This window comes from Equus quagga, chromosome 7 (assembly GCF_021613505.1).
Source record: "Equus quagga isolate Etosha38 chromosome 7, UCLA_HA_Equagga_1.0, whole genome shotgun sequence".
Lineage (NCBI taxonomy): Eukaryota > Metazoa > Chordata > Mammalia > Perissodactyla > Equidae > Equus > Equus quagga.
The window spans coordinates 111,526,376-111,814,733 of record NC_060273.1 but is presented as its reverse complement, the minus strand read 5'-3'; the positions used below and the strand labels follow the sequence as shown (position 1 = coordinate 111,814,733).

The window sequence follows — 288,358 nt, the reverse complement described above, 5'->3', positions numbered from 1 at the left end:
TGAATCCTTTAATTTTACACTGATGTGTTGGACAACAGCGAGGCCTATAGAGAAGTAGATGTTTTAGAGTTATAAGACCTGAAAGAAATTCCTATTTCCTATCTTAGATGAAGAAATAGAGATCCGAAGAGATTAGGTAATTTCTGCAGTGTCACATAGTTAATTAGCATAGGAAAAATTCTCAAAAATCTAACTTTAAATGAAATGCATCTTTCCTCTTATATATCAAAGTTTACTTGGGGGAAAACAGGTAAATGTTCAACTTTATTACAAAATATGCCTAAGTGGAAGTAAAATTAGTACTTAAGTATTTATTTGAAATAAGTAACTGTATCTACAAAAAACAGTTTAAATTAATTATATAGTATTCTTATCATGGAGTTCCTTTTGGAGAAATGTTTAAGAAAGTGCAATATGGTTGAGAAAATGTTTATGTGATAATAGAAAATGTATCCATGCTCAAATGAGAGTTTGTAAGTCAATTTCTCGCTTCTTTTTGAAGGTTTATTCTAAATTGTGTACCCTGTCTGAAGGTGATTTGTAAGTTTCCTTATAGTACAATTCCATTTGGTGTACACAATCTAAATTTGAAGAGAAAAAAAAATCTAAATCATAGATTGTTTTAAAAGAAATTTAGCTGATTTTTTTCAAAGACACTCAGTCCACATTTCTATTAGCAGAAAGCAGACTGAGCATGTTAGAATGGCTTGCCATTTTCATGAGGACTAATCACCAATGGATGTTTCTCTAATTTTTTTTAAAAACATGTTACTGTCTTAAACATTTACATAGACATTTCTTTATTATCCTTTTATTTAGAGACAATTCCATGATGACCCTTACATTTTGTGGAATAAACATTAAGTAAAAGATATTTAACAAACATTGTGCCAAACAGTGCAGAAGATACCATGGTAACAGAGTCCCTGACCTAGAGGGCTGGTCAGAATAAAAGTGCAACTATAGCATGAGAGGTGTGGTAGAAACGTGGCCTTACATTCTCCATATCAGAGTAGTCTGTTTCTTCAATCTTTGAATGGAAACTGGCCCTGTGACTTTCTTTGCCCAATAGAAGGAGGTGGAAGTGACATTGTACAGCTTCTGCCTTTGTGCTCTTGCAATGCTGCCCTGAGACTATCATATAAGGAAACTGGTATCTGTTGGAGGATAAGATGCCACATGGCAAAGAACCAAGGTACCCCAGCTGGTGGGATGCACAAACAGCCAGACATGACCTGAACGTAGATGCTGCCTGTAACAAAGCCCTAAATGGGTTTAATGTTTGGGATCAAGTGTTAGACAGAAGCCAGGAGACTGTAGGCAGAGGCAAGGAAAGTGGAGAAGGAACTGTTGGAAGCTGGAGAGAGAGCAACCTATGTCTCATGTGATTGACCAGTTGTCAAACCTATCACTTGCTGTAATTCCAAAGATAGATATTGTACCAAATACATTTATGGGTCTAAGGAGATCTCTAGATAGATGCTGAAAGTGCCTGTTCACTTTTCCTGGCTGTGTGGGATTCAGTACGGGAAACTAGAGTTGAACTAAAGAAGGAACTATTTTATTTGAAGGCAAATTTTAACAGAAAACTAGAAGGTCCTAGAACTGCCAGGTTAAAAAATAAAACTGTCTCTCATTCTCAGCTTCCTCAGCTGATAAAAAATTTACCAAGGTAAATAATGTGTAGAGCCAAAGAGCAAACCAAATATGTGGCTATAAGACATTTTGTGACTTTTAAAATGTTTTAGACTTTGCTTTGTTGATCATTTCAGATAGGTAAATGAGTTTCTAAGCATCTTAAGGACATCGTCTACCAGCAGCCTCATACACACCCCAAAGTACAGAAAGGTCCATCCCCAAAAGAATTATGGATGTGGCTTTGGTTTTGAAGAGAATTGTATTGGTAAAAAGACTACCAACTTGGACTAAAGGGGCAGAGACACCTGAAAAAGAAAACAGGCCTCTGGACAGAAAGCAGGTCAGGGGAACCACTTAATTATAAACATGGGCTATCGACAAGAAAAGCACCTTTGAGAGCAGAATCAAGAGTCTAGGGAAGAAACCAAGAATTAAGGAGAATATTGGATTAGGAAACCATTCCAAGGGAACACGTATGGGCCATGATCAAGGAACGTCCCCTACCTTCAGAGTTAGGGCAACTGGCAATAAGTGATGGGCTGGATTTCAGAATTACTCAGAATCAGTAAATTCTGTGTGTTCTCATTCTTTCTATTCAGGTTATTCTGTGGAAGTCTATTGAGGTTATTCTATATTCTTTGTATTGATGTTATTCTCTCCTTATCTGACAGATGTATGTCAGATGTATACGTATGTGTGCATATATCACTTTTCTTTATAGCTTACAGATCTTTGGGCAAGATACAGATAATTAGATATTGGACTTTGACCCCAATGCTACTTATGGGTAAGACTTTCAGGGGACTTGAAGAAAGGTAAATGTATTTTGCATGTGGGAGGATTGAAAATAATTATTACCAGAGGATGGATTGTGGTAGGTTTAATATAGCCATAAATTATTTGTAGTTTCTCCCATCAAGAAGTGGAGTCTCAGGGTTGACCCCATGGGCAAATGGTTGGTTTCAGCACACTCCACTTTGGTAGCCTAGATTTGGTTCCTGGACATAAGCTTATGCCACTCATTGGCAGCCATGCTGTGGCAGCAATCCACATACAAAATAGATTTTAGTTTAGGGTACAGATTTTAGCTCAGGGCAAATCTTCCTCAAGCAAAAAGAGGGAGATTGGCAACAGATGTTAGCTCAGGGTGAATCTTCCTCAGCAAAAAAAAAAAAAAAAGAAGAAGAAGAAGTTTACCACATCTTGAATCAAAGCTGGCTTTGTGACTTGCTTTGCCTAATAAAATGGAGCTGAAGTGATGTGATTTCCAAAGTCTAGGCCTCAAGAGGTCTTGCAGCTTCCTTCTTTGCCCTCTGGGAGTGCTGCTCTGACACCGCGATATCACTGTCAGTCTAGCCTACAGGAGAATGGAAGAATATGTCAAAGAAAACAAAGGCACACCAGCTGGTGGCCCCCACAAGCTGCCAGACATGAGTGGGGGCATTTGGGACCTCCCTGCTGAGCTGGCCTTCCAGCCGAGCGCGGGCACATCAGTGAGAACAAACAAAGGCAGCAGAGGAAACTCCCAGGCAATCCTCAGAAACAGGAAAGTAACAAACTGTTGTTGTCGTTATCCACTAAGGTCTGAGAGCGGTACGTCACAAAGTGGTATTTTACTGGAAACAAGACAGGATGTTCTATGAAAGAGAAGAAAAGATACTTTATGTAAGGAAAGACTACATTCAGTTTAGGAGAAATAAGAAAATGTTCATGAAGAATGTGGTATTTGAGATTTGTACTAAAAGGTATGTCTGAAAGATGAAATGAGAACACATTGTAGAAGAACTTTAAAGCCAGGATGTGGCATTTACATTCAAGTCTGAAGGCAATGGGAAGCTGGCATCGTTTGTTTAAAGGAGGAGCATAAACCCAATGCATCGCTGGTAACCGGGAGAGGAACTAGAACACTGAAGGCATCTCATGAATGATTTTTGAATGAATGACTGGAATTTTTTTCTAACTCACCAGATGTGACAATCCAGTGAAATCCAACTTAGTGTTAGTTTATTCTACTGGGAGAAGGTGTCAGAATGTGTCAGGAAAAAACACTTTAATGTTCATTAAAGGGCCTGAGAACTGAAGTGAATAAAATGTCTTAATGGGCAATACAGCGTTGAATATGTTGGCGTGCTGCGACCTACAAGAATACATTTGGAACAGATAAGGTTTAGGAAAAAGGCTGCAGTAAGAGTGAACAAAATGACCTTTCTGGCAAAGTATGCCACTATTTTATGCATGGTCACATAGTACTTTATGACACATAGAATACCTGTGGAAAACATTTGCCCTTCTTGGTCATTTGGATTAATTTGTACCATAAATGCATCTTTTACCATCCTATTCCCAGATTCATGAGTTTGATATATGGAGCTGTTTAGGTCTTTATTTTTCTTCTTAACTTTTCCTGAGGGAATCTTCCAGTGTGACCATGCTGATTGATGACCACCCTCCCCGTGACTAACCTCATAGAGTGTATGTGTGGACAGCTTTACGGCTCATGGAACTCTGGGAACATTTCCAACCACTTTCATTTTGTTTCCCCTTGTTTGCACTCTCTTTCAAAGAAGTTTGAACTCAATTTCTTACTTTATTTGACTTTGTCTCATAGAGAACCACGCTTGAGTCTCCATTTCAGACACTATATCCTTGTCTTGAGGGTTTCACTCTACCAATCAGTAGGCACTCTGCATGAGCTAATTTGTGCTGTAGTCTGTCATTGGCTGTGTCTCCTGCCTCTAGCTACGGGTCATTGTCTTAACCTCTTCAGCACAGGGCTTTGCAAATTAGAGAGGCTCCATAGATTTTTGTTTTTGTTGATGATATGCTGTTATATTCATGTGTCAATCCATTATATTTTCTCTGCATAACAATTTGTTGCACTTTAGGCGTGTGCTATGCGAATTTGCTGAATTGTCTGTGATGACTTTTACCATTTAGATTATTCATTTCCTTGTGCTTGATTCTGTTTTCTAAGTGACTGCTAACTAAAACTGCCCTCTCACTGCCATGTCCTCTACTAATTAAAGATAATAGACATTTTTTACAGTCACTAAGCTGAGAAATAGAGCACATCAGTTATAAGTATCCTAGAACAAGGAATAAAAGCTTCTGGCTTGAACTGAGTCTCAGCACCATAACTGGTAAAATCTAAGTTTCTTTCACTCTCTCCTTCCTTCCTTGCTCTTTTATCCTCCTCTCTTTTTTCCCCTAAAATAATGTTGTTTGATTCCTGATTGTCTAAGTTCTATAGGTCCACAGGAAAACATTTTGGGAAATAGTAAAAAGTATGGGAAAAGCCTCCTAGGTCATTTTCTTCCCTGAGGGTCCCTCTGGGGAGAGTCCGTATGCGCCTGGAACCAAATACTGATACATAGTCACTCTTGTACAGTCATTGTTGCCCAACATTTGTTTCTGCCCTACAGAAATGATGATGACAATGATAAATAATAATAATAGTGCCAATAACTCACTGTGCTCTTATCATGGATATCCTCATTTAATCCTTATTTCTGTCTGTGCTGGGCAGTGGCATCATCATTACCTGTTTCTTTTTTTTTCCTCATCAAAGTACTGATTCACATTTTATTTATTTATTTTTTTAATTTTAATGTTTTTATTGAATTAATGATACGTTACAACCTTGTGAAATTTCAGTTGTACATTAATTTTTGTGATTCGTGTTGTAGGTGCACCACTTCACCCTTTGTGCCCACCCCCCCACCCCACCTTTCCCCTGCTGTCCACTAAACTGTTCTTAGTCCACATTTTTAAATTCCTCATATGAGTGGAGTCATACACAGATTACCCTTCTCTAGCTGGCTTATTTCACTTAACATAATTCCCTCAAGGTCCATCCATGTTATTGCAAATGGAATGATTTTCTTCTGTTTTACAGCTGAGTAGTATTCCATTGTATATATATACCACATCTTCTTTATCCATTCGTCTCTTGATGGGCACTTAGGTTGCTTCCATGTCTTGGCTATTGTAAATAATACTTCAATGAACATTGTGGTACATAGGACTTTTGGGATTGCTGACTTCAAGCTCTTTGGATAAATACCCAGTATTGGGATGGCTGGATTGTATGGTAGTTCTATTTTTAATTTTTTGAGGAATCTCCATACTGTTTTCCATAGTGGCTGCACCAGTTTGCATTCCCACCAGCAGTGTATGAGGGTTCCTTTTTCTCCACAACCTCTCCAACATTTGTTACTATTAGTTTTAGATATTTTTGTCATTCTAATGGGTGTAAGGTGATATCTTAGTGTAGTTTTGATTTGCATTTCCCTCGTGATCAGCGATGATGAGCATCTTTTCATGTGCCTATTGGCCATCAGTATATCTTCTTTGGAGAAATGTCTGTTCATGTCTCCAGCCCATTTTTTGATTGGATTGTTTGATTTTTGGTGTTGAGTTTTGAGAGTTCTTTATATATTATGGATATTAAGTCTTTGTCAGATATATGACTTGCAAATATTTTTTCCCAGTTAGTGGGTTGTTTTTTTGTTTCAATCCTGTTTTCATTTGCCTTGAAGAAGCTCTTTAGTCTGATGAAGTCCCATTTGTTTATTCTTTCCATTGTTTCCCTTCTCTGAGAAGGCATGGTGTCCAAAAAGATCCTTTCAATACTGATGTCAAAGAGTGTACTGCCTACGTTTTCTTCTAGAAGCCTTATGGTTTCAGGTCTCACCTTTAGGTCTTTGATCCATTTTGAGTTTATTTTGGTGAATGGTGAAAAAGAATGGTCAATTTTCATTCTTTTACATGTGGCTTTCCAGTTTTCCCAGCACCATTTGTTGAAAAGACTTTCTTTTCTCCATTGTATGCCCTCAGCTCCTTTGTCGAAGATTAGCTGTCCATAGATGTGTGGTTTTATTTCTGGGCTTTCAATTCTGTTCCATTGATCTGTGCACCTGTTTTTGTACCAGTACCATGCTGTTTTGATTATTGTAGCTTTGTAGTATGTTTTGAAGTCAGGGATTGTGATGCCTCCTTTTTTTTTTTTTTTTTTTTTCCTCAGGATTACTTTAGAAATTTGGGGTCTTTTGTTTGCCCCATATGAATTTTAGGATTCTTTGTTCTAATTCTGTAAAGAATTCATTGGGATTCTGATTGGGATGGCGTTGAATCTGTAGATTGCTTTAGGTAGAATGGACATTTTAACTATGTTTATTCTTCCAATCCATGTACATGGAATGTCTTTCCATGTCCTTATGTCGTCATCCAGTTCTCTCAGAAAGGCCTTGTAATTTTCATTTTATAGGTCCTTCACTTCCTTAGTTAAATTTACCCCAAGGTATTTTATTCTTTTTGTTGCGATTGTGAATGGTATTGTGTTCTTGAGTTCTTTATCTATTAGTTCGTTATTAGAGTATAGAAATGCTACTGATTTATGCAAATTGATTTTGTACCCTGCAACTTTGCTGTAGTTGTTGATTACTTCTAAGAGTTTTCCAATGGATTCTTTGGGGTTTTCTCTGTATAAGATCATGTCATCTGCAAACAGCGAGAGTTTCACTTCTTCCCTCCCTATTTGGATTCCTTTTATTCCTTTTTCTTGCCTGATTGCTCTGGCCAGGACCTCCAGTACTATGTTAAATAAGAGTGGTGATAGAGGGCATCCTTGTCTCGTTCCTGTTTTCAGGGGAATGGGGTTCAGTTTTTGCCCATTGAGTATGATGTTGGCTATGGGTTTGTCGTATATGGCCTTTATTATGTTGAGGTAGTTTCCTTCTATGCCCATTTTGTTCAGAGTTTTTATCATAAATGGCTGTTGGATCTTGTCAAATGCCTTCTCTGCATCGATTGAGATGATCATGTGGTTTTTATTCCTCAGTTTGTTGATGTGGTGTATCACGTCGATTGATTTGCGGATGTTGAACCATCCCTGTGTCCTTGGTATGAATCCCACCTGATCATGATGTATGATCCTTTTGATGAATTGCTGAATTCTGGTTGCCAAAATTTTGTTTAGAATTTTTGCATCTATGTTCATCAGTGATATTGGCCTGTAGTTCTCTTTTTTCATGGTGTCCTTGTCAGGTTTTGGTATCAGCATGATGTTGGCCTCATAGAATGTGTTAGGAAGTGTTCCATCTTCCCTAATTTTTTGGAATAGCTTGAAAAGGATGGGTATTAAATCCTCTCTGAAAGTTTGGTAGAGTTCCCCAGGAAAGCCATCTGGTCCTGGGGTTTTATTCTTTGGGATGTTTTTGATTGCTGTTTCAATCTCTTTCCTTGTGATTAGTCTGTTCAAATTGTCTGCCTCTTCTTGAGTGAGCTTTGGGAGATTGTAGGAGTCCAAGAATTTATCCATTTCCTCTAGGTTATCCATTCTGTTGGCATATAGTTTTTCGTAGTATTCTCTTATAATTCGCTGTATTTCTGCAGAGTCTGTTGTTATTTCTCCTCGCTCATTTCTGATTTTGTTTATTTGAGCTTTCTCCCTTTTTTTCTTTGTAAGTCTGGCTAGGGGTTTGTCAATTTTGTTTATCTTCTCAAAAAACCAGCTCTTTGTTTCATTGATCCTTTCTACTGCCTTTTTAGTTTCAATAGTATTTATTTCTGCTCTGATTTTTATTATTTCTCTCCTTCTGCTGACTTTGGGTTTTATTTGTTCTTTTTCCTCTAGTTCAGTTAGGTGTAGTTTAAGATTGCTTATTTGGGATTTTTCTTGTTTGTTAAGATGTGCCTGTATTGCGATGAATTTTCCTCTTAATACAGCTTTTGCTGTATCCCATATGAGTTGGTATGGCATGCTATCATTTTTATTTGTTTCCAGGTATTTTTTTATTTCTTCTTTAATTTCTTCAATGATCCATTGCTTGTTCAGTAGTGTGTTGTTTAGTCTCCACATCTTTGTGCCTTTCTCAGCTTTTTTCTTGTAATTAATTTCTAGTCTTATAGAGTTATGATCGGAGAAGATGCTTGTTATTATTTCAATTTTTTTAAATTTGTAGAGGCTTGCCTTGTTTCCTTGAGAATGTTCCATGTGCACTTGAGAAGAATGTGCATTCAGCTGTTTTAGGGTGAAGTGATCTATATATGTCTATTAAGTCCAATTGTTTTAGTTTTTCATTTAGCTCCACTATTTCCTTGTTGATTTTCTGTCTGGATGATCTGTCCATTGATGTGAGTGGGGTGTTGAGGTCCCCTACTATTATTGTGTTGTTTTTAACATCTTCCTTTAGGTCTGTTAATAGTTGCTTTATGAATCTTAGTGCTCCTCTGTTGGGTGCATAGATATTTATAAGCGTTATTTCTTCTTGATGAAGTGTCCCTTTGATCATTATATATTGTCCCTCTGTGTCTCTCTTTACTTGTCTTATTTTGAAATCCACTTGGTCCGATATAAGAATTGCAACACCTGCCTTTTTCTGCTTGCTATTAGCTTGAAGTATTGTCCCCCACCCCTTCACCCTGAGCCTGTGTTTGTCCTTGGGGCTGGGGTGTGTTTCTTGGAGGCAACAAATTGTTGGATCTTGTTCTTTAATCCATTTTGCCAATCTGTGTCTTTTTATTGGAGAGTTCAATCCTTTTACATTGAGAGTGATTATTGATGCATGTGGACTTAACACTGTCAATCTGTCGCTCATTAACTTGTTTTCCTACGTTTCTTTCCCTGTGTGTTTTAGCCTACCCATTTAACACTGCAATTTCTTATGCTGGGTTTCTTAGATTTTTCCTTATTTATGATTTGTGACTCTGTTCTATATTTTATTTTAGTGTCTACCCTGAAGTTTGTATTTAGAATCTTGTGTATAATATAGTCTATTCTCTGGTGGTCTCTTACTTACTTGGCCAATAGTGATTTAGATCCTTTGCTCTTCCCCTCCTAAATAATTATTTTCATTTCTTATTCCAACTCGTGTTATGAATTTGTAGTTAGAGTGATAAGATCGTCCTTGCTTTGGTAGTTTCCTTACCTTTACCCCAATGCTGTAGTTGAATATTTGCTATCCTGTTCTGGTTCTATCCATCGGTCTCCCTAGTCTGTGGATTGTGACCCCTTTCTCCCTTTTTTCTTTTTTCAGGTATGAGAGCTTTCTTGAGAATTTCTTGTAGTGGAGGGCTTTCAGTTACAAATTTCCTTAACTTTTGTTTGTCTGGAAAAGATTTAATTTCTCCCTCATATCTGAAGGAAATTCTTGCTGGATAGAGTATTCTTGGCTGAAGATTTTTATCTTTTAAAGCTTTGAATATGTCACTCCATTCTCTCCTAGCTTGTAAGGATTCTGTAGAGAAATCTGCTGAAAGTCTGATAGGAGCTCCTTTGTAGGTTATTCTCTTCTTTTTTCTTACTTCCCTGAGTATTCTTTCTTTGTCTTTCCTTCCTGCCAATTGTACTACTATGTGCCTTGCAGTAGGTCTTTTTACATTGACAAATCTAGGAGATCTGAAAGCTTCCTCTACACACATTTCTCCGTCAATCCCTAGATTTGGGAAGTTCTCTTCAGTAATTTCGTTAAGCACACTTTCTGCTCCATTTTCCTTTTCCACGTTCTCGGGAATTCCTATGATCCTTATGTTCTTACTCCTCATTGAATCCATTATCTCTCGGAGATTTTCCTCATTTTTTTTAATTCTTAGTTCTCTTTCTTCCTCTGTCTGCAGCCATTCAGCCTGTCTATCTTCAAATATGTTAATTTGCTCTTCTATGGTGTCTACATGGGCATTCAGGGAATCTGTATTCTGTTTTATCGGGTCCATTGTATTTTTCACCTCTAGTAATTCTGTTTGATTCTTCTTTATAATTTCAATCTCTTTTGTGAAGTAACTCCAGAACTCATTGGCTTGTTTCTCTATCTTTCTCTCTACCTCATTGAGTTTTTTGATTATAGCTGCTCTGCACTCATTATGACTTAGTTTACCTAATTCCAAGTCCTCAGGACTTAATTCTATGTCTTTATTGTTTTCCTTCTCGTCTGGGGCTTTTATAAATTGCTGGATGGTAGAGGAGCGGTTTTTTCACATGGTCGTAGAATTCGGTTGCAGTTACAGCCTGTTGCCACTAGATGGGGGTCAAGAGCCTCGTGTTCTGAGCTCTCACCCTTCAGGCAAGATGGCGGCGCTCAGTGCCCTTTGCTGGGAGGGAAGGGCTGCTATTCTCCCATGCAGATCTGGATTCAGATCAGTTCTGTTCTCTGGTCTCCTGAGGCCCTGGGTTTATGGGGTCCCCGCACATGGAAGCTTTCCCCCATCAGGGGGTTTCAAGTGAACCAGTGGCAGGAGTCCTGGATGATCCCTCGGTTGCGCGGCCCCTCCCCCACTCCTTCCCTACCCACGCAGGAGGGATCGCAGACTCTAGGGGAGGGAGCGACGTTCTCTCCTACCCATTCCAGCACCTCCAAGGCCATGAGCAAGGTTTTTGTTCTCCGCCTTCTTGGTATTGTAGGTCTCTAATGTGTTGGCATTAGATTTATTCTCTGAAATTCAGTTTTTCCAATCCTTTGTTGTATTTTGGAGGGGAGAGAATCCCGAGTCAGCTCACCCCACCATTTTGCTCCACCCCTTCTCCATCATTACCTGTTTCTAAGATCTTATCTGCAATGTAGAAAAGCCAAAGCATTCATTTTTCTAAATCCCTCCCCTATGTGGTCTCAGGTTGGCCTATGCCAACAGGAAGCAGAAAGAAAGAGAGATCATTATTCTCTGAAAGCAGTTTCAGCCCAATGCTGTGCAGATGAGGTGTTCACCCTGGCTTTCTGGACAGCTCCAGAGAACTACCCCTTTCACTGCAGCAGACAGAAAGTCAATGGGAGCTTTCATATATTTGCAGGAGTTAGAGTGGGTTCCCAGTGAGCTCATAACAACCCTCTATCAGTGCTTCAGGCTCAGATCATCGGTGTTGGCTTCCTTGACCTTCACTCCGCAACTCTTCCAATGGTTGAGTAATTCTCTACTTCTTGTATTAAACCTTTTGCACTTAGAACACATAAAGTGGCTTCTATTTTCCTAGCAAACTCTGAATGATAAAAAATTCTTTAAGTTTTGGTGTTGATATTCTTCAGTCCCGGAAACAGATTTAGTGAGTCATGTCACTTGAACAAACAGACAGATCTAGTAAATGAAGGAAGGAAATTAGTACAGAAGTCTGTCTGTGGGTTTAAACAAATGACTTATACTGCTGCTACCTCTGCCACCTTATTAGGAGCTTCCTGTGCTCACTTCCAGCAATGCTGCTTCCTCTATCCCCTAATGTTCTGTGGTGGAGCCTCTCCCAGTACTTGTCAGCCATCTCTGCTCTGTAATATGAGCCTCATTTTACTCTCAGGGCCCTGTCCTGGGTCCTGAATTTGGGAGTGGGAGGTATCTCTTTTCACTGCATTCCAAGGATAAAGAAGTTTCTCTCCCCTTTCAGCCCCCTAAAGATTCTACAGTGTTATGAAGACTCCACCTGCATGTTCTTGTTCTGAGGAAGCTCATGATAGATAATGGGCTCAAACCTCATGATTGATTGTGGGGAGCAGGGTGATTGCTTTCATTTCTACCATCAACCAGATTTTCCCTGTCTCAGAGATTCCTTGCTTTTGTAATAGAGATTTTATCCTCCTGTTTTTGTGGTTCTTCCCCTTTAAATAAAAGATCAACATCTGAGATCAATTTGTGTTTCTTATTTTACAGTGTCTTTTATGACTCCTTTCATTCTCTTCTATATCTCTTTACTAATGCTCATTAATCTTCTGAACTGGTGAGATACTGACAGAGATTTTTCACTTCTACATTTGGGGTAAAAACCTCAAAATCTAAAGATGCTACTTTGGAATTTTATCTTGTGACTGTCTGTGTTACTAATTATTCAGGGCAAAGTGTCTGTATATTTACAATGAACATTTTAACTATGGCATAAATCTGGCATCATTTGTTAATGTTAGAAGTGAAACATCAAAATTATCCAATTTTTCTTGTCAAAGATTTAAATTATATGACAATTAGCTGAAAATTAATTGCTAAATATATCAGTAACTTCGTTTTTCTTTAAAATAAGTGATTCATGAAAAATTGTGGAATAGAGTTTCAGTATATTCTGCCTTATTTTGTGGCCATTTCCAATTAAATGAATGCTTTTGCTATCAATTATCATGGGAAGATAAGTTAAGTCCACTCAAACAGTAACCTTTGAAGTTTCTGGGTCTAACTTTGACCCATCCTAATATTAATTTAGCCTCCTTTCAAAGGAAGGTCAATGATTTACCTAAGGATTTCTGTTCATCAGTGTGAATTAGGAACCCATTTGACTATGTCAAGAAGAGAGAAGACTATTTTGAAATGCAAAAGCAACACTTTTTGATGTACTATGATGATCACTAACTTAACTCTATTTGCTTTCTACCACCAGGTAAAGATACAAATGCTTTTGCCTATTGGCTTCTTTTGAATTCTGTTTTTACACCTGCCACTGCAGCAGGTTATATATGAACTATAAAGAAATACTACACTCAGTTTCATCACATGGACTTACTGATTTAGAGTCATCAGGTTTCAAATACTTTCTGTCATCTCACTTCATTTATTCACTCATTGCAGACCCTTACTGGGTGTCTGTTTTAGGTGCTAGATATACCCTACCCACCCACCCAATATGTGTACATGTTTATATATTTAGATATATTTTTGTGTATATGTTATATCTATTTTGAACGTTATATTATATATTGCATATATTTCTCTCTATATAATATATGTATATATATTTCATATATTTATTTATTTATTAAACATTATCCTTGACATCAGGGACTCTGAGAATAAAGGCTAAAACAAACAAGTAAAATAATAAATTATAATACAAACCAGGGAATGTTGAAAAAGAAATATTATTAAAATGGGTCATCATAGAAGAGGAATTGAAAAAATGTGTTTAAATTGTCTAGGAAAGCCACACCTAAAGGCTGATATTTTTAGCTGGGACCTAAGCAGTATGAGCAGGAGTTCTTCAGGCAAAAAAGTGGGATGAAGGATGTGTTGAGAATGGAGCAAAGAATCCCAAAGCAAGGAACAGAATAGACATTTTCTCTTGGTTATGAATAATAAGAATAAAATAGTCATCATTTTCGTATTTAATATTTGTAGGCAGATTTAATTGAAAACTCTTTCCATTTTACATCTCCTATTTCAGACTAATAGTAATAGTTTGTCATTTATGTGACTACATATAAGTACAGCTTCAGTATATTCTGAATTGTTCTATAATTACAAATTTTATAATTTAAGCTAAAGCAAATAAGGAATATATTAAGAACTTAGTATTTTTATAGTTATTATGGGTTAAATTTGGGGATAATGGCCTCTGAAAAGGAAGCTTATCAATATTGCTTTCAAAGAGTTAGCAAGAGCATAAAAAGCACTAGCTCAGGGTGATTCTAGCAGCTGTTATTCTAAAAAATAACAATATCCTCAAAGATTGGGCAAGAAATCTAGTTGATTTGGGGGGAAATGTATTGCTTTAGAAGGGAGCGTGTATTAGCAAACTCTTCAGGTGACTTGCTCCCCTCTGACCCCAGTCTTTCCAATATATGAAAGCTCAGTGGGGTAATGGGCTAAGATAGCTTCCTCATCTAACAATAAACCCATGAGGACTTAGAACACATAGGTTCTGGTCCTGGTTCTGGCGCTTCCTAGCAATGTGGTCTTGGATAATTTACTTAACTTCTTGGAGTTGCAGCAGTTTCCCTATGTGTTAAATGGGGATTATGCCATCTTGCAGAGATGTGAAAATAAAAATGCATATAGGAAAGAGCTATATAAACTACAAAGTGCTGTGTCAACTCCCTAAAGATTGCCAGATATGTTTGAATCAAGAATGTGCACATGTGCAAGGCTCTATTCCAGCACAGATGAAGGAAACGCATGATGCGTGGAGTTGTTCAGACAGTGCCAGGGCAGGGCCAAGAATCTTATCCAATGTCTGTTCAAGATTCTTTCTGCTAGAGCATGTTGAGTTTCTCTGTGAGTTTTTGTTGGAGAAATGGACTTAGAATATTGCTGTGTTAGCAGTTTTGCCACTAAAAATGACCACTTAAGAAAAGCATATTTGTAGCCCATCTGCTTTCATTGTGGGAGCTGTAAACGTAGAAGGAGATACATTACTTCCCATTAATCTATGCCTGAGTGCATTTCTCTAAAAATTCTTAGACGTATCTGCCATTTCATAATTCATACTATACTAATTCACATTAATGACTTGAGAATTCCCAGGAGATAACTAAATTGTGCAAATGAGTAGCAATGAACATTAAAAGGCAACATTATAAAATCAGGAATGTGGAATTCCGAGATGTACTTGCTTTATTTATTTTGACAAGGACAGTTTACTTTTGGTAACTCATAATAAAGTATTACTGTAGAATAGCAAATGTACTAAAGTTGTTTTATTAAAGTAATAAAGCCTGAATGGGAGCCCTCATTTAAAGCCCACCACCGTTAAATTGTTACTAAATATTGAGTTAAAGATGCCAGGTTATTGTAATTTTTGTTGTTGTAATAAAATTCTATTTAGAATTGTGGAGCTTCCAGAAAACATAAGGGATTTATAATGGCTACTCTTCTTTCTCCAAACTGTCTTTGGAATGACAACATTTTTATGATGACCTGAACAAATTCCAAGCACTCATTTTCCCGTTGCTTAGAATATTTGACTAATAAGACTAAGATCATGACCTAATTTACAGAAAAGCTCTATGCTAAGAATATGTGCTTGACCCTCACTGATGGCACTTTTGCAAACACAAAGCAGAGGCACGAGAAACAGTGGGGTTGCTGGGTGGACTCAAGGAGGCACACCTATTCTCTGTGTACACACTCTAGTCACCGAGCTCTTCCTTGGTTGGTTTTGCCTATTTGTGAAGTTCATGTCCATTCACTTGGCTTTAGCAAGGTCATTAGTTTCTCAAAGTCAGACACCATACTTTTGCCTCTTCTGGGTTCTCTCAGGGCCCGTGATACTTATATAGATACTTAAAACACATTGTTGATCATAAGAAGATTGACCAGGTTTGTTTATCTCTGCTCAAGAGAAGGGGAACCAAACTTTTTACTTTGTTGGTCAATTTCCTTGTCCCTGTAAATTTGTGGTACAAGATAAAGCTAGTGAGTCATAGTGAGAGACAGAGGAAGAATCAATAGCAGTAGTACTTGGGGAAAATACATGGAATCAAAATTCTTGCTTATATTTTTAATAAAGCTCCACATGAACAAGTTTGAAAGGCTCAGTAAAACCCACCACCACTTCAGCAAAAGTAACTTAAAGTGCTACTGACTGGCTATTGTATCCTTTATTCTGGATAATCAGTAACTCTTTTCATTATTAGTGTGGAACTTGGAGCTATACATAAATGATCTGTACTCTATTCACAGACGTTAGTCTTGCTTAAATTCATGTTAAGCTGAATTCTATTCTACCATTTTCCACTGAGTGAAAACCCGGCTTGTATAAATAGGGTTATTATTAGTTATTCAGAACTTCTAATAGGCTATAACCCATACAAATCAAATAAACAGAAATAGCAAGTCCACGATATATTTTCTCTTCTTTATTCAATTTTCTTTGTTGGCGGGGTATATAATGAGATAGTGAGAAAGGTAATATGTGGTTTATATGTGGTATCTGTTTTAATAGTTAATTTTATTTAATCTCTTTTTGTTAAATGGAATGTGTTTATCAACTGCTAGTTGTAACTCACCAGGTTACAAGTAAAGAAATTTCTAACATAGAAGTATACCAGAAAAGCATGAAATGTAGCAAAATTATATTGTTGTTGTATTTTTCCTCCATCTCCTGCTTCCCCTTGGCCCCTCTGCTCTCTTATCTGGACTCCCTTCCCTCATTGTATATTATTAATTCAAAAAGTGGAGGTAAATTGGTCTTTTGTGAATTTTGAAAAGCCCAGAGGGAAAACTTAAACCTCATTTATGGAGTATGAAGTAACAGTGTGTCCAAGGTTAGAAATGCCAAAATCCACGTGAAAACCAAATTCCAAGTTCAGTTCAGGATTAAAATACATAGTATAAGAATGATGGGGTCTGGAGCATTCTTGTGGTTAACATCTTCTTGGTATCTCACAGGCTCAGATTTGTCTGAAACGTGCCAATCTGAGTCAGGCTTTTCCCTCTGCAAATGTCCTATTTCAGGTTTTCTACCACTTAGTGTCATAGGCTGTGCAATCCAAGAGGCCTGAATTCAAATGTTAGCTTCATCATTTACTAGTTACATGACCTTGGATATATTAATCAATCTTTTAAACCTCAATTTCCACATTACTTTGCTGGAATTAATGATTGTTCCTTCCTCTTGGAAATGTGGTGGGAATTATATGGTAAAATGCAGGTGATGTTTTAAACTCAGATGCTGGCATATTTTAAGTGTTCAAAAAGCCTAGGTAAGGGGCTGACCCCGTGGCCAAGTGGTTAACTTTGCGCGCTCCGCTGCAGGCAGCCCAGTGTTTTGTTGGTTCAAATCCTGGGCGTGGACATGGCACTGCTCATCAAGCCCCACTGAGGCAGCGTCCCACATGCCGCAACTGGAGGGACCTTCAACGAAGAATATACAACTATGTACTGGGGGGCTTTGGGAGAAAAAGGAAAAAAAATAAAATCTTTGGGAAAAAAAAGCCTAGGTAACACTATTCCTCCTTTCCATATATCGAAGAAGAAAAGTGCTGTTTATTTTTCCATTCCCTCACCCAATCAGTCAACTGTCATGGTAGAGTCTATACTGTAGTCTGGAAGTTATACTAGATATGAGAAGTAGAAATCTGATTTGGGCCCCAGTCACAGCGCTAGTGAAGCTTGGTGGTTCAAAGGGACACAAGTGTGTAAACAATCTATTATAATACAATGATATAGATGCTATGAAATACATAACGTAATGCCAGCGTGGCCATAGGAGGAAGAAAATGTCAGCTGAAGTATAGACAAACAAACAATACAGAAAACCTTCTTGGGAAGGTGGTACTTAACTCCAGGCTAGAATGTTGATGAGGAATAAATCAGATGAACAAGGGATTGGGGTATCTTGGACATTCCTGGCAAGCAACAAGATGTCAGATGCCTAAAACTGCATGGAGCTTAGAGGATGCTGAGCACTTTCCACACGGCCAAAAGAAATCTCTGTTGGACAGGTACAGTTTTTAAAATGACAATTTATGATGTCTCCATTATTTAAAAACATTTACCTAAAGAGCAAAGAAAACAACTTCTCTCAAATTTATTACCTGGGCCATCTCTTGGTATGAAACTATTTATTCCTTCTGCCCATGAAGGATTGCACCAAGATAGACACAAACTGCCACAATTATTTTGTTTTGTTTTATGTAAATAAAAAAATGTGTAATACTTGTCACTCTGAGTGGGAACTATTCCCATTAAGCAAATATTTAGAGAATACACTCTCTCTTGGACCATGGCAATGAAAGATATGTTGGCAGAAGGCATGGTTTCTATCTCGGTTCATAAACTTTACAAAATAAACAGTTATGTTGGTTTTCTTTTATTAACTTATTATAGAGTTTTTACAAAGGAATTCATATAAACCTTTTTTCCCTTCATTTTTAAAATAATGTTATCCTGTATTCCACACTGAAGTGATAGATCCAGCAGACCTGCTAAAGGCTGTATAAAGTGTTAAGTGCTTTCTTATGTTTGTCTCTTTCAAATGCCAAGGGGGTGCCTCTAGTTATAATTTTACTACGGCTGTGATTAAATAAACAAGAATATATTAATTGTGTTGCTATTGCTGCGAACTTTTGGGCTCTGTGGATTTTATTCTCTCATCTGGCATTCCCTTTTTCCTTGATGGGCTTTCTTCAGCTCCTTTATGTGATATGTAAGATAAGAAACTTTCTTCAGCTCCTTTATGTGATATGTAAGATAAGGAACCGCCAATGGACTTTCCGAAAAGAGATTGCTATGGTTTGGGACTTTGAAAAGGATCATATTTTCTATTTCGTTCCAACACCTTCCTAAAAATACGCAGTGTTTTGATGGTAAAGATTTGTCTGAGCAACAATTAATTTAAAAATATTTTCCTTGTGGGGTGGAGGCGGGGGATTTCTTCCAAGCACACTTGGAAGTGGGTCCTTGTGGGAGTAATTCTGTATTTTCAGGGAAACTATAAGAGGGAGAAATTAACGGGGATAAAATGGTCTCCTCCATGGAACTGATTAAATAAAGCTTAGGATAAAAAACTGATTAAAACACTTTTCTTTAAAACCATGTATGGACTTCCTGGGCCTCCCCACCTTTAGCCAAACCAACGAGAGGACACCGCCGGCATCTAGAGCAGCCGGACCAGGAGCCTAACCGAGTGGCGCGCGAACGTGAGAGGAGAACCGTCCGCGGCTGCGCTCTCCCGCCCCCAAGCCGTTGGAGACGCGGGAAAAATGCTTTCTGAGAGCAGTTGAGTTTTGAAGAGTGTGATGCTTGGAAGTATTTTCTGTGCCTTCATCACTATACTAGGACACGTTAGAATTGGTTATAGAAGTAGAATGTACCACCATGAGCATTATCACGTACAAGCTCCTAATAAAGAAGATATCTTGAAAATTTCAGAGGATGAACGCATGGAGCTCAGTAAGAGCTTTCGGGTATACTGTATCATCCTTGTAAAACACAAAGATGTGAGTCTTTGGACTGCAGTGAAGGAAACTTGGACCAAACACTGCGACAAAGCAGAGTTCTTCAGTTCTGAAAACTTTAAAGTGTTTAAGTCAATTAACATGAAAACAAAAGATATGTGGTTAATGATGAGAAAAGCTTACAAATATGCCTTTGATAAATATAGAAACCGATACAACTGGTTCTTTATTGCACGCCCCACGACGTTTGCTATTATTGAAAACTTAAAGTACTTTTTGTTAAAGAAGGATCCATTACAACCTTTCTATCTAGGCCACACTGTAACATCTGGAGACCTTGAATATGTGAGTGTGGAAGGAGGAATTGTCTTAAGTATGGAATCAGTGAAAAGACTTAACCACCTTCTCAGTAGCCCTGAAAAGTGTCCTGACCAGGGAGGGATGATTTGGAAGATATCTGAAGATAAGCAGCTAGCAGTACGCCTGAAATATGCTGGAGTGTTTGCAGAAAATGCAGAAGATTCTAAAGGAAAAGATGTACTTAATACCAAATCTGGTGGGCTTTCTATTAAAGAGGCAATGACTAATCACCCCAACCTGGTAGTAGAAGGATGTTGTTCAGATATGGCTGTTACTTTTAATGGACTGACTCCTAATCAGATGCATGTGATGATGTATGGGGTATAATGTCTTAGGGCATTCGGGCATATTTTCAATGATGCATTGGTTTTCTTACCTCCAAATGTTTCTGATAATGGCTAAGAAATGAAACAAGAGCACGTACATGATGATGGAATAGGACATGTATTGTCGTTATTTGTTGTAACGACTGCATATCCAACACAGCAGTATGTTTTTTTCTTTTTTAATTTGGTGACACTGGTTTAACCACACATTAAAGTTTAGTAGTACATGTTTAAACAGGATGGGTTTTTTTCCTTAAAACGCATGAAAATTTCAAATGTATTGGAAAGAAATGTTTTAAGGATAATAATTTTGCAAATAAAGGAAATATTTATAAATATAATTATGTGATAAATTCTAAATTATGAACATTAAAAATCTGTGTGACATATTTTTGCTGGTTGGTTATAAATTTTAACACGTCCTTTTAGCTTTCTAAGATGTGCAAATGAAATCTCTAGTTGTGAATTTGTGATTAAAGTTAAACTTTTAGCTATGTGTTTTCATTGCTTCTAATGTTGGTTTATGTTTTAAGCCTCTTTGAATGCCAATGGATTTGCCTTCTCAAAATATACAACCAAGCAACAAAGGAAATGTTCCCAACCAATGTTAAAGTGAAAGTTGAACTTTATCTTTGAGAGAAAAAATGAAAATTACTTATAAAAGTTAATCATTTTCCTGGGAGCTAAGTTAGTGGCGTTCCTTAGCACACACAATTTCAGTGTAACTCTCTGTACTTCTCTATGCAGATACTGAAGTTTGAATGGTGATCATGAAGAATGTAATGTCATGTAACTGTGTTGTTTCCCAGTTAATCAGGCTCTCACCTGTGGCTTGGATAAAAATATATCCGTTGAGATTTATTTACTCCTGCTGGGCAAATGAGTTCCATGGAAGTCTCCTTTGAAGAACTTCTTTTGGCAGTCTGGCAGTTTCACTTACCTGAATTAAGTTTGTCCTGTTTTTTGTTTACTTGTTCAAATTCTGAGATTTTTCCTATGTTCATGGTTGCACCGTATCCAGTTGTTTTTGGTGTGGAGGCCTTAACCTCACCATTCACCTTGGATTACCATACTATTTGCCTGATTTCAGTAGCTACCCAGAAGCTTTATCCACTGGTGGACAAAATAGCTCCTGTGCTTATGAATGTGTGAAATACTTGGAGCTGACTTGTCCTATAATTGGGTCTGCATGTGCTGTAAGTCAGATCCGTGAGCCTCCATAAGGTGTAAGACCATGACACTTTAGAGATCAATATTTCCTGTAACTGACCTCATGATGTTAATGGTCTCCCACAGCTTTTGCAAACTAGAAAGAGAATTTCCTCAAGAGCGCCTCAGGCTTCATCTTATTCGTCATGTCATTAGAGTAGTATGGAAACCCTTTGTTTTAATTTATCTGATTTTCCTTATTGAGGCTTTTGGTTAAAATGAAGGGTTATTTTTGAAAAATAACAAAACACCTTTATATGTTCTAATATATAGAACGTATATGTTCTTAGATATATGTTCTTAGATGCAATTACTTCAAATCAAATGTCCAGTGTGAGTACAATGATAAACAGTATCTCACTGAGTATGACACCCAATTTATCAGTGTCACCTTGTCCCCAACACCAATATATTAAAAAATGTCTACAGCATTTATCGCCTTCAATTATATTAGTGCAGCAGGGAATAGTTGCAATAAATAGATCAGGGAATGCATTCCATTGCTTGACTTTGTGGTAGATACTAAAGTAACAATTGCCTCTGAAACCAAATTGATGCTCTTGATTGTGTTTTTATACATGAGTATTCCTTTATAAAATATTAGTTGTAAATAATATACTGTCCCTTTGAACTTATTTGTACCTATCTTGTAGATAAAATCTGAATCAGTAGCATAGAAAATAGTACCACTGAAGTTGTAGTTACAGATTTGATCACCATACATTTAAGAACTGAAAACTAATCCTAACCCCACTCTGCTATTGGGGAGAGAGTTGGGAAGATTGGAGGTCTATTGAAAATTTATCATGATTGTGATGAATATATTTTACACATGGCTAGAGGCTACCATATTGGACAACACAGGTCTAATCAATTCCAGAAATGTGAGACCCACTGACTGGGATGTGAATGAGAAAAGTTGTATTTATCTTTTTGGTTGTCTTGAATGCTATGGAAATTCCAACCTCACTTTTAGCAGGCCTCAGCCCATCTCCTTGCATGAGTTCAATCACTAGATCTTCTTCTCAAAATTAAAACATTGAATTCAAAGCAAAAAAAATAAAAATAAATAAATAAATAAAACTCGGCCCCGTGGTGTATTGGTTAAGTTTGTGTGCCCCACTTCGGTGGCCTGGGGTTCACTGGGTCGGATCCTGGTCAAGGACCTAGCGCAGCTTATCAACCGATGCTGTGGCAGGCATCCCACATAAAAAATAGAGGAAGATGGGCAAAGATGTTAGTTCAGGGCCAATCTTCCTCAGAAAAAAGAGAAGAATTGGCAGCAGATGTTAGCTCAGGGCTAATTTTCCTCAAAAAAAAAAAAAGTATACAACTGAATGTTTTTCTTAAGAATATACAACCAAAATTCTAGTTCTACATCTTATTAAGAATTTAGAATTGAGGGGCTGGCCTGGTGGCTTAGTAGTTAAATTCTTGTGCTCCACTTTGGCAGCCTGGGGATCATAGGTCTGGATCCTGGGTGTGGACCTAGCAACACTCGGCAAGCCATACTGGGGCAGCATCCCACACAAAATAGAGGAAGATTAGCACAGATGTTAGCTCAGCGCCAATCTTCCTCACACACAGAAAAAGAATTTAGAATTGAATAGTGTGTAAGATTGAGGACCACTATCTAAAATGTAAATGTGTGAAACTGTTAGATTCTCTGAGTAAGCCAAGTGCAATTATTCAACTTTGTAATTTTCTAACTATTCTTAGAAATAAATTTTAATTTGCATACATCAAGACATCTTATATAGAACAGTTATATGGACTCTTTTAAGAAAGACATACTCTAAACCAAATCTGAATTATGGTCCCCGGACCAGCAGCAGCAGCATCTCCTGAGAGCGCGCTACAAATGCAGAAACACAGGCATCACGCTCGAACTACTTAATTAAATTCTGCTTTTTAACTATTGCACATTTAAGTTTGAGAAGCACTGCTCTAACTGTGCTATTATTAATAAAAAAATATCATGTAGCAGACAGATGAAATTCCTGATGAAATGCAAAGGTCTTTTACCAGTCTTTTGCTGATACACAAAAACTTCAGAGAACTTTAAGGGAAATTCTTCGGTATTTAAAATAATTTCTAAAATCTATGACGACTGAATAATATTTTGAGATGAAACTGTTCCTATTTTTCCCCCTATTTTCTTCCTATATTTTCTCCTTTTTCATCACTCCCCTCCAGTCAGCAGATACCATGCTCATTGCGTAAAGGGAGCAACGTGATATGGGACAAAGCGGAAATTGTATCACTGATCATAGTTTTCCAAAGGTTAAGCCCTTAGCTCAGAGACCTCAGAATTATGGTCTGCAGACTAAAAGTACACCTCAGATGTGTTTTATTTGTTAGTAAAGCATTGTTTATTTCAGTTGTTAATTTGGAAGTATGTGGGCAAAGGGACTTCCCCTATGCCGGCCTCTAGTGCCACGGGAACAGGATTTGAGACTCCTTAAAAGACCAAAGTTAAACTTCCCCACTAAACTATCTGGATAGAAGCCGAAATAAAAATCAAGTTATAAAAAAACAAATCAATAGTTAACACATATAGCATGTAATATATGCTAGGCATTATTCTAAGCAGGCCTCATTGAGGGAGTTAGCCATGCACATGTCTGGGGAAGTGTTTCAGGCAGAAGGACCAGCCACTTCAAAGCCAATATACAGTCTCCAATATGGCAACATGCCTACCCTGTGCTGGCCAAGTAGATCTGTGTAGCGAGAACAGCAAACCAAGAGGAGAGCAAAAGAAGATAAGATCAGAGAGGGTACAAGGATCTTCCTTGTTTTGGGACCTTGAAAGCCATTGTAAGGACGTTGAAGGGCTATGGCTTTCACTGTCAGTGAAACGAGAGCCACTTCAGGGCTCTTTTCTTAGATCTTCACAGGGTTCGCTCCTTACATCATTCAATTGGTAGCACTGATTTCATCTCTTCAGAAAGACCTCCCCTGAACACTCAGTCTAATTGTCTTCCCATCCTAATTTCTATCCATTTACATTGATTTGAAATTTTTATGTTTATTGCTAACTGAAATTGTTTTATGTATGTATTTACCTTTCATTTGCTTCTTTTGTTTATAGATTTCATTCAGTAGAGTCAAAAAGCTGGCAGGACATGGCTTTAGTCTTGTTCATTTCTGTATCTCCCAGGCATAGAACAGGGTATGGCATACAGTAGGCACTCGATAAATATCTGCTAAATGGATGGTTGTATTTAAATGGCAAATTACCAGTGTATATGCATGTTTTATCCAGGAATGTTCAACTGCTCAGAACAAAATTTGGAAGAGTAATAAAACTGATCTCATGCAAGTTTGGAGTTTGCATATGGAGGAAGAGGGATGCAGAAGAGTGGAGGATTTTAAAGACAATGATTTTAGTGGTTAACCTTGTTTATTAGTCAGGATTCTCTAGAGAAACAGAGCAATAGTATATATATATATATATATATATATATATGTATATATACACACACACACATGCACACACACGTATAAAAGTCAATGGATTTGCAGTTTTGAGCAGGTCAAAGCATTGACTGTAGCAGTGCTACTAGAAGAGGAAATCAGGGAGTTCAGTAGTGGTGTTCGTAGAGTGAGAAGTTAAGATATCAGAGGCAGCCCAGTTATAGGTAAATACGGTGCTCAGGCTTGCTTAGGTGGGGATGCAAAATTTTGGAGATGAAGAGTTGAAAGGTCCCAAAGCTCAAGGGGTTGTATGAGTCATTCTCCTGATGCTGAGGTTCCCAAGGAACAGTGATGGGGAGGAGGACAGAAAGTCGGCGCCTAAACTCTGTATGAATGGGGGTGGTGATCATACCCGAGACTATCGGTGCACTGCCTCAAATTATACCTTCAGTCTTATTCTCTTACTAACTATAATGATTCTCTAAGGGGTCTCCCTGCCTTTAGTCTTTTCTCCTTCCAATCTGTCCAACCTGCCCCCGAAGCGTTTTACCATTCTAAATGCAGCTGTGCTACACCATCAATCCCCTATTGAATTCCTTTAAGAAGTCCTCACATCTCTAAAACAGTTTTTATTCTTCTGTCTTGTAAAGCTCTTCTTGATGTAGCCTTTACTTACTTCTTCAGCACTATCTCCTACAGTTTCACCCAGGTCATCTTAGGTGCAGATAATAATGACCTGCTGTTACATGCTATGGAACGTGACTTTGCACACGGTATTTTCTATGCTGTGAATGCATTTTTTTCTTACTTTTCTGCCTAATAAACTCTAATTAGCCATAAGAAGTTAGTGGTTTCGTCTTCTGTGAACACTTCTTTTTTTTTGTCTGCAGAGTTCATTTCTGTATTCTCTGCTCCATTTTTGCACCTCATTTATTTTTCATTTATTTTGTTTACCATGCATATTGCCATACTTTGTCTTCCTTCCCTATGAGATAGTAATCTCAAGGGAATTTTAGTCTGGCATTGATGCATTATGTGCTGTCAACAAATATTTCTTTGCTCATTGAATGAGTGAATAAATGGATGACTAACAAACTTGTTAGGTCAGTTAACGATGATCCTTAAAGATAAAGTTTTTATTTCTATATAGCCCAGAGAGAGTAGCTATCCAATTGTAAGTTTGCTATTGATAGGAGCTTTGTTGTTTCTTGCTGTCTAGAACAATAGAATTTTTGACATTTCGTTGGAATATACTGTATGTATGTAAATATAGGCCATTGCCATACATATCTTTTATCTTCCTGTCTTTGCTCATTTCTTTCAACCAGAGTTATCTCCAAAACTCTGACATTAAAATAATATTTTGTTGGAAAATATCAGTTTCATGGAATGAAAGTAAAAAGTTGGCTCAAGGACAAGGTATAATATTAATCACAAACTATTTGGAACTGTTGTAGTTCACAAAAATGTTGCTTAAAATACTAGGCATACTAGAAAAAGGCATTATCATGAAGGTACACCTTTAAAAATATTTAAAATAATTAGCATGTGCAAGTTATAAGGTAGAAGTTAATTATTATGATTATTAACGAAAAGATTGTTGTATGAGGGAGCTGCTCTGAAAGCGTTCAGTTTATATTTCATTAGTTTTTTTTTTTTGATGTTGGATAGAATTGACAGATGGAAAATCTACTTCCAGAATGTCTGCTGAATTATGACTATGGGTTTCTTAAATATGTTGGAAAATACTGACTGCTCCCAGATGTACATAAAAGCAAAGAAAACTTTCATATAACAAGAAAAATCCATATGTTTTAAACTACTATGTCAAAATACTCAGGCAGGAAAGGCATGTTTTGAGTATGATACCTGGTGCTATTGTCAATAAAATCACCTGGCTCAGCATACTTAGGCCATATGTCTGGTGGAGAAAATCCCATAGTTCTGTAAATATGGGCAAAAGTAATGGCATCTAGAACAACTAAAGTGGAATTTCTCAGGAGATCTGTCTTTTGCTCAAATGAGAACCACGTTCTCTCTCTCTCATACGTCTCCTTGATTTACTCAGCTGGTTTTAAAGCTTTCTGCCAACCATCAGGGCCTGAGCCATCTAAGAAAAAACGCATAATTTTTTTAGGTGTATCTAACTGAAAATAAAACAGATTTACTCCCTTTTTCTAGCTACAACTATTAGATTTTAGTTTTCTTCTTAAGAGAAAAAAGGTTGCTCAGCTTTCTTGGGAACAATTGTTTTTGAATTGGGATGCTGAAATCTGAGACTTGATGCAAAAAGTAATATACTGCTTTCTTCAAGCTTAACTCTCTGATTCAATCACCAGAGAAGCACAAGTATTTATAATTTGCTAAAAATAGTTTTATTTAGATAATTTCTAGACTATGAGAATAATTAGCAACAATGAAAAAAAGATTCACTCACAAATATAACCCATTTATTATTCATCAAGATGGAGCATTTGGGTGCTCAATTCACTTTATGAGTGAATACAAATTAAAAGGAAAGTAAAAGTACAATATAAGAAGAATAGATGAATAGAACTTTAAGACAGTAGTTTTCCCCCAAATTTATGTCCCTGATAGATGAGAAAACTGTTAACCTTTTGTTTTTTACAGTCCAAGTATACAATTTTACATTAAAAGTTATCTTTTCATAACATACCTTATTTTACTGTTATAAAAATGATTAATAATTAATAAAAATAATTAAAATCATAATAATAACTAATACTTGAAAACAATGGTGATTAGGATGACCAGTGAAATTCCCAGGGCCTGGTCTGGAAGGGGACTGGGCCCACTATGTTGTGTTCCAATACAAACATACCTTTGCTGAGGGGCCTTGCCCAAATCCTCTAGAGTGCCAGAGTAAGATACTTTATGCCTTTTTATATGCCCTTCAGGCTCTTGGTGTGTGATAGGTGCTAGTTTGACTGTCACTCTTAGATAGTAGATTGTTTACAATAAAATGGATGCACTTCATCTTATTAAATGAATACATATTGTGGAATTCATTACGCTATTTGCAAGCGATACTGTAAGTGTCACTAAAATGCTAGAATTAACATTTTTAAATGGCAGACTGCTAGAGGTGGTAGGGTAATATTTGCATTTACTTTGAGTTACTTGGACACCAACTTTAGAGAAGGGAATTTGCTTTTACAGAATGGAATTATAGCTATCAAACTGAGCACAGGTGCGGTAAATCTTGGCCCATTTTTGTCTCTTTAAAATACTTGCATTAGGGGCCAGTCCAGTGGTGCAGTGGTTAAGTTCTCACGTTCTGCTTCTTGGTGGCCCAGGGTTTGCTGGTGCGGATCCCGGGTGGGGACATGTCACTGCTTGGCAAAAGCCATGCTGTGGTGGGCATCCCACATATAAAGTGGAGGAAGATGGGCATGGATGTTAGCTCAGGGTCGGTCTTCCTCAGCAAAAATGGGAGGATTGGTAATAGTTAGCTCAGGGCTAATCTCCCTCAAAAAAAAAATAAATAAATAAATAAAATGAAAAAAATACTTGCATTAAAAAACTCGCTCTTAAAAGACTAGCATTATAGAGCAGTATATAGACATCGTTAGTGCCTGCCACACCAGCATCTCCTCCAGCTGGAGAGCCTCTTCCTTTCCTAGTCCAGTGTGATTTTCAGTCTGTTAACTGCAGTTCTCTCATGCTCCAAGGATGAGAGGATGGCTTGTAGCCCCAGCTGAGCCACCTGAAGGGACGGTCTGAATTTCTGCCACTGTATTTACTCTGGTTCCTATTTCCTGCACTGCGACGTTTCAGCTCTTCTGTGATTCCATGAGTTAGTCTGTTCTTAAACAGATAATTCCTTCAGTCCCTCTAGTTTTGAAATGTTTTTACTCCTGGAAAATTCATGGGGGCCTGGATACCCGATGGAGGCTGCTGTCCCTGGAGAGGGAGCCCAGGGCTCGGGAAAGGGTGAGTGGTTGCCTGTACACAGAGGCTCACATATAACTTTGCTGAAGGCTCTTCCAAGCCCCTTTGGGACTTGCAGTCTGGGTTACTGGTTCCCAATTTGCAGAGCCATTGTGGCGTCTTGTCTCACATGCTTCCATGATGGTACACAAGGATATATTTTTTCTTTACAAAGAATTAGACCTCTATGTTAAAGCAGATGGGCTGTCATGGGAGGGGACATTTTTTTTTATTTTATTTTTATTTATTTTTATTTTTTTCCTTTTTCTCCCGAAAGCCCCCCGTAGATAGTTGTATATTCTTCGTTGTGGGTCCTTCCAGTTGTGGCATGTGGGACGCTGCCTCAGCGTGGTCTGATGAGCAATGCCATGTCCGCACCCAGGATTCGAACCAACGAAACACTGGGCCGCCTGCAGCGGAGCGCGCGAACTTAACCACTCGGCCACGGGGCCAGCCCCAGGAGGGGACATTTTTACCCAAATATCTACAATTAGCTATCATGAGTTTTACATAAATATTGAATAAAGAAACCTACTCCAAGATATAAACTTTACAGTTTGCCAGATAGCATCCAAAATCTTTGCTGGATTTGCTTCTACTATTTGGCAAGTGAGGATTTAGAAATCAAACATCTTGCAGAAGAAAAGCGGGGTTAATGTCTCCCAACTCTATCACAGTTCAGCTCTATCATGGACACTGTTTATTCAGGTATAAAAATCAGTTAAGTGTAAACTTTCTGTAGCTTTTATCATCATCTATTGACTGCAAAGGCAAGAATTATTTATGCTTCAGGCTGTATGAACCCAATATTGATTCCTATCTGTTAAGGCTTCCTCAGAGCTTTTGTCAAAACACTTGCATAAGAAGCAGAGTGGTCAGAAATTACTTTCTGAGAGCAAATCTTTATTTTGAGTACAAATTAAAAAAGAAAAAACCAACAACACCGTGACCTAACCACCCTCCTTTTTCACGTTTACTAATGCAATTTACTGTAGTTTTTAGCTGTTTTCCTGTCTTGGTACATAACAAGGTAAACATTTTTCTATATGCTGACCCCTGGGCATCAAGAGTAAGTTGGAGGGAGAAGGGAAGTTATGTATAACCTGCTTTTGGGGACTGTAATATGAGGATTGACTGGTCGAGATGTGATTCCTATCACTTGGAGTGCTGACACAGGAAACTGCAATAAAACAGCCACAGAGCATGCCAAAGCAAGTGAACTCCTATGGGACCTACAGCTTTCTCTCTCCAACAACATTTGTTGGGCCAGGAGTATTACAAACCTGTCTATTATCTTTTGTCAAACCCCCTTCCAAAGAAGTAGGGCTCAAGACCCTGGACCCAGCAAGGCAGACATCCAAGAGCCACCCACACACGTCATGAGAGCTGTGAGACTGACAGGTGACATATGAGAAGACAGAGAGCCTAAGGTAATTCAGAAGCAACATCAGAGGCTGAACTCAGATCAAAAGCCTAATGGAAAGTGCAATTGAAGTATCTTTCTGAATGTCACAAACCCTGAAATATATCTCATAATAAGGAAATGGAATCTGAAGACACAACAACTGAGAAAACTGGTCCTGAATGGGATACAGGAGGCAGAGAATGGCCAGATCCCCTGAAGCATTAGAGCCTAGGTATAGTGATTCTCACAGGGAGCTGTGCATTTGTCTTTGGTTGAGGATGGAGCTGATAAGGACTGGTTTCCACAATCTTCTCCTTGTAAGTCTAGGGCTTCATCAGATTAACTATTAGATAATAATAAATTCAGGAATATTCTAGAGCTAGGAGTTAGATTCCCATTACCATGGATTCTTCTCGGCAAACCCTTCCTAGTGGACTAGATACTAATTTGATTCTGACAGTTTTATGAGTTCTGAACCTTCCTCATAACATAATCCAGTTCCAATGCAGAACATTAGAGTAGGTCTCTCAGGTTCAGGGCAGAAGATACGTTCTCAGTGGCCTGAGCATAGTAGAGAGGAATAAAATATGAGTGTCTGGGTGGATTCACATGAATAACGACAATTAGAAACAGAAATTCACCAGACTGATGACTTCCAACACTTTTAAGGGATTTACGTACTTAAGCTCTAGCGTCAGTGAGTCATGCATATGTATTGGAAGGGGAATTATATAATGTCTCTTATTCATGTATTCTCTGCCTGGACTTCATGATATGTTCATGAATCTTGATTCTTCCAGCAATAGTCCTTGAAGCCATTCTGTGTTTGAATTTTAGAATATTGGTCATAGCATTGGGCAAGATGGGTAGGGCAAGGAGGGGTAGTGAGAAAGGGACCATAGTTTCTCTAAAAAGCACTGTGAATAGCAACAATCATTCTGTCATAGTATTGCATGTAAAATAGCCATACTGTCAATCAAACAGTATCCTGCCCATCTATAAAGAACTGCTTCTTAAGAAAGCAATACTCTGCAAGGGGTATTATTTACCCCATTTTTCTCTTTTCAGGAAAGAGAAATTTGACAATAGTATTTTGTTAAGGATACAAGATCTACCGATTCCAAATATTTTTATGGGAATATTTGGATGGATTAGATACAACAAATTTTTTTAGACTACTATAACCTGTAGCTGAGAAAGACAGTTTAAATATAAATATATAGACACATATATTTATTAATCTAGTTATAAATATACTCAATTATCAACTCTAAATGTTGTATCATGGATTTATGATATGTACTTTATTTCTTCCTCAATACGGAAATGGTGGGAAACTTCAGCCCTTGTGACTAAGGGTTTGATTTCATCTTTCCTTGGGTTTTAATGACTTTTGATGAAAGTGGTGGCCTCACCTCACCTGATTTGATGGGGAAGGGTCACTTTCACCAGATGACAAATATTTATTGTATGTCTAATAGGTATTAGCATTGCTGAAGGTATTGGGAGCGTAAGTCAAGGGAAAAAACAGCCCAAATCCCTACCCACATGTAGCTTGAAATTTAATTTGGAAAATAAGCATCATTCAAATCATCTTTTAAACTAAGGTAAAATTGCTGCTGTGAATAATATCATGGAAAAGAGTCATGAGAGCCTGAAGAAAGGTGTTTTGCCCAGGTAAGGAAGTTGAGGGGAGGCCTCCCTGAGGAACTGATCTGGTCCACTCAGGTGTGAAAGAGGATAATTAAGGGAGAATAATATTCCCGGCGGTGGGAACAAATTATCTGAGAGAAAACGACAAAAGCTGAGGTGGTTGAAGTGGAGTCAGCAAGGGGGAGTATGGTGTGAAGAAAGGATGGGGATGATGATGATGAGATGGCAAGATTATTCTGGGCTTTGGTCCATGTTAAAGAATATCGTCTTTATTAAGAATATCAGGTATCCATCTAGAAAATCCAAAAGCAGGAAGATGAAATGATCAGGTGCTTGTTTGGGAAACATGACTCCAGCCTCAGGGTGGACAACTGATTGGAAGTGGAGGCCAAACTTGTCTGTTTCTATTTGAATAAATATCTTAGGTTTTTGATTTGCAACTATTCCAAGTTACAATTTCCTTTTACCTTAATACAATTTTTAGTGGATTGTTTTGAAGATGTCTCTCCTTCAGTACTCTCTGCAGAATGTGGTCATCCTAACTACTCATTAGAGAAAAATGTTCTCTGTTTCTGTGACACTGTGTCTTCTAACCTGAGCATTCTTACCTACATCTGTGTTGTCTATTGTAGTAAGCATTGTGCTCCCTACCATGGTCAACACAAAATGCAAAAGACCTTTTACCTGCTTCTTCTTGAGTGATTATAAAATGAACCATAAAATAAGGGTTGTGAGGGAAAATGTCCTGGAACACCTCCTCTGACATTTGGACAAATCTCCTACCTAGTTGTTTTTTGAGGAAGATTAGCCCTGATCTAACTACTGCCAATCCTCCTCTTTTTCCTGAGGAACACTGGCCCTGAGCTAACATGCATGCCCGTCTTCCTGTACTTTATAGTGGGACACCTAGCACAGCATGGCTTTTGCCAAGTGGTGCCATCTCTGCACCCGGGATCCGAACCGGCGAACCCCAGGCTGCTGAGAAACAGAACATGGGAACTTAACCGCTGCGCCACCGGGCCAGCCCCTGAAGATTAATTTGCAAATCTGTTCCTTAAAACCTGAAGTGATTTTTCTGTAGAAGTAAGCTTTTCAAAGTGAAAGAAGTTTGCATACTAGGTTGGCCTGCAGAATTTAAGAAAAAGAGAGAAAAGGAGGGAAGAAAATGTTCTCAAATGTTATGTGGCAGAGCTACTATGTGTTTGGCAGACAATATTTTCATTTAACCCTCACAATCAGATGAGAGGTGTTAGAAACACTATACTATAGCTGAGAAAATGAAAGTATTACTTTATAAATTTATCCTATATATCTCTCATTGTTTTTAATAGACTAATACCTTCCATGTTCCATATAAAAATCTAGGTTGCATCTTTCCTTCTTTAGCTGTAACAGTGAAGTTAGATGGTAAACTTTTGTTTTTAAAGAGAGAGGTTGGTGAGCCCTTACTCCTAGTCATTAGCGATGGCATAACTAGGGAATGGGGTTCAGGCAAGATAGGTGTAGATTGAGAGATAGGGAACAAATTTTCAGGAGATTACCACCACACCATGACCTCTGCTATCACCACCACCAAGAACTCTCAAGTTGTCACTATAGCTATCCTCATCATTACAATTACGGCCACTTAATCTTGCTGGTAGTATCAACATAGCTATAATCACAGCTATCACCAAAAACACCACCACTGTTGCGACTGCCTCACTATTATCTCAGCCATCCTCCCAATAGTACTGCCACTTCCTCTGCTATTTACCATCGCCATCATCGTCATGATCTTGATGATGCTTCCTGGAGCTAAGTCAGCTCCCCACCTCTTTATAAATGTGGCTGGGCTTAATCACAAGGGATTCTGATCACAGCTTCAAAGTTCTCTGCAGTACACCCCCAGCCCCTTAAATTAGAGAATAAAGCCAAGTCTATGAAAAACTATAGACATGTTCCTTAGAGAAAAGCACTTGACCATGGGAAAGGATAAAGAGGTACACACTATGGAGAAGAAGTTACCTCAGCAGAGGTGAAAGACCGAGTAAGCTAATACCATCAAAAGAGATAGGTTGCAACTAGAGGGACTGAAGGAGAAATTAATGAGAAAGCTTAGAGTTAATTGAAACAAGAGAAAAGATGTAGAATATCACTCTAGATTAACAGCTGTTTATCATCACTATAGGTAAATCGTTACTCATGGAATATTTGGGGGAAAAACTAGCAGAATTTGCTATTTTGTTTTTACTTGACTAGTAGGAACTCTTGAGATAATCTAGATAGTGATCATTCAGCACAAAATGTACAGACAAAAATGAAAATGTTTCAAAATAAAAACTATGGGAGTAACAGATAGTCTCATATGATCCTTGCCTTCTTTATTGTAGATTTATAGCAATATTGGTCAAAACTCATAAGTTTTGCCTATTTATTGTCCTTCCTCTGGCTAGTTGGGAAGAGAAAAACTTTTGGGAAAGTCTCTAATAACTTCCTTGGATTGATCATTTCTATTTGAAATGGAGCCTCAACAGCTCATCCTTTACTGGGAAAGAAAGCAAAACCTGAGGGCATCCTTGCGAGAACAAGGTGAACCCCTCTTAGGCAGAGTGCTCCCTGGCCAGTTCCTTTCACAAATTATAGGAAAAACGTGAAGAAACTTCAGACGAAATCCACAATTGTGACCCAAGCCCCTGGGCTCAACAGAAAAAATACTATCTAGACCTACAAAATTAAGCCTTGCAACTGTAGCTCTTACAAAACTTTCAAAGAGGGTCCAGATAAGTTAGAAAGGGAACCAAGGAGATTCTACCCACAACATACTCGGTCAAATTAAGGTCAGCATAGAATTTCCTCTGCCAAAAATATGTAAGATAAAAAGAAAATGCATGGCGACCTTGAAAAATTATCTCAATAGAAAAGCAAACAATCAAACAGCAGTAATCATAGCAACAATAAACAAAATTAAGTTTCAGTAAAAGAAACTATAAATGCAAATGTGATAAATTCTCACTGAAAATACAAGGTTCAAAAATATAGAAAAGGCATCTAGCTGTTCACTATTTGCAAATGATACAGCAAAAACAATATAACAAAGAAAATTGTAAACAAAAGGGTAGACAAAACTAAGGAATATTTAAAAAAGAGTAGAAATTTTTAGAATAGTAGAATTTAAACTAAAAAACACCAATGGAAAATAAAAAGCATGATTAAAGTTGAAATTTTCTGCAAAGATTTAACTTATGAGCATTTAGCTCTTATAACACAGCAAAGAGACACGTAAATCCAAATACAAAGAGAAGTCTAGGGAAAATGAAATATTTGATTCAGTTTGATTCTCGTTTAGTTGAAGGCAATGATAGGATAAGATCTAAGGTCTTGTTAGCACGAATCTTGGAGGTGTCAGGGAAGTGGAGCACAGTTCCTATTATGCAGCACTAAGTTCAAGGAAGTACTTGGATCAGGCCATGTTGGCCTGGGGAGGCTGACTGTGAAAGATGAGATATTTTAATTTTGGGGGTGTTTGGGGATTTTTTTTTTTTAATGCTTAGTGTAGAGGTTACTGTTTCCCAGCATCATGGAATGCATTATATATCTATCTCTGAGATCAATGAGATGTACCTGCACAGGGAAAGGTCTGCAGCATAGATCCATCAGCTAAGGCTACACATAGAACTACGCTGATATTGCTGGAGGGAGATGGTTATGCTTTTGATGGTCTCACATGGCAGATGCTCACATAATATCTTGCTGGTGAGGAACAGTAGCCCACTATTTCTTGGATCCGTGACTTGATTTCTTTGGTCAGTTTTGGAAAATTCTTTGCTCTTATCTGTTTAAATTTTACATTGACCCATTTTCTCTTTTCTCTCATTCTGGGATGCCAATTACACATATGTTGAATCTTTTTCTTATGTCATATGTCTCTTACATTCTTTTATATATTTTTCATCCGTGTCCTGTGTTTCTTGATACTTCAATCTGAATATTTTATTTTGAACTACTTTCAAGATCAATAATTCATTCTTCAGCTGTGTCTTCTCTGCTTTTAAACACTCTACTGAGTTCTTAAGTACATCTCCATTTCCACTTGATTTTTTTAAACATAGTTTTCAGTTGTCTGTCTGAATTCTACATCTTAATTTGCATTCCTGAATACATTAATTATATTTTAAAACCTATGTCTGATAACTCTAATATTCAGCTCTCCTGTGAAACTGTTTTTATATCATTTTTCTCTTGCTTTTTGGGTAATTCTTGTCCTTTTTCATAACTATTTATTTCTTTTAATTAATAATGAATATTATAGATGAAAAATTGTAGAGTAAATTTTGAGGCTAAGGATGATGTTATTCATTGGAGATAAGGATAATGGTGAACCAGAAACAACAATTCCGCTGTTACAAGGGCTGAAGCTCAGCTTCCATGAGCTCAATCCTTGATTGAACTAAAGGTGATCTCTCCCTGGCCTGACTACCTAACAAAAGCAAAAGTAAGTTAAGGTTTAGCTCTTCAGGATCCCTAATATCTCAAAAAAGAAAACAAACAGACAAACGCTTGCCCTGGTCTCCTCCTCCTGGTGGACTCCAGACTGTCATTTTGGTCTCCCAGCTCTACAAGATCTTCAAAAGTTCTGCTCAGCTTCTCACGCTCTCACTCATCCTTAGATTAGTAATTGCTGCTAAATTTCTTCAAGTGGTGTCAGTCCCTGGTATTTACAAGTATTTTTGCCTGTAATACAGCAAACTTTTTCATTTATATTTAAGATTTAAAATTCTCATTTTCTTGGAGTTTTGAAATTCCATCAGGAAGATTTAGGTATGTATCTCTAATGAAAAAAAAAGTCCTGATTGGTTCTTAAAGAGCTCATTCCAGGAGATATCTTGAGATTTTCTTTAGCAATGACCAATTTTATTTTATTGATTATTTCATTCCCTCTATTCTTTCTGGAACTTCTATGGGATTTTGGATTTTTCCAAATCCATCCTTTGTTTCTTTCAGAAAAGGCGGAATAGTGAAGCAGCTAGAAGGATGATCTTTGAAGTAACGTTACCAAGTTTCAAAACCCCATTTTGACATTTAGTTAACTGGGTAACTTTAGGCAAGTTAAAAAAGTGATCTTTGCCTAAGTTTTTTATTTAGGAAAGAGTATTATTAAATTATCCATTTCATAAATTATTGTGAGAAAAAAATCAGATAAAATATGTGATTGTTAGCTTCACTTCTCCAGCACTTTGTGGTTTTGCTCTTACTTCCAGATCATTAGTTTACTTTTCACTTGTGCCCATTTTATTGTATTCTTTAGAAGTCAGATTTAAAATATCCAATTTCCCTCATTTAATTACATAGTTATTCCTTTTGAAGCTTGCCTTGCTGAGAGTACAGATTAGAATTTTAAAATTCTTTTATCATTTGCATTCTCTCTGTTTCTTTTAAATTCATTTTAGTCCCTTTCCTTTTATGTTGTTGGATATTTACTCCAAATATTTGACAATTCTTGATTATTTGTATATATATATATTTTTTTTTGATGAGGAAGATTGTTGCTTGAGCTCACATCTGTGCCAGTCTTCCTCTATTTTGTAGGTGGGATGCTGATACAGCATGGCTTAAGGAGTGGTGTATAGGTCCGTGCTCAGGATCCAAGCCTGTGAACCCCAGGCCGCCAAAGGGGAGCACACAAACTTAACCACTATGCTACCAGGCTGGCCGATTTGTTTATATTTCTAAATAAGGATTAGAGTGCTGAGCATGGGTTGCTGGTGTGTCCTTTGCAATTTGCTCATTTCCACAACTAGCCTCTCTTTTGAACAGAAGAGCTGACTATGGGCTCTGGGTCAATGGAAAGGATGTGTCAAGGTGATTTTGGCTTTTAGATACAGTGGTAGAAGGCTGGCCCTCAATCTGGGTATCACCTACTACCAAATGGGATTTTGGGAGGCAGGCGAATTAAGTGTATGTTCAAAGTCTGCCATTTTGAACTAAAAATCTCTTAACTTTTAAAATATAATTAATAAAGACACCAGCAGTGGATTTTAAAAGGACTCCTTTTCTTCCCATCCATATCACATTATTAGGTTTTTATTTTGTAGATATACCTATTCCTCTATGAATTAAGATTTATCTACATATTCGAGGAGTAACTTCGTTATCTTTATGGCAACTATGGTAAGGTTATATTACACAAACCATTTTCATTTCCAGTCAAACATAAAACATTTTGTTATAGTTCTCATTCAGATCTGGCGTCAAGCTGTTGGTTGGCAATCTTGGGAACTTCCCACGTGAGATTTGAAACCAGCTCCAGTACACGGAGGGTAAGGAGAGATCAAAAAAAGAAGCAGAGAACTCTAGACGGTAGGTGACAGGTTTAATAACTGAGGGAACTTACATACAAGGCTTAAGTTGGGTGGCCGCAAGACAAGTAGATCTCAGCATCTTTTCACCAGAATCTTACAAGTTTCAGTAGAGGCCTTAACTGGGTTCAGTCACATATATTGTCCAGATGGTCTCAACCACACATTACTATCTCAAGGCTGTGTCCTTGGGGCAGCCTCTAGTGCAGGGAGGGCAAGCTGAACACACATTCCAAGGACAGGGGAGGGGGCGAGCAGCCTTTGATTGCCCAGGAACAGCTTGCTGGTCAAGCAACGGTCATGTCCTCTCCATGACCTTCTCCAACACAAGCTCACTGCATTTCTCAAGGGCGTGTTTTTTTCCTTTCACTGTTAGAATTAAGTTATTCTCCAGCCAAATCTCTCCAACACTTTCTATCAATTTATATATCTATAAAGGAACATATGTCAGAATTGATTTAGCAAATTTCAGCTTCATTTTGAGAAGTTTTGAGAAAAGGAAGAATATGTATGGCTTGGAATATCAATATAAAATCTACTGCTTTCTGAAATTTGGATGGTTTTAATGAAATTTTACTGGAGGATATAAAAAGACAATAAAAGATGGAATCACATTTCCCATATTTCTTGAAATTTTCCTAGGCATATAGAACCTTCATACATTTCCTCAAAATGCTTTTAAAAAAATCAACATAACTTCTAAATAGTGATGTCTGGAACATTCAGCATGCAAAACAAAGTTGATTATATCACAAACATCAGTTCATTTCTGTTTGTGAAAACAGAATTGTCATCTTCCTAAGAAAAAGATTTGTGAAAATTTTCACAGCTTAATCATTTCATGTTGTAGTAAAAAGGTCATGTGCTCAATAGAATAATAAGAATGATGATGAGAGTAAGGTTTTCTTGTGAATCATATGCTGGTTATTAGTGTATTGATTCTTGCATAATTTTACATGTTTTGACATATTAATATATTTATAATAAATGTGTGTGCATGACTATTTATAGAAACCTCATTCCAGTGCTCATAAAATTCTCCCTGATTAAAGGCTACTTGCATACATAATATCCAATTTAATTCCCTGGTTTTCTTATCCTTTTACCATTCTCTGCTTTTGAAAACGAGTGAGCCAAATTAGAAGCAGTGTAAGTGTGTCAAAAACCTGCTTTTTGTTGAAGTAAAGTCTACTTGAATTTTGATTGAAAGGAATATACCTTATTTTTTTCCAGTGGAGATGTTCGCTCAAATATGTATGTTAGAGCAGCAGAAAAACATTTAAAATAAACCTTCACAGAGAAAGGAAGGCAGGAAGGAAAAAAAAAGAAAAACCTTGTCTTCAGCAAAAGCATCTTATCATTTCAAAAAAATTCCTGTTTTACTTTGCCGATGAGTATATTAATATGGCAAATCATTTTAAATTTTTTCTAGTTTTATTGGAACGTCATAAATGTGTAAAAACTAATTGATAAAGTTTAATATTTTTTCTAAATAATTAGAAAATATCCAATTTCTCAATTCAAATGAACAAAAAGTCAGCATATCAAAAGTGGGGTAGAATTAAAGAAATAGAAAAAGCCACTAAACTGCAATCCTTTATACACATACAAACAAGTGCTATATTATATAACAACTATTATGAAATATCTGTGACAACTCAATACTTTTTTCCACATTAACATGCTCTTCAGTGATTAGCATTAAATCTCATAAGCAAAAAACACATTTACCCTCTATCCAACGTCAATATTAATAAATACAGGATGCAAGATTTTAAGTACCTGGGTGAAAACTGAAAATAATTAACCATCTATGTGACACAACAAACTCAGAATTGTGGGAGTTAATTCACATGAACAAGTGCCTTTTTAGTAGTATTCTTCTTAATGTTTTAATTTATATGAACCATTGAATTATGCACTTTATTTTTTAATATTGATACGTATACACATATATACACATGTATGTAAATAAATATGTGTTTATATGCAAATTTTCCAGTTGCAGTAACTACTGGATAACATATTTATGGATGATTTTAATTGTCTTTTTATGCTTTCCTCCCTAAATTTCAAGTATTCTATAATTACTTTAAATTCAGATAAGAATCAAGTAAATATTACAAAATAGTGAATTTTAAACTTGAGGGTTTAAATAGTGATCAAGAAATCATTTTTAAAGATTCAGAACAAAAAGGACACATTTGTAAATTGATAGCAAAGATGATAGAAAAGGTTTCAAGTGATCTATCACTCAGCAACTATTTATGAAACACAACCGAGTCACATGGTGTGTGATACTAACGTACAAGGTGAAGAGTTCATAGAATCAATAAAGGAAAGACGCAGAGCCCTCGAGATGCCAGGGCTCTGGTCTGCTTCTCTTACCGCTCTGCCTGATGCTTGACGAAGAGTAGCGGTTTACCAGGGAAACCCAAGTGATAATGGCAGATGAATGTTCAATATCACTTGTCATAAAAAATGCCAGCTAAAGCAACATGATTCTTTACCTAGCAGGTGTTTGAGGATTAAGATATAGCATTGTGAAAAGAATCTGCTCATCCACTTTTGGGGAAATAGAAGTTTATACCATCTTAAAGGAAAGCAATTTTGCTTTCCAAAAAAAATCTTTTAAAGCTTTCATATACTTTGACCTACAGCTTTTATTCTAATAGTGTCTCTTTAGGAATAATGGAAAAGAAAATTAATTCTTTATGCAAAAACATTTTTATTCTAGTGCTTTTCGTAATAATAAAAGCATAAAAACAATCTAATTGTCCAGTAATATAACATCAATATAGTATAATATTGAATGGCCACTTAAACATTTACAAAAAGTTTTAAAATTGTGTTAAAAGGAATATGTTTTAATATTTAATTAGTAGCTAGCACATATTGAACACAATGTGTAAAAAACACTTTCAAACTTTTTTATGTATATAAGTTTCTATTTCTCATATCAACATAATATGAATACTTGTTATCTCTGTTTTACAGTGGATAACACTGAAACAGAAAGACGTTAGTAAACTCCTTGAGCTTACATAATCAGGAATGTGACAGAGTCAGAATTTGAACCCAGGTAATTTCACTGCAGATCAGATCCTATACTCTTGTTATTCTGCTTTCAATTGAAAAAAGGAGTATAAAAATGTGTGTATAAGATCACAAGTATTTTACAATACACAAGCAAACATAGATACATGGATGAAAAAATAAACTAATATGTATAAATTGGTCATCTGTGGATAGTAGAATTATAGGTAACTCTTTCTTGTTTCCATTTCTCTGTATTGAATGTGTTTTTCTACAATAAATTTGTACCAGCTTTATAATGAGAGAAAAGTATATATTTTAGACAAATTGTCAAACCTCTCCATGAGCTTCATCATTGACTGAGTTTGATGCTCCAATTTGAGTGTAAGCCTCACATCGTCAGGGATTTGGTTTGTTCACTGCTGTCTCTGGAATAGAATGGGGCTCGAATATGGTGAACTCTCAAAACATAGTTGCTGAATGATTGACTAAATGAATGAGTGGAATGGCTAAGTCATATGAATTGCATTAAATGAAAGTTGCTTCCTAATCGTTCGTGTCAACTTTGAAGTTGATAGATTTATTTAAGTTCACATACATGTACATAAATAGGGAAGAACTGGCTATTCCAGAAGTATTTTTTAAATTATAGCTCTCCAATAGCATTTTCAATGTGTCCTATAAAATATGAGCAATGCAAGATGATAATTTAAAAACAGGCCCTATTGTCAAACAAATTTTGGAAATGTTGCATATTACATCCCCCTCTTACAGATTTAAAATGCTCACTACTATATTCATATTTTAAGGAAGAAGTCTTAGAGTAAAGAAAAATTTAAAATTTCATTATTTGACCAAAAACTTTTGAGAAATAATTGTTAGCATCCTATGTTACTGGTATAATATGGAACCTATAGAACAGTTAATTAATTAATTAATTTATTTTTGCTGAGAAAGATTCACCCTGAGCTAACATCTGTGCCAGTCTTCCTCTGTTTTGTATGTGGGTCACTGACACAACATGACTGCTGAAAAACGGTGCAGATCTGCACCCGGCAACGGAACCCGGGCCGCTGAAGTGCAGAGCATCAAACTTAAACACTGGGCCATGGGACCAGCCCCACAGAACATTTTTTTGGTTAATGCTGCCATAAGTGATTTTTGCTCCATTCAAGATGCTCACTATGACATAATTTCTCGTACGATTTTGGAGCATAGATTGATTACACAGGAATGGCTTTCCAGATATCAGTGTGCAGTAATTCAGAATCTAATCTGACCATAGTTTCATATTTGAATTTTGGGTAGATATATTATTTATCAACAGTATATAATTATATTATTTATGTTCCTGGATAATAAACCTGTTTAAACAGCATTTGGGGGAAGAAATAAAGGAACTTATGACGTTAGTATTGTTTGGAAGCCTATGGCTTTCTAAATATTCTTTCAAAATAAATTCACTGACTTTCTCTTGTATTTATAGTACTACTTACATTAGGTCATCTTTTTTTTGACTGAAAATTTTTGGGGAATATCTATTCAGACCAATGATCCTATTTCTTCTTCAATAGTATTGTTACAAAAAGTGTGTATATTCATTAGTAAAAAAATCAAATAGTTTAGAAGATACTACAAACTATATGAAACTATACATTCTAGAGATAGACACTGCTACAATTTTGGTGAACAAGCTTCAAAATATATCTCTATGTATATAAACCAATATAGATACTGGTATACTATTTTACTTAAATGGTATTTTCTTCTGCGAATGATTTTATAACCTATCTACCTTAGCAACTTCCACTCATACTTGTCTCTTCCTTGGCCCTCTGCTTTAGCCGCTCTGTCTTTCTAATGGTACCCTGTGTGTCCATATTGTCTTCTGAGAATATTTCTACCCGTGATATTTTCTCTTCTATTCTTCCCCTAGTTACCACATATGACACTTTCAGATGTCAGCTAAATTGTCATTTTCTCAGGGAAACTTTCCTATCCTTCCCTTCTAGATGAATTTTCAATACTATGTGGTCTTACAGCACATGTACTTCTCTTTCATAGTAGTGGTAACAGATATATTACATTTTTCTCAGATAAAGTGATTGTTATCTTTCCCCCTTAGAAGAGGAAGTCTTCCCTAAGGGCATGGCTCAAAACCTTTTCTTGCCATTTGTAAAATATTTGTTAGTGCTCTCTCCTATTCCCATGCTTTTGTGTTGTCTGTATCACAAGGGCCCGGAAGCCTGAAAATTACATTTTCTAAACTCTTTTGCAGTTGAGTGTTGCAGAGGCTCTGCCAGTGTGTGTCCCTGGACAGAGGTAAGATGCCAGGTAAGAGCGAGAAGCCTTTCTGCCTCTGGCTCTAGCATTAGCATAAGCAGTATCTACCGGCAGCCAGATTAGCAGTTTCAATAACGGAAGCAGAGAAGCTACTGCTTATTGGAAGCAGACACTTCCAGAAGCACCAACAGTGAATTTGAGCTCATGGGATCCAGTCTGGGTAGTGGCAATTCCTGATGTCTGGGTAACACCATCTTCTCCCTTGTGCTCCTGCAGCCATTCCATCACCTTTGTAACACTTCTTGCATTAGAACCCTCACTTCCTTGCATAGATTGGTTTCTGATTTCCTAACTGGATCCTGACCAATAAACCTAATTCATACTGTGTATTTTCAATGCATAAATGCACCTACTTTTCCTCTCAACAAGATGCCATAGATATATTTTTTATGTCAATAAGTACAGATCTACATCAACATTGATTTTCCAGATCTATTTAAATTATTCTCTTTTAGCTAAGCTATAAAATAGAAATAAGGTTTGTTAAAATCTTCTCTTAATTGAAGCTACCTTTAATTTTGAATGTTCTGTTATTCTATCAAGCTTCAGTCTCATGTGATGAGGAGCTGTAATTAGGATGTTGGAATTATGAATTTTTAGAGCATGCAAGTGGTTGTATTTAAGTCCAATTTTTACTAATAATTTAGAAGTAGGGAAAATAATTTATTAATCTTTCAAAAAGCATTTTAATATATTCTATTAGATGAAAAGGTTATTGGAAAATAAACTGGTCATAAATAATAGCTATAGTTAGTATTCTATTTGATTGAAATTTTCTTGAATTATGATAATATTAGGAAAAAAATCTTTCAGAGTACTATAGTCCTAATAACATTTCTAAAGCCTCAAGAGAGTAGGAGAAAAGTTTCAGACTTGAAGAACAATCACCATATAATTGAGTAGATCCTAATTCATTCTAACTTTAAATAATATTGGAAGCAGAATAATATATCATTTGAAAGAAGAAAATAGTAAATTAAAAATGTCACTCTCCCTTTACATTTGAAAGTTGTTCTCATTAATGGGAAACCATGAAACAATCTCTTTGTACTATAATCTTTTGTTGTATTATTTAAATATCTCAGCACGTACAGAAGAGAAAACAAATGACAAGCATTTGACCTAAACAAGAACTGATTGATTTTCAGTTGATTAATCAAAATGAAATGAAGTTTTCCAGAAAGATTCAATTTAGCTATCTTCTGTTTTCTGTGAAAAATGACAGATTTTTCTGTGATATGTTCTTACCGTACAGTGTAAAGAATTAAGGACTCATCAAATATTTTTTATGACAGTCTATTTTTACATATCTAAATTTTAAATCTTCATATGTGAATGGAAGGCTATGTAGCATGTTTTAAATAATTGTGACAAATTGAAACATGGCTTTGGAAGATGATGGACTTATATAGACTTTCTGATTTTTTAGAAATTCTTTCCCCACCACTCTGGCTCTTTAATTTCTAAGAATTATAAAAGACTAGATTAGCTCATAGTTGGTGGGGTATAAATTAAAATTTTATATCTCTAATCTGAAGAAGTTTGCAACAAGTCTTCATTAAAAAAATTCTTCCAGGGCTGGCCTGGTTGCATAGTGGTTAAGTGTGTGCACTCTGCTTTGGCTGCCTGGGGTTCGCAGATTCAGATCCCAGGCGCAGACCTATACACGACTCATTAAGCCATGCTGTGGCAGCATCTCACATGGAAAAAATAGAGGAAGATTGATGCCAATGTTAGCTCAGGGATAATCTTCCTCACCAAAAAAAAAAAATCTTTAGTCAATGTTTAAACCTAAACATACTGAGGATCTTAGCTTATGCATTATTTCAGTATCTGGTTGGTGACTTAAGAGAAGCAGGTGTTTCCTTTGTAGTTGTGAAATCTTATTATGAATTCTTTTTAAATGTTGAAATTTTTGAAAAGGTAAGAATAAGAGTACCCCTACCTCCTTTTCCTCTCCAAGATTATGTGCCACATAGAGGAAACATTAAAAAGGATTAAAATGTCTGTGAAGGTATCCGTCTAATGGGCCATCCAGAAAGAGAGAGAGAAAGCAATGAATAGGGAGGAAAAAAATACAACAAGAATTACATTGAAATTTTCCTAAAGTTTCCATAAAATTTCCTTAATCACTGAGCAGGAACAACAGACACATGCACACACATACACAACACACTTACATTTTGACATTTAAGAAAATTTTTTGGAAATATTTATAGATTCATAGAAAGTTACCAAGGTGGTACAGACAGATCCCTTGTACCAATCGCTCATTTTTCCCCAGTCAATACACCTTATATAACTATACTAGAATATGAAAACCAGGAAGCTGTCATTGTTACAATGCTATTTTACCAACATATGATTATTCTATGTCATTTTATCACATATGTAGATTTGTGTAACCATTCTTGCAGTCAAGATACAGGCCTATTCTATCAACCCAAGGCTCTCCCCCCAGTTAACCCTTTATAGTCACATTCACCATCCCCACCCTATCTCCAATCCCTGAAGCTTGACAACCACTAATTTGAACTCCAAAATGTAAATGCAAAATTCACATTCTTCCAAAAAAGAATAAAAAAAAAACAACAAAAAGCAGGCTGCTTGCAGTGAAATGAGAATCAGACAGATAAAAGACTTCTCATTAGCAACCTGGAACTCATCTCTGAGAGTCAGAGGACCGTTTTCCTGAAAAAAGTAAAGTAGGAATGTTTTTTTTGAAGTAAAATAAGTGAGAATATTGTTTTTATTCTTTTTCTGTAAATGTGCTGAATTTTATCTCTTCTGAAGAATTTAGTTTTCAACTAAACAATAAATGAAAGAAATAAAGTTTTAAAAAATCTATAAGGAATGGTTACAAAAGAGGCTCATTTAACAAGTGGTTTGTTCTTTTTCCATTATACCATTATGAGATTTTCACTAATGAAAATTTTCTTCACAGAAGAAGTTCATTTTAATAACTACATAAATATCTATGCAATTTATTGATGAAGAATAAGAATCTCTGGTATTTAGATAGATAGATGGATAGATTAGATAGATAGATAGATACAGCATGTGTTCTCTTGAAAAAAACATCTTAGGATATTTCTCTCTCTCTCTCTTTTATTGAGATGAAACCCATATAATATAAAATTAACCATTTTAAAGCGTGCAATTGCTGGCATTTAGTACATTCACAATGTGTGCTTTTTTTTCACAACTGTCACCTTTATCTAGTTTCAGAACATTTATACCGTTTCTTTGAGGCCATTTGACCATGCTGCTGACATGACAGCTAGCTCCTTGGCAGAACCTTCTGCTGGCACCATAACAGTGCCCGCACCCTAATGTAGTCTCCTTGCACATGGTCTCTGGGCTTATCCTGTGACTTGCTTTGGCTGAACAGACATCAAAATATGATTCAACCAGAGGCTAAGTGCTTGCACACTGGGGCTTGGGCTCTTGAAACTTAGCCTCTGCGTTAAGAAGTCTAGGCTATTCTGCTGGAAATGTTATGTGGAAGAGAGCAGAAGCACCCTGGCCAAGGGTCTTGGTTGAGTTCATACACAAAAGAAGTCATCTGGGACCGGCCAGCACAGAACCAAGCCACCGATTGACTACCACTGCATGAGCAGAGCCCATTCCTTAGCACACGGAACTGAGATGAGCCTGCCCAAATGGCCAACACATAGAATTGTGGGCAAAGAAACAGTGATTGTTTGAAGCCAATAAATTCTGGGGCAATTAGTTTTGCAGCAATAGATAATCGAAACAAGGCCTTTTAAAATTTTTCTGCAGCACCACTGTCCATACATCTAAGTACTACCTCTAATCACCACAGACTTCTAATTTTGGAAAAAGTCTACGCTGGCTTTATTGAAATATTGCAGAGGGCAATACCGAAAGAAAAGGTAGGAAACAAAAGGGTGCCCAAAGCCTATAACTCTCCAACACTAATTCAAAGAGCCCTTTATGTCTGTTTAACAACTTGTGAATTCTTGTGGGTGCAATTTCCTGTTCACATTCTTTAAGCAGGGAACACGACAGTCTGCATCGTCTCTGGGCATGATAATCCTGATTCACTTTTGCCCTTCTAAGTCTTCTACCTATATCATCATTTGGAGGCAAGCGGAAGGGATTCTTTCTGGTTATCAAATTATGCATACATGTCCACCTGTGTTTCTTGTTTTCCCACATGCTGTTAGTGGGGAAAATGGCAAGTCGTTAGGCATGTGTATGGAGGTACATACTGGCCCTCCCATCTGCTCTAACTCTGCGAATACTAATGGTGTTCTTCCTACATTCACAAGTAGAGTTAAGAACAACGAAAACTTAACCTGCAGGTCCTTTCACAATATGATTTGTCATTTTCATAGCCAAAGTAACTGTGATTTTCCAGGAAGTCCATTTTTCCTTTGTTGTCAGTTTATTTTCTATGCCCGTTGTTTTAATTTCACTCTAATATTGGGAAGTTCGGTTCGTATGGTGGAGAAATATTGGACTCATGTTTAAAATAACATTTTTGGAGGCATGATTATATTAAAATAATAGGCTAGGCACTGTGGGAGATATGAAAATGTATTATAGATGATCCCTCACTGATAGAAAATTAGAGTCCAGTTAACAGAATGCTTTGAATGTCCCATTTTGGCTGAGACATGTGGGAGGAGTTGGTATTTTAAGCCTCTTAGAATAAAGGAATCATATTTTAAACAGTACTTGTATTTTTTTTTAGTTACTTACTTATTATTTGCTTATACTTTTCATACGTATAGATAAACTGATTGATGAATGCACAAAAGAGAGAGACAGAGACCTGAGAGAGTCATCAGAATGAGAGAGCAAAAGCATCCTAATGTAAATCTTGCTTATATCTTCCTGTACTTCAACTTATATTGTAAGCATTAGCTTATAAATTTAATAGGGTTCAAAAATTTGATTTCTAGTGCCTGTGTGGCATTTTATTTTGTGAATACAACATAAAATATTTTAACTATTACGTACTATTCTTTTCCCTCCTACATCTTATCACATATCTAATGTTCTATTATATTGAAACTCTTTCAGTTTCTTTAACGGAAAAAGTTTTTAAAATAATTCTAGGCCATTCTACTTGGTGTTTTTAATTTCTTAAGTGCTTCCCCTCCTCCATGTACCACCCTTCTTTACTGAGTTAACTCTTGCCAATTGAATTCCCGCTCAATATCTAATATCTGTGTGACCAAGTGTGTTGGCACTATTGGAGGCCACATATACTACGTCTAAATACTTAAAAGGTATAAATAAATAAAGCTAACAGATGTGATATAACACATGTTCTGTTGACTTACCCATACAAATACAACTTCAGAAATACAAACTTTTTTGAAGTACGATTTTTATATTACTAAATGATGGCAAAATATCAAGATCAAAGATGACTCAATCTAACTAATCTTACCCATGTCTGGCTTTCTCCGTGATGAAGATATTTGGATGAAACATTTACAAATCATGGATTTATGAAATTTATTTCCTTCATTTCAACAAAGTCATTAGTCATGTTGTTAAAATGAATACTTTCACACAGTTTGGATTCCAAACTGAGCAACTTCCTTGAATCTTTGTAGTTCGTATGCAGTATTTGATGAATTTAAATTTCAAGATGTTTATCGTTGCCAAAGTAGTAGCAAATGGAATTATCAATAAATTTTTTGAGCAATATCTAGAATGGAAAAAAAACCCATACATTTTTATATATCATGTTCAAACATCATAATGGGGTTGCATATGATCAATTATCATTATTGGAAAGTAGTTCAACATATTTTAACATCATATAAATCATTGTATTTTATAATCACAAGAGCCATAATCTATTTTAATAATATGTAGGTCCATACAGGGTTTCTTCATTCAAATATTTTACTGCTAGAATGTTTATAAAAACAGCAACTTAAAAAAATAGTGTTCCTCAATTTGTTTATCTATCTATTTAATCAAGCCTATATCTTGGTCTACAGTGACTAGAAAGTAGACTCTATGTAAGTAGTTTACAATCTTTGTGTGTGAATCTTTTCCTTCAGGAAAATGTGTATTATAAATGTGTATTGTTTTATTGAACTGCCACCTTTTTTCAAATTTCACTTGCAGTTTCTTTTAATAGAAAAATATAGAAAATATTTTTAATCCTTTAAAAGAGTGAAACAACCAAACAATTTTGGGCTTTTGTTGATTTATTTATGTTATTAATAGTAGACAAAAGTTCTGATCAATTAGCTATAGACGTACTCAAATTAAAAATTAATTTCTACTTTTGTTAGATCAGACTTCACTCTTCATCTGAGAATATTTTGTCATTCCCCTTAAGCAATTCCCTTTCTTCTGGTATGTTGTATCATGGCTGAATGGAATCTAATTGCTTTAACAGCATGTTATATTTCCCTCATGTGTTTGAGAGAGATTGTTGGGTCAAATATTTGATATTTTTTCACCAAAATATGTTATCTTGGACCAATCCAGAAAATATCATACATAATATCTAATTGTTCCAAATAGTGTCATCAATCTTAATGCATTTAAGGCCATTTCTTCCACTAACATATGCCACTACTGGCAAAGAAGGTCTTATGGAATTTTCAGCCAAAATTCTGGCTCATACACTTTTTGTTCACCACCTATGTGAGCAGCATTATCATAGACTTGCCCCCATTATTTTAAATCGAGATCTACAATTGATTATTTGCTTTTTAGTTTTAACATAAGTCAAAATTGTACTTTTAACAACAAATCTAAAACTGATAACATTTTCAATTTTGTGAGTTTTTTCCCTAATATTCTAACAATATTAAAATAAATATTTGTTTGTCAACATGACTTTTATCTTTTATTACTTTTTTTTTACTTCTTAAACACATTATGGGTGTTCTCTTTGTTTTTTATTCTACTAAAAATTTCATTTTGAAGTTACTATCTTAGTTGTCAATTGTTTCATTATTTTAAATATTTATTTCCATGTTCACTCACTCTATCATCAGATTTAAAAATCATTTTTTCTAAATCTAGAAAATGGTAATTATCCTTTGTAATATCTAGATGATGTCACACAAAACATTATGCTCATCTAAATGTTGGGCACACGATAACCCTTTAAGAATACTACAAAATATTTAATATAAGTGATCACTTATCTTTGTTGAAATCTATTGATGAGCCTTCTATTAGCCTCTTTTATCAATTATAATAAAAATGTGTATTTTGATTGCAAGTGATTCTTAACATTATTTTATTGAGGTGACATTGTTTTATAACATAGTGTAAATTTCAGATGTGCATTATTATATTTCATATTCTGTATAGATTATATCGTGTTCACCACCAAAAGTCTAGTTTCCATCCATTACCATACACATGTGCCCCTTGACCTCCTTCACCCTCCCTCCACTCCCTGCCCCTCTGGTAACCGTCAATCTGTTCTCCTTATCTATGTGTTTGTTTGTTCATCTTCCACATATGAATGAAATCATATGGTATTTGTCTTTCTCTGACTTAGTTCGCTTAGTGTAATACCCTCAAGGTCCATCCATGTTGTTGCAAATGACATGATTTCATCTCATTTTTTTGGCCAACTAGTATTCCATTGTATATAAATACCTCATCTTCTTTCATCCATCCATCTGTTGATGGGCACTTGAGTTGCTTCCAAGTCTTGGTTATTGTGAGTAATGCTTCAGTGAACATAGGCGTGCATATATCTTTTCAAATTAATGTTTTCATGTTTTTTGGATAAATACTCAGAAGTGGAATAGCTGGATCATACAGCATTTCTATTTTTAATTTTTGAGAAATCTCCATACTATTTTCCATAGTGGTTGCACCAGTTTGCGTTCCTACTAGCAGTGTATGAGGATTCCCTCTTCTCCACATTCTCTCCAACACTTATTATTTCTTGTCTTTTTAATATTTTCCATTCTAATAGTTGTGAGGTAATTTCTCATTGTAGTTTTGTTTTTTTTAAAGATTGGCACCTGAGCTAACAACTATTGCCAATCTTTTTTTTTTTTTTTCTGCTTTATCTCCCCAAATCCCCTTGATACATAGTTGTATATCTTAGTTTCATTTCCTTCTAGTTATGCTATGTGGGATGCCACTTCAACATGGCCTAACAAACATTGCCATGTCTGCGCCCAGGATCCGAACTGGCAAAACCCTGGACCGCCATAGCGGATAGCACGAACTTAACCACTCGGCCGCAGGGCCGGCCTCTCTCATTGTAGTTTTGATTTGCATTTCTCTAATAGTGACGTTGAACATCTTTTCACGTGCCTGTTGACCATCTGTAAATCCTCTTTGGAAAAATGTCCGTTCATATCCTCTGCCCTTTTTTTTTTTTTTTTTAAAGATTTGTTTTCTTTTTCTCCCCAAAGCCCCCCAGTACATAGTTGTATATTCTTCATTGTGTGTCCTTCTAGTTGTGGCATGTGGGACGCCGCCTCAGCATGGCTTGATGAGCAGTGCTATGTCTGCGCCCAGGATTCGAACCAACGAAACACTGGGACGCCTGCAGTAGAGCATGTGAACTTAACCACTTGGCCACGGGGCCAGCCCCTCCTTGGCCCATCTTTTGACCTGCTTGTTCTTTTTTGTTGTTGTTTAGTTGTATGAGTTCTTTATGTATTTTGTAAACTAACCCCTTATCAGATGTATGATTGGTAAATATTTTCTTCCAGTTTGTGGGTTTTTTCATTTTTTGATGACTTCCTTTGCTGTGCAGAAGGTTTTTAGGTTGATGTAGCCCCATTTGTTTATTTTTTTATTTTGTTTCCCTTGTCTGACGAGACAATAGTATTCAAAAAGACACTGCTAAGACTGATGTCAAAGAGCATACTGCATATGTTTTCTTCAGGAGTTTTATGGCCTCAGATCCTTCATTCAAGTCTTTAATCCATTTTGGGTTAATTTTTGTGTGTGGTGTAAAATAAATAGTCTACTTTCATTCTTTTGCACATGGCTGTACAGTTTTCCCAACAAAAAATAACAAATTGGAGAGACTTTCCATTCTCCATTGTATGTTCTTGGCTTCTTTGTCAAAGATTAGCTGTCCATAGATGTGTGGGTTTATTTCTGGGGTCTCAGATCTGTTCCAGTGATCTTTGTGTCTGTTTTTCTGCCAGTAACATGCTGTTTTGATTACTATAGTTTTGTAGTATATTTTGAATTCAGGGAGCATTGACATCTCCAGCTTTGCTCTTTTTTCTCAGCATTGCTTTGGTGCAAGAGATTTTTTTCCCAATAATTTTATTGAGATCATAATGGTTTATAACATTGTGTAATTTCAAGTGTACATTATTATTTATTATTTATCAATTTCTGAATAGACTTTGTGCTCACCACTGGTAGTCTAACTTTTGCCCATCACCATACACACATGCCCCTTTACCCCTTTCACCCACCCCTAGCCCCCTTCCCCTCTAGTAACCACTAATCTGTTCTCTTTATACAACTATTTGTTTATCTTCCACATATGAGTGAAATCATGTGATATTTATCTTTCTCTGTCTAGCTTATTTCACTTAACATCGTACCCTCTAGAACCATCCATGTTGTTGCAAATGGGACAATTCTGTCTTTTTTATGGCTTGTTAGTATTCCATTGTATATATATACCACATCTTTGTCCATTCATCTGTAGAAGGGCACTTGGATTTCTTCCATGTCTTGGCTATTGTGAATGATGCTACAGTGAACACAGAGGTGCATAAATCTCTTTAGGTCATTGGTTTCAAGTTCTTTGGATAAATACATAATAGTGGGATAGCCAGATCATATGTTATTTCTATTTTTAATATTTTGAGAAATCTCCATACTGTTTTCCATAATGGCTGCACCAGTTGGCATTCTCAGCAGCAGTGCATTAAGCTTCCCTTTTTTCCACATCCTCTCCAACACTTGTTGTTTTTTGTCCTGGTAATGATAGCCATTCTGACCAGTGTAAGATAATATGTCATTGTAGTTTTGATTTGCACTTCCCTAATAATTAGTAATGTTGAATATCTTTTCACGTGTCTGTTGGCCATCTGTATATCTTCTTTAGGAAAATGTCTGTTCATATCCTCTGCCCACTTTTTGATTGGCCTGTTTGTTTTTTTTGTTGTTGAGTTGTATGAATTCTTTTATATATTTTGGAAATTAACCCCATGTCAGATTTATGACTTGCAAATATTTTCTCCCAGTTGGTGGATCATCTTTTTGTTTTGTTCTTGATTTCCTTTGCCTTGTAGAAGCTTTTTAGTTTGATATAGTCCCATTTCTTAATTTTTTCTTTTATTTCCCTTACTGCAGTATATGTGGTATTTGAAAAGATACTCCTAAGACCCATGACAAATAGTGTGCTGCCTATATTTTCTTTTGGGGGTTTTATGGTTTCAGGTCTTACATTCAAGTCTTAATTCACTTTGAGTTAATTTGTGTGTACAGTGCAAGATAATGGTCTCCTCTCATTTTTTTGCATGTGGCTGTCCAGTTTTCCCAACACCATTTATTGAAGAGACTTTCCTTTCTCCAAAGTATGTTTTTGTCTCCTTTGTCAAAAATTAGTTGTCCATAGATATGTGGGTTTATTTCTGGGCTTTTGATTCTATTCCACTGATCTGCATGTCTGTTTTTGTGCCAGTACCATGCTGTTTTGATTACTATAGCTTTGTAATATATTTTTAAGTCAGGGATTGTGAGGCCTCCAGCTTTGTTCTTTTTTCTCAGGATTGCTTTGGCTATTTGAGGTCTTTTGTTGTTCCATATAAATTTTAGGATTATTTGTCTTATTTCAGTGAATAAGGTCATTGGGATTCTAATTGGGGTTGCATTGACTCTGTAGATTGCTTTAGATAATATGGACATTTTAACTATATTTATTTTTCTGACTCATGAGCATGGAATATCTTTCCATTTATTTATGTCTTCTTCAATGTCTTTCAATAATGTCTCACAGTTTTCAATATATATGTCTTTCACTTCTTTAATTAAGTTTATTCCTAGATATTTTATTTTTTTTTGCAATTGTAAATGGGATTATATTCTCGACTTCTCTTTCTGTTATTTTGTCATTAATGTATAGAGATACAACTGATTTTTGTAAGTTAATTTTGTACCTGCAACTTTGCTGTAGTTGTTGATTATTTCTAATAGTTTTCTGATGGATTCTTTCGGATTTTCTATATACAGAATCATGTCATCCACAAACAGTAAGAGTTTCTTTTCTTCCTTTCCAATTTGGATTCCTTTTATTTCTTTTTCTTGCCTAACTGCTCTGGCCAAAACCTCCAGCACACTGTTGAATAGGAGTGGTGAGAGTGGGCACCCTCATCTTGTTCCTGTTCTCAGAGGGATGCCTTTCAGTTTTTCCCCTTGGAGTATGATGTTGGCTGTGTGTTTGTCATATATGGCTTTTATTATATTGAGGTACTTTCCTTCTATATCCATTTTATTGAGCGTTTTTATAAAAAATGGATGTTCGATCTTGTTAAATGCTTTCTCTGCATCTATTGAGATGATCATGTAATTCTTATTCCTGGTTTGGCTAATGTGGTGTATCACATTGATTGATTTGCAGATGTTAAACCTTCCCGCATCCCTGGAATAAATCCCACTTGATCATGGTGTTTGATCCTTTTAATGTATTGCTGTATTAGATTTGCAAAGATTTTCTTGAGGATTTTTGCATCTATGTTCATCAGTGATATTGGCCTGTAAATTTCCTTCTTTGTGTTGTATCTGTCTGGTTTTGGTATCAGGGTAATGTTGGCCTCAAAGAATGAGTCAGGAAGTGTTGTGTCTTCTACAATTTTTGGAATAGTTTGAGAAGGATAGGTATTAAGTCTTCTTTGAATGTCCACAGAATTCCCCAGAGAAGCCATCTGGTCCTGGACTTTGGTTTTTTGGGAGGTTTTTAATTACTGTTTCAATCTATTTACTTGTGATTGGTCTATTCAGATTCTCCATTTCTTCTTGATTCAGTTTTGGGAGGTTGTAAGAATCTAAGAATTTATCCATTTCTTCTAGGTTATCCAATTTCTTGGAGTATAGTTTTTCATAGTATTTTCTTATAATCCTTTATATTTCTGTGGTATCTATTGTAATTTCTCCTCTTTCATTTATAATTTTAGTTTTTCAGCCTTCTCTCTTTTTCTCTAGTGAGTCTAGCTAAGGGTTTGTCAATTTTGTTTGTCTTCTCAAAAAGCCAGCTCTTAGTGTCATTAATCCTTTCTACTGTTGTTTTTAGTCTCAATTTTATTTGTTTCTGCTCCAATTTTTATGATTTTCCTGCTTCTGCTAACTTTGGGCTTTGTTTTTTCTTCCTTTTCTAATTCTGTTAGGTGTAGTTTAAGATTATTTATTTGAGTTTTGTCTTGTTTGTTGAGCTAGGCCTTTATTGCTATGGATTTTCCTCTTATAACCACTTTTGCTGCATCCCTTAAGATTGGGATGTTGTAGTTTGCTTTTCACTTGTCTCCAAGTGTTTTTAAATTTCTCCTTTGATTTCTTCATTGATCCAATAGTTATTCAGTAGCATATTATTTAGTCTCCATATATTTCTGATTTTCCCAGTTTTTTTCTTGTAGTTGATTTCTAGTTTCATAGCATTGTGGTCAGAAAAGATGCTTGAGATGATTTCCATCTTCTTAAATTTGTTGAGGCTTGCCTTGTGTCCCAACATATAGTGTATTTTTGAGAATGATCTATGTGCACTTGAGAAGGATGTGTATTCTGTTTTGGGATGAAATGCTTTCTATATAGCTATTAAGTCCATTTAGTCAAGTTTTTTGTTTAAATCCACTATTTCCTTGTTGACTTTCTGTCTGGATTATCTGTCCATTGATGTAAGAGGGATGTTCTGATCCCCTACTATTATTGTGTTGCTGTCAATTTCTCACTTTAGGTCTTTTAATAGTTGCTTTATGTACTTTGGTGCTCTTGTGTTAGGTGCATATATACTCATGAGTGTTATGTACCCTTGGCGGAATGTCCTTTTATCATTATACACTGCCCCTCTTGGTCTCTCATTGTCTTTTCTAACTTGAAGTCTGCTTTGTCTGATATTAGTATGGCAAAACCTGCTTTCTTTTGTTTGCCATTATCTTAGATTACTGTCTTCCATCCTTCCACTCTGAGCCTATGTTTGTCTTTAGAGTTGAGATGTGTTTCCTGGAGACAGCGTATTGTTGAGTCTTGGTTTTTAATCCATCCAGCTATTCTATGTCTTTTGATTGGAGAATTCAATCAGTTTACATTTAGAGTGATTATTGATATATTAGGGGTTAATATTGCCATTTTAGCTCTTGTTTTTTGGTTGTTCTATATTTGCGTTGTTTATCTTCCTTTGTGTTTCTGACTGCCATTTCATTTTGGTGGTTTTCTGTGGAGATTTTTCTCTCCTTTTTTTTAATCCATTGTTGCTCTACTTTGATTTTTTGTTTAGTGGCTACCGTGAGGGTTGTAAAAAACCTCTCATAGATGAAATAGTCCATTTTCTCATAATCTCTTATCTCCATTAGCCTAAGCAGTTCTATCTCTTTCCACTTCCCCTTCTGAGTTATTGTTATCAAAAATTATTCTATTTGTGTTGTGTTATGAGTAAGTTGAAGTGTTTATAGTTACTTTTGATGCTTTCTTTCCCTTTATCTTTTAAGTTATAATTGAGTATTTGCTTCCTTTGCAGTTCTGATAGAGAGCAGCAGTTTTCTGACTTTCTCTGTGTACTTATTTCCTTGCTCAAAGCTTTGTAGACCTTTGCATTTTTGTTTTTGGAGTGAGTGGATCTTTAATCATTTCTAATGGGGGAGTCTAGCAGTGATGAACTCCCTCAGCCTTAGTTTATCTGAGAAAGCTTTTATTTCTTCATTGTATCTGAAGGAAAGTTTTTCTGGATAGAGTATTCTTGGCTGAAAGTTTTTGTCTCTCAGTATTTTGAATATATCATTCATTCCCTCCTACTCTGTAAGTTTTCTGCCAAGAAATCAGCTACAAGTCTGATAGAAGTTCCTTTGTGGGTCATTTTCTTCTGTCTTGCTGCCCTTAATACTTTTTCTTTGTCACTGACTCTTTCTAGTTTTACTATTATATGCCTTGGAGAAGGTCTTTTAGCATTGATGTAATTAGGTGTTCTTTAGCTTCATGTATTTGTAAATCTGGTTTCTTCCCCAGGTTTGAGAAATTCTCAGCTATTATTTCTTTGACTAAGTTCTCTGTTCCTTTCTCCCTGTCTTCTCCCTCTGGAATACCTATAATCATTATGTTGCATTTCCTAATTGAGTCAAATATTTCTCAAAGAATTCCTTTATTTTGTTAAGTCTTAGTTCTTCTCCTCCATCTATAGCATTTCTATATCTCTATCTTCTAACTCACTTATTATTTCCTCCATAATGTCAGTTCTATTTTATAAAGATTCTAGATTATTTTTTATTTCATTAATTGTGTTCTTCATATCCAGAATTTCTGCTTGGGTTTTTTTTTTTTATAGTTTCAATCTCTTTGGTGAAGTATTCCTTCTTCTCATTAATTTTATTCCTGAGCTCATTGAGCTGTCTTTCTTAGTTTTCTTGTAACTCCCTGAATTTATTTATGATAGTCATTTCGAATTCTCTGTCATTTAGATTGTAAATTTCTGTGCCTTAAAGGTTGGTTTCTAGAGACTTGTCATTTTCCTTCCGGTCTGAATTGTTGCTGTAGTTTCTCATAGTGTTTGATGAATTAAGCTTTTGTTGGTGCATTTGTGGTAGTATGAGGTCACAGGTTCCACCTACTATTGCTAGGGGCAAGCAGGAGCTGAGTTTCTGATCCCACCCCATCTGCTGGAAGTTGTAGGGCTGCTGTAGGAACTGGTGCCAGCCTGGAGAGCTTTTGGGCATGTGTATAGATTGTGCTTGGTGGGCAGGTCTTCCTCATGGGGACTGAGCCAGGGCCACTCTTTGCAGCTGCAGGGGCACAGTGGACTCCCCCACTTCCAGGAAAGTGATCACAAGCAGGCTAAGGGGTGTCACTGCCTCTTCCTATGGTCACCCTGGGGTGCTTTCTAACTTTTGGGGCACAGCAGCACTATGGGCACTCATGCCAGGCTGGAAAGCATTCATGTGTGTGCAAGGCTGCTGAGGAAGGGCAGTGAGTGCTCACCTATCTCCACCACTTCCCAAACGGCCAGTCAATCCACTTTCACATGTATAGCTGCTTGGGTCTCTCAGGTGTCTTGTTGTTCTGTGTGGGATTCCTACTTTGGTCAATGAATGTCCATTTAGTTGTAGTTCAAAGTGATAAAGGAAATAGCTCACTCTGCCATGTTGCTGATGTCATTCTAAGGGTTGTTGATGTATGTAGAGGAGCCTGCGTCCAGATGGGACCATAAGACTAGTTCTTACCAGTGGAACATGAGAAGATACAGGTGTCATCATCCAGACTGAGATGGTCCAACCAAGTGTCCCTTTCTTTCTCTTATCACTTGTCAGCTGTCTGGATGGAAAGGATCCTCTTAGGTGGCTATGTTGATTCTTCCAAACTTTGATGAGCACAAGCCATCAGATACTGATGAATTATATATCAGCTCAAGGAGGACATTGTACACTCAACTTCTTGTTTCAAGGAATTTTTGTAATCTCGGTAGATTGTTGAGCTGGGAGCCTGAGCAACATCACACTGGGTCAAAGGTCTTCAGGAGGACACCCTGCAACAAGCCATCCTGAGTGAAGAGGATTTACATCTGATAGTAGTTTCAGTTTCCATTCATAAGGAAGGCACAAATGAGTTTTTGAAGTGAATAATCAGATCTTCACTTAGTAAATAATATGAAATTGCAGGGATATCATATGATCTGTTAAAGTTGCAGAATTGTGACGTTCTGTTCATGAATGTTGTGTAGGTCCTGCATGACAGAAAACTGCTTACTTGTTTTCAAGTTTGAAAATTTAAGTAGATTGTCTCTGGAATTTTTTAAAAGAACTTTTTTCATATTTTTTTTCTGAGTTCCCCTTGTTGTTTGTTTTTATTTCAATCACTACTCTTACTCACTTTTCAAAAAGACTTAAAACACTTTTAAAAAAAGTTATGTTCAAAGTCTACAAGTTCAAATATATTTTCACATAAAAATGGAAATTAATGTAAATTTAAACTGTGAACTGTTAGTTATTTTTCATGTTTTGAAAGAACTATTTTTCTTATATTCAAAACCATCTACTAAAATCGCAAGATAAAATTTATTTAATAGATATATGAATCATATATAAATCAATATATGACTACATCAAGAATATGAAAAACTAATTTTTAGACATTTACTAAAATCTTATTAAATTTTTTTTTAGCAAGTAAGATTGGCCCTGAGCTGACATCTGTTGCAAATCTTCTTCTTTTTGCTTGGGGAAGATTGCCCCTGAGCGAATGTTTGTACCAGTCTTCCTCTATTTTATATGTAGGATGCCACCACAGCATGGTTTGATGAGTGGTATAGATCCACACCTAGGATCTGAACCCACAAACCCCAGGCCACTGAAGTGGAGTGCATGAATTTAACCACTACACCACCAGGCTGGCCACTCAATTTTTTGATAAAGTAAAACTATTTTGCAATTCTAGCTTTCAATTTGCATCTAGTTTTGAATGTAATGAATTGGTATCATGTTTCATGTATGAAATACAGGACCATGTATATACAAATTTAAGAGTAATATGAATTGTTTTTATTTCACAATATTCCTTAGTTGCCATGTACTTACCAAACTCTTGCCAATACTGCACTTTTTCCTGAGTAACCCTGGGACTATGAATTAGAACTTGAAAAGAAACAGAAAAACAAATGTGTGGCACAACTAGGTAATACTACTTTGTTATGCAAGAATTTGATGCCTTCAAGTTATCTGATAGGAATTTTCAACAAAGGGATTTTTCAAGTAAATTACTTTGTCTTTTCTCATACTTAAGCACTTCTGTCAATCAGTTCTCTTCACATTATGAAGGTGCCCATCTCTGACATTGACAAGGGTATAACCCCTAAACATTCAAAGCATTTGGAGACAAAGACTCTTTGCTTCAAAGTCATAGGACAATAAATGCGTCCCTGGAGCTTGAATGATATTGGTCACAAGAGTGGATGCTTGGGGTCGCAGATCTATCTGTGCCAGATCCTAAGTGACAGAATCTGTGCGTTCTTTAATAGAACACGTGTAGAGTCATCTAAGAACAGAGCCCAGGCAGGGACCCTGCATGCCTGAGTCAGCCTTCATTTTAAACACCATTTTCTCAGAGGCTTCTACAATGCCCCAAATAGCTTAAATCTCTTCATATTTTCATAGCACACAAATCTTTCCTATATATAGTAACAGTTGTATTAATAATTACTTGTTTAAAGTTTTATTGGCTGTTATTACACAAACTTCATATCCTGTTCACTGCCATACTTTTAATACTATATTGCCAAAAATGTGGCAGGTCCTCAATAAGAGTTTGTTGAGTTGCACTGAGAGAGAATGATGTGCATTTCTTGTATTGTTTGAATTAACTCTTGCAATTGGAATTGCTGAGTCATCATTTAGAAGTTCTTGCTCTATTGCAAGATTCAACTTGACAGTTTGAGCCAATTTACATGTAATGAGCATGTATAATAGTGTCTTTTTCATTGTACTTCATACTCCTCTACCTACTATATTTTTACTTTTTATAGAAAACGTATTTTTTAATTGTAGTTTTTATTTGCATCCACTTGACTTATAAAATTGAATGTTTTTCATCTTGCTACATTCTGTTTTACTTTTTTTTTACATTGTCTACATCCTCTCTCTATGCACTGTGCTGCTTTTCTTTGGAATAAATAAATAAATAAGCTTATAAACACTCTTCATGTACTACAGATAATAAGTAACCATTTCCTGTCAAAAACTGTAAAAAATATCTTTCCTAGCTTATTGTTTGCTTTTGAAATTCAGGTTTTGAGTTCTTGATGAGAAGAAATTTTAAAATACGAAAGAAAATACTTCAATATTTTCCTTCACAGTTTTAAACAGAGTTTTACACATAGCCTTAGTCAATTAAGTGACAGAAAAATAATCTTCTATTATTTAAGTATCTTTTTGATGTCTTTACTATGTTTACCTGTTAATCCTGTTTTAAGTGTACTGTGAGAAAATGATCTAATATTTCTTTTTTTCTCCAAAAGGTGGTGTAATTTTCTCAGCACTAATTTTTGACTAATTCTTCCTTATAACCCTGTATTTTAGAAGGAAATCATATTTATAAACATGACATAAAGGAAAGTTAGACTCAAACTCAACGTTTCGTATTATATGTTTTCTAGAATTGTTATAATCTTTGATAAAGTGTAACTGATTTTTATCTCATCTTAGAACATTTCTTTTCTTAAATTAAAGGATAGGTTACAAATGCACACATCTTAATTGTACAGAGAATGTTTATGAATGCATGCGAGAGTAACCCAACACGCAAATCAATGTAGAATATTTCCAGCACTCGAGAAGAAGCCCTTTCCTCCTCCAGTCAGTACTGCCCCCTTAAAGGAAACCACTTTTCTCACCATAATCACTAGACTTCATTTTTCCCTGTTTTTGAAATTTATGGAACAATAAAGTATATTATTTGTATCAGGGTTCTGTAGCTCAATTTTATGTCTGTGAGATACGTGGTTGTTCTTTTTCCATTGTTACGTAGTATACTCCATCTACTTAATCCATTTTATTCTTTACACACTTTTAGGCTGCTTTGAGTTTTAGGCTAAATAAAGCTGGGATAAGCATTCATACACATATGAATCATAGACATATGCACTAGTTCTTTTGAGTACATACTCATACTCAGCAGTAGAACTGCTGGTAACAGGTACCACTATGTTTAGCTTTAGTAAAAACTGCCAAATAGCTTCCCATAGTACATATTCATTAAATATTTTTTTTTAGGTTCCAATGAAACACCAGGTACCATACTAGATTCACACAGTACTCAAAAGATGATGCTAATAATAACAAAATTCTTCTTAATATTATTGTCTTTACTTTTTAACTCTACAATTGGAATATTCAAGTATAGTATGGTTCCAAAAATGTTGGAATTTAAAATAAATTTTGATTGGCTCTAAATTATTCAAATTCTTCACATGAGCATTGAAATACTATTTAGTTTGTGTTGACTTATGAAGAATTCACTACATTTAAAATGGCAACCCAACAGATCTTGAAAACACTGTTTGGAAACATTATGGATTTTAAGTATTTTATCTAAAAAGAGCTGTGACCAACTCTTTAAATTTTGTCTAAATATTATGTTAAATTCTCTAATAGGAAGTGTCCAGAGAACGTCTGCACATACAGGGGCTGGGAGTGGAGACAGATTTCAGCGGGAGGAGCAGAATACAAAACCAGGATAGACGAAGCGCACCCAAATATTGGCTAGAAATCTGGTAAGGAAATTATGCAAATCCAAGAAGAACACAGATAGTCGAGATCTCTCCAAATCAAGGAGCAGTAGTCAGGAACCAGTGAGTATGTAGAAGTCAGTGGCTATGCCATCAATTCAAAAGCCAGCAAGGAGCGAACAGTCAAGGAATATATCAAAGCTGCTCACGGGTGATGAAAAGGATGAGACAGAAACTTCCTGTTTGCTTACTGCAGGAAAAGAGCCAGAGACTCTTTCCCAGGACCAGAGATTAAAAAATAAATAAGAGTGTTTACAGTGGATGTCTGTCTGGCAATAGCAGTAGAGATACTTCACAAGAAAAACAGTAAATGAGTCTTATTTTCTTTTTTCTTCCCTCACTCATTTTTGAAGTACATACAGCTAAACCAAACAAGCTTTTCTTAAAAATGGCTTCTATGATATTAACAACTTTGATAGATATTAAAGAATTTTATCAAACTAGTCAAAGTCAACTCCCCTTTATTCTGGCAAACATTTCTGGATGAAGTAAGGGGAGTCATAGCTGAAGAAGTGTCCTTAGGTACTCAGTGCCAAATGCAAAGACAATTTTATCAATCAGTGATTCTGGAGTACTTTCTCCTTCATTTCATCAGTATTTAATCTACCTCTTCACTGGTCTATTTGACTTATGGGGAAAAAAATGAGTCTGTCCTCATAAATTGCTAGAAAGTCATTTTAGAACTTTTGGAATTTACTTCTCCTGTTACCACCCCATCCCCACCCCCATACCTTATATTGTTTTGTTTCTGTTAATGTATGGATTTAATAAATGAATAATGAAACCAGGGACCTCTATGAACAGTTAGGTTATACCAATATGTTAATTTGCTTTGTTGCTAGTCTACCAGCCCATCCCTCTCTTTCTGGTAAACACTTCACAAATTTACTGTCACTGCTGGGCATAAAATGTAACAAAATTGATTCCCTTACTTTTAACACCGAGGTTATCCATTGGAAGGGGTACATAAAGATTAAATGACAGCAGGGGTAAGGCCCTTTTCTTTTGCCTCTTGGTCTATTGGTCTGCTGGCTGTTTTTTGGACAATCTCATTATTTTGCAACATTGATTCTTTTGAAATTGGTGCCTTATAAACAAGGCTCCTGGATGAATTTTATTTCTAACATTATTGCAGTTTGAACAGCAATATGCAGCCTCTTCTTTATTACATGGAAAAAGAATAACATGGCAAAGTGAACTTGTTGGCAGGGTGTACTGGGAAGAGCTGGAAACCAGAAAACGAGAAGTCAACCAACTTCCATAACTAGTTAGAGAAACTTGGGTGAATCATTTAACATCCCTGGATCTAAATTTTCTCATTTCTAAGAGGAGAAACTTTGTGTTAGATGACCTCTGGACCCTTCCAAGTGGAAATTGGTTATTTTATTTATCATTATTTATTTCCAAGACTTTAACCAGTGCTTTCCTTGAGAACAGAAACAACAAAATGACATTTAGTTTTAGATGTTTGTTTTGTTTTCCCCAGTTATTCTTTTATAGTGGCATAAATAAACAATTTAATTCCCAACAGGTGAATAGCAGGGGGAACAGAGAAGTATGAAATAGAATAATGCTTAAATTGGGAAATATGAGTTTATTGTAAGAAAATTGTTCTGTTTCTAGCCTCAGTTGGTTATTTCATTCTAAAATAAACAATGTAAAATTTACTTATAATACCTATATTAAAGAAAAATATTTTATTTTTATAGCTGGGAGATTGTCTCTCAGATTTTGAAAAAATAATCACACAGAGAAATCCATTATTTTGTCTCCATGCTATGCAATGCATTGTCTCCCTCTTCCACATTGACTCACAGGCTTGATATTTGAATGATATTCATTCAAACTGCATTTGATGGGATATGCTGGTTTTTATTTTTAACCTTTTGATATTGTTTTAGGAGAAGAATAGATTGTTCTTACATTTATTTGCAAATCATTATCGTACTGGGAAAGGATAAGAATATAGCAGAAAAGTTTATTTACATTTATTTACTATGTTCAGATTTAATGTATCTCACTTTCAAAGTAGTTCAAAGCTTTTTACGTAGGATTTTAAAAAGACACATACAATAACCATCTGTAGTGTAGATGGATAATAAACATGACAGAAATAAAAGAGGAATAAAGAAATCACACTTGTATGATTAGCAGACATTTTGTCCTGCCGAAAAAGTCCATAAGACATTTGGTCCACAAGACATTTGAACCGTGCCAAAAAGTCCTTGACAACTGATCCTGTCCAAAATGTCCATAAGAATATTTCATCCATACCAAATGGTTTTGAACAGGACCAAATATCAAGGACCTTTTGGCATGAACCAAATGTCTCCATGGATGTTTTGGACAGGACCAAATGTCCTGCAAGGCAACTGTATGTATTTTATCCAAATGTAATCATAGCAGTAATTTTGGAAGAGTAACTGTATTGGATGAACTTTGGATGGAAGGATATGCCCATACAGCCCTGCCTGCTCTGGTCCTTGTCTATTTCCAGGGTCGTCACAAAGGTCTTTCTACCTGCCCCCCTATTTATGCATCCCAGAAGTGTGATCCATTTTAAGTCTCTTGAATACACATGATCCTTCCGACTTCAGGGTCTTTCCCCATGGAAGAAATCATCTTTAGTCTCTTCTTAAAATCATCTTCTGTTCACTTTTTCCTGACCAATTTCTTCTTGTGCTTTAGAACTCAACTCAGTCATCATTTCCACAAGGCACTCTTCCTGGCCCTCTCTTCTCCTATTCTCTCCTTGGTCTAAAGAGGTTTCCCCTCTATACAATCTAGATATTATCCTCGTTACTTTTTTTCAATTATGAAGTGAGTAGTTAAGTAATTATTTAATATCTGTTCTCTCTGCTAGGTTTTAAGCTCTAAAAGGGCAGAGACTCTGACTTGTTTCTCTCTGAATTCACAGCACCTAATACAGCATCAGCATCTTATAACCAATAGGCATTCAGTAAATATTTACTGAATGAACGAGTGCAATGAATTTCAACTTTGCCACCTTATTGAAAAAACAATCCCGAGCCCATGTATTTGAACCTATAAGTATTAGTAGATGATTCTCATTTCAGGAGAAAAAACCCTGTATTTTAAAATTTCAAGGTATATGTTTTATTTAAATTCAAGTCCCTTATAGGGCCCTAATAATTCAATTCTCATTTGTAGGCATATTTAGGCATTCTATTTTTAAAAAATCTTACATTAGAACTTGTACAATTCTTTCAACTCAATTTTTCATTTTCTGAATATCACACTAATGTTGGTCATACAAAATGTATTCCAATTGTCTACTTATAATTTTCCTTGAATTCAATTATTTATATGTCATTTTAATTATTAAAGTTAGTGGCACTTTAGCCAAGTAAAGATGGTCATTTCCCCCATTTTTTGTATTTTTGTTTTATCATATCTTTGTTAAAATTTATCAACATTGACACATGCCTAGAGCTCTAAATTAAACCATCACTAAGAAGGAAGTTTTCTAGAGCAGCTATTTAACTTCAAATAAGATGAATTAACACCTACTTGGGCCCATTTTATTTTCTAACTATATACAAAGAATTTTTCAAATTCATTAGTTACAATATTATAGCCAGAAGAATTAAAATAAAAAGCACAAACAGAGCATAATTGACATGAGAATTAAACATAGTTCTATGATGTCTACCCCTATGAGACAGGATATAGAAGAGATGCAGTATCTCAAAACTGGAGGTCTGTTAAGATGGCATCTAATCTCAGCCTGATGAAGGACACTTTCTCCGCAACTATCTCTCATAGGTACTTGAACATTTCTAAGGATAATTATTTCACTGTCTTGTCAGGTACCACCTCACGTTTTTAGGCATCTAATGTTATTAGAGAGTTTTGCTTTATGTTGATGTAAAATATTCCAGCTATAACTGCCTCACATCCCTACCTTTTGTGTTGGATGCACACAAAACACAGCACGTTTAGTCTTTACTAAACATTTGGAAAGCACATCTTTACTGCTGCACCAAGATTGCTGTTGGTAGTTCTGGGATCCCCTCTGAGGTTGAACTCAGTACACTAGAATGTCATTAATTTAGACCAAGAGGCTTGATCTCGTTGGTAAAGCTCAGATTTATTCTGTACGTTCTCCTCACTATCTTGGTCTTCAGTTTGCCTTGTCTAGGTTTGCCATGTTCTCTCACGTCTAAAGATTCTTCTCTTTGATAGATAAAGTAAGAGCAAAATGGAAAGAGAGGAGAGGTATCTCCTTGTCATCCATTACTACTGTAGTAGCCATGTATGGTCTGTGCTCTGGAAGGAAGGAATAGCATCATGTCAGGAAACAGGAGGTTTGGACTAACCTCCTTCTTCTGCATCCTAATTAAACTAAAGTTTTCTTTTGTATTGCCCCTATTATTTACGACAAATCTAAGTTTATTGCAAAATCATCCTTGGTACTAATGATGGACTTAAAAATCCAGGTCAACTCTTAAACTTCTCCTTGATTATGTAGCTTACTGAAAACTGACACTGACAGTTTGAACATGCACAGCTATTAAATTCTCTTTGGGGTAAATATGACTAACTGCCAATAATTAGAAGTAGAAGAGGCTATTATTATCCCTAAAATTCAGATGAAACACTGACACACATTCTGCTGTTAACTAGCAAGTAGACACGGACAATTATGTGGCCTTTGTGAGCTGAATGACTTCTGATACTCCAAGTTTTTAGTGCTACAATGACATCTGCCTTGTAGACCTAAGGCGACTGTAATATTGTTTTAGCAGCAGGATTTGGCTGTATAGTCTCAGATAACAAACAATCCTCTGAATCAATGTAAGGATACAGGTGCACTTAAAAATCAAGGATAAAGTATATGCATAGTGGATGGTGGGAACTATGTTTCTCACTTTTGGAGTGGGAAGTTTCAAATAAGTCAGGCAGAAGGGTAGAATGACCCATGTGGCACTGGATTAGCATTGAAGACATCAATATGAATTGCTGTTTAACTTAATATCGATACTGATAGGCAAATAAATAATTACAGACATGTCTGTTTACACAGGTTAGTGTATATATTTGTTTCCTAGCTATGTCTGTGCAGGGAACCAAGAAGCAATGACTCTCTAGTAGCAATGAGCACACTTAGTGACCATATCTTAGTTTCCAGTCTTGTTCTTTAATGAAAGGAGCCACTGCTCCTTAGAGAAATGACTGGTTCTAGGACTGGGGCAGGAAATATACAAGATAAGCCCAGAGTATCTTTTAGAGCTAGAAAGTAAGAAAGTGTATAAAAAATCAAAACAATGAGGTATGTCAAAGAGATTCAGGAGCCAATTGATCTAACCTCAAAGGCCAACGTTGGAACAATTTGAACAAAATAAATAATGTAGTAGTGGATTATTACTCAAATTATATAGTAAATATGTATGAGTCCATAATGATATAAATAACTGATTGCATTACATAAATAAATGAGAAAGAAGACATAAATTTCCCATACAGACTAATTCCAAATAATTTACATAGGTATACTCCTCTTCCAAAGATGGCAGAGCATAACTCTCAATTCCTTAAGTGTGGGTATACTTAGTGGCTTGCTTTCAAAGAGTACAGTATGGAAAGGCAGGGAAAGTAAATTTAGAGTGGAGAAATCTAGAAAACACTACTTTCCCAGGTAATCAAGGTTAACATCATTAGCGATAAATCATCTTGATATAAATGTCCTCGATCTGATGTATTTGAGAATGGCGCTTTATTTCTGTGGTCTTCCACCCTGAAACTCATAACCTCAAAAAAACATGTGAAACTGTCATAGCACAGAAGAGCTTAAGGAGACATGAAAATGAATGTAATATGGTATCTTGGATGTGATACTGGATCAGAAAAAGGACATTAGGCAAAAAACTAATGAAATCTGAATAAAGTGTGCGTGTGTGTATGTTTGTGAATGGATGTTAAACTTTTTAATGTCAATATAAATATGTATGTATATATGTTTACCAGATATTTTATACATTATCTATTCAAGACAAAGAAAGTCCCAACCATTTCCTTTTTTTTTTGAGTCATTCCACAAATTTTGAAAATCTAATTTTACCAATAAAACCGCATTTTTAATATACCTAATGCTAAGTAATAAAAATTCTCATAAAGTTAGTCAAAGCACTTGTTAAAGTAATCTCTGGAGTAATACATACCTTTGAAGTATGTATTTCCAATTATGTTTATTTTACTAACTAGCTCATGGATACGGATTGAGGCTCTGAAAACAGACAGATACACATATACTCACATCCAGTGTCTATCCTGAACAGTTTTAGAATAAACTATAGATATTGTGATACTCCTTTTTTCTCTTACTTTTTGAAGTTCTCTCTTTTCCATATGACTTTTCCATAGAGCTTACTGTGTAGCCACATCTATTTCTTTAGACACATTTCTCTCATTTTATTAAGTGCAGTTACTCACGATTCCCAGTCAAGATTTTGTTTCAGAGACTTTCCTAACTCTGTTTTTCCACTTCCAAATTCTGCCTTTCCCACATTAGCCACTTTGCTGTCATTTAATATAAGAAAACAAGTTGTCTTTCACTCAAGTGTCTGTAATTATTTCCTCCCTAACTGGAGCTTGCTTTTATATTCATGTTGTGCCCAGAAAGGCAACTTTATTTTCTTTATTTTTTAAAAATTGAGATATAATTGACACATAATATTTTGTACGTTTAAAGTGTACAACTTGTGTTGATTTGGTACACGTATATATTTCAATATGATTGCCATCACAGCATTAGCTAACACCTCTATCATGTCACGTAATTTCTTTTATGTAGTGAGAACATTGAAGATCTTTGTTTTCTTTTTTTTTTTATATTCTGTTAGATACAATTTTCAGCCTGTCAACTTTTTCACTTGTTTGGTATTTATCCAAATGAGATATTCTTCCATGTATTCTTCCATCAAAGTGTTGAAAGACTTGTGTATGGGTAAGCTTAATGTGTAGGAGGAGACAGACAATAAACAGATAGTGATTATACTGCTTGACAAACTTGAGGATAAATGTGAATACCAGTGTTTATGAAAACACATTGAAGGAGTTTCTAAACCAGCCTTGTTGGGAGTGATTGGTTAGAGAAGCTTTCTAGGGGAAGTGTCACCTGAAGTGAGTCCTAAAAAACAAAGGGTGATAGATAAAGGAATAAGAATGAGAGAAGGCAGAGTGAGCTGAAGTTCAGTGTTGAGAAAGATACATTCACATTCGTGGGATGCAATTAGTTCGGAAGATGAAAGTTGGATGTAATTGAGGAATAACAAGAGATGAGACTGCAAAGGTAAGCAGAGAACATGATGGGTTTTCTATGTCATGCTAAAAAGTTTGAGTTATGTCGGGTATTTGACATAATCAGGTTTGTGTATTATAAAGATCATTCTAGGAGTAATAAAGAGACAAGATTGAAAAAAGCATAATCAGAACCAGGCAGAGCACAGCTGCTACTGCTGAAATTTAGTTGAAAAATTACAAGGTAATGAATTACAATAGTGGAAATATGAATGGTGAGGAGATAAATCTCCTGTGTCAATCAAAGTACCCATCAAAGTCAGAACTTCACAAAGTTTTTTGAATAACTGAATAAAGCAATAGAATTAAGAATTTAGGCTAGAGATCTGGATGGGTATCCAGCTTAGACAGTAGAATGTCTGACTATAATAGCGAGAGTTGCACTGAAGAAAACTTTGACTGAAGCACGTGTAGAGATAGTGAGGCCAGATGGCAGGAGACTTAGAGAAGCAGGTCTCAAGTGATTAAAAACTATCATTGTTATAGCTCTAATGTTTCCAGAAATAATTTTTAAAGATATAAATCTCACATGTCTGATATAGACTGCCCGAAAAATATAAATTTTATGTTTTCTTTGTTCTCTTCACCAAAATGCTTACATCTTCTGGTTTATGAAATTCCATACAAATATTTGTTACAGCTTAGCACGCACTACTCCTTTTTCCTTCTCCTTTAAACCTGTGTACATTTACCATGTGTTCTCCTGGTCTATCCTGAAAATAATTTGCAAGACTTTAATCTGTGCCTAAAATTTCTAACCTGTTTGGACTACTGGGGAAGAAGAACAGATTCTGTGTTCAATTGTGTTCTGATTTGCCAAACTGCCAGGCCAGTTATAGCATTTTACAATATCTGAAGAGCAACAGAGCCTGGAAACACCCATGCCCACTAGGGATTACCCCACTCCCATGTTCCTGAGCATGTCTCAGAGAAAGAAAAGTTCACACAGGGAAAACCTGAAAGAACCCTAGTCTAACCCTGGATGGCAGAGGACCTAATGTGGGTTTGTCAGCAACTCATCACTTAAAGTGTGAATTCAACAGATACATTCAAAAGGGACACTATGAAGATAAGTTCTTAGATTTACCCTAGTCTTCATGAACTTCTCATTTCTAGAAAATGTCTTCAGGCTTTCTGGCTTTATATCTGCTCTACTGTTATGTCTGTGTCTTATTGATTTGGCTTCTTCTGTGGTTTTGTTTTCTGGATTAGAGCTGGTCTTCTCCATCCTCATTAGTTAGAATCTGAAGAGTCAATCCTTCTTCTCATATCTCTGACGTGATTTTTTTTCTCTGTGGATTAGCTCTGACTCTCTTAGGACAGCCTGCATTTCTGCAGTTACCCTCTGGAGGACAACGTAGCACATGAGCATCATGGGAGTGATGAGGAAGAGAAGTCTTTTACTTATAAGGACTGTCTGGTCAAAGTATTCCATCCATATGTCAATCACTGTCTGAAGGAAATCAAAAGCTGATGAAATAGAAATACTTGTTTTTATAGTCATCAGGTCAATCGTATTTGATGTGGATGAGCCAAAACTGAATGATCTATTTGGTATTAATATTAGCTGATTCATAGATTAATTTGAAAAAAAAATTCAATCATATGTGTATTGTTTCATTCACATAATCTTAGCTATATAGTTTATATTTGTAAAATTTCCATTTATAGATAAGGAAATGAGTCACATGGTAATAAACAACTTGATTAGGTTTACTCAATATTTATATGATTCAGCATTCTCCCCCAAATTAGGAATCTATTGACATGAGTGTAAATTTCCAATTCATGTATCATATTTCATCGTGATACTTCAGACTGCATATATGATCAGACATGTAATGTTTCCGTCAAATGTATTTTAAGATTTAATAAATAATTTTCTTAGTTTAAAACTGATGGTACATTTTGTCCAAGTGAGTTATCTTTAGAAATAATATTAAATTTAGTTCAAAACTCTAAAATCATGAATGGATTACGAATTCATTCTGAGCATTGCAAGACAACAAAGAATAATGGTTAAGATCTTAGTCTGGAACTTGATTACTTGGGTGAATTGCTGGGATTGTCACCTGCTGGCTGTGTGACTGTGGGCAAATTTTCCAAACTCTGTGTCTGGTTTTCTTCATCTATAAATTAGGAATATTTAAAGTATCTTTCTTATAGGGTTGTTGTAAATATCAAATGAATCATAAAATATCAAATATCAAAGCACTGGCACATAAAAAATGACATCTAGATATGTTTGTTAAATAAATTAAAAAATGATCTGCCAGTAAAATGTTGTACACAGCCAATGATTAGAGATGCTCTGTTAAAGACCAGTGGTCATTTCCCTTAACTTGGAATAATATTTAGGTTTCTCAGACTGGGAGGCAAAAAACAAGGCATTCTTCTTCTGAAATTAGAATTCCAATGTCATGTACTTTCTAAATATATCAATTTTTTTGTCTTAGATTACTATGAGTTTTTCTAATATTTTTGTTTTCTGTTTAAAAATGTAATATATTGTGAATTGTTCAAATGACAAATAAAAATCTTAATGATTTGGTCAGCAGAACCATAGATATGGTCAATAGAACCAATATGTATTACATATTCATAATGTTTGATTTATAGTAATTATTACCAGCGTTGTTCTGTTTCCTGTGTAGTGTCTTACCAACAAAGAGTATGACTCCTGAAGGTCAAAAATGAAATAAAAAATATTTTGTGCATCTGCTAATTTATTCTGTTTTAAATGGCAAAGTGGCTGGCAGTTGCTTCATTGAAATTTAATTTCCCTTTCATATCTTTCATCCTCTGTGGTTAAAGAAATGACTATATTTGCAATCATGCTTTTACACAGATAAAAGTCCTTTGAGTTCAGTCATTGGTTGAACTTTTAAAATAGATATTGATAAAAGAATTCTCTATGCCATATTTTCCCCATTTACTTATTCTTGTTACAGCCAAATTCTTTATAATATTTTAAACTTAACTTTCTCTATCAAATCCTTTTACATTACTGCTATTTGAAATTTGTTTTCCCAGTTTCATTGCTATACTGATTTTCTTTTTTTAGCATGGCTGAAGAACTATTAGGAAAATAAATATAAAAAAGGGGGTTTTACTTTTTAATTGTGAAGCAATTTTCATAATCTCTAAATATCTGCTAATTGAACTTTCTTGACCATAATGTATTCTGTATGCTACACAGCACTTTAAACAGAGATACTCCTGCATTTCAAGAATCATTCCCACAGGAATACTAAACCACGCTCAAACACACATATATCAAGACATTTCTGTTTTGTGTTAAAATGACAGAGGAAAAATTACATTTTCATATTTAACTATTTTTGGTTGTATTAGCAGTAATATTTACATATTCTGTTTAAAAATATCTTCCCCATTGTTAAAACATGCAAATGTTTGTCCGAAGCCTTTTGTGTTCTCACTATGATTACTCAAAATTCACTGGGATGATTTTTTTGCTCATTAAATGCTCTGTAACATGTGGTTTATCCAAACAGAAAAAGGTTTGTCTAGACATCCTTCCATAGGGTGTCCTTATCTGATTTGTCTATTCTCAGACACAGAATTTCACGGTCGTTTGAATTTTAGTTGATATACCCAGTTGTGGTCAAATCACTTAGGCAAAAGCAGGGGGTCTAACTCAATTAAAAAAAAAAAAATGTCTGAACACAAACTATAGAATCATCCACTTTCTGTTTACTGAACAGAAAAAGTAATTATATAGACACACTGAGATCAAGCTATACTTTATAAATGAGTCTTTCCATGGTGTGTGTCTGGTTTTTTAATTTCTCTTTCCTAGAGAACTTCATAAAAGAAGTGTCTGTCCTCATTCTGTATGGACAGCTTGGAGACTCTCCTTTAATCATCTGGTTCTGCAGCATTTCTTTTTCATGTCTTCATCTAACCCTAATATGGCTCATTTTGAAAGATGAAATTTCTTTTATCAAGGTTCACATGTTAATTGCATAGAGTTCTGAAGCTCTGCAATTTCCCAAACTTTCAACTTCAAAGTATAGAGCAACATTTCACAAACTTTACTTAATAGAACATCATGATCCCCACGATCAGTTGTTTGGGAACTATAAGATATTTTATCTTACTACATGATATCTATAATTCATATTACCATATTACAGGATATAAAGTGTTGTATGTCCTCTAAAGAAACCAGTTTAATTTTGTTTACTCCAGGGTTTTCCCATTTTTAGGCCATGATATCTTTATTTTATTATTTTTTTTCTTTAACCATTAGGTGTTGCTGTAAATCAGTGCTCTTCTAATGCCATCCTTATTAATACTCCCAAGATCCTTGTGATGCTACAACCTAATGGGTTGAGGGTCTTCCCTTCTGCCCACTTTGTGCAATATGTCTGCTGCATCTGCCTGACGATGAACGTCATTCTCTTCTTTTCAGCAAAGGTGAGGAGTTTATATAACTTGACTGTAGAATGGAATTAATTTTGGGCTAAGTTTACTTCAGTGAGTCTTCTTTGCATAATCAAAAGAATTATTTTGGTTATGTTAGTCCATACTTAATTGTTATGTTATGAATATTACAACTAGGGTTTTGTTATTTAATTATGTCATGCTTAGCTTTTCTGTTTGAAATGACTAAATTGACTGAGTGGGTGACAAAAATTATATATCTATATTTACATCTGTGTACATATTTATATCTGTATATACACACACGTCAATAATATTCAATATGAAATATCTACCAAGTACCAGGCAAGACAGGCAAAGAAGACTGATATCTTCACAGTGTTTAGCGTCTAGTATGTACACAGCATGTCTCTACTTGCCTCTGTGTTGTATTATAATCCCAAATCTCCAGACTGATGTTTTAACTAGGAAAGAAGTGGATACTCAGATCTTAAAGGATGGTTCTAAGACCAACTTTCTTTTTTTTTTTGTAAGAAAGACTGTCCCTGAGCTAACACCTCTTGCCAACCTTCCCCTTTTTGCTTGAGGAAGAGTGGCCCTGAGCTAACATCTGTGCCCATCTTCCTCAGTTTTGTATGTGAGATGCTGCCACAGCCTGGCTTGATGCGTGGTGTATGTCTTTGCCCTGGATCTGAACCCACGAACCCAAGCTGCCACTGAAGTGGAACATGCTAAACCTAACCACTAAGCCACCAGGCCAGCCCCTAGGACTGACATTTTAACATAGAGATTATCCCAGGAGAAACTCAGTCATGGAAGCGGATGAAAAAAATTGGGTTGAATCTCTTTTTTGATGCCAGCAGCTAGGGTGAGACAGGTGTGCTTCATGTGGCTTTGCCCACGCTCTTGTTAAGGACTGGGGATCGTGGTACAGTGACGGGAGCACTGGAAGAGTTTGACAGAGGTAGAGAGTTCCCATGATGGTGGTGCCAGGGCCAGCATTCCAGTCTGATTCTTCCTTTGGTAAGAATTAGAGTGTGTCTTCTGCCTAGTCACCACCCCGTCTTTGTTCCCATCTATTTCCTGAGTCAGTTCACTGGCTATTCATTCAATTCTATGACTTGCCTGCTATCCTTAACATGATACATTTCCCTCCTAAATTAGAATTGTTTGTGTAGCTTGATTGATATACCTATTGTGAAAATCCCAGAGTAGGGGGAAAGAAGAGGAAAATTAATGTATACATAAGAGAATGTCTCATTAGGTGTGAGTACTAAAACCTCAGTAACATATCCCCTGCAAGGGACAAAAAAATCTGGAGTACAGCATTTGAATTGAAGTAAAATATTTAATTTCTATAGGTTCTTTTCTATGAGAGATTGAAAACCATATATACACAAATAATATGCATGCTCATTACACTGATTCTCTTGGACTTCTCTGACATTGATAAGAACAAGGATAATGATAAAATTTTGTGTTTATTATACTTGGTTAAGGTTAGTTTCTTTTTCACAGCTATGTATAATCAAATTAAATTAAACTATTCTAAATGTAGTACATTTACTGTACCTTTCACTTTTTAAAAGGGAGATTTTTATTTTTTATATTTTATTTTCTCTATACTTAGCAAAATTTTGTGCAATCACTGTGTGTGGACAACTCCATCAGATTACATCAACTTTTCTTTCCTTAAATATTTGCTTGAGTTAATAGGCCTAGGATGTACGGTAGGAAGGGAATTGTGGTTTTGGAACACATTAGGCATCCTCTATCCTTCCCTTACCAGCCCTGGCATCCCCTCTCTTTAGCTTTCCTGCTTAGGGTGTCTTCATTCTCAGCCATGAAACTTGACTTCCTCTTTGAATTTTCCATCTCCTTTGTCCTTATTTTTAGTCAGTTGCAAAGCGATGTAGGTGCAAGCCTGCACTGTAGCTTGACTGGTTTTCTCTTGTTCTAACTGGGCCTTCATGGCTTTTAAACTACACTCCTATAACAACCACATGGCTTTCCTACTTCTTTCCATACGACAGCTTGCATTCTTGATTTGCCACTTCCAATCCTTGAAAACAAACTCCTCATCCTGGCTTGCATGGTCTTTCACAATAGAACTCATACTATGTTTCCAGCCCGATGATCCTCAGTAATTCCCTTATGAGTTTCCTACCTTATATTCAAACTAGCCCACATGTTTAAGCACGATTTGAATTTCCCACTTCTGTGATTTTTGTTCACACTGCTAATTCTGCCAAGAGTTCAGAACAACATGTATGAATTATTCACTATGTTTCAGGCTCTGTCTAAGCTTTTTACATGTTTCATCTCACATAATCTTCATCACAACTCCATGAAGTAGAAACTGAAATCATGCTCATTTTACAGTTAAAGGAACTGAGACATAAAACATTTAAGTAACGTGCCCAGAACTACACAGCTAAGTGAAAGAGCCAGAAGCTGACCCCAGAGAGTCTTAACAAGTAACATCACCTAATTAATAAACATATGTTAAGTAGATAAATACAGTTGAGAGGACATGTTCTTTACTTTGTCGTGGTTACTATTCAAGATGGATAGTAAAATGTCATCTTATTACTATTAATGGTAATAAAGAAGCAGGGGAACAAAAAACCCCCTCTTCGGTATATTGAAATTCTACGCAGCCTTCAAGTTCCATGTCAAATGGTACTCCTTCCAGGAAGATTCCCTGTCCTTATGCCCCTCAGATGAAATCCATCTCCTTTTCAAATTCCCATAACTCCCTCCTCGTATTTCCGTTATCACTCTGCTTTACTCTGGCGTGAATTAGGACTTAGCTTCTAGCGGCTCAGATTCTTCTGTTAGGTTTCCACCAGGCTGTCAGCTTCTCAAGCTCAAGTCTTCGTCCTCCTTTTGTCCCCTGAAAAAAGTGGATGCTCAAAAATATTTATTGTTAGTTTCAAGCTTTTATGGACACAGAATTACAAACAAAAATAACTAAATGAAGTTGCCTTTGATGTCTAAAATTGAGGCATTGTTATTTTTTATTTAAGAAATTCTCACAGTGCAGAAGTATATTTTGATGTTTACTCGCATTTTGAAAATAAATATTCTACATGTTTTTCTTTGCTTTTCATGATTAAAATATAGGATTGCTATATCAATTTTCAAGAAAGGTTTCTGTTTTTAGGTATCCAGCTAGAATTTTAATCTCTGGCTTCAGTTATGAGATGCAGGAGGATGGAAAAGCCAGTTTCCATATGATCACATAATCAGGAAGTGTACAAAATTATGCATGTGCAGGCTGAGAAAATCCATGTAAATTTGGGAGGGAGTGCAGGATGTACATGGGAAAATCTTCTGAATGTGATCTGATTTGATGGTTTCAGATGGTGCTTGTTTCTCAAGCTGTACTACAGAATGAAAAGCGGCAATGCCGCCAAATAGGCATTAATCCATGAGGGGCTACAGCTAGGAAAGCAGCCATAGCAGCTATAACTCTATTTAGACAATTAGTATGCTAAAATGAGGATCAGGTAGCTGAGTGAATGCCTTTTATTTTTTCTCTGTATATGATCACTTGGTACAGAATGAGGTCATCATCGAATATAGCTTTGAAGTTAATTTCCCCTGTCGTTCTGATTATATGTAGTTTATCAAATTGACCTTAAAAGTGAACGTGCATAAAAGATGCAAAAGAAAGTGTACTTTTCTTTTTACAGTGTTATAGTAAGAAAGACACTGGCAACAGAGTGAAGGATAGATACATATTATCTCTATTGTTTAGTCTTATTGTGGTCCTACCATCTGCCAGAAGGTAAGAACAACTGGACCATTTCATTTTTTGACATTCTACTATATTGACAAAAAGAAAGAAAGAAAAAGAAATTGCTATCTCCACAAGCTACAACAATAGTTTTAAGTTGTATGATGTTTGCTTTTGAGAAGCCCATATTTTATCCTCCCTAACTTTCTCCCTAGTACCCCTAGGATTATAAATTTCATTATGGCAAGAAAATCCAGTGTTTTAAGCAAAATATTTCATTTCCTTCTTAAATACCATAGACTTTTGTTAAGTTATTTAAATGTTAAAGTTTTATAGAAAGAAAGAAAAAGAATTAAAAGGAAAGGAAGCGTTCAAAGAGAGGTCCATGATAGAAGAAAAAGCATCTTGGCATTTCCAAAAAGTGTTAAGAATGGTGCTCAACAAATTGGATGCATTCTGAAAAATACACTGTCCAACCACCTCTTAGAGCAATGGCACTCCTTTAATGATTAAGCAATCTATGATGACCTTCAAGAGTTACAACTGTTCGGAAATTTCTCTCTGTGTCAAACCTTGAGGAGCAGAGGTTCAGCCGCAAAACACAACAGCACTCGTGTGGAAAATTGTGCCAAGATTAGTGTGAGCTTCTTAGAACTAGACAAACCAGAGTGGCTGGGGGATTGAAGTATCAACAGTTAAACTACGTGGTATGGTTTGGACAGAAAGGTCACTGCGATTTTCCTTGTTCACCTGGGGGTCTCCAAAGTTATGATGGCAGTGGCAAATGAGGTTCAAGCTCATTTTTATGCATTGAAATTTTTGTTTGAACTTTTCCCCCAAACATGTCATCATTCTGATTAAGTAATTCAAAGTTTGAGTTAGAATACTAGAAAGTGAGATTGTCAGTGCTATAAGAAAAATGAAAATTATTTAAAAGAAAATGCCTACCAATAGGGTAACCAACTATCCCAGTTTCCCTGGAACCATCCCTGTTTTTGTACTGCCAATCCTGCATCCCAAGAAACATCTCTGTCCCGGGGAAACCAAGATGGTTGGTCACCCTAGAGAGATATTTGAAGAATAAAACCTGTATAGTTTCAGAGGCAATTTTTTTCTCAAGAAACCTTTTCTCCTAAGTGTCTTCTAACACAGGTAGTGTTTTCTCAATTTCAAGACGCCATTCCAGGTCCATCTGTTTAAGACAGGCTTTCCTCTGTTAATGGGGGAGATAAACTACTGTTATTCCTCCTTTGCATTTATGAGGCTCTTTTCTCCGTATGCATAAAATGCTTTCTAAATATCTCATTAATCCTCACAACATCCCTGTTGGTAGGGGAGCAAGCATTATAACTTCAGGTAGTGAAGATTCCTGTCACTCTAATAATGGCATTTTATTACTTAGCTTAATGTGATTTTATTGTGGGTTCCTGGAAGTTTGAAACAGAGTGGCTTTTGCAAATGGAAATAGTAAATAAAGAAAAACATCATCTTGAATATAAATGCTTGAGAGTAAATGTTAAAGATTGACAGTGAGGTTTGAGATAGAAGAGCACAGAGTGCCTTCTCTTCCGTTTTTGGTTTGCATTCAGCTTTTCTTGTTTTTTGTTAGTTTGTCTGGCTTAATGTTGTTTTCTATGTAAATGCTTAAGACTTTTCAGGGCTTTACTATGTTTTAATGTGGAAATAAACAATTTTAGAGATGGAAGGGATGCTAGAGATCATCTAGTAGTCCATAATAATTCAAAGTGTTAATTTTTTCAGATGAGCAGGAGGTAGCATGGTGTAGTGGCAAGTATTCTCAACTGAATTTCCACCTGTTTATGACCCTGTCAGCTTGTGGGACTGTTGACAAGTCCCTTACTCTCTCTGAGACTCAGTTTCCACATCTCAAAAATGAGGATGTTGAACTAAGTAATTGTTGGGGTTCTCTCCATTTCTGAGATCATGGAGACAGATGCTTAGGGAGTTTGTGACTAAGCTGGAGTCACAGAACCAGGACCTACACCCAAGAATCTTCATCCCTTTTCCCATGATCCCCCCACAAGGCTAAGCTATCTTTCCTTGTGAATTTTTAAGTTTCTTATTGAAGAACCCTACTTTGTCTCCCTTGAAAGACAGCTACATTGACTCTTCTCCCTCTGTTTTTCTGCCTCTCTCATCTGAGACTGGAAATACAATGACACTTGCTTAGGAGACCACCTGCCTAAACAAATTTGCCAAGCACCGATTCTATTTCCTAGAGGTGTGTTGCATCTGGTGGCCACCTGCTTTATGGGTCTGTGAGCAGCTGACTAAGTATATTAGGTGGTGAAGTCAGGATTTTTTAGTAGGAACATAATGAAAACCACAATCCCTCCAAATTTGTAGGAAATTAAGCCTTTAAAATTATAAATATTTCTTGCTTAACAAAAATTCACTTAGCATAATTTGTAGTTTGAGAAATTCACAAATCAAGTTTCTATTCACCCTGATAAGTAATCACTCTGACCTATTTATCATAGTTTTTTCCCTTTTATTTGTATTGAAATAATCTTTTCCTTCCAAGGAGCAAAAATTGCTACACATTTTGATTGTTTTATTTGCATATTATCTCACAGAGAATGAAAACATAATTATTTCTATTTTATAACCAAGGGAGTATTGGCCCTGTGAGGAAATGATAGAGATAGATTAAACAGAAATAGTTTCTGGATTTCCAAGCTGGTATTTTGTCCATTAAGGTGGTCCTCACGTCAGTATTTCATCTCCCCCCCCGGCAGGTTTTACAGCAAGCATTTTGTCTTGGGCAGTGGTACCATTTTGAATCTGCTATATAATTAAGATAGAATGGTCGAACAAGTGATTTGCAGTAGCTCTGGAAATGGTAATTAAGGTTGCTATCTTCACACTGTCAGGCATTTATTTTTCCCCCAAACATTAAGTGAAACAAACTGTTTAATTGCCTGAGCAGCTATACTTGTACGTTGGGAATTAATATTCACATCTCAGTGAAGGTGAAAGTAGGCATTTTAAACAAGGTATTAGTCAAGCAAAAAGCTCACCATGTAAAGATGGTGCCACAGATCATATGGCTAATACATCCTAAACATTAGCTTCACAGGTGTTGGAAGAATGTCTTCATCTTTTTTCTTACCCTATTTTAAATTCTTCTTTGGGTCACAAATTCTAAGATATGTTGGAAATTCATTGCTGATATTACAATTAGTCTTACTATCTTTCATCAAGTCTAAGGCAAATTGTATTCTGTGAATGACTAAGAAAGTAAAAATCCTTCCAATAAAGATTTCAGGGATTTCAAAGCATGAAAAAGTGCATCCTACATATGATACAAAGTGGCTGTTTAAAAAAATTTTATTATTGGGGCTGGCCCCGTGGCGAGTGGTTGAGTTCACGCACTCCGCTGCAGGCGGCCCAGTGTTTCGTTGGTTTGGATCCTGGGCGCGGACATGGCACTGCTCATCAAACCACGCTGAGGCAGCGTCCCACATGCTACAACTAGAACGACCCACAATGAAGAATATACAACTATGTACTTGGGGGCTTTGGGGAGAAAAAGGAAAAAAATAAAATCTTTAAAAAAAAAATGTATTATCTATTGCTCCAGACCTTTGCCAGGATTGTGTAGACTAGCAAATTGTAAATAAAGCTATCTTTTAATTTTGACAGGGTCCAATATGAAGTACCATTATAAGGGGCTGTTATTTCAGCTAGAAAAATGGAAGAAACAATGTCAGAGAGAGTGATTTTTTTCCTAATAACATGGACTAGAAATAGCTGTTTTCTACATAGATAATTCAAATCGCTTCCAAGGGATTTACTTTCTCTTGAATAACTCATTTTAGATCTGAAGATTCTTTATAATATTTCAAAGGCATTTTTGATCTAAAAATACTTTATAATATTTCAAGGGAGAAGGCATCATTATTGCTAACAGGCCTTAAACAATGTCTGAAACTCACTGCAACAAATCTTTCATTCCTCTTTTTCTCTTGGTTCATAAAGCTGTGGGTAAGGAATACACAAATCCAGGAGGAAAGCATTGCTGTGTTATTTGGTACTGACATTTGTATGTGAATAACCACATCATTTAATATTTTCTTCAACCATCAGCCAAATGCTTTCTGACATTATCCTCTAATTTTGCAAGATACAGAATCAGGTGTCATAAATGACAGAGGAGGTAAGCTGCAAGACTCAGTTTAATGTGTCATTTTTCTCATTTTCCAGGGGTTGCGATAGACAGATACATTCTGAAAAATTCACTTCTGTGAATATGAATCTTCATAAATGCAAATTCTATTGACTTTAATATTCAATTTGCTAGCAAGCTTGAAAGGTTTGAAATTGCACTTGAAAATGCCTTCTTTTTGGCAGTCAACAATAAATGTTTTCCAAGCAGTCAATGACATTAGGATTAAGTCACAGTAAAACCGCAATTCAATGCATGAAGATTAAACGTAGATTTCTATTTGCAGTTGGCAATGTCATCATCTCAGTAATGTGGCAAATAGGGAAGCTTTGACAGTTTTTGCTCTCTATCCATAGCAACAAACTACCTGATATAGAGTGTGCACTAAATACATGTTTGTTAACCTAAACATATTGTCACTCAGTAAATCACTAATTATTTCATTCAAGAAATATCTTTTGATCACTTACCTTTTGCAGGTTTCTCGAGGAAACATTACAACTGCTTTCTACTTTCTAGTTCTATTTCTGTTCTTTCCCCTTTATATTTTTTTCTCACTATAAAATAGACTTGATTATCTTCAGCTTGGCTGCTAGTACCTCATTTTCACTTGATTTTCCATTTCCAGGATCGAGTACTTTTCATCTGTCTAGCTATTATTGTCAAAGCTGGCTTCTTCATCTGTCACACTGACCCGTCTTCCCCTACCTGAAGCCCTTCATCAATTTTCCATTGCATTGAACAGCAAGTCTGCAATATTCTTATTATTCCTGAAGCCTTTCACCAGGAAGATCAAAATACCTTCCCTTTTTCCATCTTCAACTCTCCCAGTCCCTTTTGTCTGCCTTCGAATTTGCCTTCTTCGGTGTGTCTCATTTAAATTGTCAACATTTTTCATCCTTTTGCAAAGCACAATTTATCCTGACATAGCCTGCTATTCTAGCACACAAAACATTATTTAGGTAATTTAAGCAGCATCTAAAATTCCGTTGTTTTCACTAAACCTTTGTAGGGGAGGAAGAACTATTCCTCTGCCATCCAGGTTCTTCTGGCTGGTCCAAGAATTAAATTGACATGGGACAAAATAACAGGAGAAAATCAAGCAAAGATCAATAACAGGTATAAATGGGAGAAACCCAGGAAAACCGAGTAAGTCACCAAAATGGCAGGAGCCACAACCTTAAATATCGTTTTCAGCTAAGGACAAAGGAGGATGTTGAAGGTAGTAGTTTGGGACTTTGAAGGGGAAGTAGGCAATTCACATGGAGAAGGAAAAGCAAATGTTTGGCAAAGAAATGTTTGCTGGGCCATGTCACTTTGATAAAAATGGGCCTTGCTAGGTGCCTTTCTGTCTACCACACTTAGACTTATCTACGGTGATAGCTCCTTCCTGGGACAGGCTTTCTATCTTAAATTCTTTTAGACAATTAAGGGAAAGGTCAAAGTTTCTTTCTGAGTCTTTTGTTTTTAATAATTATCAAACCCAAGAGAAGTGTATTTTAGGGTGGCAAAATCTGATCTCCCATACCTTCAGAGACTATGCAAATTAGTAATAGCTTGCAATCATCCTGAGCAATCAAGATAGTGAGATTTCTTTTTGTTATGACATGATCTCTCCTGTAGTAATGGAGAGCACTCACTCCAAATTATGTTGCATAGAATATCCTACTCATTTAATTGAGTTTTTGGTGTAAGAATGGATTCCATTCTGTATATCTTATAAATGTTTCCTGTGTTTGTGTTCTCTCTTTGAAGTCAGAGACTATTTAAATAAATGTCTCTGAATATTAAAAAAATACCATATATCCAATTAAGTGCTTAACATGGACCTCTTTTGTTAGCTATGTATTAGTTATTCTTAGAATAAAAAGTATGATAACTGGATACTCAAACTGTATATTGAAAAGAACTGGGAAATTGTTGTGGTGAAACTTTGTTAAAAAATAAATAAAAGTTAATTTTGGGGGGGAGGAGCCAATAGTTTATACATAAACAATAAAGTTGTTTTCATTGCAATTGGTAGTTTTTATTTTTCTTCTCTGAAACTGGGGTTCTCATGTTTCAATGTACATCAGAAAAATACAAGAGAATCTATTAAAATGACATAGTTCCAGATCCTAGCAGTAAAATTTTAACTTTCTTCTCTGGAATCGATCCCAAGAATCCACAATTTTAGATTAAAAGTTTAGCTTCTGCTGTGGGCTGGATGTTTGTGCCCCACCCCAAATTCACATATTGAAGCCTTCCCACCTATGTGATGCTATTTAAAGGTGAAGATGAGGCCTTTGGGAGGTAATTATGTTTAGAAGAGGCCATGAAGATGGAGCCTCCATGATTGGAACAGTGTCCTTATAAGAAGAGAGACCAGAGACCGGAGCTCTCTCCATTCGCACTCACACAAGAAAGGCCAAGTGAAGACTCAGCAAGAAGTGGGTACAAGCCAAGAAGAGAGCTCTTACCAGAAACCAAACCCTGCAGGACCCTCATCTTTGAACTTCCCAGTCTCCAGAACTATGAGAAAAGAAAGGTGTTTTGTTCAAGCTACCCAGTCTGTGATATTTTGTTATGGCAGCTCTAGCAACCTAAGACAGCTTCTTACCATGCTTCTGATAATTTTAGTTTTTTATTACATTAGCCCATGTCATTAAGTTGATTTATCCTATTATTTGTTTGAAAAAAAGACTCACTGAAACTAGAATGTTATACCTATTTCTTATTACTTTACATTACTATTGTCGTTTGCATAGTTAATTCATATTGTATCATTGTGCCTTTTTATTGGATTTTGTTTAAAAAATATGAGGCTCTCAAATTTTCTGCTTCCTGCATTCTGTGAAAGACATTAGTCTTTTGTGATACAGTGCTTTATTTTGAACTTTTTACAATTTTGAAGTGAAATTGGCTCTTAGTCCTATTGTAACATTTTACAGATTCAAAACAGTCTTTGCAAAAGAGTTATTAGGGCCATTTGTGACAGGAATGTGATTTGCAACAAATAGAAACTTCAGGAATAACTAGTTCTTGACGTTGAACGGGGTGTCAAGCTATGTAGAAATTAAACATTGTTTCAGCAGGAAGATAACACTAGAAGTGGGGCATTCTTTTTAAATTTTGAACATAGTTTATAGAAACTGTTCTTTTCCTATCTTCATATGCCTCCTTCTTCTCTTTTGTATCTAACAATGGACTAATGGTCTCATCTACTTCCCTATAAGGCACTACCCTTTCTTTAGCAACAAAACTGTACCATTCACTCCCACCCCTTTCTCTTTCAACTTCCGTAACTTTCTCTATCTCCTGTGGCCAGAGAATTATAGCTTAAACAGGTGGTTACCAGAATTTAAAAGATTTTAAGCCATGTTCTCTACCTAGAATTTTTCTTTATACTGGATGTGTGAATGTCCATGATTTTATTTTGGGGAGGAAAATTTAATTTCTATTTAGTTCTAAATAATTATGTTTCTTTATAAAAATCTTTAGTGAAGACAGAGATAACTATATGATTGTTATTTATAGTGTTACCTTTGCTTCAATACCATCTCATCTGCTATGGTATTATGCAACCCACTCAAAAAAGCATATGCCTTGGTAAATCATGGATCTGGAATGGAGAGTTGGTTTGTGTAGAACTCGGCTTTGGGAATTTTGTCGTCAACAACCATGTGAAGACATTGACCATATATCTCTTGTAAGAACTTAAAACTACTGAAAGTATTCTATCATGGCTTAAGAAAGAAAACACATGAATAAAGAAAAATAATGAACAGATTTGCAGAGAGAATTTCATAAAGTTATCGTGTGCTAATTATATACAGCACATTATAAATATTGCAGTAGAATTCTGATATAAATTCTTCATTCTTTCTTAATACACACTGGTGAAAATTCATAGCCAGGGGCCGGCCCCATGGCCGAGTGGTTAAGTTCACGCATTCCACTGCAGCAGCCCAGGGTTTCGCTGGTTCGAATCTTTGGTGCAGACATGGCATCACTTGTCAGGCCACACTGAGGCAGTGTCCCACGTGCCACAACTAGAAGGACCCACAACTAAAATATACAACTATGTACTGGGGGGATTTGGGGAGAAAAAGCAGAAAAAAAAAAAGATTGGCAACAATTGTTAGCTAAGGTGCCAATCTTTAAAAAAAAAGTAAAACTCATAGCCAACTATTCCTGGGGAATTTACATTAGTCTGGTTTGGTCCTGATATCATTTTCTCCACATTTGTCTAAATTCTGCTCATTTTCTTTTATAGGTAGGCATTATATTGGACAAAAAGATCATCAAGTTTGGAGCCAAGGCTACCTGACCTTGATCACATGTGGACTCTGATCCTTACTAACTATTCTACCTGAGCGTATTCGCTCCTTCTGAGCCATAGTTTCTTTATATGTTTAAAGGAACTAAGACTATTTTGTAGAAGGATATGATCTATACAAAATGATGTAATATGTATAAAGAACTTATCGGCGTGTGCAGCACAGAGCTGGCTCTTAATGGTAGCTGCTATTGTGATGGAGTTGATCATGATGATCCATAACTTTTTACTTTTTATATGTTTGTTTCTCTAAATTGAGTCCTGACCTCAGAAAATAATTTTCTCTATAAATTTGAGGGTTTAAAAAAATCTTCCTCGACTCTTTTAAAGGATTTTTCTTTCTTCTAATGTTCTCTGCTAAACGCCTACTACATCTTACCCAAGGTGTATTTCTTTTCCCCTGTTACCTCTGTGATCAACCTTGGCTCAACAGTTGGGGAAGGTAAATTACACTGCTCTGATTTTAATGGAGTGTCTTGGCCTGGTTGAAACTGAGATGAGAGGTATCCCATATATATGGCTCCCATGACATTTCCCATGTAGCTTGGTTTAACACCTTCATGGGGACAGCTTCTAGGTGCCAGTGCTACTGCCTTTATTGATGGCAGACAGAAATGGGGACAGCAGAGGGAAGCTCAATTTGCTCTGTAGGAGAAATTACTGAACCTCAACTCTTTAGTAACGATTAAAAAGAAAAAAATTCGTATGTTTGAAGGAAGTGGGTTGATTTTAATAGGGAAGTTTCATTGTCAGGACTCTGGCCTGTGACTAACTTACATTTAAAAGGGTAATATACAGTTTTCCTTTACAAAGAGTGTAAAGGCAACAAAATGCTAGTCAAGTGAAATGAGCTAATCTTTAGTTGCGATATTGGTTTTTGAAAAATATTCTCCAATTCAAAGTTTCATTCCTCACTAGAAATATCTAATGCTTGTTCCCAAAAGTCCAAATGCCTGTTAAAACTTCCACTGCAATTTATAAACCAGGGTTCTAAGTGATGCAAGTCATTTTATGTATTTATCTCTCTTTGGCAGTTCTAACAGCTGAAGACTTAGTATCAGCTATGAATTTCATTACTGTAATTTTACTCCCATTCCAAATCATTAATATTGATGCTAAATAAATGATAGTGTTATCCAAGCTAAATAATATTATTCTAAACTGCTTAGAAAAGGAAGTACTCTCACAATTTATCTCCTTGCTCTTGCAAAATGAAGAGGAACTGAAATATGACAGCAGAGCTTTAGCAATTGTAATGCTACCAATCTGATTTTTCCCCTAATATTTGTCACATTTATGAAAAAAGCTAAAAGACTGTGGTCTTATTACTGAAAGTTTTTTTTTTAATTCATAAAGCATTAAGGCAGAATAACATTGATTGCTATTTTCTCTTAGAGTATTTTAAAAAGAAAATTCGGTATATACGTTGGTGACAAACTGATTTTCTTTTTTAATGTATCTACTTTCAACTTAAAGAGTCCAGTTATAACACCTAACCTGCCTCTTTCCCAAACACCACTTACCCTTCAATCTATAGGCCTATTTCTGTTCCCCTGCATTTTAAAACACCCCCTTAAGTGCTCTGCTATTTACTTGGAACCAAAGGGAAAACATATGAAGAGATCCGGTTTGGCAGGAGAATGACTTAACCATGACACACATACACATAATTTTTTTTCTTCTTTGTTTTCTATGGTGTTGTCTGTATTTGTGGTCTTTGCTTCTTGGCTTTAAGTTTCTCTAGTAACAGGATTCTTGTTTTTTTTTTTTTTAAACCACTTTATTGAAGTATGATAGATATATAAAAAGTTGTAAATATTTAAGTTATACGACTTGATGTGTTTGGAGATAAGTATACAATCATGAAACCATCATCACTATCAAAGCCAAAAACTTACCCATAATCTCCAAAAATTTCCTCTGACCCCCTTTGCTTCTTTTCCTTTGTGATAACAGCACTTAACGTAAGATCTGCCCTCTTAGCAAATTTTTAAGTATACCATACAGTATTGTTAACTCTGGGCATGATGTTGTCCAGTGACTTTCCAGCATTTATCTACCCTGCATAACTGCACTTTGTCCCCTTTGATCTCATTTCCCCTCCCCCTGCCCCGGTGGTAGAATGGCAACCACCATTCTAACCTGCTTCGATGAGTTTGACAATTTTAGATTCTGCATATGAGATCGTGCAGTATTTGTTTTTCTATGTTAGGCTTATTTTACTCAGCATAACGTCCTCCAGATGCATCAATGTTGTTGCAAATAGCTGTATTTCCTTCTTTTTAAACGATGAATAATATTCCATTGTATGTACACACCACATTTATCCATTCATCTGTTGATGGGCATTTAGGTTGTTTCCATATCTTGGTTATTGTGAATAATGCCTCAATGAAATTGGGAGTGCAGATAGCTCTTTGACATCCAGATTTCAATTCCTTTGGATAGAAACTCAGAAGTGAGATTGCTGGAATATATGGCAGGACTATTTTTAAATTTTAAAGGAACCTCTAAACTGTTTTACAAAATGACTGGACCAATTTGTATCCCCACCAACAGTGTACAAGGGTTGCCTTTTTTTCGTATCCTTGCCAACACTTTTGTTTTTTGATAATAGCCATCCTAACAGATGTGAGATGGTAACTCATTGTGGTTTTGATTTGTATTTCCCTGATGATCAGTTATGTTGAGCACATTTTCATACACCTGTTGGCCATTGGTATGTCTTCTTTGGAGAAACGTCTATTCAGGTCCTTTGCCTATTTTTTTAATTGGGTTATTTGGTTTTTGTTCATGTTGTTGTTGGGTTGTAGGGGTTCCTTACATATTTTGAATATTAACGCTTTATCAAACTTGGTCTGTAAATATTTTTTTCCCATTCCATAGGTTGCCTTTTCATTTTGTCAGTGGATGTAGCTCTTGCTGGGTCCCCAGGTGGATGAGACTGCTTCCAGGACTGGTTGGGTGGGGCTGCTTTTGTATCTCCAGTCAGGTTGGTCATCAGCTAGCCTGCTACTAGGGAGCGGGCCTGCCTTCTTCAAGCTGCTATTCTCCATCTTGGGCTCCACCAGGATGTTGCAACCTCTTACCTGGATCTTGAAGCCCCCGCAAAGGCACTTTTATTAGTGGATAATTGCCAAATCATTGTTTTTGTTGGGGATGAGGGCTGGAGACCTCCAAATCCATCATCTTGCTGACTTTATTCTCTGACTGGCTTCTCATTTTAACATTCTGATTAATTCCTTTTGAATAAGGGAATGTAGAAACAAAACTTTATAACAGTTACATTTAAATTCTCATCCTGATTCTGCCATGTACTACGTACTGTGCTGCAATCTGACTATGAGAGATTGGACAATTTGAAGTTTATTTGATTTCTTTGGACTTCACTGGTTTCATATGATAGGAGGAGATAATTCTTACACCATACAGAATTTTTGGCAAATAATAGATTTGCTAGAATTATGAGTTTACCCCATTGATTTACTTACTTTCTTCTTACTGGAATGTGAGTTCTGTATCCTATTTGTTTGTGTATATTCACGGTCTAGCCCAAAGTCTAGGACATTGCAGATCCTTACTAAATATTTGTTGAATAAATAAGTGGCATGCTAGTCAATGTTTTCATACTCCTAGATCCCAGAGGTTTACTCTGACAAGTTCCTATTCACTGCTACTGAGTCTCCATTAAATAATCGTAGGCCTATAGAGACACTTGCTTTCATAGGCTTGCGGAGATGTATGTGGAAGTGATGAGGTTTCTACAGGAAAAAAGCCTAGAAAGAAAATGACTGAAAATTCTGTATGTACCTTTAGAGGCAGAAAGAGAAAGTGTTAGGGTGGAAATTATGATTGTTCAGTTTCTAAATGCAAAGAAATGAACAAGTATCATGAAGGAAAGAGAGAGTAGTCAATAGTGTCCAACATTGCTGGGATGCCATGGAGACTGAAAAAATGCCCCTTAAATATATTAATGTGGGGGTGATTAATGTTAATGAGTAGAGTACTGAATATCATATCTGTAGAAGTAACTATAGCGTAAATAAAAACGTGCTGTTTTATGCAGATGGTAGGAAATTTTGGAAATTTTTACAGAATAAGAATATAGATTTAAATACTTAAATAAAGCACTGCATGATATAGCCATAGAGAATATTTTAACATGTGAGGAAACTGTTGTTAAAATATTTTAAAAATAATTCAGTCAACTGATGGTTATTTTTTAATATTAAGAGAAAGAGGAAATGCTCTTCTAAAACTCAACTTTAAAATGAATTGTTTGGGCTGTCTGAATACAAACGTCAATCTTCAAAATTATTATTGAAAATTGCTTTATTTGAGGGGCTGGCCCCGTGGCATAGTGGTTAAGTTTGTGCACTCTGCTTCCACAGCCTGGGGTTCATGGGTTCAGATCCCAGGTGCAGACCTACACAAAACTCATCAAACCATGCTGTGGTGGTGTCCCACATGCAAAGTAGAGGAAGATTGGCACAGACATTAACTTAGGGACAATCTGCCTCAAGCAAAAAGATGAAGATTGGCAACAGATGTTTGCTCATGGCAAATTTTCCTCACCAAAAAAACCCCCAAAAAACCTTTATTTCATAGAACCCTTTAAGCAAGAGAGACTGTGTTTAGGGTTTCCCAATAAATAGATTTCTACAACTAAGCACCTTTATTTCTTGATTTTCTCCAAATTGAACTTTATACTCTAGTTAAAGTAAATTTGGTTGCTGTTTCCTGACACGTTTTTTTTCTCCCTCCAATTCCTTGTTTCTTACTCTTTACTAATGTTCTCTGAATGTGAGTTTGTTCTAGACTCTTTTTCAAGATTCAATCCATAGTAATGCAGGGTGACTGGATAACATATAACTCTGCAAACTGTGCAGATACAGAAAGACTCATGGGATAGAAATCTAAGGCTGCCAACCATGCCTTTCATTCAAGTAGAGACCCAGATACAATTTGCAGCTTGTGACTCAGATCCCTGACTGGTCATCTTCATACACATTATCACAACTGATAACTTTCCAATCTTTCAAAAATATGGAATTCTCCCTATGGTCCATTTTCTATTGAACCCATGCATTGACAAAGAAAAATTTCACTGGACAAGTTTAAAAGGCAAGGAAGAATTTATTCAAGACTATTACAGTAGGGGACATTGAACTCAACTCCACTGAAACAAAAGGTGGGAGAATTTCGTCTAGCTGGGATGAGCTAGTGGACTAGAAAAGGACTAGAGGACTTTGTGGGGTGCGGTTGGTCGATGTGATTAAGTCATCTCTGTCTGCTAATTGGTGTTTGTTTAAGTTAGGCGCCTATCTTATCACAGAGACTGGGAGATAGGGGTGCTCTCATTAGATGATTAACGTTCTAAGGGATGGCTCCCTGGTCTTTGAAAGAGACATTCTGGGTTATAAAACTGGCAAGGGTAAAGGAGAAGATTTATCTACATTTCAAAGGGGCAGAGAAAGAATTTTCAATTACAAGCTTCCTAAAGTAAATGCTCTAAGGAAAGGGAGATCAGAGGCCTATATTCAGGAAGAAACTTGTCTAAAGTTTACTGAAGCTGAGGGGCCTGTTAAGGCCATAAGGCCATCTTGGTCAAGTCCATGTCAGTCTTCCATTGTAAAACTGCATGGTAGAGTGACAATAATGTATTCCTCATAGTGCCTTGCACATGATCTTACAAAAGAAAAAGCTGAATAAATAGCCATCAAATAGAATTGTTCAGTATTGCTTTTTCTGTTTTGTGAACAGTTTGATTACAAGAAGCTCTTCCTCATTTCCCCAAGAATCATAAATTCTGGGGCAAGTTTTTGAAAGTTGTTGTTCACTGGATAATATAATTTGGGTTATTATTATTTTTCTAAAAGATTTAAAGAGGATACCAATTAGGCTTATTTCCCCCACAAATGCAATTTGAAGCAGTGTGAGTAGGTCAAAGATTTAGACTCTAGTGGACTTAGTGTTCAGTTATGATCTGCTTGCACCTCGATTCTTCCTTTGGTTTACTGTCATCTGGGACAATATGCTTAACCGCTCAGTATCTTACTTCCGTGGCTCTTGGCAGAATAAGAGTTTCTTCTCTTTTCCCAAAAGTAGCATTTTGAGCATTAGATGATTATTATAGAATGCCTTAGGCCTCTAGGAGAACAATGTCACATTAATGCCATTTTGTCACTGACTAGTTACCCAAGGAACTGAAGGGTGGGTATGGATATTTTAATTGTTTATCCAAATTGCTCTTTTTCCCTTTGTTATGTTAAGGAGATGCAATCACCAACCGCTCTGAACCAGACCAAGCCTCACCACAAGAGCTATGCCTCTGACCTTTGCCTTATTTTTAATGCTAAGATCTCCTCTCCACGAGGACCTTAAGCCTTATTATCATAACCTGCAGTGTATGTGGAAGCATGTTTCCATCTGAGCCTGCGCAAATGAATACCCACCTCTCCCTGTTGAATATTCATGCCCAATCTGAAATAAATGTCCCTGCTTCGCTTTGTTCAGGAACACCATGACTTTGGAAATGATTCCTCATGGTCTCCTATTTACTTTACTTTGTGAGACAGCTACTTCTGGTGGACAGTGATTTAACTCACCAGGAGGGAATGCGCTTATATTTCAGTAACAAAATTACCAAAGGAAATCTGTAGAATTCTTTTTTTTTCCAGATATATTGACCTATTTATACATTATTGGGGAAGGGAAAATAATTTTCCCCTTACCCTTCCAGGTTCTTTGCTGAGACCTCCCTGTAACGAAAGACAGACTAACAGGAGAAGAACAAATGGAAGTTTAATAACATGTATACCTCCTATACATGGGAGATGTATAGGAAAACTGAGTAGCTCCCTGAAAGGATCCAAGCTACCACTTTAAATAAAGATGTTGGGTGTAGGGGGAAAACCAATGATGGGAGGTTATCAGGAAAAGTGTTTAAAAAAGGGTAAGGTTGTTATGCAGATTTTAGTCCTTGCCTTCTACATTGATAAGAGTTTTTAGAGATTTAGAGTCATCCTTCTCTTCTGGTACTGAGAGGAAAACATCTTACAAATGGAGATTTCCCTTATGAATATAAATGTCTCTTACAAGGATAACTTCCACGCAGTTTTCAGAGCTTCTCATGTGTTTGCTGTTTCTTAAAAGCAATCAGCCTAAAATAATCCTTTTGCCAAAGAGGCATATTTTGGGGTGATATTCTGCGCCACTTCAACACGAATCTTTTGTATACGCTACTGAAATTCAGTACAATTTGTTTATAATCTCTTTATATTCTTGATTTTTAAAGTGATTTGGAAAGGTCAACATTTCCATGACTCCTGCTCAGAAACACCATTTGATATCTTCCCTAGTAATGTGGAGGGTGGGAGAGAAAGGGATGGGAGAAAAACAAAAATAGAAAAATTAAACTCTGTAACAGTGTTGTGGGGTAAAATCTCAATATTTTAGAAAAACACATTTCAAAGACTTTTCATCTTTAAATATTATTTAGTAGTTGAAGGCTAGCCATAGAGTCACTTTACATTTTTAGTGGCAACTGAAAAATATATTTCAGACCTTGAGTTTTTTTCCATGCAGAAAACCAGCTGCAGGCACAACAAAGCAATCCCAAAGATGCAATTAAACTCAATTGCTTTCTAATGCGTTCTTCACCCTTTACAACTGTTATATTTCCATGGTAATACATTACTTAAAGCAACAATTATCCTATGATTTGGATTGTTTTACACAAAATGTTATAATGGCAAGAATATTATTTACATGGAAACTATAAGATATGACTATTCAGATGAAAAGTTCAGAAAAAATGAATTCAACTTTCGTTTTACTTTAGCTACAATTTTAGAAAGTAAACTTAGCTTTCAGTTTTTTGATTGAGAGAAAATGCCAGTTCTTTTCAAGGTCATCATACTAAGTGAAATAGGAAATACCAGATGCATTTCAGCTACTTGGAAAGGTTATGAAAGGTTCTGTGGTTTGTGTGGAGAGGGTTCTGGAATATTCTTTCATCTCTGTTCCTTTCTAGCAGAAAACTCTAAATGTTTTTCTTTGTTTATAAATGAGTGAAGGGCCAGGGAACGGGACTTGGAACAAGAGTAGTTTTAAGTTTCTTCCACTTTAAGATCAGTAATACCTGTCCTGTAGGTCTTGCTGCAAACTGAGAGTTTTACAATGATTAGTGTTCGGCACAACCTTGTTAGTTAGGGATATCAATATCCATGTCCTGTTTACAGTTGTGGAAACCTAGGCTCTAAGAGATAAGCAAGTGGCCCAACATCGTGAATTAATTTCAAGTCAGAAGTAACGTGCAGACCTTTCTGGCTCCAAAACCCATGTTGTTAATTTCTGCCTTCTACTGTCTTTCTTAAAATCCAGAGTACTGTTTCATGCAGAAGCTTGGTGAGATTTTTGTTGTTAGCATCATAAGTCAGCACATTTTTTGGTTTGTGTAAAAGAAATTCACTCCTCTCAGAGTGAAATATATAATTTAAAAGTTACTGTAATGGTAACAAAATTAAATATGCATTAATAGTATATAATTTGAAAAGTTTATAACAGACTCCCATGGCTTTAAAGTACCTGGATTAATTTTTAAAGGGTCTCTTTTTTTTTTAAATAAGCAAACTAACAACCAATAGATTTTACATATTAGCATATCACAGTGAAAACCCAGGGAACTATTCTAGTGCCAAACTTTTCTCAAGGACAATTTCATTCAAATGAACCCTAACTTGCAGTAGAGTTTGTTGAGAGGTGGCAAAGCTGCTTTATAGTGAGAAGTAACACAAGTAGGTGAATCTCCTCAGTGGAATCCTGCCATTGTGATGCTAAGAAATACATGTTAAAATCAAGGTGGTATTGACACAAATAATCCATAACCGATCTACAAGTCAAAATTGGGGTGAGTTTATTATGAGCCAGATCTGTGTAATAGCCCGGGGCCTTCCTTCCCCAAGGAAGGAAAGGCACCAAAGAAATGGGGTGTACAGAGTGGTTATATACTGTCAAAGAGCATGTATCACATATGATTGGAATATCCCTTTTACAACAATCACGAGATTGCCTAGTTAGCACAGTGATTCACACAGCAGGTAGCTTGTCTGTTGCCTTGAGCTGGGTGGTCACAGGGTGGGTAGAGCAATCAATTCCAAGCCCAGGGAGAGATGCCTATCCTTAAGGAAATGCCATGTGGAGGAAGTTACATCTTTATCTTAAGGACACTTGCTTTTGTCTTTGGGATGTAGTAAATGCTTAAAGCAGATGTACAATGCATGCTCAATGGCCATGTCAGGCCCTTTTGGAAAAATAAAGTCAGGATGAATTAGTTTTACACCAACTGGCTTCCTCATATACTCCAATATATCCTATTTCTTGCCATTTGTTTATCAGTGGCTAAAAAGAGTTGAGTCCAGCTCCAGAAATGCAGACTCTCAGGTCCCATTCCAGACCTGCTGAAGTATAATCTGCATTTGAGCAAGATCCCCAGAAATTTGTATGCATGTTAAAGGTTGAGAAGCATTGTCCTAAAACAAGAGATAGAAGGGAATGTTTAATTTGTTCTTGTGAAGCAACGCTTTCGTCCTCAATCTGTGTGTTTATTGGAATCATGTGTGAGACTTTAAAAAATACAGCTGTAGGGCCCATTGCTGTTGAATTATTTGGGATATTGGCATGTGGCACAGGTACTTTGAGGAAAATCAATTACACCACCCCCAACACACAGACACACACAGTGGTAAACAAATGGCAAGCAATAGGATATATTGGAGTATATGAGGAAGCTATTTGGTGTAAACCTAATTTGGCCTGACCTTGTTTTTCCAAAAGGGCCTGACATGGCTGTTGACCATGCATTGTATATCTGCTTTAAGCAGTTGTTTTGTCCCAAAGACAAGAACAAATGGCCTTAAGATAAAGATGCAACTTCCCTCACATTGGCATTTCCTTAAGGATAGGCATCTCTCCCTGGGCTAGGAATTGATTTCTGCACCCACCCTGTGACCACCCAGCTGGAGGCAACAGACGGGCTACCTGCTGTGTCCACTGAGACAACAGACCTACTACCTGCTATGTCCATCAATTGCTGTGCTGACACAGCAATCTTGTGACTATTGTAAAAGGGGCATTTCAATGATACATGATACGTGCTCTTTGACGGTATGTAACCACTCCATACAACCCACTTCTTTGGTGCCCTTCCTTCCTTGTGGAAGGAAGGCCCCAGGCTAAGCTAGTCCTCAGATCTGGCTTATAATAAGCTCACCCTAATTTTCATTTATGGATTGGTTATGGATTATTTTCATTGACAATAGACAAACACACAAACACAAACACATGTGTATATGCTCCTCCCAAAATAAATACATTTTAAAATGTATATGGATGATTCTGATATGACCAAAGTTTGAGAAAACTGAGTTAAATCTACTGGATACAAAGAAAGCCATTTTACATAAAATTACCTGTCTGAGAAAGAAATATTTTATCCTAACATTTACCCTAATGCCATAGATTCTAAATTTATTGGTCCTTTAAAGTTTGATAGAACGCTACATTATCCTTCAAGTCTTTTCCCAATGCCTATTCCTTTCAAAGTAAAAGTATTCTTTTTCTCCTTTAAATTCCAATTCATTTTATCTGTACCTCGCCTATGAAATACTTCACATCCTATTTTGTACTATTTACTGATGTGCATTGTTGTTGATAGTATACATATGTCAACCTGCAAAACCAGAAACCAGTCTAAGAGGCAAAGTGTTTATTTGCATCAAATCACAGGTTCAAGTAGAAACCCCAATAGTGTTCCTCTAGAAGTAAAAATCAGGAGATTTTAAAGACAAAGAAGGGAGGTTGCTTTATAAAGAATTTTAATTGGAGTTGGAGGTGGAGAGCTAGTCTTGGCTAAATATTTATTGACTATTGATTCTATGTTCAGAAGGTCCACAGTTCTCAGTATTTGTGATCAGGATGTCAGTTCTCCTGTTGACTTCTCAAATAATTGCTTGTAAAATAATTGCCATTTGGCCCAGTCTGAAGGTTTAGCCCAGTTCAAGGTTCAAGACCACGGTAAGACAGTTTCTCTGGAAAGGCAGCTCTGACTCCATTTAAAATGGCTCCATTCTAGTCAGTTTTGACAGATGTTTATCATTATATTTCCTACAATACTAGAGAATTATTTATAATGTCACATAATCAGCATTGTTTGCTGAGAAAACAAATGAATGAGTAAATAGATGACTACACAAAAGATAATTAATGATGAAAACCCAGTGTAATGTAGCCAAATACTTGCTGAACCAGGAGTCAGGAGACTTAGGTGAGCCCCCGGCTCTGCTGTTAAGTCAAGTACAGCCTTGGGTTCACCAAACCTCTCCTATTTACCAAGTCATTTGATAGAAATATCGAGTGAGACTCTTTCAATACATGAAAAATTTGAAACAAAACAGTTAACTATTTTCTTTGACCAAACTCTCTTATCATAGATTTGAAAAATACCTTTCTTTCTACATTTCAAAATCAATTTCCATCTAATAAATCAAGTCATAACACTGTGGATAGTTCTCATTAATAGTTATTGTGATTATAGCACAAAGACATCTTAGGACATTCAATATCCACACTCCCAAAATGTGGCTGAATTTTATTACATGACTGTACCAGCTGCCTATGCTGTATGACAAACTGCACAACTTTAATGGCTTTAAACAGCATACACTGATTTATCTCACAGTTTCTATAGGACAGATGTCTGGGCACAGTTCCTCTAGTTTCTATGGTTTAGGGTACAAACTGCAATCCAAGTTTTGGCTGGGGCTGCAGTCTCATCAGAGGCTCAACTGAGGAAAGATCTGCTTCCAAGTTCTCTCAGACACTTTCCATATAACTGAAGGAGACAATTTGTCTAAGTTTTGGCTACTTCGTAACTAGGATCCCCCTTCCTCAGTTTTCTATTAATATGTTCCTGACTTCCTTCTGATCCCTAACTGGCAGCATCCTCAACATCCATATTTCTACTAATGTTCTGTCCAGGTTGACTTTGGCTCCATTGTGTATATCAGAATCCTTCCAGCTTCTTCCCTTTTCCTGGTTCCAAAGGCATTCCCACATTTTAATCATTTATTATATTATCACCCACTTGTGGTACCAGAACATATATTAATTTTCTATTGCTGTGTAACAGTTTAGCATACAAACATAGTGGTTTAAAATAACACACACTTATTATCTCACAGTTTCAAGATTCCATACCTCAACCATCCATCCAACACTTGCTCCTAGACCCTCTGGTGTCTGCCCACTGGTTTCTCTTCCTGTCCATAAGGCATGGGGCCAGAGTCTAGCCGTCTGCTGACCACCCCATGGCCCTATTTGTAGCAGTCTCCACTCTCGGGCCAAGAGGGATGGATGGTGGGAGTGGCTTACCTAGTCCTCTATTCAAGGTCTCACCAGTCTGCAGTCAGGTTTTCAGTTGAATTCCATGCTTATCTGGAGACTCCAGTAGGGAGTGATCCATTTCTAATCTCATTCAAGCTGTTGGCAGAATTCGTTTTCTTGCATCTGTATGACTGAAAGCCTTGGCTTTTTGCCGGCTCTGGAGAGGATTAGATAGCAGAAGACTGTAGTCAGCCTCAAGGGGCTGACAGCCCTTACGACTGTCAGCAAGAAAACGGAGACCTCAGTCCTATAGTCACAAGGAGATGAGTTCTGCAAATAATCTGAGGGGGCTTGGAAGGGGACCATCTAATTTTCTACATGAACCCAAACAAGTCACTTAGTTTTTCGTACTTATTTTCCTCATACATAGAACAAAGTAACATGATATTCAAGCACATGGACCCTGTAATCAGAATCCCTGAGTTCACATTCTAGCTTTGCTCTGCATTAGTTATTAACTTCTGTAAGCTTTTGTTTCTTTCCCTGTATAATGCTGCTGTGGGGGATCAGAATTAACCACCCAAAAATGTGTCTCTTTGGCTTGATTATTTTTAAGAACAAAAGAGTCTGAAAGAAACTTTGACCTTCCCCCTAACTGCATAAAGGAATTTAAAATAGAAGGGCTTCTTCCAGGAAGGAGCTAATATCGTAAGATAATTGTAATGTAATGTAAAATGTGTCTCAGGTCACATTTTCTATAGTTGGCCTATTTACATTTCCATCTCCATGTAAGTTACCTTCCTCCCCCTTGAAGCCCCAAACCACTACCCCCAACATCATCCTTTGTCTTTAGCTGAAAATGATATTTGAAGTGGGAGCTTTGGCCATTCTGGTGAGTTGTTCAGTTTTCCTGGGTTTCTCCCACGTATACATGTTATAAAGCTTTGATTTTTTCCTGTTATCCTGTCTCATGTTGATTTAATTCATAGATCAGCCAGAAGGACCTAGAAGGTAGAAGAATTTTCTCCCTCCCCCACACTGCCATATCATATGTTTGTTGTAAGCATTCAATAAGGTGCTTATGCAAATTCTTTACCTTGGCATCTGGTACATGTAAAGTATTTAATATATCTATATATTATTAAAATGTGGGGAAATCTTGTCATCTTGCTTAGGTAAGATTAAGTAACTATGTGTAAAGTACTTACTAGGAACCAACATTGTGAATAACAATATTTGACATATTACTTAATTTCCCAAACACCTTTCCAATCTGAACATGCAATTGATTCTTAATGCCAAGCAAACAGGTGACTTTTCAATGTTTTTTATCAAAAAGGTTACATTCATTTCATAAACTACATTAAATTAACAAACTTTATTAATTCCCAGATCTCAAGTGTATTACTGAAGCCAGGTACCTGAGGGTTACTGGAAATATTCAATAAGAACATGATTGCCTTTTGCCCTTGTTATGAATCTTGTTAGTTTACTGTTTTCTAGTTTAAATTGAGGGGTGATTCAGGGTCTCAGGGATTTGTGAGTTTGCTTTACAGAAGAAAAAGAATGCCTTCGGGGAAGTTATGATCACCAAGTGGCAGGCCCCAAGCAGACCTTGCAGCCTGCCCAGGGGCTTATCCGGAGTGACCCCTTTGTTTCTCTGAAGCTCCTCCTGCTGACTCCCTTAGCTCTATAAAAGCCCCTTGCTTTTTGCTCTGAGGAAGGCAGATTTGAGTGAACCCATGCTCCTTCCTTCTCATCTTGGCCAACTTGAATGGGGCCTTTCTCCATCTCCAAGCACCAATGTCTCAGTGTTTGGCTTTGTAGGGACGTGAAATTGGCCACCCCAAGATATGTCTCTTTGGCATCAGGATTATTTGAGGCTGATTGCTTTTGATAAACTGGGACAGGGAAGAAGGCTCTGAGGAATGGAACTTGCCCTTTGTTAGGACACTTACATTTGTAAGGTAAATCTCTATCTGTAAAAGGTGCCTCCCTCTCTGTACTGGGAAGAAGAAAGGAGATGACCTTCTCTCTAGAAACTCTTAATCAATACCAAAGGCAAGGACTTAAATCTGCATTTTATTGTGCTTCTCTGGTAACCTCCTGTAACTGACTTCCCTCCCTCTCCCAACGTTGGCATCTCCTTAAAGATTAAGTAAGCATCTTTCTTTAGGCTGGGAACCGACTGCAGTGCTCATCTGTGACCCCCAGCCTGAGGCAACACACCTGACACCCCGCGGCGTTCACTGAGACAGCAGACCTATCTGCCCTTTCCATCAAGAGCTGTGCTGACAGAGCAGCCTCATGACTATTGTAAAAGGGACATTTCAATCATATGTGAAACACCCTGTTTGGGGGTATATAACCACTCTGTGCACCCCACTTTTTCGGTGCCCTTTCTTCCTTCAGGAAGAAAGGCCCCGGGCCATGGTTCCTCATAAAGCTTTGTTTAATTTTTCTCTTGCTATTCTGTCTCATGTGAATTCAATTCATTCTCCGGCCAGACGAACCCACATTTGGGAAGAGGAAATGTCTTCCTCCCCTACAGCTTGCTGTGCATCAGGCACACAAACTTGAGATTAAAAGGTTCGGTATCATTACCCTGTCAGAATGGCAGCGTCTTAAGTGAGTTTTAATTTACAGCCTGTTTATTCTTTTCACAGTTATAAATCCTAAAATTTGAAGTCCTCAGGAAATGAGGAAAAGGAGGACACCCAGCAGGGTTCTGCCATATCTAAGCATCAATTAAAAGCATAATTCTTTAGCATTGTATTGGCTCTATCTCATTACCTGTTTCTTTGTTAATGTGATTTTTGATCTAACCTCCATATCTACAATTTCAGTTATGCCTTCCCTCTCATATTTCTTTCTCAATACTTTTCTGTGCCACTTTTTTTTTTATAAGCATCTATCTTAGTCTGTTCTTAGCCTATAGTCAGACTGCTAAAATAAAATACCACAGACTAAGTGGCTTATAAACAACAGAAATTTATCTCTCACAGTTTTGTAGGCTGGAAGTCCAAGATCAGGATGCCAGCAGGGCTAGGTTCTGGCAAATGTCCTCTTCCAGGTTGAAGATGGCTGACTTCTTTATATGTCCTCACATGGTGGAAAGGGCTGGGGTGCTGTGGGGAGACTCTTTTATGAGGGCACTAATCTCAATCACAAGGGCTCTTCCTCATGATCTGATCAGCTCCCACAGGCCCCACCTCCTAATACCATCACCTTGGGGATTAGGACTTCAATATATCAATTTTGGGGGGATACAAATCTTCAGACCACAGCAACATCCCAGTTTTTATCTCAGGACCACCCATTTGGACTTCCAAAGAAACTAGGTGCAAATAAGTAATATCCCTGATATGGGCAGATTTCTAAGAGCCAGATCCCTCAGTGATAGAATAGACATTAAACTAGGAATCAGATGATATGCATTCCTGTACTATCTCATGTACTAACTTCCAAGATAAGAGATATTTAAGACCCTTAATTCCTGCATCGTGTGTTTGAATTGAACTAGATACGAAGTCCTTTTTAACTACCAAATCTATGTTTCTGTATCTTTTGGAGTTTATTTAATGGTTGAATATAACTGACCCTAAAATAAGGATGGGATGAGAAAGCCGTTTTGAGTGGTACTAAATAGCTTTATTATCTGGAGGCACTTAAGACTTCATGGGGCAGCTTGGAAAGGACGTCCTCAAAGTGGTACAGACTATCCTCTTTCCCTCTCACCCTCCAGCTCTGCTCTGGAGTTGACATCACATTGTTCAACTGGGAACGTGAAGTAATGGAAAGAAAGGCTTTTCTCCATTAGCATAGTTGAAGAGAGGTTTCCCAAATAAAACCCTGGATACCTGAATTTTTGACAAACCTTTTAAGAACAAGTAATCTTTAAATTCTCGTTATTTTAAATATATAAACCCCATATTTCATGCCTAGATTCTCACCAGCATTAAAGAAAAAAGTATTAAAGCTATTTTCATTTGCTTAATCTTTCCTCAAGGCATGTATCATGTAATGGCTGCATTGTGTGATGATTATTCAAAGTTAATTACTACCTACTATCAATAGACTTCAGAAATAAAGTGCATTTGGGTCTTTTATATTTAAACATTGATTTTAAAATTTTTATAAACACATAAAACATAGTTTGGTAAGGCTTCATAACATATGCAATTCCCAATGTAAAACAATCAAATAGCCCAGATGTGGAATGTGCTATCACTTTTCATAATCATTGATGAAAAAATAACTAAAATCCAAGAGTAAGAGTGAGGAGAGATGAAAGGAACATTCATTTAGAAGTTTTCCTACCTCCTGATGAATCACAGTGCTCAAGGCAGAATCCATTTCCAGAATACATATGTCCAAAGAGGATTCATAAAACTTCAGATCCAAAAAGCCAGCTGCCAAAGGAAGAATAATTTTAGTAGGAGAAAGATGTATAATTGGACTGCTTGCTTCCCTCTATATTTTTTAAAGAATCGAGAAAGAATAGATTTAAGAAAAAGGAATTATATTTATTTGTTTTCTTAGAAAATAAGGACATGGGAATTTGATAATTACTGTGGCCAATTTAAGCTCAAATACATGATTGATTACTTGTAACAGTTCTGAGTTCTCAGTATTATTTCCTAAGGCTGGAGTTAAATAATATTTTTGAAATGTTTTCAAACTATATACTGGATAAGGAGAAATCAAAAAAAGTTTCTTGAATTCCTTCTCTTGTCATTTTTAATGAGTACGCAGATGATTTATGTATAGTCAATCTCATAATATTTATTAAGTTGCTGGAAATCTGCTTTATATACAAATTGTGACAGAAAGGCTATTTTCACCTATTGTCATTCTTATTAAAATAATTATACTTAAGTAGGCAAGATTATGTGACAAATGACGATTTTTTTTTACTGCTGTTGAAATTTGATAGTGGAGTACAAAAACAACACTGAATACAAAAGGAGATATTAATATTAGACCCTACCATGAATGAATATCTCTTCTAGAAATTGGGAATTTGACAAGTCATATTTATTACATGCTTTAAAGAAGTACAAATTTTTAAATGTAACTTTAAGAATCAATGTAATTAATTTTTATGTCTACCCATCCTCACATCATGAAATGTGCTAAAACCTATTTATTCCAGATATATTTCAGGGCTCATATCTAATTATCTAATTTACTTTTTATTAGTGAAAATATCATAGTTTGTATGGTTTATTCTTTAATTTTGTTGATGTTTGTTTTATAACCCAGAATATGATTTGTTTTGGTCAATATACCATGTACACTTGAAAAAAATGTGTGTTCTGTTGTTGTTGTTGGGCGGAGTGTACTATAAACTTCAGTTTGGTCAAGTTGGTTGAAAGTTCAGGTCTAAATATTTACTTACTTTCTGTCTTTTTATATAGATTACAGAGGGAAAAACAAGAAGTTTCCAAGCATACTTGTGGATTTTTCTATTTCTCCTTTTAGTTTAACAATATGTGCTTCATGTAATTTGAAATGCTATTGGTAGGTGATGCATATTCAGAGTTCTTATGTTTTCTGGATGAACTGACTACGTTAAAATTATTTGATATTCTTCGATGTCTTTGGCACTGTTTATTATTCTGAAATATATTTTTTTCCAGTGTTATAATCACGCCAACTTTCTTTGGCTAATATTGCATGGTGGATTTTTTCCCAGTCTTTTACATTTAACCTATCTGTATATTTATATTTAAAGTCAGTTTCTTATACACATGACATAATTTGGTCTTTTTGAAATCTAATTTGACAATCTGCTTTTCAAATTGGAGTGTTTCAATCATTCATATTTAATGCTATTATTGATGAGGTTTGATTTAAATAATCTATCTTGTTAGACATGTTCTTCGTGTCCCATATATTCTTTGTTCCTTCTTTTTGCTCCTTTTTTCTGCTTTCATTTGGATTGAGTATTTTTTTATTCTGTTTTTTTCTATTGGTAAATCAAGTATATCTATCTTTAAATTTTTTACTAATTGGCCAAGATTTTATAAAATACATCTTTAATTTATCACAGTCTACTTTCAAATAATATTGTACCACTCTGCATAAAGTATCTGAAACTTAAAACAATATGCTCTCAAATCCTCCCTCCCATCTTTTGTGCTATTTTTAAAATATATTTTATCTTAATATCTTATAAATCTCAACATATATTGTTAGTACTTTTGCCATAGGTAATTGATTGTCTTATAAAGTAATGTGAAACAAGACAAAAATGTCTTTTATATTTACCTTCATTTTTGTCCTCTCCATTTCTTTCTCTCTATCCAGTTTTCCTTTGATGACAAACTTCTAGCATTGAACTTTCTTATAGTATTTACTGCAGAGTAAGTCTCCCGGCAATAAATTCTCAGCTTTTGTTTTTCTGAAATGGTGATTATTCTGCTTTATTTTTTAAATATATTCCACTGAGTATAGAATTCCGGGTTTATTTTTTTCTGCAGTAGTTTGAATTGTTTCTCAGAAGAAGTATGCTGTCATTATTTTTGTTCCTCTTTGTGTATTGTTTTTTTTCTGGCTGCCTTCAAGCTTTTTTCTTTCCTTTTAGTTTTAAAAGTTTTGATTATGATATGTGCTTTTGTTGTCGTTGTTGTCACTTACCCTGCTAGGTTTCTCCGTGCTCCTGGGAGCCCTGTTTTGTTATCTGTCTTTATGCTCGGAAAGTTCTCAGCCGTTATCTCTTCAAATATTTCTTCTGACCCTTTTTCTCTCTCTTCTTATCCTAGAACTTCGATTTTATATAATTTAGACCGTTTGATTAATTCCACAGCTCCTGGATGCTTTCTTCTGTTTTTCTTTTTCAATCATTTTCCTCTTTACGCTTGAGTTTGAATGATTTCTACTGACTATTGAGTCCATCAAAAGGATTCTTTATCACTGATATTTTGCTTTTCATTTCTAACCTTCCCATTTGATTCTTTCTTATAGCTTATAGCTCTCCACTAAAATTCCCTATCTGTTAATCTATGTTAATCAGTTTTTTGACTTCGAAACTTTCCTATATTAATGATATAGGAAAACTTCCTGTCTGATAACTACAGTACCGGGACCATTTTGAGTCTGGTTCTGTTTATTGCTTTATCTCTTCAAAATGGGTTATTTCCCTTTTTTCAAAAACATGTCTTATAACTTTTGATTGAGTGATGGCTATCTTGTAGAATAACAGCAGAGATTGGGATAAATTCTACCTTCCTCAGAGAATGGGCATGCCTCTTTTTCTCTCAGGCTTACATGCAGGTGATTGATTCTATCTATTCAAGAGTTTAACTGCAGTTGGCTTTTGTTATTGCTATTGTTATCTTCTCTATATCTTTCCCAGAAGCATACGTTATTGTCTTCTATTTCTCCTCCAGAAGAAGTCATCCTTGCCTGAGTCCTTGTAGCAAGAATATTTGTCACCCCTTCCTGAACAGCTCCTTTCTTTTTAAATCAGTTTTGCTAAGGGATTATTAGTATCCACAGAATAAGAATTAAAAATGGAATAATAATTAGAAAAGCTAAATAGCATAGATAGACGGACAGATAAAGATATGGATATACAAATATATCTCTCTGCCTCTGTCTTTGTCTCTCTGTCTCTGTTTCTCTGTTCTTTCTCCTCTTTCTCTCTCTCTGTCTATACATGTATATATATATATACACACATATACACATATATTTATGATAAGAATAAAATCCAAAATAATTGTAAAGGAAGAAGTAAAACTCTATCTGTAAATGACATTGTTGTGTATCTAGAAAACACTGCTAGAATTAATAAGTAAGTTGAGCAAGATTGCAGAATAGAAGGTGAGTATCCAGATACAAATTACATCTTCTATACTAGCAATGGAATACTGGACATTAAAATAGAAGAATACCTTTATCATAGTATCAGAATATCAATGTATCAAACAGTAACATATCTAATGAAAATTGTGCAAGACATCTACGTTGGAAATGACAAAACCATGCAGAAAGAAATTAAAGATCTAAATAAATGGAGAAATATACAATTTTCATTGACTGAGAGACAATATTTTCTTGATGTCAGTTCTTTCTAAATTAATCTATAGATTTGACAAACATCCTAATTAATAACAAATAGGTTTTTTAAGAAATTGATAAGCTGGTTCTGAAATTTGTTTGGAAATTCAAAAGAGACAAAACAATCTTGAATACTGCTATGGACTGAATGTTTGTGTCCCTCACCCCACAAATTCATAGAGTGAAACACTAGTGCCCTGTGTGATAGAATTTGGAGGTGATGCCTTTGGGAGGTAATTAGGGTCAGGTCCTTATGATGAGATTAATGTCCTGATGAAAAAAGGAAAAATTGGTATAAATATGAAGTATTAATAAAGTATAGTAAAAAAATCTTGACAAGTACAATATTGTAAAATGATTTTTGACATAGGTGCCAAGTTTCAATGGGAAAAGCCTTTTTAACAAATGACGTCGGAACAACTAGATAGCCATAAAAATACAAAACAAAAAGCAAGAGAAAAATTGAACATGGGAGAGTCTTTTTGCAACTTGTAGTAAAGATTTTGTAGACAGGACAAAACATGCACTAACCATAAAAGAATAAACAAATTGGATGTCATTTAACTTAAAATTCTTCTCATTAAAGGAAACTATTTAAAAAATAAATAGGCAAGCCCCAGACTAGGACACGTTTTCGCAATATATACACTTTACAAAGGAGTCATATCCTAATGCTCTACAAATCAAAATAAAAAGACAAATGAACTATTAAAAAATGGTTAAAAAATTTTGGATACTTCACAAAAGAATATATAAGAATAGTCAATAAGTGACTTATAATGTACTCAGCATTCTTAGTCATCAGGATAACACAAATTAAAATTGCAACAAGATACAATTTTATACCAAGTAGAGTGAACAAACAGTGTTGACAATACCACAGACTCTACTCACTGACAATACCAAATGCTGGCAACATTTTGGAGCAACTGTGAGTTCTCATACATAGCTGATGGCAGTATGAAATGGGACAATTAATTTTTAAAAACTATTTATTTCTTATAAAGTTAATTGTGCATCTATCCTATGACCCAGAAATTCCACTCCTAGATAATTGCATAAGAGATACGAAAACATAAATCGACAAAATGACTTTTATAAGACTATTTATATAAGCCTAGTCATACAATTTCAGTATTGAAGATAATAGAAATATCCACTAAAAAGAAAATGGAGGAGCAAATTGTGTTATATTCATACAATAAAATATTCAAAAATAAAGAGAAATGAGTTACTAACACACTCAAGAAGCATGCATGAATCTCAAAAAGTATTGTATTGAGCAAAAGAATACATGCTGTAGGATCTCATTTTTTGAAGTCCACGTATAAACAGAATTAACTGAATAGAGAAAATCAAAATTATTGCCTCTGGTGAGGTTGAAATTGAATGGAGAAACATATGAGAGACTTCCTGGGGAGATGGAAATGTTCTGTATCTTACTTTGCATGGTTATTAGATGGCCACGTGTAATTGTCAAAACCCAAAAAACTAAACACTTAAGCTTTGTGTATTATAATGATTGTAAATTTTATCTTGATTTAAAAAAATACTAAGATGAAAAAGTTTTGTGGAAAATATACCTTAATGGTTTATCATTGCATAAAAACTGATTGAGATTTAGTAAGTATATTTCCACATTTGCAAATAAACAATGTACATGCACATAATCACAGAAAGATAGTAAAGGAGTAAACCTCAAATTGAGGAGTGAATTATCTCTAAATAATGGGATTAACAGTAAATTATATATATTTTTTTGATAGTCTACATTTTTAATATTTTCTATAACATAAAACTATGGATTTTGCTTATGAGCTACTCTGCTCTTTCTCCTTAATTTGTGGGAATTCTGGGTACATAAACTGAGGACACTTTCCTTCAGGAAGAATTTGCACTTACTGTTGCCTACATGAAAATAAACCTACTACGCTAGTAGCACTTTTAGCCTCTTTCTGTAAACTGACTTTGTAAAGAAGTATTTAATTGAGTATCCTCGTCTGCTGCTGACCCAAATCTTTGTCTCCTCGACTGACTTGCTTGGTAATGGAGTAGATACAGAGGTTTTTTTTTTCCCATGGACCATACCCCTGTGAGAACAATCTAATAACTCAGCTAATGATGGAAGTGTTCTGACTCTGTATTATAAGCTTTCTCTGGAGCAAAGACAGTGGCCAACAATAGTCTCTACTCACAAACTCCTCCTCGTCTAAATCTGTTAAATCCTCACAGCGACAGAATCCCATTCAACATAAAACAAACTAGAAGGATCCTTCTAAATAGATTAAGGAGTTCCCGAAGGGTTTCTAAAAAGTGGAACTTTATTCATAAGCTTTATATATATTATGCATTTTTTCAGTTGTAATGTGTGGCCAATCTTAAAAGAAAATGACACATGACTTTGGCTTTCTTTGATTAAAAGCAAGCATCATAATCTATGTCTCATTCTGACAAAAAGGACAAATAAATAGTTATTGCAGTGTTAACGTCCCATTTACGAATTTCTCAACTATTCCTTTACCAGATTTGTAGTCCTGAATACACACATCCCTCTCAATATTTTATTTTAAAATTGCACAGTAATATATGAGTAAATTTTTCATGTGAAAGACTAAAAAGATACAAATACCTCTAACCTCTATTTCTTGACCATTATCCAATCTCATTCCTCTCACTAGGAGTGGCTACTCTTTTGAATTGAAAAGGTAAACATCAGCCATTGCTTTTTTCCTCCCCTCCCTTTTTATTTACTGTAATTTTCTTGAGTTATGCTTACTTTGGCATTTACTATAATTTCCTTGTAAATTGTTTTAGTAGAAAAGATATACTGAAATTTTCGTTCTCAAAATTGCATCTTTACTAAAATTTTTCTCTCATTCTCTCTTCTGGCTCACTGACTTGCTCTTCAGTGGTAACCATTCTGCTTTGCAGGCCCTTCTTTAGAGTTGTTCATTTCAATAATATTTTTAAATTTTCTGTTATAGAGAATATTTCTAAATTCTCTCTTTTTCGTAGACCAATATCGTTTGGCTCAGTCTCTGTGTAAAAACTTTTATGTACATACAGGCCTGCCTTTACTAGTGACATATTTTTGGTTAGCACAAATTCTGGGGTGGATATGGTCTGCTCAGCAGGCATCTCCTTTTGACATTTATTTCTTTCCATACTGTGTATTGGCATACAAAAGAGACATATTTAATCATCTGCTATAGATAAGGGGGAAATAGGTTCTGTAATCCTTGCAAAAACACAGACTCAGTAAAATCAGGCATTTTCATTCAAAATGTATTTACTAAGTACCTATTATGATTAATCATTGTGTTTTATATATATATGTAATAGCATTGTATTATAAATGCCATTCAGTCATAAAATCATCAATTTATTCATTCAACAAATATTTACTGAAAGCCACTATGTGCCAAAGCTAATCTGTGTGCCAAGATTAGACCTTGAGTTGATCACTACCTCAATAAGGTCACTATGGATAATTATTCAATGAACAATTTTTTATAGCATCAGGCATTGTAAGGTAGTGTCAATAATGTATGTCAGATGACTAAGCGATACTGAGTGGCTGGATCAGATAGTGAAATCTGATACTTTTCTAGAGAAGTAATATTCAAACTAAGCCCTGAATAACATAGCGGAGCCAACCAATCAAAGATTTGGGGAAATAACATTTTAGTCAGAGAAATATTTAGATAAAGTCATAATGGGAAAAATGAGTTTAGGGTGCTTAGAGAATGGGAATAAGGTGATTTAAACAAGAATATGTGATTAAAATAAAGTGGGAGATGTGCAATTATGCCTGAGAGGTAGGCGAGAGTGAGATCGTGTACAGTAGGGTAGGTTACAGGAGGGAGGTTTCTTTTCTTAAGTTAAGTAGGAAGCCACTGTAGGATGATACTCAGCAAAACAGTCTGATCTTATATATTTTATATATATATGTATATATATATATGTTTTCAAGCTTGCTGTCTGCTGTGTGGAGAATGGATTGTCAAACAGCAAAAACAGGAAACGGAGATTATTTGGGCAGTCTGGGTGAGAAATGATGGTAGCTTGGAAGATGGCCCATGTCTAAAAGCTTTATCATTATTCTGGGGATAATGGCAAGCCAAAGAAATTGTTAACCAGGAGATGAGATAATCATACTTGTCACATCAGAATGACGGATTAACAGAATCATCTGGCTGCTGTCATTGTAGAATCAGACCTATTCTCGGACAGATGCAATTTAGCTTATTCCAAATTTGGATGAAGTAACATAGGTTTTCAATTCCTTGAAATTCTGGTAATGTATAAGGTAGTGAGGAAGGACTTTATGCATGGAGGCGAGGATGGATAAAGTCTCAGAAATCTGGCAGGAGGGAAAAATGAAAGTCTACGTTCTCCAACCTTCACTACCTTGAAGATTTTGCAAGACACCTTGCAGAAGCTGTTAGAGAGAGAATGCAAAGTGAGGGAGGACTCTTCCGATCATCTGCACACAGATGATTTACATACCCTGTGAACTACTGTAACTCATTTGATGAGGTAACAAAATCCTCAGCTCTCTAATTGGTTGTTTGATATGTGAGAAAATATGAAATAATATTAAAAGTGCTGCATTATTTTTTATTTTAAAACATTATTCCTTATAATTCTTAATTTTCAGTCTTTTTATTGTTAGGGTGTTTCTGCATTTTCAATAGGTGGAAGTGGAGATCAAGAATATCCATTAAGATACTGCTTGTCCTGAAATGAAGTACCAGCCTGTGCAGTAAACACTTCTGAATTTTTACACTATTTGCCAGCACACATGGTTCAACAAGTTCTATAACCACTGATAGGCTTTTCAGTTTTTTTCTTCCTGGGCATGCAACGGCAAGTACAGTGTTAGCAGGTGCCTTGCAACTTAATTATGGTGATGAGGATGTGTTGAGCATAGAAAATCAGGAAAGTAGAATTTTGCAAAGTTGGATATTGATTTGGGTTAGGATTATCAAACACTTTTTGTTTTAGGTTTTAAAGTGTTTCAGGTTTTAAAGTGTTTCAGGTTTTGCATCTTATGATGATATTTTCTCTTTCTTCTCTGCCAACCAGTTTCTGAGAAATGCAAGAAAAATAAAGATATTTGGCAAGGCAGGTGATGAGATCGTTTTGGTTGCTAATACTGTTATTCTGTTGTGTCAGACATCATGTGAAATAATTTGCTCAACTGCTACAAAGAGACAAACTATCTTTTTAGGGTCTAGTCTAATTTCTGCATCCTTTAATTGCTGATCTACACTCACATTTTAAATTTTAGCAAAACCTCTATAATGTCAAACTTCAAAGTTACGTAATATAATTTTGGGATTGAATCATGGGGCCCAAGCAAGTTCTATCACGTGGACTTCGAATTTGAAGGAATTTGTACTGATGATTCTGGAGTTGTTTTCTTCCTTTTAACTACTGTTTCTGTTGCGTTTGAACAGAGGCCCCTTATTGAACTTCTGTTTTCTCACATGCATTAGCGATGCTTACAAATAGTATCTTTAATACCTCACATCTCCACTGTTAGTGATTTATGTTACATTTTCAATGCTCTTTGGACTTTTCCTATCTGTTCAGACTCCCATTCCTGGTATTTCTTATCTGTCCTTTTCTGTCAATCTGCAAAGGTGCAATTAGAGAAACAACTAGAACAAAAAGGAAAACAACAAAAGCAAGATTTAGAACTCACTAGAGGAGATAATGGACTGCTGTATGTTTTTGTCCTTGGACACAAAGGTTTGCTTTCCAGATAAATCTTATCCTTAGTTAAGCCAGGGCGAAGAGTATAGAGTGCATCTCAAGTAAGGTTTTATCTGAACAGTTAAGATCTAAAAAGAAAATGTCCCACAGATTTCTTAATATTAATCATACTGTTTCAGGATATTACCTTGGAAATATCCTGAGATTAATGGCTGTGTTTAACAATCTGAGTGGGATATTGGTTTGGGATCCCCCAAAGTCATATCCCGATACAGCAATTTGGATGTAAGTCATTTATTGGGAGGAGCGCTTAGGAAGCACTGTGAGAGAGTGATGGCAAAACTAACGAAGTTGTGTTGTTGAGTGGGTGGCCACTTGACAATCTTCTCTGAAGTCTTTGACAGAATAAATGGAAAACACCTCAAAATTGTCCCTATGAGGGATGATTAACTTACATTCAAGACTTACCTCCCTCACAATGTGAGGGCTGCTTTGGGGCATAACTTTTTGGCACATCTGGCCTGTTTCATAGGCAAGAATGCTACTGAATCCAGAGAACAAGAAATTGTCTCTGTGTGACATTTGGGGGTAGGTGAGGAGATATGAGCAGGGTACCAATAGCATTTGTTTCATAGTGTGGGGGATCAGAAATGGCCACCCAAAAATATGTCTCTTTGGCTTGATTATTTTTAAGAACAAAAGATTCTGAAAGAAATTTTGACCTCCTCATCACCTGCCTAAAAGAATTTAAAATAGAAGGGTCTCTTCCATGAAGGAGTTAATACTGTAAGATAACTGTAATGCAATGGAAACCGTGTCTCTCAGGTCCCACTGTCTATAGTTGGTCCATTTACATTTCCATCTCCATGTAAATTGCCTTCCACCCCCTTGATGTCCCAAACCACTAACCCTAACACCCTCCTTTGTTTTTAGCTGAAGATGATTTTTAAGCTGGCAGCTTGGCCATTTTGGAGGGTTGCTCAGTTTTCCTGAGTCTCTCCCGGGTATACATGTTATAAAGCTTTGTTTGATTTTCTCCTGTTATTGTGTCTCATGCCAATTTAATACATAGCCCAGCCAGAAGGACCCAGAGGGTAGAGGAATTGTCTTCCTCCCCTACAATAGGATATATGCAAAAAAATTTTTACTATGCATCTCAGTTCTCCCTTCTTCCCATGGAAAACAGAATTTGGAATCTTTTAAATTAGTAGGCAAAATTAAACTGATTCTTTTCAATAAATACTCATCCTAAAATTAATCTAGCTGGCTTATCAAGATACTATCTGTGTGTAACATTACTGCATGGTACAGCCATGCTCCAGTGTCTTTTGCCAGGGAAAAAAGCACTGGAAAGGTCACTCTTTTAGTGTGATGCCCACTATGGAAATGGCTTTGAGACATCCCTTTCGCAGCATGCGGGAGATGATCAGTACTGACTGACTAGACGTGAAAGGCTTTGTTGAAGTGTTGTCAAGAAAATAGGGTCTGTATAGTCCTCTGTTACTATTTCTAACCCTAAAATCAATGTTTATGCAGTGTTTGGGAGTACTTGTAAACATATTGACATTGTATTTTTCCAAATTTGTTTAATCCTATTGCTACAGCCAAAAGATGAGAAGATTTGGACCTAACAAAGGAAAAATCATCTTTGTAGATGCAGTACACCTGCTTGGTTGCTTGATTCTTGGCACATCAAAACATTTCTGAAACTCTCTTTACCTTTTCAACTAATGTTGTTAGGCCCAGAATGGAAGCATAGGCTCCCCAACAATTTCCTTTGGGTTATGGACAGTCGCCAAGTTCGGTAAGAGAAATCCCTCATCAGGCATTTGTGAGTCACGGTGAAACTTTAAATAGCACAGGATTTTCTGAATTTGCTCATCACTTCAGTATTTCTGAAAATTGAGATGGGGTCATGCTTAAGCAGAACAAAACCATGGTTGCTTTTCCTGCCTTTGCTCTGAGAGTCATTTCTGGGAAAAATCCAGACTTCTACCATCTGTTGTTTCTTAGCAATATGTAAAAGAAAAAGGTCTGATTGTTAATTAAGCTGCTGTGAGCTATTCATCAGAGACTTGCATTCTGATAACCCTCCACCAGACCACTTGGCTAGCATGTTTTATCTCTGATCAAGAAGGAGCCTGAATTGTTAAACCATTTCAGAATATCCAATTACTCCTCCTCCAGAAATCACAGCGGCTATAAACTCACAGCATAGCGTAGACTTTCTATAATGGAATTTGACACGATTATGAAGTGTTTTTATTTTTTTTTACATACAGTTAACTTGGAGTTTAGCATCTCAGACAAGAAAACAAGAACATACATTAAACTCTACACTCAGACAGTTGCATTAATACTGTATTATATTAATTTGATTCTAGGCATTAAGAAGAAAAAAATCTGTATATAAATATGTGATCCATTCTCAGGAAACCACATATGACCTAAACTGGCTGTTTTCCCTACTGTCATCAATGAACACAAATAATTCTTTGAATTCTTCTTTTTGAATAATTTAATTGAAAATTTGAGATCTCAAATAATTCTTCAGCCTTTTCTTTTCAAGGCTAACCCCTGTTTTACACTTATTTATGATATGTTTTTTATTATGATTTTTTCTGTCACAAGTTTGTATTTTCTTTTTATTTTTCAAATTCTTTGTAAGACTTTTGCTTGATATACTTAAAATTTCTGTAGAGGTCAAAATAAGAGAAATAAGGCTAGTCAATAAGGACAACTTCATTACTGTAAAGATTTTAAAATGGAAGATGCTACCAAAGTCTTTTAAATATTTATGTCAGGCTGTATGTAGTGTACAGGATGCAATTCTATTAATTTTACTTCTTATCATCTTGACCTATAAATATGTTTTTTATGCTTTTCATGTGTGATATATTCTCATAAATAGATCATGAATTACTTCTTGGAAGGAATTCTCTTTTACACACTGCAAAGCTACTCTTACCTTTTTTTCATCTTTCTATGTCTTTCATTTGCTCAAGGACCTCCATGTTCTTGTCGTGGCATCACCTCCAGACTCGCCCTTCCCTTCTCTACACTCCTGCCAAGACTTCTTGCAGATCTCTGACTATATCTTGCTCTTTTTTGCTGTTGGGCTTCACTGTGTCTAAAATGCTCTTTCTTTATCATTGTCTGGTAAAATGTTACTAATTCTGTAAGTCTCATGCTAAACATATTCTCCCTTGAGATCCTCCCTGATCCTCTGAAGTAGGTTGAATTGACTTGCTCTACATTCCCATGGCACACCACCACTATCCTTTGCTTGTTTACTTTTAATACTCATCGTGCTGGTAATACCTTATTTGTTGTTTGTCTTTCCACACTAGATGGTAAGTTTCACAGGGCAGGAATAATGTCTTCCTTATTTACTAAGGAATCTTGAGTGTCTAGCAAAAATTCTCTGGCACATAGTAAGTGCTGAATATAAATTTATTGAATGTTTATTGTATGACTTTTATTGACAATAGGAAGAGTTTCATCCTAGGAGAAGAAGAATGATGGACCATCCAAACATTGAGAAAAAAATAACTCTCCCATATTTGTAGCGCAATGTATTACAGACACGCACACACTAGTTTGTAGATATACACGTATAAACAAAGGGACCCACACATCCACGTCTTCTTTACTGTCCACTATGAGTTCTATTAGATCACTCTTCTGGCTATCCAGTAGCATGTGAAAGTGGGCTGAGTGAGTGTGGGGTTTGTTGATATAGAAGAGGCTAAGAATAATCTACTTTCACACAATTATGACTAAAATACATTGTGTAAGTTATTTTCCAGCTACAGTAGAGCCCATCTGTCAGATGTAGTTTAAATTCATCATTTCATTATTAAATGTAATTTGAATGTTTTGTATTGATTTACATGTTTGGAGATGCCTGTGTTTTGCACTTTTAAAACATATTTCCAGCATTTTCTGATGACCTCTAAATTTTGAAGGTCCCATGTCCTATCAGATATTTCTTTCAGACATTACAGAATTCTTTGAATGTTTAAGAGATTAATGAAGTGAATGGGCTTTTAAAAAAATTGCTACCAACATTAGTGATTCAATATAATTATTGTTTAGAAAATCTATTTCTGCTATACTGTCCAAGGAGAGCATGTGAAAGAAGGTAAGGATCGGGTATGAATAAAGGAGGATGGATGACTTTTAGGCAATTATAACATTTGAAATCATGACAAATACATTAACTTATTATATAAAAAGATGATTAATTTGATAGACATTATCAAAAGTATGTCAGGGGGCTGGCCTGGTAGTGTAGCAGTTAAGTTTGCCCACTCTGCTTTGGTGGCCTGGGGTTGGCAGGTCAGGTCCCGGGTGTGGACCTAGCACCACTCGTCAGGCCATGCTGTGCCGCATTCCACATAAAATAGAGGAAGATTGGCACAGATGTTAGCTCAGCAAGAAGCTTCCTAAAGCAAAAAGAGGAGATTGACAACAGACGTTAGCTCAGGGCCAATCTTCCTCATACACAGACACACACAAAAGTATGTTAGGAAACTATTTAAGCAAGTTTAATTGCTCTGGTGTATAAACTGCTCCCAGAGAGTAAATTAGATGCTTCTATAACTAACTTTCCAAGATTACATAGAATGCACTGGAGTAGTTACTTATCAATGTTGCTCTCCTACTAAAAAATGGCTTTTAAGCATTTCCTCAAAATATGTTTCAAAATCAGAGCCCAGTAACAGCATGTTTGTTTATTTGTAAGTTTTTCTTTGGACATTTAGTAACGGGAAACACTTCTTAAAGATTTTTTAAATCATGACTTACTAAAAATTGTTTTTAACTGATTTATCTGAATAAATGGTTCCCATATTCAAACCCATATTACAACAATTCTTTTTGATCCTTTTGCCATCACGTATACTTAAAGGATAGACGATAGAGTACATCAGTGCTCCAGCTCAGAGGACTGTTTCCCACCAGTTGGAGAGCAAGCCTGCTATGTATTAGAAGAATCCCATGCACAAATTGTTGAATCAATCTCTCCCCTGGGGTCTTAAGAGTGTCCATATCCATAGGCATAATGTGAATTTAATCCTTTGATTTGACTAATTTAAAGTAAAAATAAGTTGGGCTAAGTTTAGAGAGTTACATATCACTGTGGAGTTATTGAAGGAATCAGGAATGGAACCCAGGCTCTTGGATTTAGTCTGTGTTACGTCCTCTGCACTATGCTGGGTCTGGAATACCCATTCATTCTTTTCACATGTATTTGTTGAGCATCTACAATGTGAAAGCCCTGGGAATACAGTGATAAACAGGTCAGAAAGAGTTTGTGCCATCATGGATATTAAATTCTAGTTGGAAATATGATATTTGATCAGTTTCCCATTTTCTCTGTTCTTTATATATTACATATTTATTTTTATAGCATACTGATTATGTAAAAATGGTGAAGCCTATTTGTAAATAATTCAGACTTTTTAGAAAAATATAAGCCATGATCTCTGACAATTATTGTGATGAACTGCCTCCCAGATATCTTTTGTATCTGTGGGCACATTTTTCCATAAATGCAACCATACCATTTTGTCAACGTTTTTCTCCTCAGGGAATAACTTTTTAAGGACATTGCTCCAGATATACTCACCCTGGATATTTCACAGCAAAATCTCACTACACTATCATTTTCTAGTAAATCTGTACCTTGGCCCTCCAAAATGTCATTATAATCTGATGAACTTAGGGAAATAATGGAAATATTAAAATTAGCATAACTCAGGGTATCTTCTCTATGGCAGGGTGGAAAATCATCATATAAAGCATTCTGGTAAAGGGACCAGGCAGGTAACAGCAATGAAAGGAATGAAGACAGCGAAATATGAGTGAATTAACAAAACACCACAGACTGGATGGCTTAAGCAATTAATGTTTCTTTTCTCACAGTTCTAGAGGCTAGAAGTTCAAGATCAAGGTGCCAGCAGAGTTTCAAGTGAGACCACTCTTTCTGGCTTCAGATGGCCCCTTCTTGCTATGTCCTTACATGGCCTTGCCTCTGTGTGGTACAGACAGAGATCTCTGGTCTCTTTCCTCTTCTTATAAGGACACTAGTCCTATTAGGTTAGGCCCCCACCCTTATGACCTCACTTAACTTTAATTAACTCCTTAAAGGGCCTCTCTCCAAAAACAGTCACAGCTGGGTTAGGGCTTCAACATATGAATCTGGGGAGGACACAATTCAGTCCATAACAATAAGTAAAAAAGCCCTCCACGCATATCTCTCTCAGCATCAGTGAAAGGGATGTAAAAGGAACTGGGGAGTCTGTGGTCACGCCCCAACTGAGGAGCAACGGCCACTGATAAACTCCAGTTGGTTGTCAAGAAGGAGAAATGCCAACTTTCTCAGTTTTTATGTAATGTCTCTTGCTTTTTTTAACATTTGGCAAATAATTCCAAATTGTTCCAAATCATCACGCAGCCCAAACAAAACAGTCTGTGGACCATATTTGGTCTTGAGGCTATCAAATTGTAATCTGTGGCAGAATCAAAGGAGTGTGTGAGTACTATAGAAAGCTTGGGTCAACTGCTGGTCCAGGCATTTATTCACGATATAACATAGAACCCCTCCCCCCCACCCCGATGGCTTAGCTCTCATACATCTAAAACGAGCATAATGAAATGCTTATTTTTAATGGATAACATGGTATTTAAATTATATGAATATGTAAAAATTTAGTGACAATGCGTTGCATTCCCTTCACTGTTAAGATGCCTAGGGTTGTCTGAAAGGAATTTTCTAATTGACTGAACAATTTAGGGACAGAACCGCCTACTCTCCTCTTTTCTGACATATTTTAAGTTATCTGTGTAAATCTATGAAGAGCAGTCATCCTCTCTTATTAAGTCAGTTGTTACCGTTTGTAACTTGACACCTCTGCCCCTGCAAGCGAAGTGGGAAATAACCGCCCTTCTCCCTAATGCTACAGCAGCTTTGCTGCCTTCTCACTTGTTTATAACAAGCCAGTACATATTGGCAGTTGCAAAAGTTTCTGTCTTCAAGGAAGTAATCCCTTTTCTCAACCAAGGCCAAGTTGAAAAAGATAATCTTGTAAAAGACCTTCTCCCTTAGAATTCAAACTGCTTCTAATCTTCAAAGCTCAAGGAGGGGAACCAAGCTTTGCAGGAATCCAAGGACCTTTGACATTTACATCTCCTTCCAGGGCCATTTTGATTTTGGTGGAGACTATAAATTCATGCTCTCTGTGCACACATAGAAGCTGCACTCTGAGCATAGACCTTCAGTTTCACTGGTGAAAGCTCCAGAACATTTGGCTAAAGCATCCATAATGTGTTTAAATTCTCCTGTGAAGCCTGACATACACTTACTTGTAAATGAGAGATGATATGGATTTATCTGCTGAGTCCCTGCAGATTTTCTAAGAGCAGTCTGCCTACTCACAAACTTGAGACGAACCCATTTTGTGGCAATAATGGTTCATTTGTATAATTACTCAGGCTGAATGTATCATTTGTAGAGGCCAATTTTCTGCTTTCAAGAAATAATTCAATGAAAATTCACTATCATACTTACTCTAAATTTGAATTTCTATGCCAAAGTTGCTGAGTTAACATAGTTGCAAGGCCATGGCTCTGGTGACTTTCTCTTTGTAGTAGAATCAAGCCAGTTTGCCATGAGAGAATAAATCAGAGACAATTTATTTCACAAGCAGACAAAATTTCTGTGCACATATATTTTTTTCTTTATCAGTAATACGTTTCATTTGGTTATTATAGTCTCAGTGTGTTTGTTGCTTTCATATTCAAAGTAGAGTGAATTTGCATAAAGAAATGTGTTTATATTTTTGAAAATATTGATGAGTAAAAGCTCAGATTAAAGGGCTGTGTACCCTTCTGAACTGGTGAAAATGCTAATTTAAAAATATAATTTTAATACAGAACTATAATGCTAGCAAGTATTTAATATCATTCAAAATAGGCTAGAATATTTACAAAATAGAACACACCAGGTGCACATTTAAAAAATAAATTCATTATAAATTTTGCAGTTGATAATGTATTAAGATATGTTTCTACATTATGGATAAATGAAACTTTCTTTAATAGGAAAATCATTCTTGATAATCTTATTTAACCTTTCCTATTCTTTAATTTAACTTGCCAAAATAGAAATATAAATTTCAAAAGATTATAGTATATATTTATAAGGTCTTGCTGTGATTGAAGTGCCATGAGACTTAATTTTTTATCTTCTTCCAAGTTTCTTAGAAATCGAACATTAGGTTGTAGCAGATACTGCAGTATGCTATGGAGAATACCTCCCCGCTTCTGGAACTGAGGTGCCCATCTCTCCATCTGTGAATGTTAATGGCTAAAGGCTCACAACTGAGTCCCTCTCTAGGAATTGTCCTCAGCTGGAGAGTCTGTCTTACTGAAGGTTATACCACCTCTGGAGGATCAGGCCAGTCCTACCTCAGAGCTCCCTATGCAATGGGCTGAAGCCTCTGATGGAATACATTTCAGTTCAAATTCTCTTTCTACCCAATCTTGCTTTCCTCACTCTCTCTTAAGTGTTATTCTGAGAGCATTTCCAATAAACTCCCAGAATGCAAATCTCCATCTCAGTCTCTTTCCTGAAAAACCTGACCTGATACATCACCGTATTCACTTGTTTATTAAATGCAAAACAAAACCACTGGCAGTTGAGATCAAATATATTATTCCTTTGCACCTAAGAATTATACACTAACCTGTCTATTTTGATATTCCTTTTGAGGTTAGTTACATAAAAGAATGACAATGCATACTCAAAAAGGACTTAAAGAGAGGCCAGCCTGGTAGTGGAGTGGATAGGTTCGCACACTCTGCTTAGGTGGCCTGGGGTTCATGGGTTCGGATCCCGGGCATGGACCTACGCACCACTCATTAAGCCATACTGAGGCAGTGTTCCACATGCAAAATAGAGGAATATTGACACAGATGTTAGCTCAGCAACAATCTTCCTCAAGCAAAAAGAGGAAGATTGGCAACAGATATTATCTCAGGGCCAATATTCCTCAGCAAAAAAAAAAAAAAAGACTTGAAATATTTGTGATATTTGTGAATGACTATTCATTCAGTTTGTATCTTGAATTTATTTTTTATTATGCAAATTATTTGGAATTGGCAATATGAAACAAAGAACACACACATTTCGAAAAGACCGCTTTGCTTTATGACTGCCATCCTGCCTTATTCCTGCTCCCCAAATAAGCATATTAGATAGCATAGTGAATCCACTTTTCTCTGCTACTGTTATTTCTATAGCTATCAGACTTACATGATCTATTTACCCATGTTACCTGCGTTATTAACAAGCAACATTCAAGAACTGAAAACATTTTTTTCATTATGTTGGCATTGACATAATTTTGGAGGAATCCCGTGTCCATTGATCTTCAAATACATGTAAAATATCTGTAGACAAACTGAAAAACAATTACATTGTGTGGTACTAGACAACATGAAGTAAAGATTATTCTTCATGCTAAGTACAGCTGAAATTCCTGAATATTTACGTAAACTGAGAGAGGATTCTGTAAGATGGAAAAGAAGGTGGACTCACCAGGGACTTTGGGACTCAAGGAATGACATGCATTGTTTGGTTTTCTTTTTGCCTCATATATCCTGGACAGAGTTCTAAAGAGGCCAATAACCCAGAAACACCACAGATGCAAACAAAAAGTCCAAAGTAAAGCCTGCCCCCTCTAGCCAGAGGACCAGGAAAGGGGTAGCCTAACTAGACAGAAAAGTTTTAGATAATATCTGGCTGACTCTAGCCAAACTCCATGGAAAAATCTTCACTTCAGCCCTCTGTCAACAAGGCCAAGTGGGGAACCTAAACTTCTACCCTGGCCTGGCTGTAAAGTGGTGTCCTTTCACTCCTCTACACCCAACCCTCCAGTTCCCCAGGCCCTGCCAGGTGGTGTCAGAGAGGGGTGAGTGGAGAGCTGAAACTTAAATCCCCATTCCTGCTGCACTGGCCCATGTCAGTGGAGACCACGGGTGGAACCTAGACTTTCACCCCCATGCAATAACTTGGTGGATGTCAAGGGCATTACATGGAGTTAAAAAAACAATTTAAAAAGGTTTATATACTATATGATTCCATTTATACAACATACTCAAAATGGCACACATATAGGGATGAAGAACAGTCTATTGGTTGCCAAGAGTTAGGGATGGAGGGGGAGGAAGTCAGTGTGACAACAAAGGAGTAGCACAAGGCAGATCTTTATGGTGATGCAATACCTATTTCCAAGTATTTCTATTATGTTGTTGATTAATCTACACATACAATAAAATGGAATAGAACCATACACACGTGTTGCAATATTGTTACTTTCCTAGTTTTGATATTATACTCTGTAATTATAGAAGATGTGGTCATTGGGGGAAAATGGATGAAGTATACATGGGACCTCTCTATACTCTATTTTTATTTATATTTGTTTCAAAATAAAAATTTAAAAAATCCCCAAACAGTTGAATTGAGTGAAAGAATTTAGTAGAATTAATAGCACAGCTAAAGAGTTTAGTCTAGAAAAATGAAGTCTAAGGGAACAGTAGGGCATGTGGAGCCTGTTTTGTTAGTTTTTTGTTGTTTTTATGAGTTAAAGGAGACCAGCAATTCTGTCTCTCTTCAGTCAAGGACATAACTAAGGAAAAGGAGCTCAAATTACATTTAACATAGTTTGGGCAAACAATTGGGAGACTTTCTGGACTAAAAGTTGATAATAGACTAGAAGAGGCAATCAGTATTAAAAAAATTGTCATTTTTATGCCTGGACATCTTATAAAATTCAAATTTCAAGGACACTTTGGAAACAGGAGCTAGCATAATTGTATAATAGATAGTACTATCATAGATTATTGTGATCCTCTAAGATTATTCAATCCAAGGGCAAGTTCTTTTCAGAGATTCAGCTGGTAAATCAACCTATAATTGTTTTCTACTATTTTTTTCTCTCTACCTTATTTCTATATACCCATGGGTGTACTTATAGACTACCATTTTTCTTTCCTTTACTCACACCACAACATTTTTAAATGAGAAAGAGATTCAAAAAAGAATAAGAGTCTTTCTTAACGCTTTATGTCTAAAGTGTTACTTGGGCTTAGGACATCCGTAAATATAGGCTCTTATTTCTATTGCACTGAATATTAAAAGCATAGCTGTAGTGAAGAAAAAGAGTCCATTCATTGATCCCTCAGTTAATGTGATCATCAATATGCTATTAGAAACTTGTACTGCTTCATTGTTTAAGAACTACTAGCCTGCCACAGATGTGACAGCCAAGGATTATTTTTAATATTTGGGAAGCTCATAAAGATGACCGTAGAATCCAATAGGAAAAAAAAAATGGCAAAGAACATGAACAATTCACAAAAGATGAAGTTCAAGTGAATTCTAAACATGCAAAAATATAAAATCTCGTTAGTAACAAAATAGATGCAAGTAGAAACACAGATTTGATAATTTCTCACCTTTTATATTAGCAAAAAAAGAGTCAGAGGGGTTTTTGTCTATTTTAGCTGAGCCAGCATCCCATAGTTATGCTGAGTTCTGGGAAGAGAGGTGTAAAGATCTAGAGATCCAGTGCTCTTTTGTGAGTACAGGATGGATGACCCACTCACTCTCCCAGGCCCCGACAACTCCTTGGTGAGATTCAGTGTTAAGAATTGTGTAATGATGATGGTGGAGGTTCTAAACAAGGTCAGTGTAGGAAAAGGTAATAAGGTTTTGAAAGGACATTACCATTACAGATAAAAAAGGAAAGATGGGATTAATAGGCTAACCCTAGTCCTGAGTCAGGAGAGAAGGAAAGAGAGAGGATAGTGGGTTGAGGACTATGTGGCAGCGATAGTGAAACCAGTCTTGATCTAGCCCTTCTACTCCTGGCATCTTTGATTTTACTGGAAACCATGTACCTGCTACTGCTACTCAAGCATAACCTCATCTCACAAAAAAGAATTTACTTTAACAACTTGGGCCTTGTTTACTGCAGCCCTCATCTCCTCCTCATCAAACATCTCGTAAAGGCACTGGATCTTGTCCTGACACTGCTACTTTTGGGGAAGTTGACCACAATGTAGAAATGGCTATGAGAGAGAAATCAAAGAATTTTGACATGAAGTTTTCTGTAATAGTTTGCTAGAGACCCTTCCTAAGCAAACACTAGGAGGTGAACCATCTTACCCTAAAAAATTGCTATTGAAGAAGCAAGACTTCAGCTAAGCACCATAGTATTACTGAAGCATGTAAATTATACCCACATTGTGCTTCAGACATTGGATGTAATGACTAATTCTCTATCTTTCTATCGTAGACTTAGCAATAATCTGTTCATGAGATTCAACCAAACAAGATTGGACGCCTTTCTCCCTGACCTAATTGAGCACAGAGGAATTTGTAAACAACCGGGTTTAAGCCTTGAGGCCTTGAACAGCCAAAACAATCTTAAAAAAGAACAAAATTGGAGGGCTCACACTTTCTGATTTCAAAGCACATTATAAAAGTATGGCAATTAAAACAGTGTGCAACTGACATAAAGAGAGACATTTCGACTAGTGGAATAGAAGCAAATCTAGAAATAAACCTTCATGCATATTGTCAAGTGATCTCTGACAACAGTGCCAAGGCCACGCAATGGGGAAAGAACTGTCTCTTCAACAAATGGTATTGGGAAAATTGGATATGCACATTCAAAGAATGAAGTTGGACCCTGATCTTATACCATACACAAAAATTAGCTCAAAATAGAATAAAGACCTAAATGTATGGCCTAACACTATAAAACTGTTAGAATAAAACATGAGAAAAGCTTCATGATATTGGATTTGGCAATGATATTTTAGATATGGCACCGTAAGCACAGACACTAAAAACAAAAGTAGACAAATGGGATTACATTAAACTTAAAAACTTCTGCACATTAAAGGAAAAATCAACAGAGTGAAAAGGCAATGCATGGAATGAAAGAAAATATACACAAGTCACATATCTGATAAGAGGTTAATATGCAGGATGTATAAAGAACTCCTTGGGGCCGGCCCCATGGCTAAGTGGTTAAGTCTGCGTGCTCCTCTTCGGTAGTCCAGTGTTTCAGTGGTTCAGATCCTAGGCACGCCCATGGTACCGCTCATCAGGCCATGCTGAGGCGGTGTCCCACATGCCACAACTAGAAGGACCCACAACTAAAATACACAACTATGTACGGGGGGAATTTGGGGAGAAAAAGCAGAAAAAAACCAAGAATATTGGCAACAGTTGGTAGCTCAGGTGCCAATCTTTAAAAAAGAAAAAAGAGGACTACCACTACCACAACAAAAAATCAAATAACCTTATTGAAAAATGGACTAAAGACTTGAATAGACATTTCTCTAAAGAAGATATACAAATGGCCAACAAGCATATGAAAGGATGCTCAATATCACTTAAAGACTAGAGAAATGCAAATCAAAACCACAGTGAGAAACCACCCACTAAAATGGCCATTATCAAAAGAGCAAAAATTAACAAGTATTGGTGAGGATCGGAAAAAACTGGAACCCTTGTGAACTGTCAGTGGGAATGTAAAATTCTGCAACCTCTGTGGAAAACAGGAAGAAAGTTCTTCAAAAAATTAAGAACAGAGTTACCGTATGACCCAACAATTCCACTTCTAGGTCTATCCAAAAGAATTCAAAGCAAGTTCTTGAAGACATATTTGCACATCTATATTTACTGCAGCATTATTCACAATATCTCCAAATCAGAAGCAACCTCAATATTCATTGACAGATGAATGGATTAAAAAAAAAGTAGCATATGTATTCATGGTGGTTAACAATCAGAGCTCTCACTGCCATGGCCCAGGTTCATTTTCCGGTCAGTAAACTACACCATCCATATGTCAGTTGTTAAAACTGTAGTGGATGTGCATTGCCACAGGCATTTCAGATACCAGCAGGGTCACACATGCAGACAGGTTTCAGTGGAGCTTCTAGACTAAGACAGAATAGAAAGAAGGACCTGGCCACCCAATTCTGGAAAAATTTGGCCACGAAAACTCTGTGAATGGCAGCAGAATATTGTCTGATATAGCACTGGGAGATGAGAGGATGGTGCAAAAAGACCAGGCAGGGTCCTGCTCTGTTGTACACAGTGTCACTAGGAGTCAGAATTGACTCAACAGCACTAACAACAAATACTTTTTTTTTTTTTTGATGGAATATTATTCAGCCTTTAAATCCTGTCACTTGCTATAACATGGGTGAAACTTGAGGACATTTTCCTAAGTGAAATAAGTTACAAAGGGACAATTACTACATGGTTCCACTCATATGAGGCATCTACTGTAGTCTAACTCATAGAAACAGAAAGTAGAAAGGTTGTTGCCAGGAGTTGGAGGAAGGGAGAAATGGGGAATCATTGCTCAATAAGTATATAGTTTCAATTAGGTAAGATGAGAAAGTTCTAGAGATCTGTTGTACAACAATGTGAATAAAGTTATTACTAAACTGTACACCTAAAAATAAGATGGTAAATTTTATATTTTGTGGGTTGTTAAAATCATAATTGAAAAAGAGGAACAAAGATCTTTCAGTGCACAGGGCAAGAATAGACACAAATTTATTGAGTTGATATTTAAATTTCATAATTTCAAGCTTATGTTTAAAGATTTTTTGGAGAACCTTGTAAACTTATTCTGGAAGAAAGGAAAGGAGGTAGAAAAGGATTCATAGAGGAATGCAGATGGGGGAAATTTAAACTAAAGTCTCTTTTGTTGTTCTTTCCATTCCAGGTCATGAGTGAAGAAAAAGATTTGCATTAAAATTTTGGAAATTATTCATTGTGTTAAATTGGTTTCTATTATAAAATCTAGTCAAATCAGTTTATAAAAATGAAAAACAAGAATCTTAACTGATCAGATTTAACACGAAAAAAATAGCCAAATCATGCTAAACTTGATATCAAACAAGTACATGTTGTCCTTGAAGAATGAGTAATTTAGACCTTTTGCTCTGATGTTCCTTTCTGTTTTGAGCCCAGAAAAGGATTTCTAGGAGTAGTTCAAAGCCATCTCCAGCAGAATGTTTTAATTAACCAACTATAAAAAGAAATAGCCAGTATAAAAATAGTTACAATTGTTCTGAGTTGGGCTATTTACAGTATAGACCTTGAAATGTTCAGTTAGCTAAAGCGATTGCACACCAATTTGCATAGAGTACATTGTAAACGCTATGTGAGTCTGAGTTTTTCATTGACATCCACCAGGAAATGGCTTCGATGGGGTTGGCTGGGGATGGAGAGGAAGCATGGCAATGGCGAGGGCAAACTCACTGGCAGCATCACATAGTTTTCCAAAAGTGAGCACTGCTCAGTTAGGGGTCAGAAAACAAAGTGATGATCTAACAATATATTTATTACATTTACATTTATAGTTTATTTTGCTATTTTAAATATTATTATATTTTTGTTGGTGAGAAGCATATTGTTGTAAAAACAGTTCCAAACACCTGGAACAAGTTCCATTACCTTCTGCAGTGAATTTCATCTACAAAGTATTTCTCACTAGACTTAAATCAGGTGTTATGCTAACCTCTCTGGATCTGAACTTCCATGAGCAGCATATTTTGATCCTTGTCATGCAATTAGTATATTTTGTTTCTAGTTCTGCGATTGCCTGTTTTGAACATAATATATATTAGGACATGTGCTTCATAGGATGTCAAACAGTATAAAATATAAAGCAATATTGGTACAGTAAATCAAATGGTTCTTTTGTATGCTGGAGTTTATATCGTTGAGGTGAAGTGATGAGTCTTTGAATCTATGGTTCTTGGGAGAGCCATCTATAGTGGGAATGTGGAAACCATAATGGGAAGCCAAAGGCAGATGTAAGGGTAATTATAGGGAGTGGGCGGGTGAGCAATCCGGAGAAGGGCTCCATATTCCCCTCTTTAAAGTCTGGCTAGCTCCTTTCCCTGAGGTCCCCCAGACTTGTGGATTTTTATAAAAGTAGGTAATTAAAAACGTATGGTGAAAAAAGGCTTTACATGTTTGGCAAGTTTGAAAGTAGAAGTTAATATAACATGAAGGAAATTAAGATGACATAGAAGAAATCATTTCAAGTATACAAAAGCGACTAAAACAAAAGCGTTGTGTTTCAGAGTGAGAGAAGACTTAACGTGGAAGAAATTTAAAAATAAAAATAAATGTAGATTGAGGAAAAGAAAAAGAAATTTTAAAAACATTATTTAAAGAAAAGAAGATAAGACAGAAGAAAAGAGCACTTGAAAGTAACATTTGTAATATAATATTTAAATTAAAAAATAGCATAAATTACCCAGCAGCTTGTTGGAAATAGAAATTTTGGGATCGCAGACCTACGAAATAAAAAAACTCTGAAGATGCACCTCAGCAATCTGTATTTTAATAAGCCTCCAGGAGATTCTGATGACAGCTCAGGTGTGAGAATCAGGCTATTTTGGATATATTTGTAATGTGTACTCTAGTAGCTATCTTTTGGTGAACACAAGTATACATTTCTCTTGAGTATAAGTTAGAATGGAATATCTCGGCCATGATGTATACTTATATTTAGCTTTAGTAGATTTTGCTAAACCTTTTTCCAAAATGGGTTTACCAATTTACAATCCACCAACAGTGCATAAAGTAACCCACATTCTCACCAAATCTTGATATTTTTTATCCTTTCATTGACCCGTTTTGGTGGATGTATAGTGGTCTTGCATTGAAGTTTTAAGTTGCATTTCCCTGATAATTAGTGAAATTGAGCACATTTCCATATGCTTATTGGCCACTTAGATATCCTCTTCTGGAATTGTCTGTTGAAGTCTTTTGCCCATTTTTTGATTGGATTTTCTGCTCTTTTCTTGTTCTGTTTCAATTCTTTTTCTGGTTCTCGAATGTCAGTTATTATTATTTGTGTACTTTTAGTCTGTCTTTAGTTTTTCCATTTCTCTTTTGAAATGTTACCTATTATGTGTCTTGTCTGGAAGTTTTGTTATAAATCTTCCAATGGTATTCATTTAGGGAGAATTTTTTTCTCATTTACTTTTGCCTGAAGTATGAGGAGTCATGCGTTTGTATACAGAAAATATAAGACTCACATTCGAGAACAAGGGAAATCTTTTCAAAAAGTCCAGCAAAATGTGCTTATCTTAAGCCAATTTCTTTTGGCTGGGAATTTAAATGGAGAGTTGGTGGTAATATTTTGTAATTGAAAGGGTAAATTATGAATCTATTTTATTTGTGCTAAAATTTTATTATAAATCTTTGTGTACCTTGTATTTGTGAAAAAACAAATCACACAATAGGAAAATTGATTGTTTAAAAGCTCAACACTATTGATTTGTGTCTCTGTCATTCAGAACTGATACTTAGCACAATGTCAACCACAAAGTATACAAATTGAATTTAATTTAATGTAAACTAAACAGGCTTTATATTGTCAACCTCATTCATACTATGCTGTGGAAGCTACTAAAACAAACCGAATAAATAAATTAACTCAGCTATCTAGAAAATTACAAAATTTAGGAGATGAGGAAAGCAGTATGTTTGAGCGCCAATTATGCAAGAGAATAAGTACATTTATGAAATTTAGTAAATAGTTAAGCCAAAATATGTTATCTCTATTGCAGAAAGTTTAGGGAATAGATTCAGGCTGTGATTTGTAGATTGCCAGTTCCAATAATTCCTAACCCAGATGCATATTTCAATAAATTAAATATTGTTAATAATATATCCTTAAAAACAAAAATAACTTTAATTATTCGATTGCAACATTAAAAAAAACCCAGACATGATATTCATTATCAGATTTTCTCCCTCCTTAACAGTGCTCCACTTTGGGCCCTAGAGTAAAAGATTGTTACAGTCCAGGACAAAATTCTGTTATGAGAAATGTTTTCTACTATAATCAGGCTCTGAATGATGGCTTGACTGTATGAATCCCCATTTTTCCCATTATGGAAAGACCCAGAGGTACACAATAATGAAGATAGTTATCTTCTAATAAGACATTGGCATGTTACAGGGGATAGTCAGCTGTTTTTTTGGAAAGAGAGTTCAATTTTTCAAAGCATTTTTCTGGCTAGATAATGTGGACTGCTAGAAAACAAACATTAATATAATTCAAGCCAAGCAAACTGGTGAGTTCTGAACTCTGAATACAAATATTTGCCTTTACTTCATTTTCCAAAGGAAATAAAATATAGAAAATATGTTTCAAAACCCAAAGACTTACTCCAGGATACCTCACACCTCTACTTTCATATGATTTCTTCTGCTTCTGTTTGCTAAATCATAACTAGTTTCTCTTCCTTTTCTTATATCTTTGAATTGATGTTTTAGTTGGACAGTCTGCTAGATTTTTCATTTCACTTTCTCTACCAGATCCTTCCTTCACTCATACTCTATATTAACAGCTGCTCATAGACATTTGGGGTTGTGTCAAATCACCCAGAACAATATCTCAGTCTGAATCCAGCATCCTAGACTTCCTTTCTCCTACAGGGAGACATTTATCAGGAAAAAAAGAACACAACATGGATGAGATTAGTCCCTGTGGTGGGATGAAGTTACCTTAAAGGCGAGGTTGAAACAACACAGAATATCCTCTATGTAATTAGGGGGATTAAAATCTAACTCTTGGGGACGAGGGCTCAGAAGCAGTTGTTTTTGATCAATGAAAAGTCCAAACTGTATTGTAGCCCAGCAGAGTAGAAGGCTTACGGAGAGAAGGAAGATAGTCTGTGGAATCTCAGACAAACAAAAAAGGGCTTAGAATTAGAAGTCTGACAAAATTTGAGGGAAAACAACACTGGCTTTCAGAGGTATATTGATATTAATAACTAAAGATTTGTATAATACTTGGCTTTCAACAGAGAATGTCGTAAAACTTTTACATAATTTGCACACTTCTTGCCCTTTAACTCAGCCTCTGTCTCATGTTAGGCACTCCTAGACAAGGAAGGCAGATTCATAGTTGCTGGAGAAGGGTATCTAGTGCGAGGGGCAGGTGTAGGGAAGAGAGGGGGTGAGGATTAATCTCAGGCAAGCTGCTGTGCGTGGACCTATCCGGCTGTCTGGAGAACACCGAATGACTGAGTTGGAGAAGCATTGTCATACTAGAGCTGGGCAGAAAGGGAGAATCCCAGGAAGGGGTGAAAAGATGGATTGGGGAAAACAAAAGAGAAAGTTTGAAGTAGAGAGTGGGAGACAGAATGCATAATTTAATTTCGGAACCAGAAGAGTATGGCTTCAGAGTTTAGTTTTGGTTTGGTTTCTTCCGTTTGCTATATGGGTGAGGAAGGAGTTTACCAAGGACATTCGAATTTCTAATTGAGCATTCCAGTTACATGGCTCAGAAAGGCCATGTCCCAAGAAGAAGACATGAGAACATAAACCACTGGAAAGCTAGGGATAGCAATAAATTTACTTTCTTGTTTATACACTGTTCTTTGGTCATTTTGATTAGCCTGATTCAACAACGGAGAGCTTCGTGGAAAGGGATATAGATATCAAATTGAAATGCTGGACCGCAAAAGCTGAGGGTCAGACTATGAATCTAGCAACCATTCCAAATGCAGAGCATCCTGTAAGTTATTGTCTGGGTGTGTATTGACGATGAGCTTGAGAGTCATTTGTTCTCCTTTTGTAGCACTTTTTATGCTATCACTCTTCAACTGCAAGAGCCTATGGGCTGCAAAAATGTAAGAAACAGCAATTATTTGCAGCAGGACTGCTTTAATCTAACCTCATCCCTTGTCTAGAAAAGCAAAAATTGACGTAGGTACGGATATCCAAACTGTGCGAAGGTGTTCAGTGTGCACGCATACGCTTAATTAACGCTGTGTTGTAAGTTAATACTAGCTGATTCTCACAGTATAGACGTTTTGACCATTTTTCCAATGTGAGCTAATATAATCATGTTGTAACTATTTGTGAACATCTGCCTCGTTACAAAAGTGCTGACATACCCTTTACTGTATTGATGCTGATTAGTGGGTAGAAACTAGCTCACTACATTCCAGAATATAAGAGGTTGTCCTTCTTAGGGGTATGTCTGGCCACATGCCCAGTCGTGTGAGCAGTGCAGGGTAAGTTGTGGAGAGACCAAAAAAAAAAAAAGACTCGAAGTTGGCAAATGAGACATAGAAGTTTATTGGGAGTTACGTACAGAGAGGTGCAGTAGCAGCCGGCTGGACAGCAATGTGCACCCGCAACCACAGGTGGGGAGGGGGTTTCTTATATAAGCGAGGGACACAAGGCTATACGCTTGCCAAGAAGCTGTCCTTGGTATGACCAGCATTCCCAGGAAGAGTAGCTCATGTGGAGGGGCTCTGTGTCCCTTTAAGAGGCGATATTCTTTAAGTGAGATAAGTAAGATCTGGGCTGGCCAAGCTCTGAATTCTTACAAATCCCAGCAGCTGGGCGTCCTGCCCAGAAGGGAGACAGGACACATGGGTGTAATGGGCTTGTGGGCTTTTGCTGAACAAGCAAGGCCCAGGCCCCACAGGGTACTTTTACACTCCATGGAAACTTGATGTTCTTTTAAAATGAGAGGTTCAACTACTAATATATTCTCTCCACCAGACTTTATAATTTTTCTTCCCAAGTCTTCAAAATTTAAAGGAATAAATGGACTTTGAACCTGTTCTCAAGAATGATTCTCACATTGGAAAATTGCTGTTAATTTCAAATCCATTTTTGGAAATGCATACATCAGTCCCTCTCTTCCGTATATGAACTAACTGTTAGGCATTATTCTAAGCACTCTGCTATGGGTTGAAGACATAAAGATGAAATATATAATATTTTCCCTTAATAATCCACAATGGGGAAAACCTATTTCTAAACAGATAGTTAGAACTTAGTGTTAAAAATACAATGAGAGAGAGATATGTACAAGTTGTAGAATTAGTAATGAGCAGAGAGTAACTGTTAGGCTGTGTATTTAGAGGAAGGAATGGAAGACTTTCTAAAGGAGGCACTCCATGAACAAAATTTAAAAGAATGAATAGCAGTTTGCCAAATAGACAAGAAAGGGAAGCCATTTCTGCCAGAGCACATGACCCCCGCATTCCATTCCTGCAGAGGCATCACAAATATGGGCAACTCAGAGTAATTCAGTAGGGTTGGTTTAAGAGTCTAGAGAGAAAAAATGGTGGGAGCTGAGGCTGTAGTTGAAGAAATTAGCAGCTTATAAAGGGCGTTTTATGCCTTGCTAAGGAAGTTGGACTTCATCCTATAATTAATGGGAAACCACTAATTGGTTTAAAGCAGTGTGACGACGTCTTGATATTTACGTTGTGGCAAAACCACTTTAATGGCAGATCTTGGGGTGGAAGAGGGAGAGCAAGCGTGGAGTCAGGAAGCGATAGTCCACGCCTGTGATGATGAGAGTATATATTTAGATAGTAGCAGTGGGGAAGGAGATAATTTAAAATGGAAAGTTATTTCTGAGGTAATAATATACAGGAAACTATGAGCCTGGATAAAATGGCCAAGGTCGAATGTACAGTGTATTGTGAAAAAAGAAAGTGTTATGAGCAGAATTGCAAAGAAAATTCACATTTAGAATGTGGATATAAAAATGGAACCAGCATAAGAGAGTGAGGTTGCACAACAGTAGAAGAAGGAAAAGAACCTGAGGAGTGTAAAGCAATGAATTCTTGCTCCTTTCTACATTTGCTTGCCATGTTTTCCTTTTAGACAGAGCTAACTCATTTGACTCTGAAGTCATTTCTGGTTAATCTTGTTTCAGCACAGTCCTATGTCGTGTGATATTTGGGAAATCCATTTTCTATCGCTCATACATGAGTCTGAACTTACTCATACTGAGCTTTTTCTTTAAACTCTTTTTTTAGTTTGGCATATTAAGGCATAGTACTATTTAGTAAAGGATATGGGAGAAATCTGACAATATGTAAATCCTTTAAATAAAATATTTCATCTTTGAATCATTACTAACATGCACCATAGTTTCATATATACTCATGGGTTTAGCTTAGAACTGTTTTCTGTAACTGAATATTGTCTCAATCTTTCATAACTGGCAAAAATTAAGAAGTCTGACAAAAGCAAGTACTGACTCCAGCCAACCCTGCGGTGAGGAGGTAGAAGAAGAGGAGCTCTCAGACAATGTCGGTGAGAGTGTAGATTTCTATCGAAGTTTTAAAATTTTTTTAAATAAAAAAGATATGTGGAGAGAAAATTAAGTAAAATATTAGACTATAACATTAAAAGAGAAAACTTAAACGTGAAATAAATTGTATGCTTGATCATATTTCTATTTTTTATATTCATTAGAAAAAGAATGATTTCATGGAGAGCCTAATCACTCAGGTCAAATCAATAATTAGTTAATGGTTTACAGATAAATTTCCTAATTTATATGTTTCTTGTCTTTTGTCCTGGAACTAACAGGGCAATTACAACTTACGAAAATCCAGTTTGCACAGTGAATGTGTTTGCTTTTACTCAGCTGAGAGGGTTGTGAGAAGAGGTTTAATTTACTTTAATATATTGGAAACTTTCTTACTATAGGGTTCCTTAATTTTATTTGTTGCTCCTTTGTCAATATGTCTATAAGCAAGAAAGTTCTAGTGAAATATTGCACACCTTTAATGTGTAGAGGAATACCACACACAGGGCACCAGGGCATTAATCACTTATAAGTACTCATTGCTTAAATTAATAGGGAGCACTTTGAACCAATGATAATGATAACAGAACTAGTTCCCACTAGGGTAGCCAATTCTCCATCACTGCGTTATAGAAAACTCTAAAGTCCCTTCCAGCGCTAACACATTTTATTAATAGACAGTTGTACTCCTGGTTTGGCAGGAAATACTTTATAAATGATGGAGATTGTTGTTCCCACTCGACATTCAAGATATTCTTATTTTTGTTTATTTGTTTTCCTTTGTTTTTGGTCTATGAACTAATTTTATTGCTTCATCACTTTACTGCAATGAGATCCCCATGTCTAGGCAGGATGAACCACAGCGTGTAGTGTTGTAGATTGACTGCACTGATTAACTCTTCTCTCTGATAGCATCTCTTCTTAAAGTAGATTTTGCAGACCCCTAGGGGTGAAATTAGATTTAAAAATACAGATGTTCATAGTTTACATAAATATATTAGTAACATTTGTGAAATTCTAGTAGATGTGATCGTTTTCTATAAAGAAAACCAAATTTATAGTTAAAATATTTCAAAATAATTTATATGCTTTTAGCCAAAATAGAAAATTACTACTAAACATTTTTACTAAAATTATTTTATTAGAAAGAGTTTTGCACATACTGTACATTATTGATTCTAAGACACTTTTTTCATTTCTTCATCCCTGCCACATTAGAATGCAGCTTATAGTACATGACATCTTAAAGAGGTGTAAGCCAGGTATCAGTCATGACTTAGTCGTCTGAAAACCTTCTCTTAACACTTTCTTGTCTGAATCCAAATTGCTTTGATTTTATTAGCTACAGTATTAGACAGAAACTTTTTAATACCAGCTGTTTAACAACATGAAAAGCTGATTTGCCAATGAATTTTATTTTTTATTTCATTTTTATATTAAAAATAAATTCTGGAAGGATTTGTTCTCTCTGACATGATTCTCACCCATAACTAATTTTCAGTCAAGCCAAACTATTGGCATAAGTGGAGAAGAATTCAGATGGACCCAATCATTGCATCATTAGCTCCTGTACGGCAGATGGCATTATTCTAGGACACTGCTTTGGCTTGATCCAACTGTATGGATTTATCTCAACTCTATGTTTCAAACATACTGGGGAGGCATTTTTACATCAAAATATAACCTCTCCCCATTGTTTTCAAGGATATAATCTAAAAGTACATCATTGTGGGAAAACAGATTTTAAGGTGACCCCGTGATCTTGCCTCCTAGTATTCACACCTTTGTGCAATCTCGTTTCCTTGAGTGTGGGCAGGACCTCTTCTACTCACTGAAGTGCCAGATGAAAGGTGACGGTTTAATGGTGGTTACAGGTGCATGATTACATAAGAGCGTAGAGCTGGTCTTGGTAGAGTCTCTGTTGCAGGCTTTAAAGAAGGAAACTTTTATGAAATCTACAGCAGTAATTTCTGCAACAATTTGAGTGAGCTTGAAAGCAGATCTTCCTCAGTCCAGCCTCTGAAGGAGAATGCAGGCCTGGCTGATTGGATTGTAACCAGCAGCCTTGCGATTTGGGTTTGCAGCCTTGTAATACTTCAGGAGAACCCAGCTAGCTTTGCCCACAGAAACTGTGATATAGTAAATTCGTGGTGCTGTAAGCTGCCAAATTTGTGGTAATTTGTTATGTAGCAATCGAATACTAATATAATCCTATTGCCTCATGTGAACAGGGTAGTTGTTTTACTTTTTTTTCAATTGAAGAATAACTTACATACAGTATAATGCGCATATCTTAGGTGTTGATCTTGATGGATTTTTACATGTATATTCCCTTTGATGAAGATATAAATTATTTTGTGGAATAGTTTTTGTAATATTGGTATGTTTCTTCCTAAATTGTTTGGAAGAATTTATGATTGCAGCCAACTGGAACTGGAATTTTCTTTGTAGGAAGGCTTGAAATTATGGATTTATTAAGCAAACATGGGACTATTTTGATTTTCTATTTATTGTTTTGACAGTTATAGTACACTATTTATCAACCATATTTTTCATCTAAATTAAAAAATTTGTTAGCATAAAGTAGTTTATAATGTTCTCTCACTGAGAGGATGTCTTGTGATCTGTAGTTATGCCCCCTTTTTCTTTCCATAGTTGTAATTTGTGCTTTCTTCTTTTTGTGTCTTGATCTGTCTTGATAAATATTGATCACTTCTAATAGTTTTTACAAAGAGCAACAGCTTTGTGGATTTTTTCTATTATATGTGTTTTCAATTTCATTCATTTTTGCTCTTGCATTATTATTTCCTTTCTTGCTGTTATTTCTATTGACTCTTGAGATAGAGGTCTGGTAATGGACATTCACATATTTACCTTATCTAGTATATGCATTTAACGTTAAATTTCCTTCAAATCATTCTAATCATGTTGAACTCTGCTATGTTACGGTGGGTCTTATTTCAGTTTTGTCTTGCTCCTAGAGTGTAACCCTTATTCCTAAGTCACAGTCCCTTATTTTGGGGCATGGCCTTTTTGAGGTATTACCTAAGCCTGGAATGTTTATTTAGGTCTCTTAACTCTGTCTGCCACTGGAATCCAATGTCGAGATAGAAACTCAGAAAGCCTCTGAAATCTCTGCTAGGTAGGTCTCCAAGTAGCTATCTTCTGCTAATCCGCTCAGAGCCTCTATATGCAAATAGGCAGCTTAAGCATTGGACTGAATGGAAGTTGTTTATGCAATTTTATTTGTTGCCTCTCTATGACAGCAGTGCACTAACCCCAAACCCCAGCAACTTTGGCAGTCCTGAACTCTGTTTCCTTCACCCACTGTGATTTCTAAGCTCTTCTTTGCCTCTATTTCCCTGCACTGTCCTCTGGAATAGAATTTTGGTGTGATATCCAAGTTAAATATGAAAATTATCTCATGATGTCCCTGTATGTCAAGGACCATAGACTTGTGTCGATTGCTATCCAATACCCACAAATGTTGTTTTATACATGTTTTCACATTTTTATAGTTAGTTATGGGGAGAGCAAGCCTGATACTAGTCACCATAGTTGGAAAGGGAAATCTTCATGCTGTTTTGAAATCTAATAAGTAAGTTTTTTATTCATTCCTCATTTTTAAGTTCATCTTTTGTTGCGTAGCAAGCCACCCCAGAGTTGATGAGTTAAAACAACAATGGATTATTATTTTTCATGTTTCTGTCAGGTAACTGGTCTCAGTTGGTGATTCTTGCTAGAAATCTATCATGCAGTTGCATTAAAATATTGGCTGGGCTACAGTGATCAGAAGTCAGCTCAGCTGGGCTGAACACCCCAGCTGGCTCACTCGCATGGCTGGCAGTTGATGCTGGCTGTAGCTGGGAGTTCACCTGAAGCTGCAGAGCTAAACACTTTCTCCATGTGGTTTGGTATTCTCACAGCATGGCGTCTGAGTTTGAAGAGGAAACATTCCAAATGTGAATAATTGATAGACGCAAGGCTTCTTATGACTTTGCCTTGGAAGTCCAGAACATCACTTGGGCCACTTTCTCATCATCAAGCTAGTCACAAAGGCCAGCTCAGAATGAAGGGGAGATAAATTTATAATCATCTTTAATAATCTGACCTCTGGCCACTTATTAGTTACTTCATTTCCACACGCAAAATACTCTCTTCTTTCTCAAGACCCTGAAGATATTTATCCATTTAAGATGTCATACTCAGGCTTGAGGTCTACGATTTTGTTATCTAAATAAGGTAGAGGTAGACAGGAGGCTAAGTACAGTTACTTGAACACGATTTCTCTCAAGCTGAAGACTTATGACTTAAAAAGTAAAGTTATATGTTCCCCTGAAACTCAATATGCAAGATGAAAGAGAGATAGGAGACACACAATGCTCCTTCTCAATTGAAAAAGGAAGAATAGGAGGTACAGAGCCATCACTGGTTCATAGTAATTTGAAATCTGAGTAGACATGCATCACTAGTTCCTTGACTAAAACCCCATTCTGCTGCCTGGGAATTATTCGTTGTGACTTTGACTCCACTCTCTGAGCTCTCAGTTTTACCATCTGAATCATCCTTTCTTCTCTATAAAAAAAATGACTGAAGTTTGCAACTGAGAAGGCTTCTTAGTCTTTTGCCTGACCGTTAAATGTTGGGTGCCTAGAGGCATCTCTTTATTTTATATTGGTTTGTCCCCTTTAAGTCCATATTATTATAATTCCATTAAAACCATTGTGAGTTTCAGTGTATGAAAGTAAATTGACTGTATATGACAGAAGCCATACTCATATTTCGTTTTTAAACAGATCCTTCTCTAGCAGGGTGGTAAGGAACAGTGTCATTCAGAATTTTGGGAATATTTGGTGTAGGAAAATTGTCTCTGAGGCACTCCTTTAAGATTCTTAGAGATCTTCTTGTCCAACGACACAGGCCCCAGACCCTTACCATTCTTTGAAGCCTGTTAGGTATGCTGTTAATTCTTAGTGAAGACTTAAAAACATCTTATAGTCACACCATTGTGGTCTATACCCTGGAGCTGAACTTTCCTGGTATTGTATTGGATTTCATATTTGCTCTGAGACCATTTCTTTCTTTACATCTTTTGCTGAGAGAGACTGTGGAGGAGAAGCTGCTTTATTTTTGAAACTAAAAACTCCTGACTCTTTTCTATTTCCTCCAAATTTTGCTCAAAAACTAAACCTTTCTTTGGTTTATCTCTGTCTTCTCATATTTCTCATAAGCAGCTAGAAGAAAATTGACACTTTCAACATCTGCCTGGAAATCTCCAGATCCAGATCACGGAGATCATTCGGTACTCATTCTATTTTTCTTGTTATCTAAAGCAACAATTTCACCAACTCTTCTATCAGCACAGAACTCGGGTGCCCTTTCTCCAGCTGTAAATAACCTTTTCTTTGCCGACTTCCTATTCTCACCAGTAATCTCCTCAATGCCCTTCTAACTTCCACTTATCATGTGATCCCAAGGCCAAAGTCATACATTTGAAATTTTTGTTATGATGGCTTCCCACTTCTAGGTCATGTTTTATGATTACCTGTTGCAGGAAACAAACCTCTCCAAAGTCTCATGTTTCTGTGGTTGACTGGGCTCCAGTGACTAATTTTTATTGGGGATTTTCCTTGCATTTGAAGTCAGATGTTGGCAGAAGCTGGAGTCATTTAAAGGCTTAACTGAGCTAGATGTCCAAGATGACTTGTTGCATGCTATGGGTTGATGCTGGCTATTGTCCTGGATTTCAGCTGGAGCTACCAAAGTAGCTCTACTTGGTCTCTCTCTCTGACTTCAGTTTCTCCTAGCGTGGTGGCTACTTTCTGATAGGGATCACTCCCAAAACAATCTTCCCAAAGACCCAGGTTGAAGCTGCAAGACTTCTTATGATGCAACCTCAGAAGTATTTTCTGAATACCCTGTTGGTAAAGCAATTCACAAAGGACCAGCCAAGTTCAAAGAGAAGGGAATTAGACCCATCTTTAATGAAAGCATGTCAAAGAATATGTAGTCATCTTTAATCTGCTGCTTTAATGAAACTCTAAGCTTTCAGAAATATGCATGATTATTTTAAAAACTGTGCCACATAAATCCTTTACTTATACCTAACACTCATATATAATCTTTTCTTAGAATTATTAGAATCACCTAGTAATCAATTCACCATATATTTAAAGAACAATTATAACTAGAGATGAAGAAGGACAAATAATATATTTGGACTATTTCCCTTTATATAAAATAAGTAAAAAATTAATAAGTTAAGTAAAAATACTTCAAGTCAGAACTGAAATAACTGTTGAATCAAATTATTTGATGAAATTATTTGCGATTTATGAAAGTAATTTTTCCTCTGACTGTTGCTCAGCTCAGCATTTTTTATTTTACTTTCAAAAACTAATTATCATCTTCCAGGCTTGGAAGGTTTTCTATGACTCCTATAGTAAGATCTTATCATTGAATGTTCCAATTATAGTACTTAATTTATTGCATAAAACAGATGGAAAAGTGACTTAAAAGTGACTCACATCAAGCAGTATGACAATTAAATACCTTTAGTTGAATTAAAAAAAAATATTAACTAAACTATAGAAAAAATATCTAAGTATGCCGCCAACTCGTATAACAGTAAGGAATTTCCATAACCTCTAGTGAAGTGAACCATAGGAGGTAAATGAGTACCAAAGCTGGATTTTGGCCCTTCGGCATGAAGGAAAAAAAAAAAAAAAACCAGAAAACTTGCCTGTTTTGATCTTGGTGTTGGGTAGAATGGGCAGGGTGGAAAAAATATTAGAAAATAAAATGGCTTAGAATTTTCCAAAATTTTTGATCAATGATAACCCTGATATTCTGGAAGCCAGTGAAACCTAAACAGGATACACAAAAATAAGTCTCCACCTAGACATATCATAGTTAAACCGCAGAGCAGCAAGTTAAAAGAGAAGCATTTTAAAAACCACCAAAGAAGAAAAACAAATCAATTAAAAATAAGAGTAATTGGTAATCAATTTATATTCAACAGCAGTGTTAGGAGACAGAAGATAATGGAATACTTTCTTCAATGTGCTGAGAGAATGTGACTGTCAACCTAGAATTCCATACTTAGAATAAACATTTTCCAGTTGTGAAGGAGAAAAAAAATGTCTTCAGGAAAACCTACAGTTTCCTGCCAACAGACACAGAATAAAAGAAATTCTGAAGAATATACTTGCAAGAAAAAAAATTATGTCAAATGGAAGGTCTATGATGGAATAAAGAGTGAGAAGAGAGATTGATATATGAGTAAATACAGCCAACATTAGCTGGGAAAAATTTATATTTAATTTGTTAAATAAAAAAAGCTATAGGGACTGGCCCCGTGGCCGAATGGTTAAGTTCACAAGCTCCGCTGCAGGCGGCCCAGTGTTTCGTCAGTTTGAATCCTGGGCGTGGAAATGGCACCACTCATCGAGCCACAACTAGAAGGACCCACAACTAAGAATATACAACATGTACTGGGGGGCTTTGGGGAGAAAAAGGAAAAAAGAAAAGCTAGAATTAAACTATTGGACAAAATAATCTATGCATCAGGAAGAGATTATTCAGAGGCTTTTTAATATTTTTGGAAAAGTATGGCACTGTTGATAAAAAATAGTATTTTGTTCAGTTAAATAAGAATACTAAAATAGAAAATATAACTATTAACAGAATAAGTTTAAATATAATAATTTGGAAATAGTAGAGAAAAAATGTGAACTGAGGGAAAATTACCCTCAATAAATCTAAAAGAGAGAAAGGAGAGGGAAAATAGAAAAAAAGAAGGGAGAGAAGAAAGCTGAAAATAACACTTTAGAACCAAATCCAAATATATCAATAATCACCACAAAAATATCTCTCGTTACCCCTTGATATTCCTATCTATGAATATAGTCTTTTTTTATTCTATTTTGATTTTTTTTTAGTCTATTTTCTTTCCGTTGTTCAGATTGGCTATTTCTATTTACTACCTTCAAGGTTACTGATTTTTTTCTCCTCTGTCTTCTCCATTTTGCTGTTGAGCTCATGTATTGAGATTTTTATTTTGAACATTATATTTTTCAGTTCTAAAATTTTCATTTGGTTCTTCTTTATATTTTCTAGCTTTTACTGAGTCTTTCTATTTTTTTTTTTAAAGATTTTATTTTTTCCTTTTTCTCCCCAAAGCCCCCCCGGTACATAGTTGTGTATTCTTCATTGTGGGTTCTTCTAGTTGTGGCATGTGGGACGCTGCCTCAGCGTGGTCTGATGAGTAGTGCCATGTCCGCGCCCAGGATTCGAACCAACGAAACACTGGGCTGCCTGCAGCGGAGCACGCGAACTTAACCACTCGGCCACAGGGCCAGCCCCTGAGTCTTTCTATTTTTTATTCGTATGTTTTAATTAAAAGTATTTTCAGTTCCTAATTGAAGTATTTTTATTATGACTGATTTGAAATCTTAGTCAGACAATTTTAATATTGATGTCATCTCATTGTTGGCATTTGTTGATTGTTGTTTCTCATTTAACTTCAGATCTTTCTGATTCTTGGTACTTGTGATTTTCAATTGAAACCTGGAACATTTTGTGTATTATCTGATGAGACTTTGGATCTTATTTAAATTGTGTTGGCTCAGGCCTTCGCTGACACCACTCTGGGAGGGAAAGAAGGCGCTGCTTTGTTATTTCCAGGTGGGGATGAAACTCCAGATTCTTGCAAGGACAGAGGGAGGGGCTCTTCGCTAATCGTGGGAGCGGGTGACAGTTCAGGATACCAACTAGGCCTCTGCTGATCCCACCCTGGCTGGGAGGCTGGAGAGAGAGGAGGAGTGCCTGACAATGTGGGTGTGTGGATGAGGGGGCGGCCTCATTTACTGCTGAGTAGTGTGGAAGGTCCTGCTTGGCCTTTGCTGATACCACTTCAGTGGGAAGAGGAAGTGGCACTGGGCTCTGGGTGGGATTGAGAGTCTAGGTTCAACCTGTGGTTTCCGCTGACCAGGATGGAGAAGAGTGGAGGAGATAGGGAGGTTGGAGGGGAAGACAGCACCTGACTTGGTCTTCTCCAATAGCATACCAGCAGGGACACTGGGTACCTTTTTATAGCTTGGCAGGGGTGGAAGTTTTGGCTCTCCACTCTGTCTTTGCTTCAGTTCAGCTTCAGGAGGTGAGGCTTCAGTTTTTCTCTGTGGTATTTGGCTGGGGTACAGCAATTATAATCTCAAAGTTTTCAGTCCAGGCTGCCTCTTTCTTGATTCTTTGGTTAAACAGCCTAAACTGTGAACAGACTAAACTTTTCTTAGGGCTTTTTTCCATCAGTGTTCATTGATGATTCCGAGGTGCCTTGGACATTATAGCTCCTATAGTGAAGAGAAACTGAACTCTCATGACGTCAGTTTATCCCTGTCACCTGCATGGTGTCCTTGGAAGCTCTGCTATGGGGCAACTGTTGATTCTGTTCATGCTGGGGTGGGCTGGGCCTTTCTGTGCCCTTTTGCTCATTAGCTACTGATGAAGAACAGGTACAGAGATTCTCCAGCATATCATGGAAGATTGGTGCTAATCATAAGTGCAACTTCTTATTTGATGCCAACTGGTCTCAACCACATCTACAGCTTAGATTACCATTTTTATACTTATATCTTAACACAATTAATAGAAACAACATTCAGCTGATGTGCACCAGTAAGAATGAACAATTTGCCAAATTACTGAAATTATCTTGTGTTGCTTTCTGAGTAGTCTCAAAGTGTCCACTCTCCACCCCTACAACTGTGTTTGCTACCTTGCCCTATTTCAAGAACCCTCAGGGAGCTCCCACAATTCATTTTCTAAAGGGTTAGTTTTCTTGTACAGTGGGCAGCCTCTGGGCCCCTGCTCTAGTGCTGTGGTCAGGATCTGTTCTGACTGGGTAGTGCCACGTATATGTATATATCTGTTCATTTCAAATTTGTCTCCGTAACTTCAGCTCCATCTATCCAACAGTCTGCTGGACATATTTGCTTGATTATCCAATGTGTTACACACACACACACACACACACACAAACATGGTCTTTCAACAAAGCCAGCTTCTCGTGTGGTATACATGGTACAAGGTATCAGTCAACGGCCCTGACATTTACTTGGTTGCTTAAGCTAGAACTTGCAGGTCACCTTTGATCCTTTCTTCTTCACCTCCAACTTCTGATTAATGGTAAAATATCCCTCCTTCCTCCGTGTTAGGAGCCCCCAAACTGACCCATTTCTCTGTACCTACTGTCTTTGCTTAGGTTACTATTACCTCTGGATTAATGCAGCACACTCTTGGTAGGTATTCCTGCCTCCTGTATTCTTCCCACGCCTCTATCACAGTCTATTTTATTCTCCAAACAATAACTCATGTTCAGATTTGCAAACGATCTAAGTTACAACCGTCTAAGTGGTCTCCGTTGCTTCCACCTTTGACCCCTTGCTGCTCAGCAGGCAGAGTGGTCTCGATCATTTTAAAAATAAATCAAAGCATAACATACCTTTATTGAAAACTGTTCAGTAGCTTTCTGTTTGTATTAAAAAGACATGTTAACTTTTTTCCTTACTGATAGTATTTTATATTATCTTGACTCCACCTCCCTCTGCAGCCTCCTCTTATGCTTTCTACTTCCTCATTTGCTGTGCTCCAAATATGCTGAAATTATTTCTCATCTTCATATAAGCCACGCTCTTTCCAGCCTCAATTCTTTTTCCTTTGCTGTTTCACATTTGCTGAGTTAACTCTTCTCCTAGTTCTTTGAATGTCTGGCTTGCTCTTGAATACTCATTCTCCAGGTTTTAGCCCAGCAGAACTGCCTCACTGCCTCAAATAGGTCATCCGTATTTCATATAAATTAGTCATCTCCATCTTTGCTTTAGCTCATTGTCATGTTCATTTTCTTTATGGTATTTATCACACTCTGAGTTTTGTTGGTTTCTTTGAAGAAGATTAGCCCTGAGATAACATTCGTGCCCATGTTCCTCTATTTTATATGTGGCATGCCTGGGACAGCATGGCTTGATAAACAGTGTGTAGGTCCACACCTGGGATCCAAACCAGCAAACTCTGGGCCGCCAAAGCAGAGCACACAAACTTAACTGCTATGCCACCAGGCCGGCCCCACACTCTGAGTTTTGAGGGGTGTTTACTTTTAACATGTATTTACATTTTAACATGTTTGTGTTTTGTCTTCCCCAATAAAATGTAAACTCCTTGAAGGCCATGCCGGTACCTATCTTGTTCATCCTGTATCCTCTGGTACTGGAACTGTGTCTGGCACACAGTAATGATGTTGGTGATAGTAATAACGATAATAATGATGGGTAACTTGTGTTTGTCACTCTCAAAGAGCCAGGCGCTTTGCTAAACATGTTATATATCTTATCCTATTTACCTCACACAACTCGTAGAGTAAAATGCAAGTATTAATCCCATGGTTTTAGGAATAAAATCCATGATGTAAGCTACTGGAAGGAAAAATTGCCACAGAAAAACTAGGAAAAATAGACGTTAGCAATAAGGCAGTTGATTATTACAACACTAACACTGCTTCAGATTATCAGAAAGCAAAAGAAAGGGAAGATGATGCATATTCTGGGAAGCCACATTTTCAGGGTGTGTACTGTCTGGGTAATCTGGGGTCCTGGCCAATTTTCTGGTTAATTAGTGTGGTAATCAATATGAATGATGCATAATCCTTTTTAAGAACAAAACTTACAATAAATTAAAAAAAATCTGTTCCATCTATCTTTACCTTTTGGTGATAGGCCGGCATCTTTATTCTCTTAGTAAGATGGGCTATTGGTTTCAATGTGTGATAATATAGTTCTTAAATTTCACTAAATAATCAGCTTAACATCTTTCTCCTATTTCTGGATGCAAGTAATTGGTGGTCTCTTTTGCCCTGATTCCGCAATTAAGCATAAACTCAAAGCCTCTCCTTAACATCTCAGCTTATTATCCATCCTCACACAGTATACATACTAAGCATTCCTTATCCACCTAAACATATGGCTCAGGTGACTGCTGGACATTAATGCTGTGGCTCAAGATGAGCAATCATGTTGCTTCCAAGGTAGCTGTCTACCTCAGGAACTTCCAGGGTTTTCAGCTGTCCTCCACCGCACCCGCCTGACCTTTAAGAAAAACAAGGCACAGAATGATTAACTAGCTTGTCCATGATAACACAACTAGAGAGTTACAAAGCCAGAATTTGATTCCAAATACTTGGTCGAGAGCCCATGCTCTTAAGCATGAATCCCTATTTTAATTCTATGATATCTAACCAAGATAATATATACATCCTGTGTAATTGAATAACTTTCCATTTATGAGTTTTTTAATTAAAACTCAATATTTGTCTTAAGAACACTTTCATTTTATTTATTTTCAACACTTGTTAATTGTTAGCATTTGTTAAAATGCTAAGAATTTTTAGGTTTGATAACGAAATGACAAACCTCTTATATATTTAAATATTAACAAAGAATGATTTTGGCATGTTGCAGACATGGAGTATACACATGCAATGTGCTCCAACATATTTTTTTTTTAATTGAGTTATTGATAGGTTACAATCTTGTGAAATTTCAATTGTACATTAATGTTTGTCAGTCATGTTGTAGGTGCACCACTTCACCCTTTGTGCCCACCCCCCACCCCACCTTTCCCCTGGTATCCACTAAACTGTTCTTGGTCCATAGTTTTAAATTTCTCATATGAGTGGAGTCATACACAGATTATCTTTCTCTTGCTGGCTTATTTCACTTAACATAATTCTCTCAAGGTCCATCCATGTTATTGCAAATGGAATGATTTTGTTCTGTTTTGCAGCTGAGTAGTATTCCATTGTATATATGTACCACATCTTCTTTATCCATTCGTCTGTTGATGGGCACTTAGGTTGCTTCCACGTCTTGGCTATTGTAAACAGTGCTGCAATAAACATTGGGGTGCACAGGACGTTTGGGATTGCTGACTTCAGGCTCTTTGGATAAATACCCAGTAGTGGGATGGATGGATCGTATGGTAGTTCTGTTTTTAGTTTTTTGAGGAATCTCCATACTGTTTTCCATAGTGGCTGCACCAGTTTGCATTCCCACCAGCAGTGTATGAGGGTTCCTTTTTCTCCGCAACCTCTCCAACATTTGTTACTATTAGTTTTAGATATTTTTGTCATTCTAACGGGTGTAAGGTGATATCTTAGTGTAGTTTTGATTTGCATTTCCCTGATGATCAGTGATGATGAGCATCTTTTCATGTGCCTATTGGCCATCAGTATATCTTCTTTGGAGAAATGTCTGTTCATGTCTCCGTGCTCCAACATATTTTATTTTTCATTCAAAAATTAATTCTAGGGGGCCGGCCCCATGGCCGAGTGGTTAAGTTTGCACACTCCACTGCGGCGGCCCAGGGTTCGGATCCTGGGTGCAGACATGGCACCGCTCGTTAGGCCATGTTGAGGCGTCATCCCACATGCCACAACTAGAAGGATTCACAACTAAAATATACAACTATGTACTGGGGGGATTTGGGGAGAAAAAAGCAGGGAAAAAAAAAAGAAGATTGGCAACAGTTGTTAGCTCAGGTGCCAATCTTTAAAAAAAACCAAAACTCTGACTTCACTTAGCCCGGCATACTTCCCTGAGAGTTGAGTTCAGTAGCTAATAGCTAAGGCATAGAAACTGATAAATCAGAATTGCAATTACTGGAGACAGACAAAATCAAGCAGAGAAAAAGAATGTATAAAGTTGCCATCTCCTGAGAAATCAGTGGCAATTTTCTTGGAGAAGTCGAGCTCGATCAATTTGAGGAAAAGGTTTAGAGAAGTTTCTTTAATTAGAAAGTTCACATGCACAGAGGAAAGAAAATCATTTTCCCTCAGCCAGCTGATGTTCAGAAGGGTAAAGAATTAGGTTGTTAACTCAGCTTTTCTTAAACGTTGATCTAGAGTCAAAGCTGTCACCGTTTGATGGGTGGCACCTACCGCTCTTCAGTTTGTGTGTCAGTCCTCTGTGCAACGAGAAGCCTTGTGCATAAATCCTAATAGAGAGGGTGGATGGTAGATTGGTTCTTAAAGTAGTCAGTAGCTAACAAATTACCATCCCTGGATGAAAAATGAGGTCATGAAGATTTAAATGTGGCAAGAAAGAAGAAGGTGCTGTCTGCGCAGGCAAGATACTTAGTGTGAACCCATCTGTGGTAATAGATTAATTGCCTTCATTAGCGAAGATGTATATCTTACACCAACCATCAATAACGTGTTTCACATCTACTCAAGAGTGATTGCTCTGTTGATACAAAAGATAAAACTGATTCCTAAAAAAAAATAAAAGGAAATATGTTTTTAAAATATCCCACAATCTGAAACATAGTTCCATAATAAAGAATAACTATACGTCAAATAAAAAAATTAGGATGAGAAAAGAATTGCTTTAATAAACTCCATTACCTCCAATTAATAGTTTCTATAAAGCTCTGCAACAGTCTGAGAGGGATTTCTGGCTGGAAGTTACTGTCTTTACGGGGCTTACTTTTGCTTTGGCCTTTAAGATAATCGGACTATTTTTTTAAATCGTTTAATTCACTTGTGTCCTGTCTTAGCTCATAGTTTTTTCCCCTCGTCTGTTCAAAGAGATGATTCCTGCACTTTATTCTTCCCTTAGTATATAATTATTATGTATGATGCATAGTGAAGAAAAATATCTCAGTTGAAAAAATTCAATAATTTTTATTTTTCCTTAAATGATGCCAGAGTAGGTCGTAGTCGATTAGGAAGTTGATTAGGGAACAATATCCACATAGCTCATAGAATATTTTGGGTAGCTTATAGATTTAAACATAGTCAAGAATGAGACAATTATGATATATAGCGACACTCAATCCAAAGCATCAGAGGGAGAAGGGTCTCAGGACCCTGAGTTCACTCTTACTGGATATTGGGCATAGCTTTAGGTTGCTTAATAGACAAAAAGGAAAAGAAGAAAAAGGTAAGTTCTACTTTACATCAAAACAAAATATCCAGACGATTTTTGTGTAAATAAATGATTTTCAGGAACTAAATATAGCATAGTAACTTTTATGTAAGTCCCTACATAAAGGGTATTAGCTAGTATTTAACAGCTTCCATGGGGATCATAGAAAAGGAACTGCAGTACATAAGGTGAGGAATGCAAATATACTCTCTATGCAAGTGAGCCAGATTGATTTGACTATTTGCTGTTGTTGCGTGCCTATGCTAATGCAAACGTCTCACCTCTTGTAGACTTTTATTATAACCCAATTGGGAGAGACTGCAGTCAAGGAGAAAGGAGCTGTCTCTTCAATAGCATGAGTGTTAACTAGAAGAGAATAAGAAAGTAGAGGAATGAAGTATCATCTTATATCATGGCATCCAAAGGTCTCTGTGATTCATTCATTTATTCATTCATTCAAAAATATTTACTGAGTGCTTACTATATGGCAGGCAAGGCACAGGTTCTGGAGACAAATTAAAGAACAAAAGAGACAAAACATTCCTTCCCTAGTAGAATTTATAATCCAGTTGGAGAAGAAAAACAAAATTTTAAAAGTAAGTCATATAAAATGTTAGAAAGTGGTAAGTGTGATGGAAAAAATGTTAAACAGTATTAAGGAGACTGAGACTACGGTGATGGGGGTAGCAATTTAAATGGGTTGGCCAGTTTCCATAAAATGGCAATGCTTGAATAGACTTCTTAGAAGTGAGGAAGCATTCCACTTGGATATATGGGGGGAGAGCATTCCAAACAGAAGGAACAAGCAATATAAAGATTCGGAAGTGGGAGTACAACAGTCATGGCCAATGAGTAGGAAGGAGGCCACTCTGAGTGGAGCAGGGTTAATTACTGGGTGCAGTAGAAAGATATGATCTGGACTTTACACTTCTCTGTTATTTATGTTTGTGCTATCTTACCTACAAACAGATTCATACGTAAATACATGCACTCATGTTGCCAGCTTTTAATTAACTTACAGTTAAATAAACATCCTAACTATTGTATCAAATGATATTAAAGCAGGCCTTACTCATTCTGTCCTTGTTAAAAAAAGTAAAAGGAAATGAAGATAATTTGGAGTGAATGTCTCTTAGTGAATTGACAGGGCTTATACTTACGATATTGGTTTTCCTTTAAGTTATTGTTTTAATTATTTTTTAAAAACCATTGCTTTAATAATTTGATTTCAAAATTTTTAGAATTTCATTTTACCATTTCTTCTGTTGTTTTGAAAAATCACAAATACATTTCGCTGTCAGAGATGCCAAGAAGATCCTTCTTATTCTGAAACACTGTATGTTCCTATCGCATTCTCTCTCCTAAAGGGCCTAAAATTACCAATGTCTGTGTTGTATTTTGTATTTTGTGTTAAGGCATTGAAATCCTCTTTTACATGCATGTTTTCTAGAAATGGTAAGGCATTAAATAATCATTAATAGCCTGAATTTCTCAGATAGTAACTTACTTTACAGCGCTATAAAGCATTTTCACATAATTAAAGCATTTTAATCCTTTGGGGTATTATTACGCCTATTTTGCAGATCAGGAAAGTAAAACTTGTAGACATTAGTGACATGAACTTAATCATATGGGCTTGTAAATAGGAAAGCCCAACTTACATTTGAGATATTCTGATTCCAAGTGTATTTATTTGTTTTGCAAGGTGTCATGGGGGAGAAAAAGTAATTCACAGGGATGCCCTCCTTGCCTAAACTTCACTCAGGCTCCTCTGGCCTCTCTTCTCAACTAGGCTTTCTCCTTGGCCTGGTAAGCCCAGTTCAGCATGAATCCTGCCAAGCCACTTTAGCAAGAAATCCCCTACCTTGGAGAGCTAACGTAGTTCTTCTTAGTAATTTTCCATCCACTGTCTCCCTTACTCTGCCCACTGGCTGTGAATCCCTAGTTGCCTCTGCTGTGTTTGGAGCTGAGTTCAGTCTCCGTCCCATAGTTCAGTAATTGTGAATAAGGTCTTCTTTGCCTGTTTAACTCCACCTGGTGCAATTTTTCTCTGATGTAACCCAAGACAAATGTTACTACACAGAGAAAACAGGCCACAGTGAGCTGTTCTGGGCATTTATCTGAAAGCATCAACACATGGGATACTTCCTGGGCGGTATGGTGGGGACCACGAGGGAGACACTCTGCTTGGTTAGAGGTCCCAGAGACAAACTTCGTCTCCATCACAATTTTATGTGGAGCCTGCATTCGCCTCAAAAAGAGCTTTCTTTTGTTAATAGATACTTATAATAGTTTTTGTTTTACCTTATACTACTTTTTATCAGAAATTGTTTTAAAAATCTAACTATTTAAAGGTCATTTTAACGTAAAAATTTAGCTTTCAGAAGGAAGTTTCTTCTGGCATCAAAACTAACTTAATTTCCCCATTTCCGAGCAACATTGATTCAGCAAAATACTGAATTAAAACTGACCCAACACATAGTAGGAAATTAGGTAATTCTTTTACAAAATGAATTATCCTAGTACAGATATTTTGTAAAAGATAGACTTTTTTGAATTCTCCTTCCACGTAATCTTGGCCATGTTACTTAACTTCAATCTGGCCAGTTTTCTCACTTGTAAGATAGAGATAATGTCATATACCTCATCTTGATATGATTAAGATTATGATATTGTGATTTATAAGAAGAAATATATATTTGGTATTTGTCTCGTTCCTGGCACACTGCTCAAAAACATTTGTAATTTCCCAAGTAATAAGAGTAATGGGAGCGTCTTTTGTTGAAATATTTGGTCTTTTGTCCTCAGTTTCTGAAATAGGTCCAGAGTGATAAAGGTGAAAAGAGTGTCATATTATTCATAACAAGCTCTTTCAACCACATTTATATTAATGAGATGATTTTTTGGAATGCCTCTGGATAACCAAAGGATGAGGGCTGGTTGCCAAGAGAACCAACCTGTGATTAGAGGGTTGAAACTCTCAGCCCCATCCCCTGACCTCCAGGGAGGGCAGAGGGGCTGCAGGATGAATTAATTGTCCACGGTCAATGATTTAATCAATCATGCCTATGTAATAAAGCCTCCATAAAAATCCCTGAACAGCAGGGTTTGGAGAGCTTCTGGATTGGTAAACACCCGGAAGTGCTGGGTGGTCAGTGCATCTGGAGAGGGTACGAAAGCTCCACGCTCTGTCCCAAATCCTTTGACCTATGCATCTCTTCTATGTAGCTATTTTTGAGTTGTGTCCTTTTATAAGAAACTGGCAATCCAGTAAGTAAACTGTTTTCTTGAGTTCTAGCAAATTATCGAACCCGAGAAGGAGGTCACGGAATCTCTGATTTATAGTCAGTCAGTCAGATGTACAGGTGAAAACCTGGACTTGCGGTTGGCATCTGAAGTAGGGGAGAAGGGCAGTCTTATGGGACTAAGCCCTCACTCTGTGGTGTCCACGCTAACTAATTCCACATAGACAGTACAAGTATGGGATTGTAGGACACCCAGCTGGTGTTGGAGATTTGGTTGCTGCAGGATAAACCCCATTCATTTGGCAATCAGAAGTATTGAGAGCAGAGTTGAGAGGAGACAAAAGAGAGATTTTCCTTTTCCTGATTAAATGAGGTAACATATTTAAACTGCCTAGTATAATTTTTGGCCAATGGTAGGAATTCAATAAGGTAGAGAGGAATCCTTCTTATTCCCTTTTTCTATTTATGGTTAATTGCAGCATCTTTTCTTCAAACACAAAATATAGCTGATTAAGTTAGCCAGAATCAAGACCACAGTAATAACAATATGTTGCATTATGAAGGCCCATATTTCAGAATAGGATGAAATACTTTAATATACGTGTTGTAATTCACCAAAGTGGTTGAAAGTGGCATCAATTAGTAATGATTTTTATTGAGTTTCTCCCAGCTCTATTTTTCATTTTACTTAAAAATATACAATTTACTTATAATTAGTTAGAGAACACATTTGGGACTTTTCCTTATGAAAGTTAGGACTTTTACAAAAATGTCCTCTAAACTTAAAATATTACGGAAACATTTTGAACTTGAGTCTCTGAAGAAATTAAACAAACTTTTTCAGAAGTTTAAATACTGTAATTTTCCCAAGAAAATGGTAACTCTTTCCTCCTTATCCTTTACAATGTTAAAGGACATTTTTAAAAACTGCTTTAAATAAAAGATACTTTGGAAACAAAATTAACTCTTTCAGGTGATTAGAGTGGTTTTCATCAATTATTGACCACATTTGCTTTATTTGATAGACAATGCTCTAATGAGGTGCAGAAGTTGATGTATCTTCCAAAAGACTTCATAAACTCCTAGGGAATAAAAACAACCACGGATCGATAGGGTTTCGTTCATTCTTCCCTATTAAAAATAAAATCATATTGATGACCATTGTTGATGAACATTTACAAGCCACACAGAGTAAGTGATTTATAGCCTTTTTGTCATGAAATCATGAATTTTACTGAGTTATAACTGTGTTTATAACTGTGGAATAATGTAGCCATCTTGTTAAAGTATTGTACAGAAGTTAAAAGACAAAAATCTGGAATTCATTAGTAGGAATCTTAGAGAGTAAATCAAGATAAAATATCTCACTATTATGTTGCCTCTGAAGAATGAAAATTCTACTGCTGCTCCTGTGTCCCAGGAAAGAAGTGGATAGGGCATCCTGCTTCCTATCAACCTGAGCTGAAAAACTATCCCGTGGAAAGCTTTTCCCCAAAAAAGCAGATTGAATTTTGATTGGGGTATCTAGCACTACTATAATTTAGTTATGTTTTCAGTTAAATCATCTTTTGTTAGCATTGGGGAACTAATACCATTTAATTCACTGGAAATGGTAAAATCAGAAGGCATAATTTCACTTCACTAGTCTGCCTAAGTCCACTTTTACATATAATAAATATTTAAAATAACTAACTTAAAAATAATGTATTTTTATTACTTTATTCTTTGAATATTAAGTATTAGGGAGAACAAAAATGTGCCTTCTAATCCCAACTGAAGTTACATGTATATTCCAGTTGCCAACATATTCCTTCTTGTTATTCAACCCTTTCACAGCAGGTTTTGATAAAATAATAGTATACAACCTAAGGAGGGACTCAATTCCTTCAAAATAAATAAAATAATAATTAGGTTGCCCAGTCAAGGAATTCTAAGAGGTGATTCATGTATACACAAGTTATATAAAACATTTTCATCTTGTACCATGGCAGTTACTTGATAAATACAATTCTTGCTCTAATCAATAATATTAAATTGAAAATTTATTTAAAATTCAATATTAAACAAAATCCTTCTCCAAGTTGGATGCTAAGTCATCTTGATACGGGGTCGGTGAGCCAACGAGTCAAAAGAAAGATTTCTTGGACTCTCAAGATCTGGCAGTAGTGCTCTTTTATTGAGAGAATAGTATGGAATAGCATGGGGACAGGACCCAGGGGCAGGCAGATCTGGTGCCGACATGCTGCTGCTGCTGCTGCTGGCATGGGGACAGGACCTATGGGCAGGAGGAGCTGCTGCTGCTGCCACTGCTGCTGCTAACATGGGTAGATAGTAAGGCTAAATTTAAGGCATAGGTATGTGAGTTCTCTCTTTACAAGACAAAGGAAAAAATATGTAAAAAGAGTTGTTAAAATGGTATCAGTGCTGGTAGGGTTCTGGTTATTGGGTGGTCCTATAACTTTTTGATAAGAATCAAACCAGATTAAGTAAATGGCAGAAGCCACCGTTTAAATATTATCCTCAGCTAAAGACAAAGGAGGATGTTGGGGTGGGAGTCAGTAACGAGGTTGCCAGACAGTAAACAACTTAAGTTCTTGCCTTTGGCATTGATTAAGAGTTTCTAGAGATAAGGTCATCCCCCTTCTTCCTGGCACAGAGAGGGAGGCATCTCTACAGATGGAGGTTTCCCTTACAAATATAAATGTTTCCCAACAAAGGGCAAGCAAACTCCGCTCCTCAGAGTTGCTTTTATTAAAAGTAACCAGCCCCCTTCTCATCTGCAGTTTTAAAAGTAACCAGCCTAAAATAATCCTCATCAATCTTAAAACATTTTCAGTAGAGGCTTGTTGGTCTGGAAAACATAGCTGAGATATTTGGGACTCTCCATAGGAAGTATAGAAAATCCAGTGGGCTGTGACTCCCAGGAAACGTATAAAGCACTCCTCTCCCCTTCACTCCACCCTCTCTTAGCCTGTCACCAAGCATCTTTAGAACTGGATAACTTTAGTGTGATAGCCAGAGGGAGATCAATGCATTGCCATCTTTCTTTCTTCATGATTCCATTAATTTAAAAAAAGAAAAGCTGATTATCTGGAGAAAATGTGTACATTTTTCAAATACAGCAGTCCTTCTGGTTGACTGATTACTTGAACCCTGTTATTGCTATATATACTTCACATACTACCCGAGGAGGTAGAAAACATGAATTAACATGTTTCCCTCCTACTTATCGTGTAGCTTGTGTTCCAGCGGCTGAGATTTTATCTTGAAGAGCTTAAGTGCCCATTACCATTTGTTGATTAATTTGCAAGATTGACTTATCTTTTATACAGATCTTCTCAATCATTAAAGGCTTAATTGACTTGTTGCTTGGTAGATGGCCCAGCCTTCTCAGTCACAACCTGAACCTTGGATGACGGAGTGTTCTTCCTAGCCGACTGCCACACTGTGGCATAACTGTAAGACATAAGCAAGTTACAGAATTTTAGATGTAATTCTGAGTTCTCACAAATGAATCTTCCTAACAAAGTCATGTTTTATGCATTTAAATATATTAGTAGGGACATTTTTATTGATCATTCAGTACTGTAGTATGACAATCATTCAATGGATTCTCTAAAATATTCTGATTCTAAAATGGGCAATTAAGGCAGATGTTATAAAGGTGTGTGCCCACTAAATGCATATATTCATTCATTCACTTACTTATCCTCTTACTTATTCATTCAACTAATATTTATTTAGAATCAACTTTTTTTAAGGTTATGGACCAGGCATTGGAAATGTAGCCATAAAAAATACATGGCTCCAGAAATCCAGGAGCTTACTATTTAACTGGAGAGAAACAACCATGCAAAGTGCAGGTCATAGGGCTATAAAAGCAGCCCATAAAAGGTCAAATTTTATTTAATTCATAGGAAAATATTAATGTTAGAGATTTATAACTTCAGTAAAAATTCAACCTAATATAACTCTAATATAGCTCATGTTATTGTATTATAAAAGTGTTATCTTTTGAGTTCCTTTCACCGCAAGTGTGGTAGTCAGCTTACAAAATAAAACATGTTTCAATTAAAGCACATTTGAAAAATTTTAAGGAGAGTGAATGTATGAACAATCTTTATTCTATTAAAGCAATGTGCTCTTTTGACTGCAACAGTAAGAAAAGTTTTTTATTTGTTTTTGCTCAGGCCTCTGTAGAAGGATTTGTTTTTGAAAAAGTATAACATGGAGAGAGAGGATAGAAGGAGAGAAGGGCATTTCTTGACTTTCACATCAGCTGATATTGTGGTTGTTGCAAATCTGCAACTAACCAAGAGAAAAGTGCTGTTGTAAATATACATCCATGCTAATGAGGTGGGGCAGAATTAGAATCTGACCCAGCTCTGTCTCTGTATTTTTATGTAGGAAGTGTTTATAATTTTTCTGTTGATAGTATTTTATTATCTGTTTTTATACAAAAACAAATCTTATAATATTTAATTCATTAATTTGTTCAAATTGGAAATATGTACAATTTAAATAAAGAACTAAATTTTCTGTGTTATAAAGAAAGATAGTTTTACTGACTTTGTTTTGTAGAGAAAATGTTTCAAATGGTTTTAATCTTTAAAATCTCCCCTTATAGAGAAATGTTATGTGGAAACTATATGTAAAACTGGAAAATCAGGAGATTCCCAAACTTATATCACATTTATACAAATGTCCTCAACCTCACACACATAATCTCTGCAGAAGCACTAAACACCACAACTTACAAGAACAATCAAAGCATTGTCATTGTCAAAGCGTTCATTATTGTCAAAGTATTCATTACCCTGATGGCTGAAACAGGAGGCTAAAAGAAACAGATAGGATAGTGGAACCAAGAAACATTGTATGATGGGCAGCACAATAAGTCTTTGGCCAATTGAGAAAGAAAAATGAATGAGTACATCCGTGGCAGAGAGCAGAAGTCCCATGGATAACATCCGTTAGAAAGGGCTTGTCTTGACCCCGTGCTCCATTCAAAGGACATTGCTCTACCAGTAGTTTCATTGCTTAGCTGCCAAATGAGCTTAGTGCCCAATTTCCCACGAAACCCCATCCAAAGTCCTGCCATCTGAGAGATATTGTGTGAGAAGTTGTCCCAACTTTGTGCCACTCATAGAACACTAAAACCTTTCATATTCCTCATATGAATGAACTCAATTATCAAAGCCACCATGCTCATCACCAAGAAGTGTCATTCTCCATCATCTCTTTTTTCAGTCTCAGTCCTTTCAAATCCAAAGCTTATTATAAATCACGTGATTTTCAGGGCAGCCCCAACCCTGACTGGAACATCTCTTATTCAGACAGAAAGAATATCACCTTCTTTTCCTCTTTATGAAAGAGATACGAGGACCTACAAATAAGAAAGTCCTGGACAAATATATGTCTCAATCATCTTCCCATGTGATAATGTCATTGTTAAATGTACATATACATTTTTTTCTCTGAATATTATAAACAAAGCTTCTGAACAAGTTGAGATATTATACTTTTAGTTGCAGTACTAACTGACCTTCATCCCCCAGACTCTGGGGCATAAAACTACAGATCTAATACCGGCTCAACACAAGGTTGACATAAGGGAAGCTATATTGTAGAAAAGAAACTATATTGTAACTTTAAATGACCTCTGAATAACTAGCCCAGACAAGCTCTGTAGATTTTGGGGCCCCTCCCAGCTGCTTTAAGATGGTGACTTTTGTTCTTTTGAGATCCTTAGGAATGTGATGACCCCCAGGCAGAGAGCCTAGGCTGATAGCCATAATCAATGACAACTAAAACATCAGGGTATAGGGCAGCTGCTCCATTCTCTGATGCATATGCAGTAAAACAAAGGACTATCAGGAACTGGGACCAGATGTTTGCCCCCGCCAGATACCAGCCACCTCCCCTATCTGGAGACCAGCCCCATATATAACTGGGCTGTGGTCTTTGTTCTGCGAGATGGTTCTTTTGGACATGAGTCGGCTGTCTGCCCTCTTACTAGCAAGCTGTAATAAAGTCCTTTCTGTCCTACTGATGCGGGGTCGGTGAGCCGAGGAGTCGAAAGAAAGATTTCTTAGACTCTTAAGATCTGGCAGTAGTGCTCTTTTATTTAGAGAATAGTATAGAATAGCATGGGACAGGACCCATGGGCAGTCAGAGCTGCTGTGTGGGGACAGGACCCACGGGCAGTCAGAGATGCTGTTGGCATGGGGAGCTGCTGCTGCCGCCGCTGGCATGGAGACAGAACCCATGGGCAGTCAGAGCTTCTGCTGCTGCCATGGGGACAGGACCCATGGGGAGTCAGAGCTGCTGCGTGGGGATAGGACCCGCGGGCAGTCAGAGATGCTGCTGGCATGGGGAGCTTCTGCTGCCGCCACTGGCATGGGGACAGGACCCATGGGCAGGCAGAGCTGCTGCTGGCATGTTGCTGCTGCCGCTTCTGCTGCTCCAAGTTGAGGGTTAGAGCTAAATTTAAGGCATAGGTATGTGAGTTATCTCTTTACAAGACAAAAAATATGTAAAAAAGTTAAAATGGTATCAGTGCTGGTAGGGTCCTGCCATTTGGCGGTCCCACAACTTTTAGATAAGAATCAAACCAGATTGAGTAAACGGCAGAAGCCACCGCTTAAATATTATCCTCAGCTACAGACAAAGGAGGATTTGGGGGGAGGGCATCAGTTACATGAGGTTGCCAGACAGTAAACAACTTAAGTTCTTGCCTCTGGCATTGATCAAGAGTTTCCAGAGATAAGGCCATCCCCCTTGTTCCTGGCACAGAGAGGGAGGCATCTTCACAGATAGAGGTTTCCCGTAGAAATGTAAATGTTTCCCAACAAAGGGACAAGCAAATTCCACTTCTCGGAGCCTGCTTCTCATCTGTAGTTTTAAAATTAACCAGCCTAAAAATCCTCATCATAAACCATTTTAAAATTAACCAGCCTAAAAATCCTCATCATAAACCATTTTAAAATTAACCAGCCTAAAAATCCTCATGACTACCACCTTGGTTCCTGATTATTGGCACATCTTGCGGTGGGCAGATGAGCCCACTTGGGCAGTAACATGTTTTTTGGCTTACAGACTCTCTAGCTACTATGCTATGAGCCAGACCTAAGCTACTACGGGCCCTGAAGTCAAGGCAAATGCCCAGGATAACCGGTCCTTGAAGAGCAGACCTAACTCTCCATTATTCCTGAGTCACATGCATCTCCTAGCTGGGCTGCTAAAGAACTTAAGCAAGTCTCTTGATAACGGCAGTTCTTCATCCTCTCATACCCAAGAAATGCTATAAATCCTGAAAAACTACTTGAGTTCAGGGCTTCTAGCCAGTTTGTCATTCTGTTCTCATGAGAATGAACATATAGGCAATTCATTAAGAAATAGTGATGAATTTCAGAATTAGTGAATGTCATTTTCCAGTCCCAGTCCATGTGTAAATGAGAAGAGAAACTTTCTCTAGGGCAAAGCTGAAGATGTACATCTCTGGGTGACATGGAGAACTCTATGTAAAAGGAGCCTTTTTCCAGATAAGTGTTCAAGGGCTAGGGATTTTGTCTTATTTCTGGTTGTGGCCAACCTTTGACTTTTATCTCAGTTCTTGAAACTAGACCCCTGTCTTAATATGTCACATAAAGGGTCCTCATCTTGTTTTCTGCCTGGTTTCCTGAGTCTCTAAAAGAGAGGGGTTTTTGTTTATGAAATTTGTAAATGTAATTCTCATGGAGACCAGAGTACAATCTCTGAACTTCATTTTCTGTGGCTAGAATAATGCTAGATCTTCAAGATATGATTTTTTGTTTGTTTGTTTCCTGAACTGGCTGATGGATGTTTGTTTGATAAAGATCTATACCATATAGGATTTGCTGTCCTACATGGAAAGTTCATCTCAGTTTTCAGTCTTCCCTGGTCTAGACTGTTCTATTATCAGTCAGGTGCCATTTCTGAGGATAAGGAAGAAACATTAAGACTGATGCTTTTCTGTTGCGGGAACCTCAGTTTAAGACTTAGGTTCTTTTGAGAAGATAGGAAAAGAGAAGGGAAGTAGGACGTGTAGGGAGCTCTTTTTATGCGCTAGTTTTATGCCAGGCAACTGTGTGTATATATTATCCCTTGGACACTAAGTTTTTTGGGAGCTGGAAACATCTTTTTTTAAACACAGAGTCTAGCAGAGTGTCTGGCACATCATGAATAAATATAATTATCACATTTTCTTTTCACACACAACTTATAAGGGAGATGTGGAGACCATATTACAGATAATAAAATTGGCATTCAGAAAAATTAGGCAATTTGCCAAACGACACTTTTTTTTTTTTTTAAAGATTTTATTTTTTCCTTTTTCTCCCCAAAGCCCCCCGGTACATAGTTGTGTATTCTTCGTTGTGGGTTCTTCTAGTTGTGGCATGTGGGATGCTGCCTCAGCGTGGTCTGATGAGCAGTGCCATGTCCGCGCCCAGGATTCGAACCAACGAAACACTGGGCTGCCTGCAGCACAGCGCGCGAACTTAACCATTCGGCCACGGGGCCAGCCCCCAAACGACACTTTAAATGACAGCCCAGCATTCAAATCCAAGGTCTAACTCTAAAATCTATACTCTTTACCCCGTTTGTCTATTACCATCTATTTTCACTTCATATGTAAATTATAAAATCTACTTTTAAAAAAGAGTTGAAGCAACTTTAACAGATATATAATATATATACTTATATATATTTATGTTTACATATAAAAATTTAAGAAACTTTCTAAGATAAAGGAGATAACTAATTATACATTAAAGAAAAAATTTGAAATAAGCTATTGTTTCCAGCAATTTGTACAATAAGATGTGAAATCTCTAGAAGACCAGGCAAAAGAACACACAGTGGATTATATAGTTTTATTTTGTAACAAATAAAAATTTCAAGTTTTTTTTGCTAGCACAAATTTTTCTCATGATGAACACAAAAGAAGAAACAAGTGAAATTAAACTCTCGTTAGAACTGACAGTAACTCTAGAACTAATAGAAATGATTTGATAATTAATAGTAGGAAAAGGTTGTGTAAATTTCAGCTTATGATTCCATTGATAAACCGGTGGAATCATCCAAGTGACATATAACAATGCTGAAGGGTCATTTGATTGCTGAATCTACACAGTCTGTAATACATATTGAGTGATATTTTTGGGTAGGGGTTCCTGATACAGGAATCTGTCAATATACCATAGTCACCAAGAAAAGTCTTTGGACCCTTGAATTTGTGTGCAATTGTCTCAAGATACTATTTTCTGGTATTGGTGTAAATAAATTCATCAGATTTCCAAAAGAGATTGAGATCCCAAAATGTTATGAACAGCTGTTTAAAATAATATCAGTTGTGGAAAATATCCAATAAAATAATAATTATTGCAAATACAGAGTGTCTACTAACTGCCAGATACATAGGGAGTAACTTCTCTGATCCTACAACAGCCTGATGAAGGATGTACTATTATCATCCCCACTTTCCAGATGAGGAAACTTAGATAAAGAAAGACTAGGTAGTTTTCCCAGTCACACAACTATTAGGTAGTAGAACTAAGATTTGAACCCAGGGAGCCCAGCAGAGGTGTTTATAAACATCTTGAAAGAATGGAAACTTCATTAGGTTAGTAAATCTTTGTTTTATTCTCTGATTTATTCCAAACGCTAGAATAGTGCTTGACTCATTGTAGATGTTCAACAAATGCTTGAAAAATTAACACTTCCTCTTCCAGTAGATACCATTACATCGGTGGTTATTTTTTCCATAATTCAATTACTTCATATATCTATTATTACTTATAATTCTAATATATTCTCACTGACCACATTTTACTGAATGATCTGATGACTGCAAGAAAATATATATAGTATTTCCTCTCTCTAAACTTTTAGGGTGACGTTTATGAAACCTTCACAATAAGAAACTGCACTTGAAGAAGATAAAGGTTTTTGAGAAAAATGCATTAAAGTGCTCTGGGTCACAGGTGAATTATAAAACTCTGTGTAAATATTTTATGTTCATTAAAATAAAACAAAACTCATTCTAATTAATTTCCATTCATAATCTCTCAAGATAGTTGTCCTCCACAATATTCATAAGATGCTTGAGAATCTGTTTTGCTTTGTTCTAGGTGACATGCACAGTAGGATGCTTTTATCTGCTGTGCTTAATCCTCATGAAGTAGATCCTGATTTTATGGCTTGGAATTTTTTGATCTCAGAAAACCCAGCTGAGGATCTTGGGATTCAGAATATCTTCATAGCTAAACAACAATGTTCAGAAAAACTTTAATATTTGCTCAAATCAGCATAACCAAGAAAATATGCTGAAACTCTCTTCCCATATGCCAGTTACAGAGGCTTAGGTCTGTCCATGATAAATTAATGCCAACATACACGACCCTGAAGATGTGCTAAAACACTCTAACTTGACTTTATAAATAACTTATTTTATATATATATATGTATGTGTGTACATATGTGTAGGTATGTGTATATATATATATATATACCTACACTATATATATATACACACCAACACGCAAACACACAAACATATATAATTTCACAAACTGAATACTATCATTTAAACAGTACCCAGATCAAGAAACAGTAATACCAGCATCCTGAAACTCCCCCTCTCCTTTCTACCTTCTAGTCACTACCACCCCTACCTCCTACAAGAGTAATGAGTATCCAGATTTCTTACACTATAGATTAGTCTTACCTATCTTGGTACTTTATATAAATGGAAGTATATAGTAGGCACCTTTTTTTTCCTGACTTCTTCATCTCAACATTATGCTTACTTATGTTGTGCTTTATGAGATCTACACATGATATAGTGGGTAGTCGTCGAATGTTCCTTCTCATTCATGTGCACATGACTTTTGATCAGCACATGTGCGTGTATTTACTATATATATGCCTATGAGTAACAATCCTTCATCATAAGCAAGTATATGTTCAGTTTTAACAGATATTGCCATACACTTTTCTAAAGAGACTATGACAATTTTCAGTCCCTAGATTAGTTTATGAAAATTTTTGTTGCTCCACATCCTCATCAACACTTTGTATTTTCTATCTTTTTTATTCTAGCAATTCTGGAGATTATTTAGTGATATCAAATTATGAGTTTAATATGTATTTCTCTAATAACTAAGTTGCCCATTTTTCACATTTATTGACAATTTGCATATTGTATTTTGTTAAGTGTTTGCTCCCCTCTTTTGCCAATTCTTATATTTTTAAAAATATATTCTGGACATGAATCCTTTTTCAGATATATATATTGCAAATACTTTCTCTCACTCTATTGGTTGCCTTTCCATTACTTTAATGTCACCTTTTGATAAACAAAAGCCCATAGTTTTAATTTGTTCCAATTTATTTATTTCCTCTTTTACTGTTAGTATATTATTTGTTCTCTTGTTTATAAAAACTTTGCCTAGCTCAAGGTCATTCTCATTTATTTTCCTACAAAAGCTTTATTGTTTTGCCTGTCACACATTTAGATCTTCAATTCATCTGGAATTGATTTTTATACCTGTTATAAGCAAGGGTCAAAATACAATTTTATTTTCTTTATAGACATTCGACTGACCCAGCACCATTTGTTGAAAATACTATCTTTTCCCTACTGACATTTTGACTTAATCATATCTCTTCTTGGTGGACACAGTTCCATTTTATATACATTTTCTTTTCTTGGTAATTTTCTTTATTCCTTTCATTACAAATATGTGTGCCTTAAAATCAATTTATCTCCAGTTTTAAGGAAAAGATACACACACATAAATCTTACTTCCATATTAGAATTTTTTTTAATGGACCTTCCTTGTCAGAGAGGACAGAACACTGCGTTATAATCACTGACTTTTAGACAGTTGGCCCAACAACTCCTCGCATGGGCAGAGCTGTAAGAAGCAGAGTGGAGTTGGTGAAAAGGCAATTGGCATCTGTTCCATCCTCCTTCTTGCATGTCTTCCTGTTCTGTGGGGCCTAGAAGTGTAAAAACTAAATAAAACAACCACCACCTTTTTTTCTAGTTCCCTGGAGAGCTACGGTTCTGTATGTTGATTATCTGTGCTCACACAAAATTTAAAAGATTGAAAACAGCAGAGGATATCTTTCTGTAGCTGTAGCTACTCCTATTCTCACGTTCCAATGTGGAGAATCGCACAATTCCTACAGCAGTGCTTGGCATCCTGACTAAATTTGGGATATTGAGAAGTAGTTATGTCTATCTCGTGATTCCTAGACCAAAGCTCATCAGACGTCCTTATAGACAGAAGTCCTGTTTTCTATCTTTCTATTTATGACAGAAGTTAACAATTTCCCCAAACGACCTTACCTATAGTTCATTCTGGGAGCTTTGCCTGGAGACCTAGCCTAGAGCCCACCTTTTCAATATTTCTAACACTTGTGTAAGCATCTGATTTCCTATAATATATCCCTTGGTGCCTAAATAACCAGAGCAGCTTATTTCCTGTAACTGTACCCTGTTGAATTATGGAAGGACTACAAAATTTTACAGAAGGCTGAGGCACTGAAGAGAAGGAGGGCAAATTGCAAGTGGCAACAGCCAACTCCAAAACAGAATTCTGACCCTCAGAGGCAAGGTTAAAGAATTGAAACATATATTAAGGAATATGGAGGCAATGGCATGACAGTACTGGTAGTAACAAAATGGTACCATTGAAGCAAAATATGCTCATTTAATAATCACATAGTATAACTTTTAGAGGGCTTCAATGAAGAGAAAGCACTCTTCAGTTTATTAATTGTCAACTTCATTCATACATTTGATAATTGCTTTCCCCTATTTATCATTAACCAATTCAAGATTAGTTTACAACAAATAAATTTAGAACCCTGGACTCTGTCCTTGCTGCATGACACAGTTTTACTGATCTGAAATTCCAATTTTATTATTTGTAATAGAGATGACCACCCAGAAGCAAAAAGGAGTAATTGATTCCTTTTCCTTTGTTGTTATTTCTAGTCCACCTAAATCCGTAAAAGATCTGAGGTACTTTATATAATAAATCATTAAAATAAAGCTAAAATATGATGATTCATGTCCAGTCAAAGATAATACTTGTGCCAAAACACATAGACAGAAGCTAAAAGCAGCAGCTGCATATGTCTGACTTTAATCTTCCTAGAAACCAAGATAAAATAGAAAACATTTTTTCTCTTATCTAGACTTCTTTATTATCTAAGAAAAGTTAAAATTCCATGGTATCAGAATAAACAAAGATTTTCCAAATATAACTGTAAGAAAAATTTAGAGTTTCTAAACTCTGTAATATAATAAAATATAATTAAATGTAGTATAATAAAATTTAAAATTATAGTACAAATTAAAATGTAATAAAGTAAAGCCTAATCAAACACATTTCTATATTTGAGGAAGATTCATGGTAGACACACTAGCAGATTGTAATATACTAAATGCCATTCTGGTTTTCCAATCACATCCAACATTAATCATTTTTTAACAAGTATACGATAAACACTAAACTCAGTAAGTATGGTTTTTTAAAATTATTCAGTTACATTATGTCCAGAAACTTAATAAAATATGATTTATTGTATCTTTCATAAGGCATCTTATCATTTTCCTGACTACGATTTATGTGAAAATAAATACATTTTTGAAAATACAAAAGCAGAGATAATGTTGAAAGTAAGAATAAGCAAAAACAGAAACATTGATTTTCTTAGCTGTTCTTTCAAGAAATCCTTACTGAGAACCTATTTTGTTTTGAGGACTATAGGAAGTGCTGGTAATGTAAAGACATTAAGACATCACATTTGCTTGATCCATTTTTATTTTTCAAATGTCCTGATTACTTTTTTTAACGTGGAGGAGGCAGAACAAATTAAACACAGTTCTAACATTTTTATTTCCTTATTCTGAGAGATCATATTTTTCCCAAGCTTTCAACAGCCAACCTAGCAGTGTTTTTGGTCTGTGTCCTGGGGTTTTTAGCAGGCTGTTAAAGCTTTATTATAGGAGACTACTTCTATATTGATAAACTCTAACTTACCAAGTTTATGTTTTGCGTCCTCAGATGTTAGTCTTATTCATATTCTCCCAGTTCTTGCCAGCATATGTTGTCTAGATCTTGCAGCTTCTTTGATGTACATTCTCTCTTTTTTACTATAAGTTGTACTGGGCTTTAACTCTTATTAATTGTTGCATTGTCAGGAGGAGATTATTTTATAAGGTGCTATCTCATATGAGGCCTCTGCATGGTCTCCAGGCATGGGAGTTAGAATCTTCTAACACGAAAGAGCAGAGTGCCGCATCAGTAAACCTAGTGGGTTTAGAGGAACCTAGGATTTCTAGTCTCAGAGCTGTACTTAGTCAGATTTCCTCCTCTCAACATGAGGGTTCCACTTCTTTCCTATGATGGCCTTGACCTTGGCTTAGAAGACCTCCTGAGACTGAGAATTCAATATTTTCTGTAGCTCAACTACTATAGTTAAGACCTAAACCTGGTCCTCTGCTCTGTCTGCCTTGCAGATATAAGTGATCAGGTTTTCAGAAATGCTGCCAAGGAGACACTGACTTTCATATTGTACCTTGACTTGGCAATAAATCTTCCTAACCCTGTCATTACCTATCTTCAACAAATCAATGGAAGTCAGCAGCACTTACTCAATTCCGTGGTATTTGTGATTAACCATCCTGTCATGCTTCCTCAGTAGCAAAGATATTGTTCCAGCCAGAATGTCCCCTTCCACTGATATCCCATTCAAATTAACCATTAGTGGAATTTTTACCAATTGCATTGTTACAACATGCCAGAGGCTATACATACTCCACTACCAATTATGTGTTCTCAGTGCAGGCTAGCTAGCAAGTGATCCATTTCCAAAATCCCCTATTAGAGTGTGTTTCCTAGAACTACCGTTGGTAGCGGCTGTCTTCAATTGTGTTCCCCAGAAATAAACTCTGAGACAGAGAGTTGTACCAGAAAATTTATTGAAGAGCAGTCTTGGGGGACTCCCGTAAGGAAACAAGGAAGAGAAAATTGGACAGAGAGAGAATTTATCCCACAATGTGGTTGGCAGTAAAGCCTTAACCATTTTCTAGGGAGCTCTGGAGCTAGTTGGTCTTTCGGAATTGTCCTGAATTGAGACAAGGGAGCTGGAACTTGTATCCCTGCATCACCCAATTACTGGCTTTAGACTGAACCCTGGGCAGGGCAATATCTGTAGACAAGATGTTCCCTGTGACCAGTGGTAATTCCCAGTGAAAGGCACACAGTACAAGCCATCGGCTGCCAATACTTTTAGCAGCTGGGGGAATAAGTGCATTGACCCGAGAGAGAGGGAGGATTTAGGAAGAGCATCAGAGTACTCGCTACAACCTGAAAAAAGTGTATGATAAAATTTACTGCCCTTAAGAGATTATAATTTATTGGAGAGAGCAAGCTAATATTTTTTAAACAATGAAAAGGATGTTCATGTGTTTAATTATGTTGTAAGGTATTTCCTGTAAGTCCTATCAACCTATACATGTGGAACCATTTATAGGAGATTGTGACAAGTAAATGCAAGGTAATATTCACTGGATCTTACATTTTCTTCCTGTATGTACTCATAAATTAGGGACTACCACCATTTCTGCCCTCTCTTAGAAGTACTGATGAAGAGGATAACACCATTGTCTCAAGGTCTTTATTTGCTTGTTCTTATGGATAAATGATGACTTTCTAATTGTGAGAGTGCGAACTTGGCATCAGTTGGGTTCCAGAAGCCTATTGGGTGTGACGGGTTTTGCTCCTGCATTACCTGAACTCTTGTCACTTGTATTTTCTTTCACAACTTTCTTCTCTCAAACAGGCATGTTCTACTCACTGCCTTCTTCACTCACCATCTACTTGAGAGAGCATTGACAAATATCATACCTCACACAACCCATCATTGGGTGCTCCAAGTTCTACTCTGGCTGCCTGATAACCTTCTCTTTCTTCCCACACAGACAGTTACACCTTCCTCTTTGCCTCCATGCTACTTTGTGCATATCTCTTTCATTTCCTTGCATCGAAATTATCCTTCCCGTCTGATGCCACTTGTTTTCCTCTTCCATGCCATATACATCCTGCAGAAGGATGACTACATATTACTCATTTTTTTTTCCCATTCATTCATCATATGATCATTATATTGAAAAGGCACCAGGGGATGCTCAGATACTTAAGACAAACCACTGCTGTTCTTAGGGAAATCACAATCTACTAAGGGAAACCAAACTATAACAAGTAAATTACAATGCACCATGATAATATTCTTATACTTTTATGTCTTCATATGTAAGCATTGAGTCTGGTACCTTTTGAACTATTTAGTGATCCTGGAACACAGCACCTTAGTAGATTTTGCTTTTGCTCATGTGGTTCCTTATGTCTGATTCACTCCTCCTTCATGTAATTAAATACCGTTCTTCCTTGAGGATTCAATTGAAGTGTGTGGTCCTACTCTGAGAAGGTCTCAAGAGCCTCAACCCAATATATTTAAATCTGAGTTGGATGAACTTCCTCTATACTTTCATAACAAAAATCAAACTCTATCATAGCACTTATTATTAATTAATGCCATTCTTTAATAACAGTTGCTATTATTGATTAATAACTACTGTTTATTGACCATATACTATTTTCTGGCCACTGCCCTACATACTTTGCATGCATTTATACATTAATTTTCCATACAATCTTAGGAAGTAAATATTAATATTTTCATTTTCCAGAAAATATAAAAGTAATCATTGACTCAAAGGCAGCATCTTGGTATCTCAGAAGGATTTAAGTATTGTTCCAAACCATAGAATCATTGTTTGTTTTCTTCCTCTAGAGAAAAATGGAAAATCTGTGACACCTTACCTCTTGAGAGACATTTCCTGTGGAGGTTAGTAAAATAATAATATGTCTAAAATACCCCCACATCCTCAGAGACAGTGCTGTTTTTCCAAATAGTAGCCTTGTGTCCCTGGCCACCTAGATTGCCTCACTTTTTGGTGTTGATTTTTACAGGAACATTGTGGAATTTCACAAAAGTATTCATTCGGACATAGAGATGATATTGTAAGATTTTGGAAAGATTTACTTTATAGAAACAAAATGCGCAACAAGCCTGAGTAAATAATTGTCTCTTATTTATGAATCTCCCTCTAAACTCCTTCCATCTTATCTTTCTGGCAGTATGATCCTTATCCCTGGGCTAATTTTAGTCTCCTACAGATGCTTACTTGCCACATTTAATTTACTGACAATGAAAGAAAATAAGAGCGGCCTAAGGGTTAAATTTCTTCTAACAAGATGAAAATATTTTGTCAGAAATTCTGTGATCTGCTATTCAAGCTTGTAGAACACTATTACATGTGAATCCAAAGCAAAGACAAAAAGCCTCCCTCTCTCTCTCTCTCTCTACACACACACACACATATATATAAAATGGAAAATGTATAGCATATAATAGAAAAGAATATATACACACACACATATATGACATATATATACAAAGTTTATGAGTGTATGTGTGTGTGTCTACATGTATGTGTCTATGTATGTATGTATACATATGTAAAAAAATAACCTGAAAATGTATGACTTTCAAACAACAGTTATCTGAGTTTTAAAGCAATGTTTTAAAAATGTTTTTCCAGTTATGGGGAAAAAAAATTTTAGACCTTGAATGTTTATCATATGTGTTTGCTTTTTTTAAATATTTTTGCAGCTATTCTCTTTTAAGTATTATATTTGTGTAAATATAAAGGTTTTGATCATAGTGACTAATGTGAATAATTTCATGATCACTCTAACAGACCCAAAGCATTGCTCTCATTACAGTCTTTTAATATCACAATGTTCTTTTTCCTGAATTTTCAATAAATATGGCTATTAGGTGACAGAAATCATTTCATGCTCAATGAGAAGCAAAATACATTTAATGCTCATATAAGTCAAAAGAACCACTGAAAATAGGTCTCAATTTGCCTTTATATCATCCGTTTCTCTTTGTGAGTCACAGAAGTCACACTGGGAGAGAAACAGGTGCTGGAAGGCTGCTCCTACAAGAGACCATTAGCCTCAGAAAATGGTAAGTGTTGAGAAATATTTTCTTTCCCTTGATTCATATTCAGGTGTGACGTTCTCTCCATTTAGCTTGTCAAATGCCTATGTCTACCCATATCCCATCTCTCTTTCTTAGTTCTTGTAACTGAAAGACAGATAACGAAATGCTAGTACACAACATGCTATGGTTCAAGATGTATTAAGAAAAAGACCCTTCAAGTTGATGTTATTTTCTTCTGAAGCATTATAATTTTCTTTGTAAAAGCAAATATTTTTCTTACAGGTCACTAGTTTCAAGTAACACAGTATTTAGCATAATGACCACCTCCTTGTAGAATGAGAAAAAAAACCCTGTTAAATCATTCTTTATTTTGAAGAAAACAGGAACAGAACTTTGTTGAAACTCTTGTTTATAAGAACAGTAGGCAAAAGAATGGAGAAAGTAAATATATTCTTCCTATCAATTTTTCGTTACATTAATCATTAAAGTGACATTTTTATAGGGGAAGTTCAATCTGCCTGTAAATATCAAATATCCAGTGAAACCATAATTATATGCCATTTAGATATATTTAAAATATAAAGAGTTTCAGTGAGTAAACCCCAAACAAGCTGTCATGAAAAAGAATATTTTTATCTTTTGCTACCAGAAATCAAAGAGCTGCTTGAAACAAAATACATAAATTCCTCCAGTTTCAAAACAGAATAAAAAGGGATCTCAGATAATTTGTCTGGCAAATATTTTCTTGTGGCTGAACTGTGATTGAAGGTGTTGAACAGCACTGGCTAGTAAAAACAAAAAATGGTCTATTATTGAGTTACAATTCTTTTAGGCTAGTTCTTCAAAACCCATTTCACTCTTCAAAAATTCCCATTTCAGACTGATGATTCATAACAACTTGTCACTGAAAAAACTCAGAGCAGAGAAAATAAGAATGTTGTTTATTTGCTACGTATTAGGCCAATTTACCAAAAGAAATGCATCTAAGCATGCCATCTGGTCTGATTTGCTAAGTTATGACTGCTTATGAAGCCTATAATTGGATCTAAAGAGACAAACAGTCAAGTGCTTTGGGCAAGTGGATTTAAAGATCAATTACTTGGGACTAGGTCCTGGGGCAAGAGTGTTTATTTTTTTTTTAAAGATTTTTTATTTTTCCTTTTTATCCCAAAGCCCCTTGGTACATAGTTGTGTATTTTTAATTTGTGGGTCCTTCTAGTTGTGGCATGTGGGATGCTGCCTCAGTATGGCTTGATGAGCAGTGCTATGTCCACTCCCACGATTCGAACCTGCGAAACCCCAGCTGCCGGAGCAGAGCATGCAAACTCAACCACTTGGCCACAGGGCCGGTCCCATATTCAATATTTTTTATCTATACATGATAGTTTTATGGGTGCATATATGTTTCAGTTAAATTTAAAAGAACCTGTCTATATCTGTCTTGCATTAGCTTTATTACTATAAATAAATAATCCATGTCCAAACTAACATTTGTAATTATTGATACACTTAATATTTTCTCCTTTACTCCTAGTAATTATCTTGCTTTAGAAAGATGATTTCAATCTCCCTTCCTATAACTCAAAATATCAGGGTGAAAGGGGTATTGGATTAGTTGTCAGGAAACCTGTGTTCAAGGCTAGTTTGTCATAATAACCTGTGACTCTTATTCTTTCTGGGGTTCAGTTTTCCTACCTGTGTAAGAAAGAAACACACAGAGTTGTCTGATTTTCACTTAAAGTGTAAAGCAAATGCTTGAAATTTTAGTGTTTGTATTTTATCCTATTTACCAATGTCAAAACAAAATGGAGAAGATATCTTCTTTTTCTTTCCTTTTTTTCTGCCATAATTTTGCTTCTTTTTAGAAGTGCATTTAAATTCAATTGTAAGTCTCTGAGTCCATCTGTCTTCTGTAACTCCCCCCAATCAAAAAAAAATTCTGCCTCTAACTCAGGATCACAGAGCTTGGGAATTCAAGGAAACAAAAATAAAAGTAATTTAATCATTCCAAGGGTGCAAATTTAATCTGTGCAGTTAGATATGACTTGAGCTAATATGCCTTTCCCTTAATTACCAGATTTTCTCTTCATATGATTAATAAACAATGATAATAATCAATAATTATTGAGCTCTATGTTGTAGGAAATATACCTTATCTTAGTAATAAGAAGTCTCTGAAGAAATTGATTTCTGCCTACTTAATTAACATTGTCACAAAAAAATTAGTCATTTTTATTCAATGTTACAACTTTTTCTTATCCACATTGTGGCCTCTCATTCATTTATTTATTTATTCTACCTTTGGGCCACCTCTTATTTATTTGATTTTTTTAAGTAATACATCAGTCATTTTTAAACTTAAAAATTATTGCCTCATCTTAAGCAATAATATTTGGGAAAATATTTATTTGATGTTAAGATTTTCTAGTACACATTAACTTAATATTAATTCAAAACTGTTGACACAAAAAAAATGTCTGTTAACTATGTACAGTCTTCTGAGATGATCCCAGTGGTATGTGTCCCACATTCTGGGAAATTTTGTAATGGGTGCCTGAATAAAAAGGTTTTTGATAATTTTTTTGACAATAAAAATGAGCTGTGTCACAAAGGATGAGAATTTTATCTCCTTTCCAGCTGTCAGAGATTCTGTATTTTATTTTTTAACCATATAGAGAAAAAAGACTTCACTTCTAAGGGTGCGAGATTTAGTTGGGTTTTTTTTCCCTCTGATTTAAACATACACTAAAAAGATGTGATGGAATATATTAAGTACTGAAATAGTTTAATTTAAGTGAGTAGAAAAGATGAAATAAATATTGTTTCAAAGAAATAAAAGATTTCACAGTTATCTCAACAGGCGCATACTGAAGAGCTATGTGAAAATCAAGGAGTGTTTTATGCAGAAAGACAGTGGAATTTAGTTAACAGACAATACCATCCACAAACTTAAATGCTTTCACAGCAGAAGGCATACTTCCCAAGGAAGAGACTGAGTTATGATATTGTACCAAAAAAACGTAACCAATGCAAGGAAAAATGTCTTGAGATAGGCTATAATTCTAACTGCTATACTAAATTTCATGTTTCTAAATGTATCATTCAATAAGATAGCTTTCAATTCAAAGCAACACCTTTAAATATCCAGATTTTTGTTTTGATATTTCAGATTTATATTAAATTTCTAATTTTAGAAGCAGTGATTTTATTTAAATATTTGCAACAATTGAAACAATACAATAAGTCTTCACTGAAATTTTAAATGTCCTATAATTTTTCCTACCAGACACATTTATTTAGATTTTCTAAAAAAATAAAATATTCTGGTTCACAAGTAATTTGGCATATTTGCATGATAAAGGTGAAGTTAATATGATTTTTCTATATCTATTATCTGTAATAAAAATTGTACTATTATCTACTTGTGAAACACATGAAGGAAAATCTCAGTGAAATGGACACGACCCTCCTGGCCGTTTTGCTTCCTTCCGAGATTCTATCTCACCGTAATTTCTTATTAGATGCTTTATATCCCTAGAATATTGAAATTTCATTACTCCTCTGCTACATTCAACTTTTTGACTTGTACTGTGATAAATATCAGTTTCCTCTGCCCAAAAGCCTGTCTCCCATTTCTTCACACATCATACTCATAGTCATTCTTCCAGAATCAGTCCAAACCTTTATAAGCCTTATCCTGCTTGTGAATGCAGAGGTTTTTGTTTGTTTTTTTGAATATCTTATGTTTCCTTAAAGTTATATTCACATCCAGCAATTGCCATTATTTTGTGTTATCATTTTTCTGTTGGCATTTCAGGGTCTCTCGCTTGAACAGACTAAGGTAGAGATAACATGCTATTCATCTTGTATCATCTGTGTCTGCATAATTCCTGGCTCATAATATGCATTCATCAAATGTGTTGAAAGGAAGATCAAATAAGTCACACCTACATGATAGTACAGAAAGTAGTCAAGGTTTTATTCACTGAAAGCAGAAGTTAGCAGATGATCTTGATTGAATTTTTCCTTTGCAGTCGAATATTTGGATGCCATGAAGACCGTGCATTACAGGGCAGTAAAATGTTTTATTTTTTGGACGGATTTATCATGCAGTGCTATTGAGAACAGGCTAAGAACAAGAGAAGGATTGGCATAAGGAATAATACAATTATTAAAGGATGCAGAAGAGCTGAACTTGAGCAAGGGGACATTAAGGAAAATGCAAAATCTTTTAGAGGTTAAAAAATAAGATTGGTGATAACTGACTATATTCAAAATATCAATATAGAGAGAAGGCTCTCAGATATAATGTTTATTGTTTGGATGGCATTCATAGAAATATGAAATGCAGGAGGATGTAAAGTTTTCATTTATTCTGTTTACAGGTTGGGAGACGAGAGTGAGGAATATGATTATCCAAGTTTTAAATATATTGTCAATGGAGTACTAATGGGCAATTTAGATGGAAATATCCAGAAGATAAGAATAATCTTATCTAGGGATTAAGAAAGATTTTTGAATAAACAATTAAGTCTTGGAGATCATAATCAGAAAGATGGCAATTTAAAGCAATAGTTTACCAAGGAGACTATGTAGACTGATATGAGAAATGAATAGAGAACACTAAAAGTTAGAGAGAGAGCAATAAATTTGTATGCAAGGAACTGAGAAGAAAAACATCCAAAGAAGGAAAATCCTGTAAAGATGGGTATCAAAAAAGCAAAGGGAGAGAATGTTTTAAGATTGAGTAATGGTAAATAGCATCAAACACATGGCGATTACAGTAAGAGAATGCCAATTTTATAAATATTAGTCTATTTTATCTTATTGATAAGTCTCAGGTTATGCTCTATAAGACAAATTTGGTGAACATTTCCTATATAGTGAAAAGCTAAATGTAAACAACAAAAAGTTTTATACAAACATGTACATGTAAAAAGGATATTCATTCAAAATATGAACAGAAACTAATTTGTCACCCAACCTAACAAGAGAAATAGAAAACATAAATTAAAATGATATAAAATTCTAATATCAAAATAAAAGAATGTTCTAACAAATTTAGTGATGCCTTCTCATGTGGGGGTGGGAGGAATCTAATGTGCTAAAGAGGAAGATGTACTTCAAGTTGAATGCAGAACTTGTGGTAAGTATTTATTACATGCTGTGTAAAAAGTTAATCATCTAAGTGTCTAAAAAATATGCTAATGTACTTGATATAGGAAAATAAGTAGGCAAGAAAACATTGTGGAAAAAGAGTCACAATAGGAAATATGTTCTACCGAAATTAAAACATGTGGGAAAAAATGTGTCGTATTGTATCACAACTAGGTTTTTTTAAAATAAATTAGTTAATTGATAAATTCTAGAAGTAGAATAAAATCTGTATAATCACTTGGTATGTGACAAATAAGATGTGATATTTTAACAATAAAATGTTAAATACCATTATGGAGAAAAAGTAAATTTATTCCTCATATCAGACAGAACAATAAGATTCCAGATGAATTAAATTAATTCATTAATTAAAATTAAATTAAATTTTCCAGAGTCTTAAATTTATAAAGAACAAACAACAATTTGAAGTATCTAATACCAAATCTAAGGAAGAATGTGCAATATCAATAGAACTGTTAACGGAAAATCTTTTTCTTGCATGAATTTTATTCTTTTTTCATTTATTCAATCATTCATTCAACAACCCTCATTAATGTCCTAATGGGTAACAGAAATTTGGTTAGGAGATGCGGATACAATAATAAACAAAACCCAAAATGTCCACAATTCTCTAGGAGAATGCAGGAGTACTTATTACATATTGGAAAATCTGAGAAGGTAGAAGATCATAGATTATATTCCAGAGAAAGTGATTCATGAATTGAGGCCTGAACAATGATTTTTTTAAAGGAATAGAATAAGTTGAAGGGAGCAAAACTTTCCAAATATCAAAGACAACATATGAAACCTTACAGATGTAAAAGGCATGTTGGAGGAAATCATGGCTGAACGAGAACATAGCAAGAGTATGTTAGAGGAATTGAGGGCTTTGGATAACTTGTTAAGGAGCTTGGACTTGATTTCAAGGCTAACAGGAACCAGTGAATGATTAAAGTAGGGGAGTGATACAATCATAAGTATAAAGTGCTACCAGTGAAGATGAACAGATGAAAATGGAGTCAAGATATATTTTTATGTTGAATTGGATGATTCAATGATTTACTAGATGTGGAGGATAAAGGAAAGGGAGGAATTGAGAGTAACACCTACATTTTGGTTTGAACAACTTGGTAGATAATGGTGTTATTTATTGAGAAGTGACAGACTTGGAAAAGAACAGATTTTGGGGCAGGGAAATTTTCAAATTCCACTTTGGAAGTGTCACTTTTTTAATTGAAATATGTTTGATATATAACATTGTGTAAATTTAAGATATATAACATGTAAATTTGATTTTAGAAATTTATAATTTGTATTTATAATTTGTAATATGATTGTCACTGTACGTATAATTAGCACCTCTATCACATTACATAGTTATCATTTCTCTTTAGTGGTTGGAATAATTAAGTTCTAGTCTTTTAGCAAGTTTGATGATTATAATACAATATTGTTATCTATATTCACATACTGTGTATTAGATCTCTAGGACTTATTTACTACTCATTGAAGTTTGTTCCCTTAAACAATATCTGTCTTATCCTCCCATCTCCTGATAACCACAATTTTATTCTCTGTTTTTATAAGTTTGGCTTTTTTATATTCTACATATAAGGGATAACATACAGTATTTGTCTTTCTCTATCAGACTTATTTGACTCAGCATAAATGTGCTCAAGGTCCATCCATGTTGTTGCAAATGGAAGATGGCTGTCTTTCTTCTGGCTGAATAATATTCCATTTCTTTATCTTCTTTATCCATTCATCCATTGATGGGCATACAGTTTGTTTTCATATCTTGGCTATTGAGCATAATGGTGCAATAAAGATGGGAATGCATTTATCTCTTCAATATCCTATATTCATTTCCTTTGGGTATATACCCAGTAGTGGAATTGCTGGATCATATGGTAGATCTATTTTTAACATTTCAAGGAACCTCCATATTGTTTTCCATATTGGCTGAACCAATTTACATTCACACCAACAGTGTAGAACTGTTCCCTTTTCTCCACCTCCTTACTAACACTTATCTCTTGTCTCCCTGATGATAGCCATTCTAACAGGTGTGAGGTGATGTCTCATTGTGGTTTTGACTTGCATTTCCCTGATGATTAGTGATGTTGAGCATCTTTTCATGTTGGCCCTTTGGATATCTTCTTTGGGAAAATGTGTACTTAAATGCTCTGTCCATTTTTTAATCAGATTGTTTTTTGCTATTGAGTTGTATGAGTTCTTTATATATTTTAGATATTAACCCCTTATCTGACATATGGTTTGCAAAAACATTCTCCCATTCTGTAGATTGCCTTTTCATTTTGTTTGTTGTTTCTTTTGCTGTGGAGAAGCTTTTAAGTCTGTTACAGTCTTATTTACCTAATTTTGATTTGTGCTTTTGGTGTCATATCCATGAAATCATTGAGAAGACCAATGTCGTGAAGATTTTCCCCTGTTTTCTTTTAGGAATTTTATGGTTTCATATCACATGTTTCAGTCTTTAATCGATTGTGAGTTGATTTTTCTGAGTAGTGTAAAATAGGGGACCAGTTTCATTCTTCTGCATGCGAATAGCCAGTTTTCCAACCACAATTTGTTGAAGAGACTATCCTTTCCTTATTGTGTATTCTTGGCATCCTTGTTGTACATAGATTTGTTTCTGGGCTCTCTATTCTGTTCCATTGATCTGTGTGTTTGTTTTTATGCCACATTGTTTTGATTACTATAGCTTAGTAGTATATTTTGAAATCAGGAAGTGTCATGTCTCCAACTTTGTTCTCCTTTCTCAGGATTGATTTAGGTGTTCATGGCCTTTTGTCATTTCATGTGAAAAGTAGAATTATTTTTTCTATTTCTGTAAAATATGCCATTGGGATTTTGATAGAGATCGCACTGAATCTGTAGATTGCTTTGAGTAGTAATATTTAACAATATTAGTTCTTCCAATCCATAAACACAGGATAGCTTTCCATTTTTTAGTGTCTTGTTTAATTTTTTTTCATCAGTGTTTTATGGTTTTCAGTATGTAAGTCTTTCACCTCAATAGTTAAGTTTATTCCTAAGTATTTTATTCTTTTTGGTTCTATTGTAAATGGAATTATATTCCTAATTTCTTTTTCAGATAGTTAATTGTTAGTGTATAGAAACACAACTGTCTTTAGTATGTTGATTTTGTATCCTGTAGCTTTATTGAATTTATTGATTAGTTCTAACAGTTTTTTTGGTAGAGTCTTTAGGGTTTTCCATATATAAAATCACGTCATCTACAAATGGACAATTTTACTTCCTCTTTTCCAATTTGGATGCCTTTCATTTTTTTCCTGCCTAATTGCTCTCTGGCTAGGGCTTCCAGTACTACATGGCATAGAAGAGGTGAGATTGAGCATCCTTGCCTTGTTTCTCATCTTAGAGGAAAAGCTTTTAATTTTTCACCATTAAATTTTATGTTAGCTGTGGACTTGTCCTATACGGCATTTATTTTGTTGAGGTATGTTCCATTTAAGATGTGATTTAAAAAGCCAAGAGACTATGTCAAATAAGTAGCTGGATACAGGTAAACATTAAACACTAGGGTTCCAAATTTTGGAAGTATCAGCATATATTTAAAGTAATGGGCCTGGGTGAGATCACCTACAACAAAGAAGTGATAAGAATGTAAGTGGAGCAGAAGGTCACTTCTGATTATGGTGGACTAAGTTATTTGAATCAAACCTTCTGTTGAGATCAATTTGAAAAGATGGACAAAATATTTGTAAAAAATCTACTTGCAGTCAGGGGAGACATAGGAAGCAATGAAGAATTATGGCAGTAGGATCAAAAGTCAATGAAAATGCAAACTAAGTAAAAATGCACAAACTGTAAAATACAGCTGAACAGTACCCAAAGAAAATTATAGCACTAAATGCCCATATTAGAAAAGAAGAAACGTCTCAAATCAATTATCTCAACTTCCAAATTAAGAAACTAGAAAAATAAATCAAGTTAAATGTAAGTAAAAGGAATGATAAAAATCAAAGTTGAAATCAATAAAACAGAAAACTGAAAAAATCAGATACTTAAATGAACCCAAAAGCTGACTCTTTGAGAATATCAATAAAATTAATCAATCTGCAAAATCTGATGAATATACCATTGTCAGGAATGAGAGAGGTGACATCATTGCTAATTCTAGAGATATTAAAAAGATAATAAGGGAATGCTATGAACAACATTATGCCAATAATTTTGACAACTCAGATAAAATGGACAAATTCTTTGAATGATACAAAATTTCAAAACTCATTCAAGAAGAAATAGACAGCCTTAATAGCCCCAAAATGGGTAACACAATTTAATTTGTAGTTGAAAACTTTCTCACAATAAAAAATTCCAGAGTCAGATTGTTTCACTGGGAAAGTCTACTCAACACTTAAGGAAAAAGTAATATGATTTTTCATGCAAACTGTTGCAGAAAATGAAGAGAAAGGAATACTTCTCAACTTCTACTGCAAGGCCAACTTTACCCTTATACCAAACCTGACAAGGATATTACAGGAAAAGAAAACTGTAGGCCAAAATTCCTCATAAACGTAGACGAAAAAATCCTAAACAAAAATATTAAACTAAATCTAACCATGTGTACAAAGGATAATATATTATGTCTCAATAAAGTTTGTCCCTGTAATGCAGAGTTGGTTTAGCATACAAAAATCAATCGGGGCCCACCTCGTAGGCAGTGGTTAAGTTCCTGCACTCCACTTCAGCAGCCCAGGGTTTTGCCAATTCAGATTGTGGGTGCAGGCCTAGCACCACTCACCAAGCCATGCTGAGGTGACAACCCACATAGCAGAATTCGAAAGACCTACAACTGGAATATGCAACTATATACAGGGGGGCTCTGGGGAGAAGAGGAAGAAGAAAAAAGATTAGTAACAGATGTTAGCTCAGGGCCAATCTCAAAAAAAAAAAAAAAACCAATCAATGTAATTCACCATATTAACAAACTCAAAAAGAGAAATCATATGATCACTTTGATAAATTCAGTAAAAGTATCTGATAATCTGATATCAATGCCTGATAACAAATCTCAGCAAACTAAGAATAGAAGGGCACTTCTTCAACATGATAAAGGATATCTATGAAAAAAAACCTATAGCTAACATCATGCTTAATGATGAAAGGCTCCATTCTTGCCCTCCCCCCAAGGAACATGAAGAAGACAAGGATAACCATTTCCACCACTTCTAGTCAATATTGTACCAGAGATTCTGGTTAAAGCAATCAGGTAAAAAGTAAAAAAAAAAAAAAAAAGATATTCATTGGAACATAAAAAGTCTTTATTCACAAGAGATATGGTCATTTATGTGCAAAATCCAATGGAATTGAAAAACATTACTGCTCAAACTGTGAGTTTTACAACACTGAAGGATACAAGATCAACATAAAAATATCAAATGTATTCATATATACTAACAATTAATAATTGGAAATTTAAATTTTAAAAACAATAGTACTTATAATAGCATCAAAACATATTAAATATTTATAGATAATTCTGCTGAAAGATGTTATGCTAGGCAGAATAATGGCCCTCCCAAGATGTCTATGTCCTAGCGCCTGGAATCCATGCACGTATTATGTTGCATGGCAAGCAGGGATTAAAGTTGTAGATGGAGTTAAGCCAGCTCATCAGCTGACTTTAAGATCAGGACATTATTCTGGCAAGCCCAATATAATCACAAAAGTTCTTTAAATGTGGAAGAGCAAAGCAGAAGACTCAGTTGGGGAGAGACTTGAAGACACCACTCTGTTGGCTTTGAACATTGAAAGGACCACAAGCCAAAGAATGCAGGCAGCCTCCAGAGGCTAGAAGAGGTAAGGAATTGGATTCTTCTCTTGAGCCTCCAGAAGGAAAGCAGCCCTGCCAACACCTTGATTTTAGCCCAGTAGACCCGTTTTGTGCTTCAGACCTCTAGACCAGTAAATCAATAAATTCATGTTGTTTTAAGTGACTAAGTTTGTAGAGATGTGTTGCAGCAGTAATAGGACGCTAATACAGTTGGGAGTAGCCTGTACACTGAAAGGACAAATGTTGCTGAGAGAATTTGAAGAAGATCTAAATAAACGGAGAGATATAACTTATTCATGGGTCAGAAGATTTAATATTTTTAAGATATAAATTCTCCCCAAATATAATTGTAGATTATTCACAATCAGAATCAAAATCTTACCAGGCTTTTTTGTATTTTTTGGAGAAATTGGCAAGCTGATTTAAAATTTTATGTGGAAATGGAAAGAACCTAGTATAGGCAAAACATCTTTTTTAAAAGAAGAATAATTTTAGAGCACAAATGCTATCTGACTTTAAGGCATTATCAAGTTATAGTAATCAAGACAATGTGGTGTTGGTATGAGAATTGTCGAATAGATCAGTGGAACAGAATAGAGAGTTCGTAAATGGGCCAACACATCTATTGACAAAGGATTTTAAACAAAGGTACAAAGGCAATTTAGTGGAGAAAGAATGTTCTTTAACAAATCATTCTAGAACAGTTGGATATCCATATGAAAAATAAATTTGCAAAAGTTCTTTGATTTATCCCTTATATCATATCAAAATTAAGTGGATCATAGACCTAAATGTAAAACTTTAAACTAAAAATCTCCCTGAAGAAATCACAATAGGAAACTTTTGTTAACTTAGAGCACGTAAAGATTTCTAAGATGTAACACCAAAAACACAACCTATAAAAACCAACAAATTGATAAATTGGACTTTATCAAAATTAGAAACTTCTGCTCTTAAAGACAATTTTCGGAAAGTAAAAAGACAGGCTATCAAGAGAATGAGAAGACAAGCCATAGACTGGGAGAAAAGACTTGCAAAAGCCTCAACTGATAAAGGACTACTATCCAAAGTAAACAAAAACTCTTAAAATTTAACAATAAGAATACAAACAATCTGATTAAAAAATGGGTAAAAGACCTGAAGAGACACCTCACCAAAGAAGATGTATGCACAGCACGTAAGCATATGAAAAGATGTTTAACATCTCTTGCCATCAGGGAATTGCAAATTAAAACAATAATGAGATATTATTACGCTCCTATTAGAATGGCCAAACTCCAAAACACTGACAACACCAAATGATACCAAGGATATGGAACATCAGAAACTCTCATTCATTGCGTGTGGGAGTGCAAAATGGTACTGCCACTTTGGAAGACAATATAGGTTTCTTAAAAAATTAAATATAGTCTCATCATATGATCCAGCAATTGTCCTTCATGGTATTTACTCAAATGAGTTGAAAACTTATGTCCACATGAAAACCTATGCACAAATATTTATAGCAACTTTATCTATAATTGCCTAAACTTTGAAGCAAATAAGATGTCCTTCAGTAGGTGAGTGAATAAATAAACTGTGACACATCCAGACAATAAAACACTATCAGTACTAAAAGGAAATGAGCTGTTAGGCCATGAAAAAACATATAAGAATCTTAAATGCATATTCCTAAGTTAGGGAAACTAACTTGAAAGGCTACTATATGATTCCCACTATGTGCCATTCTGTAACACTAAGAACTATGGAGATAGTAAGAAGATCAGAGATTTCCAGGGCTTGGAGGGAGGGAGGGATAAATAGTCAGAGCACAGAGGATTTGGGGGGCAGTGAAACTATTCTATATGATGCTATAATGGTGGATACATGTAGTTATACTTTTGTCAAAACCCACAGAATGTACAACACTATAAGTGAACCCTAATGTGAACTATGAACTTTGAATGATAAGGTTGTGTCAATGTAGGTTCGTTGATTGTAATAAATATAACACTTTGGGGCAAGATGTTGATAGTGGGAAAGGCTGTGTGTGTGTGTGTAGGGGGTATTTGGGAAATAACTATACTTTCCACTCAATTTTGCTATGCACCTAAAAGTGCTCAAAAAAAAAAAAAAAAAGGACAAGACATGGACTTGGAGAAAATATTTGCAAAGCATATATCTGGTAAAGGACTTGTATTCAGGATTTACAAAGAATTCTGACAACTCGATTAGAAAACAACCCCTCAAAAAATGGACAACGGATTAGAACAGATACTTCGCCAAACAAGATAAACAGATTTTAAATAAGCATTTGAATATATGCTTAAAGTCATTAGTCCTTAGGGAAATGAAAGTTAAAACCACACTATGTACCTAATAGAATGGCTACAATGAAAAAGATTGACTGTACCAATGCTGGTGAGTATGAGGAAGAACTGGAACTCTCATATACTTGCTGAAAGAAGATGATCAAATCATTCTCAAATTATTTCCATAAGTTTTGTTAGAAAAATATCCAGTTAGAATTTTAGAAAAGGCCCTGAAGACCCACAACAACATAACAGAAAAACAAATGAAACAATAGAAAATAGACATGTTCAGAAGAAGCAGATAAGAGGGGTATCAGACAGAGATTTTGAAATAGTTATGCTTAATATGTTCAAGCATATAAAGGCAATATTGCAAATTTCAATACAGACATGACTACTATACACACAAGTAAATGGAAGTTCTGTAACTGGAAACTATAATAGTGAAAATTAAGAACACAGTGAATGAATTTAATAGCAGATTACACTCAGCTGAAAAGAAAAGTACTTAACTGGGAAACAGTTTAGAAGATGATGTAGAAAATGAAGCACGGAAAGACCAAAATTTGGAGCTATACAAGATATGATAAGACACAAAATACAGAGTGAAAATGTCTGATACATGAAATTGGAGTTCCAGAGGAAGGGAAACAAGGATGGGGCAGGAGAAATATTTGAGGATATAGTGGCTGAGATAAGATTACGTCAAAGAAAGATAACAAATTATGAAGAGGGCATATAGTTTAGAGACGACTATTCAGGATGGATAAATTCAAAGAAGATCACACCTCGTGCATCTCAGTAAAATTACTGGAAACCAAAGACAAGGAGGAAATCTTCAAAGTGATAAGATAAAAAAAGACAGAGTAACTTCAAAGAGTAACAGTTATTGAAAGGTGACTTTTCAACACACAGACAAAAATTATAGCCCAAAGATAGTGGAAGGATAGCTTCATTTATCAAAAGAAAAAACTGACAAGATAGGCTTCTACTCCAATATAAAAAAAAATCTTAAGTAAAACTATTTTTTCAGGAAAAATGAAACATTTCATCAGGCCAAAAGATGATTCCAGACAGATGCACAAATGAATGAATAAGAATAAAAATGGTAAATACGTTTATATATAAAAATGAATATACACTTTAATAATAATAACATCCTATGTTTAGTATAGAAAAAAATTAAAATATATTTTAAAAATATATACATTGCAAATTAAGTCAAATGGACTTAGAGTCTGTGCATTGCACTGAATGAGGTAAAAATGCTCATTTATATTTGAAAGAGATAAGTTAAATATGTTATCTTAGTAGAAAAGCCACTAAAATAATAGGAAAAAAACTTGTTTAGTCTTAAAGCTACTTAAAGGAATGATTGGAATAATAAATAATTAATCCGAAAGAATGCAAGTAGGATGAATTAAGAAATATAGAAATAAATAAGACAAATAATAAGATGAAAATTTTAAACATAAATATAAAAATATTATTTTAAAAGTAAAAATAACTTCTCTAAATAAGAGTAAAAAATATAACACTTCATAAAAACAAAAACAAGGAATAACCCAACTCTAAAATGCCTCTAGTATATGCATCTCTCATATAAGAGATAGAAAGCTTGAAGGAAAACAGAATACAAGATAGGCTATGCAAGCACTACTCCAAACAATGTTGTTATAAATATTGATATCAAAGAAGACATTAAAAAAAAGCACTAAGAGATGAAAATGGACACTTCAAGATTCAACATATTAGGAATATTATATCTTTAGCTCCTAAACTTGCGTGCACTTATTATAGTTTCAAAATGTATAAATATTGACATAACTAGAAATAGATACAAATAAAATAGCAATCATTGTTAAATATTTATTGTACTTCTCACTTCAACTAATAGAATAAAGAGATGAAAATTAGTAAGACTATGACCTGATTAATACCCTTGACCTAATCGACATATGTAGAACATTGCATCTTATAACTGTAGAATATGCATTGTTTTTGAATGATCAATTTGTAGAATTGACCATGTGCTGTGACATAGAATGTCTCAACAAATTTCATAGGCTTGAAAACATATAAAGCATATTCTCTGACCAGCACAGCAATTAAACTAAAAATCAGTAAAACTTAACTATAAAATTATCAAATGTTCAGAAATTAAGCAATATAGTTTTGAAAAATAAAAGCACAAATTATAGAACACCAGTATACATTAAAATACATATTTTAAGCTGATTACAGTCAAAATATTACATATCAGAACAGAAAGGATACAGCTAAAATTATGAATCTAGGAAAATCTATAGATTTAAATGCATGCATTAGAAAAGAATAAAAGCTAAAAACCAATGTTCTAAACTTATTTCAAAGAATCTAGTGAAAAAAATCAAGTCAGATTCAAAGAAAGAGTGAAGGAAGTATTGAAGAGAAAAACAAAATTTGCATAGAAAACCAATAAACAATAGAGAAAAAAAAGCAAAACTAAAAGTTGTTTCTTTGAAAAGATTAATAAAATTGATACACCCTTGAAATGTGAGTGGAAAATGGAAATAGAAAGGTAAAATAACAGTAAATGCTTAAACAACTGAAAAAAGGATATTATGAAAAACTTTATTCCGATAAACTAGCAAATTTAGATGAAATGGAAAAGTTTCCATAAAATGCAACTTACTCAAACTGGTAAATAAGAAAGGAAGGAAGAAAGGGAGAGAGCAAGACTAGAAAGATCTGTATATTAATTAAAGATAATCTAACTGTTGTCAAAGATTTTCTTTCAAAGCAAATTCTAGGTGAAGCATCTTTACAAGTAAATTCTATCAGGTATTCAAGGAAAAAGAAAATTCAATCTTTGTAGACTCCTTTAGAGAATCACAAAAAAGAAAAACACTTATCAACGTGTGTGTGTGTATTTTAATAAGGCAGGCAGGTGTGACCTAGACAAGGACATTACACGAAAGGAAAAATATAAGGTAATCTCATTTGTGTTTCAATTTACTAACTGAAAGAAATTTTAAAAGATTTAAAGACAGGAAATACCTTGTTCATCAGTGGGAAAACTCAATATTGTAAAAATGTCTATTCACCCTAAATTGATCTTTACATTCAATGCAATCTTATTCCAAATGTCAATGTAATTTATTGGAAATTTACAAGCTAAATCTAAAATTTATGTGAATGCACGGAACCAAAATTAGTCAGTATAATCTTGAAGAAAAATATGAGAGGACATGCTCCACTGTATATCAAAACTTACTGTAAAATTAAAGCAATGAAAAGAGTGCTGTATTTCTGTAAGGATAGTCAAATACACCAGTGGAGGTGAGCTCTATGATTTGTGTAAGTCAATATTGTCAATTCTACCTTGCTTTTCACACCCATAATCTGTAAGGCTATGGCACATTTTTTAAGAGTGGAAGGGGAGGGAAATACCAGGATTATTCGATGCAGGGATGCTTCTCTCTATATCCTTGGTATTAACTGACAAAAGCCTTGTGGCAGAATATGGGTAACAAATCCTACCAATGCAATTTAAAGGAAATAGATTTAGACCTGAAGGAATCATCTAAGTAGATAGAAAGAGAAGGTGAAGCACAAGAACAAATAACAAAAAAATACTATTCCTTGGTTGTTAGTATCAGCTTTGATAAAAACTGGACCTTCAAAGGAAAAAATTAGGATATTGGCAGAGAATGAATTAAGTTCAGATTTTCTGGTTGCTAAAAGACTTCCCATGCTTCAATGGCCACTTTAGCCTACATATGTACTGGAAAAGTAAATCACTTATAACCATTGATTTCCTGCAGGCCATGGAATCCAGAGGGTATTCTGTTAAAGGAAATTTTGTGAAGAAATTGCAGTGTAAGACTGACTAATCCTTGCTAGTATAAATTCTCAGAATAAACCATGGGGGGAGAAGATCACATCACTAATACTAAATAATTCCAATTTAAAGGGATTATTTGGGTTGTCAATTGATCCCAGGTGGCTGCAAACTCTTGTGAGCATTCTATTGTGAGTAGCATGAAAACTAATCTGTTGCAGTGGGTAAAGAGTGGAGTTTTCCCCACTTACCGTAAGAGAAGACACTGCCCTGCTCCGTCTGACTCTCAGGTGGAATCTACTTTGTGAAAAAGAAGAAGTATCACAGATGCTGACAACCCTAAATTGGCCATGTGATGGTTAGGAGACACATCTAAATCAATGTTGTTGACACAGACCATGATAGATGCTGTGATACAGACAGCTCCCTGCTTCCCCACCAATCTTAGGATCCTTGTATAGCCTTGCTAATAAATACCAAGAAAATATTCAAGAGATAGTTTACTAGTTTAGCTACTATGCCTGAAAAATAAAGTCAGGGGAGGGTGATGGGAGTGATTACTATTTCGCTGGTGGAGACGTCAGATAACTATGGAAAATAAAATTAAAAGAGAAAAAATAATTGGATTGCCCACAGAAAACATTATCAAAATTTAAGACGTAAGAGAGAGGTTTCTTCTAACGCTAGCTGTCTTAATCAGCTGTAGTGGCTATAACAAATTACCATAGACAGGTGGCTTAGACAACACTTATTTCTCACAGTTCTGGAGGCTGGAAAGTCCAAGGTCTAGGTTCTTGGCGAAGGCTTTCTTCCTAGTTTGCAGCCAACTTCTCGTTGTATCCTTACATGGTGGAGAGAGAAAGAGGAAGCAAACTCTTCTGTCTTTACTTAAAAAGGCACTAATCCCATCATGAGGGCCCCACCCTTATGACCTAATCACCTCCCAAAGACCCCCACCTCCAAATACCATCACATTGGGGCTTAGAGTTTCAACACATAAATTTTAGGGAGACACAAACATTCCGTCCATAGTATTCCATCCATGGTCCCCCAAATGACACACTCACATTTCTTAAAGTTACCCATCAAATTCACTCTATATAGCCAACCTTATATGAATTTAAATCCTATTTTAAGGATTTGATTTAGAACAGAAAAATACTTGAACATGGTGCTGAATTTACTCTCAAATAGAGAAATAGAATGTAAAAATGATTGGCAGATGCGTTATGATCCGTTCACCCAATCCCCAGCACAGAATCTAAGGTGTTTCACAATTACATGGGCGAGATGGTCTAGGGGTAGTGTGCAACATTTCTTGGGGTTACTAGTGGGCAGTGATCCTGCCTGAGAGGGAGAAAGCACTCTTACAGGCCTAGATGTGAAACCTAGAGGGCACATAGAGAGGGGTGGGTATACAGGTTATAACTAAGCTGCAGATTAGAAAATGTGACTGGAGTTTATATTCCAAGGCTCTGTTGCCCTTATTTGAATGTGAAATTGGAACTGTCATTATGTGTGAAAGGGATGCTATCTAGTTTTGATTGGACATGCTGAATGGGAACCTTTGTATTGTCTGAGCACTTTTCTGTAGGAAAATTAAGCAATATAGTATTCCAAAAGTATGAGACCACTGTTCTTGTTAAGGAAATGATTGAAGTGGGAGCATTAAATCTCACTCACTTGTGGAATATGACAACAGCCATCTGAGGATATAACGAAATGGTTCTCCTCATTACTTAACCCATAATCAATATACTAATACTGTTGAAGAAGTGTAACTGGCCAAAGGTGATTGGTATGCCATAATAGACTTAGCTAATGCCTTCCTTTTCATACCTATTTGGAATCCAATGTGACACTATTTGCACTTCTGTGTAATGATATTGTGGGGGGTCAAAATTGGCTACCCCAAAATGTGTCTCTTTGGCATGAGGATTATTTTGGGCTCGCTACTTTTAAAAAATGCAGACATGGAAGAAGCTTTAAAAAGTAGAAGCTACCCTTTGTAAGAGACATTTACATTTCTAAGGGAAATCTCCATCTGTAAAGGTGTCTCCCTCTCTGTATTAGGAAGAAGGAGGGATGACCTTATTTCCAGAAGCTCTTATCAGTGCTGGAGGCAAGGACTTAAATCTGCCCTCGTAATAACCTTACTCTTGTTTATTGTGCTTTTCTGGTAGTCTCCCATAACTGACTCCTCCCACCACCAACATCCTCTTTTGTCTATAGCTGAAGATGGTATTTAAGATGAGAGCCTCTGCCATTTTGGAGACTTGCTCAGTTTTCCTGAGTGTCTCCCATGTATACATGTTATAAAGCTTTGTTTGATTTTCTCCTGTTATTCTGTCTCATGTCAGTTTAATTCATAGCCCAGCCAGAAGGATCTAGAGTGGGTAGAGGAAATGTTCTTCCTCCTCTCCAATATTCGGTATATATTTATGGTTTTTCCACAGGGATCTTTCAATTTACTAGCATACATCACAAATTTAGTGTAGTGGCATCTGAACTTGATAACCACTAGGAGTAAGTTGGTTCATTGCATTGGTATCATGATAATTGCCTCCTTGGAGGAAGGAATGCAGGAGAATTTAAGTCTTTCATATTGACAAGTAGTGACTGGCTGATAAACACAGCTGAACTGTATGGCTGGCCTAGTACGTTAAATTTTAAAGAATTATGTTGCCTAGGGAAACCAGCGATATTCCTTAAATTGTGAGAAATAAATGGCTATCTTTATTAACCCTGCCACTAAACAGGAAGCCCAAAGACAGTGTTTTTGGGAAATCACATTCCCCACTTAAGGATTTGGTTAGTCCCAAGTCACAAAGACACCAGAAACAAACTGAATTTGAATAGAGCCCTGAGCAAAAAGGAGCTCTAAAAGACCTATTTGAATCTTCTGACCTGATTGCCAGCTGGTTTAGTAGTGTCTGCAAGTAGGATGTGCTGGCTGGAGCCATTGGCAGAAAAATGCATATTGTACTCAGCAGACATCACTGGGAATTTGGACTCAAAAGACACAGAAGCTCTTTTCAGACCTTTTAAATGACAATTGCCAGCTTGTTACTGAGAACTTTGGTGAAAAGTGACCCGAACAATGAATGACAACAGATAATGCTGGGACCAGAAATCCCTGTCACGTCTTGCATGATGTCAGAGAAGGATAGAGAAAGAGTAGTTCAGCAGAAGTCACTGATAACATGGAAATATTATATTCAATATCGTATGACAAGAAGAAATTCAGGAGATGTAGCCACATCTATGAATAGCTTCCTTCACTCACTCCAAGGCCAATGACTGAGCTCAATGTAGATCTCCCTACTTCTCCACCTCCCTATTACCTGTTGCTTTATGCACTGATTCCAAAATAGTTTGCCTGGTTCACTGATGGGAGTTCCTAAATCTAGAGTGGAATTGCAATTGGAAATTGGCCACAATACATCCTACAGGTGGTAAAGTTCTGGTGAAAAAGGAAAGGGTAAAACCACAAAATAGGCAGAACTAGGAGCTGTTTATTAAGGAATAAACAGGAGGAAGAAGTAGACTTAGACCTGATAAAGTATTTGGATATTTACATATTATTGTGCTAGAGTCAATGGCATTTCCACCTGGTCCTAGAAAACTGAACAATAGCCACAGCTCTCTTCTCCATGTGGAATACTTAGTTTTCAAAGTTTCTATGAGACTTTAGAAGAGGAAGAATTAAGGTGGGTTGAATAGATGCCCACTGAAAAGACAGAGACAGGAGTGCTAGGGCAAATACCTTATTTAGAGCTGCCCCCTGGGATAATGAAAGAGGTTGGCATGGGGGTACCAGGCCATGCCCAGTTGGACCAAGGAGAATACATTCCCTTCTTATATAACCGAGCCAATAATGTGGGAAGGACCTCTACTCAGTGCCAACTGGGGAAAAAATTTACTTGAAGATGGACCAAAACAGAATTACTGAGTTGACGCCAGACTCCTATAGGAAGGCTACAAATAGGTATCGGCTGGAAGTGATACTATATTATTCTAGGCTTTGCTTACTCTGAAAAAGAAGCAATTGCAAAGAATACGAGGAAAGCTTAGAAATAACAAATAATTGATCATTTTGGTCCACATGAATGCATTTCCTGAGAAAGTTTTCCACTTCACTGCCACTAATGTTCAAAAATGGAGTAGGAAACATAATGCAACAAAGACATATCACATACCATCGAACTCTCTGAACAGTATTCTTATTGGAAATTAGAATCAGCAAGTAAAATATCTGCTACTTAAAACTTAGGATGGAAATTTTGATGTTGGAAAGGCTATGAAGCAGCATAATGTCTCAAATACTATTGAGGAGTTTTAAATTTGTACAACCACTTAAAAAATCTGCCGCTGATTTTTAACTAAAGCTAAATATAGGCATATTCCCTGAGTCAGCAGTTTTATTCCAATAGAAGTGCTTGCAAATATGCACAGCCTGACATGTTCAAACAGGGTCATCACAGCATTATTCGTAATAGTTGAAAACTGGAAACACTGGAGATTTCCACTAATGGTGAAATGGATAAATAAATTATGTGTATATATAACTGAATTCAATGAAACCTTGAGCAGTGACTTAACTACAGCTCTGTAGGACAAAATGGTTGTCTCATAAACATAATATTCAGTGAAGGAAGCCTGAAACAAAATAGCACATATTGTATGATCTCCATATAAATAAAATTCAGAAAGAGACAAAGCAATTTAGACTGTTATGATTCAGGATAGGGTTTTACTTGGGATGGACTCCGGGGGTATAATTGGAGAGTGCCTGAAATGGACATCTTGATGTTAATATATTTTATTTCCCATCCAGTTTTACATAGCTGGTGAGTAGGAGACCAATGATTTGGACTTAGGTCAACTAATTATAAAATCTATATTTTATCCACTACACAACAATGTTTTCACGTTAAAATCCTTCCATCATTAAATTAGTCTGTTTGATGTCGCAACATTGCCATATACCCATAACACAAGTGATCCAGTCTTAGACTTTACAACACTTTAGAATACCTGTATATTTCCACTGGTGGCTGGCCGTGCATCTCTCCATGCAGCCTCTCCACATAGCTAACTTCATCTTCCTCATATTAAGACAGTCTTAGATATAAATGCCAGCCTGGGCTTCTGTGGTGCTACATTTTTAAAAATATTGCAAAAATTGTGTCCTGATTCAATTTGCCTTATAGTTTTCATTCTGTAGTGAATGATAATCCAATATTTTCTGCTATATACTTCACCTGTCACTGGTAAGCATATTTCTCTTTCCAAATTTTGTTAGCAAAACAAAAATATATTCCAGCTATCTATTTCTGTTGAACAGATCATTCCAAAATTTAATAGTATAAAGCAAAAATACATTATCTTCTCTCATGGTTTTGTGGTTTAACTTGGTTCAGCTGAGCTGTTTTTGCTGGGGAGTCTCTCATGTGTTTTCAGACAAAAGGTGGATGAGGTTGAAGTAATCTTGTTTAATGTTTAATGTTAATGTTAATGTTTAATGTTAAAAGAAAGTTTAATGAGATAATAAGCTTTGAAAAATGATTTCTTCCCTTGTAGGTCTGATGACTGGGCTGGGATATCTGGGACAATTAGCAGTGGCCATTCATCTCTCCATGTAGCCTCTCCACATAGATAACTTGAGCTTTCCCACATCATGGCAGTCTTAGAATAAGGTGACTTCTTACATCTTGGCCAGCTTTCCTGAGAATAAGTATTCTGAGACCTCAGCACAATCTTAAAGACTTCCTCTAACCTACCTCCAATCATATAGTGTTGCTTCTATTACATTTATTCTTGGCCAACCCATATTTAAAGAGAGGGAACACTTTGGGGCCAGCCCGGAGGCGCACTGGTTAAGTTCGCACGTTCTGCTTCTCGGCAGCCTGGGGTTCGCCACTTCGGATCCTGGGTGCGGACCTGGCACCGTTTGGCAAAAACCATGCTGCGGTAGGTGTCCCACGTATAAAGTAGAGGAATATGGGCATGGATGTTAGCTCAGGGCCAGTCTTCCTCAGCAAAAAGAGGAGGATTGGCAGTAGTTAGCTCAGGGCTAATCTTCCTCAAAAATAAAAAAAGAGAGGGAACACTTAAACAGAGAGGTGAATACACACACTACACAAAGATGTTCACTGGGGGTTGATCTTTTGAAACTAGCCCTCACAGTATACCTTCTGGTCTGCAACGATTCACATCACTCCTACATGCAAGTGGGAGTTTGAAGACCCCTGAAATTTCCTCCTATTATGGTATGAGGCTAAGGATTTAAGTCTAGAATGTTATTAACCAAATATGATACAAGCATGGAAGAGTTTCCTCAGGTAGAGTTCCCTGGATACAATTTATCTCATCTGAGACCTGGGAAGTAAAGCGATAGATTGTCTAAAAGCCACATGCCCAACATATAATGGTGATACCTGGATAAGACTGTCTGAATAAACATTCCTGTTCAAAAGTGGTGGGAGTGGGGTGGCAGCTCATAGCATTTGCTGTTTACAGCAAGTCTAAAATCCAATCAGAGACATGTCAACAGTTCATGGATTATGGCCCAGTTCTGAATCCTGGGAATGATTTTCTATGTTTCTCAACTCTGCCCTCCTGGCTTTTGTTTCAACCCTCTGAGTCATCCTTTACTTTGCTTAAGAAGTCATAGCCTCTTCCTGCTCAGAGAAGGCTGGTATTCCAAAGGCCCCTTTTCATTTTGTTCTGCCTCTGCCCCATTTTAGTCCAAGATGCTGGTGCTTCCATTAATATGATTGTTCTAAAAACTCCATGGATTTCCTCTGAAACTTATTCAGGTTTACTTTGTTAGACAAATATCATACCCACAAAGATCCTCAGTAAAGATCTTTGTCTATCTGGATCCTGTTAAGAGGCTTCTTTGTTACAATACTTTTCATATTCTTAGAAGCTCTATTTTTTTAATGAGAGATTCTATGATGCGTATTTTTAAGATTGGTAGAAGGAAGGAGACATCAGTGAAAATGGTGAGATATAGACTACTGGAAATTTTGTTCATTTTTTGAAAGCAAATATGGGCTATTGTTTAGGTTTGTGACTGTCTGAAACAGTAGATAACAATTGAGCCAAACAATAGACTAAGCAAAAAGCTTAAAAGGAAAACTTTCGGAATGAGATGTACACAGGGAGCTTTGGAAAGCTCCAACATATTCCTGGGACTCTAGAGGGCCACATGCATATGTAAGGCAGTACACATGCTCCGTGCAGTGCATTGTGTCATGCTCAGCTAAGACCTAAATAAGCCCTGTGTGCTTACCTCTGAATGACCTCACAGTTCTGAATGAACAGGAAGTGAAGATTAAGTCAGAGTTGTAAACTGACTCACTGAATGTTGAAGGCATTCCCCTGCATGTATTCAGAGCTCCTTAGCAAAGAGTAGGAGACTTACTAGTCCTGGCCATTTAAGGATATCTCTGTTCAATCATTAGTTGACCATTAAGTTAACCATAGGAGATTCAGTGACCACACACGACAAGGAATAAAGACTTCACAGATTTAATTCAGAAAAGTCACTAAACAACCGAACAACTACTATAATAGACAGCAGCAACAATAAACCTTGGGGAATGGGGAGAATCTGATTTCTCACTTATTCATGGTGTATAAATCTTCATACATGTAGCTGGATTCACATTGCTAGTATTTTGTTGATGATGTTTGCATCTATATTTATAAGGGATATTGGTCTATAGTTTCTTGTTCTATTTTTGTCTTGTTTCAGTATAGAAAGAGTTGGGAAGTGTATACTTATCCCTTTTAGAAGAATTTTTGATACATTCCACTCCCAGGTATATACCCAGGAGAAATGAGAACATATATCCATGCAAAAACTAGTACTGGAATGTTCATAACAACACTATTCACAATAGCCCACAGGTGGAAACAATACAGATGACATCAACTGATGAATGGATAAACAAAATACCTTAATTCCCATAATGTAATATTGTTCAGCCATGAAAAGGAATGAAATACTGATATGTGCTAAAACACAGATGAATATTGAAAATAGCTAAGGGGAAGAAGCCAGACACAAAAGGCCACGTATTATATGATTTAATTTATATAAAATGTCCAGAATAGGCAAATATATGCAGAAACAAAGCAGATTAGTTATTGCCAAAGAATAGTAGAGGGGCATAGGGAGTGACCGCTGACGGATGTGGGGTTGCCTTTTCTCGTGATGAAAGTGTTCTGGAATTAAATAATGAAGATGGTTATATAACCTCTGAACTGTACCCTTTAAATTGTTGACTTTTATGGTATGTGAATTATATCTCAAAAAAAAAAAAAAGGAAACCCATAGATGGCCTTTTGTCTCTCTGAAATGTCCCAGGAGGCATCATCTTAGACCTTTCTGAAGTAGCAACAAAAGTGGACCTTATAGCTCCATCTGGGACTTCAACTTTGCCCTGAAGGCACTTCTTAGTTTGAAAATATTTTGTGAGGAGAGGCTGACGAAGAAAGACAATTTCATTTTTCCATTTAGGAGATCACATTTCTTTATATTCACTTTAAATTCTTTTCAGAATTGGACATCTCCTTATGTATTTAGTTCATCATTCCTTTTTAATATTTTATCATAGGCATGTGAAAGATTTAAGATATTACATTCTACATTTTCTGGGCATCTCCCTAGACTGATCCATGAATTTATTTGACACCTTTTTATTTTCATGTTATTATAAGTGACAGTGTTGCCAAACTTTATGCCATTACATAGAAGGTGCTATTCTTCAGTCTCCGCTGCACTGTCTTATGGGTCCTTCAAGCTCTAAATCACCACCTCCTCCAGGCTTATCCAGTTTATACTAAAAGCCAACTCGAGTTTCTTCCAGGTCATGCCCACGCCTTAGTTTAAAAATCAATGCTAAATATTTTAGGTTTTTGATACATTGACTACCAATTTCCAGGTACCAAATTTTATTTTGGTTGTCTATTACTATATAAAAATATACCTAAAGCTTAAAACAACAAACAACAATTTTGGATGTCAGGAATTCGGGTAGGACTTGGCTAGATGAATCTCTTGTTCTATATGTCAGCTGAAATCATTTACTGGTACTTTTTAGGCTGGTCTGGTGGGTCCAAGATGGCAGAGGGCTTGACCAGCTGGACATCTCTCGGTATATGTGTATGAGCCTCTCCATGTGCTGGCTTGGGCTTTCTCAGTGTGAGTAATCACATAGTAATCAACTTTTTCCATGGCAGCTGGCCTTGAATAGTATTCCAAGAGACTAAAGCAGAAACCTTAGTATATTTTTCTGACTTGGTCTCATAGATCACATGTTATCACATCTAACATGTTACGTTCTTTACAAGAAAATCACAGAACAAACACAGATTTAAGTGTTAGGGATCAGAAAAGGCTGTGAATACTGGGGGATATGTTTCAACTGAGGCCAAAGAGCAGATTTGTGGAGACTAGCAACCACAGAATTTTTCACATAAATTTACTTATATTTAAAACTTCGTGTTTTTATCTTATGAATATATATGTACAGGGACATATAATTTCCTAGAACGAAATTCTCAGCTTCTTTTACACTTGGCAGCTGACTATCCTTGGGTTCCTTTGAAGATAGATTGGCACCTGAGCCAACGACTGTTGCCAATGTTTTTTCTTTTTTTTCCTGCTTTTTCCCCCCAAATCTCCCAGTACATAGCTGTATATTTTAGTTGTGAGTCCTTCTAGTTGTGGCATGTGGGATGCTGCCTCAGCATGGCCTGATGAGCAGTGCCATGTCTGCGTTCAGGATCTGAACCAGGGAAACCCTGGGCCGCCAAAGTGGAGTGCACGAACTTAACCATTGGGCCACGGGGCTGGCGCCCCTTGGGTTCCTTTGTACAATCTATGCCCTACCCAATTTATTCATATTTCTGGTGTGATAGGGATTAATCAAAGAATAAAGTAATCCAAATGTCATTTATCCCAGTTCAAGGCTATAGGGTCTCTGTAACAACTAAGGAGCAAATCTTTTCTTAGATCAACCTCCAGGTAAATAAATATGAGCTTCCTTAGTTTACAAAATCCTACAAGATACATACGGTCCATTTGAAAGATGCCATTTTGCATCAACTCTAAGTATAGCTATTTTTGTTGTTATAAATAATGTAACAAAGTATAGCTTGAATACAACATATTTAATCAACAGGCCTTGTGCATTGTAGTTTTGGTACAAAAGAAAACACGTTATGTCATCATTTGAAAACAGGTCACTTGTCTTACAGGGTCATTTTCTGTTGCTTGGACATTTCCTTATTTTCAAGCATTGTCATATCGGACCTTTAGCTTAGAGGTAGCTTTTGGCCTTTTGCTGCTACTGTTTCACTAACTATCTTTAAAAATACAGTAAAAGCATATTGCAGAAGCTGCTGTATTTAGAAAAGTGTAGCAATACAAATGCAATGTAAAAAATACAGGAGAAAGAAAAATAGATGATTACGTACTACTATACTTTCTGAATGATTTCTGGTTGGCTGAAGGTACAAAAACAAAACTTACTGAATGTTTCTTCCTGATCCTTATTTGTGTTTTTAATTTCTTATGTTCTTTTTTTGGTACATGAATTGCAGTTGTTTAAAAAACCTTCACGGAGAAAGAAAGCCAGGAGGAGAATCTGCATGTAAGTAGTTACTATTGCATGTGAGTAGGAGATCTTGCTTCACAAGGTGGAGTTTCCTCAAAAGTCTAGATAGACATATTTCACAAATCTCAATTTTCATAAAAGGGAAGAAAGCAGTGACTAGCATTTTAAGGGACAGACGTCAGCACAAATATTAGACAAAGACTCAATAGATAAAATGGGCCTTAATATGTAGATTCTTTTGAGCCACTAAAAAACTTTGTGAATCTGATATTGAGAAGCTTGACTTTTGAATAAACAAACCAGCAAACAAAAAAGAGCTAGATGTGAGAAAGAAAATATATGGGTTATGAAAGTTTTGGTCTGAAAATATTACTATTATATTTAAAAGAAAACAAAAGCAGTAGTTGTATCTTCATTTACATCCATTATCTTCAAATCATTATGTCTTCACATTACTCTATAACAAATTGTCTCAAAACTTAGTATCTGAAACAACGAGCATCTATTATCTCACTCTTTCTATGAGTCAGAAATTTGGGAATTGCTTAGCTGGGGGGTTCTGGCTCAGGACCTCTCAGGGAATTTTAATCAAGACGCTGGTCAGGGCTGCAGTCATCTGAAGACTTGACTGGAGCTGGAGGATCCACTCTCAAGCTTACTCTCATGGCTGCTGGCAGAGGTCTAGGTTCCTCACCTCATGGGCCTCTCCATAGTTTTACGCGGCACCTGGCTTTCTCCAGCAGGAGGGAGGGAGAGAAGGAGAACACACAAAAGTGAAGCTGCAGTGTCTTTTGTAAGCTAATTCTGAAGTGACATACCATCATTTTTGCCATTTTATATTGTTGACACACATAGACCAACCATGATACAATGTGGAAGAACACTATAGAAGCTATGAATAAGAGGAGAGTGGGTCATTGGGAGCCAATTTAAGTTAGCTCCCACAATCCCAATGAGATATTTAAAACAGAATATATCTATTTTGGTCTTTTTAAAATTCCTATTTTATTCAATTTCTCTTTCTATGAGTGTGATAACTAATTTAAAGATATATTGTGACGATAGACATAAATGGAATGTATGAACATGTTGTAGGTATATATAATGTATATATATGTGTGTGTGTTTGCTGTCCAATTTATTTTCATTATGTATTTTCCTGCTTTTCTTTTGCTTAGGAAAAAAAAGGGAAGTTCTTGCCATATGAATTTTTGCATTCCAATAGGAAAACACAAACTATTACTTGGTCAATACTTACATTTACTGAACACTATTCCTTAAAATTAGACAAATCTTTATGAGTGATATTATATATTTATATTATTTTCTCAGTAGAGTGAAGTGATAAATAGTGGCTTGAGTTTTCCCTGGCATGCATAAAAATATTCTAATATAGTATAATGGCAAATTGCATATCTTTTAACATGCGGTCATATTTTTAATGTGATAATCTTTTCATATTAAACCAAACAGTTATTATTGACAGGGCATTCATCATGGACAATCAGATATGCATAATTTTCAGGCTCTATTCAACAGCTAACTATTTAATAGTTCCTCTTAATTTAAAAATCTCATGGAGATAAATACAATGTTTTCTCTGAGAGATGGATCTTCAATTCTGTTGAATTGTATGGTATGACAAATTAATTTTAAGCTAGCATATGTCTGAGTTGATTAGCTTATACATTCTATGAATGCATTTTAAGCATTTTAATTAGCCATAGAGTGCCAATAACTCCTTAATTTTAAGATACTTTACACAGGTGGCACTGAAAAAATATCTTAAAGTATGTTTTCCTTTTTCGTGGCAATTTTTTGGTTGTTGCAAATTATATAGCAATAGTTTAAATCTTTACTTAAATTCTAGCAGGAAGTTATGACTTAAATCTTAGCTATGTTAGGTATTACTCAGCTTTCATCACGTATATTGTCATATCTTTCCTCAAATTTGATAAGACTGGTTTAAGTTTTAACTGGGATTAGGTGTTCTCTGTCATCACTGGAAGAGTAATTGCTGAAACAGATTCTTTTGGATCAGTTTCCATGAGCCGTCTTTTCCTCCTGTCAAGTTGAGGACCATTTTATGGAAATAAGGATAACATTAAGACTACTGAATCGCAACCCTTCTTTGTGAAAATATAGCTTAGTAGTAAGTTTGCTATTTGTACGTAATGTATTGTGAGTTAGAATTTTATTTATTTGCATAGTCACTTGTTCATTTAAGAAATAAAAGTCAATTGCAAAACTGCATTAAATAAAACCCTTTGTCATTTTAGAATTAATTTTTATTTTCTCCAAAATATTTCTTTAAGAAAACTGAGATATTTATAGTACAAAATCAATCATTATGAATGTTCCTGAATGGTACCCTCCCCAAAAAGGTTTAATTAGATAATTATATAATTTTTAGTAAACATGTATAAATACCTATGTAATCTATAACGAAATTTATTCATTTGAAGACTTTTAAATTAAGCTAAATTGTCAGCCGCTTGCGAAGTTACATTCTTTTATTAACTCAAAAAATTTCTGAGGTAAATTTTTTTTTTAATGAATTAAGAAATGAGTTGAATTTCCTTGTGAATCAAGTCAATTACTCAAGACCATACAGGAAAGTGGCAGAGATTGAAGTAGCAATGTTTTCAAAACATCCCAAATGTCTATAGCAGAAATGTCTCCAATGGGGAAAAATAAATGCATTTTCCAGGTTAAAATTACATGTATTTATACCACTCAAGGAAAACCACTCCCAGGAAGACAAACGGATATTTTTCAATCTTCATCTTATACGATCTTCTCTTCCACAGAGCTGCCTTCCTCCCTCTTGAGACACTCACTTCTCCTGTCTTCTATGTTGTAACTCTGAGTTTCCTTTGCTAATAAAGACTTTTACTCATCTTTTTCAGCTGCTCTTTCACAAGTTGTAGTTTTTCTGAGCTGAGGCTAGTGTCATTTTCTCCTCTAATTCTATAAGAAAACTGGCTTTGTTTCAACTTCTAATTTTCCTTCCACACTATTACTAGCCTTGTTTTCTGATTGTTTCAGGTTAGGAGTGAGCAAAGAAAGAACTTGCCTTATGCTCCTTGGAATGTGGCAGGATTTTAAAGATGACATATTTTTGGACATTTCCTAGTTTCTCTGGAGACAGCCCATGCTGGTAATGCCATGGATACTCAGGGCAAACGTATCTCTCTTTTGGCTGGTCACTCTGGACTTCATGCACAGCCCTGGGGATCCAATGATCTCCCAGCTTTTACCTTCTCAGACCCCCTTACCTCTCCAGGAAGCTGTCTTGCACAGGATACAAGTCAACCCTGTACTGTTTCTCTCCTGTGTAGCCTGTATCTGATTCACAGGAAATGCCCAAACATCTTTGCTTCAACCAACCCTGGGAATGAAGTAATTCCCAGGCCATAGCCTTTCGTCTGATACCATGAGTTGCTTCAGCCAGGTTTTTGCCCTTTAGATTCCTTTGACATGACTGAGACACCAATGCACCTCTGACCAAACTGAAAGACAAACATATTAAGTCCTCTTAGCAACTGGATTAAAGCCCTTTTCCCTTGAATTTTATTTAAAGGCAACACTCCCTTCCCTTTTTTCTTGGAAGCGAGAGGTTATAGTTAAGTTCTCTCTAAAGAAATACTTTTTAAAAAGAAGTCTCTCTCAGACTCCACTTGCCTCATCCTTTCATACCCTTTGGGAGCGATGGGTTTTAGAATTATTTAATTCTTTAGCTAACCTTTTTTCAGATTTTTTCTTGTGTCTTATAATACAACTTACTTTGTAATGTGGTTCATCTGATATCTCCATTTTAGCATTTGATTACAATAAATGAAAAAAAACTATGAATAAAGGAAACCTTTGGATTTATTTCCCAATCTTCCTCTTGTGAATGTTCTTTCAACCTTTCTGTTTAAGAGGCAATAAACAAAAGAATTTTCCATTAGTGCTAATAATTCTCAGAATCTGCTAATCTTTAAATGTTTTTTCTGAACTATAACATCGATTGCCAATCCTCCTCTTTCTGCTGAAGAAGACTGACCCTGAGCTAACATCCGTGCCCATCTTCCTTTACTTTATACGTGGGACGCCTGCCACAGCATGGCTTGTCAAGCGGAGCCATGTCCACAACTGGGATCTGAACCCGCGAACCCTGGGCCGCCGAAGCAGAACGTTTGCACTTAACTGCTGCACTGCTGGGCCAGCCCATCTAATCTTTAAATTTAAGACAATAGCTCTGTAGCAAATTTGAAGGAACTCACAGGGAGCAAGGTTTGAAATGGGGATGTGTATAAGGAGTTAGGAACCACATATGGGAAATTCAGGAAGCCCTGAGCTGACATGGAAGGGTAGAAAATTTATATTCAAAGCATTGCCCAGTTTGCACTTTTTTCCAATTAATACTTAACTAGTCTGTGAGATAAAAGTATTTCAAGAAACTTTAGAAAAAATATTTTTTACATTTCAATGAACAATTTTAAAGTCAATGTAAAAATTAATGAAGTATAACAGTTGTGAATGAGTGTAGGAAATGAGGCAGTTAGTTTCTGATACTACTATTAACATCATCCTCATTATCTCAATTTCAATTGGACATGTAAGTATTATAACATATTAGATACAATAACAAGAGTTATGTATCAGGAATAGACATCTGTTTAATTAATTGTGCCCCTAATAGCAATGTTAGAATACTTTAGTTCATTTATGCTTCCATTTATTCAGTCATTTTTCTAATAAAACAGTTTTAAACTTCTATAATTTGGGGTCTATTGTCTAATTGGTATGACTACGTATTTAAATACAAATAACAAGAAGAAAGTTCCCGTTACTGACCCCATGGCAGGCACTCTTCTAAGTGTTTTGCTTGTATTACCTCATCTAATAGCACAACTCTATGAAATAGTTACTAGGAATATTTCCATTTTATGTGAAGAAACTGAGGCTTAGTGAGGTTACTAAAGAGCTGAAGGGCACACATATAGCTGAGTGGGAAGCAGGATCTGTAGCCTGTTTTATGTGAGGGCAAAGCACACACTCTTAATGACTCCAATACTCTAAATACAATAACTTCCTCCAACATTTGCAGTGCAGACATTTCATATCACGGTGTTTTAAAGATTTTTTAAAGATTGATTTTATACTAATAATTTTACCAAATAATGCAGATAATTTTCCCTTTATTAGCATACAGCAGAATTTTGTTATCTGTCAGCTATTTATCTCTTTATCTATATCCCTACATGGAGGAAAACATGCCCTGACAGCATATTTCATTTATTCATATTTTTTAAATCCAAGATATCGATTTAGAGAAATTTGAACTGTGACTTTTAAAAATTGTAATAAATATGTTGATTAATCAAATGCCCAAATTATCTTGCAATTAGGTACACATTGGTCCCATTAACATTAATGAGAGTACAAGTCCTGGGAAATATGATTTGGTGAAGATTGTGCAAATGGAAAATTAGGTTCAATCACTTGAGCTGAACAAGTTTGCCAGAGTTCTAATAATACCTGCAACATTTACATCTGATCTGAATCATTTTTAGTTCTGGTGTATAAAGCAGGGAAGTTAATGTGATATTGTGGAGGGAAAATCCACATAATGAGTGATCAAAGAGCCTAAAAAGCTCCTATTGTATGTCTTAGATTTCATTTTACCTCCCATTTATGTGTAACAATGAGGTGTGAAAATTGTTCTTTGGTTGTCTTAAGTATCAGTAAACTGCATCACACCACACTTCTTTACGACCTAATGGAAATGGGTGAGATTCACTTTACAATGTATTCCTGCATTTAAATGACAAAGGTAATAGCCAAATGGTGTTGTACTTCCTGTTCAAGCGAGGCTTTCCAGTGAATGATTCATTAGCTCTTTCAAGTGTGGTTAACAATAACTTCTCGTTTGTAAGACTTTTTTTTACATTTAAAGGCTTTCCAAGTCACTAGCTTTTCGTACAAATTATACTAAGTGAGGATTAAATTATCTAATGAAAGATATTTTCCTGGAGTAACAGGTAGACCCATATCCAATGATGACATTTCCAAGATCTAGTTTAGGGGTAATGTTGAATTCTCACCAGTAAAGGACTCAATAAATGTTATCTTTAGGGTTGCTGTTAGTAAATATTTAAAGTTCTCTCCCATGTCGAAATCCCTAGAATTTAGAAATGATTAAATTTGTGAAGTTTGTTTACTTTCAGTCCAAAAGGGGTTAATTTAATATATTTTGTGCTGAATTATTGAGTGATTGGTCCTAAGGAAGGAGGAATTTTAATCTCCTTACGACTAGTCAGTGTTATGGACAGCATGGTTGTGTCTCCCCCACATTCATATGTTGAAACCTCAACCCTCAACGTGATTGTGTTTGGAGATGGAGCCTATGGGCGGTGGTTAGGTTTAGACAAGCTCATGAAAGTAGAACCCCCATGATGGGGTTAGTGCCTTTATAAGAAGAGAAAAAGAGTAGAGATATCCCTTTCTTGGCTATCTACAAGTCAGGGAGTCGGCTCTCACCAGACACTGCATCTGCAGGTGCCTTGGTCTTGGACTTCTCGGCCTCCAGAGCTGTAGGAAAGAAATTTTTTTGTTGTTGTTGTTTAAGCCACCCAGTCTATGGTATTTTGTTTGTTTGTTTCTTTTTTTTTTTTATTTTTGGAGGAAGATTAGCCCTGAGCTAACATCTGCTGCCAATCCTCCTCTTTTTGCTAAGGAAGACTGGCCCTGAGCTAACATCCATGCCCGTTTTCCTTACTTCACGTGGGACGCCTGCCACAGCGTGGCTTGACAAGTGGTGCATAGGTCCCCACCCAGGATTTGAACTGGTGAACGCTGGGCCACCAAAGCAGAACATGTAAACTTAACCATTGCACCACTGGCCGGACCCCGGTCTAAGGTATTTTTGTTACAGCAGCCCAAACTGACTCAGCTTCTTTTTACCTCCAAAGTTAGATTGCTCTCCCACCTTTTTGCTATGTTGGCAAATGTATTTAAGTAGACTTTGAGATTCTGAGTAATAGCCAATTTGCATTATAACTTATTTAAAAGAAACTCGAAGATGTCAGTGCAGAAGTAATACAGAGAAGTATTGCCTCTTTGTCCAAGAGGACCTGTTTATTCATTCATGCAAAAAACTTCCTGAGATCATATTTGAACCAGGTGCTGCTTGCTCTTCATGACTGAGATGCCTCCAAAAGGTTAACCATAAAATGACAAAAGGCTTATCCCTAACAACAGTATTATTAATAATTCCATTCCTGTGCTTGCTTCATTCTCTTCTATTTTTCACAGTGCGGCTAAAATTGTTACATGTTGTCTTGTACAATGCTAACATGGGCATAAAGCTTAGGACACAGACTTGCTACAGGCTGAAAGGAGGCTCTTTTCTGGTCTTAAAACTTAAAAGTATAATCAGAAATATTTGTTAGGCTTTACAGTGATGACATAAATTTAACTGAAGTTCTGAAATTATTGCTTTTTTCACCCCACTGCTCTAAATCTTCTCGTGATTAGGTTTAAATTAGTACTACTTGGTTTAAGAGAATGTTTTTCTTGTCAAAGAAGTGGGCTTTTTGGTCAAATGTCAAGGAAGTGAATTCTTTATAAGAAGAATCAGAAGTTTATTTTTCCTCGATTTCTTTTTTCAAGATCTTGCCATCTCTTTACAATTTTAAATTCTATAAACTGCTAATAATTGCTCTTGCTCAAAACATGTGTGATCCCACCTTAAAAAGCCTAAAGACTCTAATGACAAAAAAACTATATTTGAACCATCCTCACTATTAGCAATTCATCATATTTGATGAAGCACTGGATAAACAGAAAGTCATAGTAAACCAAGCCCAGCGAAGAAGGAGAGTTATCAGGCTGGAGAGAACTGTTTGTGGGCAGAAATATGAAATGGTAACAAACAGTTATTTTTGTCAATTTCTCCATGGGCAATTCTTTTGTTAATTTGGAATAAGAAATGTTACATTTTAAAATATTAAACAATTTTTCACAAAGATCTTCAAAAAGAAATATGAGCTCTCATCTTTGTCAAAATGCATATTTATAGCAAATTTATTATCGTTCTTTTAGTGAGAGCATAGGAATTAATCATAATAAAGGACATTGCCGCAGTGATTTCTCAGGAAGAGAAAGAAAACCTTGAATTTTTTCCTTAACTTCCAAAACACCAGGGCTAATGTAATCAGTCTATGCCTTAGAATAGGTCACCCCCAAAGTTCAAACTCTGTAATTACTCTCTAAATGTTAATCTCTATTGTATGCAACATACTAATTATGCTATGCCAATATATACAAATAATTTTGGAAAGATTATAAAATGCATTAAAACGTATTCTACCAATTTGTTAAAACAAGGTTTCGAAGACTTCCTATTTTGGGTGGCATTTTCTTCATCACGATTATTCAAGGACTTCTTTCCTAACATTTGCCACCTCTTGTCTCAGTCACCACAGTCACCTGAATACTTTGCTTTTTCTCCCTGTAGGCATGATAAATACCTTTTTCTTTGCAGATAACTTCTTTCCATGCTCTATCTCAACCTCTCATATTTTGTAGATTGAATATTCTCTGTCTGGACTATTCACGGATGATAGAAAAGTACATAGCAGGTAATGATTTGCAGTTTTGCTAAAATCCCAGTTTGAATCATGAACACTGTGAACTCGTATGGGAGAGCAAGTCATTGGGCTAGTGGCAGTGTCTAATGAAGTCCCCAGTATCTGACTCTCATGCACACTTTTGGTACTTTTTTCCTATAAACTAATCTTCCTGAATTCATTTCTTTAAATTAAAAAGAAAACTGTGATTCTTTCTTAATATGGCCATAAAATGAGAACTAATAGTTACATATGTATTTTTGAAAAAAATTACCTTAATTCCCATAAACCACTAAATTTAATTCCTATTGTAGTTCTCTAGGACGTATTATTTAGTAGCTCAATCTTTAGAGGAATTGGATCTTTTGCTTGCATTAGGAATGTTGGGTTTACTTCATCATCTTCAGGTGAAAACTGATCTCCTCCTAGCCATCTGATAAATGAACCAGACCTCTGTCCTCTAGGGAGTCCCTAAGAGAATCCTTGAAGGAGCCTTGTGTGTGATTCAGAGTCATCAGCCCATCCATCAGGTGCTTTCTCCTCTTTGTCCACATGATCTATGTTCCTTTTTCTTTTCCTAAAAAATTGTTTTTCAGTAAATTTCTCCAATAATCAATTAATTTATTTAATCATGAAATTAACTAAATCCTGAAATTTATTCTGAGCATATTGTTTTAAGATGGATTCATTGGAAATGAAGAACTGTTTGAAACAAAAATAGAAAATAAATGCATAAAAATTTATCCAAGGTAGAAAATGTTGATGATTTTAGACAAGAGAGTCTTGTACTCCATGGAGCACGTTCCATTTTCATCTCTTCAAAGGTGAACAAATCTATTATCTGTGAAAAACAAACAGTAGTGATAGTAGAAATGTATAGTGATAACATTTTCCTTGACTTTTATAAAATTAAGAGCTAAAGTTATTGGCAGAATTTTCCATGTGGATATAAAAAATTGTCAACGTTTTGTATCATTTGTATTTTTCAACAAATAGCACAGGGTTCTTAATATTAGTGATAAAAATAATTAACACTGAAGAATTGTATGAATAAAGTAACTATAATTGTTATTGATTTGCAAAACTCAAGGTTGCAATGCTGAAACATTTACCATATCTACTTTTAAAAGAATTGTAAATAATAATCAGAAACACTCCATAAATGACAAAACACAGAAACCTAGGGAATGAAATAAATATGTTAAGTACAAATCGTTGTTGCAGATACATGAATATTATTTTTGTTTCAAAATAATGTTTTGAATAGAAAAAGTAAATGCATTTAATTAAAACTATAAATTCAGGGACGAAATTAAATCTAGTGTTTCTCACGCAAAAAAAATTACCTCATTATGTTTATCATTTTGGTTACTATACTTCAAATACAATTTTAATTGTCATGTTTGAGTTATAGAAATATAATATATGTGAATATTCTTGAGTTACATATATAATATGATTTACTCACATTATGTGCAAAAAGACTTTAAGTAAATTTGGACAAACACTTTTAAAGCAAAGGTTTTTAAAATATTTTTGTTAGTGGAACTTTTTTTGCAAATGCAATCTTGCTTTTAGAATCAACATATTAAGAGGAAAATATCAGATCTACTCAAACTCTGCCTGTTGTGCTTTCTCCTCAAATACTCTTCCTCATGGTGGTCCCCAGGGATCTCCTCAGAAGCTTCAGGTATGGAATTCAGTTTGAAAGCCACTTCCCAGGTATGTCCTTGAAAATAGAATTGATCACAACTACATACTCTTCACAATTCACTTACACAAAGCTTCACGAGGGGTCAATTAATTAGCAAACATTTACTGAACCTTGGGTCCTTTAGTAGAATTCACATAGGAAGAAAAAGGAGATGGCAAGTCAGAGCAACAGCATTCAATAACCCCAATGAGACTGGGCACCGTATCTTATGCCCTAGGCCTAATGAGATCCAAGTGCCAAACAGTGATAGGGACAGAGAACAAAATGATTGAGGAGGAGGATCAAATAAAAATACAGATGTTCTTGAATGCCATGCAGAATGTTTTAGACTTGATGTGATAGGAAATACAGAAATGTTGAAAGTATGTAATACAATGGAAACTAAATTTTTCATGTAATATGCATTTATATATGCTAGTGGAGGAGAAGCACTACCCTTCAGCCAGCCAGCCAAACATTATTAAATGTCAGTTATCTTCTCTTTGTCTTTTGGATTTCCGCAGGACTCTAACTCAGTGCATTTCAGGTATTTGCCTGTTTGGCCTGACTTCTTCTGAACTAGCCCTAAAATGAGGAAGCAAGCCCAGTAGGACGTTGTGTGATCTGCTGGTGGGCTTCACTGTTCATGAGGAACCTTGTTTTTGTAGTGCATTTCTACTCCATCTTCTGCTGTGGAAGCTACCTGACGTTGCTGATTTTTAAAAGTTTTTTTAATTTGATTTTGCTACTCTGATTTTATCACCATGTGATTTACATTTTTGATCAGTAACGACTCCTGGGAACTCTTCCTGCTCCAGCATTGAGAGAAGGAATGTTTGAACCATTTTAATACTGATTATTATACATGGCTGGCAAACCAAGCAGAAAATATATTTTATTGCTACACATCTCAGTTGCTATCATGGACATATTATTTAAGGAACAAAGGAGAAATTTCAGCTTGTGTGGTGTCACAGCTTTCTCCTGGGGTGGTCCTTGGTGAGAGAGCGAAAGAGCCCATAGTCAGCAGCTAATCAAGTGGCAGCAGAAGGCTTAAGCAGGGAATATGACAGAGAGAGGCAATCAGAAACCAATTAAAAAAATATGGGTTTTATTGTGTTTTCATTATATCGATCCTAATATTCTAGAAATATATATATTTTTTTGCTTGAGGAAGATTAGCCCTGAGCTAACATCTGTGCCAGTCTTCCTCCATTTATTTTTTGTACATGAATCACCACCACAGCCTGGCTGATGAGTGGTGTAGGTCTGTGCCTGGGATCCAAACCTGTGAAGCCAAGCCACCAAAATGGAGCACACTGACCTTAACCACAAGGCCATGTGACCAGCCCTCAAAGTAGTGGTTTTTTTATTGCAAAAATACTAGTGTGTTATCTCTAAATGGTAACGATGAGTTTTTAAAGGTCTTTTCACATGAGGTCATCTATATAATCATTGTTTAGAAATTTTGCAGAATTGCCTCTCAAGCTGGGTCTCCTTTATAATATCAAGACCATCTTATTTAAACTTCCAGATATTTTGAATTTTGAATTGGCTCCTGCTGCTTGTAACTGATTTGCTAGTTTGACTAGAGTATAACATAATCTTCTTCAACGTCAAATATATTTTGGGAATCCTTATAGACTGTGCCATGCTCGTTACAAATTCTGATGGGTTTATGACGTCCCCAAATTCTCTCATTAATTTGTTTAATTTAATTGACTATGCTTATGCTTCATGAGATCTGTATATAACCCTGGATCCATAATCATAGTTAAAAATATAATTTAAAGACTACAACATTTTAAAATAGAGAATTGACAAATGATAATAAAAATATCAAAAGTCAAACATTTCAGGATTCTTTTTTCCTATTGGGAAACTCTCTGAAAGTTAAAAATGTATACACATTTCTAAAGTAGCTAATGGAACACAAATTTGCTAGGAAGTTCAATAATTTTACAAATTGTTTTTAGTGATTCAACAAAAGACCACAGGGAAATTGAAATAGAGGAGTTTCTTTCCCACAGGTCCTCAGGAGGTGCAGGGCTTGCCTCCAGGGGTCACATGGGGAGGTCAAGGCAGAGTACAGGCGAGAGAAGGCAGCAGGACCTGGGGCGCAAGCTTTATTAGGGTCCATGGGTGGAGTGCTTTGAGGTTCCCAGCTAAGAACAGAATGGTCAATACAAACCAAAACGAGCAGGGTTTCAGTAAGCTTCTCAGGGGTCTTATCTAAGGGTGCACAAGAGGAAAGCCCTGGGAGGCACAAGAGAGAGGCTATTGCTCACAAGGGCTGCTGGGGACATCATATCAGGAACTTACACCTTGTGACCTCTGTGGGCTGTTATCCATGGTGGGCAATCACAGGAGGGTCTAATTCAGGTCAAGGCCACTGCAGAGGGCTTGGCTACACAAAGTGCGTGCTGAGGCAGCAACATCAAGGAGTAGTTTAACTTAACTCACTGACATACACACAGATCAGTACAAGTAAAACTGGGGAATAAGTTCAGTGGAATGCATAAAAGTGAGTATCTCATTTGTAATATTATACTCTACTTTTGCAAATTTCATTGGTGGAAACTGGGTAAAGGATACACAGGATCTCTTCGTATAACTTCTTACAACTGCGTGTGAATCTACAATTGTCTCAATAAAAATTTCAATTAAAATGTATACAAGATGATACATATCCATGATAAAATACTTAGAAAACACAAACCAAAAGAGGAAAGTTGCCCCTGTATACATATCTGTGGCCACTTTTTTTCTCATCTTCAGGGCTCTATTTGCATTTTGCCTTATCAAGGAGCACTATCCTAACCACTCTACATAGAATACAATAACCTTCACCCGTTCTATACTGCCTGACCCAATAACGTGCTTCATCCTTATTCATTTCACTTATTATCCACTTACATAGTATTTCTGGGCTTTTAAATTGTTTTACATTTTGTTGTATCATTTACAAAAAAGCCAGGAAGATGGGGTCTTTTATTCATTTTTATATTGCCAATACTAATAAGGTATCTGACGTTGTAGGAGTTTGATAAATATTTTTGTATGAGTTAAAAATGGCTGGGGCTGGTCTGGTGGCATAGTGGTTAAGTTCTTGTTCACAGTTTTGGGTCCCAGTCATGGACCTACACACTGCTCATCAAGCCATGCCGTGGCGGCATCCCTTACACAAAATAGAGGAAGACTGGCAACAGATGTTAGCGCAAGCCCAATCTTCTTCACCAGAAAAAAGGGAATCACTCTGCACTTACTGCTTTGTCTGATTATCGATCATGTATTTAAATTATTTAATGAGTCAGGTTGTACTTGGTGCTTGTAATATAGATTTGAAAACAATAGACTAACCTCCTACCTGCTTAGAGATTCAAGTCTATTTTTACCATTATATAATTTTCCAAAGTACCACTAAAATAGTTGCAAAGTATTCTGTGGAATGAATACAATACAATTTACTTAACAAACATCTACTCTTATACATTATGATGGTTTTAAACTGTGGGCATTTATGAACAATATTGTGATGAATGATTTACAATTAATTCTATGTCTTTATTGTGATGATTTCCTTAGAATAAATTCTGAACTAGATATATGAAATGTCATTGGTTCAAATACTCAGATCCTAACGGTAGCCCTGCGAGATCAAAGAAGACTGCAAGATGCACCGTGTTTGAAGTGGAGACTTAGGAAATATTCTAATTCAGACCTTTTTTCCCTTTTGCGTTCTTTGTCAATGACGGTCACTACCTCAGTCTATTCTCTATCGCTTACAGTTGGCTTCCATTTATGCCTGGCTCCTGTGCACAAATTTTACTGAACACATATCCAAGTTTCTGACAAAATTACCCACTGCTATTCAAAGCCTTACAAATAATCAATGTTTTGGTTTATTTTAGTTCATTGCCATACATTTGAGTGTAAATGTAATGCACTGTTAACAATGCAAAACACTAATCCTTACTTAATATTATAGCCATTCAGTATCATCTTTGCAAATTTGCCCACCAACTGGCTAATGTCTGAGACGAATCAACAACTTTTTTTCTGCTATGTATGTTGCTTTACTTACAGTATTACTCTTTACTTACAGAATTTATAGCCCATGTCTCCTCATTAAGGGCTTTTCAGATTTCAATTTGTTGTTTGTTAGAATTGTCCAAAAGGTTATAATTATCCTGACTTAACCTGTTGCCGGAGATAAAGCAGCAATTCACACAGTTTGCAAAGAGAGCAAGCAGGGAATGAAAATACTAGAAATCAGCAGGGAGATTTCCAAGTCATGGGGCAGTCTGTTGGCATGGATGTGTCACTGTTTATTTATATTTCCTGCATTTGAGCTTTTCCAATAAAAGCTATAAGGATGATAGTACTTTGGGCCGCCTCTATTTGAGTTTGTGATTTTGAAAGAGGCCCCAGGGCTTTCAGGCTGCCATCACAGTCCACTGGGTACAGAGGATCTAAAAAGTGGTTAGACTTTTTTTTTAAGGATGGTGAATACTGGCACTCATGCTGCTCTTTCCCATGTTACATCAACGCCAGAAATAGCGTCGCAACAGTTTCCCAGCAAACACCTCAGAGTTGTTGTCTGAGTTGTTCTCCACAATGGTTACACTTCTACCAGAGTTGGTGCAAGACTTGAGACTCATTTTCCACTTCTTTTCTGGTTAAAAGTTAGTCAATGGTCTTGACTAGTGACAGTGAAATAGTCTGTTTCGGTTTTCATTATCAGTAGAGTCTATCCCAGACGATTTAATTGTGCTGGGATCTGATCAAACAACATTAACTGATAGAGAGTAATTGTATACTATTTTAAAATAGTATGCAATTATTATAGCCTTTTTTTTGACCTGTGGGAAATGTTTCCATATCCACTATAGTGTTGTGGAGGGAATTGTATCACTGTGGAATCGGAATGGACCTCATGTATTACCTAGTCCAAGCTCTTTATTTTCTATATGGGGAAACAGAGGTTTAGAGAAGTTCAGTGACTTGCCCAGGGGTCCACAGCTGCTGAGCGGCAGGGGCAAGATCACCAGTGTAGTGCTCCTAGTGCGACACTATCCAAACCCTGGTGGTTCCTTATAGCTTTTAGAAAGCATTGTCTGCACATAATGATCATGTAATTCCCGTGTTTGAAAATTTCGCTCTCCAATTATGACACACACATTTAAACTGAAGACCTGGATAAAACTTCATTTTAGAACACATTAAATACATCTGGAAATATGAGTTCTGTTTAGACCTTCAAAGGTATTAGACAAGAGTGCAATGAACCCTGGAGTTTAACTTTAATTTCTTAGAGTGAAATGGCAGGTCATTCTTTCTTAATATGCTATACACCTGAAGTGGCTAAAGTGTAGATGAACACTTGTTAGCTTAATTCACAATTATTTTAAGGAGTTCATTACCGCTTATTTCTTCTTCTCTTCACACGGTCCCTAATTTGTAGCCCTCACCCTTATGGTCTTGTTCATTTGACACATTTCAGAATATTTCTTCAAATTCAATAAGTATTTGTGAGACTTCATAATGACTTAAAAAACTATGTGTCAGTGTATAATTAACACTCATCAAATATGTCTTAGTCTGAGGAACTTCATTTGAAGAAGATAGCATAAGGTAAGGAGTGAGGAGAAAAGGGCATTTTTCTCATCACAGTGTGTATGCTCCTGTATCAAAATATGTCTCCATGTTGCAATGAGATATCTCACCTAAAAGTGTTGACATGCTTCGTGGAAGACTAAATTATAAATATCTTCAAATTACTAAAATGCAAAACATTAGAAAAATCAACACAAAATCATAAAAGATACGTGACCATTCAATTTTTTCTTTTGTAACTGTATACAAAATGAAAAATTTTAAGCAGGATAGAAACCTAATATAATGTTAAATTCTGAATGCCAACCGTCTAAAATATACCCCAAATCTATCAACTTTTCTCCATCTCCATTGCCACTATTTCTTCTCGCCTTTCCTACGCAATAACCTTGACGTGACCTTCCTTTTTCCAGGATGAACCTCTTGCCTCTACAGTCCACTCTTCTCTTAGCATCTAGACTCACTTTCTGTCCCTCTTTCACTTAAAAAAAAGCTCCCCAAAACGAAGGGACACAAGCAACTGGGAGGTGTTGGATATGTCTATTACCTCAGTTATTGTCATGGCATCATGGGTGTTTCCATATGTCCAGACTCACTAAGTTGTGCACAGTAAATATATACAGTTCTTTGTAAAAAAAACTCCAAAACAAGCCAACCAAAAAAAATGATCCCTGGATTCTCATTGTCCTGAGAGTAGGATCCAGAATCCACCATCGGCTTCTCACAAGGTCCTGCATTAGGAAGGTATTTACTTCTCTGATCTCATCTGGTGCCCAGTTCTCCTTCACTAGGCCCCAGTCATACCAGCTTTCTTTTTGTTTCTTGAGGATGCCAAGTCCTTTCCCATCCTATGAATTTTTATATTGATGTTCCCGTGATCTTCTTGGGACAACCTCCTTCTCATCATCCAGATCTTAAATCACATGTTACCTCTTCAGAGAGGCCTCCCTGATCATTCTGTCTAAAGTCATTTGTGTAGTCTCGCTTGTTCTTTAAAACATGTATCCTATGGAAATCATGTTGTATAATCACTTGTTAATTGTTAATTGTGTGTCTCTCCTTGCCATGATTAAGGTCCATGAAGTAAGGATCATTTATGCCATAATTTCTGCTGCATTCTCAGGATCTATATCTGTGCTTAACGCGTGTTAGACATTCAAATATTTGTTAACAGGTTTGCACCATCTCCCAATCCTTGGATTTTATTTGTCTGCCCTATGAAGTAAAGCTACTTAGGAACAATGAAGTGTTTAGTTTCAGAAATAGTTTTGAAAATAATTGTTTTGATATCCCATATGACCATTAACAAATTTTCAAAATTGTTGATTACAGACAGATGAAGAGAGTATAAACATTGATAAATAATATCAAAAAAGTCACTCAAGGCTCCTCTTCTTTTCATCACATATACACGGTACAGACATATGATCTTTTGGAACTTACATGTATAAGGAACATAATGGCAGAGAAAGGTTAGGTCTATCAGCTGGCTAGGTTGAAAGGAAAAAATAAGTTAAAAAACAGCTTTTGAAATTCCTCTCCCTTATGATTCTTGCAGGATTTTTTTTCCTCTCCATAATTCTTCTGTTGTGTACTTTTTGTTTGTCAGAGACATTCTGTGAGTCACGATGCGTATTTAGGAGACATTTGACTCAAAGACTTCACAAAATAGAGAGTTACACTGTTAGGTAATCAGAAATAAGTTCTAATTGCCTATTTGCACAAAAGCAAAACAGAATTCTTCAAAGGAAAAGTATCTCAGCTTTCAAACAATGATTCTTTTATATTCTGTACTGTAGATACTAAATCGTTAGGACGAGGCCCTCCCCCACACACAAAACAGTACATAGTCAATTTTCCACTCTTTTATCTTCTTTCCTTAAGCACTGACAAAGGGAGAATTCTTATCAGATGCTACAATTTCATAGTTAGAGCGAAGCTTTCTAAAATTATCAAAATTCTACATGAATTAATTCAGTTTAATGTTATTTTTAGAAGTAATGTTTTGTTATTATTTTGCATAAAAACATATTGATTGAATCCAAACAACAGGCATGGTATTCAACAGATGACATACACACCATGAACGTGAAAATTTTGCAAAGAAAACATCATCATCATTTTAATGTTGAAAACCATTTCATGAATGTTTATAGCAGAGAGAAATGTTTGTATCAAGGAATTATAGATTATCCAAATACTTCTCTTGGTATTTTATTATAGAGGACTTTGAGAGTGTTTTTTTGTTTGTTTTATTATTTGTTGATTATTTTAGTCTTGAATTGTCTAATATTTTAATTTTCTAGTTCAAATTTCTGGTAAAGATGTTTAATGGCAAAGATGTTTTTGAGTGCCTGCTAAGTGTAAGGAACTGTGTTAGGAAAAAATTTATTCTGTCACAATCACTTTCTCTTATGATAAATTAGAAGTTAAATTTAAACCTGAAGTGAGAGGGAAAAACTCACAAGTCAAAATTTTAAAATTGTGGTACAGATTTTTAAAAATTACAGAATGCTGTAAAAGTGGAGAATAGTGAGTACTAGCAATGGACACCTCTTACGATGGCCAAGAGGGCCTTTCTGAGAAGTTGAAATTTACAGTGAAGCCTGCATAATAAGAAGTCAGCCATATCTGCATTTAAGCAAAAAACATTGCATGCTGAGGAACCAACAATTCCAAAACCCTAAGACAGGAAAGCATTGTGCAGATTCAAGAAACTAAATGAAAACTAGGGTGGCTAGACCACAGTGAGTGACAGGGAAAGCAAGTTGGATGAGATTTTATAGGATAGGAGAGCCCACAGAGAGCTGTTGGCAATTGTCATATGTTGTATCTTATATGAAGAGTAATTAAATTATTTTAAACCGTAGACTCACATAATCTGATTCTTTCTTTATTGTAATTATAGTCTAGGTAGAGAATGAATTTGAGTGAAAGGAAAAGAAGAAATAAGGAGATCGTTCAAAACAATACCATGGTCTTCTCTGTAAGTGAAGTGGCTTTGTCTAAGCTTGCGGCAGTGGATGTAGAGAAAAGTGAACTGGCTCCGATTACACATCTGTGATAAACACGCCTTGATGGAAGTTGGGCTAGAAAAGAAGGATAACTGTTGGGAAAGGCAGTCTTGTGCACGTAGTCTTTCAGCTCCCATTCGGCCACATCAGAATAGGCCTTGGACTTGGAGCACTTCCTTACTACAGAGCTCTCAGAGCTTGTGCCAGGCTTATCACCTTGTGTGGGAGTATCTTTCCAGGTTTCAGGCTCAGTGAATGTCCTTAGATTGTCTCTGTTTAAAGTGTGTACATTAGAAGGCACCAGGCCAAGCCCACTGTTACATCTGTCCTCCAAGGGGAGGGGACAGGGTCCTTTCTACTGCAGCACAAGAAGGGTACATATGGGCATGTTGCCTTGTGATGGCTGCCTGAAAAGACACACTGGCCATGGGGCACTGATGCCCAGTATTAAAACTGACCTTGCTCTGCTGCTTCTCTATGTGAGTAAAGCATTGTTCCATCCAGTGCTCAACTATGTTGTGTTTTCCTCAGCAATTCCTATACCAAGATGCAGTGGGCAGAAGTGTTTAGAATTTTCCCCTGGGATTGGTAACTGGTGCACAGTATGCTACTCCCCTGGGATTGATAAGCGGTACATGGTACTCAGCTCAAAAATAACTTGAATGCTCTTCACTTGAGCAACTGAAAGATTAGAAGCATACAGATCGGGTTAGGGTAAAGTTGAAAGTTTAGATTTGAGCTTGTTGAGATCAAGTATGCAGGTGTATAATCCTCAGAGAAGAAAATTGGAAAAACCTGACATTTATCGGTAAGCCAACAGTTTTTAGTGTCATGAGAATGAGAGCATCTATAGAGAAAGTTTAGAGAAAGAAGGTGGGGCAAGGACCAGGTCCCAAGAAATGACAACATTTTAAGGTCTGGTTAACATGGAGAAATTTGCAGGGAAGAGTGTGAAGGAGTAGGCAGAGAATTAGGTGGGAAATTAAAATTTTGTGTTATCATAGAACCTGAGAGAAAAGCAGTCTACAAAGAAGGGAGTGACTCGTTTCAATGCTGCTATGTTGTTAAATAAAGTAAATGTATGAAAGCATGTACTGACTTTGAAGAAATCAAAGTGGTTAGTAATCTCTGGCTGATACAGATTTATTGAGGTGGTTGATGGATGGGCATGGGTGAAAGTCAGGTTGTAGTAGTATGAGAAGTGATGTGATGTCAGAAGGTGGAGGTGAGGAATGTAACCAATTTTCTGGAGAAATTTATGGAGAACTTTTGCTGGTAAGGAATATGAAGTCAAGGGAGGCTAAAATTACCAAACCGGGGAAACAACAGAGCTGCTTTACATGTTGATGAGAATAATCTATTAGGGAAATATTGATAACTCAAGATAAAAAAGGAAAGACTGAGAAAATGAAATGCTTTATTGAGTGCTATGGAGGAAAAAGGTTTACCTAAGATAGAAAGAAAAAAAACATTAGGTTCACTGGAAGGGAAGAAGTAGAAGCTAAAAGCAGAACCGGTAGGTTTGCAGATTTTTTCACAGGGACATGAATGAGCAATACTCCAAAGATGTGAAAAGCAAAGTCAACGGCAGAAAGTAAGAAGGAGGTAGATTCAGAGAAATGAGACTCTAGGAGAAAGCTGATTAAATAAATTTGAATTGATAATGACATTAGTCATTATATAATGCCCAATTTTGTGGTATTTTCTAAAAACATTTGGCTGCACAGGTTGTTAGCAATCTTGACCCAGTTATCTTCACAAAAGTGGATGGTAGATGGGGCATATAGGTGCAGGAATGGAGAAAATGGATGGCTAAATTCATCCACTCACAGTTGGGCCATAGTGGTCCAGTAGACACAAAGTATTAGATTAGCTATTAGTAATCTAAGTACAATTTCCTATGCTACTGCTATGGCTTAAATGTTTGCGGCCCCCCCCACAGTCATATGATGAAATCCTAATGCCCAGTGTGATGGTATTTGGAGATGCACATTTGGGGAGTGATGAGGTCAGGAGGGCAGAGTCTTCATTAATAAGATTAATGCCCTCATAAAAGAGGCCCCAGAGAGTTCCTTTGCCTTGTTCCGATGTGTAAGGATACGAGAAGTCTACGACTGAAAGGGGGCCCTCACCCAACCGGGCTGGCACCCTGATCTCAGACTTTCAGCCTCCAGAACTGTAAGAAATAAATTTCTGTTGTTTATAAGCTACCCAGTCTGTAGTATTTTGTTATAGCAGTCCAAACAGACTAAGACAACTATGTAAGCTACTTGGGATGTTTAAGCTGTGTGACTCCAGAATTATTAATGAACTATCTCAAAAGAATCAATACATTCTAAATATTCCTGCTTCTACAACTTCTTCCTTCTACAATCATCTATCTTTCCTCACAGAATATCTGTGAGTTCAAGGTATAAAAACATAAATTAATAGAGAGACAGAGATAGAGAGGAAAAGGATCTAAGACATAACCTTAAATAATCAGTTGGAAATATACAAATCTTAGGATCAATCTAAAACCTAGGCTAAGGCTAGTCTGATTAAGAAATGGGAAACTGCTGAAATGTCCAGACATCACAGATCTAAGTGCAAAGTGCTAAAATTCCATTTTCTAACCACATCTTTTTGTATCCTTTTACTCATCATCTCTCTCTCCTCATCAAAGTTTTCTCCAAGCTCTGGCATATTATTTCAGCCAGCCCTCTGAAAAACTGATTAGAATTTTGTAGTATTCGATAATCAGTTTGCTGCCTATTTCTTGTTTTTATTTTGACAATTGTGATTTTTCTCTGAATGTGTTCCTTACTAATGGCAAGTGGCTCCCATTGCATAGATTCAACGTGTTCACATATTTAGGAACACAAATTAGGTTTTTTCTCCCAAATTTCCTCTTCTTCCTTTGGGTACTGTTACTTGATAGAGGAATGTTGACTCTGCCTTTCTCGGTGACAATCTGATGAACATGTGACCCCGCCTCCATTGTGATTATTATATCATCTCTAGTAAATGGAAACTGGGATTATTTTCTGAAGCTTCCTCTGTGGGATAGTGGAAAAGTTACAAAGTGCTTAAATTCACCAAAGTTCTTGAGTTTTTCCTCCTTATAGTCTCTCCTAGGCCTTGAATCTCTCTGCTTGGAAATGTTCTGGACTTTCTTGGAGAAAGCACTTCAATTATAGTTTGGTCCATTCCCAGACCCTACTGAATGGGGAGCATGTTCCTTCTCTCAATCTGGTCCGATCTGAACTTCATCTTCCAGAAAATGTATCTACGCAATCTATTCTACTTTAATGCAGTAGTTGTCTTCCTCATAAATTCTTAGGTAAAGAGAAATTGAATTAACGTTGCTTTTCTTATTATCTATAGGTTTCATTTCTTTTGTTCTGACATATTTGAAAAGATTGCAACTATCTTTTAAAATTTGGCTACCAAAAAAACCACAAAGTTTTTCTAGAATGTACTAACATGCACTCTCCTTTACTGGAGATGATATATTTGCAACATTGAATTTTATCGAATGTCATATGTAAAAAGAACATTGACAAAGTGGTCTATATAGAAGTTGGTGTTTGGAACAGTTAAAGATCAGGCTGTCGTTACTTGTGAAGAATTGTTAAAGAAAGTGAGCCAGTTATCTAAGCGTGTGATAGGGGTAAGAATTAGGATAGGATGCTGAAAGTTACTTGGAAGCTGAATTTGTCTTAACAGATGAAAAGAAATGATAACATTGGAACTTCCCAACGTTAAAAATGGGCTGTCTCACAATGGTGAACCATTTGTACTGGAGGGGACATTTAATCAAGGGCCATATGTGCACTTGTCAAGGATGACATGGAAGTAATTCTTTCACTAGAGAGGTGGTTGGATTGATACTTCTTCCAAATCTAATAGACTATGATTTTACAAGGGTCAAATTGAAAATAATCTCTCTTAAAGTGTAATCTGATCTTTATGAGATATTTATTCAATATTTGCTATTGTAAACATAGAAAAATAGTAATAGATTGTGACCAGAGGAACATGATAGATTGCAAACATATAAACTATTTGAAGAAACTGTTATCCAATATAAAAAGAAGAAAATCACAGATCATACAGTAAATGATAAAATACAAAAGAAACATGAAAACCTAAAGGATGACACAACATTAGCTGACAGAACAAACAACAATCTCATTCAAATCAGCATGTGTAAATGGCGTAAAAGTATCTACTTAAAGGGAAAGATCATTCAAGTCAGAGTATAAAGCAAAACTCAGCTACATGTTGTTTGCAAGGAACACATCTATAACAAAATGACTTAGAAAAGTTGAAAGGAAATGAAAGAACAAAGTTCAGTGAGAAAAAGTAGATAGGAAAATGCAAACTCAAGGAAATTCAGGGTCATATTCTTAATAATGGATTAGATTGAATTAACAGCAAAAGCATTAAAGGACAATGATAACAATACATTATATAAAGCCAAATGACATATCTGCCATGAATATTTGTACTCCAAATAATATCATACTATTCATTCTCTTACTGAGCCCCTTCATATTTCACCCAGTCTTCTAGGCTTGAATATGAGAAGACTTTAATTCACTTCTCTCGAGGTATGATAATTTAAATAGACAAAAAGTAAGTACAAATATAAAAGACTTGAATAACAACAAGGTGGAACTAATGATTTATATATTGGATTCTGTATTCTGAAGGCAGAGAATAAAACACTTTTTACCCCCAAATGTTTAAGTAACAGACCCAAAACTTGACCAAAATTTAGGAAAATATCAATTTTAAACATGGAAATAGTATGAAAAATATTCTCTGTTCCTAAAGTCAAAAAAAGCTGAAACTAACTCTAAGTTAGGAAAAAAAAACTGTTGCATGAAACAAAGAAATAAAATTTCATAATACATAGTTTTGTTTTACAATATACAGAGGAAATAAAATTGCTAAAGATACAGATATTAATAGAAATGGAAATACTACACATTAAAGGACTACAAGATTCCACTTAAGCAGTAGTATGATTGAAAATAAATGAATTTAGAATTCAACATAAGTCTTATAAACAAGAAAATAAATTTAGGGAAACATTGAAGACAAAAAGATTTGGGCAAAGATCAAATGGAAATTAATAGTTAGAATTAAAATGGTAGAGTGAGTAAATCAACAGAAAAATTGATTCTTTGAATTAACTGAAATATGAACTCAGCAAATAAAGAAAAATGTATAAATCATAAATATTAGAACATAGAAGGTGAAAATACAAAAATAATCACAAAGACAAGGAAATTAAAATAATTATAGAGAATCATCTTGTTCAATGCTCTGCATAAAATCAATATCATAGATGAGGAAGACTAGAATATTCAGACCAATTTACCCAGAATTAACAGAGAATAGCTCCCTATATGACCTTAATTCCTATCACTTCTCTGTCATTATCTCCTCATTTTTTCTTCCTTGTTCTCCTTCTGGCCTTCACGCTATTTCTCTAAAGATTTATTTCTTTTTGAGGAAGATTAGCCCTGAGCTAACATCTGCCACCAATTCTCCTCTTTTTTTGCTGAGGAAGACTAGCCCTGAGCTAACATCCATGCCCATCTTCCTCTACTTTATATGTGGGACGCCTACCACAGCATGGCTTGACAAGCAGTACGTAGGTCCATACCTGGGATCCAAACTGGCAAACCCCAGACTGTGGAAGGGAAACGTGCCTGCCTTCACACTATTTCTTGCATAGTAAGCAAGCCCTCACCTCAGGCTCAGGACTTTTGCACTTATTGGTCTTTCTTTCTTGGAATATGCTTTCCCCTGATGTCCACTACAATCCCTTATTGCCTTTAACTCTAAGCTCAAATATCATCCTATCATAGAGAATTTTCCTTACCTCCCTGTAAAAATATACCCCTCCTTGTATCCCTCTTATGGATGAGTGTTTGTGTCTCCCCCAAATGCATATGTTGAAGCCCTCACCCTCAATGTGGCTGTATTTAGAAACAGGGCCTATGAGGAGGTGTAAAGGTAAAATGATATCTTAAAGGTAGGACCCTATTTGATACAATTGGCACCCTTATAAGAGGAAGAAAAACCAGAGCACTCTCTCTCTGCCATATGAGAGGATACGGTTAGAAGGTGGCCTGGAAGTCAGGGAGAAGGCTCTCACCAGGAATCAAACTGGCTGGCACCTTGATCTTGCACTTCCCCAGGTTCCAGAACTGTGAGAAACAAATTTTTTGTTGTTTAAGCCACCAAATCTATGGTGTTTTATTATGGCAGTCCAAGTAAACTAATACAATCCCTTTTTCCTTTTAATTTAAGTTTTTTCCATAGTTCTTATCAATTTATAACATGTAATATATATACTTGTTTATAATTATTGCCTATTTCCCCACTAAAGTGTCCAAAAGCAAAAGCAATTTATTCACTACTGTATCCTCAGTGACTAGGAGAGTGCCAGGCATGTAATAGGTGCTTAATAAATATTTGTGGAGTAAATAAATGAAAACATACCCATAAATACCAAATAAAAAACAGAATCATATCTAATAGTGAAATCTTAGAAGATGTTCCATTAAATTTCGACTAACACCATTTACATTCACACCACATTTACATTATCACCACAACTTAGCACTGTTTTCGAGGCACTAGTCAATGCAATTAGACAAGAAAAATAAAATAAAATGGTAAAAATTGCAATGGAGAAGGTAATGCCATCATTATTTGAGGATGATATGGTTGTGCAGCTGGAAATTTAAAAGGAACAACTAAACAACTAGTAATTCAGAAATTTGCTTGAAGACAGTATTTATCCAGTAGAAAATTTGAGCTAAAATAGTGCCATGAGTTTCCGCTTTAAATTTTCCCAATATTTTACTACATAAGGACAAATGAAATCTGAAATAAATTAAACAATGAAAAAGATATAGCCATCTTCGGCAAAATGATAAATATCACTGTGAATGAGAAAGGGGACTGCAACACACAATATTAAGTGGTAAGAGGAATTGTGTCAGAACATTTAAAAGTGTGCTAACAGAAAAATACAAATAATTACACAGTTAAACAGATGGAATGTGGAAGCTTTCAAGAGAGCATCACTGACAGCCTAACAAGAAAAAGCCGAAGAATTGACAAAATCATAGCTGAAGAAGAATGGAACTTATTAATTCTTTATCTTTCACAGAACACAAGGAAAAATTGACAAGTTAGTGGTTATTATGAAAGCAGATAAGAAGAAATCAGCTAAAATTTTAACAAATTCTTAAAAGCCAAGTAGGGGCTAGCATATGAGTGTGGGATACTAGAATCCTCAATCACAAGGGAAGTTGGCATTCACTTGCAAGCTCTTTTCCGAGAGAGCCTTCTTCTCATGGCACAGGCAAGTAGACCAGTTCATGGGCATGCAACCTGTAAAGTCACACAGGCATGACATTTAGAAGAGCTCCACATCTAGTTTAATGCTGTGCTATCACCATCTTAAAATTATTCATAGTTTTTGAACAAGGAGCCCCACATGTTTATTTTGCATTGGGCATCACAAATTACCTAGCCAGTCTGGCATAGTGGAGGTGATTGGTTGCTGGTGGGAGACAGATAAGAATTCTTGTCCATTTCCCCAATTCTTCCCTCTTACAAAGCAGGACTCAAGCAATACTCCTTTGCTTCTGGGGGTAGAGTAGAGGCAAAATGCTTCTGCCTCTGGTGGAGTGGTAGGAAACCTGCCCACACCCATGATTCATTGCTGCCAGGGAGCGGTAGGAGCAAAAAACCTTCTGCCCTTAGGGCAGGCATGTTCATGACTGGAAGATTCATTTTTGGTAAAATGTCAGTTCTCCACAATTGATCTGTGAATACAATGCAATCCTGATGACAATTCTAGTATCTATTTAAAAAATTGACAATTCAATCTAAAATGTATATGGGAAATTAAAGGACATAGAATAGCCACACAATATCAAAAGAGAACTGTTAGTGCTCATACTACCTCATTTTCAGACTTAGTCTGAAGCTATAGTAATCATGACAGAGATAGGTGATATTTGTGTAAGGATAAGCATGTAGATGAATGGAATAAAAGAGAGTCCAGAAATAGATCCATGCATATGTGGTCAACTGAGTCACACCAATGTTCCAAGGAAATTCAACTGTATGATGATGGTCTTTTCAACAAATGGTACTGGAAAATTTCATATTTGTATACAAATCAAACACACATAAATGTAAAAACTGAAATTACACAAGTTACAGAAGAAATCGAAAGGGGGAATCTCATTGAACTTGTGTTAAGAAAAGATTTCTTGAATATGCTGGAAGGGCATGAATGTTAAAAGAAAAATTAATACATTGGCTACATTAATAGTAAAAATGTCTGTTCTTGGAAAGACATTAATGAAACTAAAAGACAAGCCACTTCCAGAGAAAATATTTGAAAAACGTATAACTGACAATGGATTGGCATCCAGAAAATATTTTTTAAAAAAACCCTCCTAACTCAATAATAAGATGCAAATAATCCAATAAAAAGAAAAGGAATCAGAGATTTGAATAAACTCTTCACAAAAACTGAGTTAAAGATGGTAAATAAACTGTGAAAAGATGCACAGTATCATTTGTCATTAGTGTAATGAAAATTGAAACCATTTGAGATATCAGTCCAGGCCTATTAGAATGGCTTAAAAAAATAAAATTGACATATCAAGTGCTGCCAATGATTAGAAGCAACTGGAACTCTCATACATTGCTAGTAGGCATGCAAAATACTAGAGCTACTTAGAAAAACATTTTGACATTGTCTTTTAAAATTGAACATACTTTATCATTAAACCAAGCAATCACTCCAGTAGGTATTTAGCTAAAGAAAAATAGATATAGATATCCAAAGATCTGTATGTAAATAACTATAGTAGAGTTCATCTTCTTTTTTCTTTTTGCTGAGGAAGATTCACCCTTAGCTAATATCTGTGCCAATCTTCCTCCATTTTTCAGTATGTGGGCCGCCAGCACAGTATGGCCGCCAACAACGCAGTGTAGATCTGCACCTGGGGACTGAACCGTGGGCCACCAAAGCGGACTGCACCAAACTTGACCACTAGGCCCCTAGAGCTGGCCCAGTAGATTTATTCTTAATCACCCAAAACTAAAAAAAATGCCTTAAATGTCTATCAACTGTAATCAAATGAATAAGAATTGTACATCATACATTAAGAAAGAAATAATGAACAGATACCTAAAACAGCATAGATATCTTTAAAAAATTATGTTAAATGAAAGATACCATACATAAAAGGCTACACAATGTATGCTTCAATTTATATGACATCCTAGAAAAGACAAAATTATAGAGACCAAAATCAGATCAGTAGTTTCTAGGGATTGGAGATGAGGGAAAGGAATGACTGAAAAGTGGTACAAAGAAACTTTTATAACAGTGTTATAACAAACTCATTTGCCAGAAAGAAACTTTTTTTGGGGTGATAGAAATGTCTTATATCTGGATTGTAGTTTTGATTATGTGACTTTTTTTACATTTGTGAATACTCAGAACAGTACATCTCAAAAGCCAAAGTGTGGATTTCACTCTATGTAAATTATACCTTAATAAATCTGATTTAAAACATTCTCAAATTAAGAAAAATAAAATAATTTTTACTTATCAAATTGGCAAATCTCCAAACATTGGACGATGCCACCTTTGTTTATTTCAGGCGCTGAGGGAAAGCAGTGCTCTCATACTTAGTTAGTGAAGGGTAAATTTACATACTATTTATGTAGAAAACTTGGCTGTAACTATCATTGTACAGCACTTGATCCATCAAATCTCTTTCTAGGAATTTATGTTAGAAATATAAATTTACACATGCACAATCATTATGTACACTAATACTTATTGCAGTATATTTATGAGTTTGAAATAACTTAAAGATGTATGTTGGTAAAAGATCAGTTAGATAAATTATGGAATATTCATACAATTGGATACATACTATGTGGCTATTTTAAAAAAAGGGTCAATTTTACAGATATGAATGACAACTTGATACAGTAAATAGAAAAAAAGTGAGGGCCAGATAACTGAGAATAATATGCTACTTTATGGCTCAAAGTGTATACATATATACCTATAGGAATAGAATGTCCCTGTAAGTCTAGGCAAGCAACGATTAGCAACACTAACGTATGGTGAGGGGGGATTGGAGGATGAGGGACACGTGTGGGAACACAACTTTGTTTCACGGTCTATCATTTCATAATCTTTTTATGATTTTATTTTGTGCTATTTGCATATACTTAAGATTATAGTAACTATTTTAGTAGGAAAAAATAGAGGAAAAAGGAAACAGAAATTAGAAATATTTAAGAACAACGGCACCTTGACGTGTCTGACTCTCCTTTCTTTTTCTCAACCTCCCTGGAGTCAGAATAAAAGTTAGGGCAGGCAAGTTGCAGATTCTCACTCATGCAACTACCAGATTTAGTTAACCATCCAGATCTGGGAATTCTTGCTCCTTGTCCCTGTGTGTGTGCAAAGATAAAAATCGCCGGTAGTAGGATTTGCCTTGTCTCCCTGCTTGAGGTGAAAATCAACCAACTAATTAATCAAACAGAAGGCCTAGACAAACAAAGAAACAAACAAAGAAATCCAAATCACCTTGAAGGGCTTCATTCTGCGCAGCTGTCAGTTCTGCTGGCAATGGAGAGAATTACTGTGTGGCTGGGTGCGTTGCCTCCTGCAGGTTGAGAATCTGGGAGGACAGATGCTCCCTCATTGTCCCTCCGCAGAAGTCAGACTTCACTGTTTTTGTTTTCGTTTTGTTTTGTTGTTGTCACCACCAACCTTCTAGAGCACAGACTGCTGTACTTTCTTTCATTCTCTCCTTCCCACTTTTTGAGAAACAGACTGATCTGGTGCTGAAGAAATGAGAAGTCATGACAAGAAAGAGAAAAATAAAAACTCACTTAAGAGTATGAAGGCATCAGAGGGAAGAAGATGAAACAAAAAGATTGAAGAGTTGGCTCTTACTAGTTTTTGTTAAAAGAGTCCTTCGTGAAATGTATTAGGTCTCTCAAGGAGAAGAAATAGAGGACAAAATACGTTCTTGCTCTAAGCTAAAAGTTTTTGAAGGAAAAATTCAATACATATACTGAAAAAGAAGATGGCCAAGGACAAGCTAGCCAAATGGATTTTATGTTGTAAGGAGAATGATTAAACTTGAATAAATTAAAAAAAATCCTTGATGAAATTGAATTACTAAAAATATCCCCAACCAAATTCCCTCAAATTCGGCTGGCTTGACAGGTACATTCTACCAAACTTTCAACACTCAAGATAACTGCTATATGCTATATGCAATTTCAGAAAACAGAAATGGAAGAAAATGTTTCAAAGTCAATTTCTGTATAGAACAACCATTTTCTAAAACCAGATAAAGGCAGTATAAGTGAAACAGTTATAGGACCATCTTACTTACAAAACTATTTTATTTCCTTTAGAAATCTTAAATAAATCCAAACTAGAAAAAACAGTGTGATGAAAATAATAATACATCATGATCAAGTGGAAGTGACGATATCAGAAAATCTGTCAGTATAATCTACCTCGACAATGGGCTGAAAGAGAAACACCATCATATGATTATCTACAATAATGGAGACTAGACATATGATGAAATCAAAAGTAGTTATGATAAAAAGTTCCATCATATTGGAAATAGAAGGAAAATTTCTCAGTTTGACAAAGCCTATCTAAACTAAATAACTAAAATTAAATATCACACTTTATGGGAAAAATGTTAATTCATTTGACAGCAAGAAAAGAATACCTGGTATTACCTCTAGTTTATAAATGAAAAACTGAAAGCCCTGACTTACCAAATACATAAAATAAGGACCAGTAAGAGTATGAGATGTGAAAGGGAAAAGATAATACTTTTCAAGTTCTGTGGATGAAATAAGCAGCAACATAGAATAGTCACTGTACCAGGAAATATTAGAACTAATAAAAAGTTGCAGCAAGTTTACCAGATACAAGAGCAACATAAAAGTCAATAATAGTCCTAGAAAATACCATAGAATAAGATATAAGTTTACAAATCTTGTTAACGAACTAGCAATTCCACCCCTGACTACAGACACGGAGTCTATCTAAAACTGACCCATAAAGAGATGTGTTCAAGGCGGCCTACCACTTAGCTATCCTTCATTAAGGAAATGAGTGCATGCGTGAACTAATATACAGCAGTCAGAAAAGAAAAACTAGATGTACCTAAGGTGTCCGTACTAAATTTTAAAAAACATCCAATGGGCAAAGTAGTAAGAAATGAACCAAAATCAATGGCACAATATTATTTGCATAAATTGAAACAGATTCTTACAGATTTCCACTTTAGTGTAGGGTAGAGATATTCATGATATGCAAATGTTCCTGCCAAAATAAACTAAAAAAAGTTTATGTTAGAAAAGATTAGAATGATGCTGAAGTAAGGGGAGCGAGAAGCGCTAAGATTCTAGAGTATGGAGAACCGTAGAGATTTGTGCTGAGACTCTGCAGCCCCCTTTTGCTAGGGGCATTCCTGATTCTGGGTGCCATCAAAAGGTTGAGAATCCTGGCTTTTTCCTAGGAGATAGACTACAGTTTGAAGTAATAGAAACAAGCAAAGTTCTTTGTTTTTACAATAGGAATGACCAAGTTGGATTTGAGAGTCATCAAACACACGACAAGCTTTTCCTGAAGACATTTGCCAGTGTTTGACACTTCCTGGGGAGGGCTGTTAAAGCATGAACTCTACCAGTAGAATGGTGATGTGGCAGCCTCTCTGTGCTGTGGAGACAAGGACGAGAGTTCAGGGTGAGCACTGAAGAACATACCAAGAAAGCTAGGAACCCTGGGAGATGCAGACTTAGGAACAGTAATTTTATCGAAGTAGAAGGGCCTAACTGAAATCCTGAATTCAGCATTGATTAGAGCATGAGGAGCAGCCCCTATATGAGAAGAAACGGTGAACTCTCCCTGGAGAAAGATCCATCCTCTGGGGCTTCTATAGTTTTCTTTATACACTACTAACCTATGATGTTAGAAGTCGGGAGAGAGTTGACATGGTGGCGGGGGTGGCTGATGTGAGGAAGCGCATTTCTGGAGAGCTGATATGTACTGGTTTTGTATAGCTGAGTTTGTTGTATATATGAGCATTCACTTTGTGAAATTTCATCAAGACTTTCATTAACATTGTTATTCTTTCATGTAAATATGATTTACTTCATTTAAAAACTTACTTAAAATCACATGTGCATAAAATAATTTTAGTTCCAATGATCGCTTTGCCTAAAGCAAATGCATTCCTGGACTTTGCAAATAGGTGAGACGGTGAATTTTTGATAGAATAATTACCTTGAGAGGTCTCTTAATGTTGCCATCTTGCCGTTTTTCACATAGACCCTATCAAGTTGTGTTATGTTATTTTAATACAGTGCTTGATTTAATTTGCTAATATTTCACTAAGATTTTTCCATCCATGTTTATAGTAATTTTTGGTAATATCTTCCTCAGGTTTGGGTGCTAAGGTTATGTGATTTCTTAAAATAAGTTGAGAGATGTTTCATTTTTCTAAGGAGTCAGGAAAACAATGCATATATGTATATCTTTCAAGTTCAAATAGAACTCCTAACAGATAAACTCAGCCAAGGGGCTAAGGGAAGGGACCACGCTCAATTGTCAGGCCTAGTCACATACTCCATCCTTGTGTCCTGCTTCACTTGAAAGTCCCTGAATTAAGAGTAAGGGAGGAGCTTAGGTCCCCAGAGGAAAACTGGGCATGGTTATCAGAGGGCAAAAGAATTCTGGATTGCAAGATCAATAGCTATCTACTGTAAATACTCGACAGCCTTCGATTTTTCCAAAATATGCAAAATGTGTATTGTTGACTTTGGTTTGTTTTACTATGATAATACCTCAATTATCCACGTCATTTTAAATATATAGGTATTCTAAATCACACAACTACTATTAGCATAATTTCTTTTATCATACAAAGAAATCTGGAATAAAATCTTTGATTCTAGATTTTTCTCCCCCAATGTTAGCAGTCCTAGAATATTCAACAACTTCAACCTATCCTTTTAGACATGTGGTAGACAGAATAATGTCCCCTCAGGTAAATCCACACCCGAGTCCCCAGATCCTGTGAACATGTTACCTTTCAGGCAAAAGAGACTTTGCAGATGTGATTAGGAGCATAGACCTTGCAATAGGGAAATTATCCCAAATTATCCAGTGGGCCCAATGTAATCACATGCATCCTTAAAACTGAGGAACATTTCTGGCTGGGTAAGAAAGAGGAGAAGGAAAAAGAAGGAATAGAGATTCAAAATGTGAGAGAGACTTGATGTTGTTGGCTTTGAAAATGGAGGAAGAGGCCTTGAGCCAAGGAACGCCGCAAACTCTAGACTCTGGGAAAGGTTCTAAGCCAACAGCCAGCAAAGAAATGGAGACCTTGCTCTTACAATCTCAACAAACTCAACTCTGCTAACAACTCGATTAAGCAGGAAATGCCTCCTCCCCTTGAGCATCCAGAAGGTGAATGCAGCCTAGAGACATCTGGACTGTAGCCTGAGGAGACCCTTGTTGACTCTAGGACTTCTGACCTACAGAACTGAAAGATAATAAATTTGTTGTTCGAGCCTCTAAATTTGTAATAATTTGAAATAGTAGCAATAGAAAACTAATACAGTATATTTTATATGATAAATTCTGTGAGAACTTTGCACATCCACTGAATTTCTTAGAACTACCACATTCAGGTATCTGCTAAAATTTTCTGATACTGATAACCTATCTGAATAAGTAAATGTTATGTTGTGTATTTAAAGAAGCTAGAAATCTATTCATTTCACAGGAAATAGAAGATTTAAATTTATGTGGTTTTTATCATAAAGAGTACCTTTTCGGGGCCAGCTTGGTGGGGTAGTGGTTAAGTTCGTATGCACTGCTCCAGCAGCCAGGGGTTCGGATCCCAGGTGTGGACCTTTACATCTCTCATCATGCCATGCTGTGGCAGCATCACACATACAAAATAGAGGAAGACTGGCACAGATGTTGGCTCAGTGACAATCTTCCTCAAGTAAAAAGAAGAAGATTGGCAACAGCTGTTAGCTCAGAGCCTATCTTCCTCACCAAAAAAAAAAAGGAATATCTTTTCAACTCATTCTTGGTGCCTAAATTGACACTAGACTATGTAGAATACAATCAATTTCCAAGAGCAATGAATGTAAAAGGAGAGAAACAGGTTTTGTGAAAAACAGTGTTCCTTATTTTTATAACCAAAATTATTGGACAAAAGCTCATTCTGTATAATTACAATGAATACTTTAATCGTGTATTATTTTCATGTCAGTTGTAAAGCTGCATAAATAACATGACTTTTAAGGGAAAAAATAGGAAAAGAGAAGAAGATAAAGAAAAAAGAGAAAGAAGGAGAAATTTTAAATTCAGTACTTTTCATTTTGTATCACTAAAAGCTTGAAAAAGCAGTTAACAGTTAATCAACACAAATTTAATGCCTATCATTTCAAGTCTGACTAGGCAGTTATTTTAATGATTGTCATTATCACAACATCTCTCTGTCAATATGAAGTCTGTAACAGGCAATACAACTCTCTTTTAATGTGACGCTTCAAAGAGTGCGTGCCTGTATAAATTTAAATTTCTGATGAAAACTATTTAAGTGGTGGCTCAAGTATTTAATAATCTGTTTCTTTTTGCATTTAACATGTACTAAAAAGCACCATTCTTACAAAGCTCATTTATTTCTGGCTCTCTGTATTTGACCTCTTGTCAAGCTATCTATTATTCATGCCTCTATCTGGTGCATAAGTCTTTCCTGCAGTTACTGCACTTAGTACATTAAATGCCCTAGTGGTCTGAAAGAGTTAATGTAGCTCCCTAAGCATCTAATTTAATACATGAGAGTGACTTGGGTACTGATGATGAGCTAGCTTGATATATACTATAGAGAATCAGTCATCTTGTAAAAGTAGCGGTTAAATACACTTTAATTGAGATTTTTGTTACAAGTGGGACGTTTTAAAAGTGCTGATGAATTAAGAATTCCATTTAGAGTCAGAGTTAATGTTTGGCTATAGGGCTAATGTCTGGGGCATGTTTAAGACACCACAAGAACAATGGAGACATAAGTTGGAATAATTCATGCATCTGATGGCTGGTTGAACTAGATGACTTTTTGACTCTGAGAGTGCATGATTCTATCCATATTAGAAATCTAGCCCTGGAACAAATATGCATGAGCAGTCACACTATAAAAGTCAGAGCATAAAGAGGAAACTATAAAAATAACCAGAGTGCGGGGGAAGATGGACAGTTAAAATAAGAGCCCTGCTTTGAATCAGAGATTTAAAATTACTTTAAAATGCTTTCGTTTGAGTGTCCTCTGACTAGTGGGTTCTAGTTTTTAAGGATAAAGACTGGTTTTAGCAGACAATTTTATTATCTCCTAAGATGATTATATGCTATTATCTCTGGAGACAATGTATAATAGTAAAAAAAAGCCATGATTTTAGATGATTTTGGGCACTGTTAGAAGTCCTTTGTGAGCTGCATTGTTTATGCAGTCAGCAGACCATGCTGAGTGTACATATGGTTTTGTAGAAATAACCCTGATCCCGCAGGAGGCCAGGGCCACAGATTAGGAAGCACTCCTTTAAAGGATCATTTTTTAAGAATATGAATTTCTTAAGACTAGAGATTGGTTCTTCAGTTGAAATTTAGACGATGAGTCTGAATTCCCAGCACCTGACATGTAACGAATACTATTTGAAAGAACACACACGCACCCCATCAACAGGAGAAGGAAACTAATACGATGTGTTATAACAAACTCATTTGCCAGGAAGTGTGAAAAGCTTCATATTAAACCTCACAAACACTTTAAGAATTGTTATTATTATCATTTTAAAGATACCAAAAAATAAAAAGGATGTTAGATAACTTGCTTAAAGATAAACAGATTTCAGCCCAGTCTGTCTGTTCCCACATACCATGCTCCTTTCACTAAATGATGACGCTTATAACATATGGTGAAGTATAACCAATATTAGAAAATCTACATGAATATATTGGGAAATGTTACCTTATTTGCAAACATATGAAGTTTAAATTGGCAGCTTTCAGTAATATTTTCAGTAATATGAGGCTTTTGACTTTTCTCATAGACTCTATGACATTTAATACAGATGGTAAAAATATTCTCTTTTTTTCTGGTAATATAACAATTTCCATGTACCACTGGGGAGCAGTTTACACATTTTAACACATTAAATGATCACAGCAACACCTTAAGTTAGGTAACAGTTTTATCTTCATTTCACACGTGACAATTCAGACACATAAAGAGATGAAATGACATCTCCTAAGTCTTATGGGTAGTAAGTGGCAGAACTCAGAACTTGAGCTTATATAGTCTAATTCGAATCTGTTCTCTTAATTCTTTAGCCATTGCTTTACATCAGCATATGGAATGCCTGAGCAAACACAAAAAATATGCATAAGAGAACACTTGGAAAGCAATGAAAAGACCTAGTTTCCAAGAAATCCCGTTTAACACTGTCTTGCTGGGTGATCAAGGGCAACATAAGTGCCTTACATTAGATTGGAATTTTGCAATTCTCAGGTGATTTCATATATATTATAACACTTTAGTGGCAGCGTTTTGAGGGTCATAGAACAGCTATGGGTGTTCTGCGTGGACAGGTTTTATTCCCACTCAAGTCTTCTATCAGGTAAGTTAAACAAATACGACCTTAGTCAATTTCCACTTTTTGAGATCTCTGGGGTCGGGACTTTTGGATCTGGAGATGTTTGAAATAGAAAGCTTCTAACAAAATGAATTTGCCTGAATAATTTGAGACACCAAGAGTTCCAAAGTAAAAGAAGAGGTAAAATTAATGGCTCAAGTAAGAAACATTGATTCAAGTGTCACCCTCTCATGAGAATTTCATCTTCAATCATAAATTTGGTGAAATAAAAGATATATATATATATATATACATATTTATACACACGTATGTGACAAGAAAAAAATCTATGTTAAATATAAATTTTCACATATTTATTTTGCCCCTTCCCCAGACAATTCCACACACACACATTCATTCTCACAGTTATTTATTTCTGTAACTAGACTTTGTTGAGTTAATGATGCAATGAGTGGAGATATGGAATTAGGGAAGCTACGAAAGGTGGAAAATATATGCCTGGAAAAAATGGAAACACCTGGAAGGAAAAGACATATGTGAGAAGGCACAGAGATAACTGCTGGGGTAGTGACGTGAGGAGAGAACAGCAGCCTAGTAGACAGAGGAGAGAGTTTTGAGACACAGGAGAGGGAGACAAGAAAGGACTCCTTCCTGTCTTGATAGAAGCAGCTGCTTTCACAAGTAATTTTGAAGCAAGAAAGGGAGAAAATTCATGGTTAAATCTGTGTGCATGCCTGCGTGTGTGTGCAAGGTTGCAGTGTTTCGTATGAGTTTATGTGCTTTTATAACATTTGACAATTTCTGAACTTGCCTTAAACCTAAACCGAGAGGGTTTGTCTTATTTGGGTTAAAAATAGCACGCATGTGACAACAACAGAAGATGTGTGAGGTCTTGTTCTCATTTGTCCTGTCGTCTGTGTCTGCTGATCTCCTAGTGCCTTTGCTTCTCTATTGAGTGGTAGAGGAATTACTACCTATTTCTTTCCCCAATATACTGTGGAGATGAATTAACCCCTCTCAAATGAGATTCTAGCTTTCAAAGTATATTGCTCTGTGATTAGAATAGTGTTCCGTATACCTATTCAGCAGAACAATGCATCTTTATCTGTAAGGACTGTTACACAAGATGCTAACCTGATTTCAGTCTTTAGTGGCAGAAAGGCAGGGGCACAACTTTGTCTCCTTTGGATAAGGAAGATGTACTATCTTGTGGATAGAGAACAAATTGACCTTGTGAATACTACAGTTAATTAAATGAAGACCATAATTGAATGCCAGTTTGCACTAAAAAATAGTCTGCCACCTTCTGAGATTCATCTAAGAGCAATTGAGACAGTCAATAGGTAGGTGTTTATGGGCTTGACATTAGGTCATCGCAAGTGTTCTATTAGCAATTACCGCCTTTATTATCCTGCTTATAAAGAGTGTTAAGCTTTCTTCTTGCTGGATGTGCATATTACTTAATCTCAGGGAAGGTATGCTGAGCATTGATTTAAAAGTTACTTTGTGTTCAAGTGACCTGTGACAAATAAGTGATTGATTTTAGGAAGGATTCCGGAAAAATTTGCACATCCTATAATTTAGGGCATAAATCTCCTGGCATTTGCCATTAGCAATGCTATCTACCGATGAAAATAGTGGACATTTATAATATAATTATTTATCCTAAGGGATGTTTGCCAGAAGTAGGGGCAGTTTTGTTCTGTAAGATGTTTATCTATAGGGGCCGCCCCGATGGCGCAGCGGTTAAGTTCGCACGTTCCGCTTCTCGGTGGCCCGGGGTTCGCTGGTTCGGATCCCGGGTGCGGACATGGCACTGCTTGGCAGCCATGCTGTGGTAGGCATCCCACGTATAAACTAGAGGAAGATGGGCACGGATGTTAGCTCAGAGCCAGGCTTCCTCAGCAAAAAGAGGAGGATTGGCAGTAGTTAGCTGAGGGCTAATCTTCCTCAAAACAAAACAAACAAAAACCAAAACAAAACAAAACAAAAAAAGATGTTTGTCTATTAGTGCTGAAGAAGGATAAATAATTTATATTCTCTAGGAACCCTTCTGTATCTCCCTATAGAGTACACACTTTATAGTCTATACAAGAGAACAGATTTTCACTTTATTTAAAAGGCATTAAACTTCACTTTATCCAGGTAGATTTTGTCACCAACCACACACAAAATCTTCCCAGTCATAGCAGAGAAAGGTGACAAAAGGAAAACAGTCGATTTGGAGTTAGCTGGTCTAAAAATTTGTGGCAAATGTTCAGCTGTGGCCTTATGGTAGGCAAACTCGACGCTCAGTTCCCATATAACTACCTCAAACATGAGCACTGAAGCGCCACTTTGGGTTCCATGTCCATTCAGAAATTCAGTAAACGGCAGTGTTTTTAAATGTAACTTGCAAACTGTGGGGATGACAAAAGGATGTTCAAAATCCTGTGGCCAATTTTTATCACTTGATTTTTCAACATTTCTATTACTCATTACATTTTCATTAAAATAAGCAAAACGTCATCTGGCCTGGGGTATCAGTCAGATTAAGCTAAGCCATTCTTAGCTATCAAATAAGTCCGAAATATTAGGGGCCTAAGTTTCTATCTCCAAGGGAACTCCCTTCCAAGTGATTTTTAAGATTCTATCTTGTGGTTTTGTAGTACAAATATGTTTCTTGCAGGGGCACTGTTATGATTTGAGCAAGCTAGAGTAGACCATGTGCTTCTCAATGCGTTGGCCAAAAAGTGACATGCAACTTTTGTTTATGCTCCAACTGGAACTAGCTACATTACCCAGACTAATTGTGAGCAGGCTGGAAATGTTTGTCTGCTGGGTGTCCAGGAAAGAGAGAAGAGATGAACCATGATTTGAGTTGGTCATTGCTGCCACAGCCAGGAGGGCATCATTTCTAATTATGAACAGAAGCCACTATAATTGCATATGATCTTTTGCTTGCTGTTACCTAAGTTTATTGGTCTTCCGAGCCTTTGAGCCTACAGAAACAAGGTCCATAGAACTGGGATCTCTTGGTTTTTTCATGAATGTCTTGAGGCTGCTTAGATCCTGTTAACTCCTAGTTATTAAAAGGTTGATTCAACCTCTAAAATTACTTTGCTTTCAATATCATGGGAAATAGGGGATGTGGACCTAACACATCTGGCAGAAAATTCATAGTGACAGATGATTTTAAATTATTACTTGTGTAATGGGAGGGAACAGATGTTTGTTATCATTAACCAATCACATTTGATGAGCACCTATTGGGTGCTTATCATTCCAAGAAGCCTGATGATGGTGGTATGAGGTTCAGAAAAGCCTCTAAGCTGAAAATTATATTGTTTTAGGCCAGAGGTTCTTGATTTGGGTGCATAAAACCTTAGAGAGTACAGATGGCCTTTGGTAGGGTATACATGAAATCCTTAAATTGTGGGCAAAGTATTGTAGAGGTGTGCATACATGCATTTTTTCTGTATTCTCAAAAAGATCAGTGGTCCAAAAAAGGTTTAGAAATGCCTGATTAGGAGAACATCTTTATTTTGCATTCAAGAATACAGGAGAAACAGAATGAATAGGATTTAAAGTAAGAAATGAAAATGTCTTGCAAACATCTTAGGTTACCAGTTTTTATGTGTGATGTTCTATTTTTTAAATAATTGTTTTAAGATTAATATGTGCTCAAGATATCATTTTGAAGCTTAAGGTTTGACATTCTCAGTTGTGACTCTACAGTCCAAAAAGTACTCCCGTTAGTCTTTTTTTTTTTTTGAGGAAGATTAGCCCTGAGCTAACATCTGCCACCAATCCTTCTTCCTTTTGCTGAGGAAAACTGGCCTTGAGCTAACATTTGTGCCCATCTTCCTCTACTTTATATGTGGGATGCCTACCACAGCATGGCTTGCCAAGCAGTGCCATGTCTGCACCCTGGATCCGAACCAGGGACCCTTGGGCTGCTGAACTGGAACATGGGAACGTAACCACTGTGCCACCAGGCTGGCCCCCCATCAGTCTTTTTTTAACCCAGGGATAAACTGTTTACTTTTGGATTAAACTTTTTATTCCATATTTTCACCCCAAGTGGCTGACTTATATCCTTAACATTCAGTTAGTGGTATTGTAGTTGTGTGTGAATTTAATGAAATGAGGAAAAATGTATTCATAGATATTTAAGGTTGCTTTAAGAGTAAACTATTTTAATAAAATTATTTTCACATTTCCTTTAATAGAGTTTCACATTTTCTATTAGCAATTCAGGAATAAAATATATGGAATGATCAATAAGACTTTGCTAGAGCATGAATAATGCAACATCTGTGAATGTGTAACAATAAATTAGCTTTTGCATCTTTCAAGGACCCAGAAACTGGGTTAAAAAAAATACTGTGACTAGTACAAACGAATGAGGAATTTGAACACATTTTTTCTTCCAAAGATTTTTTTTAAAATCTTTTTATCAGAACTTCTACACTTTAGTTCTTGTCACTTTATCTCAGTCTAGGACTACTTTTCCATGACCAGTTCCTTTAAAGCATGGAAAGTCTCCATTTTTAGAGTAACATTCCTATTTTTATCCTCAGTGTGATACTACTTTTTAAATCTTATATTTTGCAAAATAAGTATGGCAGTTAAAGCTGCCTTTTATTCAAATTGACTAGTTCATGTGAATCCATATCATATGTACAAAAAGCAACGACAATACGTTAGGGAACTGATGGAGGAATAGACATATTTGCAAACAAATTCATATTGAACAAAAACTATTGAGAGGGGAAAAAGAGAAGAACTAAAAGTAAAATTGTTTATTATATTCTTTCATTTTTTTAAAAAACTTTTACCATGACAATTGTTTCTGGAAAATAAAAAAATGAGACCCTCATCAAATCTAAAGATGTCAATATTCAGATGTGTATCTTCTATGAGATGGGCCAGCCTTTATCAGAACACTAATGTCGAGAGTCAAAGCCATTTTCTCATGTCCAAGAGAAACATTGTCTAGTTTTGTAATTAGAAAATGAGAGCTGATGAAAAGATAATGTTTAAAGCTTAGTTTCTTTTTATTCCAAGATATTCTATGGAAGTTATTAATGGGAAAATGCTATCTTATATGGGCCTGTCTCTCTCTAATTTAGTATTTGATATTGGACACAGCCTGAATTCATTCTTTTTTGAATTGTAAGAATTATAACAAGATTTTTTTCCAAGTCAAGTCACATAAATATAATGTAACTCACTCTCCTCAGACTGGAAATCTAAGATCCAGGATTTTTCTGGCTTTAATCCTGTTGGGTAATTTTGTCTCTTTTGTTATAATATGTATCTATAGTGCACACATTTTTCATATGCAAGATAAATAGGGGAATATAACAATCGAAATATGAAACTGTGTCAGCTCATTTCTGATAATTCATGAGGCGATTTGGCGTGGCCCTACCAGGTGATAACAGCTGAAAGCAAAAATTTCATCAAGCTGAATGAAGCAGCCCGTGAATATACCCTACCTTCCCTGGACACATACACACATTTGATTGACTTATCTTCTTTCTTCTACTGCAGTTGTCTACATATGTTATTTAACTCGTGTACGTGATGCTGTTATCATCAAATTGTTCACTTTTCTTGACAAAATTGTCTAATACAGCATCTCAAACGTGAATAAGCATGCTGGTTATGAGAATCCAGTGAACAAATGGAAAGCCTTAAGTAATGAGAAGATTTAAATAATAAAACACTTTGAAAGAAATGAAGAGTGAATCAAGCCTAAAGAAATCACATTGTTATGTGAGACAAAGCTACAAAAATAACTAAATTAATAACAAGGAAAGCTTCACACATCACATCATCTCCTTTAAGTGGAATTGAAAAGCATTTGCAGTGGATTGAGATGAACAACTATAAAACTGAGTACAGGAGGATACCATTTTGTAACATCTGTTCTCACTTGGCACCATATGAGCAATTTCTTTATGTAAGGAGGTAATTGGCCAAGAATAAATGCTAGGTTTCTATTTTAAGCCAATGCATAAAAAAAGAAAAACAGGACAATGAACCACAATTATTCACCTTCAGGGTCAACATGATATCCTTCTTTCCAATTTATCTCTTTCCACTTCAAAGAGCCAATGCTTCACAAGATACAAGTCCATCAGGCAACTTACAAGACCTTTGTAAAGCATCGTATTTATTTTAGTGTTATTTATTAGAAATCTAGGCTGTTTAAAACTTTGGTGATATTTTTACTGATTTGTTTATTTACTTATTTAAAGTATTATTTATGAGACTATATAGTAGATTCTGAGTGCTCTGCATATAACTATATTTCTATAGTTATTTGTCTGCAAAATTTTATAACAAATATGTATATTATTATTTTATATATATATACTTACATATATTATTATATGCTTATATACTATTATTATATACACTTATACATAATATATATGCTTATGTTATTTTATATATTATATATGCTTATATATATAATATATAAAATACAAAAATAATATTTGAGTGACCAACCTAATTACATTTTCTGATAAAAAATTAATATTCTTTCTATCTTTTGGAATAAAACATAAATATAACTAAAATTCATCCTAACTTTTTCATGGATTGTCTTCATTAGTCGTTGTTCATTAGTTGTTTTTAAGTGTAATTAAATAGAACAAGACTTCTCTGAAAATGTTTCCTGTCATTTCACAGACTACGATTGTTGCCCCTTCTCAGAGGTATATGTTATTGGAGGCTGTCAGCAGAATCCCTGAATAGTTCATCACTGATCTTTTCATTTCCCATGGATTAAATGATAGATTATAAGTTGATGACGACTTTATCTATAACTACAGCCAAGAATTTCATCACTCTCTCCTACTGGCATCTAAATTCAGCATGCTTAATACTGCACTTTTCAACTATTCCCCAAATTATCTGTCAATACCATTTGCTTAATGCACATCTCTGGCAATATCTTGACCATTCTCATTCTCCTGGTCCTCAAATACAAATTTTAATGACTCTACCTTCCAGTCCCCTTTCAAATTCATCCCCTTCTTTTCATCTCCTATTCTTCTATCTGGCTATCTCCTAAGATCTCTTACTTGAGTTGCTTCCACAGCATGTCCAAATTTGAAATAACTTTGTCTTTTCAATATAATACATGTTCCTTATTGTTAATCTTCCAGCTAGCACCTCTGATGATCATATGAGATGCTCTACTGAGCCCTTGTTTAAAATTCTGGTGGCTGAATAACTGTTTCAAGGGGCTGTAAAACTTCACTGAAGCTACATTAGAGAGTCAGTGGAGAAATAGGGAATCTCATTTCCCAAGCTGTTGATGAGGTGTTGATGCTCAAGTTTATTCAGTTGCCTTCTCTATGGTACACACTAATTGCAAGTGAATCTTACCCAGAAGTTAAATAAATCGTACTGACTGTGTCTGAACTCGAGTCACAAGAAAATCTATTAAAACAGTAATTTTCTGCCAATAAGTTCCTCTATACCCATTGCTTCCATTTCTAGCACATTCTTCTGATGTCAAGACAAATATAAAAATAAATGTTGCATTTCTGAGATAGAAAAGAGATTGTAAAGTTCTGTGAGTTACACAAACAACTCTGAAATAAATATAATTATTGGAGCCAATAAAGATAGTGATTCTTGGAATTCAGGAGCATTAGAACTCAGCTTTCATAGAAATGGAAACAAAAATAATTCAGTAATAATGTCCCAAGATACACTTTTATACCCTTATCATTATGGCAAAAATAAAGACCACTCAGTAAACAGAATCAAGATAATGTAGAAATGTTAAGAGGACATTTAAAGGTACAAACGTCCTGTTATAAATAAGTACTAGGGATGTAATGTACAACATGATGACTATAGTTAACATCGCTGTATGATATATAGGAAAGTTGTTAAGAGAGTAGATCCTGAGTTCTCATCACAAAGATAATTTTTTTTCTTTTTATTGAATCTATATGAGATGATGGGTGTTAACGCAACTCACAGTGGTAATCATTTCACAATATACATAAGTCAAACCATCATGCTGTACACCTTAAATTTATACAGTCATGTCAATAAAACTAGAAAAAATGTTAAGAGAAATAAATGGCAAGTCAAGTGGATATATAAATTAAAAAATAAATCCTACATTGGATATTCCAATCAGGATATTTCTGTTGATGACACTATAACATGATGTCCTACACATCTATGACAGAAAGCCATCTTTTCTTAGGTTATATGTAAGGCTTTGATATTCTCAATGCTAGAATGGCATTATTTACTTACTTATTTATTTATTTGGAAATAGCATTCAAGTTTTATTCAAAAGGGCGTATTCAATATTACCATTTGTGTAAATTATGGTATTCAGTCTAAAATTAGAATCTCCTGCATGTAAGTTATCTCCTTTGGTTAACGTCTTGTGAGAAATCATCTTGGGTACCATAACCAACATTCTTGCTCTTGTTTCCTTTTGACATATTTGTGCTACGACCTAAGGCAGGAGTGGCAGCAGCAGCAGCAGTAGAGCTGGGACATCCTCCTGAAAGAGGTGAATCACACCAGTGCTTTTTCTGCAGGATCCTGGAGTACAGAACAGTACGTTTTAGGGTGAAAGCTTCACTTACTTCTTCTTCAATGCCCTTAGTTTCCTTATGTAGATCTGAGTTTCTAAACTATATTATTTTCCTTCTCTCTAAACGGCTTCTTTTAACATTTTTTGCAAGCTCTTCTACTGGCAACAAATTCAAATTTTGTCTGAGGACATCTTTATTTCGCCTTCACACTTGAGGGATAATTTTGCAGGGTACAAAATTCTAGGTTGGTGGGGTTTTTTCTATCAACACTACCTCTACTCCCTTCTTGCTTGCATGGTTTCTGAGGAGAAGTTGAATATTATTTTTATCTTTGGTCCTTCATAGGTAGGGTGGTTCTTCCTCTAGTTTCTTTCAGAGGACCTTTTCTTTGTCTTTAATTTTCTGTAGTTTGAAAAAGATATACTTAGGTGTAGGGTTTTTTGGGGCATTTATCTTACATGATGTTGTTTGAGATTCCTGGATCTGTGGATGCTGTCTGGCATTAGTTTGGGGAAATTCTCAGCTATTATTGTTTCAAATATTTCTTTCATTCTTTTCTCTCTTTCTTCGTCTTCTGGTAATGCCATTACACATATGTTATACCTTTTGTAGTTGTCCCACAGTCCTTGGATATTCTGTTCTTTTTCTTTTTTTTAAGTCTTTGCTCTCTTGATTTTTCAGTTTTGGAGCTTTCTATTGAGATATCCTCAAGCTCAGAGATTCTTTCCTCGGCTATATCCAGTCTACTAATAAGCCCACCAAAAGCATTCTTATCTGTTACAGTGTTTTTGATCTCTCCTATTTCTTTTTGGTTCCTTCTTAGGGTTTCCATCTCTCTGCTTATATTGCCCATCTGTTCTTGCACACTGTCTACTTATACATTTAGAGCCCTTAGCATATGAATCACAGTTGTTTCAAATTCCTAGTCTGATAATATCACCCCCTGCCATGTCTGGTTCTAATGCTTGGTCTGTTTCTTCAAACTGTGTTGTTTGCCTGTAGTATGTCTGTAATTTTTTCGTGATAGCTGAACATGAGGTACTGGGTAAAAGGAACTGCTATGTATAGGCCTATAGTGATGTTGTGGAGAGGTGCGGGTGGGGAGGGGAAGCATTCTACAGTCCTGTGACTAGGTTTCAGCCTTCTAGTGAGCCTATGCCTCTGGAGTGTGAAATTAATTAGTGTTTTTCAGTTTTTTCTCCCCCTTAGGCAGGAGTGGACAGCTAGAGTGGGCCAGAATTGGGCATTTCCCTCCTTACACATGGAAGGCTAGAGCTGACTGAAGTTGGGTATTTCTCTTCTCTCAGTTCAATTAGGCACTGATACTACCCCAGCAAGTTAGACTCTGCTTAACTAGTTTCTCCTGAGAGTAGACCTTGTTAAGAAAAACAGAGTGCTCCAACATATTTCAAAATTGTTCCTTTCCCCACCCCCATGCTAGAAACATTAGGGCATTTTTCTTCAATATTTATTGAAAGAACCTGGTTGAGCTTCTGGAGGTAAATCTCACAAAATTTTGAGGGCTCTCCCATGACTGGGTCCCCCTGAAGAGTCTAAATCTCAGACTTGTCTGCACTGATCCTCCAGCAATTAATCAATTACATGTCAGGTTTTCTACCCTGCACTGGTTCCTGCAGCGGCTTCCATCCATGAGTCGCTGCAGTAGGCTGTGACTTCCTCTATTCACCTTGGGCACAATCTTGGGGACAACCATTTGCTCTGTGTCCCTGCGTCTCTTAAGGATCTCAGAATAGCCATTGACTTCAATCTGTTCAGCTTTTTACTTGTTGTTAGGATGGAGTGACAACTTCCAAGATTCTTACATGTGGAACCAGAAACTGGAATTATTTAATGGCATTATTTTTTTAACATTTTGTTTTCTCATTTACATTGCTGGTATTTAGATAAAATGTTAATTTTTGTACAAAGACTTGGTTGGATTCACTTATTCATTCTAATAGTTTAGGTGAGTTTTTTTTATTTTCAACGTATATAATCATTTGCCTATGAATAATATTTTGTCTATATTTCATATATATTACTCCATTGTCTCTTGTCTTACCTTGTTTTTGTTAAGAAATCAGCTGTCAGTCTTAATGAAGCTGCATAAACGTAATTGCTATCTTCACTCCTCTTGAATTTATGATTTTCTGTTTGTATTTTGTTTTCAATGATTTCACAATCATGTGTCATGGTGCCATGCTCTTAGTGTTAACCCTGAGGGTGTTTCTAGCACTTACTGAGTCTGTGGTTTGAAGTCTATCAGTTTCTGGACAATTTTGGCTATTATCTTATTACACATTATTTTTATCCTATCTGTCTCCTCTTCTGACACTTCAAATAAGTAAATGTTCAGACTTTTCACCATGTGCTATATGACCTCTATGATATTTTCTATACTTTCTCTTTTTGCTTAAGTTTGATTATTCTATTCTTAATATCTTTTAATTTTCTAGCCACTGAATTCTCTTCTTCTGATTTAATATTACTTTAATCATCTGTTTAATTCTTAACTTTAATTATTATGCTTTTCAGAAGTTTACTTAATTTTCTAAAGTTTTAAACTAAATGCTGAAATTCTCTAAATTATCATCTAATGTATTCAATATTATAATTTTAATAATTTAAGTTATTTATCTAATTCCAACACCTGGATTTTTCTGTGAATCTGTTTCTGTTTTCTCTCATTTCTTTTTTTTTTGTTCATGTTATGTGGTTTTGTTTTCTGGTATGTCTGGTAATGCTGGACATTTCTTATCAAAATGAAAATTTTAGATACTATAGTCTCTGGATAATGTTATTTTCCCACAGAAGGAATTTACTTTTTCTTCTGTCAAGCAATATGGTAGCTATAGTTCATAGATATCAGGGATTGAGCTAATTTATACCTATTTTAAGTCTTATTTTTATTTATTTTATTTTTATATTTAAATCTATTTCTATTTGGTTCACCCTTCATTCCAGTCTATAGGCCTCTGTGTACCCCAGTGGAAAGGCTTTCCCTCCCAGAAACTTAAGATGGCTGAAAGCTTTTCTCAGTCTGACAGGCAAGTCAGCTTATCAGTCCTCTCCCCGACCTGTCACTTTAGAATCAGTATGTAGCTCAAGAAGAATCTTGCTTGAATGTCAGTTCCACTTTTCTGTACCTCTCTCCTTGTTCTTGGCCCCCCAAGCTTTCCGTGAAATGGCTTTATTTTATTCATAAGTTATATATCTTCCCAAGAGAATAAATGCTCTGCAACAAAATATTTGTGGGACAGATAATGTGGGACTAGGTCTCAGAATCCATGATAATACTAAAAGCTGTTTTGATTTGGAAACTTCTAGTGATTCTTACCCTAAGCAGACAAGAGATTTCAACAAGCCCCAAGAACAATGGGGCTGCAAAAATAGTTTTTTTTATGAAAGAAAAATGTAGGGTATTGAGAAGTTATTCATTACAATGTCAGCTATTTAATATAACAAAAATGAATAGAAGGCCTGTGGATAGATGAAAATCCACTAGCTACATGGGTCTATCTCATTCCATACTTGTCAAAGATGGCTCATTTTGGGGCTGGCACCATAGTTTAGTGGTTAAGTTTGGCACACCCTGCTTCGGCAGCCTGGGTTTGTGGGTTTGGATGCCGAGCTAGGACCTACACCACTTGTCAGCCATACTGAGACAGCGACCCACATACTAAATAGAGGAAGACTGGCACAGATGTTAGCTCAGGGTTAATCATCTTCAAGCAAAAAAGGAGGAAGATTGGCAACAGATGTTAACTCAGGGTGAACGTTTCTCACCAAAAGAAAAAGATGGCTCATTTTAAAATTTTAAATCTACTTAATATCAACAACATAAAACAATAGATTTCATTAGAAACATTTAGCTTAATACTTATTCAGTAACTATAAATGTATAAGTATGTTTTATAAGGACAATTATAGCAATATATAATTTGTTTCTTGTATAGATGACATTATAATCAAAATATAAATTTAAAAGTCATCAAAATTTTCATTGTTTCCCTTGTTCTATGTTTCTTTCTGTCCGTTTCTAGATGTATATGTATATATACATATATATATATGTCACAGAAAAAGTATAACATTGTTTTATTATTGCATCTTATATAATGAACATATTTCATATTGCTACATAGTTTTCATATGGTAAGTTATTATAAATATGTGGTATAATGTCAATATGCTGTCATTTCTGAAATCATTCTGCTATGTTTTTACATTTAAGCTACTTTATTTTTTTGTGTTATGCTATTATGACTAATATTTAAAAGAACTTTTTAATTCCCATAATTGTTTTTATTCTTTTGCTCGATGATTACCATTGCATAAATTTCCACAAAGAAGGATGATTTAATGGTCTAAGGGCATATCCATTTTTATTTGGATATTTAGATATAATGTCTAAACCAGTGAAATTTGAGTGTTTTAATTTCACTATGGTCAGGTAGCACTAGGCATTATGGTTAATTTTTTTTATTATGGTTCATTTTATTAATTTAATACAATATAATTCTTACCATAGTTTAATAGAGTTTCTTAGATAATTATTGATTTTTAAAACATGTATTAGAAAGCTAGATAACTATCAGACCTTCAGCAAAGTCCACTTAAATCAGTTACCAGGTTAGGTACCAATAGAATCCTCAGTATGACTAGTTGGGATTAGAACTGTCAGTATAGATACAATCTGCTGACTTGATGATAATTATGTTAGCACTCTTCCACCTTGAGTGCACAGGACTAAGTAAGCACTGAAAAAATGGATTCCTAGTTTTATATACTGCAATTCTTGATCACATTGAATACAATTTTCTGCATGAAGACATTTAGGAAGAATGATAAGAAATAAAGAAGCTCAGAAAATATAAGAGAAATCTATTAGTTATCAAATTAGAAATTTTAAAGCAGGTATGGATTAATGAGGAAAGCTGCTAAAACAGTTTCGATGATACCCCTATAACTGCATTTATTACGTGTAGACCTCTGTATATAAGATCAAGGTATTAATATTTTGAGTAACATTTTTATTTTTATTTCCCGTAGATATCTGATTTTTAACATCTTCTTCAATCTTTACTAAAAAAATTTAAACTTATTTAATTTTTAATAGGTAATATACTTACAAGTTTCTAAAAACTCAAAATACAAAGTTGCATAAAGTGAAGTCTCCCTTCACCCTTGAATCCCAGGGCCAGATCTCAGCATCCCTTATACAATTATTTAATCCTTTTATATCTTTCCAGAGATTTTTATGACAAACACTTTTATGTCTTGAGTTTTCTGAAATACAGAAGTACCATTTAATGTAAAGTATCTATTTTTCTCTCTAATGTAAAAGGCATTTGTTGAATAGATTTAGCAATTAAAATTATTTTCAGAAGTTTTATGTTGAAGACAGCCCAAGAAAATATAAGTCAAGGGATTTTAATTTCTGACTGTATCTATAAATTAAGATGTAATTTTCAAAATTCAACTCAATGCTTCTTAAATGAGCAGATTTGTTATCTTGCCTAGCAAGAAGTCTGGATGTAAGGAGACGCCAATTTTGTTTAATTCAAGGTTCAATAATACCCTTAGACATCTAGATTATTTTCATCTTTCTGCTATATTATCCCAGTATATCACTTTCTCCTTAAACGAGTGCTTTTCATGTTTGCAGGAAGCTAAAGTAGTTCCAGACTTCATATCCACAAATAATAATGTCTAGACAAGGCCAAGGCTACTGACTCATGTGCTTCCCCCTTTAACAAAGAGAACCCTGTTAATGAAATGTTTTCCTCCCTAGCACATTTACCATCACATCTCATTGATCAGAATACCTCATATGCCCACCAATAAATCACTAACCGTAAGGGGCTTACTTTCAGTAGTTTAAAAAGAACACACTTTTACCACAGAACTCTGTTGTAGGAGGGCAAAAACTAGAATAAATTCTGGTCTCTGCTAGTAAGAAGGAAGTGTAGAATGATAACCAGCAGGTGTTTTCTATACTGGCTGTGATCATTCAATTATACAGAAAAAAAGAAAACACAGAAACACACACAAAAGATTTGATCAATGACAGAGAAAAACCACTGCACAAATGTTCAAGTAAAAAAGCTTGGGAGACTGGTTTTGGGGAAGAGTAAGTGTGTAGCAAATGGATATGTTTTCATTTACCACTCAGTAGATACACGTGTTAGCCAGCTTAGGCTGCCATAACAAAATACCACAAACTGGGTGGCTTAAACAGAAATTCGTTTTCTCACTGTTCTGGAGGCTGGAAGTCTAAGATCAACGTGCTGGCCAATTTGGTTTCTAGTGAGGACGCTTTTTGTGGCTTGCAGGTGGCTGCCTTCTCCCTGAGTCCTCACATGGCCTTTCCTCTGTGCTCATGCAGGGATAGAGAGGGTGAGCTCTCTGAGGTATCTTCTTACAAGGACACTTATCCTGTAGGATCAGGACCCCATCCTTATGACTTCTTTTAACTTTAATTACTTTCTTATAGGCCCTATTTCTAAATATAGGAACATTGGATGTTAGGGCCTCAACTGTGAACTTTGAGAGGACACAATTCAATCCATAGCAATATACCCCTATTAATAGGTACATATGATTTCAGTATATAACGATTGACATATAGATTACGGTGTAAAGAAAAGCAATGATTGTGAAACATCTTTCCAAAACTTAGGGGGAAAAAAACTCCACTGTTGAATTAATGCCTAAAAAGTGACTTTACCAACTTCCCACTAGCAAACCTTACCATAATGTCTTTGGTAATGATGATTTGGTGCTTCCAGCAACAGCAAATGATTTAGATAGTGAGTTAGACATACTCTCAATTTACCCTTTGACTGGTTTTATCACCCAAATACAAACAGGACAAACTTCCCTGGAGCAGAATTACTTGCTTTTGATTCTGTAGACTTTTGATGCTGTAATTCTTAGACACAATGTCAGGAAAAGGAGGGGCCCTGTGCGGCTTTCTAGATCATTGCCTTTTTCTCCAGGAACAGGGCTTTAATTTCTGACCAATTCAGTTCAGAAAGAATGACCCCTTGAGACATAACTCAGTGTTTGGTTGTGTTCTTCTTGAAGCTATGTAAGAATAGAAATCATTTTGTCAAAGGCTGAGCCAATGACATATGCTTTCCCATAGAGATAGGCAGAGCTACAAGCTTTGGAGCGTCAGAAAGGGCAGTTGGTAGATAGTACTATTTTTTCCCTATGGTTATTTACATTATGGTTCCTAAAGGAGTTGTAAACTGTCACCTAGGAATCATATTCCATGAATTATAATGAGGAAAGCATAAGTATTAACTGGAGGCTGGCTAACAAATCCCTGGGAATCAGAACTCATAACATGTGAGCTTTTCCCTGGCAGAGGGCAAGGTTCAGTTTTAAGACCACAGTCAATTCAAAAGGTTTCTAATTTTCACTTTTGGAAATGATAAAGCATTTTATTTCTTAAACTGAGAAAGCCCTCAGTTATTTGTTTTTTTCTTTTTTTCTTTATTTTTTCTCTCATCAGCCTTAACTCTCTCATATCAGATGAATATCTCAACATGAGGAAAAAAAATGATATATACGCAGCACAAATTATAATATATCACATAATTTATAGAAAATCAGCCTTAGTCAGGAGTGGGAGATGAATGGCGCCTTATTAGACAGCAGTCTAAAAAGTGTCATTCGGAGTTCTGGAAAATCTTTGTTTCTTGAGTAATGTTATGGTTTCCATAAATATAACTAAACATTGATAAAAGTTAGGAAAATAGAATATTATTTAAAATTCATGAACTGTATTTGGATTGCTTCATTATAAACTACAATAACAGAAAATTAGCCCACATCTTGCAAAATAAATGTCCCCTCATTTGTAATTTTTTTTTCTTCAGAAAGCAAGCATTTCTGCAAAGTGTTGAAATGTCATTAGCATATGGTACGCTTTGTTGTAAAGATCTTTTTAATTTTTATGGTATGGTATGATTAGTAAAACAAAAATACATCCACTTAAATACAGAAGAATTTTATCAATATATAGCATATACATGTAAGGAACCACTACTCAGTGTTTTAGCCTATGCAGTTTTTTGTTTTTGTTTTTTGAGGAAGATTAGCCCTGAGCTAATATCTGCAGCCAATCCTCCTCTCTTTGCTGAGGAAGACTGGCCCTGAGCTAACATCCGTGCCCATCTTCCTCTACTTTATATGTAGGATGCCTACCACATCATGGCTTGATGAGTGGTGCCATGTCCGCACACGGGATCTGAACCAGCAAAGCCAGGGCTGCTGAAGTGGAACGTGCACACTTAACCACTGCACTACCTATTAAATTTTTATGTAATGTCCTTTCTCTGTTTCATTTGCTCATCCAGGATACGGCATTACACTTATTTGTCATATCTCCTTAGACTCCTATTGGCTGTTAACAGCTTCTCAGACTTTTCTTGTTTTTTTTAAAGATTTTTTTTTTCCGTTTTCTCCCCAAAGCCCCCTGGTACATAGTTATGCATTTTTAGTTGTGGGTCCTTCTAGTTGTGGCATGTGGGACGCTGCCCCAGTGTGGCTGGACGAGCAGTGCCATGTTCGTGCCCAGGACTTGAACCCGTGAAACCCTGAACTGCTGAAGCGGAGCGGGTCAACTTAACCAGTCCTCCACGGGACCGGCCCCAGACTTTTCTTATTTTTAATGACATTGATAATTTTGAGGAGTACTAGTCAAAAATTTTTAGAATGCCCTTCTACTGGAATTTGTCTGTTTTCCTCATGACTAGATTGGAGTTAGGGGTTTTTGGTAGGAATGCCACCACAGGTAAAAGGCCATTTTCATCACATCACATCAAGGGAATGCACTATCAACATGATGTATGACTATACATATTAACCTCGATCACCTGGCTAAGGCAGTGGTTCCCAGTTTCTCCACTGCAGAGTTACTATTTCTCCCCTTCTCATGGTGTACTCTTTGGAAGAACTCACTATGCACAGCTCACGCTTAAGCAGTAGATTTATACTCTCCCTCCTTGAGGATGGAGTATCTACATAAATTATTTGGAATTCTTTTGTAAGACGTATTTATCTCTTCTCCCCATTTCTTTATTTATTCAGTCATTTATTTCTATCATTATGAAATCGTCAATATTTGTTTTATACCTTAGGTTATAATCTAATACTACTTATTTTTTGTTCAAATAGATCAAACTTAGGCCATTGGGAGCTGTTTCAGTTGTCTTCTGTGTTCCTTTGATACAACCCTATCAAGGTAGGCTTTTTCTTTCTTTTCTTTTTCTTTTTTTTTATTTTGAGCATGTCTTTACTGCTAAGGACAGTTTCTATGGGTTTCATAGGGTTTTAAAAAATTAGATCTGGGTGCTAGGTGTGCTCTTTACTAGTTAGATGTCATTGCTTCTAGGCCCTCTGAACTAGCAGAGCAAGGTAATATATGGGTTTGTACTGATTCATGTATGTATACATATGTACAAATATTTCTGTATGTAAACATCTGTATCTACATTAAGCTAACCATGAGTTTATAGTAATGTCTCTGACTTTAATCTATTATCACATGAGTCATTGTAGCCTCTTCCTCTTATATGTTCATTCCCACTGCAACTATGAGAAACCTTATTCCTGCCACTCGTCATCCATTCCTTTAATTGATTGGTTGCAGTATACTTGAATAGTAGTACTAGAATTTTGACCCATACACTTTGGGACACAACTTTATCCACTAAAGTGCAGTGTTCACATGCAGTTCCTTTTGCCTCCAGTCTCAGAGATTCCACAGATTTCTAAAACTACGTGGGTAAGTGCATTTTCCCCCACCCCACTCCCTGAGGTTATTCTATACATTTGTAGTAAAATCAGATTCTCTTATCACAGTCTGCATTCCTTCTTGGGATCTGCAACCTTCTAAATGAGATTTTCTTTAATTTTTATGCATTTAGATTCACTCTTCGTGCTGTAATTTTCTATGGGTTTGAAGAATGCATAAAGTCATTATCAACCATTACAGTATCTTACAATATAGTTTCATTGCCCTAGAACTCCTCTGTGCTTCATGTGTTTGACACTCCCCTTCCACCTCCAAATCTCTGGCTACCGCTGAATTTTTCCCTGTCTCTATAGCTCTCCCTTTTCCAGAATCACACAACCTTTTCCATTACACAGTCTGTTGTCTTTTCAGATTGGCTTGTTTCACTTTGCAATTTGCAGTTAAGGTTTATCTGTGTCTTTTAGTGGCATGATAGCTCCTTTTTCTTTTTTATTTGCTGAATAATATTCCATTGTATGGATGTGCTACAGTTTATTAAGCTATGGAAGGACATCTTGATTGATTACTGTTTTGAGAAATTATGAATAAAGCTGCTATAAACATTTGTGTGCATGGTCTTGTGTGAGCATAGGTTTTCAAATCAGTTGGGTAAATGCATTGGAGTGGTACAGGTGGATCCTATGGTGAGATTATGTCAACTTTTGTGAGTAACTGCTAAACTTCCTTCCAAAGTGGTTGTACCATTTTGCTTTCCAACAAAGAGGAGCTACACAATTGCAGGGCTAATTTGCCTATCCATAGTGGTTTGTGTGGAGATTTAAAATGGAAGAGATTACTACATAGCCATGAAACAAGACACACAGGCAGCATCCAAATCATAAAAGCCCAAGTGTTACATTCAAACTATGGAAAGGAGGAGGTCATCACTGAAAAATTTCAATCAGTTGGAGGGATACAGTTATATTTGTATACTAAAATGATCACTTTTGCAGTAATATTAAGAATAGAAATGTGAGGTGAAAGTTGGAATAAGGAAAACCATTACAGTGTCAGACAAAGAAGTCTAAGTCATAGATAATGATAGATACAAACAGTGATGAAAGATGAGAAAAAATGGAGCTGGAGAGATAAGCACACATTCTAAATTTATTATGGAGATGTTTGATAGTGACTAGTTGATTCTGAAATGTAGATAACGAGAATTTGACAAGGAATCTTAGGTTTCTCACTTGGGTTAGTGGCACCCTTAACCAGGATGTTGAACAGAGGAGGAGTAAGTTCGGTGTAAAAAGACACAATGAGATTGGGTTGAGATATATTGAATTGAAGCAGCCTATGGGATGTCTAGGCATAGATATTGTACAGACATCTCCTATAAAGATTTCAAAATCAGAAGACAAGTCTGTGCTGGAGAGACAGATTGGAGAAGCATCTTTCCATAGGTGGTGGTTGGAGTTACAGGTTATAGATAAAGGATCCTAAAGACAAGGTGGGAGAGGGCCAACAGAGTAGCTTTAGCTTTATAATTGACATATAGGAGATGAGCATATGAAGATGAACCAGCGTAGATTAAGAAATTGTGACCAACTCAAATGAAAACGATCATGCTTGAGGAGAAGAGTTAGAGAGAACCACAGCAGTTACTTATAAAACACAAAACCCCCCAGATTATTGGCTTCTACTACAGATTTACCAAGTCATAATCTCTGGGTTTTGGAAAATTTCACTTAAAAAGTTCCATAAATATAGTCTATACTATGAAGAAAGATTGAGAGTAGACACCATGTTGCAATGAATTGAGGGTATGTGGAAGATGAGGAAATGGAGACATTGAGTAAAATTTACATACTCATTTTAAAATTTGGCAATAGAAGACAAGAGAGAAACAGAAAGCATAGGATGAGTAGAGAATAAATCTGTGTTAAAAATAAAGAGATAAAGTCGGGAAGGAGATGAAGAAAAGAGAAAGGACTCTTGATAGAAAATATATATGGGCTAGTGGTTAAGCATGTGGGCTAAAGAGTCTTAGCTCTGGGAACTACCAACAGTGACATCTTGAGCAAGTTACCTCACCTGTCTGTGTTTCAGTGTCTTCATCTGTATAAGAGATAATAATGATAATAATACCTACTTCTAGGAGGAGTTTGGGAAAATGAAATAAAATCTAGAAAAGACTTGGTGCAATGCTTACCACAAGAATAATCACCAAATTAATATCAGGTATTTTGTTAACGATATGTCTTCAGTTTCCAAAAAGGTTCTGTCTAGAATGGGTTAAGAAATCCAAAAGTCAACACCCATCCTTTGTGTATTTCAAACACGCACTAACTAGAAAGAAAATAGACTTACAAATAAGTAAACCTATACCTTCATCCTTTCTTCAATGGAGATCCTGTTCTTAGTAATACTGTAAAGCACTTGAGAACAACAAATTCAACATTTCTCAGCTAAGACTCCCGGAAGAAAATCCCTAGCAGCAATATCTATAGCTCTTAAACTTACAGGATGAGTTTTTCTTATATTTGGAGAAAAATATGCTCTTTCTATGCTCTCTAAATATGCTTTGGTGATAGAAATGTCCCACTTTTCAGTAGTTAAAATTTCAGACATTGGTTGGTTTCTAGAAATGTAAATGTTTAAACACCTAGATTTGCATTGTTCTACTTGTTAGAGCTGTAAACAAGCCTGTGGGGAAAAACTCACTGTGGAAGGTTCTCAATTATAATTAAGACAAAACCTGTGAGAGTAGTTACCTCTATGAGCTCACCCAGGCAGACAGCTATTTAACTCTGAGTGAATCACAGGTAAGATTATGCCTGGAGATTAGTAAACCCCTTCTAATAATAAAGTTTCAAAGCTTTTTTTTTTTTCGTTTTTTGCTTGCTGCTCTATTCTTGGTTGATGCCTTCCTGGCGAGCATAGGATTTATAAATGCGTGGTATGTGTGTAACACCCCAGCGTGGAAACTAATCTCTGATCCTTACCAATGAGCATTCCAGATACGTACATCTAATTTACACTTGGGTTTGATCTTTAATTAGGTGAATAGTCATGTTTACTCTCTCATAAATAATATTTAATGACTTCCTATGTAAATAAAATATGTCAGTTCTTACCAAATGCCTTAGCTACATGTTTTTCACTTAATAATAAACTCTTGGATGGTTTTAAAATAATATTTTACTGTATGTGCATGCTTGCACATAATTTAAACTACAATATAGCAGCTTTGTGCTGTAAAGTATTATTACACAATTATGAAACTGTTACTTGTGACTTAAATTCAATCACAGCAACAAGCCAAAGCCTTTTACTATGGTGAACGATTATGAGTACATATTGAGAATGTGAACAATTTTAAAATACTTTGTGATCCCTAGCATTTAGGAAAATATACTATTTAAAAGAAAGTACTGTGTCAACAAACTTTTCTCAATTAAACAGTCACTTTACAATTTATGACTAAGATGTAGCCACCTCCTCCCCAACTGCCTATTTTTAATGACAGATCGAATTCGATTATGTCCACAGTATTTGAGTGGATGTTACTAATTTTTTCACCTAGTTAGACTGTCTTGTATACATTGGGGTTCCAGATTTGGAATTGTATGTTTAAATAATAAGTAGAATAAATATATATAATAAGTAAATAAATATACATAACATTTTGACCATTTTGAAGTGTACTGTTTAGTGACATTAAGTACATTCTTGTGTGAGGTTGTGTTTTAAGGGCTAAATATCAAGTCTTACAAATGCTACTGTTCAGAATTACTTTTGTTTCTCAGAGCATGTATGCTATTGAGAAAGGATGATCTGACTAATTAGTTATGTTTTAGAGATAAATATTGGTAAGGAAAGGAATAGAGATACTGCTTGCTAAGTAGAAGGACTTGCTTCTATTACTTAAAGTAGGGTGAAACTAGGGATCCAGGGCCCAAAGCCGTAAATAGTCTTTGCCGGAGTGATAATTTGGTTGTCTACTTGTTAATACTTTTGTCTTATTCCTAAATTTTTAATAAACTTGGGAAAAGCAGGTGTTACTATTTATTACTCCTTCTTCTATTTTCAAAATAATGCATTGCTAATAAACCATTTAAAATGGATAATAAGAGAGCCAGCCCTGTTGACCTAGTGGTTAAATTTCAGCACTCACCACTTTGGCAGCCTGGGTTCGCTTTCCTGTGGCAGAACCACACCACCTGTCTGTCAGTTGCCATGCTGTGGCAGCGGCTCACGTAGAACTAGAATGACTTACAACTTGGATATACAACTATGTACTGGGACTTTGGAGAGCAAAAAAAAAAAGGAAGACTGGCAACAGATGTTAGCTCAGGGCAAATCTTTCCCCACAAAAAAATAAATAAATAAAAATTAAAAAAATAAAATGTTTCCATAGCTTAGATCTAGGTACATCTTTAAAAAAGTAAAATAAAATAAATAAATAAAGTGGATAATAAGAGAAAGTTGCTATGTTGTCAATTTGAAAGCATGCATGATAACACTGACCTTTACTGCTTACATGAAAACTTGATTTTCCATGTTCAGCTGCTTCTGGAAAAACTGACATAGTCCAAATGGGTGCAAGGCTAAGGATGAAATTAAAAAGAAAAAGACATTCATTTTTTATATAGGGAATTATTTGTATCCAAGATATTTAAGAATATGCATTATTAATTTGGAAATCCAATCCATGTGCCCACTATGGATGATGTAAGATGTAACTGCTGATTCTTGAAAAGGTAAACATTCAATAAAGTGCTATATACTGTACGTTTGAGAATACTGTGTCTACAGTCATCACTTTTCTGAAAAGATAGCTTACGCTTCAGACATATTTTATAGGTGCAATTCAATTGTCCTGGCAGAATAGAAATCTCATCATGTCATGAATTTAATTGGTTTTCTCTCTCTTCTATATTCATAGCAACTCATCAAATTACTAATTTAAGTTTTATTCTTCCAAATGTGCAGTCACCCACCGTCAAGGAAATCAGGTCAGATAGATGATATATATATATAAAGTGGCATGATGGAAATTTGAATTACTGTTTCATTCACTGCAGAAGTCCTAGAATTCTTCCACACAACCGTTCACTGCAGGCTGAATAAAATGCCCATTTTCTCACTGGTCCCTTTGAGATTTGGGACATACATTTTTCAGTCTACTAAGGATATTTTTTATTTTCCGCAGTGTGAGTAATCTTCAGTAAGATGACTATATCTTTAGGTGAAGCATTAAAACTGGCAACCATTTTAAACATATTAACTGCAGAATGGATTTCTACTATTCCTGCTGAATACTGCTTCCTGAATACATGTCCACATGATATTTCCTTAGAGAGATCTTGTTGAAAGAGTGTCTGAATCTGATCCATATTTAGGCTGGCATTCCCATTATTCTACTTAGGTAAGTGTTGGCAATTACAGTTTAGTCACTGAGTGACAGGCATTGTTGATATTTATGGATTGACTCTCTTAGTGTCTTTGTTGGTTCATCACAGTTTTTTTTTTCTATTAACAGAGTTTAAGTCTCAAAGTCAAAAAATTCTTTTGTAATTCCTAAAGCCGCTAAGGAGGAATATGGTCTGAAAGGATGATGAGACTTAAAACAGAAAAAGAGTGTTATTATTATTATTATTATTACTACTACCACTACTAGTTAGCAGGCCTAGATCACAATGAAATAAGAAATAGCTGAAATCTGACTCCAGGCCATCTCTTATATCACCTTTCTGTCCATTTGCATTCCCAGCCTCCTCGGCCCCTCATTTCCAGAGGTGCAGAGACATCGGACTGCAATTGCCCTCTACCCTCCCTGGGAGAGACTTATTTTCCATTCATCTGCTTCCTTGCCCCTTAGAAAAATAATAACAATTACATAGTTACACTGTCCTCTGCCTAATCAGCTAATGTGAATTATTTAATGTGGACTTGTTAATTTAAAGTAATAAATCTTACCACAGTGTGATCTTATCATGCTTCCCCCTCTGGCAAAAGGATTTTCATCCCTGCCTTACCAGAAATTGAGTCCAATACATTCATCGTTCATGTCACATCTCCGTCCCTTTCTATTTCCAGTGTTGATGGCTTAGTTCAGATCTGTAACTCATGATTGACTGTAGTAGTCTTGTAACTTGTCTTGTTGTTTCTGGTATCTACATTCTCCAGCCTTTCGATCTGTTTAGACATTCTAAATGTTACCTGAACCTTGTCAGGCTGTCTTTGCAGCCTTTGGTGGTGATTTTTGAGGCAATGTGGCTAACTTCATAGTGAACAAAATTACTTCCAGAATATTACTAAAAGTAATAGAGTATTTTTGTTCAACTTTATTGAGCTGTAAATTGCTCGATGCAAAATGAACTGTTTTAAATGTACAGTTCAGTGAGTTTTGACATGTATATGATGTATAAGATATATAGGGAGATATATATTTGACCATGAAACCACACCATAATCAAAATATAGAGCATTTTAATCACTTTGCAAAGTTCTCCTGTGTCCTTTATAAAATCAATCACCCACAAAAACCCTCAGCTCCAAGCAACCCCTGGTGGATAAAATATTTTTAAAACATTTTTTTTAAGGTACTTTTTTTTGATGAGGAAGATTGGCCCTGAGCTAAGATCTGTTGCCAATCTTCCTCTTTTTTTTTTCCTCCCCAAATACCCAGGACATTGCTGTATATCCTAGTTGTAGGTCATTCTAGTTCTTCTGTGTGGGATGCCACCACAACATGGCCTGATGAGTGGTGTGTAGGTCTTTGCCCAGGATCCTAACTGGTGAACCCTGGGCCGCTGAAGCGGAGCCTGTGAACTTAACCATTCAGCCACTGTGCCAGACCCTAAAACTTATTTTTAATGCATTGTTGGACTGGGTGGGAAAATAAGAGAATTTTATAGGCCAGAAACAAACAGGAAAGTGGAAAACCAGAAAGGTAGACAAGCGCTGGAGCTGGTCTGCCCTGATGTGTGTGAGATCCTTGGAGGGCCACAGCTTGTTTCGTTGGAAAATTTGCAAAAATTGAACATATACTAGGTCATAAATTAGGTCTCAACAAATTCCAGACAATAAAAATCATACAGACCATATCCTCTGTATACAAAGGTAGTTAAGTTAGACATAAATAAAAATATATTTCTAAGTAACTCCCTTGAGTAACTTCTAAAGAAGAAATTATAATGGAAATTTAAAAAATATTTAGAATTGAATTATTTTTAAATACTCATTTAAATGTAGCTTTAAATGATCGTGTTTAAAAGGAGGAGAGGCTGAAAATGTGATCTGAATTTCTGAGCTAATACATTAGAAAAAGATCGATATATTACATTGGGCATAGTCTGCCCCAGAAAGGGTGGTATGTGACTTTAAGAGTCAGTTAAGACTTCCATTCCTGAAGGGAGACCTGGGCCGTGCATCATGGCTTCCACCTTCCACCTCATCTCCAGAATTATCCTAAAGTCCTCCCCTTTTTTTTTTTCTGGTCTATCTTATCTAAGTTTGGGAATACCCTCTCAATACCTCTTAATTCTGATAGAGACCATGCCTTGAAATCAACCATAAGGGATTTCCTTCTTTAGAGAACCTTAACTGTAAAGTGCCAGCTGTGCTTTGTGAGTTTCTGTTTGACTTGAGTGGAAGGAAAGGGTCAGAAGGAAGAGTGGAAGCAGGGAGCGACAAAGGTGTGCAGGGGAGTACAGGAGAAACATAGGTCACGATGTAGCTCAGGATGATCCAAGTTCTGCATAGGTTTAAATTTTCCATATTATTTATTTGTCTTGATCAAGGAATCCTTAAGGAAGCAATTTTGAAACATGAGGGGTTTTTTGCAATCTTTCTTATACCAATCAAAAGTACAGGCTGTTGAATATTTGGAAATTTATCCTCTTTATTTTTTCTAAGAATGCTTTTTTTTCTTCTAAATTTTACCACGACATTTGATTCCCATGGTGTGGCTTGGTATTTTTCCTAGCAGGTTGGTCCCTAGCTGAAATAGTTCTTATAGCATCCGAGTCTGGTTCTATAGCCCACATGGAGTTTCTGGGGAAAGATAATACTCCTTATATCCCTGGTTAAACTGGCTAAAGTAGATTCTTATGTCTATCACTAATATTCGTAAACTGATATAGTATAATTCCAGTGATAGGAAACTAGAAACGTCAAACTAGAGTGCTATAGAAGCTATCTATTTGGGCATATGGCCAGTATCCTGAACCAACATAAATCTTTACTGAGATATAATCCATGTAGCATACAACCGACCTATTTAAATTGTACCATTCAATGTCTGTAAGTATACTCACAGAGTTGTGCAACCATCACCAAAATATAATTTTAGAACATTTGTCGTCCAAAAAGAGGCCCCATATCTACCAGCAGACATTTCCCATTCCTCTCTCCCTTCCCAGCCATAGGCAACTACTGTCTCTAATTTACTTTCTGTCTCAACAGATTTGCCTATTCCGGACATTTCATATAAATGGGATCATACAAATTGTAGCCTTTTTGTCACTGGCTTCTTTCACTTAATATGTGTTCAAGGTTCATACATGTTGTAACATATATCAGTGGTTCATTCCTTTTAACTGCTAAATAATATTCCATTATATGAATATAATATATTTATTTATCCATTCATTACTTAACGAACATTTGAGTTGATCTCACACTTTGGCTATTATCAATAATGCTGCCATGAGCATTTATATAGAAGTGTATGAGTGGATGTATTGTTTTCATTTCTCTTGGTTGGTGTCTAAGATGACATAGTAACTCTATGTTTAACATCTTCAGGAAAAATCAAATGCTTTTCCAAAATGGCTGCACCATTTTATTTTACATTAGCAACAGTAATGTACGAGAATTCAAATTTCTTTGCATCCTCACTATCATGTCTCTTTTTTATTAGTCATCCTTGTGGATATAAAGTGGTATGTTACTGTAGCTTAGAATTGAATTTCTCCAATGACTAATAATATAGATCATCTTTTCATGTACTTATTGGTCATCTGTATATCTTCTTTGGTGAAATGTATATTCAGATACTTTGCTTATTTTTCATTATCTTGTTTTCATTTTTATTACTGAGTTCTAAGAGTACTTTATGTATTCTAGATGTGGTCCCTTATCAGATATATGATTTGCAAGAATTTTCTCCCAGTCTGTGGATTGCTTTTTCACTTTCCTGATGATGTCATTTGAAAAAAAATTATTTTTGACCAAGTTCAATTTATCTACTTTTTTCATTTGTTGCTTGTGCTTTTAGTGTCATATCTAAGAGACAATTGCCAGATTTAAAGGCACAGAAATTTACTTCTATGTCTTATTCTAAGAGTTTTATAGTTTTAGCTCTTAAATATAGCCCTATGCATTGGTCTTAGCAGTATCTTTTCAAATACCATGTCTATTCAGGCAAGGGAAACAAAAGCAAAAATAAACAAATGAGAGTACATCAGACTAAAAACCTTCTGTATGGCAAAGGAAACCACCAATAAAACAAAAAGCCCACCCACCAACTGGGAGAAAATATTTGCAAATCATGTATCTGACAAGAGGTTAATTTCCAAAATATATAAAGAACTCATACAACTTAACAACAAAAAAATGAACAACCTAATCAAAAAATGGGCAGAGGAGGAACCACCCTGGTGGCAAAACGGTTAAGTTTGCATGCTCCGCTTCTGTGGCTGGAGGTTCACCAGTTTGGATCCTAGGCACAGACCTATGCATTGCTTATCAAGCCGTGCTGTGGCAGGTGTCCCACATATAAAGTGGAGGAAGATGGGCACGGATGTTAGCTCAGGGCTAATCTTCCTCAAAAAAAAAAAAATGGGCAGAGGATATGAACAGACATTTTTCCAAAGAAGATATACAGGTGGCCAACAGGCACATGAAAAGATGTTCAACATCACTAATTATACAGAAATACAAATCAAAACTACAGTGAGATATCACCTCACACCCATCAGAATGGCTATAATTTACAAGGGAAGAAATAACAAGTGTTGGAGAGAATGTGGAGAGAAGGGAACTCTCCATACACTGATGGTGGGCGTGCACATTGGTGCAGCCTCTATGGAAAACATAGTATATGTTTTGGAGTAGAGATATTTCTTGAAAAATTAAAAATAGAAATATCATATGATCCAGTGATTCCACTTCTGGGTATTTATCCAAAGAACACAAAATCAATAATTCAAGAAGATATATGCACCCTTGTGTTCATTGCAGCATTATTCACAATAGCCAAGATGTGGAAGCAACCCAGGTGCCCATCAATGGATAAATGGATAAATAAGATGTGGTATATATATAGAATGGAATACTACTCAGCCATAAGAAAGACAAAATCATGCCATTTGTGACAACATAGATGGACTTTGAGAGTACTATGCTGATTGAAATAAGTCAGACAGAGAAAGGCAAATACCATGTGATTTCACTCAAATGTGGAAGATAACAAACAAAAACATAGATAAGGAAAACAGATTAGTGGTTGCCAGAGGGGAAGAGGGTGGGGGGAGGCCAAAAGAAGTAAAGGGGCACATATGTATGGTAAAAGATAAAAACTGGAGTGGTGGTGGTGGACATGATGTAGTCTACACAGAAACTGAAATATGGTGATGTACACCTGAAATTTACACAATGCTTTAAGCCAGTATAACCTCAATAAAATAATTTACAAAAATATGCTTAGGTCTGTGCACCATTTTAATTTAATTTTTCTGAAAAATTTGAAGTAGAGATCCAATTTCATTGTTTTAAATGTTGATATCCAGTTGTGCCAGAATCATTGGTTGAAAAACTATTCTCTCCCCCATTAAACTGTCTTCCCACCCACATCAAAAACAATTTGATCACAAATTATGGGTTTATTTCTGGATTCTCAATTCTATTGTATATATAATATATATATCCTTCTAATATATATATTTTATATAGATATATTTTATATATATATATATATATCCTTAAGCCAGTACTACACTGGCTTTATTTATTTATACTACTTTATTACTGTAGATTGTAGTAAATTTTTTTAATTCAGGAAGTGTTAGTCTTTTTTCACTTGCTGCTTTCTATGTATTCTCCTTATCTTTGGCTTTTAGTATTTTGATTATGATTTGTCTATATATGGGTCTCTACATTTATCCTATTTGGAGTTCATTGGAACTTTGTGATGTGTAGATTAACGTTTTCCATCAAATTTGGAAAGTTTTCTACCATCGCTTTTTCTGGTATGTTTTCTACTCCTTTTTCTCTCTTCTTCTGATTCTCCTACAATGTTAGGCTAAATGGTGCCCCATTTCTATGAGGTTTTGTTTATTTTTCCTCATTTGTTCTTGTCCTTCAGACTGATGATCTCTATTAATCTGTCTTCAAGTTTACTGTTTTTTTTTCCTCTGGAAGGCATATCTACTATTGAGGCCCTCTAGTGAATTTTTCATTTTAGTTATTTCGCTTTGCAACTCCAGAATTTCCATCTGGCTTTTTTTTATAATTTCTATCTCTTCCTCAATATTCTTTCTTTGATGAGATATTGTCATCATACCTTCCTTTAATTACTTAAACATGATTTCCTTTACTTTTTGAATATGTATATTTACATTTGTAACAACTGCTTTGAAGTCTTTGCTGAGTTCTCCATCTTGGTCTACTCCTAATCAGCTTCTGCTGCCTGCTTTATTCCTGCATGGGTCATATTTTCCTGTTTGTTTGCATGTTTCATAATTTTGTATTGAAAAGTGGTTACTTTAGATAATACATTGTAGCAACTCTAAAGACTGATCCAGTCCAGAGCTTGCTGTCGTTTGATTGTTTAATTGTTCAGTTGTTTGATTGATTGATTTGGGTGGAGCACCTCAGTGAAGTTTATTCAATGCAGTGTGCAGTCTCTGACTCGCTCCTCAGAGGGGGCAGCCTTGGGCTTGTGCACAGTCTCTCTGACCGCCAGTGATGACTGAGGATTCAACCAGGCTCTCTCTTTGATCCACTTTTTCCCAGTCAATCTTCCAGCTAGTCAGCCTCTTTTGGTATAATACTCAGCCTCCACTGTTGGCCTGCACTGATTCTCAGCTGATTGTTTTTGATCACAACCTGGGGCATAAACTGTTCTATAGTCTGATCTGATTAATGTCAGGCCTCTCTGCTGGACAGCATATTTTAGGCTTTCTCTGACCTCATACCTCAGGAGGGCCCTTCTTAGCTGTGTCTTTCCCTAGTTCTCTCTCTTAAACTTGTAGCTGGCTTTCTATTTTTGGCCCTTATTAATTGCTCATTAGCAAAATCTCCAGTGTTTTTGAGAACACCTTTGGCATGAACTTCCACACTATATTCCAAATAAAGCTGGCCCCCTTAGGAGACGGAAGAGCTTTTGTTCTTAGGGCCTGCTTCTCCCCTAGACAGAATCTATGAGCCCTTGGACCAGAGTTGGGTGAGGGGAAAGCAACTCACTTCTCTCGGAGTGAAATTCTTGCTCTACAAGCAGGGTGCTGGGGGGGGGGGGGGGGGGGGATGGCAGTCCCTGGTCTTCTTGGGTTGCTCCTTCTAGTGTGGAACCTCAAACATGTGAGAGAGCTGGGGAGGGAGTGACCAGGGCTCAGTATCCTCTGCCTGCCATGCCTGGGGTAGAGCTTACAACCTACTAGTGAGGGCTAGTAGGGTGGAAGCTTCAACCATCTTAACTACACTTACCTGGAAAAGAGTGTCTGCAGCAGAGAGTGTGGGAGGAGGGTCATGAAAAGAGGAGAGATGCTGGCAGCCTCCTCCTATAGGGTTAAAACTATAGGCCGAGTCTGGAAACTGGGAGGAGATAAAACCTCATTTTATTGGCCACACCCATCTGGAGTAGAGCTGTCATACTAGGCTTTGGGTGTGGTAGGAGGGGGCCCCAGCGTCTCACTGTTTTTGCTGAGATTTAGTAGATTATCTTGAATAATTTTCTTGCAAAAATCCTCTATTTGCAGTATGACCTTAGGATAATTTCTAGAGACTTACTAAATTTTTATTTATTTTAATTTTTTACCAGTTAAATGTTTGTTTCACTGGGGAAAGATTCCACTGACCTAGTCAAATTGCTGTTCCCAATACCCAATTTCTGTAAGAAGCCTTTTAAATGAATTTTTTTATTTATTGAAAGTTCCCAAAAGTGAGCATTTTATTACAAATTATACTTTTCTATATTTTGCTATTTAGAAGGAAAAGTGCAAAAATTGGGGTTATAATAAGAGTCATATAAGAGGAAAGAGTCTGATCCAGAGGAGATGTGTATATAGATTGATACAAACCCATGAAAATATGTTTGATCAAATGTTGCTTGAGTACCATATATCTCAAGATACCAACCTTTGCAGCTGAAGAACTGACAAATATGCAGCCTCTGGTGATAGAAAGGTGTGTGACCAGATCTTTGCTAGACCCAGACTCCCATGAACAAAACAAGATGATTCTGATGAAAGCATTCCAACTATTTGAGATGACTCAAATGGAAGATTTATCTATAAGGACACTAGACTGTGCAACCTGTCACTTGTTATTCTTTGTAGCTGGCTTGAGAGAGAAGCCTAGCAGACTTATATTTGTCCTTTGTCCTGTGAACTTACTCCTACAGACTAGCAAAAGAAAGAGATGAAGGCAGATAGAAAGATACCCAATGTCATTAGTAAGAATACAGAATTTTACAAAGAATATGAATTTTGAAAATTAATCAGTTTATCAAAAGATTCTTAAAACATGGATATACATTCCTAGGATACACAATAAACTCAGTGTCTGGGAGTTCAATTAAGAGAAGTAGGAGTTTGTTTTCAACATAGAACGTAGCTCACTGTTGCAGAAGGAGTGCTCAAGAGACCCTACGGGAGGACTCTGGGTTTGAGGTAATGATTCTGAGCCCTGCTAGCAAGGTGGTTTCTGCTAGATCTTGGTGGAGCCTCCAGAATTGTGGAAGATCCCCAACCCCACCACAAAATCATCCGGAAAATCTACTAATCAGCAAAATTAAATTTATCACACTTAATGTCGCCAGAGAGAGCATGAGTTTTGCAGAGCTTTATTGGTGTCTCAAAAGACTGAAGGTAGGGAAGGTTCTTGAAAGAGTTTTAGGAGCTGGATTTGCTGATTTTAAGTGGATTTTTCAAGGTAAGAAGCGACTGGAATTAAGCAGAGTCCGTGATATAATAATTTGGTTTGGTGGAAAGAGCAAGGCAATGGTCTTAAAATGAGTCTTGATGATCATGCTCTTAGTTTTGACACGTAGGTTTATTTGGTTGGGTTACAGACATTTTCTGAGGGAAAAATATTTCCTAGGGCCAACTGCTAGGTTATTTTTGTTTGGTCTCAGAGTTGTTTAACTAAGGACCTGCAAATCTGCCTGGCTCCATTTTTCACTCAGGGACAGGTAATTATATTGACTTCATTTCTCATCGTCTACACACTGTTTAGAGAACGAATGTAGAGGAAATAATATCAGAAAAAAACCTGAAAACAAATCAGCTACATATGGAGCATTTGAACTTGATTACATTTGGTTTTGGAACATTTTATGTGTAACAAACATATCTTAATTAACTTTGCTAAAGCAAGGCTTAAACTTTTAATCTTTTCTACTGAAGTTACACGTATCTATGAAGTTATTCAGATAGGAATCTAGGGCCGTATCTCTCCTCAGACTTCTTTGACATGTGGTTCTTTATTTTAAAATTGTTCTAGATATTTGTCTAAGTTTATTCTTTGGTCCTAATAATTTAACTTAACAGTATGATATTTTTGTTCCCATCTGTTTACTTATTTTTTTCTATTACTCTTGTTAATGATATTCAAATAAAATGTACAGATAGCCAGATTGGGTCAGCACATAATTAACAGGATTTGCACTGTAATGACTAAATAAACGTTGTTCCATTCAGAACCGAAGGGCGTGCTATGATGTGTACCTTTTTTGGCCACAGTTGCCGCTATGGCCCCATCTACAGAATTATGTATTGCCTTTATTTTTCTCTTCCTTTGTAACATATATTCAAGCTGTGCCAATGTCTCTAGCTGCTCTGTTGCTCTGTGGAATCCATGCCTATAAAAGATGCGTAAGCATTTACACCCACCCCTCCCAACGCCTTCATTCTGTCTTCACCATTCGAGTCTAATGATTTTCAGGCCTTCTGCACAGATGGCATCCTCTAACTTTCCTGAATCCTACTTTTGTTTGTTTCAGTCTTCTTGGATTAATCCCTCATTTCATTGCAGCAGTCCTCAAATACGGGGGAAGTAAAATTTCTAGATGTTTTTATGCCTAGAGTTGCTTTTATTCTGCTCTTCACTTGACCATTTTGCTGTGTGAAATTTGCAGTGGAAATTCTTTTGCCCCAGAATATTTTCGTCTAGCAACCAGTCTGATGCTCATCTGGTTCACGCTGCTCTGTGTGTTTTTTTTCCCTCTCTTTAGAAATTTTAGAATCCTTGCCTTATCCTGAGTGAACTTCGGAAATTTTATCACAAGTATTTACATACATTTCTCCTTCAGTGTGGAGGGCAATTTTAAAGAAGCTTGGCTCTCTTCAAATCCAGGAAATTGGTATTCATGTTTTTATAATCCACCTGTCTGCATTTGAAACTGTTGGACATTCTGAATTGACTAATAGGTATTCTATATTTTCTACTGTCTTATATTCCACATTTTGGGCATTTTCGCCACTTTGGTTTCTAATCTTTCTGTTGCATTTTTATTTTTGCAGTTATATTTTTAATTGCCAGGAGATCTTTCTCTCAGATAATTTCTATTTCGTATCATCTCTTATTCTTATTTTATCGTTTTAAGAGCTTGCGTAATTTACCTGAGACTGCTAAATAAAGTTTAGCTTTAAATGTTTTCTTTTGTTCTCTGGACTGTCTCTATTTGTCTTAACATCAGCTTATTGTATTTTATCTTAGATTTTTCTCTTTCTTGCTGCAATTTCCCTCAAATTTTGGGTGACCCTTAGTTTTCCTCTCATATTTAAGAACAGGACAGAATAGAAATACTCAGAAGCTCAGTGTATGAGGGTTAGGCACGTCCAGTGGAAAGCTCTTCTTTAAGGAATAGTCAAAGATCAGTTACTATCCTGCTCTCTACTCCGAAATGTTAAAATACTTAGGGCTTTAATTTAGGAAACCAGAACCCTCATTAGATTTTACAATGGACTCTTCTCTCCATACTCTACACCAGGCTACATATTCAATCTCTTTATTTAACTAAAAAAAAAGTTTATTTACCTGTAATTGGCAAATTCCTGTGTGGTGACCTTTTCGCAGGAAGAACAGGGGAGGTATCTTGGGAAGTTTGACTTTTTGTTTTGTTTTGGTTTTTGGGAGGAAGATTGTCCCTGAGCTAACATCTGTTGTCAATCTTCCTCTTTTTAGGAAGATTGGTGCTGAGCTAATACTGTGTCAATCTTCCTCTATTTTGTATGTGGAATGCTGTCACAGCATAGCTTGATGAGCAGTGTGTAGGTCCACACCTGGGATGGGAACCTGCAAACCCTGGGCTGCCAGAGCAGAAAGCGTGAACTTAACCACTATGACACCGGGTTGGCCCCAGAAGTTTGACTTTTTTAATATAGCTTTTTAATCAATGCTATCCCTCTTAGTCCTGCCCCCCATTGAAAGTGCATTCATTGAATTCATGCCTCAGGGTATAAATTAAGCCAGGTGACTGAGCCCACTGCTCTAGCCCCCTTTTATGTGACATATCAATCAACACGATTCCCTCAGTTTTCTATCTTTGAGAAATTTGTTGAAATCTCTTGCCCGCTGAGAGCATGGCAAGAAGTTCCTTTCCATTTTCCTTCTGCTTCAGATTTATCCACTTTTTTCAAGTTTCTTTAACATCATTCTGTTGGGTTTTTAATAAGACAGGAAATGAATTCAGAAGCTCAGCGTGACATCTTTAGTCTTATTTTTTAACAACAGTGTATGTAACCCTCTACTTAATCACATTCAAAACCACTTTTCACCTATTACATAAGCAACAGTTAGAATATATAAATTGTGTTGCTCCTGTTGAGAAGGACCTGTGAGATGGACGTCCATAGACTGCTCAGGACAGTCTCCATTGGTATGGCATTTCTGGAAAGAAATTTGGCTGTGAGGAGCAAGATACTTACAGATTCAATGTCTGGTAATTCTAACAATCTGTCCTAAGGAAATATCTAGAGGCCTATTTGAAGAACTCAAAACAGGGTTGTTCACAGCAATTTAAAATAATGTGATTTTTGAAGTAACTCAACTTTAAAAGATTAAGAAATTATTAAATAAGTTATGATATCATTCATACAAAGAATATTTAAGCAAATAAAAATCAAGACATGCTAAATGACGGCAATATTACATTAAATGGGAAAGCAGGATAACACATATTCTATCCAACATAATACAGACTTTAAATCATACAGAATTACCATTTTTATCAGTAGAAACCATCAAATATCGGCAATTTTAAATTAAAATATATAAATACTATAAATAATTACAATAGATAAGTTAGAATGAATTATATAAAGTATAAATAAAAATGAATATAGGGAAGGAGTCCTAATAGAGGTTATTTTGAGATGCTAGGATTACAGTTGAGTTTTACTTTTCAAATTATCTATAGAGAGTGTGCTGTACTTGTAATCAAAATTAAAACTACTGGGGCCGGCCCTGTGGCTAAGTGATTAAATTTCTGCATGCTCCACTTTGGCAGCCTGGGGTCGCGTGTTTGGATCCCAGGCGCAGACTTGCTCCACTCATCAGCCATGCTGTGGAGGCATCCCACATACAAAGTGGAGGAGGATTGGCATGGATGATAGCTCAGGGCTAATCTTCCTCACCAAAAAAAAAAAACCAAAACAAAAAAACCCCGAGTTTTTAATCCAAGTTTTTATCCAAGTTTTAGGGCTTATACTATGAACAAATTTTTAACTTTAAAATGTCTTGATTTCTAAATACTTATTGGAATGAGTGACGCAGAGTAGGAAAAATTATCCTTGGTCTATTCATTGCAGTGTTCCTTTAACTTGCATCAACTTTATCACGCAACTTTCAAGGTATTCACACTCTTATATAAATGTGTATAGAACAAATGTATTGCTGTAAGACGGGATTAATATTACAGATTCACAAATAGCTGGGGCCCTGCTGTACTCCCTCCTGTTGAGACAATCTGGCTTCACTGTTATTTGGCTTATTTTCTGCAGCTGTAGGCATTTTTCACCGTCTGCATAGAAAGCACTTTCTCTGTTAAAGTTCAGCACCATTCAGAAAGACATTGGCCTAAAAGGGAGTTTGGGAAAGCAAGATAAGAGCCTTTTAAATTAAAATATTAACAGACAAGTCTGAACTAAGTCATCTTCTGATAGGCCTCCTGAGGAAAATAGTTCAATTGACTGAATATTTCTACTCATTCATTGTATAAAGAAGCTACACTTATCTTCAACTGGTCTAAATTTTTATGGTCCTATTTTCTGTTTGGTTAGAAAGCGTACATAAATACATCATATGTTCTTTATGAAAGCGTACTTTTAAAACATGTAAGATATTTTAGTGCTCTCAGGAAACTTATTTTCTAATGAGATCATATTTAATTTTCAGGTCCCACCAAGTATTGCAGTGTTGTGACACCACATACCTTGTGGATTGTAAAGCATACTTTAGATCAGTGAGCACAAAATAATTTTAGGCAGTAATATAATAAGATAGATTATGCAGTTTATATAGAAAATTAATATTTTTTATCATTAGACCATTTTTCTGACCTTTACAATTAACTGCTATTCAGTACAACTGGGTAAGTTTGTGTGCATGCATGTCTGTTAATCGTGAATTTAAATTACACGAGGTCTTTTTCTATAGTCTGGATTCTGTGGTAAGTCTCTCAAGTTAACATCAAGTTTTGCAAAAAGTGACTTAAAAAAATGTCACAGTTCTCTGAATTCAAGCTGATTAGGATTCAGATCAAGATAAAGAGAGGCATCTCTGTTCCATGATGTGAGAGGATTACCTCTTATGCAATGTACATGATCGAAAGCAAAGAAAGGCTTAAGAAAGATTTTTGCGTTTAATTGGGCTTGTTTTCTTTCAAAAACCTCAATTTTCAGTCATATATGTTTGGAAACCTAGAGTAACAACTTCAACGATGGTGTGAAAAGAGAAAAAGAGTAGGGATGGTCTCAATGTCACGGTCAAGTTCATCGCTTTCCCTAACTAGCAGTTATTATTAGTAAGTTATGCTGGGTAAGACATCATTATTCATCAAGTTGTCTGGGGGAACCGCTTCTCTAAAGTATGCTTTATTTCTAGTATTATATCTCCGCCTTTCATAATCCTAGCAAGTATCCAGTTAATATCAAAGAAGAGACTGTGTGAAATATTATGTATGAAAAGGAGAATAAAAAGTAAAGCTGTTAAAGTCGCATCATTATGGGTACATATAAACTCATTATTGTAATGTAGTTTTAAGACATAATTACAATAAACAGTCTAGGTGATGATGTTTGTTAAAAACAACTTGACAAAGAGGTTGTTTAAAATAGATTATGGGAACTTTTTCCTCTACAATCTCGTGCTATTGTCTGTCTCTTTTTTTCTTACTGGGGTTACTGCTAACTATATTCTATTGAGAATAATCTGATAGTCTAAATGACTATGCTAAACTATAATTATACCTGAAATGATTATGCTTATTATTTCTTAAATTATTTGTTCTTTTATGATCCAATTAAAGATATTATAAAACTCTAAAATTCCTGAAATTTTTAAGGAAAATTACTATATCTCATAAGTGAGGAAACTTTTTATTCAAAACTTTATAATATTTTTTCTAAATTATCAGGCAAAATAGAATCAGAACCAAGAGAGATATTAGGAATTATGATTCATGTTTGATATTTTTTCCATTACATTTTGACTTCATTTTTCTCAGTTATATGAACAAAATAACTGGTTTTGTCCTCCCACGTTTTGCTTAGCTGTCAAGAAAGTTAGACTAAAATGTGAATCAACTTTCGTAATGAGATAGAACTGTGGGACCTGCAGATCTCGGTTTGAAATTTCTTGTTTTTTTAATTCCTAGTCTACCTATATTTACATTTGAGGTTATGTTGTATTTATTTTATATGATTCTTTACTACCTTAATTGCAATCCGTGAGACTAGATGAGTGTCAGAATTTGGATTACCTTTAGTTTTATTTTAGGAAGGAATTTGGAACATGTTTCAAATATTGACAGCTCATAGTCAACTACATTAATATTTCTGCAGCAAAATATACAAAGAATCACACTAAGTGGAATAAATAAAGACCAAAATTAGCTTCACAAGAGTTCTAGAGAGGTGTTATAGCCAGAACAATTATGAACTGATATTGGATCTTCAGAAAGTTTTGATTTTAAGAGTCCTAGATAGGGATTGTGTACCTGTGGTTGTTTCTCTGAGAAGTTTATAATTAAATTGATCTCTAAATAAAAAACAAACAACAGTAAATGTGTCAGAAGATTGGAATTTTCAAAGCAATATAATGGTCAATCCGTTTGTACAGAAAAATCACCAGGTTAAAGCAAATATATCTTATCTAATTTTCTGTTGTTATTAGAACATTGTTATTCCCAAGGTATAGGTAGACCAAGAGTTCCAAATTCAAATGCTTACTTTCTAGGGCTAGTCAGGTACCATAAATATGTGAGGTGGGCAGATGGTCAGAGTGATGGAAGAGGCAGTGGAAGAGAATGTGAACTGAAGATGGGAGACCTGACCAAAAGGCATCCACAGTCTGTCTGTCTGATTCTGTCTTTCTCGCTCTCTTTCACTCACAGACACACACATACACACACACAACCAGATGGGATTTCTGAGTCCGAAAAATATACATGTTATAAGGAAAGATGGAAAATAATTAATCATCGAAGGATTTATGACAACTTAAGTAGTCTTTCACATTTAGCTTATTTGTTGTTACTACTTTTTTCTACCTCTCTAAAGAAAAAATACCTAACCTACCATTTAATTATTCATTTATTTATTCAGTCAATATAGGTTTTGACAAAACTATGGCTTGAAGGAAGAGTAAAAGCTAGTGAAGCAATGAATGGGACAAGGGTTTCCAAGTAGGGAGAAGACTGAAGAGACAGGAGTAACTTAGGAACTAAGGAAAATTCCTTATGGCAAGAGCCTAGGATAAAAATGTATCTTCTGTTTGAAATAAGAAGGGCAAAAATATAGCTACCTCCACTGTTGAGGATGTTCAAGTTTTTGTCAATTCCACATTGTATTTGTTTTTCTTTCCCCTTTGATCAGTTATGAATTAGTGTAATCTGAATGTAAGTACTACTCTTTGCATGTCTCCTCTAGCTATTTTCCTTTTTAAGAAAATTTCTCTCTACAATCTGAAAAGACCAAAATAAACAAAAACCAAAACAAACAAAAACAACACTCTGATATATTTGATAAATGTACATAAAAGAGAAAGAAAGGAAATAAAAGAATGTAAAGAAAGAAAAAATGAAATCAAGCAGGAAAGTGACTAGTTCTTTCCTGGACATAATTTCATAGAGTAATTCTACCCTCTGTTTCAAAGAGAAAAGGCAACTTGTATTACAACTGGGACTCAGTATTATTTTATCATGCCAATATATTTTAATTTGTAATAAAACCTCATCGCATAGTTAACACCAACAGTATACGATTAACTCCACAGCAAAGCATTCTACTGCTGTTTTAAACTCTTTCCTACAGCTAAATGGAAGAAATTGAATTAAATAAGATTACAGATTGCCCTCTTTTATTAAAAATTCCTACAAATGGGGCAAAAATATCCGTATTCCAATTGCATCCAATGTTATGATAGGAAAACTGTAACAGAGCAACAATAGCTTGCAAAATCCGTCTGGAGAGACTTCACACTGACCTGGGAAAGACTGCTAATTTAATTTTATCGTTTCAAGTGAAAGTGACTTGAAACCAAGGGAGACTTATCTGAACAGTGAGCCTAATTGCAAATGCCTCAGAACATTATGCAGATAATAACAGCTCCCATGTGGATAATAGAAGTTAGAAGAGCACTGAAAATCACACTTTCTTTTGCCACAGTGAAAATGAACTGATATTGCATCTTATCTCCTGATCCACATACTAAAATGGAAATTGCTTTCCAGGTTTTACTAATTTTGCTGACAGGATATTATGCGAAGCTTTTTTTTTTCCTTCTGCACTTACTGTGATTAAATATAAAAGTACACCCAGTAGCAATATTTGGAAATGACAAAAAAAATCAGTAAAGGCAAATTCTAGTTATCTACCTGTCTATGATTTCATATGGCTTTATCATCAGCATTCGTTACGATATCTAAAATAAATTGAGAATATCTCTGTTGCAAGTGAGTCGATATTAAGCAAAAGATAATCTGCTATGTGCCTGCGAAACTGAATGTATCTAAAATTAGCATGAGCTGCTAAACCACACACACAAACCTTACACTATTAAACACCATAAATGCCACTATGAATAAGCACTGAGATGTTTTAATATTTGCACATAAATTTAAATCATCTTAGTAAATCATTCCTCAAATAAAAATAAGACTTTCATACCTCCAGTATAGAGATTAGAAACCAAGTCAGGTGTTGAGAGAGAGCATACACCTACACGTTGTGGGAGTTCAAGAGCAATCCTACAGCTCAGACCTCCCAAAGACATTGCAGTGAAAGGAGCGCCAGACTCAGACTCAGAAGACTTGAGTTCCTGTCCTGACTCAGGCTAGGACCGCTTGTGATTCACAAGGGCAGTATTAAACAATTGATCTGCTCGTTCTACGTTTGCCTTTGTTGGGTGCAAATCTCAGCGTATAATGCGTTCCTTGGCACACATAAGCACCTAGAGGTGCAGATGTTTAAGGAAATATTCTTAACAAACAGCAAATTGTTTGTTTCGAAGTTACAGTTACAATTCAAGTCATATTACTATGTTGAAGCATTTTGTTCTACAGCATGGTACTACTTGGTGCATTTTTCTTGTGGCTGCTGTTTTCAACAAGTCTTTTAAAACTCGTTTTCTTTAAACAAGTTTTATGCAGCATAAAATATTTTAAGTTAGGTAATAGAACAGAAAATATTCTTGTCTGTTTTAAGATTCAGTTGATCCCCAAAATGATGTTTATTGAAATAATATATAAAGATTCTGGAATTTGAGAAATTCTGGACAATTACAAAGGGTGTACTAAATTGGTCTGTTTAACTTCATTCTGGGGATCCATTTCCTCTCCCCCTTCTAATAATAGGCACTAAAGATTCAAAAGAAACTTAATAAAGAGATGTAACAAAAAGCTTGGCAGAGACTTGAGGATAAAAACTTTTTTACCAAATATACTTGTTTTAGTTAAGGGATCTACTAATTAATTTAATTTATGATACTTTATTTCAATAATAATATGATAAACTCAGAGTAAGTTATATTTGAACTTATGAACATTGAACTAACATTATTTTAGATAGAATATTTATTTCACATTCTAAAAGCCATCTTAAGGCCACAAAATACTTGAAGTACTGTTACATGTCACCCCATTATGTTATACGAATAAATAAATGGGTGGGATGTTTTACCATAACTATAGTCTAACATTATACATAATGGAAGAAATATCTTTGACTGAAGCACAATTTAGCCAATATCCCACCCAGATTAAAGTGTTTTAATGTATTAATACTTTCATACTCAATATGTGAGACATTATACCAAGATCTAGAAATGGTGTGGAAGACAGATGCCATCCCACCCTCACATATCTTATAGTCCAGTAAGGGAGACAGGTAATTATACAATTCCATGAACAATATAAATGTACAGCTTGCTAACTACTAGGAGTATGACATGGTGCTATAAGCATATATTGTATTGGATTTAACATAGGCTGTGAGATGAGAGATGACTCAGATAAACTGTTGATGAAATATAATCATGAAAGTGCTTAGATAAATCTGTGTCTATAATTATAACGGAAAAACTGTTCTTACTGTAACTATAATTTCCAGTTAGACCCACCAGAGCCAGCCCTGAGGGTCTAGTGGTTAAAGTTCTGTGCACTCCACCTTGGCGGCCTGGGTTCAGTTCCCCAAGGTGGAACTACACCACTCGTCTCTCAGCAGCCATGTTGTGGCAGCGGCTTACGTAGAAGAACTAACAACTAGAACATATAACTAGGTCCTGAGCTTTGGGAAGGAAAAGAAAAAGAGAGCAACATTGGCAACAGATGTTAGCTCAGGGCTAATCTTTCCCAGAAAAGAAAAAAAAAAAGCAAATACTTGCATACACCAGTATGGCCATTCTTCACGGCTCTGTGATAAGTGAAAACTTCAACTTTTGGCATTTTTGTCTTCATCACTTTTTGACTACAATGAATAGCTTAATAAAACATTATGTCCATAATGAAAATTGATCTTACATTGTTGTTGTAAGATCCTTAACATAGGTTCTCTAAGTTCCTGCCTTTCCACAAGTTTTCACACATCCTTTCCTCATTGTTGAGCAAGTTAATATTTAAGGAGTTTCTTCAGTATAATGATTCACGGTCCATATTTGGAAATCTTAAGGTAATATTTAAAAGTGAGTATTATTTTTGGTTGATTTACTGGAGAAGAAATGTTTGCATGTGTTCTACTATCTCTTTTAGAAAAAATATATTTTGAAAAAAAAACCCTAGAAAACTCTTTTGGATAAAAATTGCAACTTTGTAGTAGAAATCTAAAAATTCAAATACAACTTTTGTTTTTATAGTCATATTTGACTTTTGGTATGACTTTGGGGTATCTCAATGCTTTGATTTCTTCATCTGTAAAGGAGGAATAAAAATAATTACCTAGCTACAGGAGTCTTGTAAGGATTACAGAATTAATCTATTTACCTTTTTTGAGAGTCTTAGATGAAAAGTTGTAGATGAGTGTAAAATATTATTCAAGACGAATGCTGTAGCTAATCTTGCATTCAGGTTAATAAATGTCACTTTAGATCAAAGGTTTATTTTGTGCATTTCTGCAGAAATATGAAGGAAATTATTTATCTTCAGTATTCTGCTGACAAGAATTTTTTAAGTGTCATGAACTGTTACTAGGGGCTAAAAGAAATAGTCTTTGACATTTTCCAACTCTGTATTTTGTGGGATTATCTACAACAGCTATATTGTGCAAATGGCCTTCAAAATTAAAAGCAGCATTTCTGCACCAAAAAAAAGAAAAGAAAAGAAAAAAAGTACCTAGCAAGACAGGAACAATTTAAGCAATAAGAAAAAAGTAGTCAATATGGATCAAAGAGAGCATAAAAGAAAATGGTATCATTGGGAAGGTTATAACGACAAGTTTTAAAATTGCTGCATCTCTGTTAAAATTTATTTTAAATATCATAACGAAATGAAAATTCTTTAATTTTCATTGATTATTGAAAATATCAATGAGGGGCTGGCCCTGTGGCCAAGTGGTTAAATTCACGCACTCCGCTGCAGGTGGCCCAGTGTTTTGTTGGTTCGAAACATGGGCGCGGACATGGCACTGCTCATCAAACCACACTGAGGCAGCGTCCCACATGCCACAACTAGAAGGACCCACAACGAAGAATATACAGCTACGTACAGGGGTCTTTGGGGAGATAAAGGAAAAAATAAAATCTTTAAAAAAAAATCAATGAAAATCACTCATTTTAAGCAAAGATTGATTTCCATTATAAAATGTTGTGTCTAACACTAGTTAACATTATATGTGACCCTTAATTTAGCAGCAAAAAGTCATATTCTATAATCAAATGTTTGATTGTAGGACACTTGACTTTACCATGTTTTCTCTATATGATTTTAAACATATGAAATATCACACATATAGATATATTGCAACTACAAATAGTGTCTAAGATGAACGTAAGTTGTCTAAGTGTTCTCAGAGTCAGAAATCCCTGGATTAAAGATTTTTCAATGTTATGTAGACTTTATTAATATTTATTTATATTTTTGTTGGCTTTTAGAAGGAACGGAATCCAGTGGCTACGTATAAAAATAGGAAAATTCCATCATCCCTTTGTGCTCTGCCATTGGCCTTAATGAGTGTAGCTATACAACATGTTGCCCGTGTAGTTGTATAATTTTGCCCCTGGATCAAAAAGAAGGAATCCTTAGCTTATCTCACATGTACATCAGAATCATAAACCTATTATAAAATTTATTAAACTCTAGAATTATATTATAAATGAATAACTTTTAAAAATAATTTTATCTATTTATTTTTGGAGGAAGATTGGCTCTGAGCTAACATCTGTTCCAATCTTCCTCTTCTTGCTTGAGGAAGATTGTTGCTGAGCTAACATCTATGCCAATCTTCCTCTATTTTATGTGGGATGCTGCCACAGTGTGGCTTGATGAACGGTGATGTCTATGCCTGTGATCTGAACTTGCGAACACCATGACGCCAAAGTGGACCGCGTGAGCTTAACCACTATGCTTTTAATTAATTTATTTATTTTTGGTGAGGAAAATTGACTGTGAGCTAACATCTGTGCCAATCTTCCTCTATTTTGTATGTGGGGTGCCTTCAAAGCATAGTTTGATGAGTGGTGTGTAGGTCCGTGCCCAGAATCAGAACATGTGAACCCCGGGCCACTGAAGCGAAGTTCAAACTTAACCACTAGGCCACAGGGCCAGCCCCCTAAATGAATAGTTTTTCCTACTAGTATTTTTTCTTCCTTTTAGGCCCCATAGGAATCATAAATAAGCAGAAGCTGATAATGTTTTTTGAGATTCTCAGAAAATGGTTCTAGGAAATATCACCTTGAATTAATTTGCAAAACAGTGATGACAAGAAATTCTGAAATAAGCATAATACAGTCATTTAAATATCCAATAAAGGACTTTTTAAATTTGTGATAGAAATGAACAGCTTCGAAGGCTGATTTTTTGGTGACAGGGTACAGGGCTTGTTGAGGGAGGGTCTAGGAATGAACTGCCACTTAACTGCTCAATTTTCGGACATGATAGGCAGGAATGAGACCTTTATCACCTCATAGAATCAGAGACATGGACAGGATTTTAAAGATCTTCTAGTCTAGTTATTAAAAGAGTTTATAAGAAAGAGCCCCTAGACTGCCCCAGAGCGGGGAGGTGAGAGGCTCAGCTTGGACACACTTTCCACCATTCAGACAGGTCAGTTCTGAGTTTACTTGTTATATATCACAGTTCCATAAAAGATTTCACTGGAATAAATGGCTCAGCTACTTAAAACAGTTTGAAATACACTGCTTTATGCTACTCTTTCAATTTAGAGATGAAGAATTTATTCTCACCTGGCAGCCAGATAAAAATTACTCTTTATGCCATGAAGTTAGTGCTTGAACTTCAAAATCATTCAATCACTTTCGCCTCCAGACATCAAGACTTCAGCGACCCATGTCCAGGCCCCGCTACCCAGCTCACTCTGCTCTAAGTGCCTGCACCTCCTCTTTTTCTTTTAATAACCCGAGCACGTTCTTGCCTTGACTTTGCCCTAAATGTTCTCCGTGACTTGAATGATCTTTCCTAAGATAAGTTCATAGATCTTTTCCACAACTTCTTTATATTTTTACCCAAATGTCAGCTTTTCAGTGAGGCCGTCCATTTATTCCTAGGATAACAGGCTGAGTGCACACATGGCTATGATTCCTTCCCTCCCTCTGCCAATGTTGCAATATGACTTTGCAGCTGCCTCCATGAGGACAGAGAGTAGACGTTTTCTAACCCTTTGACTCTGGGATGACTTGCTTTGACTTGCTTTGGGAAGTAGCCTACTGTGGAAGTGATAGATCCCAATCCTAAGCCTAGAGCTTAAGAGACCTTGCACACTTATGTTTACACTTCTGGAGCCTAGCCATGACCAAGAGAACTAGCCTAGGCCAGGAGGATGAAAGATCATGCACATTAGAGCCGAATCATTCCAGCTGAGGTTAACCTAGACCAGCAGCTTCCAGTTTACCAATCACACGTGTGCGTGAACCTGGCTGAGAGCAGTTAAGCCTGGCCTGGATCACCAGAACGCCCTGGCACCCCATAGACTCACAAAATACCAAAGGGCTATTGTTTTAATTCACTAAATTTGGAAGAAATCTGTAATGTAACTAATATCTCTGAGTTTCCTAGCAACCCGGGCTGAGAAAAAGTTAGGTAAGGGTATATAAGAAAAAGGGAAGTGAGGCAGGGAATGACAAAGAAAGAAAGTAATAGAGGATGATTCTGTTGAGCTGACGATTTCCTCACAAGCTGACTATTCACTCAAGCCATTTCTAGAAGTGGCCAACAGAATCCCTGGTTCTGGGAACCAACCATCAGGAAAGGGAAGAGCAAACAATTCATATAGTGTATTTGCAATCTCTTATTTCTCACTTATCGAGATTTACCTCATTGGGTGTAAATTGCCAAATACGTCTGGTCTGCAATACACGATTTTTCCAGGCAGTCACTGATGAATACAAACCTCCATTGGTCAACTCAGCTGGACCAGGGCACTAGAGTTGTTGAGGCTCTGTCTGTGCTGGACATGACGAGAGCCATGCTGAAGTTCTTCCCTCATTTTGGGGAAACGTTAAAAATAACCAATGGTATTAAAAAAATGAGGCAATAATGGGAATGTCTGGGTCTTTTATGACTGCAGGACCAGTATAATTTGGGCAAACCATCCTTGTGGCCACTCCAGCCAGGATGTGGGGTAAAGAGACAGAGCCCAGGGTTGGGTGGGTCCTATAGGATTGTAGGATCTGGGATATGTACCTCTTAGTTCCAGTGGACATCTCTGAACCTTTGGCTAAATTCCACACTGAGTTATTTCATGCTCTGTTTTTCTCCTTAGTCCTTCCATATTTATCATATTGTGTATTTTGATTTTATAGTTTATATTATTTATTTTCCTCCACGAGAATTTAAACACCATGAGGAACAGAAATCTTATATGATTTGTTCACTACTGTTTCTCTAAGACCCAGAATTGTGCTTGGTATATAGTGGATTCTCAATAAACACTTGAGTATTGGAGGAAAAGAAGAGATTTTAAACAAATATTTGACTAGCTAAATGTTCAGATAATATTGAACTATTTGCATGCCTTTAAGAATTAAACAATTCTTAAACTATCCTTTTCAGGTCAATTATGCAACAGCCACATTTGCATTTCTAAATTCTATTGATAAGAATTAGTTTTAAAGAAAACCTGTCCCCTTTTCATTAATATATGTGGATCTAATTGGAGAGAAAATTTGAGCGATTATATTTAGACAGATGAAAATTTGGGCATTGCCATCTAAGATTACTTTTTTGATTATTATATAATCAGTTATTCACTTAGCTCACAAATTTAGGCAAAAATCTTGATTAAAATTACCACTGTTATTTTAAAATAATGTAATTCTGCTTCTTTCCCTGAACCAGATGCTCATTCTACCATACACATCTGGGGGGCTTTCTTGATTAAAACATTGGGTTATCTAATCACTTCTGTGCCCTATAAATGTATAGCATATATTGAAAACGTAGCAGCATGTGGTTCCTTAAAATAAATTTTCTACTTATCCTTCTTAATCAAAATTTTAACCCATGTTAATTAATTGTCTTTATTCAAGCATTGAAGATGCCCAATAAAGTGCATTATTTATGCTCGCTGTATTATGCTCATTTGCATTTTGGAAATATTATTAACCTTCCCTGGTTACGCTTGTTATACTAATATCAAGGAAAAGCTTATGGTCTCCATAGGATAACTAGCTATTTCAATTGTGCCTTCTCCCTTAATTTCAAAATTTACATGGATATTCTATATAGCCTAGAGAAATTACATTTTATCAAAATACATATAAAACATTACTCATCAAATAATGTTAATCACCTATGTGAATCCTCATTGCCTAGCTTATTTATATTTCTCCACAACATTTCTCAATAATTGTGCTTTTCTCTTTTCCGGAATATAAAACTTATATTCCCTAAAACATCTCTATTAAATTTTAACTGTGTGTGCATATGTGTGTGTGTGCGTGTGTGTGTGTGTTCACACGTGTGTGTGTGAGAGAGAGAGATAAAGAGATTTCAGCTTGAGAGTAAACTGTGCTAAACTTTGTGATTTGGAAATGATGTCCAGATGTGTCTGTACTTAAAGGAATGGTGACTTGAATAGCAAGAGTCTATTTCAATGGGGAACCAGATAAACTTTTTGAGAAGCATTTATTCTAAGGGAAGAGGGTATCAGAACCAACTGACTACTGAATATTAATTTCATATCCAGCCAACTTATTAAACTCAATTATTATTTTTTAAAATTTGTAGATTGTTTTGGGGCCGGCCCCGTGGCTGTGTGGTTAAGTTCTCGCGCTCTGCTGCGGCGGCCCAGGGTTCGGATCCTGGGTGTGGACACGGCACTGCTCATCAGGTCACGTTGAGGCGGCGTCCCACATGCCACAACTAAAAGGACCCACAACTAAGATATACAGCTATGTACGGGGGGGTTTGGGGAGATAAAGCAGAAAAAAAAAAAAAAGATTGGCAACAGTTGTTAGCTCAGGTGCCAATCTTAAAAAATAAAAAAATAAAATAAAATAAAAAAATTTGTGGATTGTTTTGAATTTTCTATGTGAATGACATTATCATCTGTGAAACAGGAAAAGGAGGTTGTATTTCCTCCTTTCCAATGCTTATGCTTCTAAATTCTCTTTTTGGCTTACACTATTGACTAGAGGATACAATATTAAATACAATTGCCATATGTTGTGACTTTTTAAAAATAACAATTGCTAAGTAGAGCCCTGGAGTGTGAGATGGTGATCCTTGATTCAATAAAACACCAAAAGGGAAATTGAAACAGAGAAGTTACTTACAGGTCCTGGAGGAGGTAGAGGGCTCACCTTGGGGAGACACAAAGGGAGGTTAAGGCAGTGTACAGGCAAAGAGAGCATGGACCTGGGTCATGCGCCTTTATTATGGTCCTCGCTTGGGATGCTTTGAGGTTCCCAACCTAAGACTGAATTGGTCAATTCGAACCAAAAAGAGCAGGGTTTTGGTAAGCTTTGTGGGGGTCATATCTAAGGGGCATGCAAGGGGAAGGCCAAGGGAGCGGGTGGGGAAGATTGCTTATCACAAGGGCCTTTGAGGGAGTCATACCAGGAATTTACATTTAGAAGTGATTCTGTGGGTTACTATCTAGGGCAGGGGCTCAGGAAGGGCTAGTGCCAGAGGTGTCAGCAGGCCACTTGGCCACACTCAATGGATGCCAAGACAGCGATATTATGGAGTAGCTTAGCTCACCTCTCAACAGTGTAGTTGGCTTTCTTTCGTATTCCTGATTTTAAAGGGAAAGTTTATAGTTTCTACATTTAGGATGCAGTTACCTCAGGTTTTTCTTGTTTATTTGGTTTTGTAGGTGTTTGCTTACAAGGCCAAGAAATTTCTCTTCCTAGAGCTTTTTTGGAAAAAAAACAATGACTTGGTGGGGAGCTTTACCAAATACCCTGAGATTATCATATGGTTTCTGTTTTCATTTTTTGATGTGGTGAATTATGTTTATGGATTTTTCTAACCAACCTGAGTATCTTGGGTAAATCCAAATTTAAGTGCTATCAAATTGGTTGTGAGGTATCATTTTTATATACTATTCTCTTAGTATTTACTAAGTTCTCCATATAGAAAAGATTAATTTGATCTCTACTCACACTATATACAATAACCAACAATAGATTATGTAAATGTCAAAAACAAACTTCTAAAATATATAGAAAATAGTGGCGAATATCTTTTAGTTCTCAAATTGAAGATTTTTTAAACAACACAATTATAAAAGACATATATATTTTAAATAAAAATAAGAACTTTTGATTATGAAGGTACTTAAAGCAATTAAAAAGACAAGCTACACATTTGAGGATTACATTATTAATATATAGAACTGAAAAGTAATTAGAAATTGTATTATTCAAAGAATTTCTATAAATCAACAAGCACAAACTCAGTAGTGAGGAACAAAAAGAATAAACATATAAAAAGAAACACATGTAGTCAGCAAACACACAAAGAGATGTTCAAAACCATTAGCAATCAAGGAAAAGAAGAGCAAATAGAGATTATGATGAAATACAGTTTTATGCTCATTTGGAGTCAAAATTTAAAAAGAAAATCAGTTTGTCAACATCAAGTGTTGAAGAGCATAGAGACACACAGAATCTTTAGTTGCTGATAGGTATGTCATTACAATCAATTAGGAAGAAAAGGTTGGCATTGTCTCCTAAATGTGAACATTTTTACACAGAATGACTCAGCAATTCCACTCCTAGGTTACTGTCCAAGAGAAACTTGCATATATTTACTACCAGACATGTACAAGAATATTCACAGCAATGCTTTTCACAGAAAGAAAAACAAAATGAAAAACTATAGTATATCCATGTAATGAAATATTGTATAGTAGTCACAACTGATTGGCAGTGACACATGGAATTATAGATGAATATCACCAATATAATACTGGTTATAAAAGTATCTCCCCAAATATAACATACAACATAATATAGCTTACATAAAGCTAAGAAATCCTAAAATTTAAAAATACTCTTTTCAGAAATACATATATTTAGGAATAGGTTATATGAAAAGGACACAAGGAATTAAAGGTGATGGTTAATTCAGGCTGGAAAAGACCACCAAGACATGGGCTGGGGGTTTACCATATGGTTCAATGTAGGTTTTTGTCAATATCCTAACTTCGTTTTGGGTGATTCGTTTGTGGGTGCTTATTTTAATATTTAAAATAACTAACGATCAATAAAAGTGGGCCATACATTAAGCAATGCTTGTGTCATGAAAGAAGGATAATGGTTAATCCAGTTTTGTACATGTGTGATCTATATATAAACCAAAAGTGACTTCAAGACCCAATACATTTTCTTCCTAAAGCTCTATCTTGGCTTAATCTTGTGCAAGTGTGATTAGGTGTTGTATAAATGAATTTGTAGGGAAACGTGGTCTCTGGAAGGGCAGAATCCGGAGTCCTGATGGGAGTAGAATGATTTGGATTCATTTCAGATTCTTTCCTTCGAGATCTCTGTCCCCTCACTCAACAACAGTGTGAGGAAGAAGGTGGGACTACACGACATTGACTTTTTTGGCTTCCTTCCCAGTTTCTTCTTCTGACCTGTGGTTCTCAAAGGGAGCCCTTAACCAGAAGCATCAGCATCATCTGGGAAATTGTTAGACATGCAAATTCTTTGGCCCTATCCCAGATCTTCTGGACTAGAAACTCTGGGAGTGGGCCCAGCAATTTGTATTATACAAAGCCCTTCAGATGATTCTGACTCATGCTGTTTGAAAACCACTACCCTTGACTTTGATTGCTATATATGTTTTCTCTACCTTTATTGTTTACTCTTACTAACCTTCTAATTTCAGGTAAAACAAATTTAAATTTAATTTAACTAGATAAACTATGGCAATAATATTCTATGGGGTTCCCCTGAATTCAAAGCTGTCCATCTTCCAATCCTTTCCCACTTAGAGCCAGAGTGATCTTCTAAAATGCAAAACTATTGTCCTTAAAATGTTTCAATGCCTAACAATTGCCCTTAATAGCATCTAAACTCCTTATCAGAGTGTAGGAGTTCTTCCACAATTTGACAATGTCTTTCTCTTTAAATTCACTTTCCTTCACACCATTAAGTTCATTTTCAAACATACTAAACTCCTTTCAGTTACATATGCTCTTCTACTGCTTGGCACATGCCGAAACCTTTTCCACCTCTCCCTTCTTGTCTTCCTCATCCACTTTTAACTGGTAACCTCTAGGCTTGATTTAATTCTTACTATAAAATTTCCTGTCTTTGGAATTCTTCTTGATACTGTCAAGTTGGCCAATTCCCCTTGCTACCCATTCTTACCAACCGCCTTATTATTAACATTCATTCCACTTAATTATAACTAATTTTTAAATTGTTTGTCCTCACGTGTCTCAGGTCAGGATTTGTCTGCTTGAATTTCCAGCATCACTGCTTTAGTTTTCTTATCACTAAAATAAAGATTTAATTGTATACCTAGGATAGAGGTGAAGATAAAGTGAAATCACAGATTTAGCACAGTGCATTCTTAGTACCTATGATGTGTTAAATGAATGAAATTTAACTCTGCCCAATTATTGTAAGTTGTAAATTTCATACTTAATACCACTTTAGTCGTAACAGTAAACATATATACCT

At 35.9% G+C, this 288,358-nt stretch overlaps 1 protein-coding gene across 1 annotated transcript; it reads left to right on the top strand.

Moving 5' to 3' along the window:
- Nucleotides 1-19,055: 19,055 nt before the first annotated feature.
- LOC124241613 (C1GALT1-specific chaperone 1-like) lies at nt 19,056-19,901 on the top strand. The gene has a single exon (XM_046665527.1). It carries the CDS (start codon nt 19,056-19,058, stop codon nt 19,899-19,901), a length of 846 nt encoding a protein of 281 aa, XP_046521483.1.
- Nucleotides 19,902-288,358: the final 268,457 nt, after the last annotated feature.

What these genes read in the sequence shown, in the direction of transcription:
- LOC124241613 (XM_046665527.1), top strand. Translation starts at nt 19,056, where the DNA reads ATGCTTGGAAGTATTTTCTGTGCCTTCATCACTATACTAGGACACGTT.